Here is a 288,358-nt window from a genome sequence, read left to right on the forward strand (position 1 = left end):
TTTTTATAGATAAAAAGCTCGGCGTCCTTCCGAAGGAGTAGTTGGCCTCCCCCGTCTGCTAATTACCAGCTTCGTGAAGATAGGGCGGCTTGCTGAGCCTCCTTTGGATAAAAATAGGCCTTTGGCAGTTAATAAAAAAGAGTGATAATTTAAAACTGCTAAAGCTCGGTTAAAAGAGAGGAGAAGAAAAAAAAAAAAAGAAAAAAAAAGAAAACTTTAAAAGAGCTGAAAAATACTAATAAATCTATATATATCAACGCGGAGCACAAAATTGAGCTACCACTAACGACGCCATCTTGGCTCCTCCCCGACAGAAGCTGAAAGAGATCATTTCCGGGGTGCGCAGTGTCCTGCGCTATCTCTGCAGCTTTCTGGGGCTGGCAGAATTTGTGTACAATAACGCGGAACACGTGTCCACGGGGATGAGCCCGTTCATGGCCAATTACGGGTGTCATCCCAGGGCTTTCCCAGGGGGTGGGGAGGAGAGGTGGAGTGTGCCAGCAGCAGAGCAGTTTGTGGAAGAAATGGAAGCCTTACACCAACAACTTAAAATGAACTTGGAAAGGGCCAAGGAAGTGTATAAGAGGCAGGCAGACAAGCACCGCAGGGAAGGAGAAACCAGGTGTGGTTGTCAACCCAGGGGTTACCTTTCAAGGGAGGGTGCAAGAAGGTGCAAGAAGTTGCGGCCCAGGCGGCTGGTACCTTTCGAGGTAACCCAGCAGGTCAATCAAGCTCAAGTTGCCGACCAGTATGAAACTACACCCGGTGTTCCATAGGTCCCTACTCTCTCTGTACAGGGAGGGGCTGGAATTTCCGGGGCGAGAGAGAGAGGTCCCCACTCACCCACGCATAGAGGAGAGGGAACTCAGCAGTCAAGCCACGGAAATACTTGATTCAAGATTGAGAGGAGGGGAAGTGGAGTATTTGGTGGCTTGGGAGGGGGAACCTGAGTCGGAAAACACGTGGGTTCCTGCGGAGACCATCAGGGATGAGGATCTCAGGGGAGAGTTTCACAGCAGGTTCCCAAGGAAGCCCAAACCAGTAGCGAGGTTCTGGGAGGAGCAATTTGGCACTACAGATGAGGAAGAAAAGTTTGTGGGGTTTCCGGCCTCCGACAAGGAGGAAGGAGAGGAATCGGAGGGTGAGGAATCGGACTGGGAGGGTGATCTGGTACGAAGAGATAGCAGCAGGTGGAGAGCTATGTTTGAATCTTCAGAGGATGGGGGTAGCTCCTTCCGGGGATTTCCCACATCGCCGTCAGAGGGAAGGGAGGAACTTAGGCCAAAGGAACGGGACGGAGGTGAGGGGGGTTCTGGGGTGGGAGGTGGATGTCAGGGAACTGCCATCGGAGCCTAGAGTGGAGGTAAGGCTCCCCGACCATGCAGGAGAAGGGACCAGCAGAGGGAGAGAGAACACTCCCTTTGGGGAAGGTTATCAGCGTGACACTGGGGAGGAAGGGGACCAGGGAAGGACTTCGGAGAGAGGGCTCCAAGACTCTTCCACAGAGACCAGCGGGGAGAGTCCAGTACCTCCGCTGGCTATGCCTACTCTGCGCAGAAATCTTCCGCGCAGGGAGGCTAGGCGGAGACTGGGCGTCAAGGAATTTTTATGTTGGAAGAAATTCAGGAAACGCCCACTGACGGATTCTGCCAGCGACTGACAAAGCCATGGAGGAAGGGCTGTCCAGCCAGGGAAAGGTTTAGCCAGGCAACGTTGCCTAGAACTTCAACATCCTTTACGCACGAGCAACCCCAATTCCCATTACACACACACTTTGCGATTTCTGTGTCAATGTGCATTAACAGCAAAGAACACGACATGAAGTAAGCGCAATCCAAGATTCTTCTTTCTATGTAGTTGGAAACCAAAACAACCTGTTCAGCTTTCTTTAGGCTTATTACACTTCGCTTTGCTATTTGTGAAGAGAATCAGAACTTACAGGGTTAAACAGTTCTGAGTGACGTCTCACATTCTGAGGCGTGGTTATGTTCACATACGGGAGTGGTTTCTCTGTGTGTGATTCTTGTTTCGGTTTGACCGAGAGGCGAAAGATATGCCCTCTTTCGCCTGGCTGATTTATGATGTTTTTGCTACACGATTAAAGACTGTTGGAGATAAGCAACAAGGCTGCGTACAGTCTGATTTATTACACACACATTGCAACAGTTTTCTACCACTGCGGAGACTCTGCTGAAGGAAGCTGACAGTGAGCTACCCACGGGAGTCCAGTGTGGCGCAGGGAAACGTGCCGGACTCCATCATCAAGCCACAGGTTATGGAAGTCAGCCAAGCTTTTGAAGCTGTTGCCAGGTCGTGCTGGTGTGTGTGAAAGCCAGCTAGAGTCCTGCCTAACGTTTGAGGCAGATCGGAGGAGGCTGATGGAGTGGGAGCTGAGGAGCCACGTCGTCCGGAGTGCCCAGTTTGGCTGCTGAGTGAGTACCTTTGGAAAAGCCAACAGAAGGGAGGCAATGTCTCAGTTCCAGGAACATGGCTTTGAGCTTAAGCTGCCATGTCAGAAACTGACTAGCCAAGCTTGGTTGGAGTGGAGCTTTCAAGCAGAGCTGCTGTTAGTTGGGGAGCGGCTGTGGGATGTTGTCCAGCCGATACCGAAGGCAGCTGGGAAAGCAGAGGCTAAGAGAGCTGCAAAGCAAAGTGAAGTTGAGAAGAGTGTGCTTGCTTTTTTGGCAGAAAATGTGGATGCTCATCTGGTGCCTGTTGTCCTGGGTGCAAGAAGGCCAGAGGCCGCTTGGCTAGCACTCCAAGAAGCTTGTGGAGCTGGAGTGGGAAGCAAGGGCCGAGAAGTGGCTGCATCCGGAGGGGAGAGGCAAGATGGCGCCGGCCATTTTCTTGAGAGCCGATACACAGCTGGGAGGAGCTGGGAGGCCCCACAGGGGGGCGAAGGGACTGTTACTGTTACTGTTGCTGCTGTTGCTGCTGCTGCTACTGTTGCTTTTGCAGAGTCTGGGGGCTGTGTGGATGCTGCAACGTGTCTGTGTGAGGAGCCTGGAAAGAGGCCAAGTGCTGGGAGCCCTTTACCCACCAGAGGGGGTGCAGGAAAGCGTCCTGGGAGTCCCGTGAGAAGAGAGGGCCGAACTGGCACAGAGAGCCCTGCAAGTTGTAAGAGAAGGGGGGCCAAGCCAGCAGAAGACACGGTTCAGGCTTTTCCCATTCGTCGATGTTTTGTCTGTGAGTCTGTTGACCATCTGCGTCGTTCCTGTCCGCAGAGAGCCAGAGAGGCCGGGCAGGATGTCTCCAAGGTCGTTTCCCATGGCAGTCAGCCAGGTTTCCATGGCAGCCAGTCCAGGAGAGGAGGCCAGCGTGGGAAAGCGAAGGGAGGACGTGACTCAGGGAGTGAAGACGGTTCTTATCACCTAACTGCCTCCATGGCAACGCTACGGAACAACTCCAGTGAGGACAAAGTGATGCGCTGGGTCATCGACTCAGGAGCCAGCCATCACCTGAAGCCACCACCTAGTGGCGGAATGCGGAACTGCAGAGCTGTTTCAGCTGGGAAAACTGTTATTTTTGCTGATGGGTCACAGAGGCCTTTGTCTAACGTGGGAAATGTTTTTGTTTCTTTTTTACAGGCGGAGCTGGAAGTCTACGTTGTGCCAGAGATGCATTGTTGTCTTTTATCTGTACCTGCTCTTGTAAAGGAGGGTTATAAGGTTTGCTTTGAAAATGATGTCTGTTCCATTTCCAGGGGTGGGAGACAACTGGTCAGTGTTGCATGTCAGAACAACCTATTTGTTCTGGAGACACCTCTGGAGGGTAAGGGAGACGCCGAGACAGCACAGGCGAAGTGTGCTAGTGTTCCCATTCATGATTCTTGTGTTCACTTGTGGCACAGGAGAATGTCGCACAGCAGTTTGGAAGATGTCCAGAAGTTGCTCAGATGCACGAAAGGTTGCAAACTGAAAGCATGTGGTAAATCCCTAGATTGTAGGGCATGCAGAAGGGCAAAGGTACAAAGGTGCAGTTATCTCAGAAGTAAGAGGGTAACCACAAAACCTTTTGAGCTTGTGCACATAGACCTTTGTGGTCCCATGCAAAGTCTGAGTCTGGGCGGGGCCAGGTTTGTGCTGACGCTGACAGATGATTTTAGCCAAAATGGCTGGTCTTTCTCGTTGAAGCGGCATGGCGAGGCAGCGCAACTGATTAAAGTCTGGGTTGCGGAAGTGGAACTACGGTTCTCCAACAAGGTTCAGGGGTTCAAGAGCGACCGAGGGGCAGAGTTTACTGGGTCTGCTCTGCAGAGGTTTTTCAGCCAGAAGGGAATACGTCACAGGGTGACGGGTGCTACTTCTCCCAAGGAGAGGGGCGTGGCAGTGCACAAGAGTAGAGCTCTCGCTCAAGCTGCTGAGGTTCTACTGTGTGACTCCGGTTTGCCTCAGAGCTTTTGGAGCGAGGCTTGGAGGGCTGCCAACTTTACGATGAATAGGTCCTATAACTCGGTTATAGGTGACACACCGTTTTTCTTGTTGCACCGGAAAAAACCGCAGGTGCATTTCTTCTGTGTGTTTGGTTGCGAAGCCTGGGTGCTTGTGCCAAAGGCCCAACAGAAGGAAGGTGATCCGAGGTTCCAGAAAATGATCTTCTGTGGATATGAGCCTGCGACAAAGGGGTGGAGGTTTGCATATCAAGAAGGTGATCAGACCAAGCTTCTGATCAGCAAACATGCTGAGTTCTGTGAGCAGAATGGTTGGTCAAGACTCAATGAGGGTCCTGATGTTCTCTCAGAATGTCTGTCTGATTCTGAGGAGGAGGGAGAGCCAGAGGCTGAACCTGTTGCTGAGGACCAGGTCTCTGAACAGGGTCAAGAACAGGGTTGGGTTTCTCCACAGGTTGTTAAAAGAGAGCCCAAGAGTGAGCCTTCATCTCCTGTTAGCAAAGTGCAGAAGGCCCGAAGACGCAGTAAGTCAGAGGGGGAGTCTTCAGATGTAGAAGACACACTTGCTGGCCCCAGTGGGTCAGGAGGAGCACCTGAGACTGTGCTCAGACGATCCGCACGCACAACAAAGTGGGTGCCACCTGAGAGGTTTCAGGTCACCAGCGCATGGGTTGGTTTCGCGCAGTGCGAACCTGGGAGTTTTGAGGAGGTTCAACAGTTGCCTGAGACAGATGCCAGAAGGGGGCAAGAGGCAATGGGAAGGGAGTTGAACTCAAAGAGGTCTGTAGATGTGTGTTCACAGTTTCCCTCAGGATGCGAGACGAGAGGGGGTGTGAAGAGAGTCAGAACTTACAGGGTTAAACAGTTCTGAGTGACGCCTCACATTCTGAGGCGTGGTTATGTTCACATACGGGAGTGGTTTCTCTGTGTGTGATTCTTGTTTCGGGAGTCCAGTGTGGCGCAGGGAAACGTGCCGGACTGCATCATCAAGCCACACTATTTGTGGGTGAATGAACACCGAAAGAGCAATAGAAGCTTATTCATCCTTTTTCTATTGAGATGTTACCATATGTTTACCTATGCTTGATTTGGGCTGGTAACAAACATTTCTGCGATTTTTGGTTGAATGTGCATTCTAACCCCCAAAACACCAATTTGAAATAAGGACAACCAGAGCTTTATCATCTTCTTTTTATGTAGATGGAACCCAAAACACCTATTTGCTTTCGTTTGGGGTGATTCTGGCGCACACCCAAATAATACCATGCATATTGAAAAAAGCCCAGTCAAACCTTATTCGTCGTCTTCCTACGCATATGGAAGCGAAAAGATGGTGTTGTGTTATTTTGGTCTCATTGCACACACTTTGCGATTTCTGTGTCAATGTGCATTAACAGCAAAGAACACAACATGAAGTAAGCGCAATCCAAGATTCTTCTTTTTATGTAGTTGGAAACCAAAATAACCTGTTTGGCTTTCTTTAGGCTTATTACACTTCGCTTTGCTATTTGTGGGTGAATGAACACCGAAAGAGCAATCGAAGCTTATTCGTCCTTTTTCTATTGAGATGGAACCAAAACACCTATGCTTGATTTGGGCTGATAATAAACATGTCACTCTGCGATTTTTGGGTGAATGTGCATTCTAACCCCAAAAACACCAATTTGAAATAAGCCCAATCAGAGCTTTATCATCTTCTTTTTATGTAGATGGAAACAAAAGGCATTTTTGCTTTGGTTGGGGGTGATTCTGGTGCACACCGAAATAACACCATGCGAATTGAAAAAAGCCCAATCAAAGCTTATTCGTTGTCACGGGATTTGGGGTTGCTTGTGTGTAAACCTCTAGCTGTTCCAAACTGCTTAGGGTCGGTTGTGTCTTTCCCTGACTGAGCAGCCTTGGCGCTGCTGCTCAGTCGCTAGCAGAATCCGTGAATGGATGTCTCCTAAATTTCCTCCAGCATAAGAATTCCTTAACGGACAACCTCCGCCTCGCATCTCTGCGCGGAAGCCTTATGCGCAGAGTGGGCGTTCCGAGTGGTGGTCCTCCACCCTCCTCACTGACTTCACTGGAAGAGTCTTGGAGCCTCACCTCCGAGCTGCTCTCCGCCTCTCCCTTCTTCCTGGTGTCCCCTGGACTTCCTTCCCCAGATGACGTTCTCTCTCTTCCCTTACTCGTCCCCTCTCCTGCAGAGTCCCGGAGCCTCGCTTCTCCCCTCTGCTCCGATGTCAGTTCCCTGACATCCACCTCCCTCCCAGGGCCCTCCCCCCCGTCCTTTCCTCGGACGGTGATGCAGGAAACCCCCGGAAGGAACTCTCCCCTCCATCTGATGATTCAAACACCCCTCTCCATTTGCTGCTGTCTCTTCTCTCTCCCCAATCTCCCCAGTCGGATTCTTCTTCTGACACTTCCCCTTCCTCCTCTTCGGAGGCGGGAAAACCCTCAAAATCTTCCTCTTCATCGGTGGTGCCAAATTGCTCCCCCCAGAACCTCTCGGAAACCTTTCTCGGAAACCTGCTATGAAACTCCTCCTGCAGATACTCATTCCTAATCTCTTCTGCTGGGACCCATGCATTTTCCTCTGCTGGCTCCCCCTCCCACACCACCAAATACTCCACTCGCCCCCCTTTCCACCTGGAATCGAGAATTTCAGCTGCATGGTCACTGAGTTCCCTTTCCTCCATCTGTGGATGCAAGGGTGTTTCACTTCGCTGACCCAGAAATTCCCTCCCTTCCCTGAACGGTGAGAGTAAGGACCTGTGGAACACGGGGTGCAGTTTCATGTGAGATGGCAATTTGAGTCTAAAGGCCACCGGGTTAACTTGCTGGGCTACTTCGAACGGTCCCAGTCTCTTTGGCCGTAGCTTCTTGCACCCTCCTTTGAACGGTAACCCTTTGGTAGACAACCACACCTGGTCTCCCACTCTTATGGTTTCTCCCTCCCTGCGGTGCTTGTCAGCCTGCCTCTTGTACTCTTCCTTGGCCCTTTCCAGGTTTAACTTAAGCTGTTGGTGTAAAGCCTCCATCTCTTCGACAAATTTTTCAGCTGCGGGAACACTCCAACTTCCCTCCCCTTCCCCTGGGAAAGCCCTGGGGTGACACCCGTAATTCGCCATAAACGGACTAATCCCTGTAGACACATGTTCTGCGTTGTTGTATGCAAACTCAGCCAGCGCTAAGTGGTCCACCCAATCCTTCTCCCTCTCGCTGTCGTAGCAGCGTAGATATTGTTGAAGTACGCTGTTCGCTCTCTCTGCTTGTCCGTTGGTTTCGGGATGTCTGGCCGTTGAGAACCCAACCTCGACGTCCAGCAGACTCATAAGCTTCCTCCAGAATCTGGACGTGAATTGCCGTCCTCTGTCGGATAAAATCCTCTAGGGGGCGCCATGCAACCTGAAAACATGCTCTACAAACAGCTTTGCTGTTTCTTCTGCAGTCACCGCATGCGAGCACGCAATAAAATGGCACATTTTGGTCATCAAGTCAACTACCACCATTACTGCTGTTTTCCCCCTGGCTTTTGGTAAATCCGTCATAAAGTCAATTGATACCACCTCCCATGGCCTCTCTGGTGTGGGTAAGGGCTCCAGTAACCCCGCAGGTGCTGTCCTCTCCCCCTTCGCTCTCTGGCAGCACTGGCACCCACGTACATACTCCTTCACATCTTCCCTCACCCGTGGCCACCAAAACTGCCTGGTGACCAGTAGCATTGTCTTATGTTGTCCAAAATGTCCTGCCGTGGGGTTGTCATGCAATTGCTTGAGTATTCTGCTCCTCAAATCCCCCTCAGGTATGTACAATGCACCCTTATAGTACAGTGCCCCGTCCTTTACTTCGAACCCCCCCCCCCTGAGTTTCCCCAGTGATACCAATTTCCCGGATCTTGGTTTGTGCATACTGATCATCCCTCGTCAGACCGGCCAGCTCTTGCCTCCCTACGAACACTCCCCCCCACACACCTGTCCTCGGGTATGACATAACGTGCTTCTGGTCCTCCCTCCCCTTCCTCGTATTCAGGCTTGCGAGAGAGGGCATCTGCTCTGACATTTTCCTTCCCAGGCACGTACCTAATTTCAAAATTAAACTTGGAAAACTCTTGAGCCCCCCGCACCTGTCGTTGGTTGAGCACTCTTGCCGTTCTCCAATACTCCAGGTTCTTGTGGTCAGTACACACCTGGACTTTGTGCTGTGCGCCTATGAGAAAATGTCGCCACCGTCGAAAAGCCTCGTGAATTGCCAGCAGTTCTCGATCGTACACTGTGTAGTTTTGCTCCGACTTGTTAAGCTTCCTGGAAAAGAAGGCACACGGTTTCCACTCCCCATTTGCCTGCTGAAGCAATATCCCCCCTACAGCTCTGTCTGGCGCGTCCGTCTCTAGCCTTATCGGCTTCCGCAGATCCACGTGCAGGAGCTGCTCTTCCGACGCAAACGCCCTCTTAAGCTTTTCAAAGGAACGCTGGGCCTCCTCCGTCCATTCGAACTTCTTCTTGCTGCTGAGACAATCCGTTATGGGTGCCGTTAGATGGGCGAAGTTCTTGATGAACTTCCTGTAGAAATTTGCAAACCCCAAGAACCTCTGCACGTCCTTCCGGTTCTTGGGAGGCTTCCATTCTAGCACGGCCTGCACCTTGCCTGGGTCCATTGCCAGACCTTTGTCTGACAACCTGTAGCCCAGGAACTCCACCTCTCGTGCATGGAATTGGCATTTCTCCAGTTTGACCCACAGCTGATGCTCCTGCAGCCTTTTCAGCACTTCCCTGACATCTTTCACATGCTGCTCCTCGTTCTCTGAGTAGATAAGTACGTCGTCCAGGAAGGCCACACAATTCTTGTACAGCAGGGACCCCAGCACCTGGTGCATGGAAGCTTGAAATGTGCTGGATCCCGATTGTCATCCGAAGGGCATAACGAGATACACAAAGGCCCCCAGAGGGGTGAACATGGTGGTTTTCCATTCATCCCCCTCCCTCATCCTTATCAAATTATACGCCCCCCGAAGGTCCAACTTGGTAAAAACCTTCCCTTTCCTTACCCTGGCCAAAATGTCATCAATCCTGGGCATTGGGAAGGTCACCGGTTCCGACACCCGGTTCACGGACCTGTAATCTACGACCAAGCGGGACTCTTTGGAGTCTCTTTTGTCCACAAAGAACACTGGACTGCCCCCCACCGCCCTTGATTCACGTATAAAGCCCCTCTTCAGATTCTTGTCAATGAACTTCCGCAACTCCTGCATCTCCCTGTCTGACATGGCGTACAGCTTACCCACTGGTAACTGAGCCCCTGGGAGTAGGTTGATCTGACAGTCAAAGGGCCAGTGAGGGGGTAGTCTATCCGCCTCTCTCTCGCTGAAGACTTCTTCCAGGTCTGCATACTGAGGTGGTAGCCTCCCCTTTTCTCCCACCACCATCCCTGCCACCCTGGCTACTGCCATCCTCGGGGTTTCCCCTCCGTGGCAATGCTCTACGCAGTGAGCTGACCCAAAGGTGACTGTCCGCTGGTGCCACCCTACTACTGGGTCGTGCAGTGCCAGCCAACTCATTCCCAGTATGATGGGTGGTCCTGCTAAGGTGGCTACGTGAAAGGCAATGGTCTCAGTGTGTCTGGGAACTGTCATTTTCATGGGAGGGGTCTGGTTGGTTACTTCCCCTCCCAAAAGTTCTCTCCCATCAACCGTGGTTACTTGCAGGGGATGTTCTAGAGGCACCACCTGTAGCTGGTGTTCTAGCGCCAAATCCTTGCTAAAGAAGTTGCAAGAGCTGCCTGAATCCAGCAGCGCCTTCACTTTGATGGGGTGTCCGTTTGGGAGTTCTAGCACCACCTCTATGACGATGGCTGCTCGGGGAGGGTCTGGTTTGGGCACTTCTACTGGTTGCTCGCCTGGCTGCTGTGCCCTCCTTCCTGCAGCCAAGCACGGCCGTTTCCCGGCGCCTCTTTTTTTTCCTCCTCACTCCCCACTGCCCCCACCATTCCTTGCCACGCCTTTCTCTGAGGGCAGGCTCTGGCAAAATGTCCCGGCTGCTGCCATAGGAAACACCTCTTACTGGTTTTCCCCTCCTTCTTACGCGCCTCGCTGGAGTTTGAAAACCCGCGCACGCTCGCTTCTTCAATCTCCATTGGCTCCTCGGGTGGCACAGTAGACGCTGGCATGTCTGGAATGCGGTTGTCATGCCAACGCTCTGCTCTCCCTTCCCGTCTTTCCAGAGCGCGCGTCTCTTGTCGGACTCCTACAGCGAGCGCCAACTTGGTCAGCTGGTCCATCGATTCAGGGCGGGGTGAGCGGGAAAGTTCGTCTCTCACCCAAGGGGATAAGCCCTCCTCAAATAACATTTGTACTGGTTGAGAACTCAGATCCCACCCAAGTTTATGGATCAGCATAGCAAATCTCAACCAGTACTCTCTCACTGACTGGTTTCCTTGTTTGCACCCCATCAGTTCTTTGCGCGTCACGCTCAGTTCAACATCGCTCGAGAACATGTGATCCATCGCGCTAAAAAACGTTCTCAGGTTCTTCAAGGCCGCGTTCTCCGCTGCCATTAAGGGTCGAACCCAATCTCTGGCCCGCCCCTCCAGGTGCCCCACCACGAAAGCGACTCTTCCCCCATCGTGGGCAAAGTCATCGTACTACAGCTCCAGCGCATACTGCACTTCTGTCTTAAAAGTGTTATAATCTCTGGGGTTGCCCGCAAACTTCTGCACAAGTCCCGGTACCTTTCTTGCGATGGGGGTAATCTTCCCCTGGGCATCATGTGTCCTCCTTTCATCCAGCCGCGCCGCTAGTAGAGCCAGTTGCTGCTCCAAGTCTCGGTTTCTCTCCTCCAGACTCTGTCCACCTTTGGCCCCCTCTCCTGCGCCGGCTCCTCCGGTTTGACTCATGATTGTACCCCGGTCCTCTTGCACACAAGCAACGTAAGGGACTCACGAATTGCTGTCACGGGAATTGGGGTTGCTTGTGTGTAAACCTCTAGCTGTTCCAAACTGCTTAGGGTCGGTTGTGTCTTTCCCTGACTGAGCAGCCTTGGCGCTGCTGCTCAGTCGCTAGCAGAATCCGTGAGTGGGCGTCTCCTAAATTTCCTCCAGCGTAAGAATTCCTTAACGGACAACCTTCGCCTCACCTCTCTGCGCGGAAGCCTTCTGCGCAGAGTGGGCGTGCCGAGTGGTGGTCCTCCACCCTCCCCACTGACTTCACTGGAAGAGTCTCGGAGCCTCCCCTCCAAACTGCTCTCTGCCTCTCCCTTCTTCCTGGTGTCACCTGGACTTCTTTCCCCAGAGGACGTTCTCTCTCTTCCCTTACTAGTCCCCTCTCCTGCAGAATCTGGGAGCCTCGCCTCTCCACTATGCTCTGATGTCAGTTCCCTGACATCCACTTCACTCCCAGGGCCCTCCCCCTCCCCCGTCCTTTCCTCGGACGGTGATGCAGGAAGCCCCCGGAAGGAACTCTCCCGTCCATCTGATGATTCAAACATCCCTCTCCATTTGCTGCTGTCTCTCCTCTCTCCCCAATCTCCCCAGTCGGATTCTTCTTCGGATAATTCCCCTTCCTCCTGGTCGGAGGCGGGAAAACCCTCAAACTCTTCCTCTTCATCGGTGGTGCCAAATTGCTCCCCCCAGAATCTCTCTGGTGGTTTGGGCTTTCTCGGATACCTGCTATGAAACTCCTCCTGCAGATACTCATCCCTAATCTCTTCTGCTGTGACCCATGTGTTTTCCGCTTCTGACTCCCCCTCCCACGCCACCAAATATTCCACTCGCCCCCCTCTCCACCTGGAATCGAGAATTTCAGCTGCATGGCCACTGAGTTCCCTTTCCTCCATCTGTGGATGCAAGGGTGTTTCACTTTGCTGACCCAGAAATTCCCTCCCCTCCCTGAACAGTGAGAGTAAGGACCTGTGGAACACGGGGTGCAGTTTCATGTGAGATGGCAATTTGAGTCTAAAGGCCACCGGGTTAACTTGCTGGGCTACTTCGAACGGTCCCAGTCTCTTTGGCCGTAGTTTCTTGCACCCTCCTTTGAAAGGTAACCCTTTGGTAGACAACCACAACCGGTCTCCCACTCTAATGGTTTCTCCCTCTCTGCGGTGCTTGTCTGCCTGCCTCTTGTACTCTTCCTTGGCCCTTTCCAGATTTAGCTTAAGCTGTTGGTGTAAAGCCTCCATCTCTTCCACAAATTTTTCAGCTGCAGGAACACTCCAACTTCCCTCCCCTTCCCCTGGGAAAGCCCTGGGGTGACACCCGTAATTCGCCATAAACGGACCCATCCCTGTGGACACATGTTCTGCGTTATTGTATGCAAACTCAGCCAGCGCTAAGTTGTCCACCCAATCATTCTCCCTCTCGTTGACGTAGCAGCGTATATATTGTTGAAGTATGCTGTTAGCTCTCTCTGCTTGTCCGTCAGTTTCTGGATGTCTGGCCGTCGAGAAACTAACCTCGACGTCCAGCAGGCGCATAGAATCATAGAATCATAGAGTTGGAAGAGACCACAAGGGCCATCGAGTCCAACCCCCTGCCAAGCAGGAAACACCATCAGAGCACTCCTGACATATGGTTGTCAAGCCTCTGCTTAAAGACCTCCAAAGTAGGAGACTCCACCACACTCCTTGGCAGCAAATTCCACTGTCGAACAGCTCTTACTGTCAGGAAGTTCTTCCTAATGTTTAGGTGGAATCTTCTTTCTTGTAGTTTGGCTCCATTGCTCCGTGTCCGCTTCTCTGGAGCAGCAGAAAACAACCTTTCTCCCTCCTCTATGTGACATCCTTTTATATATTTGAACATGGCTATCATATCACCCCTTAACCTCCTCTTCTCCAGGCTAAACATGCCCAGCTCCCTTAGCCGTTCCTCATAAGGCATCGTTTCCAGGCCTTTGACCATTTTGGTTGCCCTCCTCTGGACACGTTCCAGTTTGTCAGTGTCCTTCTTGAATTGTGGTGCCCAGAACTGGACACAGTACTCCAGGTGAGGTCTGACCAGAGCAGAATACAGTGGCACTATTACTTCCCTTGATCTAGATGCTATACTCCTATTGATGAGGCCCAGAATTGCATTGGCTTTTTTAGCTGCCGTGTCACACTGTTGGCTCATGTCAAGTTTGTGGTCAACCAAGACTCCTAGATCCTTTTCACATGTACTGCTCTCAAGCCAGGTGTCACCCATCTTGTATTTGTGCCTCTCATTTTTTTTTGCCCAAGTGCAATACTTTACATTTCTCCCTGTTAAAATTCATCTTGTTTGTTTTGGCCCAGTTTTCTAATCTGTCAAGGTCGTTTTGAAGTGTGATCCTGTCCTCTGGGGTGTTAGCCACCCCTCCCAGTTTGGTGTTGTCAGGGCTGCCTCAGGTCTCAGCTCACAAAAGACCAACGCCAAGCTCTTCTTATATACAAGGGTGTTTATTGCAGTTCATTATGGGTTCCACAACCGAGGCGTGCAGCCCCGCGTCTCTTAGCCTAGACGTTTGAAGTCCCCTCTGAATCGGTCCCACCCCTACACCAGTTTAATAAGCTAACGCTGCCCCACCTCTTTCTCTCTTTCCTTTTCCGCCGGGTCTTTCTGCCCGTCGGGGTTCCTCCCCTCCTGCTTTCTCCTGAAGCGGAGTCTCCAGACTGCTCCTGCCCCCTCCTGTGGGCTTTGGGTCCTGGCCCTTCCTCCTCCGGGCTCCCTGTTCTCCCGCGCGCCTCCTCATTTGAACTTGGCGCGCGCGCCCAACTTCTGACCTTCCTTTTGACAGTTATGCTACTCCCCTCACTGCTTTCCTCCCCTTCCGGGAGAACGGCTTGCTCTGATCCCTCCCCTTTCTCTGTCGCCGGAGCTGCTCCCTCTGACACACTGGACCCTCCCCCTCCCTCGCTGCGCTCTGGTGGGGAGGCTGGCCCTGATTCCCAGCTGCCGCTTTGGGGTCCCCTGCTGGCCCCCCGCTCCTGACACTTTCCCCCCGGGGCTCCCCTTGCCCTTACCACAGGCGCCCCTTTCTGGGAATCCTCTGATTCGCTGGAGAGACTCATGGAATCCCCTGCGTCATTGCTATCCTCTTCCTCGCTCTCCTGGGATTCCTCTCCATCGCTCTCCATTTCCTGCCTTCCCTGTGCCTCTGTCCCTGTACCCCTGACATCCATCCCCCCCTCGAAGCCCCCCCTCCCCCCTCCCGCTGCTCGGGTGCAGGTTCCGGAAGCTCCTCAGTCGCTGGGGTAGATCTTGGATACAGTTCGTCGACGTCAATCGTCTCTGCTTCCAGCTCATTGCTTCTGTGCTCGAAACCAAGGTCCTCTCCTAACACGTCCTTGTCCTCCCCTCCCCCTGTCTATTCGGACGTTGCTGTCTGCCAGGGCCCCCTCAGCAATCTCCTGCGCCACTCATCCTCTGGTTGGTCGTCCCACCAGTAAGAGCGATCCGTGTCCACCCCCGAGCATGATCCCCTTGGAGGACTCACTTTTGGCGTGGTCTCCTCTGCTGAGGAGAACCCCCGGAAGGTGCTGCCTGAAAGTGTAGGCGTAAAAAGCCAGTCGTCGAAAAATTCCGCTGGCATGGGCCTGTGTGGGAAGAGTGCATGGAACTCGTCCTTAAGAAGGGGCTCCTCCAGAGCATAGCCCGGCACCCAACTGTTGGCACTGGCCGGGGTACCCTCTCTGGCGAGGAGGTATTCTACTCCCTCCTCCCCCCATCTCGAGTCCAGAATTTCTGTGACCTCGTTGAGTGTCTCGGCCTTCGGTGACTTCCCCCCCTTGGGGACTCCCTGCGTGGGTCCGGTGCCGTCCCTGGCTCCTGAAACCTGTGTGGGGCTTTGTAGGGCGTAAGCACCGACCTATGAAAGACCGGGTGCATTCGGGAACCTTCTGGGAGGGTCAACCGATAAGCTACGGGGTTGATTTTGGCCTCAACTTGGTATGGCCCCAGCTGTCTGTGTCCTAGCTTCTTCTTGGATAACGACTTGGTAGGCGCCGCCTGGGCTGCCAACCATACCCAGTCCCCCACCTGTATGTCTTCCCCTGCCCTCCTGTGCCTGTCTGCCTGCACCTTGTAGGCGTGTTTAGCCAGCTCTAAGTGCCGTCGGAGCTCCTCATGGACCTCCTGCAATTCTGCGGCCAAATGCTCCGCTCCCTGCGTCGCTCCCTGCACCGTCGTCTCCACTCCCGGAAAGGTTCTGGGATGCCGCCCATTGTTGGCGAAGAACGGCGTCACCCCCATGGACGCCTGCTTCGTGTTGTTGTAGGCAAACTCGGCCATCGGCAAGTAGTCCACCCAAGTCGCAGGCTTCTGATTGGCGTAACAGCGCAGGTACTGCTGCATGATGGCGTTGACCCTTTCCGCTTGGCCGTTGGTCTGTGGGTGCCTCGCCAACGCTAAGTTGATCTTGACGTTCAGGATACCCAGGAGCTTCTGCCAAAAACTGGAAACGAACTGGCGACCGCGGTCGGACAGGATGGATCGCGGCAAGCCGTGCACCCTGAACACCTGGTCTATGAACAGTTTGGCGGTCTGCTCCGCAGTCGCCACCTTCGCGCAAGGAATGAAATGCGCCATCTTGGTGAACAGGTCTACAACCACAAGCACCGCCGTCTTGCCTCGCGAACTGGGCAGATCAGTGACAAAGTCCAGCGCCACCCTCTCCCACGGTTGCAGTGGCGTCTCCAACGGTTCCAGCAGTCCCGCTGGTTTCTGGTGCACTGGCTTGGACCTTTGGCAAGTGTCACACCTGGCGACGTAGTCCGCGACCTCCCCTCGCATCTGGGGCCACCAAAAGTCTCTGGCCACTAATTCCGCCGTCTTTTCCTTGCCGAAGTGGCCAGCGCTGGGTGCGTCGTGCAACTGCTGCAGAACCTTCGCGCGGAGATCGTCTCCCGGAACGTAGAGAGCACCTTTACGGGTTAGCAGGCCGTCGCGTATCTGGAACTCGTCGTCCCTCGCTGTGCCTCTCCGCACCTCTTCCATCTTGGACTGTGCGAACGGATCCGTCTGCAACGCGCGACGCACCGCCTCCAGGTCCACGGCGGCTGAAGCACACGCCCACGCCTGCGGTGCAAAAATGTGCTTGGCTCCCACAGGTGCCGCTTCCTCGAGATACTGCGGTTTCCTGGAGAGCGCATCTGCTATGACATTGTTGTCGCCTGGGATGTACTCAATCCTGAAATCGAAGTCCGCAAAGAACTCTGCCCAGCGTATGTGCCTCTGGCTCTGTAGCTTCGCCGTGCACCAGTACTCTAGGTTCTTGTGGTCCGTGCGGACCTGCACGGTGTGCTTGGCTCCAATGAGGAAGTGCCTCCACGCCTTGAAAGCCGCGTGGATGGCCAGCAACTCCCTGTCCCAGATGGTGTAGTTCTGTTCCGACTTGCTGAGCTTCCGGGAGTAGAAAGCGCAGGGCCTCCAGTTCCCCTGCCGGTCTTCCTGTAAAAGGACGGCCCCCACCGCTCTGTCAGATGCGTCAGTCTCAACCCTCATGGGCCTGCCGGGATTCACGTGTAGCAGCTGTTCTTCGGACGCGAAGAGACTCTTAAGTCTCCTGAAGGACTGCTCCGCCTGGTCCGTCCAGGTGAACTTCTTCTTCTTGCAGCTGAGAGTGTCCGTGATAGCTGCCGTCTCCCTGGCGAAACCCCTGATGAACTTGCGGTAAAAGTTGGCGAAGCCGACGAACCTCTGGACCTCCTTCCGATTTCGCGGGCTTTTCCAGTCCAACACCGCACGGACCTTGGCGCTGTCCATGGCTAGTCCCCTGTCGGACAGCCTATAGCCCAGAAAATCCACCTCCGTCACGTCGAATTGGCACTTCTCCAGCTTGGCGTAAAGCCTGTGCTCCCGTAGCCTCTGCAGGACCTCCTTAACGTCGCTCTCGTGAGCCTCCGGCGATTCCGAGAAGATCAGAATTTCGTCGAGGAAACATACGCACTTCTTGTAGAGGAGTCCCGCTAGCACGTGGTGCATAAAAGCTTGGAAATAGTGGGAGCCATTCTGGAGACCAAACGGCATAACTCTGTATTCGTAGGTGCCCAACGGCGTGAACATGGCCGTCTTCCACTCATCACCCTCTCGCACGCGTATGAGATTGTAAGCTCCGCGGAGATCCAACTTGGTGAAGATCTTCCCTTTCCACACCGTCGCGAGCAGGTCGTCAATCTTGGGCATGGGAAAGGCCGCGGGCTTTGTCTTCGAGTTTATGAATCTAAAGTCTACGATCAGCCTCTTTTGGGGCGTGTCCTTCTTCTTCATGAAAAACACAGGACTGCCCCCTACAGCCTTTGATTCTCGGATGAATCCCCGCTGCAGGTTGTGATCTATGAACTCCCTGAGCTCCTGCAGCTCATCCTCGGACATGGAATACAGCTTCACAGGCGGCAGCGTTGTCCCTGGCAAGAGGTCAATTGCGCAATCGTAGGGCCGGTGGGGTGGCAACTGGTCAGCCTCCTTTTCGCAGAAGACCTCCAAAAACCCCTTGTACTTGAGGGGTACTGCTTGCGCCATGCTGAGACTTAGCTGCTGCCCCTCCTCTTGGCCCTCCTCCTCCTGACCGGTCTGGATGCAATGCCGCGCGCAATAGGACGAGCCGAAAGTGAGCTGCCGCTGGTACCACGCCATGGTTGGGCTGTGCCTATCCAGCCAACTCATGCCTAACACTATAGGTGTGTCTGACAGGCGGGTGACGTTGAAACTGATGACTTCTCGGTGATTGCCAATCTGCATTACCATGGGTGGCGTCTGTTGTACCACCTGCCCACCCAGCAGCTTCCTGCCATCCACTGTGACGACGTTCAATGGCAGCGTGGCTGGTAGGAGCTCTATGCGATGCTGCTTGACGAAGTGCACCCCCACGAAGTCTGCGTTGCTCCCACTGTCAATTGTAATGGGGACTTCCAGGGTGCGTCCATTAGGTAGCTGGAGAGTTGCAGTGAGCTGCACCACTGGCTTGGGTGGCAGGGGGTTTGTATGCTGCAAAAGCGCTGGGGACTGTCCTACTGACTCGCCTGGCTGTGCCCCAGCATTTCTGCTTCCAGCCAGGCATTGTCGTTTCCCTGAAATTGCTCTTCAGGTAGTGCTGCTGCAGTTACTGTTGCTAAGGCTGCAGTGTGCTTTTGGAGCCTCTGGGGACACTCTTTGGCCATGTGCATCGCACTGTCACAGATGTAACACTTCCTGTTCCCTCTAGGAGGCTTTGTCTTGACTGCTCCGGACGCTGGGGCTCCGGCAGCTGACTGAGCCTGTGCACCACCAAGTTCCATTGGTTCCTCCCCTGCCTGCAGCTGAGGTGAGGGACGCGTACGTCCTAGATCCCAGGGAAGGAAAGGAGGCGCTCTAGAGGGTGTGTGAAGCTGGCGACCCTCCTCATTGCGCCAAGGGCGTTCTTCGTGGCGCACTCCAATGGCGAGCGCCCGCTGCACAAGTTCTGCTAGGGTTTGAGGTCTGACCCCCCCTTGCCAATTCATCTTTTACAGGGCCAGACAACCCCTCCCAAAACAAGTCTCTTACTGCCAGGGAATCTTTCTCCCATTTCAGTACATTCAGCAAGGCAAAAAACCTAGCATGATACTGACGTACTGTAGCCTTGCCTTGCCTTAAACCATGCAGCTCCTTGCGTGCTATATCCACATCCACGGTAGATTGGAAGCAAGCGTCCATGGCGTTGATAAATTCATCTGAGTCCCTTCGAGCAGGACAATCTTCGCGCCACAGATTGCGCAGCCAAGCCCTCGCTTCCCCATGCAAGTGGGACACAATGAACCCCACCTTCTCCTCCTCATCTTTAAAGTCGTCGCGAAGCAAATGCAACGCATATTCGACGTCTGCTCAAAAACTGGGGTACTGCTTCAGGTTCCCATCAAAGTGGGCTACCAAGTTGCCTCCCCTTCTGCCCAGTCCTACGCCTGCAGATCTGGACCCCGGGAATCCCACTTGGCATGCATGATCCCACCTGGCTTGCAGATCCTGGCATCGCTTTTCCGCCTCTTCCCCCTTCTTCTGGGAGACCACTACCGCAGTGGTAAGCTGGGAGACTGCATTGCGTAGATCAGCTATCTGCTCCTCCATACTCATGGCCGCCAAACTTCGTGAGCTTCGCAAAAAAAATTTTGCGTACTTTTGGGAGGGGACTTACTGTCAGGGCTGCCTCAGGTCTCAGCTCACAAAAGACCAACGCCAAGCTCTTCTTATATACAAGGGTGTTTATTGCAGTTCATTATGGGTTCCACAACCGAGGCGTGCAGCCCCGCGTCTCTTAGCCTAGACGTTTGAAGTCCCCTCTGAATCGGTCCCACCCCTACACCAGTTTAATAAGCTAACGCTGCCCCACCTCTTTCTCTCTTTCCTTTTCCGCCGGGTCTTTCTGCCCGTCGGGGTTCCTCCCCTCCTGCTTTCTCCTGAAGCGGAGTCTCCAGACTGCTCCTGCCCCCTCCTGTGGGCTTTGGGTCCTGGCCCTTCCTCCTCCGGGCTCCCTGTTCTCCCGCGCGCCTCCTCATTTGAACTTGGCGCGCGCGCCCAACTTCTGACCTTCCTTTTGACAGTTATGCTACTCCCCTCACTGCTTTCCTCCCCTTCCGGGAGAACGGCTTGCTCTGATCCCTCCCCTTTCTCTGTCGCCGGAGCTGCTCCCTCTGACACACTGGACCCTCCCCCTCCCTCGCTGCGCTCTGGTGGGGAGGCTGGCCCTGATTCCCAGCTGCCGCTTTGGGGTCCCCTGCTGGCCCCCCGCTCCTGACACTTTCCCCCCGGGGCTCCCCTTGCCCTTACCACAGGCGCCCCTTTCTGGGAATCCTCTGATTCGCTGGAGAGACTCATGGAATCCCCTGCGTCATTGCTATCCTCTTCCTCGCTCTCCTGGGATTCCTCTCCATCGCTCTCCATTTCCTGCCTTCCCTGTGCCTCTGTCCCTGTACCCCTGACAGGTGTCATCTGCAAATTTGATCAGGATGCCCTTGAGTCCATCATCCAAGTCGTTGATAAAGATGTTGAATAAGACCGGGCCCAAGACAGAACCCTGTGGCACCCCACTAGTCACTCTTCTCCAGGATGAAGAGGAACCATTGATGAGCACCCTTTGGGTTCGGTCAGTCAGCCAGTTACAAATCCACTGAGTTGTAGCATAGTCAAGACCGCATTTTACCAGCTTCTTTACAAGAATATCATGGGGCACCTTGTCAAATGCCTTACTGAAATCAAGGTAGGCTATATCCACTGCGTTCCCTTCATCTACCAGGCTTGTAATTCTGTCAAAAAACGAGATCAGGTTAGTCTGACATGACTTATTTTTCAGAAATCCATGCTGACTATTGGTGATCACAGCATTCCTTTCTAGGTGCTCACAGACTGTTTTCTTAATGATCTGCTCCAGAATCTTCCCTGGTATTGATGTCATCAGCTTCCTCCAGAATCTGGACGTGAACTGCCAGCCTCTGTCGGATAAAATCCTCAAGGGGGGGGCATGCAACCTGAAAACATGCTCTACAAACAGCTTTGCTGTTTCTTCTGCAGTCACCGCATGCGAGCACGCAATAAAATGGCACATTTTGGTCATCAAGTCAACTACCACCATTACTGCCGTTCTCCCCCTAGCTTTGGGTAAATCCGTCATAAAATCAATTGCTACCACCTCCCGTGGTCTCTCTGGTGTGGGTAAGGGCTCCAGTAACCCTGCAGGTGCTGTCCTCTCCCCCTTCGCTCTCTGGCAGCACTGGCACCCGCGTACATATTCCTTCACATCTTCCCTCACCCGTGGCCACCAAAACTGCCTGGTGACCAGTAGCATTGTCTTATGTTGTCCAAAATGTCCTGCCGTGGGGTTGTCATGCAGTTGTTTGAGTATTCTGCTCCTCAAATCCCCCTCAGGTATGTACAATGCACCCTTATAGTACAGTGCCCCGTCCTTTACTTCAACCCCCCCCCCTGAGTTTCCCCAGTGATACCAATTTCCCGGATCTTGGTTTGTGCATCCTGATCATCCCTCGTCAGACCGGCCAGCTCTTGCCTCCCGACGAACACTCCCCCACACACCCATTTGTCCTCGGGAATGACATGTCGTGCTTCTGGTCCTCCCTCCCCTTCCTCGTATTCAGGCTTGCGAGAGAGGGCGTCTGCTCTGACATTTTCCTTCCCAGGCACGTACCTAATCTCAAAATTAAACTTGGAAATCTCTTGAGCCCACCGCACTTGTCGTTGGTTGATCACTCTTGCCGTTCTCCAATATTCCAGGTTCTTGTGGTCAGTACACACCTGGACTTTGTGCTGTGCACCTATGAGAAAATGTCTCCATCGTCGAAAGGCCTCGTGAATTGCCAGTAGTTTCCGATCGTACACTGTATAGTTTTGCTCTGACTTGTTCAGCTTCCTGGAAAAGAAGGCACACGGCTTCCACTGTTCCCCATTTTCCTGCTGGAGCAATATGCCCCCCACAGCTCTGTCTGGCGCGTCCGTCTCTAGCCTCATCGGCTTCTGCAGATCCACATGTAGGAGCTGCTCTTCCGACGCGAAAGCCCTCTTAAGCTTTTCAAAGGAACGCTGTGCCTCTTCTGTCCATTCGAACTTCTTCTTACTGCTGAGACAATCCGTTATGGGTGCCGTTAGATGGGCGAAGTTCTTGATGAACTTCCTGTAGAAATTTGCAAACCCCAAGAACCTCTGCACGTCCTTCCTGTTCTTGGGGGGCTTCCATTCTAGCACGGCCTGCACCTTGCCTGGGTCCATGGCCAAGCCCTTGTCTGACAACCTGTAGCCCAGGAACTCCACCTCTCGTGCATGGAATTGGCATTTCTCCAGTTTGACCCACAGCTGATGCTCCTGCAGCCTTTTCAGCACTTCCCTGACATCTTTCACATGCTGCTCCTCGTTCTCTGAGTAGATAAGTACGTCGTCCAGGAAGGCCACACAATTCACAATTGGAGTCCGAAGGGCATAACTAAGTACTCAAAGGCTCCCAGAGGGGTGAACATGGTGGTTTTCCTTTCATCCCCCTCCCTCATCCTTATCAAGTTGTACGCCCCCCGAAGGTCCAGCTTGGTAAAAATCTTCCCCTTCCTTACCCTGGCCAAGATTTCATCAGTTCTGGGCATTGGGAAGGTCACTGCTTCCGACACCCTGTTCAACCCACGGTAGTCCACTACGAACCTGGGCTCATGGGAGTCTCGCTTGTCCACAAAGAACACTGGACTACCCCCCACCGCCCTCGATTCCCTTATGAACCCTCGCTTCAGGTTCTTGTCAATAAACTTCCGCAATTCCTGCATCTCCCTATCTGACATGGCGTACAGCTTGCCCACTGGCAGCTGAGCATCTGGGAGCAAGTTGATCTGGCAGTCAAAGGGCTTGTGGGGGGGGGGGGTAGCCGATCCGCCTCCTTCTCGCTGAAGACTTCTTCCAAGTCCGCATACTGAGGTGGTATCTTCCCTTTTTCCCCTACTGCCATCCCTGCCACCCTGGCTACTGCCATCCTCGAGGTTTCCCCTCCGTGGCAATGCTCTACGCAGTGGGCCGACCCAAAGGTGACTGTCCGCTGATGCCACCCTACTACTGGGTCGTGCAGTGCCAGCCAACTCATTCCCAGTATGATAGGTGGTCCTGCTAAGGTGGCTACGTGAAAGGCAATGGTCTCAGTGTGTCTGGAAACTGTCATTTTCATGGGCGGGGTCTGGTGGGTCACTTCCCCTCCCAAAAGTTCTCTCCCATCAATCGTGGTTACTTGCAGGGGATGTTCTAGAGGCACCACCTGTAGCTGGTGTTCTAGCGCAAAATCCTTGCTAAAGAAGTTGCAAGAGCTGCCTGAATCCAGCAGCGCCTTCACTTTGATGGGGTGTCCGTTTGGGAGTTCTAGCACCACCTCTATGACGATGGCTGCTCGGGGAGGGTCTGGTTTGGGCACTTCTACTGGTTGCTCGCCTGGCTGCTGTGCCCTCCTTCCTGCAGCCAAGCACGGCCGTTTCCCGGCGCCTCTTTTTTTTCCTCCTCACTCCCCACTGCCCCCACCATTCCTTGCCATGCCTTCTTCTGAGGGCATACTCTGGCAAAATGTCCCGGCTGCTGGCATAGGAAACACCTCTTACTGGTTTTCCCCTCCTTCTTACGCACCTCGCTGGAGTTTGAAAACCCGCACACGCGCGCTCCTCCAATCTCCATTGGCTCCTCGGGTGGCACAGTAGACACTGGTATGTCTGGAATGCGGTTGTCATGCCAACGCTCTGCTCTCCCTTCCCGCCTTTCCAGCGTGCACGTCTGTCAGGGGCTCAGGGACAGAGGCACAGGGGAGAGAGGAGATGGAGAGCGAAGGGGAAGAATCTGAGGGCAGCATAGGGGAGTATGACAGTGACCCGAGAGATTCCATGAGCTTCTCCACGAATCAGAAGATGCCCAGAAGGAGGCGCCGATGGTCAGGGCGAGGGGGGTCCCAGGGGGGACACACCAGAGACAGGGGGCCAGCGGGGACTCCCAAAGCAGCAGCTGGAGATCAGGACCAGCTTCCCCACCAGAGCAGAGTGGGGGGGGGGAAGAGTCACAGGTGTCAGGTCCAGCTAGCCCCCCCCCCCGAAGGGGGAAGCAGTGACAGGAGCAGTGAAACGGTCAGGAGGAAGGTTGCCGGCTGGGCGCGCGCGCCAAGTTCAAATGTACAGGCGCGCGGGACAGCAGAAAGACCAGATCGGGAACCAGGTCCTAAAGCCCGCCGGAGGCAGGGGGAAGACTCAGGGGATTCAGCGTCAGAAGAGTCTAGGAAGGGAGAAAACCCAGCTGACAGGCGGAGCCAGCGGAGGAAAGAGCAAAGGAAGAGGTGGAGCAAGGCTAGGGTCTTAAACTGGTGTATGGGGGGAGGAGACTCAGATGGAGCTTCAGCGGTCTAGAGTCTCAGACGTAGAGCTGCACGCTGCTGATGTGAAAGGGAAACTGAACTTCAATAAAGACTTTTGTATATAACAACGGACTGGCGTTGGTCCTTTGTGAGCTGGGACCTCGGGCAGCTCTGACAGCGTCTCTTGTCGGACTCCTACAGCGAGTGCCAACTTGGTCAGCTGGTCCATCGATTCCGGGTGGGGTGAGCGGGAAAGTTCGTCTCTCACCCAAGGGGATAAGCCCTCCTCAAATAACATTTGTACTGGTTCCGAACTCAGGTCCCACCCAAGTTTATGGATCAGCATAGCAAATCTCAACCAGTACTCTCTCACTGACTGGTTTCCTTGTTTGCACCCCATCAGTTCTTTGCGCGTCACGCTCAGTTCAACATCGCTCGAGAACATGTGATCCATCGCACTAAAAAACTTTCTCAGGTCCTTCAAGGCCGCGTTCTCCGCTGCCATTAAGGGTCGAACCCAATCTCTGGCCCGCCCCTCCAGGTGCCCCACCACGAAAGCGACTCTTCCCCCATCGTGGGCAAAGTCATCGTACTACAGCTCCAGCGCATACTGCACTTCTGTCTTAAAAACGTTATAATCTCTGGGGTTGCCCCCAAACTTCTGCACAAGTCCCGGTACCTTTCTTGCGATGGGGGTAATCTTCCCCTGGGCATCATGTGTCCTCCTTTCATCCAGCCGCACCGCTAGTAGAGCCAGTTGCTGCTCCAAGTCTCAGTTTCTCTCCTCCAGACTCTGTCCGCCTTTGGCCCCCTCTCCTGCGCCGGCTCCTCCGGTTTGACTCATGATTGTATCCCGGTCCTCTTGCACACAAGCAACGTAAGGGACTCACGGATTGCTGTCACGGGAATTGGGGTTGCTTGTGTGTAAACCTCTAGCTGTTCCAAACTGCTTAGTGTCGGTTGTGTCTTTCCCTGACTGAGCAGCCTTGGCGCTGCTGCTCAGTTGCTAGCAGAATCCGTGAGTGGGCGTCTCCTAAATTTCCTCCAGCATAAGAATTCCTTAACGGACAACATTCGCCTCGCCTCTCTGCGCGGAAGCCTTCTGCGCAGAGTGGGCGTGCCGAGTGGTGGTCCTCCACCCTCCCCACTGACTTCACTGGAAGAGTCTCGGAGCCTCGCCTCCGAGCTGCTCTCCGCCTCTCCCTTCTTCCTGGTGTCCCCTGGACTTCCTTCCCCAAATGACGTTCTCTCTCTTCCCTTACTAGTCCCCTCTCCTGCAGAATCTGGGAGCCTCGCCTCTCCACTATGCTCTGATGTCAGTTCCCTGACACACACACTTTGCGATTTCTGTGTCAATGTGCATTAACAGCAAAGAACACGACTTGAAGTAAGCGAAATCCAAGATTCTTCTCTCTATGTAGCTGGAACCCAAAACAACCTGTTTGGCTTTGTTTGGGGTTATTACACTTCGCTTTGCTATTTGTGGGTGAATGCACACCGAAAGGGCAATCGAAGCTTATTCGTCCTTTTTCTATTGAGATGGAACCAAAACACCTATGCTTGATTTGGGCTGATAACAAATATGTCATCTGCGATTTTTGGTTGAATGTGCATTCTAACCCCCAAAACACCAATTTGAAATAAGCCCAATCAGAGCTTTATCATCTTCTTTTTATGTAGATGGAACCCAAAACACCTTTTTGCTTTCGTTTGGGGTGACTCTAGCGCACACCCAAATAACACCATGCGAATTGAAAAAAGCCCATTCAAAGCTTATTCGTCTTCTTACTATGCATATGGAAGCGAAAAGATGGTGTTGTGTTCTTTTGGTCTCATTGCACACTGTCAGTGGCTCAGGAACAGAGGTACAGGGGAGAGAGGAAATGGAGAGCGAAGGGGAAGAATCTGAGGGCAGCGTAGGGGAGTATGACAGCGACCCGAGAGATTCATAGAATCATAGAATCATAGAATCATAGAGTTGGAAGAGACCACAAGGGCCATCGAGTCCAACCCCCTGCCAAGCAGGAAATACCATCAGAGCACTCCTGACATATGGTTGTCAAGCCTCTGCTTAAAGACCTCCAAAGTAGGAGACTCCACCACACTCCTTGGCAGCAAATTCCACTGTCGAACAGCTCTTACTGTCAGGAAGTTCTTCCTAATGTTTAGGTGGAATCTGTTAGGATATTTCCGTTCCACCTTAAAGGGAGCAGGCTTTGTAAGCAACAGAGTCTGCGCATGTCCTGTTGACAGGATGTTTATGTTCTGATATTCGTTTCGTTTTCAGTCGGCTCAGATACGCTGACAGAATGGACGTGTTTTCTTATGCTCTGTTAAACGCTAAATAAAGTCTGTAAATTATGCTCTTCTGCTCTTCTGTGATGCAAGCTTTTGGCTGTGTTTCTGCTGATAAAGAGGGTGCACCAGCCTAGGAATGCAGGCTAGGAATTTCTAAGGCTTTGTGCCTCTAACTGTTGGATCTGCGTGACTACGGGAGGCCGATGGATGTCCAGAACTCCGGCTTGGGGGCTCAGATGGACGTTATCTCCCTGGCAGTTTCCCAACAACAAGGTTTCGGGCCCAGATTCACAGCACCTACAGGAGAGTAAAGCTGCAACAGACTGCGTTTGAGGTATTTGGGGAAAGCGAAAGGAAGGGACGTTTTCCTGTTTTTACCTCGGCAAGGAGTCTTTGATCTCCGGCAGATTAATTGGCCTGGGAGCTGAGCCAAAAAGGCTTCGTGATTAATGGCTGCCAAGATAAGGAGTCTTTCGACTCACGGCTCAAAGCAAAAGCTGGAATGGAATTTTTCCAAGCTTCTGGAGATGCTGAATCCCCTAAGTTACATGGGCAGAATTATGACACCTGGGCAAAATGGTGTGAGAGTTTGCTACGTCAGTTTGGGGTGTGGCATGTTGTTTCTGAAGCCCCCCCCCAGTTCCTCTGACAGAGAAATGGAAAGGCCAAAATTCGAAAGCGATTGATGTAATAGTCCTATCCGTATCTCTTGAGGAAATTAAGACGCTGGCTGGCAACACCACTGCACGTGGAATGTGGTATGCTTTGATGAAAGCTCACAAACAAATAATCCCAGCCCAGAGTTTGACTGCATCGGAGGTCCTAGCTGTTTCCCAGAATGCGAGTGAATCCAGGGATGCTGAGGGCACCGGTTGCAAGCTGCAGGGGGAGCTGACCGTCACGTCATCCCAGGCAGCATTCCAGCCTCCAGGGGGAGCCAAGGAGTCGGCAGCTGAGAGCTCTGTTTCTCATGGGAACCAAGGCCATCGCCTTTGCAGAGGCCGGAAAGGCAAAGGTAAACAGAGCCACAGGCAGACACCTGCAGATGGCCAGGAGCAGAGGGAGGGTGAAGAGCCCACGCCAAACAAAGCGATGTTTGCTGGCACTGCTTCACCAAAGGCTAAAGGCAAGTCTGCTGGCCAGGAGCAGCAGGGGGGCAAGCTGCAAAAGCCCACGCTGCAGGAAAACAAGGGTTTGCTTGCTGTAAAGACTGCTCCAACAGCCAAAGGCAGATTTATTGTGGATTCAGGTGCGAATCGCCACGTCTCCAAGGACAGGCATCTCTTTATCTCCTTCAAGCCTCAGGAAGGTGAGATCCACCTGGCTGATGGAAGGACGTTGCAAATTGCAGGAGAAGGGACTGTGAAACTTGCAAGTCTGCACACTACCATCAGTAATGTACTTTATGTTCCAGGAGCGGCGAGCAACTTGTTGAGTGTCCCACAGCTTACTGGGCGTGGTTTTCAGATTTCCTTCAAGAAATCTTCCTTCTTTCTTTCTTGTAGTTTGGATCCATCGTAGTTTGGCTCTGTGTCTGCTTCTCTGGAGCAGCAGAAAACAACCTTTCTCCCTCCTCTATGTGACATCCTTTTATATATTTTAACATGGCTATCATATCACCCCTTAACCTCCTCTTCTCCAGGCTAAACATGCCCAACTCCCTTAGCCGTTCCTCATAAGGCATCGTTTCCAGACCTTAGACCATTTTGGTTGCCCTCCTCTGGACACGTTCCAGTTTGTCAGTGTCCTTCTTGAATTGTGGTGCCCAGAACTGGACACAGTACTCCAGGTGAGGTCTGACTAGAGCAGAATACAGTGGCACTATTACTTCCCTTGATCTAGATGCTATACTCCTATTGATGCAGCCCAGAATTGCATTGGCTTTTTTAGCTGCCGCGTCACACTGTTGGCTCATGTCAAGTTTGTGGTCAACCAAGACTCCTAGATCCTTTTCACATGTACTGCTCTCAAGCCAGGTGTCACCCATCTTGTATTTGTGCCTCTCATTTTTTTTGCCCAAGTGCAATACTTTACCTTTCTCCCTGTTAAAATTCATCTTGTTTGTTTTGGCCCAGTTCTCTAATCTGTCAAGGTCATTTTGAAGTGTGATCCTGTCCTCTGGGGTGTTAGCCACCCCTCCCAGTTTGGTGTCATCTGCAAATTTGATCAGGATGCCCTTGAGTCCATCATCCAAGTCGTTGATAAAAATGTTGAATAAGACCGGGCCCAAGACAGAACCCTGTGGTACCCCACTAGTCACTCTTCTCCAGGATGAAGAGGAACCATTGATGAGCACTCTTTGGGTTCCGTCAGTCAGATTCCATGAGCTTCTCCAGCGAATCAGAAGATTCCCAGAAGGAGGCGCCGATGGTCAGGGCAAGGGGGGTCCCAGGGGGAACACACCAGAAACAAGGGGCCAGAGGGGACTCCCAAAGCAGCAGCAGGAGATCAGGACCAGCTTCCCCACCAGAGCGTAGTGGGGGGAAGAGTCCCAGGTGTCAGGACCAGCGTCTCCCCCAGCAGGGAGAGAAGATGAGTCAGGGCTGACCATGCCTCTATCGGAGAGTGGGGGAACGGAGGGGAGGTCAGGTCCAGCTAGCCTCCCAGAAGGGGGAAGCAGTGACAGGTGGGAACGTTTGGGCAAAGAGGGGCTGCCAGGACCCAAGCCGGAGGGAGTTGGCCTCGGGAAGAGGGGGGGCAGCATCGTAGCCCACTTCGACGGGGACCTGCAGCAGTATCCTAACTTCAGGGCAGACATAGTTTTCACGCTCAATTTGCTTCGGAAAGACTTTAGAGATGAGGAGGAAAAAGTAGGGTTCATAATCACTCATCTGCATGGGGAAGCTAAATCGTGGCTGCGCAATTTATGGCGTGAAAATGATCCCGCTCTCCAGGATTCAAACGCATTTATCAAAGCTATGGACACTTGTCTTAAATCAACGGTAGATGTGGATGTGGCCAGGAGGGAAATGCACGGGCTGACGCAGGGCAAAGCCACGGTGAGACAATATCACTCCCGCTTTTTTGCGTTAGTAAATGTGCTGGGCTGGGAGAAGGACTCAGCTGACGTGAGGGATCTGTTCTGGGAGGGGCTAAATGGAGCCGTGAAAGATGAGCTGGCGAGGGGAGAGAGACCTACCAATACCACAGAAGTCGTCCAGAGGGCGCTGGCGATAGGGGTGCGCCTGGAAGAACGCCCTTGGAGCAGGGATGACGGACGGATGGCACGCACGCCAGCCAAACAACTCCCTTCCTTCCCAGAGAGCCAGGGCGCGCACAATCCACGCCTCCACTGGGGGGGGGGGGAGAAGAGCCGATGGAGATAGGTGATGCCAGGGCTCAGACAGCGACCAGAGCCCAAACACCGGGAGCAGTCAAGACGAAGGCTCCTAGAGGGAGCAGGAAGTGTTATATCTGCAACAGTGCACTGCACATGACCAAAGAGTGTCCCCAGAGGATCCAGAAGCACACTGCAGCCTTAGCAACAGTACGGGGAGCAGTTCAGCAGGGGGAACAGCTGCAGGGAAACGACGAAGCCTGGCTGGAGGCAGAGGCACTGGGACCCAGCCAGGCGAGTCAGTGAAGCAGTCCCCAGAGATTTTGCAGCCCACAGACCCCCTCCCACCCAAACCAGTGGTGCAACTCACCGCATCACTCCAGCTGCCAAATGGAATCACCCTGGAAGTCCCTATTACCATTGACTCTGGTAGTAATGCAGACTTTATAGGAGTGGACTTCATCAGGCTACATTGCATAGCGCTCCTACCAGCCACGATGCCCCTAAACGTCGTCACGGTCGATGGCAGGAAGCTGCTGGGTGGACAGGTGGTGCAGCAAACACCGCCTCTGGTAATGCAAATTGGAAATCACCGCGAAGTCATCAGCTTCAATGTCACCCACCTGTCGGACACGCCCATAGTGTTGGGCATGAGTTGGCTGGATAGACACAGCCCGGTATTAGCATGGTACCAGCGAAAATTAACCTTCTGCTCCTCCTACTGCGCAGAACACTGCATCCGAACCAGCCAGGAAGAGGAGGGACAAGGGGATGAACCACAGCTACACCTAGGCATGGTGCAGGCGGTACCCAACAAGTACAAGGCGTTTTTGGAGGTCTTCTGCGAGAAGGAAGCGGACAAGCTGCCTCCCCACCGGCCCTACGACTGCGCGATTGACCTCCTACCAGGGGCGACGCTGCCGACTGGAAAACTGTATTCCATGTCTGAAGACGTACTGCCGGTCACCAAGATGGCACACTTCATTCCTTGCGCGAAGGTGGCCACAGCGAAACAGACTGCCAATCTGTTCATAGACCACGAGTTCAAAGTTCACGGCTTACCACGGTCCATCCTGTCTGACCGGGGGCGCCAATTCGTCTCGAGCTTCTGGCAGAAGCTGCTGGGCATCCTGAACGTCAAGATCAACTTAGCGTCGGCACGACACCCGCAGACCAACGGGCAGGCGGAGAGGGTCAACGCCATCATGCAGCAGTACCTGCGATGCTACGCGAATCAACAGCCCTCGACCTGGGTGGACTACCTACCGCTGGCCGAGTTTGCCTACAACAACACGAAGCACGGGTCTACAGGGGTGACACCGTTCTTCGCCAACAATGGGCGGCATCCCAGAACCTTCCCGGGGTTAGAGACGAAGGGGGAGGGGGAGCCACGGGGTGCAGAGCACTTGGCAGCAGAGTTGCAGGAGGTCCACGACCAACTCCGAAGGCACTTGGAACTAGCAAAACACGCCTACAAAATGCAGGCAGACAGGCACAGGAGAGTCGGGGAAGACATCCAGGTGGGGGACTGGGTCTGGTTAGCGGCCCAGGCAGTGCCGGCCAGAACGTTAGCTAAGAAGAAGCTCAGACACAAGCAGCTAGGGCCTTACCAAGTCGAGGCACAAATCAACCCAGTGGCCTTCCGGTTAACACTCCCGGAGGGCTCCAGAATGCACCCGGTATTTCATAGGTCAGTGCTCACACCCTACAAAGAACCCCACAGGTTTCAGGCGCCAGGAACCGCACCACATCCACTCAGAAAATCACCAACGGGGGAGGAGTCCACGAGGGCGGCGCCACTCAACGAGGTCACGGAGATTTTAGACTCGAGATGGGGGGAAGAGGGAGTTGAATATCTCCTCGCCAGGGAAGGTACCCCGGCCAGCGCCAACAGGTGGGTACCGGACTATGCCTTGGAGGAGCACTACCTCAAAGACGACTTCCATGCACTCTTCCCACACAGACCTATGCCGGCAGATTATTTCGACGACTGGCTTTTCACACCCACACTTTCAGCCAGCACGTTCCAGGGGTTCTCATCAGCTGAGGAAACGGCGCCAGACACAAGCTCCCCGGAGGGATGACACTCGGGGTCTGCCACGGACCGCTCTTATTGGTGGGACAATCAACCGGAGGTGGGGTGGAGCAGGGAACTGCTAAGGGGGCCCTGGCACGCAGCATCACCCGAGGTAACAGGGGGAGAGACGGACATGGACGTGTTGGGGGAGGACCTTGGGTTCGAACACGAATGCAGAGAGATGGAAGCAGAGGAGATCGACGTCGACGAGCCCATTACGGGCTGGCCAGATCCAGCTGGCCGGCTACACACCAGGGGGAAGGAACGGTATCCCGCACTCACCCCCACAGCACTGGAGCACCCGGAACCCGCACCCGAAGGGGAGGAGGGGGGAAGGGGGGCTTCGAGGGGGGGATGGATGTCAGGGGCTCAGGAACAGAGGTACAGGGGAGAGAGGAGATGGAGAGTGAAGGGGAAGAATCTGAGGGCAGCGTAGGGGAGTATGACAGCGACCCGAGAGATTCCATGAGCTTCTCCAGCGAATCAGAAGATTCCCAGAAGGAGGCGCCGATGGTCAGGGCAAGGGGGGGTCCCAGGGGGAACACACCAGAAACAAGGGGCCAGCGGGGACTCCCAAAGCAGCAGCGGGAGATCAGGACCAGCTTCCCCACCAGAGCGTAGTGGGGGGGAAGAGTCCCAGGTGTCAGGACCAGCGTCTCCTCCAGCAGGGATAGAAGATGAGTCAGGGCTGACCATGCCTCTATCGGAGAGAGTTGGAACGGAGGGGAGGTCAGGTCCAGCTAGCCTCCCCGAAGGGGGAAGCAGTGACAGGAGCAGTGTAACGGTCAGGAGGAAGGTTGCCGGCTGTGCGCGCGCGCCAAGTTCGAATGTACAGGCGCGGGGGACAGCAGAAAACCCGGATTGGGAGGCAGGTCCTAAAGCCCGCCGGAGGCAGGGGGAAGACTCAGGGGACTCAGCGTCAGATGAGTCTAGGAAGGGGGAGACCCCAGCTGACAGGCGGAGCCAGAGGCGGAAAGAGCAAAGGACGAGGTGGAGCAAGGCTAGAGTCTTAAACTGGTGTCTGGGGGGAGGAGATTCAGACGGAGCTTCGACGGTCTAGAGTTTCAGACGTAGAGCTGCGCGCTACGGTTGTGAAGATGAAACTGAACTTCAATAAAGACTTTTGTATATAACAACGGACTGGTGTTGGTCCTTTGTGAGCTGGGACCTCGGGCAGCTCTGACACACACACTTTGCGATTTCTGTGTCAATGTGCATTAACAGCAAAGAACACGACATGAAGTAAGCGCAAAGCCATTTCCGAGCTAGAGAGGAGAGGGGGTTGCGGGCTAACCCCTCCCACACACTCCACTCGCGGGTGCTTGCCTTTTGCCCCCGCGAGAACAGGGGAATCCCCGGGCGTGCCGGCAACTTTTAGCAGCGTCTTCACAGGCATTAGGGTGATTTATGCAAGGTGCCTGGCGCTCCAGGGCACTTTAATCCGGAAATCTAATTAATCAACAGATCTATTTAAACTAAAGCCCTGGATAAAACAAATTTAATTGAAGGTCACGTATAAATGAAAATATAATTAATTAACAGATCTATTAAGTGCCTGCCTTCGATCAGACAAAATTTAATTGAAGTGCTTTATTGGGCAGTTTAATTGACAAGTGATCTCATCTCTTTACCCCTTTAAATAATATTCTAATTTAACGCAGAGGCGATTTATGGGGTTTAGTAAAGGGTGAATTCAAATTATCTCATTCTGCTCGCGGGCTCTGCCTAGGCATTAAGTTTCATAATTTAGTATAGTCAATTCATAGTTGTTATAGATAAATAATAAATAGAGAAATAAACAATTATTTTCTTTGGTTCCTACCTGTGTAACTGGATTGCATTGTTTTGAGTATTGCCCATTGAAATGGGTTTGGTGATTCTGGCTCCCGCCTTTTGAGGAAAGGCTGCCCTGTTTTGTTTATTGCGTAGTGAGAGGTTAAATTCAAATAACACTGTGTTCATTTTAGAGCTAATTATATAGCCATTATTTTCATATAGACCAAATTAGGGCACACCGAGCCTTACTGAAATTAGGTTAGACCTAAGTCAGTGTGGTTAATACTGACTGAGACAGCGTGGTTAATACTGAACTAGGTTTAGCCAACCTCTTCAAGGTTAGTTAATAGCTAGGCCAGTGTTGATAATACTGAACTGGGTGCAATTAGCAATCCCATAATCAAGTGCAAGCTAGACAGCGTTGACAATACTGAGCTAGGTAATTCTTGGCCGTGTTGCTGATCACGGACAGTGGATTGCGATTGCATTTAAGTCAGCGCAGGTGATACTGAACGGGTAAGGGGGTACACGGACCTCCTAGGTAGGCAATTTTAAATTGCTAGGCGAATAACTTAGTGGTTCCAGTTCACGATTCAGTTTGAAATGGCTTCCGGTGGAGACCAGCAGGCATCCACTTCCGCCAATCAGCTGGCACCCCCCGCAGGCAATGGGGGCGCTCAAGTGCCGGCCATGCCTTGCGACCCTCAAGCCTTCGCCCAATTTTTCATGGCGTTTGAAACATTTTACAGACAGTGTAGGCCTAGGGGGGCTTTGGCGCTTCCAGCCCCGGAACTGTCACAGGAGGTGATACCCGACACTCCTTCTAGCTACCAAGTTCAACAGGACATCCCCGTCATTGCAGGGGGCAGCAATCAGTCAGAAACGGCGAATACAGGTCGCCCAAATACCCGTGCACAGGCAGCCATGGCTAAGAAAACAAACCAAAGCATAGGCAAAGGAAGGGCGCCGGCTAAGGGTCCCGGCAAGGGGAAGGCCACCGCCAAGGGTGCCAGCGGTAACGCCGTCTCACAAATTGTAGACATTCCTAGTGTGTTTCAGGAACAGCAGCCCCAGCACAGCTCTACCGAGGACAGCGCGGGTTCCGCCCTGGAGGATGAGCACATTGAACCTCCCACCCCTCAGCCAGCGGCAAGTGCGACCCCAGCCAACGTTGAGGTCCAAGGTGGGAAGAGGAAGTCCAAGAGGAAGCACACGTCCTCTAAGAAGAAGAGAAGTAAGCAGTCAGAGACCGAGGATGAGTCAGGTACGCCATCCTCTGATTCGGATAGCGAGGGCCCCATGGATAGCTACTGGGGCTTGGGGGAAGATAATCCCACTTTGGGCACATGAAAGGAGGGCCAATTCCCATCGTAAGACCTTCAATGGTGTACTGGCATGGAAGGATGGGGCATTGGTTGAGGATGTAAAAGTTGCTACCAATCAATCCACTGATTTTATATTGGGGAACCATTTGTCCCAGAAGAAGAGGAATAAGATCCTCAATGGGGATTACGTGGACATGTTTACCCTTCTCCCTCCAACCAAATTGACAGGAAAACTAACTAATGTGGGGGAGGGAGACAGTGCTCCTGAAGGTAGGAGTCTATCAATTGATGAAGATGATCATCCAAATGTCATAGACCAAATGGAGCAAACAGCACGCAGACCTAGTGGTGGGAGGAAAAAATCCTTAAATAAGAGACACGGGGGAATGATTAATGGACTTCAATGTCTGTACACTAATGCGCAAAGCATGGGAAATAAACAAGATGAGCTTGAGCTCTTGGTACAGCAAACTAAATATGACATAATAGGCATCACTGAAACCTGGTGGGATAAGTCCCACGATTGGAATGTAAAAATGGGGGGATACAATCTATTTCAGAGAAACAGACCAAACAAGAAAGGAGGAGGAGTGGCGTTATATGTCAGGGATGTGTATACCTGTGAAGAGATCCAAGATTTAGAACCTCAAAGCCAAAGTGAGAGCATTTGGGTCAAAATTAAGGGAGAGAAGAATAAGAGAGATCTCATTGTGGGAGTTTACTATAGATCCCCAAGCCAAACGGAGGACATAGATGATGCCTTCCTGGAACAGATGGCCAAGCATGCAAAAGGAAGGGAGATAGTAGTAATGGGGGACTTCAATTACCCGGATATTTGTTGGATGTCAAACTCAGCCAAGAGCATAAGGTCAAACAGATTCCTCACTGGCCTTGCAGACAACTTCATTGTCCAGAAAGTGGGAGAAGCAACAAGAGGAACAGCCATTTTAGATCTGGTCCTAACCAATGTTGATGACCTGGTTAGTGGGGTAGAAGTGGAAGGATCATTAGGCGCGAGTAATCATGCTCTTCTGAAGTTTACTATACAGCGGAAAGGAGCAGCCAAGCATACTAGGACTCAATTTCTTGACTTTAAGAAAGCCGACTTCATAAAACTTAGGGAAGTGCTGGGTGAGATCCCATGGACAGTAATACTAAAAGGAAAGGGAGTTCATGATGGCTGGGAGTTTGTTAAGAGGGAGATAGTAAAAGCACAACGTCAGGCAATACCAATGAGACAGAAACATGGAAGGTGCTTAAAGAAGCCAGGGTGGCTATCTAAAGAACTTTTAACTGAGTTAAGATTAAAAAAGGATGTGTACAAAAAATGGAAAAGGGGGGAACCACCAAAGAGGAATTCAAACAAATAGCCAGCACGTGTAGACACAAAGTCAGAAAAGCTAAAGCACAGAATGAACTCAGGCTTGCTAGAGAGGTTAAAAGCAAGAACAAAGGCTTTTATGGGTATGTTCGTAGCAAAAGGAAGAACAAAGAAACAGTGGGGTCACTCAGAGGAGAAGATGGTGAAATGCAAACAGGGGACACAGAAAGGGCTGAACTCCTCAATGCCTTCTTTGCCTCAGTCTTCTCCGATAAAGAAAACAATGCCCGACCTGAAGAATTTGGAGCAAATGATTCAGCAAAGGAAACACAGCCCAGAATAACTAAGGAGATAGTACAAGAATACTTGGCTAGTTTAGATGTATTCAAGTCTCCAGGGCCAGATGAACTGCATCCAAGAGTATTAAAAGAACTGGCAGATGCGATCTCAGAACCACTGGCAGTCATCTTTGAGAATTCCTGGAGAACAGGCGAAGTCCCGGCAGACTGGAGGAGGGCAAATGTTGTCCCTATTTTCAAAAAGGGGAAAAGAGAGGACCCAAATAATTACCGCCCAGTCAGTCTGACATCAATACCAGGGAAGATTCTGGAGCAGATCATTAAGCAAACAGTCTGTGAGCACCTAGAAAGGAATGCTGTGATCACCAATAGTCAGCATGGATTTCTGAAAAATAAGTCATGTCAGACTAACCTGATCTCCTTTTTTGACAGAATTACAAGCCTGGTAGATGAAGGGAACGCAGTGGATGTAGCCTACCTTGATTTCAGCAAGGCATTTGACAAGGTGCCCCATGATATTCTTGTAAAGAAGCTGGTAAAATGCGGTCTTGACTATGCTACCACTCAGTGGATTTGTAACTGGCTGACTGACCGAACCCAAAGGGTGCTCATCAATGGTTCCTCTTCATCCTGGAGAAGAGTGACTAGTGGGGTGCCACAGGGTTCTGTCTTGGGCCCGGTCTTATTCAACATCTTTATCAACGGCTTGGATGATGGACTCAAGGGCATCCTGATCAAATTTGCAGATGACACCAAACTGGGAGGGGTGGCTAACACCCCAGAGGACAGGATCACACTTCAAAACGACCTTGACAGATTAGAGAACTGGGCAAAAACAAACAAGATGAATTTTAACAGGGAGAAATGTAAAGTATTGCACTTGGGCAAAAAAAATGAGAGGCACAAATACAAGATGGGTGACACCTGGCTTGAGAGCAGTACATGTGAAAAGGATCTAGGAGTCTTGGTTGACCATAAACTTGACATGAGCCAACAGTGTGACGCGGCAGCTAAAAAAGCCAATGCAATTCTGGGCTGCATCAATAGGAGTATAGCATCTAGATCAAGGGAAGCAATAGTGCCACTGTATTCTGCTCTGGTCAGACCTCACCTAGAGTACTGTGTCCAGTTCTGGGCACCACAATTTAAGAAGGACACTGACAAACTGGAACGTGTCCAGAGGAGGGCAACCAAAATGGTCAAAGGCCTGGAAACGATGCCTTATGAGGAACAGCTAAGGGAGCTGGGCATGTTTAGCCTGGAGAAGAGGAGGTTAAGGGGTGATATGATAGCCATGTTCAAATATATAAAAGGATGTCACATAGAGGAGGGAGAAAGGTTGTTTTCTGCTGCTCCAGAGAAGCGGACACGGAGCAATGGATCCAAACTACAAGAAAGAAGATTCCACCTAAACATTAGGAAGAACTTCCTGACAGTAAGAGCTGTTCGACAGTGGAATTTGCTGCCAAGGAGTGTGGTGGAGTCTCCTACTTTGGAGGTCTTTAAGCAGAGGCTTGACAACCATATGTCAGGAGTGCTCTGATGGTGTTTCCTGCTTGGCAGGGGGTTGGACTCGATGGCCCTTGTGGTCTCTTCCAACTCTATGATTCTATGATTCTATGAGTCTATGATTTTAAAAGGGGAAAAGAGGCGGTCCTATGGTAAGCGGAGGTACAGGACGCCTAGGGCAGAGCGCACCTTTGAGAATTGGTTGGATGGGTACCAGGTTTTCATGGGAGTTGTGTGTGCAGCTTATCCTCGGCGCTCCATGGATTTGGTTGCTTATCTGGCTCACGTGAGGAGGGCACATACTCTCGCGGGAGAAAATGCCGCTTTAACGTACGATGAGAATTTCCGTAGAAACGCTTCTCTCCTGCCTTCCACCCACTGGGATCTAACGGATCCTAATTACTGGGGCGAGGACGTCAATCCCTACATCGAAAAGAAAAATCAGGACTCATCCAAGGCGGGTAAGACAGAGTTGAAGCGGCGCCGTCAGTGCTGGGAGTACAACAGGGGTGTATGCTCGCGACCCTCCTGTAAGTATCTGCATGAATGTGAGCGGTGCTGGGGTAACCACCCCACCTCTGCCTGCTTCAAGAACAAACAGTAGCCCTTTCGGGGGGCGGGGGTTCTTCCACAACAATAACAGGGGTGCCCCCGGATCCACCCGCCAGGGGCCTGGTAACCGCCAGTAACTTGCACCTGGGTTTAGCCTCCTCCCCCATCAAACTTCAGCCCCTCAAAACCTTACTGGACCAGTATCCCGATCGAACAGCTGCACATTACCTTTGGGAGGGGTTCTCCAAGGGGTTCAGAATCCCCGTGGCTTCCCCCCCAACACCGGGAACCCACAAAATCAAAAGTCTGTTAAGGAAAGACCAGAGATAGTTAGAAAAAAGATAGAGAAGGAAATCAAGGCAGGGAGGGTGGCAGGCCCCTTTGCCGAACCCCCCTTTGAAGGACTTCACCTATCCCCTCTGGGCATTGTACTAAAGAAGACCCCAGGGGAATTCCGCATGATACACAACCTTTCCTACCCAAGGGGAGGCTCTGTCAATGATGCGATCCCCCAGGAGCTTTGTACAGTAAAATACGCCTCCTTTGACCAAGCAGTGAAAATGATTCGGCGATTTGGGCAGGGGGCACTTCTAGCCAAATGCATCATCGAGTCGGCATTCCGCCTCCTTCCCGTCCACCCGGCTGATTTCCGTTGGTTGGGCTTTAGATTTGACGGAGCGTATTTCATTGACAAAGCAATGCCGATGGGTTGTTCCGTGGCTTGCTCAGCCTTTGAGTCGTTTAGTACGTTTTTGGACTGGGCCCTACGCTTCAGGACAGGGTCGTTGGGCGTGTCGCATTGTCTTGATGATTTTATTTTGGTGGCAGATAACAGGCAGCGATGCTCCGCCCTCTTGGAGGCCTTCACGGCTTTAGCTGGTGAGCGAAAAGACGGAGGGTCCAGCCACCTCTATTGTCTACTTGGGCATCGAGTTAGATACCGTGGCCCAGACCTCTAGACTGCCCGAGAATAAATTGATCGCTCTTAAAGCACTGATACAGCAGCTGCTACCCCTGAGGAAGGTTACCTTAAGGCAAGTTCAGTCCCTGCTAGGCCACCTAAATTTCGCCTGTAGGGTAGTGGCGCCGGGCCGCCCCTTTTGTGGCCGCCTGGCCAGATTGGCCACTGGTCTCAGGGCACCACAGCATAGGGTGCGCCTCTCCAAAGAAGTTAAGGCAGATCTGGGAGTTTGGTTACAGTTCCTCGACAAGTACAACGGTATATCCTTGTGGCAAGACTCCATGGCGCTCAACGCTGATTTCCAAGTTCAGTCAGATGCAGCAGGTTCCTTGGGTTTCGGGGTTTACTTCAGGGGCCAGTGGTGTGCCAAAAAGTGGCCTGCAGACTGGCAGGGCCAGCCCATTACTCGGGACCTTACATTCTTGGAATTTTTCCCTATCGTGGTGGCAGTACATCTTTGGTCGGAGCAGTTCCGCAACCATAGGGTTTGTTTCAACACAGATAACCAGGCAGTGGTAGCGGTTCTTTCTCAGCAGTCCGCGCGCTCCACCAGGGTGGGTAACTTGTTACGGTCCTTCGTCCTCCTGTGTTTGGAGCAGAATATATATTTTTCAGCCAAATTCGTACCTGGCATTAATAATGACATCATGGATGCTCTGTCTCGTTTTCAGATGGAGCGCTTTCGCTCATTAGCGCCGGAAGCGGAACAATCATCAATGCCTTTCCCGGAGCATCTCTGGAGCCTTGGGAGCAGGAAATGATGAAGGGAGTATTCGGTGCAGTTGCCCCTTCCACAATGAGATCATACAAGAAGGCTTGGGCTGACTTTTTAAAGTTCCGCAGCAGTATACCCAGCGCAAAGCAGAATTCCATTCCCTCAACAAGGGAGGTCCTCCACTACTTAACCCATCTGAAGGAGCTGGGCAGGGCACCAAAGACTCTCAATATTCAGTCCGCGGGGATTTCCTATTTTTGTAAAGCCTTTTTCGCCATCGACCCGTGTGCACAATTTATCGTGCGTAAGACCTTAGAGGGCTGGCGCCAGCTACAGCCCTCCAGCTCTGACAAGAGGAGGCCCATAACGTATGATATTTTGACTCAGATACACAAAAAATTACGAGAAATATGCTGGTCAAAATATGAAGCGCGCCTATTCTCTGCTGCTTATTCCGTAGCCTTCTTTGGTGCCCTGCGCATAGGTGAGGTAGTCTGCGAGGGAGGGGTTGCCCACGGCCAGAGGGGCATCCTGTTAAGTGATCTGACCCTATCAGAGACTGACCTGATGGTTCAAGTACGGAGCTCTAAGACGGACCAACAGGGCAGAGGGGCCCTCCTTCGGCTACCAGCTGCACAGGCTAGTGGTCCCTGCCCGGTGAGGGATACGAGGCGTTTCCTCTACTTAAGACCCAGTAGCCCCGGCCCCCTATTTATTCACGCGGATGGATCGCTCTTGGCCAGGCATCAGTTTACGCGGGTGATGCGCTTGGCATTGTCAGCTTGCGGTCTGTCCGCGGCCGAATTTGCGGCTCACTCCTTTCGGATAGGGGCAGCAACCACTGCAGTGCACCTTGGGCTCTCAGCAGACAGGATAAAGGACTTGGGGCGGTGGAGATCTAATGCATACAGAGCTTATGTGAGAAAGAATTTATGACTAGCTGTGGGGTTTCCTGACCGTGGTTTTCTGCCTGTTTGCTTTTCAGAATACAAGAGGGTGCGCATTTGGCTGGTGGGCCACAGCATCGTGCATTGGGCCAAGAATTGTGCCATGAACACCGGTTTGGGTATAAATCTGAGCTTGCCTGCAAATGTAGAGCTGGCGTGGATAGCGCATAGAGGGATGCGCTGGAGCGAATTCAAGCCAGCCGTGATGGCGAGAGCTGCCTCGGAGGGCCCACCTGATGCCCTGGTTGTCCAGTTGGGGGGAAACAACTTAGCGTATCGCAAAGCTATTGACTTGAGATGAAACATTTTTGACGATTTTGCTGATCTGATGGCGACTTACCCAATCATTACGATCTTGTGGTCCTCGCTGCTTGAGAGGAGGATGTGGAGGGATTGTGTGAGCCCGGTTGGAATCAACAAGGCAAGAAAGGTCTTGGAACGGGCTGTGGAACGTAGAGTGGTGGCTCTGGACGGGTGCGTCATTAGGCACCCAGGCATCCAGTACAGCAACAAGGCCCTCTACAGACGGGATGGCGTGCATCTGTCAGATGCTGGAAATGATATTTGGTTGGGGGACATCATAGCAGGGATTACGGATTGGTTACAGGCTTGAAGGTATTGGCGGCAAGCTTTGCTCGATTGGCGGTTAGGCATTGGCAGGGGTAATTGTTATGCAAATGAGGGGGGAAGGAAGCGCCATCACCTTCCCCCAATGAAAATGGGTATTCCGGTAGAGGACTCCGGGGGGCGTTGCCTTGTCCGAAACCTAGGGAGGTAAGGGCCTCCGGCACGCCCCCGAGCGGTGACACCCGTGGGATCCTAGTTGGCGTACTTCAACAGGACTCCCACGGCTTGTGGACAACCCTTCCCGGTCTCCATGCCGGTTAGTCGATAGGAGCCAATGCCTAAGGCCAATACCTTCCAATTCTGTAATCAATGCAGTTGTGGCCTTTTTATGCCCATTAACCTTAAATAATGTGTCCCGTGTCTTTATTTCACATGGGGGAGGGGACTTGCCACGCAAAGCCATTTCCGAGCTAGAGAGGAGAGGGGGTTGCGGGCTAACCCCTCCCACACACTCCATTCGCGGGGGCTGGCCTTTTGCCCCCGCGAGAACAGGGGAATCCCCGGGCATGCTGGCAACCCTGCCCGCCAATTGGTGGGGCCGGGGCGGCGGGGCCTAGCCCATTTAAGGCCAGGCACGTCCGGGAACCGCCCTCTTTGCCCCGTTCCAGCTCACCGGTTATCCCATCCCAACCACCCTTTAGGCTTAGCTAGATATGACCTTGCTATGGACTTCGGTTGGTCGCCGCAAGGGGCCTGGTAGGAATTTTTCCAACTTGGCGCACTTCCAGCCTTTTGGTTTTTTCGCCTACCTCGTAGCAAACGTCACAACTTCTCGGTATTGGCGGTTAGGCATTGGCAGGGGTAATTGTTATGCAAATGAGGGGGGAAGGAAGCGCCATCACCTTCCCCCAATGAAAATGGGTAGTCCGGTAGAGGACTCCGGGGGGCGTTGCCTTGTCCGAAACCTAGGAAGGTAAGGGCCTCCGGCACGCCCCCGAGCAGTGACACCCGTGGGATCTTAGTTGGTGTACTTCAACAGGACTCCCACGGCTGGTGGTTAACCCTTCCCGGTCTCCATGCCGGGTAGTCGATAGGAGCCAATGCCTAAGGCCAATACCTTTCAATTCTGTAATCAATAAAGTTGTGGCCTTTTTTATGCTCATTAACCCAGTGTTTCCCAACCTTTTTTGGGCAAAGGCACACTTGTTTCATGAAAAAATTCTCGAGGCACACCACCATTACAGCCCCGTGACGTCAGCGCGCAGCGTCACGCCGGGAGGGACATGAATTGCTAGCAAATTACATAATCACCTCCTTGAGGGCTGGCTCATCTTCTCCGAAGGCAGAACCCCATTAATTAACAGCACAGACTCACACCATAGCCAAGACAAGGGGGAAAAACCTCAGTCATGCACAGTCATGCACATGTGGGGGCTAAATGAGGACGAAGACCGGGCAGAGAGCAGGGTTCAAATCACCCCACCTGGCCAGGACAATCCCTGGGTGCTCCCTTGGGCCAGTCGCCTGACCCACCTCGCAGGGCTGTTGTTGCGAGGATAACACGGGGAGAACCACGCGCGCCCCCGGGAGCTCCTTGGAGGAGAAAGCGGGCGATGAATGCAATGCACGAAATATATGAGAGGCGACCAGGTTTTGCAGGTGAGGGGCCCCCGCCAGCCTCCGCTTCCAACACCCGGCGCAACGACGCCGAAGTTTCTCCCCGGGCTCGGCTCGGGGAGCAGCGCTGCTCCCCCCGGCTCCCCTTCGCCCTCCCGGCTCTCTCTGCCGCCCACTGGGGACCCCCCTCACCTGCCAAGTCCGGAGCGCCGGTGGAAGTTGCATGCATGCATGCAGGGCGCCGCGTTGCCATTGCATTGTACTGCACTCCATGCAACGCCTGCACACATGCATTGCCTTGCACGCACGCCAGCTCATCTTTCACGGCTCCATTTAGCCCCTCCCAGAACAGATCCCTCACGTCAGCTGAGTCCTTCTCCCAGCCCAGCACATTTACTAACGCAAAAAAGCGGGAGTGATATTGTCTCACCGTGGCTTTGCCCTGCGTCAGCCCGTGCATTTCCCTCCTGGCCACATCCACATCTACCGTTGATTTAAGACAAGCGTCCATAGCTTTGATAAATGCGTTTGAATCCTGGAGGGCGGGATCATTTTCACGCCATAAATTGCGCAGCCACGATTTAGCTTCCCCATGCAGATGAGTGATTATGAACCCTACTTTTTCCTCCTCATCTCTAAAGTCTTTCCGAAGCAAATTGAGCGTGAAAACTATGTCTGCCCTGAAGTTAGGATACTGCTGCAGGTCCCCGTCGAAGTGGGCTACGATGCTGCCCCCCCTCTTCCCGAGGCCAACTCCCTCCGGCTTGGGTCCTGGCAGCCCCTCTTTGCCCAAACGTTCCCACCTGTCACTGCTTCCCCCTTCTGGGAGGCTAGCTGGACCTGACCTCCCCTCCGTTCCCCCACTCTCCGATAGAGGCATGGTCAGCCCTGACTCATCTTCTCTCCCTGCTGGGGGAGACGCTGGTCCTGACACCTGGGACTCTTCCCCCCACTACGCTCTGGTGGGGAAGCTGGTCCTGATCTCCCGCTGCTGCTTTGGGAGTCCCCTCTGGCCCCTTGTTTCTGGTGTGTTCCCCCTGGGACCCCCCTTGCCCTGACCATCGGCGCCTCCTTCTGGGAATCTTCTGATTCGCTGGAGAAGCTCATGGAATCTGACTGACCGAACCCAAAGAGTGCTCATCAATGGTTCCTCTTCATCCTGGAGAAGAGTGACTAGTGGGGTACCACAGGGTTCTGTCTTGGGCCCGGTCTTATTCAACATTTTTATCAACGACTTGGATGATGGACTCAAGGGCATCCTGATCAAATTTGCAGATGACACCAAACTGGGAGGGGTGGCTAACACCCCAGAGGACAGGATCACACTTCAAAATGACCTTGACAGATTAGAGAACTGGGCCAAAACAAACAAGATGAATTTTAACAGGGAGAAAGGTAAAGTATTGCACTTGGGCAAAAAAAATGAGAGGCACAAATACAAGATGGGTGACACCTGGCTTGAGAGCAGTACATGTGAAAAGGATCTAGGAGTCTTGGTTGACCACAAACTTGACATGAGCCAACAGTGTGACGCGGCAGCTAAAAAAGCCAATGCAATTCTGGGCTGCATCAATAGGAGTATAGCATCTAGATCAAGGGAAGTAATAGTGCCACTGTATTCTGCTCTGGTCAGACCTCACCTGGAGTACTGTGTCCAGTTCTGGGCACCACAGTTCAAGAAGGACACTGACAAACTGGAACGTGTCCAGAGGAGGGCAACCAAAATGGTCAAAGGCCTGGAAACGATGCCTTATGAGGAACGGCTAAGGGAGCTGGGCATGTTTAGCCTGGAGAAGAGGAGGTTAAGGGGTGATATGATAGCCATGTTCAAATATATAAAAGGATGTCACATAGAGGAGGGAGAAAGGTTGTTTTCTGCTGCTCAAGAGAAGTGGACACGGAGCAATGGATTCAAACTACAAGAAAGAAGATTCCACCTAAACATTCGGAAGAACTTCCTGACAGTAAGAGCTGTTCGACAGTGGAATTTGCTGCCAAGGAGTGTGGTGGAGTCTCCTACTTTGGAGGTCTTTAAGCAGAGGCTTGACAACCATATGTCAGGAGTGCTCTGATGGTGTTTCCTGCTTGGCAGGGGGTTGGACTCGATGACCCTTGTGGTCTCTTCCAACTCTATGATTCTATGATTCTATGATTCTATGATTCTATGATTCTATGTAGTTGGAAACCAAAACAACCTGTTTGGCTTTGTTTAGGCTTATTACACCGCTTTGCTATTTGTGAGTGAAGGAACACCGAAAGAGCAATCGAAACTTATTCGTCCTTTTTCTATTGAGAGGGAACCAAAACACCTGGGCTTTATTTGGGCTGGTAACAAACATTTCTGCGATTTTGGGTTGAATGTGCATTCTAACCCCAAAAATACCAATTTGAAATAAGCCCAATCAGAGCTTTATCATCTTCTTTTTATGTAGATGGAACCCAAAACACCTTTTTGCTTTCGTTTGGGGTGATTCTGGCGCACACCCAAATAACACCATGCGAATTGAAAAAAGCCCAATCAAAGTGTCAGGGAACTGACATCGGAGCAGAGGGGAGAGGCGGTGCTTCCCGATTCTGCAGAAGAAGGAACGAGTAAGGGTAGAGAGAGAAGGTCATCTGGGGAAGAATGTCCCGGTGACACCAGGAAGAAGGAAGAGGGAGGAAGCACCTCGGAGGATAGGCTCCGAGATGCTGGCACTGAAGGTAGTGAAGAGAGTGGAGGGGCACCTCTGGGCATGCCCACTCTGCGCAGAAGGGTTACGCGCAGAGAGGCGAGGCGAAGGGTGTCTGTCAAGGAGCTTTTATGTTGGAGGAAATTTAGGAAACACCCACTCACGGATACGTCCAGCGACTGAGCAGCAGCAGCACCTAGGCTGCTCAGTCAGGGAAAGACACCACCAACTTCTAAGCAGTTTGGAACAGCTGGAGGTTTACACACAAGCAACCCCATTTCCCGTGACAGCAATCCGTGAGTCCCTTACCTTGCTTGTGTGTAAGAGCACTGGGGAACAGTCATGAGTCAAACAGAAGGAGCAGGCGCAGGAGAGGGAGCCAGAGGCGGACAGAGTCTTGAGGAGAGAAACCGAGATCTGGAGAGGCAACTGGCTCTACTAGCGGCGCGGCTGGATGAAAGGAGGACGCATGACGCCCAGGGCAAGATTACCCCCATCGCAAGAAAGGTACCGGGACTTGTGCAGAAGTTTGGGGGCAACCCCAGAGATTACAACGCTTTTAAAACAGAAGTGCAGTATGCGTTGGACCTCCAGTACGATGACTTTGCCGACGATGGGGGAAGAGTTGCTTTCGTGGTGGGGCACCTGGAGGGGCGAGCTAGAGATTGGGTTCGACCCTTAATGGCAGCGGAGAACGCTGCCTTAAAGGACCTGAGAAAGTTCTTCTCCGCAATGGATCACATGTTTTCGAGCGATGTGGAATTGAGTGTGACGCGCAAAGAACTGATGGGGTGCAAACAGGGGAACCAGTCAGTGAGAGAGTACTGGTCGAGATTTGCTATGCTGATCCATAAACTTGGGTGGGATCTGAGTTCGGAACCTATTCAAATGTTGTTTGAGGAGGGCTTATCCCCTTGGGTGAGAGACAAACTTTCCCGCTCGCCCCGCCCTCAATCGATGGACCAGCTGACCAAGTTGGCGCTCACTGTGGGAGTCAGACAAGAGACACGCGCGCTGGAAAGGCGGGAAGGGAGAGCTGAGCGTTGGCAGGAGAACCGGATTCCAGACATGCCAGCGTCGGCAGTGCCGCCCAAGGAGCCAATGGAGATTGGAGGAGTGAGCGCGCGCGGATTTTCAAACTCCAGCGAGGTGCGTAAGAAGGAGGGGAAAACCAATAAGAGGTGTTTCCTATGCCAGCAGCCGGGACATTTTGCCAGAGCATGCCCTCAGAAGAAGGCGTGGCAAGGAATGGTGGGGGCAGTGGGGAGTGAGGAGGAAAAGAAGGAGGCGCCGGGAAACGGCAAGGCTTGGCTGCAGGAAAAAGGGCACAGCAGCCAGGCGAGCAACCAGTAGTAGTGCCCAAACCAGACCCCCCCCCCCGAGCAGCCATCGCAATAGAGGTGGTGCTAGAACTCCCAAACGGACACCCCATCAAAGTGAAGGCGCTGCTGGATTCAGGCAGCTCTTGCAACTTCTTTAGCAAGGATTTTGCGCTAGAACACCAGCTCCAGGTGGTGCCTTTAGAACATCCCCTGCAAGTAACCACGATAGATGGGAGAGAACTTTTGGGACGGGATGTAACCCACCAGACCCCTCCCATGAAAATGACGGTTTCCAGACACACTGAGACCATTGCCTTCCACGTAGCCACCCTGGCAGGACCACCCATCATACTGGGAATGAGTTGGCTGGCACTGCACAACCCAGTAGTAGGGTGGCACCAGCGGACAGTCACCTTTGGGTCAGCTCACTGCGTAGAGCATTGCCACAGAGGGGAAACCTCGAGGATGGCAGTAGCCAGGGTGGCAGGGATGGTGGTGGGGGGAAAAGGGAGAGTACCACCTCAGTATGCGGACTTGGAAGAAGTCTTCAGCGAGAAGGAGGCGGATCGGCTACCCCCCCCCCACAGGCCCTTTGACTGCCAGATCAGCTTGCTCCCAGACGCTCAGCTGCCAGTGGGCAAGCTGTACGCCATGTCAGATAGGGAGATGCAGGAATTGCGGAAGTTTATTGACAAGAACCTGAAGCGAGGGTTCATAAGGGAATCGAGGGCGGTGGGGGGTAGTCCAGTGTTCTTTGTGGACAAGAGAGACTCTCATGAGCCCAGGCTCGTAGTGGACTACCGTGGATTGAACAGGGTGTCGGAACCAGTGACCTTCCCAATGCCCAGAATTGATGACATTTTGGCCAGGGTAAGGAAGGGGAAGATTTTTACCAAGTTGGACCTTCGGGGGGCGTACAACTTGATAAGGATGAAGGAGGGGGATGAATGGAAAACCACCATGTTCACCCCTCTGGGAGCCTTTGAGTACTTAGTTATGCCCTTCGGATTACAATCGGGATCGAGCACCTTTGAGGCTTTCATGCACCACGTGCTGGGGTCCCTGCTGTACAAGAATTGTGTGGCTTTTCTGGACGACGTACTCATCTACTCAGAGAATGAGGAGCAGCATGTGAAAGACGTCAGAGAAGTGCTGAAAAGGCTGCAGGAGCATCAGCTGTGGGTCAAACTGGAGAAATGCCAATTCTATGCACGAGAGGTGGAGTTCCTGGGCTACAGGTTGTCAGCGAAGGGTCTGGCCATGGACCCAGGCAAGGTGCAGGCCGTGCTAGAATGGAAGCCTCCCAAGAACCGGAAGGATGTACAGAGGTTTTTGGGGTTTGAAAATTTTTACCGGAAGTTTATCCAGAACTTCGCTCATTTAACAGCACCCATAACAGATTGTCTCAGCAGCAAGAAGAAGTTCGTATGGACGGAGGAGGCCCAAAGTTCCTTTGAAAAGCTCAAGAAGGCGTTTGCGTCGGAAGAGCAGCTCCTGCACGTGGATCTGCGGAAGCCGATAAGGCTAGAGACGGACGCATCAGACAGAGCTGTAGGGGGGATATTGCTTCAGCAGGCAAATGGGGAGTGGAAACCGTGTGCCTTCTTTTCCAGGAAGCTTAACAAGTCGGAGCAAAACTACACAGTGTACGATCGAGAACTGCTGGCAATTCACGAGGCTTTTCGGCGGTGGCGACATTTTCTCATAGGCGCACAGCACAAGGTCCAGGTGTGTACTGACCACAAGAACCTGGAATATTGGAGAACGGCAAGAGTGCTCAACCAACGACAGGTGCGGGGGGCTCAAGAGTTTTCCAAGTTTAATTTTGAAATTAGGTACGTGCCCGGGAAGGAAAATGTCAGAGCAGATGCCCTCTCTCGCAAGCCTGAATACGAGGAAGGGGAGGGAGGACCAGAAGCACGACATGTCATTCCCGAGGACAAATGGGTGTGTGGGGGAGTGTTCGTCGGGAGGCAAGAGCTAGCCGGGTTGACGAGGGATGATCAATATGCACAAACCAAAATGCGAGAAATTGATATCACTGGGGAAACTCGGGGGGGGGGTTGAAGTTAAGGACGGAGCATTGTACTATAGAGGGGTCTTGTACATACCTGAGGGGGAATTGAGAAACAGAATACTCAAACAGATGCATGACAACCCCACGGCAGGACATTTTGGACAACATAAAACTATGTTACTAGTCACCAGGCAGTTTTGGTGGCCACGGGTGAGAGAGGATGTGAAGCAGTATGTACGAGGGTGCCAGGTTTGCCAGAGAGCGAAGCGGGAGAGGTCGGCACCTGCGGGGTTACTGGAACCCTTACCTACACCAGAGAGACCATGGGAGGTGGTATCAATTGACTTTATGACTGATCTACCCAAAGCCAGGGGGAAAACGGCAGTTATGGTGGTAGTTGATTTGATGACAAAAATGTGCCATTTTATTGCGTGCTCGCATGCGGTGACTGCAGAAGAAACGGCCAAGTTGTTTGTAGAGCATGTTTTCAGGTTGCATGGCGCCCCCTTGAGGATTTTATCCGACAGAGGCCAGCAATTCACGTCCCGATTCTGGAGAAAGCTTATGAGTCTGCTGGACGTGGAGGTGGTGTTCTCAACGGCCAGGCATCCGGAGACCAATGGACAGGCAGAGAGAGCGAACAGCGTGCTGCAACAATATCTACGCTGCTACGTCAACGAGAGGGAGAATGATTGGGTGGACAAATTAGCGTTGGCTGAGTTTGCATACAATAACGCAGAACATGTGTCTACAGGGATGAGTCCGTTTATGGCAAATTACGGGTGCCACCCCAGGGCTTTCCCAGGGGAAGGGGAGGGAAGTTGGAGTGTTCCCGCAGCGGAGGAGTTTGTGGAAGAGATGCAGGCTTTACACCAACAGCTTAAGTTAAACCTGGAGAGAGCCAAAGAAGTGTATAAGCGGCAGGCAGACCGGCACCGCAGGGAGGGGGAAAACATAGGAGTGGGGGACCAGGTGTGGTTGTCCACCAAAGGGTTGCCGTTCAAAGGAGGGTGCAAGAAGCCAAAGAGGCTGGGACCATTCCAAGTAGTTCAGCAAGTTAATCCGGTGACCTTTAGGCTCAAATTGCCATCTCACATGAAACTGCACCCTGTGTTTCACAGGTCCTTACTTTCACCTTTCAGGGAAGGGAGGGAGTGTCTGGGTCAGCAAAATGAAGCACCCTTGCATCCACAGATAGAGGAAAGGGAACTCAGTGGACATTCAGCTGAGATTCTCGATTCCAGGTGGAAAGGGGGGAGGGTGGAGTATTTGGTGGCATGGGAGGGGGAGCCAGATGAGGAAAACGCATGGGTCCCAGCAGAAGAAATGAGGGATGAGTACCTGCAGGAGGAGTTTCATAGCAGGTACCCGAGAAAGCCCAAACCACCAGAGAGATTTTGGAGGGAGCAATTTGGCACCACCGATGAGGAGGAAGAGTTTGAGGGTTTTCCCACCTCCGAAGAGGAGGTAGGGGGTTGGCCAGAAGAAGAATCCGATTGGGAAGAGGGGAGAGACAGCAGCAAATGGAGAGGGGTGTTTGAATCGTCAGATGGAGAGGAGAGTTCTTTCCGCGGGTTTCCTGCGTCACCGTCAGAGGGAAGGACGGGGGGAGGGGAGGGCCCTGGGAGGGAGGTGGATGTCAGGGAACTGACATCGGAGCAGAGGGGAGAGGCGGTGCTTCCCGATTCTGCGGAAGAAAGAACGAGTAAGGGTAGAGAGAGAAGGTCATCTGGGGAAGAATGTCCCGGTGGCACCAGGAAGAAGGAAGAGGGAGGAAGCATCTCGGAGGAGAGGCTCCGAGATGCTGGCACTGAAGGTAGTGAAGAGAGTGGAGGGGCACCTCTGGGCACGCCCACTCTGCGCAGAAGGGTTACGCGCAGAGAGGCGAGGCGAAGGGTGTCTGTCAAGGAGCTTTTATGTTGGAGGAAATTTAGGAAACACCCACTCACGGATACGTCCAGCGACTGAGCAGCAGCAGCACCCAGGCTGCTCAGTCAGGGAAAGACACCACCAACTTCTAAGCAGTTTGGAACAGCTGGAGGTTTACACACAAGCAACCCCATTTCCCGTGACACAAAGCTTATTCGTCTTCTTTCTACGCATATGGAAGCGAAAAGATGGTGTTGTGTTATTTTGGTCTCATTGCACACACTTTGTGATTTCTGTGTCAATGTGCATTAACAGCAAAGAACACGACATGAAGTAAGCGCAATCCAAGATTCTTCTTCCTATGTAGTTGGAAACCAAAACAACCTGTTTGGCTTTGTTTAGGCTTATTGCACTTCGCTTTGCTATTTGTGGGTGAATGAACACCGAAAGAGCAATCAAAACTTATTCGTCCTTTTTCTATTGAGAGGGAACCAAAACACCTGGGCTTGATTTGGGCTGGTAACAAACATTTTTGCGATTTTTGGTTGAATGTGCATTCTAACCCCAAAAACTGTTGTAATTGCAGAGTCCTGCGCACAACGGAATGATGAGCAGTACGTGCCACATGCTTAATGTTGCTTTATTTTCAGTTCAATGTAGAGAAATTACAAACATGCATCTTGCCTCTGCGGGAGCAGAGAAGCAACCGTCCTTCTCCTCGGAATGAAGAACACCGAGAGAGTCAGTGAAAAACAGGAAACCAGTGTACGTCACATCCAGTTTCCCATTCCCGTGGGAAAACCCGACAGTACTCTGACTGTGGAATGTAAACATTGTCTTGTGACAAGCACTTCGCTGCACAGTGAAGAGAGCAGAAACCAACATCCTCCCCCTTTCTGTGAACATCACTGGGCAGCGTGTTCGTACAACATCAGTACAAACCCAACTTCTGTACATAGGTACAGTGTTGATCCCTTGATACAATCTTGGACAATACATCAGCAGGAATTTCATTACCTGGCATATAGGACACCGTTACGAGTCCCTTCTGAATATGTTCCCTAGCATGTTGCACCTTCAATTGCAAGTGCTTCGTGCTTTTCTTACAACCTTCTGAATTCAGCAAAGCCAAACATGCTTTGTTGTCCTGGTAAACCTGGATTGGACATTTGACAGGAATTTTCATGTCTTTGCACAATTGTAACAACCATTCACAATCCTTAAGTGAATAAGACAGTGCATTCAGTTCAGCTTCACAAGTACTTAAGCTAATTGTTGTTTGCTTCTTGCAAGACCAATCAAATAGACCCTGATTGTACATGTAGCAAACTCCAGATGTACTTTTCCTGTCTGCAGTGTCACTTCCAAAACTTGCATCTGCAAAAATCTCAAGACCACCAGACTTCTGATTGTTAAATCTCAGTCTGTAATGCATAGTGCCTTTTAAATAGCGTGCTATGCGTTTCAGAGCTTTCCAATCCTTAACAGTAGGATTGTTAACTTGTCTGCTTAGCAAATTACAGCTAACAGCAATGTCAGGTCTTGAACATCTGGCAATGAAGTTTAGCTTGCCTAGCACACTTCTGTACAGTGTAGTGTCAGAAAATGCTTCTTCAGTGTCTTCTACCTGATAACCTGTTGTCATGGGTGTGTCTACAGGGTTAGCATCCATCAGGTTCAGTTTGCTTAACACATCAGCAATTTTTCGTGACTGGTGTACTAGAATGTTACCACTTTGATCTCTTTCTATTTCCAGAGATAGGTAGTTGTTTACCTCACCGAGATCTTTCATGTCAAAGTGCTCTTTGAGCTGAGCTAGGGCGTTATTGTACATTGTGACATCTTTCCAAAAGAATAAAATATCATCAACATAAAACAAACAATACAGCTTCTTTTGCCCCTCCTCTTTGACAAATACACATGGATCAGCTTTTCCTTGCTGAAAACCTAGAGAAAACAATGCTTCAGTGAGTTTTGTGTGCCAACACCGTGCACTTTGTTTGAGACCATAAAGGGACTTCTTTAGAGCACAAACAAATCCCTGTTTTACCTGTACGCCATCAGGTGGAAGCATATAAAGTGATTCACCTAGAGATCCGTACAAAAACGCTGTATTCACATCGTGGTGACTAATGTGTAGATTTTCCTCTGCAGCTAGCTTGAGCATAAGCCTAATGCTCTCATATCTCACAGTGGGTGAGTAGGTCTCGTGATAGTCTTCACCTGGTACCTGTGCAAAACCTCTGGCTACCAATCTGGCTTTGTGTCTGACTATCTTGCCATTTTGATCAGTCTTCGCTTTGAAGACCCATTTGCTTCCAAGCAGTTTCATTCCTGGAACTACTGGAACTAGCTCCCATGTTTTGTTCCTTTCTAAGGAATCAAGCTCAGCCTTCATGGCATTTAACCATGGCTCAGCTTCCTTAGAATCCAAATCCTGGATTTCTTGGAAACTTGAAGGTTCAAATACCTTCTTGGAGCTTTTAACAGCTGCTACTGCTCTCTTAGCAAATTCATCAGCAAATCTCTTTGGAGGTCTGCCTTTTGTGGCTCTTTGTGACCTGCGAATTAGCCTTTGGTCTTCAACACTTTCCTCTTCCTTCTTAGGAGAAAAGTGGCCTATTGTGAACAATGGTTCTTCCAATTCCTGATCAGAGCTTTCAGAGGGTCGCATAGAGGCTTTCGCACTCTTGAAATCCTCTGAAGTATCCGATTCAGATTCAGACTCAGAATCAGAACCTTCATCAGTGGGTGTGGGTTGCTGTCGCTGCTTTTGCTGTTGCTTATCCTCAGTCTCATCACTGTCATCAGGATAACATTGAAAAATTCCCACATTCTCCCCCCCACTTGGCATTGTACTCAACACTTCTTGTGAGCTTAATTGTCTTAGATTCAGTCATCATTATTCTGTAAGAACCTTTCTGATAACCTAGAAAGATACCATGCAAACCACGCTTGCCTAATTTGGAGCCTTGTGGTGAGTGAACCCACATGTCAGAACCAAAAATTTTCATGTGTTTGATGTATGGTTTCTTGCCAAACATTTTCTCATAGGGGGTACAACCAATCGCTGAAGATAATCTGCGATTGTAACTGTAAACAAAACACGAGAGAGATTCGGCCCAATAACTCTCTGGAAGATTGGCATCATGCAGCAAGGTTTTTAACCCTTGAAGCAATGTCTGATTTGCCCTTTCGCAAAGTCCATTCTGCCATGGCGAGCGAGGACTGGACAAATCGTGTTGAATTCCTTTCTCAGTCAGAAAAGCTTCAAACTGCTGAGAAGTGAATTCTCCCCCGTGATCAGTGAAAAGAGTTTTTATCTTCTTACCATGCACATTTTCCAACCAAGCACAGAATTCCTTAAACCTTTGAAAAGCCTCTGATTTCTGCTTGAGATTGTACACATAAATATACCTGGAAAATGCATCAATGAGAACCATGAAGAACCTATTTCCACCCAAAGAGGGCGATAGTGGACCAACTAAATCAGCATGAACAACCTGGTATGGTTCTGTAGCTTGCCTACTAGACACCTTACCTTTCGCAGCCATTTTCACCTTGTTTGCTGCGCATGCTTTGCACTTCATGTGGTACCTGCAGGGTTTAATAGTCATACCTTCAACCAAGGCAGGCATTTTAGATACTGCCTCAAAATGCAAATGACCAAATTTTCAGTGAAAATCATGAATACATCCTGCATGCAAACTTTTGTTAGAACCTGCAATGCAACAAGTATCATTCTGCACAACATCATCATAATACAATACAAACAAACGATCAACATTTTCAGCATGCAATACATAATCGTCTTTCTTTGTGATGGTGCATTTCTTGTTCTTGAAGGAAACGTCAATGTTCCGTTCATTCAGCTGCATCACACTTAGAAGACTGTGTGTGGCATCTGGAACGTACAGTACATCCTGTATCGATAAGTCCAAACTGTGAAGTACAACAGTTCCGTAGCCTTGACTGGGGATCGTGTGGTCATCCGCCTGGTGAATCGCACCTTCCTGCGGTGTAAAAGACATGAACAGTCGCTTATCGTTGCACATGTGGTGGGTAGCTGCTGAATCAACAACGAAGAAAGATCTAGACGTCTTCTGGACCTTTGCAACCTTTGGAGTGAATCATAGAATCATAGAATCATAGAAACATAGAATCATAGAATCATAGAGTTGGAAGAGACCACAAGGGCCATCGAGTCCAACCCCCTGCCAAGCAGGAAACACCATCAGAGCACTCCTGACATATGGTTGTCAAGCCTCTGCTTAAAGACCTCCAAAGAAGGAGACTCCACCACACTCCTGGGCAGCAAATTCCACTGTCGAACAGCTCTTACTGTCAGGAAGTTCTTCCTAATGTTTAGGTGGAATCTTCTTTCTTGTAGTTTGGATCCATTGCTCCGTGTCCGCTTCTCCGGAGCAGCAGAAAACAACCTTTCTCCCTCCTCTATGTGACATCCTTTTATATATTTGAACATGGCTATCATATCACCCCTTAACCTCCTCTTCTCCAGGCTAAACATGCCCAGCTCCCTTAGCCGTTCCTCATAAGGCATCGTTTCCAGGCCTTTGACCATTTTGGTTGCCCTCCTCTGGACACGTTCCAGTTTGTCAGTGTCCTTCTTGAATTGTGGTGCCCAGAACTGGACACAGTACTCCAGGTGTGGTCTGACCAGAGCAGAATACAGTGGCACTATTACTTCCCTTGATCTAGATGCTATACTCCTATTGATGCAGCCCAGAATTGCATTGGCTTTTTTAGCTGCCGCTAAAAAAGCGTGAGACCATTGCCTTGTGCTGCGTTGTCCTGGACACCGGACCTTTGCCTTTGCTTTGGCCTTTTCCACGCGATGAACTTCCGCTGCGCTGCTCTGTCTTGGCCCTGGGATATTTGCATTCCCTCTTCATATGGCCTAGACGTCCACACAAGTAGCATTTCACTGCCTTCAAAGCTTTGGCGCCCTCTGGTGGTTCCACTGCACTCTGGGATGACGTCTGTGAAGACTCCCCCATACCCATGCAGCTAGCACCCCGGCGATCTGCTTCATTCTGGATCACCGCAGTAACATAGGCTACTGTGAGCTGAGCAGTTGGCTGAACAGCAATCTGAGTGGCAACGGACTCCCAACTTGGACCCAAAGAATGTAGTATCATAAAGGAATACACAGCCTCTGGAAAGTTGAGTCCTCTCTGTTGCAACTCATGTCTCAGATTTTGCATCTCCATCAGGTGTGTACTCACATCTCCACCTTCAGCAAGAGCCATACCATGCAGCTTGGCATAGTAGTACATTGAGGAACCAGCCTCTGTCCTCAAGTGAGCTTCTCTTAAAGTGTCCCAAATTTCTCTGGCTGTGGTCTTTCCACGCAACAGACAGAGCTCTTCTGGGGATACTATCAATGTAAGCGTTCCCCTTGCTTTGGAATCCTTTGTAGCCCATTCATCTGTAATTGGAGCTGGGGGGTTGTCTGTAATAACATTAAACAGACCTTCCTTCCGCAGAACAGCCTCTGCATAAAGTACCCAGTCCGTATAATTTTTCTTATTGAGCTTAGGAATCCCAAAAGCATCAGCCAGCTTTGCATTAGCCATCATTGCTACTTTAATCAAGCTGCGTCACAGTACAGCTGCTTCCAAAAGCACTTGTGAAAAGTACTTTCGCTTTCCCAGCCACCAAGCCTGTGAGCCTGTGACTTAGTGCCTTTGCCTGTATCGCGGCAAAAACGGCTTCAAAAGTTCAAAATCCAGCCATAAAACCATAAACTAGAAGCTGGCAGGCTGCCCAGAGCATGAGCACATACCTCCATCAATCAAACTTGACGCGCAGAGCAGATAACGCCGATCCGTTTGTCTGTTCCTCTGCCGGCATTCCGACTCGACTTCTGGAGTCTCCATTCTTCAGTTTGATTGCGTCTTTCTGGGCCCGGAACCAAAAATGTTGTAATTGCAGAGTCCTGTGCACAACGGAATGATGAGCAGTATGTGCCACATGCTTAATGTTGCTTTATTTTCAGTTCAATGTAGAGAAATTACAAACATGCATCTTGCCTCTGCGGGAGCAGAGAAGCAACCGTCCTTCTCCTCGGAATGAAGAACACCGAGAGAGTCAGTGAAAAACAGGAAACCAGTGTACGTCACATCCAGTTTCCCATTCCCGTGGGAAAACCCGACAGTACTCTGACTGTGGAATGTAAACATTGTCTTGTGACAAGCACTTCGCTGCACAGTGAAGAGAGCAGAAACCAACAAAAACACCAATTTGAAATAAACCCAATCAGAGCTTTATCATCTTCTTTTTATGTAGATGGAACCCCAAAAACCTTTTTGCTTTCATTTGGGGTGATTCTGGTGCACACCCAAATAACACCATGCGAATTGAAAAAAGCCCAATCAAAGCTTATTCGTCTTCTTTCTACGCATATGGAAGCGAAAAAATGGTGCTGTGTTATTTTGGTCTCATTACACACACTTTGCAATTTCTGTGTCAATGTGCATTAACAGCAAAGAACATGAAATGAAGTAAGCGCAATCCAAGATTCTTCTTTCTATGTAGTTGGAAACCCAAACAACCTGTTTGGCTTTCTTTAGGCTTACTACACTTCGCTTTGCTATTTCTGGGTGAATGAACACCTGTAATGGTTGGGAGTTACTCGTGCGTAATCCTGCTCCATTTGAGCATCGGATTGCCTGGTTAAACCCTCCGGGCTACGCAGCCCATATTAGCGTGGCTGCACTTAGTCACTTGTAGAATCTGACTGTGGGCGTTTCTTAAAGCGTTGCCGACATAAGAGTTGTTTGACGCCCAATCGTTTCCGCCTCTCACTGTGCGGGAGTCTCCTGCGCAGGGTGGGCGTGGGCAGCGGGGTGCTTGGGCTCTCCTCGCTAACTTCCAATGAAGAGTCTTGGAGCCCCTGCACCTCCCTGTCCTGTTGCTCTCCTGGATCCCTGGTGTTACACTCATTCTCTTCCCCTTCTTCCCGGCTAAGTCTCCCTCTAGTGCTAGGACCTTCCCCTGCAGAATCCGAGACCCTCTCCTTCTCCCGTGCCTCTGATGGCAGTTCCCTGATAACACCGAAAGAGCAAACGAAGCTTATTCGTCCTTTTTCTATTGAGATGGAACCAAAACACCTATGCTTGATTTGGGCTTATAACAAACAGGTCATCTGCGATATTTGGTTGAATGTGCATTCTAACCCCAAAAACACCAATTTGAAATAAGCCCAATCAGAGCTTTATCATCTTCTTTTTATGTAAATGGAACCCAAAACACCTTTTTCCTTTCGTTTGGGGTGATTCTGGCGCATACCCAAATAACACCATGCGAATTGGAAAAAGCCCAATCAAAGCTTATTCGTCTTCTTTCTACGCATATGGAAGCGAAAAAATGGTGTTGTGTTATTTTGGTCTCATTACACACACTTTGCGATTTCTGTGTCAATGTGCATTAACAGCAAAGAACACGACATGAAGTAAGCGCAATCCAAGATTCTTCTTCCTATGTAGTTGGAAACCAAAACAACCTGTTTGGCTTTGTTTAGGCTTATTACACTTCGCTTTGCTATTTCTGGGTGAATGAACACCGAAAGAGCAAACGAAGCTTATTCGTCCTTTTTCTATTGAGATGTTACCATATGTTTACGTATGCTTGATTTTGTCAGTATCTCAGCTCACAGTCAGAGGTAAACTGGCCTTCACGGGCAAACTGAGCGAGATACTTGTTTACCTTCCGTCTGCTACTCCCGGCAGGCTAGGTCGTAAACCGGCGATTCTCCTCGTTAGATGTGAGGAGAACACACCCTCTGCTTCTCTCTCCTTGCTTCCCCCCCCCCCCAGGGAGGGGAAATGAGACAGACAGGAGTCCTATTTACATATCTTTTATTCCTGTCATTCAGCAGTACAAAGAAACGTGACTGCACCCTTCAGACTCCATCAGAAGAGTCATAACTCCTCCCCTGTGCTTCCAGCACAGGTCAGATGACACTCTGAGCTAACATCCGGTGCTCAGTACAGAGAATAGACTCCCCCTTTTCCCCAACAGTACAGTTTGAAACAACAACATCCTGTTTTGCATTCCAGCCACCTGCAGCTGGCTTTTGCCTTGGTGCTTTTTCCCAACATCCTCCCCCAAAAGCATCAATAGGCAAAACATGATCCAGATTAGAAAACAAACAGTTGCTATACATATAACAGTCCCCTGTTGTTTCAGTTCCACCCTTGGAACTCCCCACCACTGGTTTCACCAGTGTACCTCTCTGGTTGTCTGGCTTCCAAGGAATGAGTGCTTCTGCATTACCTTGGTTAGCTACTCTCTGTTGTGTCTTTGTCTCTGACTTAGACACTGCTTTAACCTGCTTTGAGTTGTTAACAATAGCAACACATGCAACAGCTAAGTTAGCAAACTCTTTTGAGTACCTCTTTGGTGGTACACCCTTTGTGACTCTCTCAGACCTGCGTATGAGGTTCTGATCCTCTGTGCTCACTGGTTCAACCTCTGGACTTTGTTGAGAACCAGTAGCAATGGCAAACAGTGGTTCCTCCTTCACCTGTGAAGGTCTATCCATTGTGTGAGATTTTCTCTCAATGACTGTTACAACTGAACTCTCTGAGCTATCACTGTCATCATCAGTACCACTGTAATCTGTGTAATCAGAAAAATCATCATCTGAATTGTCACCTGTGGGAAATGTGTGTACAACTACCCGCTCTTGTACTGGAGCACTCTCAAGAAACTTTGTGAGAATCACCTGACCACATTCAGACAAAATTACTCTGTAGAGACCCTTTTCATTACCCACAAAAATGCCTCTGGCATTCTTTACTCCACCTGGAGCTTCTGTTCTCACATGAGACCCGAAAACCTTAAAATAGTCAACAGAAGGTTTTCTATGGAACAGCTTCTCAAAAGGAGAACATCCCAACTCTGTTGAGACCTTTCTCACCCACATGTGAACATAGGACGCTAGCGACTCGGCCCAATATTCATGTGGCAAATGTGAACTCAGCAATTGCGCATGCATCCCCTTTTGCAATTCTTTGTTCACCCTCACACAGACCCCCCTGTTCCATGCTTCGGTTGAAACAGCAACTTTGTGGTCTATCCCTTTTCCATCCAGGAACTTCTGAAACTTCTGTAACAGAAAAACTTGTTTCTCATCTGTGAAGAGACAATCAATGTTAGCATCATGCATATTTTTAACCTTGTCACAAAACTCCTGAAACCTTTCTAAGGTCTCTTGCGGTTTTTCCATCACAAAAACCCAAGAATAATTAGTAAAACAATCCACACACACAAGGTAATATTTTGCACCGCCTCTAGATGGTTCTAGAGGACCAATCACATCAGCATACACCCGCTGAAATGCTCTGTCGACCTTCTTGGTCACCTTCCTGGTGCTCAAACTGGTCACACCTGCAAGAGAGATTTCGTTAGAACCAGAAGAATTACATTTCATGTAATCACTTTGATCAAAAGTCAACAAATACAGTCCATCCTTCTCTCTGGCAGTAAGAAACAGTTCTCCATCTTTGTAGATCTTGCAGCTTTTAGCATCATAGGGCAGTTTCAGTCCTTTCTTTGCAATCTGCGACACACTCAGCAGATTAAATCTCAGTTCTGGAACCAGGTAAACATTGTTTATAGTCAAGTTCAGACTCTCAAGATACACAGTCCCAATCCCTGTCGCTTTCAGCTCCTGACCGTTGGCCTGTTTCACAGTGAAGCTTTGCTTCTTCAACGTTGAAAACAGTTCTCTGTGCGGGCACATGTGTTTTGTACAGCCAGTGTCGATTATGAACGCGTTCCCAACATCTGGCGTGGTTCCTTTCGCCATCATAGCCTTTGCAGGTTTCACCTGGCACTTGGTACGGCTTTTGCCTGACGCCTCAGGCTTCGTAGAGCTGCTCTTCGCTCCTCTTGACTGGCGCGGCTTCCTACAGTTTCGCTGTAGATGCCCAGTCTGTCCACAATTGTAACATCGGACAGCGCTCAATGCTACAACTCGCTCCTCAGTAGCTTCAGCAGCGGGGAGATTTGAACTCTGTTCTTCCCTCCCCCTGTCCTTCACTTCCAGTGCAGCTGGAACAGTTCCTTCGCTCCCCCATCTAGGGTCAAAGCTCTCCTCAGTTTTCGATGAGCTCTTAGGAACTTGGCCAGCATCATCCTTGCTCACCCCTTCTGGGGTAGTCGTCTTTCCAGACCATGATGAATAACTGCCACTGGTCAGGGGAGATGAATAAGGCAGGGCTCCCCCCTTCTTGGCATCCATCTTGAAGCCAAGCCTCTGTCTCACTTTCCAGCCTTGCTAAAACTCCAATAGCCTCTGCTGGACTTGTTTACTGCCTTTCCAGGCAAGCTGCAAGCTGTTTCTCAGACCTTGCACAGCATCGAAGACATAGTCAAAACAAAACTTTCGCTTCCCAGGCCCTCTCTCAGAGCCATCTGCGCAGCCAGTAAATTTCCACGTCTCTGACGAGCGTCGCTTAGCAACTGTGCATACTTGAAAGCTTATCTCTAACTTTTAGCCCGAAATGCAGCATACCTTGAGCTCCGTTGCTTGGAAAACACTTTCCTCTGGGTCCAGCCGTCTGTTCAGCTTCTGGCTGCTCTCAGACGCTATTTTCTCCCTTGGAGCAGAGGAGGACAATCCACCAGCCTCTCATGCAGATGTTCGATGAATCGCAACCACCGAAAGCTGCCATATGTCAGTATCTCAGCTCACAGTCAGAGGTAAACTGGCCTTCACGGGCAAACTGAGCGAGATACTTGTTTACCTTCCATCTGCTACTCCCGGCAGGCTAGGTCGTAAACCGGTGATTCTCCTCGTTAGATGTGAGGAGAACACACCCTCTGCTTCTCTCTCCTTGCTTTCCCCCCCAGGGAGGGGAAATGAGACAGACAGGAGTCCTATTTACATGTCTTTTATTCCTGTCATTCAGCAGTACAAAGAAACGTGACTGCACCCTTCAGACTCCATCATAAGAGTCATAACTCCTCCCCTGTGCTTCTAGCACAGGTCAGATGACACTCTGAGCTAACATCCGGTGCTCAGTACAGAGAATAGACTCCCCCTTTTCCCCAACAGTACAGTTTGAAACAACAACATCCTGTTTTGCATTCCAGCCACCTGCAGCTGGCTTTATCATTGGTGCTTTTTCCCAGCAGATTTGAGCTGGTAACAAACATTTCTGCGATTTTTGGGTGAATGTGCATTCTAACCCGCAAAACACCAATTTGAAATGAGCCCAATCAGAGCTTTATCATCTTCTTTTTATGTAGATGGAACCCAAAAAAACTTTTTTGCTTTCGTTTGGGGTGATGCTGGCGCACACCCAAATAACACCATGCGAATTGAAAAAAGCCCAATCAAAGCCTATTCGTCTTCTTTCTACGCATATGGAAGCAAAAAGATGGTGTTGTGTTATTTTGGTCTCATTACACACACTTTGCAATTTCTGTGTCAATGTGCATTAACAGCAAAGAACACGACTTGAAGTAAGCGAAATCCAAGATTCTTCTCTCTATGTAGTTGGAAACCAAAACAACTTGTTTGGCTTTGTTTAGGCTTATTACACCGTGTCAGGGAACTGCCATCAGAGGCACGGGAGAAGGAGAGGGTCTCGGATTCTGCAGGGGAAGGTCCTAGCACTAGAGGGAGACTTAGCCGGGAAGAAGGGGAAGAGAATGAGTGTAACACCAGGGATCCAGGAGAGCAACGGGACAGGGAGGTGCAGGGGCTCCAGGACTCTTCGTTGGAAGTTAGCGAGGAGAGCCCAAGCACCCCGCTGCCCACGCCCACCCTGCGCAGGAAACTCCTGCGCAGTGAGAGGCGGAAACGATTGGGCGTCAAACAAATCTTATGTTGGCAACGCTTTAAGAAACGCCCACAGTCAGATTCTACAAGTGACTAAGAGCAGCCACGCTACCATGGGCTGCGTAGTCCGGAGGGTTTAACCAGGCAATCCGATGCTCAAACGGAGCAGGATTACGCACGAGTAACTCCCAACCATTACAGCATTCTGACTGACCCTGAAAGTTGCTCGTGCGCAACAAGCAGAAGGGGGCATCATGAGTAAGACCGGAGGAGCTGGAGCCAGGGGAGGGGCAGCTGGAGGCCAATCGCTGGAGGAGAGAAACTGCGATTTGGAAGAGCACATAGCCATCCTGACAGCGAGGCTGGAAGAACGACGGTCGCTGGATGCTCAGGGGAAACCCACCCCCATAGCGATGAAGGAGTTACGGGACTTTATCGACAAGAACCTAAAGAGAGGGTTTATAAGAGAGTCAAAAGCAGTGGGGGGCAGTCCAGTATTTTTTGTGGACAAAAAGGACACTGATAAACCGAGGCTGGTCGTGGACTTCAGGGGGGTAAATTTGGTGTCAGAACCTGTGACTTTCCCGATGCCCAGAATCGATGACATTCTGACAAGAGTGAGGAAGGGAAAGAATTTCACCAAGCTAGATCTGAGGGGGGCTTACAACTTAATCCGGATGAGAGAGGGGGATGAATGGAAGACCACCATGTTCACACCCCTGGGGGCCTTTGAATATCTCGTTATGCCTTTCGGATTACAGTCAGGCTCCGCCTGTTTTCAAGCGTTCATGCACCACGTGTTGGGGTCTCTGCTTTACAAGAACTGTGTAGCATTCCTGGACGACGTCTTGATTTATTCAGAAAATGAGGAGCAACATGTGAGAGATGTCAGGGAAGTGCTACAACATTTGCAGAAACACCAGTTGTGGGTCAAGCTAGAGAAATGTCAGTTTCATGCCTGAGAGGTGGAGTTCCTGGGGTACATGCTATCTGACAAAGGCTTAGCGATGGACCCAAGCAAGGTGCAAGCAGTATTGGAGTGGAAGACCCCAAAGACACGAAAGGATGTGCAGAGATTCCTAGGTTTTGGCAATTTCTACCGGACGTTCATCAAGAACTTCGCACACTTGATGGCCCCAATCACGGACTGTCTCAGTAGTAAGAGAAAGTTTGTGTGGACGGAGGAAGCCCAGCAATCCTTTGAAAGATTGAAGAAGGCATTCGCGTCGGAGGAACAATTACTACATGTGGATTTGGAGAAACCTATGAGGTTGGAGACGGACGCGTCAGAAAGAGCCATCGGGGCGGTTCTGTTGCAGCCAGGACTGAGCCAGCAAGAATGGAAACCGTGCGCCTTCTTCTCGAGGAAGCTGAGCAAGTCGGAACAAAACTACACCGTGTACAACCGAGAACTGCTAGCAATTTATGCCGCCTTTCGTCGGTGGCGCCATCTGCTGATAGGGGCGCAGCATAAGATCCAGGTCTGCACAGATCACAAGAACTTGGAATATTGGCGGACAGCACAGGTGCTCAACCAGAGACAGATTCGCTGGGCGCAGGAGTTTTCCAAGTTTTCTTTCGAAATCCAGTATGTGCCCGGCCAGCAAAACGTGAGAGCAAACGCTCTTTTGCGGAAACCAGAGTACTTCGAAGGAGAAGGGCCGCCGGAGACCCGCCACGTCATACCTGAGGACCGATGGGTGTGTGGGGGTACTCTAGTGGGCACGAGAGAACTGGCAGGACTCACTAGGGACGATGAATTCGCCCGGACTAAAATCAGGGAACTCCAAGAGGGGAGGGGAGCACCAGAGGGGTTTGAGGAGAAGGAAGGGGTGTTGTACTACAGGGGGGTGATGTACGTACCGGGGGAGGCTCTAAGAAGAAGGGTACTCAAACAACTACATGACACCCCCACAGCGGGACATTTTGGGCAACACAAAACCATGATGCTGGTGACCCGACAATTTTGGTGGCCACGGGTGAGGGAAGGTGTACGTGAATATGTAAGAGGGTGTGACCGCTGCCAGAGGGCCAAAGGGGAACGCACGATGCCAGCAGGTTTGCTGGAACCCTTACCCACGCCAAACAAACCCTGGGAGGTGGTGTCAATTGATTTCATGACGGATTTGCCCAAATCAAGGGGAAAAACAGCAGTGATTGTAGTAGTAGACTTGCTAACCAAAATGTGCCACTTTATCGCCTGCTCCCATGCGGTGACGGCGGAAGAAACGGCACGGTTGTTTGTAGAACACATTTTTAGGCTGCATGGCGCCCCCTTGAGGGTTTTATCTGACCGCAGAAAACAATTTACTTCCCGGTTCTGGAGGAAGCTCATGAGCCTACTGCAAGTCGAGGTAAGCTTCTCGACAGCGAGACACCCAGAAACCAATGGGCAGGCGGAAAGGGCAAACAGTGTACTCCAGCAATACTTACGCTGCTTCGTTAGCGAAAGGCAGAATGATTGGGTAGAGAAACTAGCGCTAGCAGAATTTGCGTACAATAATGCTGAACATGTGTCCACCAGTATGAGCCCCTTCTTGGCCAATTATGGGTGTCATCCCAGGGTGTTCCCGGGCAATGAGGAACAGAGCTGGAGTGTACCTGCTGCTGAACAGTTTGTGGAAGAAATGGAAGCGTTACATCAACAGCTCAAGATGAACCTAGAAAGGGCTAAAGCCAGTTACAAGAAGCAAGCAGATAAACACCGGAGGGAAGGGGAAACCATTAGGGTGGGGGATCGCGTGTGGTTGTCCACTCAAGGGTTACCCTTTAAGGGAGGGTGCAAGAAGTTGCAGCCCAGAAGACTGGGCCCGTTTGAAGTTATACAACAGATAAACCCAGTGGCGTTCAAGCTCAGGTTGCCCAACAACATGAAAATACATCCCGTGTTCCACAGGTCCTTGCTCTCACCGCACAGAGAGGGGCGGGAATTAGAGGGGCGGGAGGTAGAAGTCTTGCCACAACCACAGGTAGAAGAGAGGGAACACCAGAGCTCGGCCGCAGAGATAGTGGATTCAAGGTGGTGAGGGCGGCAGGTGCAGTACTTGGTGGCGTGGGAAGGAGAGCCCTGGTCGGAAAACACGTGGGTGCCGGCAGAGGCAGTTGGCGACGAGCATATGGTGGAAGTGTTCCACCGACGGTTCCCAGATAAACCCAAGCCCTTAGAGCGATTCTGGGAAGAACAGTTCGGCACGACGGAGGAGGAAGAGAGTTTCGAAGGGTTTTCAGAATCCGAAGAAGAATCGGATTGGGAGAGTCATTCCTTGGGTGGGAACCTTAGCAGGTGGGAAGAGGGGTTCACACCCACAGATGAGGAGGACAGCTCTTTCAGGGGTTTCCTTGGCTCGCCGACCAGAGAAGAGGCTGCAACAGAGCCCCCGGGTCGGAGGGGGAGTGAAGGGGGCCCTGGGAGGGAGGTGGGTGTCAGGGAACTGCCATCAGAGGCACGGGAGAAGGAGAGGGTCTCTGATTCTGCAGGGGAAGGTCCAAGCGCTAGAGGGAGACTTAGCCGGGAAGAAGGGGAAGAGAATGAGTGTAACACCAGGGATCCAGGAGAGCAACGGGACAGGGAGGTGCAGGGGCTCCAGGACTCTTCGTTGGAAGTTAGTGAGGAGAGCCCAAGCACCCCGCTGCCCACGCCTACCCTGCGCAGGAGACTCCCGCGCAGTGAGAGGCGGAGACGATTGGGCGTCAAACAACTCTTATGTTGGCAACGCTTTAAGAAACGCCCACAGACAGATTCTACAAGTGACTAAGAGCAGCCACGCTCCCATGGGCTGCGTAGTCCGGAGGGTTTAACCAGGGAACCCGATGCTCAAACAGAGCAGGATTACGCACGAGTAACTCCCAACCATTACACACCGCTTTGCTATTTGTGGGTGAATGAACACCGAAAGAGCAATCAAAGCTTATTCGTCCTTTTTCTATTGACATGTTACCATATGTTTACCTATGGTTGATTTGGGCTGGTAACAAACATTTCTGCGATTTTGGGGTGAATGTGCATTCTAACCCCAAAAACACCAATTTGAGGACCACTGGTGTGAAATTTACGGCATGTAATGCCCTGAAAGAAAATATTATGAAAATGATTTACAGGTGGTACATGACCCTAATCAAGCTTGCAAAAATATATCATTTGCCAGACAATAAGTGTTGGAATTGTAAAGAAACTGAAGGAAAATTCTTTCACCTATGGTGGACGTGCCCAAGGGTTAAGGCTTTCTGGGAAATGAAATATAATTGTCAGGGGCTCAGGAGCAGAGGTACAGGGGAGAGAGGAGATGGAGAGCGAAGGGGAGACTTTAGAGATGAGGAGGAGAAAGTAGGCTTCATAATAACTCATCTGCATGGGGAAGCTAAATCGTGGCTGCGCAATTTATGGCGCTGTCAGGGGTTCAGGAGCAGAGGCACGTGGGAGGCAGGAGAGGGAGGACTATTGGGAAGAGTCCGAGGACAGCGAGGAAGAGGAGGATGGTGGCCCGAGGGATTCCATGAGCCTTTCCAGCGAATCGGGGGATTCCCAGGAGGGGGCGCCTGTAGCCAAGACAAGAGGAGCCCCAGGGGGGACTCATCAGGGGGAAGGAGCAAATAGGGAATCCCGAAGCAGCAGCAGGAGATCGGGACCGGCTTCCCCTCCAGAGCGTAGCGGAGGGGGGGGGGAGGTTCCAGTGTGTCAGGGGAAGCAGCTCCATCAGCAACAGCAGCTCTACCAGCAACAACACCAGCAACAGCAACAAAAGAAAAGAGGCTCAATTACAGGCGTAACTCCTACAGGAATAACAGGACAAGAAAAAGTGACAGCTGCCTCTATGGAGTCAGTGACACAAGCGTTACTCAAGATAAATCAATCTTTGGAGACCTTGACAAAGCAGAGTACAGAAAATACACAGAAATTAACAGAACTAACAGCAAGATTGGACTTGAATACAGAATCTATAAACAGGCTGGTTCAAGAAAATTCTGCAACACGTAAAATTGCAGAGGAAGCTAGAACTATTGCTGGAGAGACTCAAGAGAACTTAGAACCGATTGCTAAAAAGGTTCATGAACATGATGTAACTCTGGCTTTGTGGGAATTACAGAGAAAGGAAAGAAATCTGAAATTAAGACTGATTCCCGAGAGCGAAGGAGACAACCTGGTGGAGTTTTTAACACAAGAGTTTGCTGGTTTCTGGGAAGACTTGGAGGAGGAAGAATTTAAGATTACAACAGCATTTAGACTGGGCAGAAGACAGAACAGGAAGACCCCGAGGGACTGTTTGATTACCCTTAGATCTAAGGAAGAAAGAGATAAAATATTAAAATTACACTACCAAAAGGCCTTGCAAATTGAAAATTCATCCATACAGATTTTTAAAGACATCCCTAAACATATCTTGGAGTTGAGAACATTCTATAAGGATTTGGTTTACCTGCTGAAGAAGAACATCATCCCTTTCAGGTGGGAGTTCCCACAAGGACTGTCTTTTGACTATAAGGGAAAGAAGGTGAAAATAAAGACAATACAAGACAAAGAGAGATTCTTGGAAAGAAACCAAGAGGACTTACAGAAGGGAACTGTGGATCCAATTGCAGAACAAAGGAGAGCACTAGACATTCTGAACCTATCGTTTGGACTTAACCCATCACCATCAGAGGAAGAGCAACAACTTGGAGCGGTTGGAGGAGTAACAGAAAAATAACAAGACGGCTCTGCAATTCCTTAGCTGGACTTGTAATGGGCTGAACATGCCTTTGAAGAGACGTCAAGTGTTTCATATTTTGAAAAGAGAACAATTGGACTTGATTTGTTTACAAGAAACCCATGTAACCAGAGCACACAGGAAACTACTCATAAATAAAAGATTAGGACAAGAATTCATTTCATCGGATAAAGTTAAGAAAAGAGGAGTCGTGATCTATGTAAAAGAGAAATGGGTTCCAAAAATGATGTTTAAAGATGAACAAGGAAGATATCTGGCAGTTGAAATACAAGTACAAGGAGAAAAATTCTTAATAGTTGGAATTTATGCACCAAATGAAGGCAAGGCGGAATTCTTCAAGAAACTTCATGAAACTCTGATGGACTATTTGGATTACAATATGATAATTATGGGAGACATGAACGGTGTAGTTTCTACAAATATGGACAAGGCACAAAGACTGACAATCTCCAAGGAAGGGAGACTTCCGAAGACCTTCTGTGAAATGACGGAAAATATGGACCTAATAGACATATGGAGAACAAGGAACCCTCTTGAGAGAGAGGGAACTTTTTTCTCTCAAGCAATGATGACCTGGACCAGAATTGATCAAATTTGGATCACTAGTGGGATGGCTCCAAAGATTAGGAGGGTAGAAATCTGCCCAAAAACTTGCTCCGACCATAACGCCGTGAAGATGGAAATGAAACTTACAACAACTGGTCAATTTAGATGGAGGATGAATGACACCCTGTTTCGAGATAAGGAGATCCACATGAAGGCCCAAAAAACTTTAAAGGACTATTTTGAAATAAATCTAAAGGCCGATGTGGAAAAAAGAGTGATCTGGGACGCAAGTAAAGCTGTGATGCGAGGATTCTTGATTCAACAAAATTCAATAAAAAAGAGAAAGCAGAATGAGAAGAAGGAAAAGATTTTGGAAAAGATAAAAGAAGGAGAGAAAAAATTAAGATCAAAACCAAAGTCCCAGGAGATTTTGAGAGAGATTAAGTTATATCAAACACAATATATGGAATTGATGAATCAAGAGATTGAATGGAAGATAAAGCAAGTGAAACAAAAAACATTCGAATCGGCAGATAAATGTGGCAAACTTCTGGCATGGCAATTGAAGAAAAGGCAGAAACTAAATACAGTTACAAGCCTAGAAGTGGATGGAAAGAACATATCTAAACCCAATGAGATTAGAAACTGTTTTCTGAGTTATTTCAAAAAACTTTATTCTCAAGGACCACAAAATGAAGAGGACATAGATAAATTCCTTAAAAAATATGGATTACAAAAAATCTCTCATCAAAGCAAGGTGGATTTAAACCAGAGAATAACAGAACAAGAGATAGAGGGTGCCATTCAAGACATGCAATTGGGCAAGTCTCCAGGGCCAGATGGACTGACTTCCAGATACTATAAATCTTTGAAGGAGTGGTTGGTTCAACCGTTAAAGGAAGTCTGCAACGAGATTTCAGAGGGGGAAAAGGCACCAGAATCGTGGAAAGAAGCGTATATTTCACTCATACCAAAGACAGAGACTGAAAAGACTCAACTTAAGAACTACCGCCCAATATCATTACTTAATGTGGATTATAAAATTTTTGCAGACATTTTGGCAAAAAGACTTAAAAGAGTGTTGATGGAGAAGATTCATAAGGACCAAGCAGGCTTTCTCCCAAAAAGGCACTTATCGGACAATGTAAGGAATATAATAGACATTCTGGAATTGCTAGAGGTGAACATAAACACTAAAGCAGTGCTGATTTTTGTGGACGCGGAGAAAGCCTTTGACAATATTTCTTGGAGTTTTATGAAAAAGAATCTTCATGGGATGGGGGTAGGCCAAGGTTTTGAGAATGGTATGGGTGCAATATATTCTGAACAAAAAGCTAAGCTGATTGTAAATAATGTGATAACGGAGGAACTTAAGATAGAAAAAGGAACACGACAGGGGTGCCCAATTTCTCCATTGCTTTTCATTTCTGTTCTGGAGGTGTTGCTGAATATGATTAGAAATGACCAGCAGGTTAAAGGTGTACAGGTCGGAGCTAAACATTACAAGTTAAGGGCATTCGCAGATGACTTAGTATTGACCTTACAAGAGCCAAACACTAGTACGAAAAGAGTGTTGGAGATAATTCAACAATTTGGCCAGGTAGCCGGACTTAAACTGAACAAACAAAAAACTAAAGTCTTAGAAAAAAATTTGACAGTCATGGAGAAGGAGAAATTTCAAGAAGAGACAGGTTTGACAGTGGTTAAGAAGGTGAAATACCTAGGGGTTCATTTGAAATCTAAAAATTTGAACTTGTATAAGGACAACTATGAAAAATGTTGGTCAGAAATTAAAAAAGATCTAGAAATATGGTCAAATCTAAAATTGTCAATGTTAGGCCGAATTGCAGTTATTAAGATGAATGTATTGCCTAGAATGCTATTTTTGTTTCAAACTTTGCAGATTCTTGACAAGATGGACTGTTTCAAGAGGTGGCAGAAAGACATTGTGAGATTTGTCTGGCAGGGCAAAAAGCCCAGAATAAAATTTAAAATACTTACAGATGCAAAAGAAAGAGGGGGATTTGCCCTGCCGGACTTAAAACTGTACTATGAAGCAGCAGCGTTTTGCTGGCTGAAAGAGTGGATGCTCCTCGAGAATACAGATATCTTGGATTTAGAAGGCTTTAATAATACATTTGGTTGGCATGCATATCTATGGTATGATAAAATCAAAGTGCATAAGGCCTTTAAAAATCACATTGTCAGAAAAGCGTTGTTTAATGTTTGGATAAGATATAAAGATTTGTTGGAAAACAAAACCCCTAGATGGTTGTCACCCTTGGAGGCTAAGGCACTGAAGAAACTTAATATGGAGGTCGGATGGCCAAAGTATTGGGAAATTTTGGAACAGGATGGAGATAAATTGAAATTACAAAGTCATGAGAAATTGAAACCTAAAGTACGAGATTGGCTCCAATATTACCAAATAATGGAGGTTTACAAACAGGACAGGAAAATTGGCTTCCAGGTGGAAAAATCAAAATTAGAGACTGAACTGTTAGAACCCAATACCAAGAATTTGTCAAGAATGCATAATTTGCTGCTGAAATGGAATACACAAGATGAAACAGTTAAATCAGCTATGATTAAGTGGGCACAGGACATTGGTCATAACATTATTGTCAGGGGTTCAGGAGCAGAGGCGAGGGCAAGGGAGGAAACAGAGAGCGAGGGGGAGGAGGCAGAAGAAAAGATGAGTGATGACGACGACCCGAGATCTCCGAGTCTTTCCAGTGAATCAGAAGATTCACAGAAAGGAGCACCAGTGGCCAGAGCAAGGGGGGAGCCTAGGGGGACACCCCAGGGAGAAGGGTCCAGAGGGGGCTCAGAGGGGAGCAGTTGGAAATCGGGACCAGCGTCACCAACAGAGAGCAGGGGAGAAGAAGGGCGCCAGGTATCGAGCGCTGGCAGCTCGCAACAGGAGGGAGGGCACGAGTCAGGAGTGGCCACACCTCCATCGGGGAGCGAAGAAACGGTCAGGCGGAAAGTGGAAGGTTGGGCGCGCGCGCCAAGTTCAAATGCACAGGAAGGTGGCGCAGTAAGCAGCCCGGAAAGGGAGCCAGGTCCTAAAGCCCGGCGCAAGGAGACAGGAGGGTCCGGGGGGGGGGTCCGCGTCAGAAGAGTCCCGGAAGGAAGAGACCACGGGGGGCAGAGGGACCCAGAGAATAACGGTCAGGCGGAAAAGGTGGAGTAAAGCTAGGTTAGTAAGCTGGTGCACAGGGGGCGGAGACTCAGACGGAGCTTCGCCGGTCTAACCCATAAGACGTAGAGCTGCGCGCCGCAGCTTGAGAATGGAAACTGTAACTCAATAAAGACTTTTATAAAGTGACCGCTGGCTAGCGTGATCCTCTGTGAGCTAGGATCTGGAAGCAGCTCTGACAATTATGTTTGCTGACTGGGAATGGTTGTGGAACACCGGTATTAAATTTACGGCATGTAATGCCTTAAAGGAAAACATTATGAAAATGATCTATAGGTGGTACATGACCCCAGTCAAGCTAGCAAAAATCTACCATTTGCCTGATAACAAGTGTTGGAAATGTAAAGAAAATGAAGGTACTTTCTATCACCTTTGGTGGACATGCCCGAAGATTAAGGCTTCCTGGGAAATGATATATAATGAAATGAAAAAGGTACTTAAATGTACTTTCCCTAAGAAACCAGAGGCCTTTCTCTTGGGCATTGTCGGCCAATTGGTGTCAAAGAAAGATAGAACTTTCTTTATGTATGCTACAACAGCAGCAAGAATACTTATCGCAAAGTATTGGAAGACACAAGATCTACCCACCCTGGAAGAATGACAGATGAAAGTGATGGACTACATGACATTGGCTGAGATGACTGGCAGAATCCGTGACCAGGGAAAGGAGACGGCGGAAGAAGAATGGAAGAAATTTAAAATCTATCTTAAGGACTATTATAAACTTGATGAATGTTAGAATGTCGAGGTTTTGAGAAAGAAAGGGTTACAGTGATATAAGATTAGACTGAAGGAAAGATTAAGAGGACAGAGGCTTGAGAGAAATAATTAGAAGTTGCTAAAAATTTTGGACATCGGGATGCAGAAAGGGGAGGTATGGGGGAGTCTGAGAAACAAGGTTTACGAAAAAAAGATTATGAAACTATACGTGTTTGTATGTCTTTTTATATGTTTGTATTGTTTTTTAAAAAATTGTAAAACCAATAAAAAAAATTATAATAAAAAAAGGGGGAAGCAGCTCCGTCGGCAGGAACGGAGGGGAGGTCAGAACAAGCTATCCTCCCGGAAGGGGAGGGGAGCAGTGAGAGGAGTGATGTAACGATCAGGAGAAAGGTTGGAAGCTGGGCGCGCGCGCCAAGTTCAAATGTGCAAGCGCGCGGGGAAACGGAGAGCCCGGGGGAGGAGCCAGGTCCCAAAGCCCGCAGGAGAGCCATCTGTGGATTCAGCGTCAGAGGAATCCAGGAGGGGTGAAACTCCAGCGGGCAGAAAGACCCTGCGGAAAAGGAAAGACAGGAGGAGGTGGAGCAAAGCAAGCATCTTAAACTGGTGCAGGGGAGGGACTGATTCAGAGGGGACTTCAGCGGTCTAGCGTTACGGACGTGGGGCTGCGTGCCTCGGCTGTGAAACGAAAAATGAACTGCAATAAAATTTCTGTATATAAAGAGAGACTGGCGTTGGTCCTTTGTGAGCTGGGACCTGAGGCAGCCCTGACAGTAAGTCCCCTCTCTGTACGCAAAAAATTTTTTTTGCAAGCTCACGAAGGTTGGCAGAGATGACTGCGGAGGAGCAACTAACAGAACTGCGAAACGCAGTAGCGGAGCTTTCCACGGCAGTACTGATCTCCAAAAAGACAGGAGAGGAAGCAGAAGCGCGATGCCAGGATCTGCAAGCCAGGTGGGAGCGTGCATGCAAAGAAGGGTTCCCGGGGCCCAGGTCAGAGGGAATTGGACTCGGCTGGCAGGGGGGCAGTTTAGTAGCCCACTTCGATGGGAACCTGAAGCATTATCCCAGTTTCAGAGCTGACGTCGTATATGCGCTGCATTTGCTTCGGAAGGGTTTTAGAGATGAGGAGGAGAGAGTAGGCTTCATTGTATCCCACTTGCATGGGGAAGCTAAAGCCTGGCTACGCAATTTATGGCGCGAAGATGGTCCTGCCCGCAGGGATTCTGACGCATTTATCGCGGCCATGGACGCTTGTTTCCAATCTACCGTGGACATTGATGTGGCAAGGCGCGAGATGCATGGATTGAGGCAAGGCAAGGCTACAGTACGACAGTACCATTCCCGCTTTTTTGCATTGCTGAATGTGCTGGGCTGGGAAAAGGACTCCGTGGCAGTGAGAGATTTGTTCTGGGAGGGACTCAATGGCTCCGTAAAGGATGAGTTGGCAAGGGGGGACAGACCTCAAACCCTCGCAGACGTCGTGCAGAGAGCGCTCACAATAGGAGTGCACCACGAAGAACGCCCTTGGCACAGTGATGAGGGTCGCCAGGTGCGTGCACCGGCTAGAGCGTCTCCTTTTCTTCCCAGGGACCTGGGACGTACGCATCCCTCGCCTCCGCTGAGGGAGGGGGGGGAACCGATGGAGCTTGGTGGTGCCAAGGCTCAGACAGCAGCCGGAGCCCCAGCGCCCGGTGCAGTCAAGACTAAGCCTCCTAGAGGGAGCAGGAAGTGCTACATCTGTGACAGTGCGCAACACATGGCCAAAGAGTGTCCCCAGAGGCTCCAGAAGCACACTGCAGCCTTAGCAACAGTAACAGAGGCAGCTCACCACGGAGAGCAGTTTCAGGGAAATGACAGTGCCTGGCTGGAAGCAGAGATGCTGGGGCTCAGCCAGGCAAGTCAGTAAAGCAGTCCCCAGCGATTTTGCAGCCTACAGACCCCCTACCACCCAAGCCAGTGGTGCAACTCACTGCAACTCTCCAGTTACCTAATGGACTCACCCTGGAAGTCCCTGTTAGCATTGACTCCGGTAGCAACGCAGACTTCATGGGGGTGCAGTTCATCAAGGAACATCGCATAGCGCTTCTACCAGCCACGCTGCCCTTAAACGTTGTCACAGTCGATGGCAGGAAGCTGCTGGGCGGGCAGGTGGTACAACAGACACCACCCATGGTGATGCAGATTGGGAATCACCGCGAGGTCATCAGTTTCAACGTCACCCGCCTGTCAGACCCGCCTATAGTGTTGGGCATGAGTTGGCTGGATAGACACAGCCCGTCATTAGCGTGGTACCAGCGACAACTCACCTTTGGTTCATCCTACTGCGCACAGCACTGCATCCAGCCCGGCCAGGAAGCGGAGGGCCAGGAGGAAGGGCAGCAGCTGCACCTGGGCATGGTGCAGTCGGTGCCCCACAAGTACAGGGGGTTTTTGGAGGTCTTCTGCGAAAAGGAAGCTGACCAGTTGCCCCCCCACCGGCCCTACGACTGTGCAATTGACCTCTTGCCAGGAGCGACGCTGCCGACTGCGAAGCTGTATTCCATGTCCGAGGACGAGATGCAGGAGCTCAGGGAGTTCATAGAGCACAATTTGAAGCGGGGATTCATCCAAGAATCCAAGGCAGTGGGGGCAGTCCTGTGTTTTTCGTGAAGAAGAAGGACACACCCCAAAAAAGGCTCATCGTAGACTTTAGGGCCATAAACTCGATGACAAAGCCCAAGGCATTTCCCATGCCTAAGATTGACGACTTGCTCGCGACGGTGCGAAAGGGGAAGATCTTCACCAAGCTGGATCTGCGCGGCGCATACAATCTCATACGCATGAGGGAGGGTGATGAGTGGAAGACGGCCATGTTTACGCCGTTGGGCACCTATGAATACAAAGTTATGCCGTTTGGCCTCCAAAATGGCTCCCACTGTTTCCAAGCATTCATGCACCACGTGCTAGCGGGACTCCTTTACAAGAAGTGCGTATGCTTCCTCGACGACATCCTGATCTTCTCGGAATCGCCGGAGGCTCACGAGAGTGACGTAAAGGAGGTCCTGCAGAGGCTAAGGGAGCACAGACTCTACGCCAAACTGGAGAAGTGCCAGTTCGACGTGACGGAGGTGGATTTTCTGGGCTACAGGCTGTCCGACAAGGGACTCGCCATGGACAGCGCCAAGGTCCGCGCGGTGTTGGACTGGAAGAGCCCACACAATCGGAAGGAAGTCCAGAGGTTTGTCGGCTTCGCCAACTTTTACCGCAAGTTCATCAAAGGTTTCGCGAAAGAGACGGCGGCTATCACGGACACCCTCAGTTCCAAGAAGAAAAAGTTCATTTGGACGGACCAGGCGGAGCAGTCCTTTCGGAGACTTAAGAGCCTCTTCGTGTCCGAAGAACAGCTGCTACACGTGAATCCCAGCAGGCCCATGCGGGTTGAGACTGTCGCATCGGACAGAGCGGTGGGGGCGGTCCTCTTGCAGCAAGATCCGCAAGGGAACTGGAGGCCTTGCGCGTTCTACTCCAGAAAGCTCAGCAAGTCGGAGCAGAACTACACCATCTGGGACAGGGAGTTGCTGGCCATTCATGCAGCATTCAAGGCGTGGAGGCACTTCCTCATCGGAGCCAGACACACTGTGCAGGTCCGCACGGACCATAAGAACCTAGAGTATTGGCGCACGGCGAAGCTCCAGAGCCAGAGGCACATACGCTGGGCGGAGTTCTTTGCGGATTTCGACTTCAGGATAGAGTACATCCCAGGAGACAACAATGTCATAGCAGATGCGCTCTCCAGGAAACCCCAGTATCTCGAGGAAGCGGCACCAGTGGCGGCCAAGCACATTTTCGCACCGCAGGCATGGGCATGTGCTTCAGCCGCCGTGGACCTGGACACGGTGCGTCGCGCGCTGCAGACGGATCCGTTCGCGCAATCCAAGATGGAGGAACTGCGGAGGGGCACAGCAAAGGACGGCGATTTCCAGATACGCGACGGCCTGCTAACCCGCAAAGGTGCTCGCTACGTGCCGGGGGACGATCTCCGCGCAAAGGTCCTGCAGCAGTTGCACGACGCACCCAGCGCGGGTCACTTCGGCAAGGAGAAGACGGCGGACTTAGTAGCCAGGGACTTTTGGTGGCCCCAGATGCGAGGAGAGGTCGCGGATTACGTCGCCAGGTGTGACACTTGCCAGAGATCCAAACCAGTGCACAAGAAGCCAGCGGGACTACTGGAACCGCTGGAGACGCCACTACAGCCGTGGGAGAGGGTGGCGCTGGACTTTGTTACTGATCTACCCAGTTCGCGAGGCAAGACGGCGGTACTTGTGGTTGTAGACCTGTTCACCAAGATGGCGCATTTCATTCCTTGCGCGAAGGTGGCCACAGCGGAACAGACCGCCAAGCTGTTCATAGACCACGTGTTCAGGGTTCACGGCTTGCCACGGTCCATCCTGTCCGACCGGGGCCGCCAATTCATTTCCAGTTTCTGGCAGAAGTTCCTGGGTATCCTGAACGTCAAGATCAACTTAGCGTCGGCGAGGCATCCGCAGACCAACGGCCAAGCGGAGAGGGTCAACGCCATCATGCAGCAGTACCTGCGATGTTACGCCAATCAACAGCCTGCGACTTGGGTGGACTACCTACCGCTGGCCGAGTTTGCCTACAACAACACGAAGCACGCGTCAACGGGGGTGACACCGTTCTGCGCCAACAATGGGCGACATCCCAGAACCTTCCCGGGGTTGGAGACGACGGCGCAGGGGGAGCCGCAGGGAGCTGAGCACTTAGCAGCAGAATTGCAGGAGGTCCACGAGGAACTCCGACGGCACTTGGAGCTAGCTAAACACGCCTACAAGGAGCAGGCAGACAGGCACAGGAGGGCAGGGGAAGACATCCAGGTGGGGGACTGGGTATGGTTAGCGGCCCAGGCAGTGCCGGCCAAGTCGTTAGCTAAGAAGAAGCTAGGACACAAACAGCTAGGGCCATACCAAGTTGAGGCCAGGATCAATCCTGTAGCTTTTTGGTTGACTCTCCCAGAAGGTTCCAGAATGCACCCGGTCTTTCATAGGTCGGTGCTCACACCCTACAAGGCCCCACACAGGTTTCAGGAGCCAGGGACAGCACCAGACCCACGCAGAAAGTCACCAGAGGGGGGGAAGTCACTGAGGGCCACGACATTCAACGAGGTCACGGAGATTCTGGACTCGAGATGGGGAGGAGGAGGGAGTAGAATATCTCCTCGCCAGGGAGGGTACCCCGGCCAGCGCCAACAGTTGGGTGCCGGATTATGCTCTGGAGGAACCGCTTCTCAAAGACGAGTTCCATGCACTCTTCCCACACAGGCCCATGCCAGCGGATTATTTCGACAGCTGGCTTTTTACGCCCACACTTTCCGCCAGCACGTTCCAGGGGTTCTCCTCCGCAGAGGAGACGACGCCGGAATCGAGCCCTCCAAGGGGATTGTGCTCTTTTTTTATATATATATAAATTTTTTATTGGTTTTACAGCATTTTTTAAACAATACAAACAAATAAAAGGACAAACAAACATGTATAATTTCCTAACCTTTTTTTCATTACCCTCATTTCTCAGACTCCCCCATACCTCCCCTTTCTGCATCCCAATTTCCAAGATTATTTCAGCAGCTTCTAAATAATTTTATCAAATATGTGTCCTCATAGTCTTTTCTTCAACTTATTCTTATGTCACTGTAATCCCTTTTTCTTTCTCAACACCTCGACATTTTAGCATTCATCAATTTTATAATAGTTCTTAAGATAAATTTTAAATTTCTTCCAATCCTCTTCCGCCGTCTCTTTCCTCTGATCACGGATTCTGCCAGTCATCTCAGCCAATGTCATATAGTCCATCACTTTCATCTGCCATTCTTCCAAGGTGGGTAGATCTTGTGTCTTCCAATACTTTGCGATAAGTATTCTTGCTGCTGTTGTAGCATACATAAAGAAAATTCTATCTTTCTTTAACACCAATTGGCCGACAATGCCCAAGAGAAAGGCCTCTGGTTTCTTAGGGAATGTACATTTAAGTACTTTTTTCATTTCATTATATATCATTTCCCAGAAGGCCTTAATCTTTGGGCACGTCCACCAAAGGTGGTAGAAAGTACCTTCAGATTCTTTACATTTCCAGCACTTGTTATCAGGCAAATGATAAATCTTTGCTAGCTTGACTGGGGTCATGTACCACCTATAGATCATTTTCATAATATTTTCCTTTAAAGCATTACATGCCGTAAATTTTATCCCGGTGTTCCACAACCATTCCCAGTCAGCAAACATAATATTATGGCCAATGTCCTGTGCCCACTTAATCATAGCTGATTTAACTGTTTCATCTTGTGTATTCCATTTCAGCAGCAAATTATACATTCTTGATAAGTTCTTAGTATTGGGTTCTAACAATTCAGTTTCTTATTTTGATTTCTCCACCTGGAAGCCAATTTTCCTATCTTGTTTGTACACCTCCATTATTTGATAATAATGGAGCCAATCTCGTACTTTGGGTTTCAATTTCTCATGACTCTGTAACTTCAATTTATCTCCGTCTTGTTCCAAGATTTCCCAATACTTTGGCCATTCGGCCTCCATATTGAGCTTTTTCAATGCCTTAGCCTCCAAGGGTGACAACCATCTAGGGGTTTTGTTTTCCAGCAAGTCTTTATATCTTATCCAGACATTATATAATGCTTTTCTGACAATCTGGTTTTTAAAGGCCCTATGCACTTTAATTTTATCATACCATAAGTATGCATGCCAACCAAATGCATTATTGAAACCTTCTAAATCCAAGATATCTGTATTCTCGAGGAGCATCCACTCTTTCAGCCAGCAAAACGCTGCTGCTTCATAATACAATTTTAAATCCGGCAGGGCAAATCCCCCTCTTTCTTTTACATCTGTCAATATTTTAAATTTTATTCTGGGCTTTTTGCCCTGCCAGACAAATTTTGAAATGTCTTTCTGCCACCTCTTGAAACAGTCCATCTTGTCAAGAACCTGCAAAGTTTGAAACAAAAATAACATTCTAGGCAATACATTCATCTTAATAACTGCAATTCGGCCTAACATTGACAGTTTCAAATTTGACCATATTTCTAGATCTTTTTTGATTTCTGACCAACATTTTTCATAATTGTCTTCATACAAATTCAGATTTTTAGATGTCAGATGAACCCCTAGGTATTTCACCTTCTTAACCACTGTCAAACCTGTTTCATTCTGGAATTTCTCCCTCTCCATACCTGTTAAATTTTTCTCCAAAACTTTAGTCTTTTGTTTGTTCAGTTTGAATCCGGCCACCTGACCAAATTCTTGAATTATCTCCAACACCCTCTTTGTACTAGTATCTGGCTCTTGTAAAGTAAGTACCAAATCATCTGCAAAGGCTCTTAACTTATAATGTTTTGCTCCGACCTGTACATCTTTAACCTGCTGGTCATCTCTAATCATATTTAGCAAAACCTCCAGGACTGATATAAAAAGCAATGGGGTAATTGGGCACCCTTGTCGTGTCCCTTTTTCTATCTTAAATTCTTCAGTTATCACATTATTTACAATCAACTTAGCTTTTTGTTCAGAATATATCGCACCCATACCATTCTCAAATCCTTGGCCTACCCCCATCCCATGAAGATTCTTTTTCATAAAACTCCAAGAAATATTGTCAAAGGCTTTCTCCGCATCCACAAATATCAGCACTGCTTTAGTGTTTATATTCACCTCCAATAGTTCCAAAATGTCTATTATGTTCCTCACGTTGTCTGATAAGTGCCTTTTTGGGAGAAAGCCTGCTTGGTCCTTGTGAATCTTCTCCATCAACACTCTTTTCAATCTTTTTGCCAAAATGTCTGCAAAGATTTTGTAATCCACATTGAGTAATGATATTGGGCGGTAGTTCTTAAGCTGAGTCTTTTCAGTCTCTGTCTTTGGTATGAGTGTAATATAAGCTTCTTTCCACGATTCTGGCGCCTTTTTCCCCTCTAGAATCTCGTTACAGACTTCCTTTAACGGTTGTACCAACCACTCCTTCAAAGCTTTATAGTATCTGGAAGTCAGTCCATCTGGTCCTGGAGATTTGCCCAGTTGCATGTTCTGAATGGCACCCTCTATCTCTTGTTCTGTTATTCTCTGGTTTAGATCCACCTTGCTTTGATGAGAGATTTTTTGTAGTCCATATTTTTTAAGGAATTCATCTATATCCTCTTCCTTCTGCGGTCCTTGTGAATATAATTTTTTAAAGTAGCTCAAAAAACAGTTTCTAATCTCATTGGGTTTGGATATATTCTTTCCATCCACTTCTAGGTTTGTAACTGTATTTAGTTTCTGTCTTTTCTTCAATTGCCAATCCAGAAGCTTACCACATTTATCTGCAGATTCGAATGTCTTTTGTCTCATTTGCTTTATCTTCCATTCAATCTCTTGGTTCATCAGTTCCATATATTGTGTCTGGTATAACTTGATCTCTCTCAAAATCTCCTGGGACTTTGGTTTTGATCTCAATTTCTTCTCTCCTTCTTTTATCTTTTCCAGGATCTTTTCCTTCTTCTCATTTTGCTTTTTCTTTTTTACTGAATTTTGTTGGATTAGGAATCCTCGCATCACAGCTTTACTTGCGTCCCAGATCACTCTTTTTTCTACATCAGTTTTTAGGTTTAATTCAAAATAGTCCTTTAAGGTTTTTTGGGCCTTTCTGTGGATCTCCTCATCTCGAAACAGGGTGTCATTCATCCTCCATCTAAATTGACCAGTTGTTATAAATTTCATTTCCATCTTCACGGCGTTATGGTCAGAGCAAGTCTTGGGGCAGATTTCTATATTCTTGATCTTTGGAGCCAGCCCACTAGTAATCCAGATTTGATCGATTCTGGTCCAGGTCATCATTGCTTGAGAAAAGAAAGTTCCCTCTCTTTCGAGTGGGTTCCTTGTTCTCCAAATATCTATCAAGTCCATATTTTCAGTCATTTCAAATATGGTCTTCGGAAGTCTCCCTTCCTTAGAGATTGTCTGTCTTTGTGCCTTGTCCATATTTGTAGAAACCACACCATTCATATCTCCCATGATTACTACATTATAGTCCAAATAGTCCATCAGAGTTCCATGCAGCTTCTTAAAAAATTCCGCCTTCCCTTCATTTGGTGCATAAATTCCAACAATTAACAGTTTTTCTCCTTGTATTTGTATTTCAATTGCCAAATATCTTCCTTGTTCATCTTTAAACATCATTCTTGGGGCCAATTTCTCTTTTGCATAAATCACCACTCCTCTTTTCTTAACTTTATCCGATGAGATGAATTCTTGTCCTAGTCTTTTATTTATAAGTAATTTCCTGTGTACCCTTGTCACATGGGTTTCTTGTAAGCAAATCAAATCCAATTTTTCTCTTTTCAGAATATGAAAAACTTGACGTCTTTTCCTGGGCATGTTCAGCCCATTACAATTCCAGCTAAGGAATTGCAGGGCCATCTTGTTATTTGTCATTTACTCCTCCTACCGCTCCAAGTTGCTGCTCTTCCTCTGATGGTGGTTTAAGTCCAAACGATAGATTCAAGATATCTACCGCCCCTTTTACCTCTGGAATTGGGTCTACCGTTCCCTTCTGCAAATCCTCGTGGTTTTTCTCCAAAAACTTCTCTTTGTCTTGAATTGTTTTTATTTTCACCTTCTTTCCCTTGTAGTTAAAGGACAGTCCTTGTGGGAATTCCCACCTAAAAAGTATGTTGTTCCTTTTCAGCAGGTAGACCAGATCTTTATAGAAGGTTCTCACCTCAAGAATATATTTAGGGATGTCCTTGAAGATTTGTATATGAGAGTTTTCAATTTCCAAGGCCTTTTGGTAATGTAGTTTTAATATTTTGCCCCTTTCTTCCTTGGATCTAAAAGTAATCAGGCAATCCCTCGGAGTCTTTCTGTTCTGTCTCCTGCCCAATCTGAATGCTGTTGTTATCTTAAATTCTTCCTCCTGCAATTCTTCCTGCCAAAAGTCAGAAAACTCTTGTGTGAGGAACTCCACAAGGCTGTCCCCTTCACTTTCGGGAACTAGTCTTAATTTCAGGTTTCTCTCCTTTCTCTGTAATTCCAGCAAAGACAAGGTCGCATCATGTTCATACACTTTTCTGGAGATTGGTTCTAGTTTTTCCTGTGTCTCTTCAGCAATATGTCTGGCGTCCTCTGCGATTTTACGTGCTGCAGAGTTTTCTTCAATCAGCTTATTTATAGATTCTGTGTTAGATGTCACACTTTTCGTATTCAAGTCCAACCTTGCTGTTAATTCTGTTAATTTTTGTGAATTTTCTGTACTCTGCTTTGTCAAAGCTTCTAAAGATTGATTTAACTTGAGTAACGCCTGTGTCATTGAATCCATTGAAACAGCTGTCACTTTTTCTTGCCCAGCTGCTCCTGTCGGTGTTAGGCTTGATATTGAGCCTCTTTTCTTTTGTTGTTGTTTTGCTTTAGCTCTGGTAGTTATCTCATCTGCTGGGCCGCTCATGTCCCAAGGACGTTCTCACAGGAGCAGTTTCCTGATGGAAAATCCCACTGTCTTAATCCGTTGCTCTGCAACTGTTACTTCTCAACCCTCTAGAGGGAGCAAACCAAAATGTCCAAGTGAAGGAAACAAAGAACAAAGAACAAAGAGACCAGGATTCCTCAATATAAGTGCTGCAACACTTTTTCTATATAATTACTCTGTCCACACTATCCAAAGAGTTGTTGCAGCAAAGTCCCAACACTGTAACAAGCAGAGCTTCCACAGTATAACTTTGTAACAAGTTGTATCAAGTTCTAAATACAGTTCCTGGTATCTTATTTTGACAGTCCGTCTCAGGGGATTAAGGCAGCGGAAAACTTTTCTCTTTTAAAAAGTCATGCAGGTTATAAAGTCACTTTTTCTCCCCTCTGCCCCTGCCTGCTAGAGAGGAGATCATGTCCAATGCCAAGGTTAAGCAGTCATAAGATTATTTTTCTTCAGATGCAGCTTTGTGTTTTCGTTGCTTAGTCTGTCATGCAGTTGGGGGAAGGCAGACTTCCTTATTTTTTGCCTTTCCCGTTTCCGGCTGAATTTTAAATTTTAGTTTTAAAGTCCCAAATAATCTTTCAGTCCTACTCACGGGTTTTTCAGTCGAATTTCAATTTACAGGAAGGAATCGGCGCTCTCCGTTCATGGCAACGCGGCTTCACTCCGCGGGCTGGGTTGCGACTCTCAGCACCACGCTCACTCCCGATGCCGTTCCGGAGCCTTTAAAAAGGCTCTTTCGCAGTAAAGGGGGGCGCTTCTGGTTCCCACCGAGTCTCCTTGTTCACAGGCTTCTGCGCCTGTGATTTTAGGGGTCCCTCGCTTGCCGTAGCGGGTCAGACCCGAACTCACGGAGCAGTCCTTCTCCGGAGCTCGGAGAAAGGACCGCCATTAAACGCTGGCGCCGACTGGAAGTCTCCAAGGGGGGGATCGTGCTCGGGGGTGGACACGGACCGCTCTTACTGGTGGGACGATCAGCCAGAAGTGGGGTGGAGCAGGAGGTGGCTAAGGTGGCCTTGGCAAACAGCATCGCCCGAGGTAACAGGGGGAGAGGCGGACATGGACGTGTTGGGGGAGGAGCCCGGGTTCGAGCACACATACACTGAATTGGAAGCAGAGGAGATCGACGTAGACGAGGTCGTCAAGGACTGGCCGGATCCAGTTGGGGGGCGGCAGACCGGGGGAAATGAACTGTTTCCAGCATTACCCCCCACGGCAATGGAGCACCCGGAACCAGCACCCAAGCAGCGGGAGGGGGGAAGGGGGGGCTTCGAGGGGGGATGGATGTCAGGGGTTCAGGAGCAGAGGCACATGGGAGGCAGGAGAGGGAGGACTATTGGGAAGAGTCCGAGGACAGCGAGGAAGAGGAGGACGGTGGCCCGAGGGATTCCATGAGCCTTTCCAGCGAATCGGGGGATTCCCAGGAGGGGGCGCCTGTAGCCAAGACAAGAGGAGCCCCAGGGGGGACTCATCAGGGGGAAGGAGCAAATAGGGAATCCCGAAGCAGCAGCTGGAGATCGGGACCGGCTTCCCTTCCAGAGCGTAGCGAAGGGGGGGAGGTTCCAGTGTGTCAGGGGAAGCAGCTCCGTCGGCAGGAACGGAGGGGAGGTCAGAACAAGCTATCCTCCCGGAAGGGGAGGGGAGCAGTGAGAGGAGTGATGTAACGATCAGGAGAAAGGTTGGAAGCTGGGCGCGCGCGCCAAGTTCAAATGTGCAAGCGCGAGGGGAAACGGAGAGCCTGGGGGAGGAGCCAGGTCCCAAAGCCCGCAGGAGGGAGGGAGAGCCATCTGGGGATTCAGTGTCAGAGGAATCCAGGAGGGGCGAAACTCCAGCGGGCAGAAAGACCCTGCGGAAAAGGAAAGACAGGAGGAGGTGGAGCAAAGCAAGCATCTTAAACTGGTGCAGGGGAGGGACTGATTCAGAGGGGACTTCAGCAGTCTAGCGTTACGGACGTGGGGCTGCGCGCCTCGGCTGTGAAACGAAAAATGAACTGCAATAAACGTTTCTGTATATAAAGAGAGACTGGCGTTGGTCCTTTGTGAGCTGGGACCTGAGGCAGCCCTGACAGGCGCGAAAATGATCCCGCCCTCCAGGATTCAAACGCATTTATCGAGGCTATGGACGCTTGTTTTAAATCAACGGTAGATGTGGATGTGGCCAGGAGGGAAACGCACGGGCTGCAGCAGGGCAAAGCCATGGTGAGACAATATCACTCCCGCTTTTTTGCGTTGGTAAATGTGCTGGGCTGGGAGAAGTACTCTGATGCCGTGAGGGATCTGTTCTGGGAGGGGCTAAATGGACCCGTGAAAGATGAGCTGGCGAGGGGGGAGAGACCTACCACTACCACAGAAGTCGTCCAGAGAGCGCTGACGATAGGGGTACGCCTGGAAGAACGCCCTTGGGGCAGGGATGAGGGTCGTCTGGCACGCACACCGGCCAAAACACCTCCCTTCATACCCAGAGAAACAGGGCACGCGCACTCCACGCCTCCACTGGGGGAGGGAGAAGAGCCGATGGAGATCGGTGGTGCCAAGGCTCAGACAGCGACCAGAGCCCAAACACCAGGAGCAGTCAAGACGAAGGCTCCTAGAGGGAGCAGGAAGTGTTACATCTGCGACAGTGCACAGCACATGGCCAAAGAGTGTCCCCAGAGGATCCAGAAGCACACTGCAGCCTCAGCAACAGTAAGAGGAGCAGTTCAGCAGGGGGAACAGCTGCAGGGAAACGACGAAGCCTGGCTGCAGGCAGAGGCACTGGGGCCCAGCCAGGCGAGTCAGTGAAGCAGTCCCCAGAGATTTTGCAGCCCACAGACCCCCTCCCACCCAAACCAGTGGTGCAACTCACCGCATCACTCCAGCTGCCAAATGGATTCACCCTGGAAGTCCCTATTACCATTGACTCTGGTAGTAATGCAGACTTTGTGGGGGTGGACTTCATCAGGCGACATCGCATAGCGCTCCTACCAGCCACGATGCCCCTAAACGTTGTCACGGTCGATGGCAGGGAGCTACTGGGTGGACAGGTGGTACAGCAAACGCCGCCTATGGTACTGCAAATTGGAAATCACTGCGAAGTCATCAGCTTCAATGTCACCCACCTGTCGGACACGCCCATAGTGTTGGGCATGAGTTGGCTGGATAGGCACAGCCCGGCATTAGCATGGTACCAGCGGCAATTGACCTTCTGCTCCTCCTACTGCGCAGAACACTGCATCCGAACCGGCCAGGAAGAGGAGGGACAGGAAGATGAACAGCAGCTACACCTAGGCATGGTGCAGGCGGTGCCCAACAAGTACAAGGCAATTTTGGAGGTCTTCTGCGAGAAGGAAGCGGACAAGCTGCCTCCCCACCTGCCCTACGACTGCACGATTGACCTCCTACCGGGGGCGACACTGCCGACTGGAAAACTATATTCCATGTCTGAGGACGAACTGCAAGAACTCAGGGAGTTCATAGATCACAACTTGAATCCAAAGCAGTGGGGGGCAGTCCCCTGTTTTTCGTGAAGAAGAAAGACACGCCCCAACGGAGAATCGTAGTTGATTCCAGGATCATAAATTCCAGGACAAAGCCCACAGCATTCCCCATGCCCAAGATCGACGACCTGCTTGCGACGGTGAGGAAGGGACGGATCTTCACCAAGTTGGATCTACGAGGGGCGTACAACCTTATACGCATGCGGGAGGGCGATGAGTGGAAGACGGCCATGTTTACGCCTTTAGGCACCTATGAATATAGAGTTATGCCGTTTGGTCTGCAAAATGGCTCCCATTGTTTCCAAGCCTTCATGCACCACGTGTTAGCGGGCCTCCTCTACAAGAAGTGCGTATGCTTCCTAGACGACATCCTGATCTTCTCGGAATCGCAGGAGGCTCACGAGGGAGACGTCAAGGAGGTCCTGCAGAGACTACGGGAGCACAGACTTTACGCCAAACTGGAGAAGTGCCAGTTCGACGTGACGGAGGTGGATTTCCTGGGCTACAAGCTGTCCGACAAGGGACTCGCCATGGACAGCGCCAAGGTCCGCTCGGTGTTGGACTGGAAGAGCCCGCGCAATCGGAAGGAGGTCCAGAAGTTCGTCGGCTTCGCCAACTTTTACCGCAAGTTCATCAAGGGGTTCGCGAAGGAGACGGCGGCTATCACGGACACCCTCAGCTCCAAGAAGAAGAAGTTCACCTGGACGGACCAGGCGGAACAGTCTTTTCGGAGACTCAAGCATCTCTTCGCGTCCGAAGAACAGCTGCTACACGTAAACCCCGGCAAACCAATGAGGGTTGAGACTGACGCATCAGACAGAGCGGTGGGGGCGGTCCTGTTGCAGCAAGATCCGCAAGGGAACTGGAGGCCCTGCGCATTCTACTCCAGGAAACTCAGCAAGTCGGAACAGAACTACACCATCTGGGACAGGGAGTTGCTGGCCATTCATGCAGCCTTCAAGGCGTGGCGGCACTTCCTCATCGGAGCCAGACACACTGTGCAGGTCCGCACGGACCATAAGAACCTGGAGTACTGGCGCACGGCGCGGTTCCTGAACCAGAGACACATCCGCTGGGTGGAGTTCTTTGCGGATTTCGACTTCCGGATAGAATGCATCCCGGGAGACAACAACGTCATGGCAGATGCACTATCCAGGAAACCGCAGTATCTCGAGGAAGCGGCACTGGTGGCGGCCAAACACATTTTCGCACCGAAAGCGTGGGCATGCGCTTCAGCCACCGTGGACCTGGACGCAGTGCGTCGCGCACTGCAGACGGATGCCTTCGCACAATCCAAGATGGAGGAGGTGCGAAGAGGCACAGCGAAGGACGACGAGTTCCAGATACGCGACGGACTGCTCACCCGCAAAGGAGCTCTCTACGTCCCTGGGGATGACCTCCGAGCTAAAGTCCTGCAGCAGTTACACGACGCACCCAGTGCTGGGCACTTCGGCAAGGACAAGACGGCGGAATTGGTGGCCAGAGACTTTTGGTGGCCCCAGATGAGGGGAGAAGTCGCGGATTACGTCTCTAGGTGTGACACATGCCAAAGGGCCAAACCAGTGCACAAGAAGCCGGCGGGACTGCTGGAACCGCTACAGAGGCCGCTCGAACCGTGGGAGAAAGTGGCCCTGGACTTTGTCACAGATCTGCCCAGCTCGCGAGGCAAAACAGCGGTACTCGTGGTCATAGACCTGTTCACCAAGATGGCGCACTTCATTCCTTGCGCGAAGGTGGCCACAGTGGAACAGACTGCCAAACTGTTCATAGACCAGGTGTTCAAAGTTCACGGCTTACCACGGTCCATCCTGTCTGACCGGGGTCGCCAATTCGTCTCGAGCTTCTGGCAGAAGCTGCTGGGCATCCTGAACGTCAAGATCAACTTAGCGTCGGCACGACACCCGCAGACCAACGGACAAGCGGAGTGGGTCAACGCCATCATGCAGCAGTACCTGCGATGCTACGCGAATCAACAGCCCTCGACCTGGGTGGACTACCTACCGCTGGCCGAGTTTGCCTACAACAACACGAAGCACGGGTCTACAGGGGTGACACCGTTCTTCGCCAACAATGGGCGGCATCCCAGAACCTTCCCGGGGTTAGAGACGAAGGGGGAGGGGGAGCCACGGGGAGCAGAGCACTTGGCAGCAGAGTTACAGGAGGTCCACGAGCAACTCCGAAGGACCTTGGAACTAGCAAAACACGCCTACAAAGTGCAGGCAGACAGGCACAGGAGAGTCGGGGAAGACATCCAGGTGGGGGACTGGGTCTGGTTAGCGGCCCAGGCAGTGCCGGCCAGAACGTTAGCTAAGAAGAAGCTCAAACACAAGCAGTTAGGGCCTTACCAAGTCGAGGCACAAATCAACCCAGTGGCCTTCCGGTTGACACTCCCGGAGGGCTCCAGAATGCACCCGGTATTTCATAGGTCAGTCCTCACACCCTACAAGGAACCCCACAGGTTTCAGGCGCCAGGGACCGCACCTCGCCCACTTAGAAAGTCACCAACGGGGGAGGGGTCACCGAGGGCGGCGCCACTCAACGAGGTCACGGAGATTTTAGACTCAAGATGGGGGAAAGAGGGAGTTGAATATCTCCTCGCCAGGGAAGGTACCCCGGCCAGCGCCAACAGGTGGGTGCCGGACTATGCCTTGGAGGAGCACTACCTCAAAGACGAGTTCCATGCACTCTTCCCGCACAGACCTATGCCGGCAGATTTTCACACCCACACTTTCAACCAGCACGTTCCAGGGGTTCTCATCTGCTGAGGAAACGGCGCCAGACACAAGCTCCCCGGAGGGATCACTCTTGGGGTCTGCCACGGACCGCTCTTATTGGTGGGACACTCAACCGGAGGTGGGGTGGAGCAGGGAACTGCTAAGGGGGCCCTGGCACGCAGCATCACCCGAGGTAACAGGGGGAGAGACGGACATGGACGTGTTGGGGGAGGACATTGGGTTCGAACACAAATGCAGAGAGATGGAAGCAGAGGAGATCGACGTCGGCGAGCCCATTACGGGCTGGCCGGATCCAACTGGTCGGCTGCACGCCAGGGGGAAGGAACTGTATCCCGCACTCACCCCCACAGCACTGGAGCACCCGGAACCCGCCCCAGAAGAGGGGAAGGGGGGAAGGGGGGCTTCGAGGGCGGGATGGATGTCAGGGGCTCAGGAGCAGAGGTACAGGGGAGAGAGGAGATGGAGAGCGAAGGGGAAGGATCTGTGGGCAGCGTAGGTGGCAAGGGGGGTCCCAGGGGAGACACACCAGAAACAAGGGGCCAGCGGGGACTCCCAAAGCAGCAGCTGGAGATCAGGACCAGCTTCCCCACCAGAGCATAGTGGGGGGGAAGAGTCCCAGGTGTCAGGGGCAGCGTCTCCTCCAGCAGGGAGAGAAGAAGAGTCGGGACTGACCACGCCTCTGTCGGAGAGTGGGGGAACAGAGGGGAGGTCAGGTCCAGCTGGCCTCCCCGAAGGGGGAAGCAGTGACAGGAGCAGTGTAATGGTCAGGAGGAGGGTTGCCGGCTGGGCGCGCGCGCCAAGTTCGAATGTACAGGCGCGCGGGACAGCAGAAAACCCGGATGGGGAACCAGGTCCTAAAGCCCGCCGGAGGCAGGGGGAAGACTCAGGGGACTCAGCATCAGAAGAGTCTAGGAAGGGCGAGACCCCAGCTGACAGGCGGACCCAGAGGAGGAAAGAGCAAAGGAAGAGGTGGAGCAAGGCTAGGGTCTTAAACTGGTGTCTGGAGGGAGGAGACTCAGACGGAGCTTCGGCGGTCTAGAGTCTCAGACGTAGAGCTGCACGCTCCTGATGTGAAAGACAAACTGAACTTCAATAAAGACTTTTGTATATAACAACGGACTGGCGTTGGTCCTTTGTGAGCTGGGACCCTGGGCAGCTCTGACAATAATGAACTAAAAAAGGTATTTAAATATACCTTCCCTAAGAAACCAGAGGCCTTCCTTTTGGGCATTGTTGGCCAGAGGGTGCTAAAGAAGGACAGAATTTTATTTATGTATGCGACAACAGCAGCAAGAATACTCATCGCAAAGTACTGGAAGACAGAAGATTTGCCCACTCTGGAAGAATGGCAGATGCAACTGATTGACTACGTGGAATTGGCAGAAATGACTGGCAGAATGCGAGACCTGGGAGAAGAGACAGTGGAAGAGGACTGGAAAAAATTTAAGGACTATTTGCAAAAGTACTGTAAAATGTATGAATGTTAGAATGATGCAGGATATAAAGACAACATGGCATTAGTAACCTAGTTGAACGAAATATGAAAATAACTGAACTATAAGAACAAAGATGAAATTTGAATAATATTATGTCAAGTTTAAATATCTAAATATTTGATAACAAAGGGTAAAATTGGAGACATAATAGCTGAAATGTTTAATTTAAAACAAATTCTGAGAGAAGGTGAAGCATTGCTGAACATGATTTGGTAAATGGGAACACAGGAAAGGGAGAGGCGAGGGGGGTCAAGAAAGAGGGTTATGGAAGTTTGGTTTAACTATGTTGTATGTTTTATGTCTGTATTTTTGTATCGTATTGTTTTTTGTTTTGTGTGATTTCGTACTTTTTTTGTCTTTTACTGTGAAAATTTAATAAAATATCTTAAAAAAAAACATAAAAAACAAACAAAAACACCAATTTGAAATAAGCCCAATCAGAGCTTTATCATCTTCTTTTTATGTAGATGGAACCCAAAATACCTTTTTCCATTGGTTTGGGGTGATTCTGGCGCACACCCAAATAAGACCATGCGAATTGAAAAAAGCCCAATCAAAGCTTATATGTCTTCTCTCTATGCATATGGAAGCGAAAAGATGGTGTTGTGTTATTTTGGTCTCATTACACACACTTTGCGATTTCTGTGTCAATGTGCATTAAAAGCAAAAAACACGAAATGAAGTAAACGCAATCCAAAATTCTTTTTTCTATGTAGTTGGAAAACAAAACAACCTGTTTGGCTTTGTTTAGGCTTATTGCACCGCTTTGCTATTTGTGGGTGAATGAACACCGAAAGAGCAATCGAAGCTTATTCGTCCTTTTACTATTGAGATGGAACCAAAACACCTATGCTTGATTTGGGCTGGTAACAAACATGTCACCTGCGATTTTTGGTTGAATGTGCATTCTAAACCCAAATCACCAATTTGAAAAAAGCCCAATCAGAGCTTTATCATCTTTGAATCATAGAATCATAGAATCATAGAATTGGAAGAGACCACAAGGGCCATCGAGTCCAACCCCCTGCCAAGCAGGAAACACCATCAGAGCACTCCTGACATATGGTTGTCAAGCCTCTGCTTAAAGACCTCCAAAGTAGGAGACTCCACCACACTCCTTGGCAGCAAATTCCACTGTCGAACAGCTCTCACTGTCAGGAAGTTCTTCCTAATGTTTAGGTGGAATCTTCTTTCTTGTAGTTTGGATCCATTGCTCCGTGTCCGCTTCTCTGGAGCAGCAGAAAACAACCTTTCTCTCTCCTCTATATGACATCCTTTTCTATATTTGAACATGGCTATCATATAACCCCTTAACCTCCTCTTCTCCAAGCTAAACATGCCCAGCTCCCTTAGCCGTTCCTCATAAGGCATCGTTTCCATGCCTTTGACCATTTTGGTTGCCCTCCTCTGGACACGTTCCAGTTTGTCAGTGTCCTTCTTGTACTGTGGTGCCCAGAACTGGACACAGTACTCCAGGTGAGGTCTGACCAGAACAGAATACAGTGGCACTATTACTTCCCTTGATCTAGATGCTATACTCCTATTGATGAGGCCCAGAATTGCATTGGCTTTTTTAGCTGCCGCGTCACACTGTTGGCTCATGTCAAGTTTGTGGTCAACCAAGACTCCTAGATCCTTTTCACATGTACTGCTCTCAAGCCAGGTGTCACCCATCTTGTATTTGTGCCTCTCATTTTTTTTTGCCCAAGTGCAATACTTTACCTTTCTCCCTGTTAAAATTCATCTTGTTTGTTTTGGCCCAGTTCTCTAATCTGTCAAGGTCGTTTTGAAGTGTGATCCTGTCCTCTGGGGTGTTAGCCACCCCTCCCACTTTGGTGTCATCTGCAAATTTGATCAGGATGCCCTTGAATCCATCATCCAAGTCGTTGATAAAGATGTTGAATAAGACCGGGCCCAAGACAGAACCCTGTGGCACCCCACTAGTCACTCTTCTCCAGGATGAAGAGGAAGCATTGATGAGCACCCTTTGGGTTCGGTCAGTCAGCCAGTTAAAAATCCACTGAGTGGTAGCTTAGTCAAGACCGCATTTTACCAGCTTCTTTATAAGAATATCATGGGGCACCTTGTCAAATGCCTTGCTGAAATCAAGGTAGGCTACATCCACTGCGTTCCCTTCATCTACCAGGTTTGTAATTCTGTCAAAAAACGAGATCAGGTTAGTCTGACATGACTTATTTTTCAGAAATCCATGCTGACTATTGGTGATCACAGCTTTCCTTTCTAGGTGCTCACAGACTGTTTGCTTAATGATCTGCTCCATAATCTTCCCTGGTATTGATGTCAGACTGACTGGGCTGTAATTATTTGGGTCCTCTCGTTTCCCTTTTTTGAAAATAGGGACAACATTTGCCCTCCACCAGTCTGCCGGGACTTCGCCTGTTCTCCAGGAATTCTCAAAGATGACTGCCAGTGGTTCTGAGATCGCATCTGCCAGTTATTTTAATACTCTTGGATGAAGTTCATCTGGCCCTGGAGACTTGAATACATCTAAACTAGCCAAGTATTCTTGTACTATCTCCTTAGTTATTCTGGGCTGTGTTTCCTTTGCTGAATCATTTGCTCCAAATTCTTCAGGTCGGGCATTGTTTTCTTTATCGGAGAAGACTGAGGCAAAGAAGGCATTGAGGAGTTCAGCCCTTTCTGTGTCACCATCTTCTCATCTGAGTGACCCCACTGTTTCTTTGTTCTTCCTTTTGCTACGAACATACCCGTAAAAGCCTTTTTTGTTGCTTTTAACCTCTCTAGCAAGCCTGAGTTCATTCTGTGCTTTAGCTTTTCTGACTTTGTGTCTACACGTGCTGGCTATTTGTTTGAATTCCTCTTTGGTGGTTTCCCCCCTTTTCCATTTTTTGTACACATCCTTTTTTAATCTTAACTCAGTTAAAAGTTATTTAGATAGCCACCCTGGCTTCTTTAGGTCACCTTCCATGTTTCCATCTCATTGGTATTGCCTGACGTTGTGCTTTTACTATCTCCCTCTTAACAAACTCCCAGCCATCATGAACTCCCTTTCCTTTTAGTATTACTGTCCATGGGATCTCACCCAGCACTTCCCTAAGTTTTATGAAGTCGGCTTTCTTAAAGTCAAGAAATTGAGTCCTAGTATGCTTGGCTGCTCCTTTCCGCTGTATAGTAAACTTCAGAAGAGCATGATCACTCGCGCCTAATGATCCTTCCACTTCTACCCCACTAACCAGGTCATCAACATTGGTTAGGACCAGATCTAAAATGGCTGTTCCTCTTGTTGCTTCTCCCACTTTCTGGACAATGAAGTTGTCTGCAAGGCCAGTGAGGAATCTGTTTGACTTTATGCTCTTGGCCGGGTTTGAAATCCAACAAATATCCGGGTAACTGAAGTCCCCCATTACTACTATCTCCCTTCCTTTTGCATGCTTGGCCATCTGTTCCAGGAAGGCATCATCTATGTCCTCCGTTTGGCTTGGGGATCTATAGTAAACTCCCACAATGAGGTCTCTGTTATGTTTCTCTCCCTTAATTTTGACCCAAATGCTCTCACTTTGGCTTTGAGGTTCTAAATCTTGGATCTCTTCACAGGTATACACATCCCTGACATATAACGCTTCCAGTGAAATCAGCGGAGAGAGCACAGGACCTCCGCTTGGCACGCCCACGCTGCGCAGAAGGCTTCCACGCAGAGAATCTAGGAGGAGACTTGGAGTCAAGCAACTTTTATGTTGGAAGAAATTTAGGTCACACCCACTGACGGATTCTGCCAGTGACTAAGACAGTCGCGTTTCAAGGGCTGTCAAACCAGGGAAAGTTTTAGCTATACGACTAGCTTGCAGCAGCTTGCAGTTTACGCACAAGCAACCCCAATTCCCATTACAGCAATCCGTCAGTCCCTTGTTGCTTGTGCGGAGAGCAGCAGAGGCAGTGTCATGAGTCAAGCTGGAGGAGCAGGCGCCGGAGAGGGGGCCAGGAAGGAACCAACGCTCGAAGAGAGAAACAGAGAGTTGGAGCAGCAACTGGCTATAGTAGCGGCACGGCTGGATGAAAGGCGGACTCAGGATGCCCAGGGGAAGCCCAACCCCATCGCAAGGAAGGTACCGGGACTAGTGCAGAAGTTTTCAGGCAACCCCAGAGACTATAATGCTTTTAAGACAGATGTGCAATATGCGCTGGACCTGCAGTATGAGGACTTTGCAGACGATGGGGGGAGGGTCGCTTTTGTGATAGGGCACCTGGAAGGCGGGGCCAGAGAATGGATTAGGCCCTTAATGGCATCGGAGAATGCCGCCTTAAAGAACTTGAGGAAATTTTTTAGCGCCATGGACCATATGTTCTCAAGTGATGTGGAGCAAAGCGTGACACGCCAGCAGCTGATGGGGTGCAAACAAGGGAACCAATCAGTGAGAGAGTACTGGTCACGATTTGCAATGCTAATCCACAAACTCGGGTGGGAACTGGGTTCAGAACCAGTGCAAATGCTATTTGAGGAAGGCTTAGCCTCTTGGGTAAAAGATGAACTTTCCCACTCGCCCCGCCCGCAATCGATGGACCAGCTGACTAAAATGGCGCTTGCTGTGGGAGTACGCCAAGAGGCGCGCGCTCTGGAAAGGCGGGAAGGGAGAGTGGAGCGTTGGCATGACAATCGCATTCCAGACGTGCCTGGGCCACCTGCACCGCCCGTGCTGCCCGCGGAACCAATGGAAATTGGAGGAGCGCGCGTGCGCGGGGTTTCAAACTCCGGCGAGGTTCGCAAGAAAGAGGGGGAAACGACCAGGAAGTGTTTTCTCTGCCTACAGCCGGGACATTTTGCCAGAGTCTGCCCTCAGAGAAAAGTGTGGTAAGGAATGGTGGGGGCCGCGGGGGGAGAGCAGGAGCAGGGAAACGGCAAGGCTTGGCTGCAGGAGAGCGGGCACAGCAGCCAGGCAAGCAACCAGTGAAGGTGCCCAAACCAGACCCCCCCCCCGGGCAGCAATAGCCATAGAGGTGGTGTTAGAACTCCCCAACGGACACCCTATTAAGGTGAAGGCATTGCTGGATTCTGGCAGCTCTTGCAACTTCTTTAGCAGGGATTTTGCACTAGAACACCAACTCCAGGTGGTGCCTCTCGAACACCCCCTGCAAGTAACAGGGAGAGAACTCTTGGGGGGGAGTGACCCACTAGACCCCTCCCATGAAAACGAGGGTCTCCAGACACACTGAGACAATTGCCTTTCACGTTGCCACATTAGCAGGGCCACCAATCATACTGGGAATGAGCTGGCTGGCACTGCACGATCCAGTAGTGGGGTGGCACCAGCGGACAGTCACCTTTGGGTCAGCTCACTGCGTAGAGCACTGCCACGAAGGGGAAGCCCCGAGGATGGCAGTAGCCAGGGTGGCAGGGATAGCGGTGGGAGAAAAGGTGAGAGTACTGTTATTGGTTTCAGAACTCACAGGGTTAAGGAGTTCTGTGTGACGTCTCTTACCTGAGGCGTGGTTAGAAACTCTTATGGGAGTGGATTGACTCTGAGAGTTTCAGTCTGGTTTCGCTTTTGCGGAGAGAGGACGCAAGATGGGTGAGCTTTCACCAGGTTTGAAGTTATGCTGTTAAACTTCATGATTAAAGGCTAAGAAGATAAGGAACGCCTTTGTGTCTGAATTTATTACTGCAATTGCTTCACCGCTGTGTTTATCTCTGCTACCGGCAAGAGGGAGAGGCAGGAAGGATTTTTGGATCAGCACGGACAGACAGCAGAGCTGCGCAAAGGGAAGCGTGCTGGACTCCATGTTTGTTTTTCTTGGAACTCATGGCAACTTTGGCCTCTCCGTTGCCATAGGTTATGGGTGCTTGCCAACGCTTTGAAGCATTGCAGGAACGTCCCACGTGTGTGGGGGGGAAGCCAGCAGGAGAGTTGCTGGGTCCAGCTGGAGCTCTGGAGCTGTTTCTCTGAGGCTGGAAGGAGCTCGCTGGGAGGAGAAGCCGATCTGCCAGAGGCCGGAGGAAGCTGATACCAGTCGTGAGTAAGCTTACCCCGGGGGAGAAGGAGATGGCTCAGTCCCAGGAACATGGCTTTGAGCTTAAGCTGCCATGTGAGAAGTTAACCACTAAAACGTGGTTGGAGTGGAGTTATTTAGCAGAGTTGTCCTTAGTTGGAGCCAAGCTCTGGGAATTGGTGAAGCCGATGTCTTCGTCAGCTGGGGCTGTTGCAAGCCAACGTGAAGCTGAGGAGCGTGTTCTGGCTTTTCTGGCTGAGAATGTAAGTGCTGATTTAAGGCCTATAGTTCTGGATGCAAGGAAACCTGCGGTCGCTTGGCTAGCTCTACAGGAAGTGTGCAAAGGGCCGGAGATGGCTGCATCAGAACAAGAGAGGCAAGAGGGCACTGACCACCTTCGTGGAAGCCGGTGCACAGCTGGGAAAGGCTGTGGGACCCCTGAGGGGGACGAAGGGACTATTGCCACTGCTGCTGTTGCTGCCAGTTTCGCAGGGTCTCAAAGCTGCGCAGGTGATGCAACATGTCTGCGTGAGGAGCTTGGAGAGAGGCAAGCTGCTGGGGGCCCTTTACCCACCACTGGGGGTGCAGGAAAGCGTCCTGGGAGCCCTGGGAGCAGTGGGGGGGCGGTGAGCAGTAAAAGCACAGAAAAGCCTCTTTTTCCAAAGGCTGCCAAGAGTTGTTTGCGTCGTAAGTCGAAGCCTGGGAAACAGGACAGAGCTAGATGCGTCAAGGTCAGCCATCTGCTGCAGAGGGAGATAACGGCTACAGAGTTGTCTGGGAACTCTGAGATAAGTCCAGTCTTCGGAGCAACGAGAGAAGTTGCGGTTTCGGACGCTGCCAAGGACAGGGGGTGCAGCGGGACGTTTGTTGGCATGGCAACACTACAGAACAATTCCAGCAGGGACACAGCTGTGAAGTTTATAATCGACAGTGGAGCGAGTCATCACCTGATTGGAGAGACACCTGCTGGGGGGCTGCGGGACTGCAGGGCTGTTTTGGATGGGAAAATTGTGCAGTTTGCAAACGGTTCCCAAAAGCAAGTTTCTGACATTGTTGACGTGTATGTTCCTTTTTTGCAGGCGCAGCTGGAGATCTACGTTGTGCCGGGAATGTATTGTTGTCTGTTATCTGTACCAGCTCTTGTAAAAGAAGGGTACAAAATTTGTTTTGAAAATAACACCTGTTCTATTTCCAGAGGGGGGAAGCTGCTTGTCAACGTGGAAGGCAAGGACAATCTCTTTGTTCTGGAGACACCTCTGGAGGGTGGGGGGAATGCAGGAAAAGCACAGGCGCAGTGTGCTAGTGTTCCCAGTCATGATTCATGTGTTCATGTATGGCACAAGAGAATGTCTCATGCTTGTTCGGAAGATGTTAAAAGGTTGCCCGGCTGCACCAAAGGTTGTAAAATCACACCATGTGAGGGATCCCTAGTGTGCAGGGCATGCAGCAAGGTTCAAAGGTGCAGGTTTCCCGGGGTAAAGAGGGTAACCACAAAACCTTTTGAGTTGGTTCACACAGACCTTACAGGACCCATGAAGTGTGAGAGTCTGGGTGGGGCCAGGTTTCTGCTAACAATGGCAGATGATTTTTCTCAGAATTTATGGTGTTTCTCTCTCAGGTCACAGAGGGAGGCAGCGCAACTGATCCAGGATTGGGTTGCGGAGGTGGAACTAAGGTTCTCCACCAAGGTGCAAGAGTTCAGGAGCGACCGTGGGTCACAGTTCACTGGGTCTGCTCTGAAGGAATTCTTCAAGGAAAAGGGAATTCGTCACCAGGTGACGGGTGCAAAGTCTCCTCAAGAGAGAGGCGTGGCAGAGCACAGGAGTGAAACACTGGCTGAAGCTGTCAGGGTTTTGCTGTGTGACTCTGGGCTGCCTCAGAGCTTTTGGAGTGAGGCTTGGAAGTTTGCCAGCTTTGTTTTTAACAGGTCCTACAATCACGATGTAGGTGACACACCGTATTTTCTGTTGCACAAGAGGAAGCCACAGGTGCATTTCTTCCGTTCGTTTGGTTCTAGGGCTTCAGTGCCGATACCAACAGCGCAACGGAAGGAGGGTGGTCCTAGGTGCCAGGACATGATCTTCTGTGGGTATGATCCTGCGACAAATGGGTGGAAGTTTGCATACCCAGAGGGTGATCAGACCAAGCTGCTGGTCAGCAAGCATGCTGAGTTCTTTGAGCAGGGTGGTTGGTCACAGCCTAAGGTTGGTTCTGATTTTCTCTCAGAATGTCTGTCCGATTCTGAGGGGGAGGAAGAAAGGGAGGAAGGAGAGGCAAAGGCGGAGCCTGTTGCTGAAGACCAGGTTGCTGATGATGGTCAAGCACAGGGGTGGGTTTCTCCACAGGTTAAGATGGAACCCAAGAGCGAGCCTTCATCTCCTGTTAGCCATGTGCAGGAGGCCCGAAGACGCAGCAAGTCAGAGGGGGAATCTTCTGAGCTTGCTGGAGACACACTTGCTGACCCCAGTGGGTCAGGAGGAGCGCCCGAGGTTGTACTCCGGCGGTCAACTCGGACCACAAAGGGGATTCCACCTGAGAGGTTTCAGGTCACCAGTGAGTGCGTTGGTTTCGCACAGTGTGATTCTGGGAGTGTGGAAGGGATTCAACAATTGCCTGGGATAGATGCCAGTGGGAGGCAAAAGGCAATGGGAGGTGAGTTGAACTCAAAGAGGTCTGTAAATAGGGGTTCACAGTTTCCCTCAGGGTTCGAGACGAGAGGGGGTGTTATTGGTTTCAGAACTCACAGGGTTAAGGAGTTCTGTGTGACGTCTCTTACCTGAGGTGTGGTTAGAAACTCTTATGGGAGTGGATTGACTCTGAGAGTTTCAGTCTGGTTTCGCTTTTGCGGAGAGAGGACGCAAGATGGGTGAGCTTTCACCAGGTTTGAAGTTATGCTGTTAAACTTCATGATTAAAGGCTAAGAAGATAAGGAACGCCTTTGTGTCTGAATTTATTACTGCAATTGCTTCACCGCTGTGTTTATCTCTGCTACCGGCAAGAGGGAGAGGCAGGAAGGATTTTTGGATCAGCACGGACAGACAGCAGAGCTGCGCAAAGGGAAGCGTGCTGGACTCCATGTTTGTTTTTCTTGGAACTCATGGCAACTTTGGCCTCTCCGTTGCCATAAGTACCACCTCAGTATGCAGACCTGGAAGAAGTTTTCAGTGAGAAAGAGGCGGATAGACTACCCCCTCACAGGCCCTTTGACTGTCAGATCAACCTACTCCCAGGGGCTCAGTTACCAGTGGGTAAGCTGTACGCCATGTCAGACAGGGAGATGCAGGAGTTGCGGAAGTTCATTGACAAGAACCTGAAGAGGGGCTTTATACGAGAATCAAGGGCGGTGGGGGGCAGTCCAGTGTTCTTTGTGGACAAAAGAGACTCCAAGGAGCCCCGCTTGGTCGTAGATTATAGGTCGGTCAACCGGGTATCGGAACCAGTGACCTTCCCTATGCCCAGAATTGATGACATTTTGGGCAGGGTAAGGAAAGGGAAGGTTTTTACCAAGTTGGACCTTCAAGGGGCGTACAATTTGATAAGGATGAGGGAGGGGGATGAATGGAAAACCACGATGTTCACCCCTCTGGGGGCCTTTGAGTACCTCGTGATGCCCTTCGGATTACAATCGGGTTCCAGCACATTTCAAGCTTTCATGAACCACGTGTTGGGGTCCCTGCTGTACAAGAATTGTGTGGCCTTCCTGGACGACGTACTTATCTACTCAGAGAACGAGGAGCAGCATCTGAAAGATGTCAAGAAAGTGCTGAAAAGGCTGCAGGAGCATCAGCTGTGGGTCAAACTGGAGAAATGCCAATTCCACGCCCGAGAGGTGGGGGGAGAGCTTCCAAGATGGCGCCGGCAAGGGCAGCCCTGCTCTAAGCTCCATGCTAGTCGTGCAGTTTTTTATTAGTTTTTAACAGTTTTATTAATTTCTTTTTACCTGTTTTAATTGCTAGCTAAGGCATTTAAACCTACAAGTGACACAGCAATTTGTCTCCCTTGTTGGAAGGACACTGAATCACCGGCTACACAAGGAACTAGAAGGCAAGCGTTGGTTAAAATTACTCCCGGGCACTGGATCACCGCTGCTGTAGCTGTAGCCTGGAGACAGGGTCTGAGCGGAGTCTCAATACTTGGGGAAGGGAAAGAAGCCAAGCCAAAGTTTTGAAGCCAGGCCAGGGGAGGACCAGAGGAGACCATAGGAGTCCTCAGGTGCCTGGACAAGCAGCTGAACCCGACGGGCTTGAGGACCCAGCCTCCCTCCCGAGCCGCTTTCTCCAGCTGCACTTCGTCATCCTACCAGCTAGTGTGGAAAGCTGTGAGGCTGTGAGGCTTCGGGTTGCTGAAATTACACTTTGAGAGGCGAAGAAGAAGTCTACGGCAGAGAGAGGTGAGAAGAAAGGAGACGGAAGTTCCAATTAAACAAAACAAAAGCCTGGAAGTTCGCAAAGCGGTGAGACCCTTCTGTTTTAAGTAAAGCCTGCCTTCACTTACCCCAGAGACCGAATAGGGGAGGGACGGGGGACCGGATAAAGATTTAAATTGAGAGCCCTTGACTTGTATAATTAAACGTGAAGAGGGCTGAGCTGGAGAAGATTTACTAGAGCCCTCAACAGGAGTAAATCTCTATCGGAATTTTACTCTTATTATAGCTCTTCAACGAACTGTGGAGAAATCCCTGGAGTTAAATACTCAGCTGCACAGCTAAATCACTGACTGTGGTAGGAAGTTCCCTTCTTCTCTCCTGTATTATTTATATTATTTAGTTCATATCTACTGTGGCTATGGGCAAGAGGAAACGCCTCAGAGAAGCAGAGGAATTACTGCTTCTCCCTAGCCCCAAGCTACAAGCTAAGGGAAGAAGAGTCCAGTCAAATCCTCAAGCAGCAGTTACTACACACAATAGATTTCTTCCACTAAGTGACTTGGATGTAGCCATTCCCAAGCCCCAAAATACCATCTTACACACTTGTAATCTAACGAGCACTCCCATTAAAGGTGGGTCCGACGTGGATGGAAAAAAGATCCAGGATAAAGAGAACCAGCTGGGAAATGAGTCCTCCCATTTACAATTAGTCATTAGGACACTGGACTGTATATTTAAAAAGATAGACTTTCTGACGTGCTCAATTTCCAAGCTAACTGAAAAAGTGATGGATATGGATGCCAAAATTGCACTCAAAAATAACTACCAGAGGGGACCTCCACGGATAGCCCCACCAAAATCTGGGGCAAAGGGGATGAGAAAATACAAACTAAACAATCTCATGTGTAAGCAAAATCTAACACTGCAACCAAAGAAGGTGTGCCTAACGATAAGGTCAGAGATATGGGACTGGTCAAGCTTAGAAGGAGCTAAAATTGCCCTAAGTAAAATCCTGAGAATAAGCACAGTTCATATCGATCTTCGTGCTTTACTTCCGCTAACTCAATCAAATGGCCCTTACAAAGTTATTTTAGCCTTCCATTCGCTGAGATTACCCTTATTAATAATAAGAGAAAAATGGAAATTCATAAAAACAAAAATCATACCCACAAGGGTTTTTGCGGACAGCATAGTAAATCCACTACTTGTGGAAAAAGGGAAAGAGACATTAGATTCAGAAACAAGCTCTATAAAATCGCCAGACAAAGAGATGTTGCTCTCCCCACAGAGAACGGAGGAGATCGTCTGCAGCCCACAACTAGGAATGAATTTGGGTAGTTCCAGAATATCCAGTGGTGAAAGCGCCCTTATGAATTCATTTGATGAATTACAATCACAAGAAAAAGAAAAAATAATAAATAAATTAGACAAATTAAGAGAGAAGATGTTTCAGGCCAAAAGTAAAATAGGAAACAAAGAAATTCAAACAAACAGGGCCATTGAAGGCTCGGTGGACCTTCTCCAATTTAGCCCACAGCCCCAAAATAGGTCTATAAAATCCAAGGCAACGATACAGACAATCGTCCCGCCACCTTCATTAGTTAATTTGGAACCAGCTCATCCTGTACCAACCGGAATGGATATATCTACTAAAGAACAGCAAAATGTAAACAAAATTTCGACACATTCCTCAATGCCTGACCTGGAGTCATCATTATCGGACGGAGAATCCCTAGCTGATGATCTAGAAGTTCAATCTGTTATCGATACGGACTGGACAGAAGACCCCTTGGGCCATATAAATAAGATGATATACCCATGGAAGGAAAATCTAATAATAGCTAAAACTTGTACCGACCTAATCTCTGCCCCCCTAGGTGATAAGCTCTCTGATAAAACAAGGGATTTCAGAGAGGAGATCAGACCAAACCAGGACACTACCCCTATAGGACTGAGCGAGCAGAGCATAATTATAAACAGCTCAAGAGGCACACCTGCGTCAAAAGGAGAGAAGTCATCTACTATTAGTCAAAGGAAAATTACTGACTTCTTTAAATCTGACAACCCAAGATCAGCGTTCCCCCCTTCTCCATTGTGACTACCCAAACCCCAGTCAAATCTCCCCCCCGTTCTCCTTTTTAAGCTGGAACATAGCAGGTTGGAAGGGGAAAAAATCTGACCCGGACCTTGTAAAACTAATAAACTTACACCAAGTAATTCTTTTACAAGAAACATGGGAAGAGGGGAGAGTAGATATTAATGGTTTTGATGTTACATCATTACCGGCATGCCCGTCTACTAAAGGAGGCCGGCCTAGTGGAGGATTAGTTATAGCAATTTCCTTGAAAATACAGGCAAAACTCACGCTTGTAAATGCTTCCACTGAGGCATCCAATCATAGCCTGCATTTTTATCAAGGCTTATAGTTTGATTGGGGTCTGTATATAAAAGAGAGAGCTTAAAGATTTTCAAAAGTCTCATGCCAGGCAGACCAGCTGCTTAGAGAATCTTGGCAATGTTTTCCTCCTAGACAAGGGGCCCCTTTGATTTATAGCAGAAAACAATTCTCAAAGTCGTAAAAGCTGGAATTACAGACTGAAAATGAGGACACTGACCCTACATGTTACAGAAGATAAAAAAAGGCAGAGATAAACATAATTAGGAATGAGTAAATAGTAAAATAATACCAATGTGCCTCCCAGTAAAATGAGCCAGATCTTCTTTCTAAGGTTAAAGACCAAATGGAGAAGCATCTAGCTGGCAGAAAGAGAGCATTTTTGGGAAGTCTTTTTTTAAAGCTGTTTCTTTCTTAAACTGAGAGAGTTAGAGCGCAATAAATGTTGGGAAGAGCTAATGGGAAAAGCAACTGGCTGGAGAAGGGGGGGGAGTGTAAACAGGGGAAGAGGCTTTTTTCCTATTTTATTTTGAGGCTGTAAACTGTTCCTTCCTTTTTACTTTAAGGAAGTTTATCCTTCTAAAAAGCTATCTATGATAATGTATGAAATATGCTGGCTTAAATGTAATTATGCAAAGGATTTAAGAAATGCTGGATTCTTATTTCATATAGTTGTAAGAGTTGTATTTATCCTGAAATTAAGTCAGCCACCAGCCTAGCCCCCTTGCCAGACAGGAAGACGCCATCCAAGCAGTCCTGATATATAGCTGTCAGGCATTTGTTTAGAAACCTTCAAATGAAGGAGATCTTTCAATGTTGATGTGAAACTCAAGATCCTTAACATATGTTTAAGATAAAAATTTAAGATTAACCATTTGTTTTAGAAGGCAATAGGGCAAGGAGGGCAAGAGGTGAGCTGGTAATTAAGATTCCTTGTTGAGACACATGTAAGATATATTACTACTTATTTGTCATTTATAGATGTAACAATATGTAGCTCTTTGTGTTCCATATAAGGACAGGAGGATATGGGTGTATCTTTTAGGATTGGTTATAGCAATCAGCCAATAGGAAATCCAACCAGGCTGATTGGACAGAGGCAGCCAAAGGAGGAGCAAAGGGGGCTGGATTAAGGGAATATAAGTGCTGGCCATAATGGCAGGAGGCCAGGCCAGAGCTTGGTAACCATATACCACTGTGCCTCTCATTTATTTGTCTGACAAATAAATTATTATTTTAATTTCTCTATTGCTGCGTTGAATATTTCATTCCAGCTAAGCGTTAACCACAAGCAGGGTGCTACACCACCTTTGCAATTACAGCCCTGATTACGGGGAAAAATTTTGAACTTGTTATAACAAATGTCTATCTTCCTCCTGGAGGCAACACTGCAGACTTATACAATAAATGGGGAATTTTGGAGGAACATCTTACTCTTTGTCTCTCCAAATACCCCAATATACCCAATGTTATAGCAGGGGACTTCAATGCTCGCATTGCAACAAACTGGGAGTCTTTAATCAAAGCCAAATGGTGGATAACTCCAGAATTCATTAATGACCTCGCCCTCCATACTCAAAGACTTTCCAAAGACAAAAGGGTAAATGAAGCAGGAACCCTTCTTTACCAATTGGTACTACGTCTAAACTTAGTGATTCTAAACGGGAACTGCCCGCCAGACGTACCGGGTGATTTTACACACATAAGCTCCTCTGCAAACAGTGTCCTGGATTATATGTTAGTATCTCATGACATTTTCCCCAAATTTTCCCATTTTAAAGTTGAAAATATTCAACTGAGCGACCACCTACCGTTGGTCGCCACAATGACTATAGACTGGACCCCAGATGGAGACAGGCACCCAACACATCTGATTACGAACTCAGTATTGCAAATCAAAAGTGTTAAATGGTCCGAATTACAGGCCCAAAAATACTCAGCATATTTCCAACAAGGGCTAAAACAAGCATATTCAGGCTTAATTGAGGACTACTACGATTATGACCAAACTCTAAGACTATTCTCGAATCTGTCAGAAGATCTATCGTCCTTTTTCTCTGTTCCGACGCATAAAATAAATCGAACACAAAGGAAGATAGGTGCATTGTGGTTCAATAGTGCTTGTAAACAGGCTAGACAACTTCTTGGTAACATCTACAAAGAATATAAAGCAACGGTCCTGCCAAAAGAATATTTCCAAGCAAAATCGGCCTACAAGCAAATTCAAAAGGGAGCTAGACAGGAATGGCAAGTGAATCAATGGCGAGCAATCATAGAAGCCTCATCATTACGGAACTCCAGACAATTTTGGCTCCTGGTAAATAAAAGAACTAAAAGATACCCTTTAACTATTATTCCTGCCCCGGTTTGGGAATCATACTTAAAAAATTATTTTGCCACAACTGACTGTACTGCTAACTCAAGAGATGAATTTCAAGAACAGCTTCCCCTCTGGCCCCCCACTGATCCGGAGGACATCCATGATTTGATCGTTAAACTCAAAACAGGGAAAGCGCCTGGGCCAGACCTGATCCCGGCAGAAGCTATAAAATACCATGCGGACTGGTGGGCTTAAGTCCTGGCGACCATTTTTGATGCCGTTAACAACTCTGGAATGATCCCGGAAGTATGGAAGGACGCTATTATCGTTCCAATCCACAAAAAGGGCTCACCAGACGACCCAGGAAATTATAGAAATATCAGTCTGCTCTCAATAGTGGGGAAACTGTATGCCCGCTTCCTGTTGAACAGACTTACCCAATGGGCCGAAGAGAAAAAATTAATTGGGCCCGAACAAGCTGGATTTCGCCCAAAACAGTCAACAATTAATCATATTCTAATTTTACAGCATCTTGCCTGGAAATATTCCACCCCAAAGGGTGGCCAACTCTGTGTGGCATTCATTGATCTAAAGGCAGCATTCGATAGTATCCCCAGGAACATCCTCTGGGAAAAACTCACCCGCTGGGGCATCGACAGAAGGCTTCTCTGGCTAATAATTAAACTCCATGAGAACTCAGTGGCCAGAGTGAGACTCACTCCGGAGGGCGATCTCACCAATTCAATTCCCATTAACAGAGGTGTCCGACAGGGCTGTATATTGGCTCCATTCCTGTTTAATTTATTCATAAGCGACATGAGGACTCCCCTGACAGAGGCTCACGCACCCCGCCTAGCACTTTATCGTTGCCCTCTGTTAGTATATGCGGATGACGCAGTCATCCTCTCCTTTTCTAGAGTAGGTCTCAGGAGGGCCTTAAAATTTTTTGGATCATATTGTAACACAAATTCCCTTACAATTAATTATGGAAAATCTAAGATCCTAGTTTTCTCAAACAGCCGGAAACTCCATAATTGGAGAATTGATGGGAGAGTCATCGAACCAGTTTATAGATTCCAATACTTGGGAGTTTGGTTACAACATAACCTTAGATGGAAGGCCCATGTAGCTTATGTTACAAACAGAGCCAAAGCTATCTCCTTGGCGATCTTGCGATTCTTCTTCACCGATGGAGCCCTCCACATCCCATCGGCGTTGAAAGTGTTCAAGGCCAAGGTGATCCCGACAATTGCTTATGCCATCTCAACTTGGGGGACTTTTGTCAACCTATCTCACCTACAGGTTATTCAAAATCAGTTTTTAAGAGGGATATTGAAACTGCCCAACTGTGTAAGTAATACAGCGTTACACATGGAACTTAATATTGTATCCCTGGAAAACGCCCTGTGGAAGCACATACTCTGTCACTGGTTATCTCTATGGCACAATCTCCCAAACTTGTATTTGATACAATGTATGTGGAGAGATGATTTCCAGAGCCCATGGGTAAAAAATTTACAACTGAAAATTACGGCAATGGGAATCTCCCCATCTAAATTACTAGAGCAGGACATAGTTCCAGCTAAAAGAACAGTAACCTGTAAACTAGAGGAGATGGACTTGCAGCAGAAAATGGTGTTGGGCAATGGTACCTGCTCACCTCAAAACCTTGGTTTATTACCCCTCTTAAGGCTCCCAAACTATTTGAATTCCTTAACTTCTTCGACTCATAGATATGCCTTTATAAAGGCAAGATTCAACGCCTTCCCATCGAACGTGCTGAGAAATAGATTTTCCAATGGACAGATATCGCTCTTATGTGATTGTAATTGTGGGGCACCGGAATCGTTGCATCACATAATCTTTGATTGTGCTTCTCACTCATCGGCCAGGAGCAAGTTTCTTGATCCATATCTAAAGGGAATCGCCGATGATTGGAATGAAGCCAAACTGAGATATCTACTAAATGATGAAGATCCCCTAAGATCACTCACGGTTGCCAGATTCTTGATCAGCGTCCTATCCCTAAAGAAGAAAAACGGACTCCTGTGTGGCTCGGATGACCCTTTTAAACCATGATATATGTTTTAGGATGTAACTAGGTGATATCACCACTGATGTCTTTTATTAATTTATGAGCAGAAGACGATGTCTATGTTGCAAATTTATTGTAATGTATGTTGTTGGGTCTTTTGCTTATTTTGCTTTGGTTCTTGTCTGTTCTTGTAAGTTTTTAGCTGTTTTAAATTTGGAGGTTTAAGTATATATATGTTGGTGGGAAACTGTCGTGTGACGGGCCAATGGCCGTAATAAATATCAATCAAGAATGGAAATTAAAAGTCCATTGTATAAAATACATTTGAGGGTCACTTGAGCAGGAAGCACGTGAGGCGCAGCAAAACACAGGCCGATAAACAGTAGACAAAGCCCATCTTTCCCAAACATCGCAGGAAAAGGCCAGAATTTACGAAGCGCATGAACCATCACAGCTTTCCTCAATGATGATGCAATTGCCAATATATAATCATAGAACTAGGGAGTTTGAAAGGGCCACGAGGCTCATCTAGGCTTACCCCCTGCAATGTGGGAATCTTTGCCAAAGAGCTTCCCTCTTGTGGCTCATCCCCACAACAGATACTGACTTTGGGTTTTAGTCAAGCAAACAGTCTAATCCAGGCATCCCCAACCTGCGGCCCTCCAGATGTTTTTGTCCTACAACTCCCATGATCCCTACCTCACAGGACCAGTGGTCAGGGATGATGGGAATTGTAGTCCAAAACATCTGAAGGGCCGACGGCTGGGGATGCCTGGTCTAATCTGTCAGTGCCTAAATGATCTCAAGTGTCAGAACAACTTGACTGCCATCAGGAAATTTCCCACCGTCCCATTTCGACTCTCCAGCACCTGATCTGCATCACCAAGCAATCCCAAAATGCCGACAGCTTTGAACCTTGCAAGAAAGATCAAATGTCTCGCCCTGGACTGGACTCGAGGGACGATTCCGACAGATTCCACATGGGAAACGCTCATGTCCCATGTAGCACCAAATCAGTAGTGCATGTGCTTTATAAAAAGCCTTGAGGAGATGATTGTGTTGTTGTTTAGTCGTGTCCAACTCTTCGTGACCCCCTGGACCAGAGCATGCCAGGCACTTCTGTCTTCCACTGCCTCCCGCAGTTTGGTCCAACTCATGCTGGTAGCTTCGAGAACACTGTCCCACCATCTCGTCCTCCGTTGTCCCCTTCTCCTTGTGCCCTCCATCTTTCCCAACACCAGGGTCTTTTCCAGGAAATCCAGGAAATGCTGGGTGAGATCCCATGGACAGTAATACTAAAAGGAAAGGGAGTTCATGATGGCTGGGAGTTTGTTAAGAGGGAGATAGTAAAAGCACAACGTCAGGCAATACCAATGAGACGGAAACATGGAAGGTGCCTAAAGAAGCCAGGGTGGCTATCTAAAGAACTTTTAACTGAGTTAAGATTAAAAAAGGATGTGTACAAAAACTGGAAAAGGGGGGAAACCACCAAAGAGGAATTCAAACAAATAGCCAGCACGTGTAGACACAAAGTCAGAAAAGCTAAAGCACAGAATGAACTCAGGCTGGCTAGAGAGGTTAAAAGCAACAAAAAAGGCTTTTATGGGTATGTTCGTAGCAAAAGGAAGAACAAAGAAACAGTGGGGTCACTCAGAGGAGAAGATGGTGAAATGCAAACAGGGGACACAGAAAGGGCTGAACTCCTCAATGCCTTCTTTGCCTCAGTCTTCTCCGATAAAGAAAACAATGCCCGACCTGAAGAATTTGGAGCAAATGATTCAGCAGAGGAAACACAGCCCAGAATAACTAAGGAGATAGTACAAGAATACTTGGCTAGTTTAGATGTATTCAAGTCTCCAGGGCCAGATGAACTTCCTCCAAGAGTATTAAAAGAACTGGCAGATGTGATCTCAGAACCACTGTCAGTCATCTTTGAGAATTCCTGGAGAACAGGCAAAGTCCCGGCAGACTGGAGGAGGGCAAATGTTGTCCCCATTTTCAAAAAGGGGAAAAGAGAGGACCCAAATAATTATCGCCCAGTCAGTCTGACATCAATACCAGGGAAGATTCTGGAGCAGATCATTAAGCAAACAGTCTGTGAGCACCTAGAAAGGAATGCTGTGATACCAATAGTCAGCATGGATTTCTGAAAAATAAGTCATGTCAGACTAACCTGATCTCCTTTTTTGACAGAATTACAAGCCTGGTAGATGAAGGGAACGCAGTGGATGTAGCCTACCTTGATTTCAGCAAGGCATTTGACAAGGTGCCCCATGATATTCTTGTAAAGAAGCTGGTAAAATGCGGTCTTGACTATGCTACCACTCAGTGGATTTGTAACTGGCTGACTGACCGAACCCAAAGGGTTCTCCTCAATGGTTCCTCTTCATCCTGGAGAAGAGCGACTAGTGGGGTGCCACAGGGTTCTGTCTTGGGCCCGGTCTTATTCAACATCTTTATCAACGACTTGGATGATGGATTCAAGGGCATCCTGATCAAATTTGCAATGACACCAAACTGGGAGGGGTGGCTAACACCCCAGAGGACAGGATCACACTTCAAAACGACCTTGACAGATTAGAGAACTGGGCAAAAACAAACAAGATGAATTTTAACAGGGAGAAATGTAAAGTATTACACTTGGGCAAAAAAAATGAGAGGCACAAAAACAAGATGGGGGACACCTGGCTTGAGAGCAGTACATGTGAAAAGGATCTAGGAGTCTTGGTTGACCATAAACTTGACATGAGCCAACAGTGTGACGCAGCAGCTAAAAAAGCCAATGCAATTCTGGGCTGCATCAATAGGAGTATAGCATCTAGATCAAGGGAAGTAATAGTGCCACTGTATTCTGCTCTGGTCAGACCTCACCTAGAGTATTGTGTCCAGTTCTGGGCACCACAGTTCAAGAAGGACACTGACAAACTGGAACGTGTCCAGAGGAGGGCAACCAAAATGGTCAAAGGCCTGGAAACGATGCCTTATGAGGAACGGCTAAGGGAGCTGGGCATGTTTAGCCTGGAGAAGAGGAGGTTAAGGGGTGATATGATAGCCATGTTCAAATATATAAAAGGATGTCACATAGAGGAGGGAGAAAGGTTGTTTTCTGCTGCTCCAGAGAAGCGGACACGGAGCAATGGATCCAAACTACAAGAAAGAAGATTCCACCTAAACATTAGGAAGAACTTCCTGACAGTAAGAGCTGTTCGACAGTGGAATTTGCTGCCAAGGAGTGTGGTGGAGTCTCCTTCTTTGGAGGTCTTTAAGCAGAGGCTTGACAACCATATGTCAGGAGTGCTCTGATGGTGTTTCCTGCTTGGCAGGGGGTTGGACTCGATGGCCCTTGTGGTCTATTCCAACTCTATGATTCTATGATTCTCTTCTCATGAGGTGGCCAAAGTCTTGGAGCCTCAGCTTCAGGATGTGTCCTTCCAGTGAGCACTCTGGGCTGATTTCCTTCAGAATGGATAGGTTTGATCTTCTTGCAGTCGATGGGACTCTCAAGAGTCTCCTCCAGCATCATAATTCAAAAGCATCAATTCTTCGGCGATCAGCCTTCTTTATGGTCCAGCTCTCACTTCCATACATCACTACTGGAAAAACATAGCTTTTACTATACTGACCTTGTTGGCAAGGTGGTGTCTCTGCTTTTTAAGATGCTGTCTAGGTTTGTCGTGAGATGATTACCCCTCCTTTATTGCCTGTTCCGGGTTGCCCAACCACTACCCCAGAGTCCTCTCTTGGCAGATCAAGAGGAGCAGGTGACGGCAAAGGCGGCTGGGTTTTGAGCTGGGGCAGTCAGAATAAGGTCCACTCTCGATTCAAAACCCTCAAATGTATTTGATATCATTGATTTTTCATTTCTATTCCTTGCAGATCATCTCGTTGTTTTATTGCTACAACCAAGGGCTGATGCAAATTAAGAGGATAATGATGATGATGATGATAATAATAATAATAATAATAATAATAATAATAATAATAATAATAATAATAATAATAATAATAACAACAACAACAACTTTTATTTGTATCCTGCCCTCCCCGTCCGAAACCGGGCTCAGGGAGGCTAACACCAAATATGTAACACTGGTATAAAATCAAGCAATAACGAAATTACCTCCTGAAAACAAGCCAGGATCAAATTCAAATCCAATTAGATGGCTTTCCGCAGGATTAGGGTTGGGAACAGTAAACGCTCATCAGGCCCAACTCTTATATGGGCCTGTGAGAACACTGGGAGGCCTCTTTCATACTAGTCCTTACACAAAAAGAGAAGGGGAGTCAGGTTGAACCAAAGGCCCGGCGGAACAACTCCATCTTACAGGCCCTGCAGAAAGATGTCAGATCCCACAGGGTCCTGATCTCTTGTGGCAGAGAGTTCCACCAGGCCGGGGCCAAGGCTGAAAAGGCCCTGGCCCTGGTCGAGGCCAGCCTAATCTCCCTGAAGCCCAGGACCTCTAACATTTTTTTATTTGCAGACTGTTAGATCCTCCGTGGAGAGGCGGTCCTAGGCTGTATTCATTCGTTTGGCCCAACGTGGGGCTCGTACCCATGACCCCAAGATTCAGAGTCTCAGCGCTCTGCCGCCTGAGCTACTCACACAGCTGCCCTCTTGTGCACCTCACCTCAAATTTGTCCGAATTGTGCATGCCTGGGATTGACTGCATGAGATGGGAGGTGGGGTGGTTCCCAAAGTCAGAGCTCACGTAGCCAACGCGGAGCCGGCCCTCACTGCCTTTCAGGTCCTTGGGGTGCTCGTAAGGCGGCTTGTGGAGCACGTTGATCTAGCAAGGGGATTCAAGAAAGCCGGGTTACGGAAATGACATGGGGGTGGGGGACATGAGGCCACATCTTTGAAGTTGTTCCAATGTTACAAATATACATACCTTTGACTTGACAGCCCAAGAAAGACACGCAGAAAATCTATGCTTTAACCGACTCTCCTCATTCCGCCATTTGAACGAATTTGGGCTCCACCTCCCTCCATGAGCCAAGAAGCAGGAAGTCATGTAGGCAGCAGGAACAGGGCATCCCGCCAGAATTCCCCAAGCCTGAGAGCACATACACGGCACCCCACCGAGGGAGGGACCAAGGGGGCAACCATAGACATCTGCCAAGGCAGTTTAGCAAGGCAGGTGTTCTGAATGCCCATCTCCAGACAAGTCCAGTGGGAAAGGACGTGTCAAGAGTTTTATTGTTCTTTCAGTGATGGAGATTTAAGGGGTCTGATAAAGGGACCTCATAGTGAATGCATAACCCTTGTATACCCCTCCTCATTTGTGATGTGCTAGTGATGTAGTGATGATGTATCAACGATGCTGCTTGAAGTGTATTCTGGGGGGAAGAAGGAAGTTTTAAAAGTTGACATTGCCCCATGCTCGGGGTTCTTACTCCTGGGCAGACCTGTGGTGCAACAGTAAGAATCATGGTCTACTGACCACTGTTTTGCTCCAAATTACCGGACTGGGACTTCCTCCTTTTACTGACAGCATGGACCCATGGGGGACAAGTGCCCCGGTGAGCTAGGCTGTCAAGGAGTCACTCACCCTGGAATTTTTTCGCTTAACAGCCATTGGCGCCAATACAGAGCAGGCTTCCTAAACCTTGGCCCTCCAGCTGTTTTCAAACTACAGTGCCCATCATCCCTGACCACTAGACCTGCTAGCTAGGGACCATGGAGCTGTAGGCCAAAAGCATCAGGAGGGCCAAGGTTGAGGAAGCCTGATAGAGAGCTCTACCTCTCTTTCAAATCAGAGCCGGCAAAGGCGGTGGAGTTCCTGCGCGGGTGCCTCGAGGCGGTTGGAGGATGGATGGCAGCTAACTGGTTGAGGTTGAATCCTGACAAGACTGAAGTTCTGTGGTGTGTGGGTGGGTGGGGGGGACTCCCTGGTCCTGAACGGGGCAACTGTGCCCCTGAAGGACCAGCTGCACAGTCTGGGGGTCATTTTGGACCCATGGAGGCACAGGTCTGTTCTGTGTCCAGGGCAGCTCTATCTGGGATGCAGGATAAGACCCTCCCTGCCCACGGACTCTCTTGCCAGAGTGGCGCATGCTCTTGTTATCTCCAGCTTGGACGACTGCAATGCGCTCTATGTGGGGCTACCTTACTGCAATTAATCCAGAATGTGGTAGCCAGACTGGGGGCCGTGAACAGCCGCAGAGACCACATAACACCAGTCTTGAAAGACCTGCATTGACTCCCAGTACGTTTCCGGGCACAATTCAAAGTGTTGGTGCTGACCTTGAAAGCCCTAAACAGCCCAGCAGATGAAACTTTCCTCTGGTTGTCAATATTAAGAGGATGCCAGCAAGATCAAACCTTTCTGTAAAATAAAGGATTTAAATCCAGTCTGACTGAGACCACATACCACCGGTCCCAAGAGATCTGCTTTGGCTCCCAGTACGTTTCCAAGCACAATTCATAGTGTCGGTGCTGACCTTGAAAGCCCTCAATGGCCTCGGCCCAGTAGACCTGAAGGAGCATCTCCACCCCGGACACCGGGGTCCCTCTCCCGAGGGCCTTCTGGCGCTTCCCTCCCTGCAAGAAGCCAAGTTACAGGGAAGCAGGCAGAGGGCCTTCTCGTGGTGACGGCCGCCCTGTGGAACGCCCTTCCATCAGATGTCAAAGAAATAAGCAATTATCTCACTTTTAAAAGACATCTGAAGGCAGCCCTGTTTAGGGAAGTTTTTAAATATTTAATGCTGCCTTGTGTTTTTAATATTTGGTTGGCAGCCACCCAGAGTGGCTGAGGATACCCAGACAGATGGGCAGGGTAGAAATAATAAATTATTATATATTATTATATATCCAAAGCCAACATGAAAGCATTCAAACTCTGACGGAACGGAGCGGCGCACACCCCTTCACAGCATAGACCCACCTTGTCCAGGCAAAGGTTCCCATGTCTCTCGGCAATAGCCTTTCGGAAGCCGTGAGACAGTGGATACAGCATGCTGTGATGCGGGTGCACCGAAGGGAGCCGGTTCTTCTCCAGCTGGTCAGCCACAATACTGACAAGCTTCTTCATTCTCTCGTCGTAATCGGTCCAATCACAGACGATCTGAAAGGGGGCAAAGAAAACCAGGGTTCTAGATTCAGGTAGGTAGCCGTATTGGTCTGATGAAGTCAATATATATATAAAAATTGTCCAGTAGTGCCTTAGAGACCAACAAAGTTTGTTCTTGGTATAAGCCAGGCACCCCAAGCCTTCGGCCCTCCAGATGTTTTAGACTACAATTCCCATCATCCCCGACCACTGGTCCTGTTAGCTAGGGATCATGGGAGTTGTAGGCCAAAACATCGGGGGGGGGGCGCAGGTTGGGGATGCCTGATATAAGCTTTTGTGTGCATGCACACTTCTTCAGATACACTGAAGCGGAAGTCCCCAGACCCTGATATACAGAGGGAGAAGTCCCCAGACCCTGCTATATAAGAGTAAGGAGAAGCCCCCAGACCCTGATATATAGTGGGAGGGTGAGTTGGGGTTTTTCTCCGAAGGGTAGTAGGAGTCAATGGGTATGGTCCACCTGCTGGCAACTGTGAATGACTGAAAAAACAAGGGATGGTACGCAGATGACCTGAAATAGTTTTAGGATATGTAATGAGACACAGTCGTCCACAGGTTGACCATACCGATTGAGTCCTACTACCGTTCAGAGAAATACCCCGCCCCACCCTCCCTCTAAATATCAGGGTGTGGGGACTTCCGCTTCAGTGTATCTGAATAAGTCTGCCTGCACATGAAAGCTTAGACACAGAACAAACTGAGTTGGTCTCTAAAGTGACATTGGACAATTCCTGAATTAGGTGACGCTTTTACCATTACCGTGGTACCTTGGGACTCAAACGCCTCGGTTCCCAAATGCCGGAAACCCTGGGAGTGTTGGCCCTTAAAACTCTGCCTCACCTGCAAACAGTGCGCCAGGTTGCAGTAAGCGTCAGGAAAATCCGGCTTCAGTTTCAAGGCGGTGCGATACGAAGCAATTGCCTCTGGGATGTTTCCGGAATCCTAGAAAGGGAGGGATATTTCAGCAATTGCCACTAGCTTTTTTCTCAACCATCAAAACCAAAGATGAAGAACAGACAGAAGGCACGATGATCCACACCTGGTAGACTTATAAAGTAACATTCAACAATCATTGGAATAGAACAGGGGTCGGCAAACTTTTTCAGCAGGGGGCCGTCCACTGTCCCTTAGACCTTGTGGGGGCCAGACTAGATTTTGGGGAGGGGGAAAAAGGAACGCATTCCTATGTCCCACAAATAACCCAGAGGTGCATTTTAAATAAAAGGACACATTATACTCGTGTCAAAACATGCCGACTCCCGGCTAGATTGAGAAGGCCATGGGGCCGTAGTTTGCCTCCCCATGCTATAGAATAATATTGAGTATCAGCATGTAAAAATTCAATAGAAACCTACTCTTAACAATTACAATAAATTGTAATTAATCGTACAATAAATGAATATTACAATGAATGATTATTGTAATTGATCATAGAATAAATGTTACAATAAATGGTTATAAAACAATGGCAAGTCACAGTGTCTACAATAGCCGCAGCGAGAATCTTAACAGACAAAGGATGGAAAGGAGAATCCCATCCCTACTAAGTTGGCGTAGCTAGCAAAAAGGCTAAAATACGCAGAATTAGCAAGATTATAATACAGGCAGAATTACGAGAGGTTTTGGAAGAAACATTTCATAGAGAACAGGACACTTGCAGAGTACAGTGGTACCTCTGGATGTGAATGGGATCCGTTCCGGAGCCCCGTTCGCATCCTGAAGCAAATGCAACCCGCATCTGCACGTCGCAATTCGCCGCTTCTGCGCATGACATCATTTTGAGGGTCTGTGCATGCGGCGAAACCCGCAAGTAACGTGCTCCGTTACTTCTGGGTCACTGCGGAGCGCAACCCAAAAATATTCATCCTGAAGCATATTTAACCCGAGATAGGACTGTATTGTCTAAATTTACAGGGGTGCCCAAATTTTCCCAAAGAGGGCCAGATTTGACATGAGGGCGGGGCAAATTTGTTGAGCTGTTTTAGGATTTAACCCCAAGGTTGTTGAGCTCTTTTTAGGATTGAAGTTGTTGAGCATTGGGGGGGGGGGGGTTGCCCCAGTAAGTAAACCAGGTTACGCTCCCCGGCCACACGCTGGACATGTGTGGTCTAAAAAAAAATGTTGGGAAAATTTAAATTCTTTGGCAGGTGTGGATTGACAAAGGACAGCAGGAAATATGACAAAACCAATGCATTTTGAGATCTAGGAGAGACGAGCAAAAGGGCGCCATCGGAAATGTGACGTAGGGGTGATTGGAAGTCACAATGAGATTTTTTGGGTGTGGAACTCCACCATACTTTCCGTCTATATAAGCCACCCTCTATTTGGGGGGGCTCAAATTTAAGAAAATGAGCCATTCACCCACCCAATCACCCGTATAAGACCTCCCCCCCCCATTTTTATTTCAAAGTAAAAATAGCAATTTTTTCATTTTCCTTTAAAAAAAATTATTTACAAACAAACACATAGACACAAAACAAAATTCATATTACCCTACCACCCAAAATTTCAGACATTAAAACCACCCTTGTGGCTTCCCTCCACCGCCCCTCACCCTCCTATATAATATTTCACATTGCCATTTTTATTTCCCCCCTATTTATTTATTTATTTTTGATTTCATTTTACATGCTAGTTGCCGTACATTTTCAACACTATACATTACATATATGGATTCCCCACATCTAACCCTATACACAACTCAGCATTTACCCAAATACCCACGTGACTTCCTTCACTCACATTCACATTGCAATTTTTATCTAAATTTATATTTCTTAACTCTTTTAACTTACTATTTATTATTATTATAAACCAGATTTACAAACATTAAACCAAACATATCAACATGTTAGTTTTTGAGCAGTACTTGAACACATAATCTTCAAACCATTTCCATTATATTTTTATTTTCCAGTTTGATTGGTACCTTATTACTGCACTTGACCTTGCCAGTTCTATAAATTCAATTAGTTTCTTTATCCAGTCATCCTTTGTGGGTATATATTTCCTGTTCCAGTTTTGTGCAAGGAGTAGCCTTGCTGCAGCTGTCGCGTATAAGAATAATATCTTCCCATCTTGTGGTATTTCTTTACCTCTTATACTCAGTAAATATGCCTCTGGTTTTCCCCTCTAAATTAATTCTGATCATCTTTTTTATTTCCTCATGAATTTTTTTAACGTTTCTGTAGCCCCACCATAAACGTATCGGCGTGCCCTCTGCCTCCTCACACTTCCAGCATAAATTCCAATTCTCCCCTTTTTCTTTTTGTGCCCCATCTCGGTTTGGGACGGCTTTTGCCAGTTGTTTTCCTTTTGTAAAAACTAAGATTCCCCTGCTGCCCCCCCCCCCCAGTTTTTTTTTTTTAAATAGATTTAGCAGAGACACAAAGCTTACCTTATGGATGGAAGCGAGGTTGCTGTGGGCATCGGCAAACGCAGGATTTATCTGGATTGCTCTTGTGTAGCATTGCAGAGCTCCCTGGACGTCTTGCATTTCCTTCAAGGTGTTCCCCATGTTGGAATAGGCGTCTGCAAAAGTGGGGCTGATTCTGACATGGAGGGCGAGAGAAAAAGTGCCATTTTGGTACAAAAATACTCTGAAGTTACGCTGGAAATGTAAGGGTCAAGAAGGCTCTTTCTATCCTATACGGTGGTCTTTAGGGCAGTTCATTAAAAAAAACTTTTTTAAAAAATGCCTTCTCCAAAGCCTTCACAAAATAGGAAAACGTCCAAGAAAACAGCTATTTTCATGGAGGGTTGAGATATTAACTGATATGCACAAAATTTCAGATATAGCTATATAATCCCTAGTGTAGTAAGATAAGACCTTGGGAGCAGGCATCTTCAAAAAAGTGTTTTTTATGAACCACCCTAGTGGTCATGTGAGACAGTGAGACCTTGGTTCTCAAATGTGTTTTATACAGGTTTCTTTATACAGAAGGTTTTTTATACAGAAAGGTTCAGCATTGTGGCATCCTCTTCATACGGACAAGCAGCACTTTCCTTTTGGGAAATTCCATGCTCCTCAATTCTGGCAATTATTAATCACTCTCAATTCCACCCTAATAATTGCCACCTGCCCGGATTTTAACTTGTCTGAATTAATTTTTATTTGAATTACTTGATGTCTGCTTTTAGGCTCGTTGTGTTGTTTTTATGATGTTAGCTGCTCTGAGCCCAGCCTTGGCCGGCGAGGGTGGGATACAAACAAAAACAAATTATTATTATTATTATTACTACTACTCAAACGCTTTGGTTCCCAAATGCCGAAAACCCAGAAAAAGTGTTCCAGTTTCCAGGCGTTTTTCGGAAGCCAAACATCAAATTTGGCTGTCAGCTATTCTTTCTGGGGCGCCTTCTTGGACTTTGTTGGTCAGCCGCGGTCCCCGCTGATTGATTTGCGACTCTCAATTAGCGATTTATGGCCGCCCGGCACACTTCCTTTTGCGCAGCTCTCAGTCACGCCTCAGCAGAGTTTCACACAGCGGTGTAAAACTGTCAAGTATCTTGGCTCAGCTTCCAGACAAACACACACAGTACCGGTTTGTCTATTTACAGTTGTTTATTCCAACAAATCTCCGGAAGAACCAGGACTGCTTGCAGCCATTATAGGACTGCTCTTTTCCCCTCACAGCATAGAGTGAGAATGACAAACTCCTCCCAAGCTCCTCCCAAGCTTCCAAAACTGACGTCAGAATGCTGAGGCATCATGGGAACAACTTAACCTGTTAAGTTCCACATCCCACACCCCCTCTTGCCGAACCATTCTGACAAGACCTTTTTGAGCTCAACACCTTTCCCTTTGCCTTGTGCCCCTTCCCGGCATCTTTCCCAGGCACCTGTTGAACCCCTTCAACATTCCCAGAATCACACTGTGCGACACTTTCCCACGCACCCGTGACCTGAAACCCCTCTGACCCACTTGGGCCAGCAGTTGTGTCTTCTCCGTCAGACTTTGCCCCCTCTGACTTGACAACCCGTCCGTGAGCTTTCTCCATTACGCTTACCGGAGATGAAGCCTCACACCTGGACATTCCTTTCACAACCCTTGGAGATGCCCAAACCTGCCCTGACCCCTGACCCTGGACCTGGTCCCCATCACCGGGTTCTGAACCCTGATCCTGGACCTGGTCCCCATCACCGGGATCAGCCTCTGCCTCCCTCTCCTCCCCTTGAGGAGACTTTGCACCCGTCACCTGGTGACGTATTCCCTTTTCCTTGAAAGACTCCTCCAGAGCAGACCCAGTAAACTGTGACCCTCGGTCGCTCTTGAACCCTTGCACCCTGGTGGAGAACCTTCGTTCCACCTCTGCAACCCAATCCTGGATCAGTTGCGCCACCTCCCCCTGTGATTTGAGAGAGAAACACCAGCCAACCTGGCTGTGGTCATCTGTCAGCGACAGCACATACCTGGCCCCACCCAGACTCTCACACCTCATGGGTCCTGACAGATCTGTGTGAACAAGCTCAAAGGGCTCTTTGGCTACCCTCCCAAACCCGGGAAAACCAAGTACCTTTGCACCTTTGCATGCCCTGCACCCTTGGGACCTCCTCCCACATTTCCGGAGTTCGCACCCTTTTGTGCACCTGTGCAACTTTTGAACATGACTGGGAACCTTAGCACACTGCACCTGTGCTTTTCCAGCATTCCCACCACCCTCCAGAGGTGACTCCAGAACAAAGAGATTGTTCTCCCTCTGCACGTTGACCAGTTGTCTCCCTCCTCTGAAAATGGAACAGGTGTCATTTTCAAAGCAAACATTGTATCCCTGCTTCATTAGAGCTGATACAGATAATAGACAACAATTCAGTCCCGGCACAACGTAGACCTCTAGCTCCTCCTGTAAAGGAGAGAAAAACACGTTAGCCACACCACAGACTGATTTTTGTGTTCCATCTGCGAACATAACAGTCATTCCAGTTGAAACAGCCCTGCAGTTCCGCATTTCGCCAGCAGGTTCGCTTATCAGGTGACGACTGACAGTAGTATCCAAAACCCAGCGCGTCACCGTGTCCTGGCTGGAGTTGTTCTTCACAGTTGCCATAGAAGCAGTGATAAGAAAACAACCCTCCCCAGTGTCTGAGCCACGTCCTTCCCTTGCGTTCCCACGCTGGCCTCCTCTTCCAGACTGATTCCCATGGGAACTCAGCTGGTTGACCTTGGCAAACTTGGCAACATCCTGTCTTGCCTCTCTGCTCCGGTGGGGGCAACTGCCACGCAGATGTTGAACTCCAGTGGAAAAACACTGCCCGGGGCTCCTCCCAGCTGGCCTCCTTCTCCTTCTTCTTCCGGAAAAGCACTCCTTGCCAGCTTTGCCCCCTCTGAACCGCCATCTCATTCCAGCAGGCTTCTTGAACTTGCCTTTGGAATCCTTCGCCCCCCCGACCTGCTCACCAGCGCTCCTTGAGGCTAAAACATCAGGAACAGGGGCTACAGCCATCTCTAGGCTTTTGTATTCCTTCCCCAGGGCTCTGGCCTCCTGCTGAAGCTTCACAGCAAACACAGCAGTACATCCCCAGACAGCCCTTGCTGACTTCACGTCCTTGCCCAACTTCTTAGAGTGAGCTTTCCAGACGGAATGTCCTCCAAGACCTGGCTGCCTGCCATTGTCTTCCGTTCTCCCAAGGGTCCCCAAGCTTACTCACAGCTTATCCAGCACCCCGTCCGGAGAGACGATTTCCTGCTGCTCTCGAACTCCGCAGCAACACAGCACAGGCAAACCTTTGCGTCTTTCAACTAGCCGCTTGCCTCAAAACTCCGGCCTCCGCCTCCTGCCGTGCTCCTTTGCTCTAAACCGCAAACTTCAAACGCATTCCGGCAGCACCAGTGACAGTTTTACGATCGGTGATTTAGGGTCCATAACCTCTTGGACTTTGTTGGTCAGCCGCGGTCCCCGCTAATTGATTTGCGACTCTCAATTAGCGATTTATGGCCGCCCGGCACACTTCCTTTTGCGCAGCTCTCAGTCACGCCTCAGCAGAGTTTCACACAGCGGTGTAAAACTGTCAAGTATCTTGGCTCAGCTTCCAGACAAACACACACAGTACCGGTTTGTCTATTTACAGTTGTTTATTCCAACAAATCTCCGGAAGAACCAGGACTGCTTGCAGCCATTATAGGACTGCTCTTTTCCCCTCACAGCATAGAGTGAGAATGACAAACTCCTCCCAAGCTCCTCCCAAGCTTCCAAAACTGACGTCAGAATGCTGAGGCATCATGGGAACAACTTAACCTGTTAAGTTCCACATCCCACACGCCTGCACCAATCAAACAGACTTCGGGAACAGATTAAGTTTGGTGCTTTGGTTTTTGCAATTTATGTGGTGTTTTTGTTTCGGAGGCTTTTTTGGTTCATTTGTTTTTGCGACTGTGCGGATCCCAGTTTAGTTACTGATTGATTGATTGATTGATTGATTGTGTGATTGCAGAAACGGATAGAAGCCCCGGTCCCCATCCGAACAATGACTATCATCAGTGCAGGTGAGGAAAAAAAATAATTTTCATTTTTATCATTTACAAGACTGTTGTATTTATTTTAGAGTACAGTACATGGATGACTGCTTTCATTTTAGGGATCAGTGGTCTCGTTAGATAGTAAAATTCATGTTAAATGGCTGTTTTAGGGATTGTTTTTCAAAGTCTGGTACGGATTAATCCGTTTTGCATGACTTTCTATGGGAAAGTGTGTTAGGATATTTCCGTTCCACCTTAAAGGGAGCAGGCTTTGGGAGTCACAGAGTCTGCGCATGTCCTATTCACAGGATGTTTATGTTCTGATATTCCTTTCGTTTTTGTCAGACGGCCAGAGATGCTGACACAGAACGGTCACGTTTTCTTTTGTTCTGTTCAACACTAAATAAAGTCTGTAAATAATGCTCTTCTGCTCTTCTGCGGTGCAAGCTTTTGACTGTGCTTTCTGCTGAAAGAGGGTGCACCAGCCTAGGAATGTGGCTAGGAATTTCCAAAGGCTTTGTGCCCCTAACTGTTGGATCTGCGTGACTACGGGAGGCCGATGGAATCTCCGAACTCCGGCTTGGGGGCCATGATGGACGTTATCTCCCTGGCAGTTTCCCAACAAAGTGCACCTTGGTTTTGGAACACATTCAGTTTGAGAACCAAGGTACCACTGTATAATTAACTGGGGGGGGGGAGAGAACATTTGTGTAAAAAACAGAAGCCTTTCTAATAGGTTTAACGGGTGAAGAAATACCAAGAGATCTAAAAAGACAGTGTATTCTATTTATGCCAGAATGTTCTTAGCCCGGATGTGGAAGGAAGAGAAGGTCCCAACAAAAGAAGAGTGGATTATCAAAATGACTGTGAAGATCAGACATCAAGATGATAGGAAATTTAAGCAAAGAAAAAAGTTAAAAGGACAAAATGGGGAAAATAATGAAGATGAAATGTGAAAAAGCATGGTGCAAAAACCTTAAGGATATAACCATCGTTAGTTCAAAGATGGCAAAATTAAGGGAGAATGAGATAGGCAGGAGAAGTAAATATTTAAAAAACCAGAAGAGGGAAGCTGGGGGAGATTGGGATTCATGTATGCTGTCTGCAAGAATGATGTTTGTGTTGAATATAAAATGCTAAAACTTAATAAAAACTATTTATATATATAAAAAAATTAAACAAGAATGGGAAAAATTTATTGAATACCTTAAAGATACATATTTAGAAATAATAATAATAATAATAATAATAATAATAATAATAATAATAATAATAATTGTATCCCGCCCTCCCTGGCCGAAACCGGTCTTAGGGCAGCTAACATCAAATATATAACATTAGTATAAAATCAAACAATAATTAAATTACCTCCTAAAAACAAATCGGGATAAAATTAAAATCGAATTAGATGGTTTTCCACAGGCAGGATTGATATAACATTGATGAAGCCAAAGTAGCAAATAAGGAAATGGAATAGAACGAATCATTGTAATTACATGCAAGAAAAGATGGCAAAATATGGAAACGGGGGGTGGGGGGTGGGGGAGAGTCCAAGGGGTTTGTATAATCCCAGTATTGTATATATTGAAAATGTTTGGAGTGTATGGAAATAAAATGATAAAATAAAAAAACTGAATAATAATTGTCAGGGGTTCAGGAGCAGAGGCAAGGGCAAGGGAGGAAACAGAGAGCGAGGGGGAGGAGGCAGAAGAAAAGATGAGTGATGACGACGACCCGAGATCTCCGAGTCTTTCCAGTGAATCGGAAGATTCACAGAAAGGAGCACCAGTGGCCAGGGCAAGGGGGGAGCCTAGGGGGACACCCCAGCAAGATAGAGCCAGAGGGGACTCAGAGGAGAGCAGTTGGAAATCGGGACCAGCGTCACCGCCAGAGAGCAGGGAAGAGGAAGGGAGCCAGGGATTAAGCGCTGGCAGCTCACAACAGGGGGGAGGGCATGAGTCAGGAGTGGCCACACCTCCATCGGGGAGCGAAGAAACGGTCAGACGGAAAGTGGAAGGTTGGGCGCGCGCGCCAAGTTCAAATGCACAGGAAAGTGACGCAGTAGGCAGCCCTGAAAGAGAGCCAGGTCCTAAAGCCCGGCGCAAGGAGACAGGAGGGTCCGGGGGGTCGGCGTCAGAAGAATCCAGGAAGGAAGAGACCCCGGGGGGCAGAGGGACCCAGAGGAGAACAGTCAGGCGGAAAAGGTGGAGCAGGGCTAGGATATTAAGTTGGTGCACAAAGGGCGGAGACTCAGACGGAGCTTCGCCGATCTAGCCACTAGACGTAGAGTTGCACGCAGTAGCTTGAGAATGGAAACTGTAACTCAATAAAGACTTTTACTTAATGATCGCTGGCTAGCGTGATCCTCTGTGAGCTAGGATCTGGAAGCAGCTCTGACAGTAAGCTCCGTCTCCTAATTGTGGGCATCTACAGCCTCGAGGTGAGGAGAGAAGCAGGTGCCTACTAGCGAGCTCACGAACGGCAGACGACATGACGGCTGAGCAGCAGATAGCGGAACTCAGAGAAGCAGTGTCACAACTGAATGCCGAGGCTCTCGCATCCAGGAAGAGAGAGGAGGAGGCAGCTGCCGCCTGCAGGGATCTCCAGGTCAGGTTGGACATGCTTACTAAGCAAGGGCAACTGACACCCAAACAGGAGGGAATTGGGTTGGCGAGACGAACAGGCGGTCTGGTCTCTCACTTCGATGGGAATCTGCAACAGTACCCCAACTTTAGAGCAGATGTAATGTGTGCACTGCAACTGCTGAAAAAAGACTTTAGAGATGAGCAAGAGAAAGTGGGATTCATCATGTCCCATTTGCATGGAGATGCAAAAGCATGGCTGCGCAATTTGTGGAGGGATGGGGATCCGGCGCTCCAAAATGCGGATGCCTTTATTAAAGCGATGGATGGGTGTTTTTTATCAAGCATTGACGTGGATCTTGCTCGGCAGCAGATACATGGACTGAAGCAAGGGAGGGCCAGCGTAAGGCAGTATCATGCCCGCTTTTTCGCTTTGGTCAGTGCCCTGGAATGGGACAGAGATTCGGCTCCTGTAAGAGACCTGTTTTGGGAGGGATTGCACGGCTCGGTTAAAGATGAAATTGCGAGGGGGGAGAGACCCCGGACCACGCAGGAGATCGTTCAGAGGGCGCTGGCGGTGGGGGTGCGGCTGGAAGAACGTCCGTGGAGCAGGGACGAAGGGCGTGGCGGGCGCGAACCAGCCAGGGGCTCCTCCTTCCTTCCCAGAGAAGCAGCGCGTGCGCAATCCACGCATCCACCAGGAGGAGGGGTGGAACCTATGGAGGTTGGAAGTGCAAGGGCTCAGTCAGCAGCCAGAGCCCTAGCACCGGCAACAGTGAAAGCGAAGCCTCCTAGAGGGAACAGGAAGTGTTACATCTGCGATGATCCACAGCATATGGCGAAAGAGTGTCCCCAGAGGCTCCACAAGCACACTGCAGCCTCAGCAATGGTAACTGCAGCAACGCAGCAAGGAGTACCACAGCAGGGAAACGACGATGTCTGGCTGGAGGAAGAGGCACTGGGGCCCAGCCAGACGTGTCAGTGAAGCAGTCCCCAGAGATTTTACCGCCCATGGACCCCCTCCCGCCCAAACCAGTGGTGAGGCTCACCGCATCGCTCCAGCTGCCCAATGGAATCACCATGGACGTGCCAATCACCATGGACTCAGGAAGCAATGCGGACTTTATAGGGCAGGACTTTGTCGACCGGCACGCTATACAGTTGCTGCCTGCCACGCTACCCCTGCAGGTTGTCACGGTGGATGGCAGGGAGCTGCTAGGGGGGCAAGTGGTGAAGCAGACGCCACCAATGGTGATGCGGCTTGGGAATCACAGGGAAATCATCAGCTTCAACGTCACTCAACTATCGGACACGCCCATTGTATTGGGCATGAGTTGGCTGGACAAGCACAGCCCAACGCTGGCTTGGTACCAGAGGCAGCTGACCTTCGGCTCTTCCTTTTGTGCTGAACACTGCATCATGCCCCGGCAGGAAGGAGAGGAAGAGGAGTCACAGCTGCTGCTAGGCACGCTGCAAGCGATTCCCCACAAGTACGCAGAATTTTTGGAGGTTTTCTGCGAGAAGGAGGCAGACAGGCTGCCCCCCCACAGACCATATGACTGCAAAATTGACCTGCTGCCAGGGGCGGCGCTGCCTAAAGGAAAGCTGTATTCCATGTCTGAGGACGAACTGCAGGAACTCAAAGAGTTCATAGATCATAATTTGGAGCGCGGTTTCATCCGGGAGTCCAAGGCAGCGGGGGGCAGTCCTGTATTCTTTGTTAAGAAGTGGGACACGCCCCAAAAAAGGCTTGTAGTGGACTATCGCATCTTAAACAGTGTGACCAAGCCATCGGACTTCCCCATGCCCCGAATCGACGACCTCCTCGCAAAGGTACGGAAGGGCAGCGTGTTCACCAAGTTAGACCTGCGAGGGGCGTACAACCTCATTCGCATGCGGGAAGGAGATGAGTGGAAGACAGCCATGTTCACGCCACTGGGCACCTACGAATATAGAGTTATGCCTTTTGGATTGCAAAATGGCTCCCACGTTTTTCAAGCGTCCATGCATCACGTGTTGGCGGGGCTCCTCTACAAGACGTGCGTCTGTTTCTTAGATGACATCCTGATCTTTTCGGAATCGCAGCAGGAGCATGACAGACACGTCAAGGAAGTGCTGAGCAGGCTGCAGCAGCATAGGCTCTACGCCAAGCTGGAGAAGTGCCAATTCGACGTGACGGAGGTGGATTTTCTGGGCTACAAGTTGTCTGACAAGGGGCTCGCCATGGACAGCGCCAAGGTTCGAGCGGTGTTGGATTGGAAAAGCCCACGCAACCGGAAGGAGGTCCAACGGTTTGTCGGCTTCGCGAACTTCTATCGCAAGTTTATCAAAGGCTTCGCTATGCAGACAGCGGCCATCACGGACACGCTTAGCTCCAAGAAAAAGAAGTTCATCTGGACAGAGCAGGCGGAGCAGTCCTTTCAGGCACTCAAACGTCTCTTCGCGTCGGAAGAGCAGCTGCTGCATGTCGACCCCAGCAGGCCGATGAGGGTCGAGACAGACGCCTCGGACAGAGCCGTGGGAGCAGTCCTGCTGCAGAAAGACCCGCAGGGGGTTTGGCGTCCGGGAGCGTTTTACTCCAGGAAGCTCAGCAAGTCCGAACAGAACTACACCATCTGGGACAGGGAGTTGCTGGCCATTCATGCAGCGTTCAAAGCGTGGAGGCACTTCCTGATCGGCGCCAAGCACACGGTGCAGGTCTGCACGGACCACAAGAATCTGGAGCACTGGCGCACGGCACAGTTCCTGAACCAGAGGCAGATACGTTGGGCTGAGTTCTTTGCGAACTTCGACTTCCGAATAGAGTATGTCCCGGGGGACACCAACATCATGGCGGACGCTCTCTCCCGTAAGCCACAGTATCTGGAGGACGCCACGCCAGCGGCCGCCATGCACATCTTCGCACCAACAGTGTGGGCGTGCGCTGCGGCAACAGTGGACCTGGAGGCGGTGCGACGAGCGTTGCAGGATGACTCCTTCGCGCAAGCAAAGATGGCAGAGGTGCAAAGGGGCACGGCAGCGACCGATGAGTTCCAGCTGAGAGATGGATTGCTCATCCGTAAAGGGGCCATCTACGTGCCGGGAGACGAACTTCGCACCAAGGTACTGCAGCAGCTGCACGACGCGCCCACTGCCGGGCACTTCGGCAAGGAGAAGACGGTGGAATTAGTCGCCAGGGACTTCTGGTGGCCCGGAATGAGAGGGGAGGTCGCGGACTACGTGGCGAGGTGTGACACCTGCCAGAGGGCCAAACCAGTGCACAGACCGCCGGCCGGACTGTTGGAACCGCTGCAAACTCCGGTCGAACCATGGGAGAGAGTGGCCCTGGACTTTGTCACGGATCTGCCCAGCTCGAGGGGCAAGACGGCCGTGCTGGTGGTGGTGGACTTGTTCTCCAAGATGGCACATTTCATCCCGTGTGCTAAGGTGGCCACGGCGGAGCAAACCGCCAAACTGTTCATAGACCACGTGTTCAAGGTTCACGGTCTGCCACGGTCTATTCTGTCCGACCGGGGGCGGCAGTTCATCTCGAATTTCTGGCAGAAGCTGATGGGCTTCCTGAACGTCAAGATCAACCTGGCGTCGGCGAGACACCCGCAGACCAACGGGCAAGCGGAGCGGGTCAATGCCATCATGCAGCAGTACCTGAGATGTTATGCGAATCAACAGCCTGTGACGTGGGTGGATTACCTGCCGCTCGCCGAGTTCGCCTACAACAACACGAAGCACGTGTCCACGGGGGTCACGCCGTTCTTCGCCAACAACGGGAGGCACCCCAGAACCTTCCCGGGACTGGAAAGAATGGGGGAGGGGGAGCCGCAGACAGCAGATGCGTTCGCGTCGGAGTTGCAGGAGGTCCACGATCAGCTGCGGCGGCACCTGGAGCTGGCCAAACATGCATACAAGGTGCAGGCGGACAAACACAGAAGAGTTGGCGAAGAGATCCATGTGGGGGACTGGGTCTGGTTAGCAGCCCACGCAGTGCCGGCCAGGTCGTTGGCCAAGAAGAAGCTGGGGCATAAGCAACTGGGGCCCTACCAAGTCGAAGAGCAGGTCAACCCGGTGGCTTTCAGGCTGGCGCTTCCGGAGGGTTCCAGAATGCATCCGGTGTTCCACAGATCGGTGCTCACTCCCTACAAGGCACCGCACAGGTTTCAGGAACCCGGAACGGCACCGAGTCCGCTCAGAGAAAGAACCGGGCACGCGGGAGTGGCACAGGAGGAGCGCATCAACGAAGTCACGGAGATTTTGGACTCCAGATGGGGGGAAGAGGGGGTAGAATACCTTCTCGCCAAGGAGGGCACCCCGGCCAGTGCGAACAGCTGGGTGCCGGGCTACGCCTTGGACGAACCTCTGCTCAAAGACGAGTTTCATGCCCTCTTCCCACATAGACCAATGCCAGCAGACTTTTTCGACGACTGGCTTTTCACGCCCACGCTTTCTGCCAGCACGTTCCGGGGGTTCGACTCGGACGAGGACCCGATACGAGACGCCCGTTCCCCAGAGGGGTCACCCTCGGGATCTGCCTCTGAACCCTCGTTTTGGTGGGACGATAGACCAGAGGAGCAGTGGCGCAGGAAGTGGCTGGAAGGTCCAGGACGAGCAACGCCGCCAGGAGGAAGTGAGGGAGAGACGGACATGGACGTTTTCAGGGACGACCCTGGTTTCGAGCACGGCGGCACAGAGATGGAAGCGGAGGTGACCGTCGTCGACGAGAGCAGGGAGGAAGAACCGGGAGACTTCAGATGGAGGCCCGCCACGAGAAGCGAACTGTATCCGACGTTCGTCCCTCTGACACAGCAGCACCCAGCTCCCGCACCGGAAGGAGGGGAGGGGGGAACGGGGGGCTTCGAGGGGGGGATGGATGTCAGGGGTTCAGGAGCAGAGGCAAGGGCAAGGGAGGAAACAGAGAGCGAGGGGGAGGAGGCAGAAGAAAAGATGAGTGATGACGACGACCCGAGATCTCCGAGTCTTTCCAGTGAATCGGAAGATTCACAGAAAGGAGCACCAGTGGCCAGGGCAAGGGGGGAGCCTAGGGGGACACCCCAGCAAGATAGAGCCAGAGGGGACTCAGAGGAGAGCAGTTGGAAATCGGGACCAGCGTCACCGCCAGAGAGCAGGGAAGAGGAAGGGAGCCAGGGATTAAGCGCTGGCAGCTCACAACAGGGGGGAGGGCATGAGTCAGGAGTGGCCACACCTCCATCGGGGAGCGAAGAAACGGTCAGACGGAAAGTGGAAGGTTGGGCGCGCGCGCCAAGTTCAAATGCACAGGAAAGTGACGCAGTAGGCAGCCCTGAAAGAGAGCCAGGTCCTAAAGCCCGGCGCAAGGAGACAGGAGGGTCCGGGGGGTCGGCGTCAGAAGAATCCAGGAAGGAAGAGACCCCGGGGGGCAGAGGGACCCAGAGGAGAACAGTCAGGCGGAAAAGGTGGAGCAGGGCTAGGATATTAAGTTGGTGCACAAAGGGCGGAGACTCAGACGGAGCTTCGCCGATCTAGCCACTAGACGTAGAGTTGCACGCAGTAGCTTGAGAATGGAAACTGTAACTCAATAAAGACTTTTACTTAATGATCGCTGGCTAGCGTGATCCTCTGTGAGCTAGGATCTGGAAGCAGCTCTGATAATAATAATAATAATAATAATAATAATAATAATAATAATAAAAAAAAATTTATTTATATCCTGCCCTCCCCAGCCGAAGCCGGGCTCAGGGCGGCTAACAACAATCAAAATAGTCCAACATTTTAAAACATTCATTATAAAATTAATTAAATCAAATTAAAATCAAATTAATGGCAACCATCAAGCAAAATTCTGTGCAGGTTGCCAGATGAGGGAGTCAGTCTGCGCCCTGACCAAAGGCCTGGTGGAACAGCTCTGTCTTGCAGGCCCTACGGAAGGATGTCAGGTCCCACAGGGCCCTAGTCTCTTGTGACAGAGCGTTCCACCAGATTGGAGCCGCAGCCGAGAAGGCCCTGGCTCTAGTTGAGGCCAACCTAACCTCTCTGTGACCTGGGATCTTTAGGGTGTTTTTATTTGCAGACCGTAAATTTCTCTGTGGGACATACCAGGAGAGGCAGTCCCATAGGTACGAGGGTCCTAGGCCGTATAGGGCTTTAAAGGTTAAAACCAGCACCTTAAACCTGATCCTGTACTCCACCGGGAGCCAGTGCAGCTGGTACAGCACCGGATGGATATGATCTCGCAGCGAAGACCCCGTAAGGAGTCTCGCCGCGGCATTCTGCACCCGCTGGAGTTTCTGGGTCAGTCTCAAGGGCAGCACCACGTAGAGCGAGTTACAATAATCCAGTCTGGAGGTGACCGTCGCGTGGATCACAGTGGCTAGGTCAGGGTGAGAGAGATAAGGAGCCAACTGCTTAGCTTGGCGGAGATGAAAAAATGCCGCCTTTGTTATAGCTGTAATCTGCGCCTCCATGGAAAGGGAGGTGTCGAAGATTACACCCAAACTCTTAACGGACGATGCTGGCACTAATTGCACCCATGCAAGAGATGGGAGTTGCCCCCTCAATCCCATATCGCTCCGTCCCAGCCAGAGGACCTCTGTCTTCGAAGGATTTAACTTCAACCGGCTCCCACGTAACCATCCAGCCACAGCTTCCAGACATCTGGTCAGTGTATCTGGGGCCGAGTAAGGATGGCCATCCATCAACAGATAGAGTTGGGTGTCATCGGCATACTGATGGCAACCCAGCCCAAAACTTCGGACAAGCTGGGCGAGGGGGCGCATAAAGATGTTAAAAAGCATCGGGGAGAGTATCGCACTCTGAGGCACTCCACACACCAAGGAGTGGCGCGATGACAATTCCCCCCCAAGCGCCACCCTCTGTCCCCGACCGAAGAGAAACGAGCGCAGCCATTGAAGGACTGTGCCCTGGATCCCCACGTCGGCAAGGCGGTGGTCCAGAAGTTCGTGATCGACCATGTCGAAGGCTGCTGACAGGTCTAGAAGAATCAGCAGCCCCGACCCGCCTCGATCCAGCTGCCTGCGGAGATCATCTGTTAGGGTGACCAGAGCCGTCTCGGTCCCATGACCAGCGCGGAAGCCGGACTGGAATGGATCGAGAGCAGATGTTTCATCCAGAAACCTACCAAGCTGTTCAGCAACCGCTCTCTCAATCACCTTACCCAGGAATGGAAGATTCGAAACCGGGCGGTAATTGGATAGATCTAAAGGATCTAATGATGTTTTCTTTAAGAGCAGACACACCACTGCCTCCTTCAGTTCCCCTGGGAATATCCCAGTGCCAAGGGACAAATTGATGATATCCCCCAGGGGGGCCCGCACCTCGTCTGGACACGCTCTAATCAGCCAGGACGGGCACGGGTCAAGAGGACAGGTGGTGGGCTTTCCAGCTCGGAGGAGTCTGTCCACATCGGCTGGGGATATCCGGTCAAAGTGGTCCAATACTGGACCCGAGGACAGTCGAGGGGCCTCCAGTTCCTTTATTGTATCCAAATTGGCAGGGAGGTCATGGCGGAGCAACAGGACCTTCTCCGCAAAAAAGCTCGCAAATGCCTCGCAGCTGTGTGTCGAATTGTTATTTAAATTTGGCTGGCCTTCAAGGGACAAAAAATAAAATAAAAATAAAAATAAAAAATAAAAAACCTAAAAGAAAAAGAGAAAGTGCTTTATCCACAAGAGGAGAGCTTTCCCACAGGCACCAGACCAGCGCATGAGGAGTAATAATAATTATTAACAACAGCAACAATAATTTATTATTTATACCCAGCCAGTCTGGGCGGCTTCCAGCAAAAGATTAAAATACAGTAAGGAGGAGCTCTTTCAATCTATTTTCCCCATGGCTTTGGAAGCTCACCTGATGGCCTCCTTGTAGTGCATGAGGGCCTCCTGGAGCTTCCCCTGCTGTTGCAAAACACTGGCTAAATTTGAATGCGCAGCTGCAAACTCCGGGAAGACCTGCGGGGAAGAAGCTCACTCTTAGTTTCCCTGAGAAGCATTCTAAAGAGACGGAGGCCGCTCTTTGAGGCTCAAAGGTTGTGGGCGTGAAATAAATCCTCATTTGGATTGACTTGCAAAAATTAAGGAGGAGGAGGAACCTATGGACTGCCTTTTTAGCATGCATAGGAAATACTGTTGGGAGATCAGACTGTCAAATGACCAATGCCGTATTTTAAAGAGCCCCTCTTTGATGCTCAAATGTGGCAGGGGCTGGCTGCAAAATAAATCACCGTTTGGAATGATTTGTGGTAATAATAATAATAATAATAATAATAATAATAATAATAATAATAATAATGGGCCTATGAACTGCCTTTTTCGTGTCAGTGTTTGTAAAAAAGCAAAAAAAAGAAGGAAAGGGTTCTGACCTCCCTTTATCTCCTCAGCCTGGTCCTCGGACCCTTGTCGGCACAAAAAGAGTCCTTGAGAATATCCTTGCAGAGTTTCATTAAAAGTCTTTGTGCAAAACACGACTGAATAACTATACACACCAGCACCAACCAACCCAAACACCAGCCACACCAACAAACTAACATCTCTCACTTATATATATACAGATTGAGGCAGACCGCTGAGTCATGCTGACCCAGCTTTATTCACATTAAAGAAACAGCGGCCATTTTAGCCGTGACATTTCGTACGCATAGGAAATACTGTTAGAAAATAAGACTGTCAGGGGATCAAGCTCAGCCGACACAGAGAACAGCATGTGCCCAGCTTTTATTTCAATTTCTGTACCGTTCCTTAACACCTTGCATTGTTCTTCTGATGAAAAAGCAGATTTTTGGTCATTCCAGGAGGCCTAGGAATATAAAAAGGGGGACAGACCCTCTTCCTTCCAAAAGGGACTTATCGGACCATGCTTTGTCGAGCCTCAAAATGCTACTTCACTTTCACTTCTTCACCATTATTTCCGTTATTGATCAAGAAAAATTTGATCGGCGATTTTTAAAAAGACCCAGACTAGGAGTCCAGGGTATGCATGCCTAACCCTTATATGTCAATTTAATTGTTGTAATTCTCCACGCACGTACCTCAAGAGCTTTCCGGTAGAGGCGGACAGCCTTCTCGATATTCCCTTGTTCTCGCTTGATGTTCGCCAGGTTATTAAGAGAATCCGCGTGAGTCGGACATAAACGGAGAGCTGTATTGTAGCATTCCTCGGCTTCGGCAACCTTCGAAACACAAAACAGAGTTTTTACACGAATATTAGTATGTCTTTCACAGGAGCCCAAAAGGCTGCTCTGTGATGTGATGGCTGGATTGAGGTTTGATACGGCCCCTCAGCTCCTGACGGTAACTTGGTATTAGAGCGGTTCATAAAAAACTCTTTTTTTGAAAATGCCTGCTCCAAAGTTCTTCTCTTACCAACAGTAGAGATTATATAGCTATATCTGGAATGGCATGCATATCAGTTAATATCTTTTATATATATATGCCAGCTGTCCTTTGTCAACAACCAATTGTTGCTGTTTTTTATATTGAATATATGCTATATGGTAACTGTTGCACCTCATAGGTAACTCAAGCCTTCTGCACGTCACAAAAGATGTATTTTATCAAAGTCATTGTTGAACTGAAATACAATTAAGAAGTATATTAATAGTGAAATGCAATTAAGAAGAAGCATATTAACAGTAAAACCCCACAATTGTTGAGCCTTTTTTAAGGATTTGACCCCAGAGGTGCTGACCTTTTTTTAGGATTAAAGTTCTTGAGCTTTTTGGGGGGAAGTTTTGCCCTAGTAAATAAACCGCCACGAGGGCCGGATTAAATCGACCAGAGGGCCAGATTAGGCCCCTGAACTGGACTTTGGACATGCCTGGTCTAAAAGAACATTGGGAAAATTTAAAACAATTTATTGAATGTACAGCACTAATTAAAAATTTAACGAAGGTGACGTATAGGTGGTATTTGACGCCGACTAAACTTGCTAAAATATATATAACTCAAGATAAGGCACGCTGTAGCACCCTGCTTGTGGTTAACGCTTAGCTGGAATGAAATATTCAACGCAGCAACAGAGAAATTAAAATAATAATTTATTTGTCAGACAAATAAATGAGAGGCACAGTGGTATATGGTTACCAAGCTCTGGCCTGGCCTCCTGCCATTATGGCCAGCACTTATATTCCCTTAATCCAGCCCCCTTTGCTCCTCCTGTGGCTGCCTCTGTTCAATCAGCCTGGTTGAATTTCCTATTGGCTGATTGCTATAACCAATTCTAAAAGATACACCCATATCCTCCTGTCCTTATATGTCCTTATATGGAACACAAAGAGCTATATATTGTTACATCTATAAATGACAAATAAGTAGTAATATATCTTACATGTGTCTCAACAAGGAATCTTAATTACCAGCTCACCTCTTGCCTTCCTTGCCCTCCAAAACAGATGGTTAATAATTTTAAATTTTTATCTTGAACAGATGTCAGAGACCTTGGGTTCATATTCTCATGCATCATCAATGAAATATCTCCTTTTGGAGGTCTTTAAACAAAGGCGTGACAGCCATTTGTCATGAGTGCTCGATTGGCGTCTCCTGTCTGGCAGGGGGCTAGGCTGGTGGCTGACTTAATTTCAGGATAAATACAACTCTTACAACTATATGAAATAAGAATCTAGCATTTCTTAAATCTTTTGCATAATTACATTTAAGCCAGCATATTTCATACATTATCATAGATAGCTTTTTAGAAGGATAAACTTCCTCAAAGTAAAAAGGAAGGAACAGTTTACAGCCTCAAAATAAAATAGGAAAAAAGCCTCTTCCCCTGTTTACACTCCCCCCCTTCTCCAGCCAGTTGCTTTGTTTTCCATGTGCTCTTGGCCTTTTGTCCTGTGGCTCAAGTTTAACGGTTTTATTTTACTATTTACCCATTCCTAATTATGTTTGGTCTATGTAACCTTTTTTACGACTTTGAGAATTGTTTTCTGCTATAAATCAAGGGGCCCCTTGTCTAGGAGGAAAACATTGCCAAGGTTCTCTAAACAGCTGGCATGAAACATTTGAAAATCTAAGCCCATTTAATTTAGGAACCTGATCAAGATATAAGCCAATATATGCCTTGATTAAAAATGCAGTCTATATTCAGATGCCACAACGCTAGAAGTGCAAGGAGAAGGAAGGGAATTTCGTCCATAGGTGGTGGATGTGCACTAAAGTCAAAGTCTACTGGGATATGATTTACAAAGAATTGAAAAAGATCTTTAAATATACTGTTATTAAAAAAACCAGAGGCTAATTTTTGAAAGTGATTTACAAATGCTAAAGTAAATTGTTTTAAGTAGAGTAAGAAGGTAAATAGGGCGATATATGTTCAGGTAGGCAGCTGTGGTGGTCTAACGCAGTTGAAATATATAAAAAATATATAAATTGTCCAGTAGCACATTGCAGACCAACTCAGTTTGGTCTTGGTAGAAGCTTTTGTATCTGAAGAAGTGGACCTGCATACAAAAAATTATACCAAGAAGAAGCCAAGTTTAGCAAGCCCTGTTTAGGGAAGCTTTTAATGTTTGACGGACTATTGTATTTTAATATTTTGTCGCCAAGAGTGGCTGGGGAAACCCAGCCAGATAGGCGGGGTATAAATTTATTATTATTATTATTATTATTATTATTATTATTATTATTATTATTATTATCATCAGGTGCTACTGGACAATTTTTAAAGGGTGATATAGAAATGCTAAGAGGATCGTGACTGCTTAAGAAAGCCAGGGAGTGGGAGCGGGGGAGGGGGGAGGGGAGTCGACGCTTGGTATGAGCAAAGTTGTATGTGACGATATGACAAAGGAAAAAATAAAAGAGGACTTCTTCTAGGTTCTGTACCCCAAATCCCCCCCCCCCAAAGAGCCCAATTTCGAGGTCACCATCATCCGGAAGGCTTTTTTCAGCAAACCCTCTGACATACAGAAAGCAAAAGGGACCGGTTTCATTTTCTTTTTTTAATTTTTATTTTATTTATAACATAGTCCACAACAACTCATACATACAAACAGACCCACCACCATTGACTAATTATCAAAATTAAACTCCTATCCCCTTACACAAAGAAAACATAACATAAAAATAAAAGACTTTATTCTGTTAAATGGCCGCCTTATTTACCTCTTGTATACTATTTCTTTTGTATGGGATTATTACAATTTTTCCTAATTATGACTTAAACCACAAAGTCTCCTGTAGAAATTAATTGAAACAAGTCCAAGTGTATATTTTGGGGCACTGTTTGGTAAAGTATTCTCTGCATTTTCCCCATTCCTTTTGGAATTCTTGTCTGGGTTGTGCCCTAATTGTCTCTGTTAATCTGGCCAATTCAGCATTTGGTAAAAGCCTAAGAAAAAGCTAAACAACTTCAATCCTAAAAAAAGTTCAACAATTTAAACCCTAAGAAAAGAGCTCAACAACTTCAATCCTTAAAAAAAGTAAACAACTTTGGTCGGCCCTTATGGCCCTTCACTTCATCAAATCTGGCCCTCTTTGAAAAAAGTTTGGACACCACTGCCTAATAGGAAAGTTTCTGTATTTTTTTTTCACAGGCCCACCAGAAATGTATAAGTGTCCCTTCTTCTTTACTGCACCTCCAGCACAGTTTTTTTGTTTTATACATTTTAGCTATTTTGGCAGGTGTTAAGTACCATCTATAAAACATCTTTTATATAGATGTTCCCCCCCACCCCAAGGCAAAAGGGACCAGTTTCTTACGCTGCCTTTCTCTTTCAGCGCGTTGGCCAGGTTGCAGTAGGCGTCAGGGAAGTGGGGCTGGAGCTCAATGGCCCTCTTGTAGGTATCGACTGCCAGATCGATCAGCCCCTGTTCGTAATACACACATGCCAGGTTGCCGTGGACAACAGCGTGGTTGGGACTCAGGCTCAGGGCCCGTAGGTAGGCTGCAACGGCTCTGAAATGAGATCAAGGACTGGTTCAGTTTCATTGTCACCAGGGTGGATAAAAATCTGTTTTTTTAAAAAATAAAATGCTTTGGGAGGACGATTAAGGGGATCGAGGCGGGCCGGGACTGCTGATTCTTTTAGATTTGTTAGCGGCCTTCGACATGGTCGATCACAAACTTTTGGACCACCGCCTTGCCAACGTGGGGATTCAGGGCACAGTCAGACAATGGCTGTGCTCCTTTATCTCAAGTCGGGGACAGAGGGTGGCGCTAGGGAGGGAGTTGTCGCTGCGGCACTCCTTGTTGTGTGGAGTGCCGCAGGGCACAATCCTTTCCCAGATGCTTTTCAATATCTTTATGCGCCCCCTTGCCCAGATTGTCCGGAGTTTAGGGCTGAGTTGTCGTCAATATGCTGATGACACCCAACTTTATCTGTCAATGGACTCGGCCCCAGACACACTGACCAGATGCTTGGAAGCCGTGGCTGGGTGGCTGCGTGGGAGCCAGTTGAAGTTAAATCCTTCGAAGACAGAGGTCCTCTGGCTGGGTCAGGACAACATGGGGTTGGGGGGCCAACTCCCATCTCTTGTGGGGGCGCAATTAGTGCCAGAGCCTTCTGTCAAGAGCTTGGGTGTAACCTTCGATGCCTCTCTTTCCATGGAGGCACAGGTTGCAGCCACAGCAAAGGTGGCATTTTTCCACCTCCACCGTATTAAGGAATTGGTTCCTTACCTTTCTCGCCCTGATCTGGCCAGTGATCCATGCGATGGTCACCTCCAGGCTTGATTATTTTAACTCGCTCTATGCTTAGACTCACTCTGACACCCTATATGGGATTTGGTATATAAATTTTCCCGTGGCTTTTTTTGCTGGCCCATGTAGCACCAGCATGGATAGCTGGCTTGGGTGAATAGCTGATGTTTCCTCCCTTTGTAGTCTTGATGAGGCTGCATTTTAAGCTGTATTTTAATTAACTGGGTTTTTTTTCTATTCTATTTTATTGTAATTTATATTTGGTGTTAGCCGCCCTGAGCCCGGCCCTGGCCAGTGAGAGCGGGGTAGAAATAAATAAATAAATAAATAATTCAGGGAAGAATTATTTGTTTTAAGTTTTTCATGTGTGCGAAAACTCAGTCCAAGTTTTTCTTGGGGAAAAAATGTTTCAGCACATCAGTTAAGCAACATGGATACATATGCTACCATGTTACTGTTTTAGTGAAATAAATTGCTTAAATTGTTATGAAGGAAATGTTTCTTTTCTCCTTCCAATCAAGTACAGCAGAAAAGTTGTTCAAATAAAAAGTGTTCACTTATTAAAACTCACCATCATTTCGTCACAATCGGGCTGTATATAGCAGAACCAAATCATTTTGATATAACTGAGAAAAGACTCTGAAGTTAGGATTCCAAAAAGGAAACCTGCCTCCGATTGTCAATATTAAGAGGATGCCAGCAAGGCTGAACCTTCCGGTAAAAGGGGGATTTAAATCAAGTCTTATGGATTTGGGATTTAAATCAATTTGCTTTAAATAAAATCAACCCTCTAGGCAACAATGGGAGTTAGTTTGGGTATGGGTGCTGTCAGAGCTGCTTCCAGATCCTAGCTCACAGAGGATCACGCTAGCCAGCGGTCACTTTATAAAAGTCTTTATTGAGTTACAGTTTCCATTCTCAAGCTGCTGCATGCAGCTCTACGTCTTATGAGTTAGACCGGCGAAGCTCCGTCTGAGTCTCCGCCCCCTGTACACCAGCTTAATACCCTAGCCTTACTCCACCTTTTCCGCCTGACCGTTCTTCTCTGGGTCCCTCTGCCCCCCATGGTCTCTTCCTTCCTGGACTCTTCTGACGCTGACCCCCCGGACCCTTCTGTCTCTTTGCGTCGGGCTTTAGGACCTGGCTCCCTTTCCGGGCTGCTTACTGCGCCACCTTCCTGTGCATTTGAACTTGGCGCGCGCGCCCAACCTTCCACTTTCCGCTTGACCGTTTCTTCGCTCCCCGATGGAGGTGTGGCCACTCCTGACTCATGCCCTCCCCCCTGCTGCGAGCTGCCAGAGCTCGATACCTGGCGCCCTGTTGGTGACGCTGGCCCCGATTTCCAACTGCTGCCCTCTGAGCCCCCTCTGGAACTTTCTTCCTGGGGTGTCCCCCTAGGCTCCCCCCTTGCTCTGGCCACTGGCGCTCCTTTCTGTGAATCTTCTGATTCACTGGAAAGACTCGGAGATCTCGGGTCGTCGTCATCACTCATCTTTTCTTCGGCCTCCTCCCCCTCGCTCTCTGTTTCCTCCCTTGCCCTCGCCTCTGCTCCTGAACCCCTGACATCCATCCCCCCTCGAAGCCCCCCTGCCCCCTCCCCTCCTTCCGGTGCGGGAGCTGGGTGCTGCAATGTCATGGGGACGAATGCCGGATACAGTTCGCTTCCCGTGGCGGGCCTCCAACTGAAGACTTCCGGTTCTTCCTCCCTGCGCTCGTCGACAACTGTCACCTCCGCTTCCATCTCTGTGCCTCCGTGCTCGAACCCAAAATCCTCCCCGTACATGTCCACGTCCGTCTCCGCCTCAGTCATTCCCGGGTCCGTCGCTCGACCTGGAACCTCCAGCCACTTCCTGCGCCACTGTTCCTCTGGTCTATCGTCCCACCAATACGAGGGTTCTGAGGCAGATCCTGCGGGCGACCCCTCCGAGGAACGTGTGTCCATTGTCGGTTCCTTGTCCGAGTCGAACCCCTGGAACGTGCTGGTTGAAAGCGTCGGTGTGAAAAGCCAATCGTCGAAAAAGTCTGCTGGCATGGGCCTGTGTGGGAAGAGGGCATGAAACTTGTCTTTGAGCAGAGGTTCCTCCAAAGCGTAGCCCGGCACCCAGCTGTTGGCACTGGCCGGGGTGCCCTCTCTGGCGAGAAGGTATTCTACTCCCTCTTCTCCCCATCTCGAGTCCAAAATCTCTGTGACTTCGTTGATGCGCTCCTCCTGTGGCACTCCCCTTTGCTCGGTTCCCTCTCGGAGCGGACTCGGCGCCGTTCTTGGTTCCTGAAACCTGTGAGGTGTCTTGTAGGGAGTGAGCACCGATCTGTGGAACACCGGGTGCATCCTGGAGCCTTCCGGAAGCGTCAGCCTGAAGGCTACCGGGTTGACCTGCTCTTCGACTTGGTAGGGTCCCAGTTGTTTATGCCCTAGTTTCTTCTTCGCTAACGACCTGGCCGGCACTGCGTGGGCTGCTAACCAGACCCAGTCTCCCACATGGATCTCTTCGCCAACCCTCCTGTGTTTGTCCGCTTGTACCTTGTATGCGTGCTTAGCCAGCTCCAGGTGCCGCCGAAGCTGATCGTGGACCTCCTGCAACTCCGACGCGAACGCGTCTGCTGTCTGCGGCTCCCCCTCCCCCATTCTTTCCAGTCCCGGGAAGGTTCTGGGGTGCCTTCCGTTGTTGGCGAAGAACGGCGTCACTCCCGTGGACACGTGCTTCGTGTTGTTGTAGGCGAACTCGGCGAGAGGCAGGTAATCCACCCACGTCGTGGGCTGTTGATTCGCATAACATCTCAGGTACTGCTGCATGATGGCATTGACCCGCTCCGCTTGTCCGTTGGTCTGCGGGTGTCTAGCCGAAGCCAGGTTGATCTTGACGTTCAGGAAGCCCATCAGCTTCTGCCAGAAGTTCGAGATGAACTGCCGCCCCCGGTCGGACAGTATAGACCGCGGCAGACCGTGAACCTTGAACATGTGATCTATGAACAGTTTGGCGGTTTGTTCCGCCGTGGCCACCTTTGCACACGGAATGAAATGTGCCATCTTGGAGAACAAGTCCACCACCACTAGCACTGCCGTCTTGCCTCTCAAGCTGGGCAGATCCGTGACAAAGTCCAGGGCCACTCTCTCCCATGGTTCGAACGGGGTTTGCAGCGGTTCCAGCAGTCCCGCCGGCGGTCTGTGTACTGGTTTGGCCCTCTGGCAGGTGTCGCACCTCGCCACGTAGTCCGCGACTTCCCCTCTCATTCTGGGCCACCAGAAGTCTCTGGCGACTAATTCTATCGTCTTCTCTGTGCCAAAGTGCCCAGCGGTGGGCGCGTCGTGCAACTGCTGCAGTACCTTGGCGCGAAGATCGTCCCCCGGCACGTAGATGGCCCCTTTACGGAGGAGTAATCCGTCTCGAACCTGGAACTCGCCGGTCGCAGTCGTGCCCCTGTGTGCCTCTGCCATCTTCGCTCTCGCGAAGGAGTCGTCTTGCAACGCACGTCGAACCGCCTCCAGGTCAACAGTCGCGGAAGCGCACGCCCACGCTGTCGGTGCGAAGATGTGCATGGCCGCCGCTGGCGTCGCCTCCTCGAGGTATTGCGGTTTACGGGAGAGGGCGCCCGCCATGATGTTGGTGTCCCCCGGGACATACTCTATGCGGAAGTCGAAGTCCGCAAAGAACTCTGCCCAACGTATCTGCCTCTGGTTCAGGAACCTCGCCGTGCGCCAGTGCTCCAGGTTCTTGTGGTCCGTGCGGACCTGCACCGTGTGCTTGGCTCCGATCAGGAAGTGCCTCCACGCCTTAAAGGCTGCATGAATGGCCAACAACTCCCTGTCCCAGATGGTGTAGTTCTGTTCTGACTTGGTGAGCTTCCTGGAGTAGAACGCTCCCGGTCTCCACGCCCCCTGCGGGTCTTGCTGCAACAGCACAGCTCCCACGGCTCTGTCCGAGGCGTCCGTCTCCACCCTCATCGGTCTGCTGGGGTCGACGTGTAGTAGCTGCTCTTCCGACGCGAAGAGACACTTGAGTGCCTGAAAGGACTGCTCCGTCTGCTCCGTCCAGATGAACTTCTTCTTCTTGGAGCTGAGCGTGTCTGTGATGGCCGCCGTCTGCATCGCAAACCCCTTGATAAACTTGCGATAGAAGTTCGCAAAGCCGACAAACCGCTGGACCTCCTTTCTGTTGCGCGGACTTTTCCAATCCAAAACCGCGTGAACCTTGGCGCTGTCCATGGCGAGCCCCTTGTCGGACAACCTGTAGCCCAGGAAGTCCACCTCCGACACGTCGAACTGGCATTTTTCCAGCTTGGCGTAGAGCTTATGCTGCTGCAGTCTGCTCAGCACTTCCTTGACGTCTCTGTCGTGATCCTGCTGCGAGTCAGAAAAGATGAGTATGTCGTCAAGAAAACAGACACACTTCTTGTAGAGGAGCCCCGCCAGCACGTGATGCATGAAAGCATGAAAACAGTGGGAGCCATTTTGCAATCCAAACGGCATAACTCTGTATTCGTAGGTGCCCAGGGGCGTGAACATGGCCGTCTTCCACTCATCGCCTTCCCGCATGCGAATGAGGTTGTATGCCCCTCGCAGGTCCAACTTGGTGAAGACGCGTCCCTTGCGCACCGTCGCGAGGAGGTCGTCTATCCTGGGCATGGGGAAGTCCGATGGCGCGGTCACCGCGTTCAAGGTCCGGTAGTCCACCACGAGCCTTTTTTGGGGCGTGTCTTTCTTCCTGACAAAGAATACAGGACTGCCCCCCACTGCCTTGGACTCTCGGATGAAACCGCGCTCCAAATTGTGATCTATGAACTCCTTGAGTTCCTGTAATTCGTCCTCCGACATGGAATACAGCTTTCCTTTTGGTAACGCCGCCCCTGGTAGGAGGTCAATCTTGCAGTCGTATGGTCTGTGGGGGGGGGGTAGCTTGTCCGCCTCCTTCTCGCAGAAAACCTCCAAAAATTCTGCGTACTTGTGGGGAACCGCTTGCAGCGTCCCTAGCTGCAGCTGCGACTCCTCTTCCTCTCCTTCCTGCCGCGGCAGGATGCAGTGTTCAGCACAATAGGAAGAGCCGAAGGTCAGCTGCCTCTGGTACCAAGCCAGCGACGGGCTGTGCTTGTCCAGCCAACTCATGCCCAATACAATAGGCGTGTCCGATAGTTGAGTGACATTGAAGCTGATGACTTCCTCGTGATTCCCAAGTCGCATCACCATTGGTGGCGTTTGCTTCACCACTTGCCCCCCTAGCAGCTCCCTGCCATCCACCGTGACAACCTGCAGGGGCAGTGTGGCGGGCAGTAACTGTATAGCGTGCCGGTCGACGAAGTCTTGCCCTATAAAGTCCGCATTGCTTCCTGAGTCAATGGTGATTGGCACGTCCATGGTGAGGCCATTGGGCAGCTGGAGCGATGCAGTGAGCCGCACTACTGGTTTGGGCGGGAGGGGGTCTGTGGGCTGCAAAATCTCTGGGGACTGCTTCACTGACACGTCTGGCTGGGCCCCAGTGCCTCTGTCTCCAGCCAGACTCCGTCGTTTCCCTGCTGTGGTTCTCCTTGCTGCGTTGCTGCAGTTACCATTGCCGAGGCTGCAGTGTGCTTGTGGATCCTCTGGGGACACTCTTTCGCCATATGCTGGGGATTGTCGCAGATGTAACACTTCCGGTTCCCTCTAGGAGGCTTCGCTTTCACTGCTCCCGGTGCTAGGGCTCTGGTTGCTGACTGAGCCCTTGCAGCTCCAACCTCCATAGGTTCCGCTCCTCCTCCTGGCGGAGGCGTGGATTGCGCACACGCTGCTTCTCTGGGAAGGAAAGAGTAGCCTCTGGCTGGTTCGCGCCCTCCACGCCCTTCGTCCCTGCTCCATGGACGTTCTTCCAGACGCACCCCAACCGCCAGCGCCCTCTGAACGATCTCCTGCGTGCTCCGGGGTCTCTCCCCCCTTGCAATTTCGTCTTTAACCGCGCTGTTCACTCCTTCCCAAAACAGGTCTCTGACCGGAGCCGAATCTCTGTCCCATTCCAGGGCACTGACCAATGCAAAAAAGCGGGCATGATACTGCCTTACACTGGCCCTCCCTTGTTTCAGTCCATGTACCTCCTTCCGGGCAAGATCCATGTCTATGCTTGATAAAAAGCACCCATCCATCGCTTTAATAAAGGCATCCGCATTTTGGAGCGCCGGATCCTTATCTCTCCACAAATTGCGCAGCCATGCTTTAGCATCTCCATGCAAATGGGACATGATAAATCCCACCTTCTCTTGCTCATCTCTAAAGTCTTTGTCCAGCAGTTGCAGTGCACACATTACATCTGCTCTAAAGTTGGGGTACTGTTGTAAATTCCCATCGAAGTGAGAGACTAGACCGCCTGTTCGTCTCCCCAACCCAATGCCCTCCGGTCTGGGTGTCAGTTGCCCTTGCTTCGTAAGCATTTCCAACCTGACCTGGAGATCCCTGTAGGCGGCAGCTGCGTCCTCCTCTCTCTTCCTGGATGCAAGTATCTCGGCATTCAGGCGTGTCACTGCTTCTCTGAGATCCGCTATCTGCTGTTCGGCCGTCATATTGTCTGCCGTTCGTGAGCTCGCTAGTAGGCACCCGCTTTCTCTCCTCTCCGCGAGGCTGTAGATGCCCACAACTGAAGAGACGGAGCTTACTGTCAGAGCTGCTTCCAGATCCTAGCTCACAGAGGATCACGCTAGCCAGCGGTCACTTTATAAAATCTTTATTGAGTTACAGTTTCCATTCTCAAGCTGCTGCGTGCAGCTCTACGTCTTATGAGTTAGACCGGCGAAGCTCCGTCTGAGTCTCCGCCCCCTGTACACCAGCTTAGTACCCTAGCCTTACTCCACCTCTTCCGCCTGACCGTTCTTCTCTGGGTCCCTCTGCCCCCCGTGGTCTCTTCCTTCCTGGACTCTTCTGACGCTGACCTCCCGGACCCTTCTGTCTCTTTGCGTCGGGCTTTAGGACCTGGCTCCCTTTCCGGGCTGCTTACTGCGCCACCTTCCTGTGCATTTGAACTTGGCGCGCGCGCCCAACCTTCCACTTTCCGCTTGACTGTTTCTTCGCTCCCCGATGGAGGTGTGGCCACTCCTGACTCATGCCCTCCCCCCTGCTGCGAGCTGCCAGAGCTCGATACCTGGCGCCCTGTTGGTGACGCTGGCCCCGATTTCCAACTGCTGCCCTCTGAGCCCCCTCTGGAACTTTCTTCCTGGGGTGTCCCCCTAGGCTCCCCCCTTGCTCTGGCCACTGGCGCTCCTTTCTGTGAATCTTCTGATTCACTGGAAAGACTCGGAGATCTCGGGTCGTCGTCATCACTCATCTTTTCTTCGGCCTCCTCCCCCTCGCTCTCTGTTTCCTCCCTTGCCCTCGCCTCTGCTCCTGAACCCCTGACAGGTGCAACCACTAAACTGAGAATATAAGACGTAATGTGATTATACGCAAAACCAATAAAAAACATTTATATAAAAAAGAGAATATAAGCTCTATGCCTATTTGCTTACCTGTCAAATATACGCGCCTCCTTCAAGACGTTCCCCAGATTAATGTAAGCATCCAGGAAGTTGGGGTCCAGGGTCACCGCCTGAAAATATTTAAGATAATAGATTTTTGTTACTAATACAGTCATACCTCAGGTTGAAGTAGCTGCGGGTTAAGCATTTTCGGGTTGTGCTCCGTGGCGACCTAGAAGTAACAGAGCGCGTTACTTCCGGGTTCTGCAGCTTGCGCACGTGCAGACACTCAAAATGATGCCACACGCATCTACGGAAGCAGCAAATTGTGACCCGAGCATGTTCGCTTCAGGATGCGAACGGGGCCCCGGAACGGATCCCGTTCGCATCCAGAGGTACCACTGTATAACAGCATGGTTACTTTTAAATAAGTGGGTCAACTTTGACCTAGGCTGCCTCCTACCTACCTTCCTACCTTATCGATCTACCGACTTTATCTTATTATCTATCTACTTGCCTATCTATCTATCTATCTATCTATCTATCTATCTATCTATCTACCTACCCTATCTATCAAATCTATCTACCTACCTACCATCTAATCCAGGTGTGGCCCAACTTGGCCCTCCAACCCCCATCATCCCTACCTAACAGGACCAGTGGTCAGGGACAATGTGAGTTGTAGTCCCAAAACAGCTGGAGGGCCAGGTTTGGCCATGCCTGAATCTATCTACCTACTCAATCAATCAATCTAACTAACTAATCTATCTATCCATCTACCAACCTTTCTTATATATGTATCTATCTAATCTACCTACCTAATCTATCTATCTAATCTAATCTAATCTAATCTAACTATCTATCATCTATCTAATCTATCTATGCAAGGAATATCAACTGTACGAGAAATGGTACCAACTAATGGTACTAACAGGACACCGGAGGCCCATTGCAGCTGAAAAAATGCCTCCAGTTTTAATATAAAAAAGAATGGGAAACGTTTATTGCATATTGACAAAAGCAGTGCACACAGGTTAATACATTAGCAGGATTAATTTTTTTTAAAAAACCCACCTGTAATGGTTAAATTTAAAGTAGAATCATAGAATCATACAGCTGGAATAGACCACAAGGGCCATCGAGTCCAACCCCCTGCCAAGCAGGAAACACCATCAGAGCACTCCTGACATATGGTTGTCAAGCCTCTGCTTAAAGACCTCCAAAGTAGGAGACTCCACCACACTCCTTGGCAGCAAATTCCACTGTCAAACAGCTCTTACTGTCAGGAAGTTCTTCCTAATGTTTAGGTGGCATCTTCTTTCTTGTAGTTTGGATCCATTGCTCCGTGTCCGCTTCTCTGGAGCAGCAGAAAACAACCTTTCTCCCTCCTCTATGTGACATACTTTTCTATATTTGAACATGGCTATCATATCACCCCTTAACCTCCTCTTCTCCAGGCTAAACATGCCCAGCTCCCTTAGCCGTTCCTCATAAGGCATCGTTTCCAGGCCTTTGACCATTTTGGTTGCCCTCCTCTGGAGTAAGGACAGTCCCCGGATTTACAAATCAGTCCCCATACAAAATCCATTTAAGTTGAAAAGTATCCCCGGACTCATTGAAAAAAAATCTGATAACCTTAAATTAGTGATGAAGATTTTATTGAAGAAGAAGAAGAGTTTGGATTTGATATCCCGCCTTTCACTCCCTTTAAGGAATCTCAAAGCGGCTAACATTCTCCTTTCCCTTCCTTCCCCACAACAAACACTCTGTGAGGTGAGTGGGGCTGAGAGACGTCAGAGAAGTGTGACTGGCCCAAGGTCACCCAGCAGCTGCATGTGGAGGAGTGGAGACGCGAACCCGGTTCCCCAGATTATGAGTCTACCGCTCTTAACCACTACACCACACTGGCTCTCCAGTGATGATAATGAATGATGATAATACAAAGGAACCAGGGGAGGCAAGTCAAATAATCCCATAATGTGGGATTAACATTGATTGTGTATACAGTTGTTTTTTTAAAAAATATTATTTAATTTAATGATTTGGTTTTTTGTGAAAACTAAAAAAATATTATACAGTGGTAGCTTGGGTTAAGTACTTAATTCGTTCCGGAGGTCTGTTCTTAACCTGAAATTGTTCTTTTTTAAAATAATAATAATAATTTTTATTAAATTTTCCTATTTACAAATTCGCCATCCCAAACAGTATTCACAAATTTCAACTTTTTGGACTTCCACGAGCTTTTCCACCAATCCATATTTTCTATTTTTATGCATTCTCTAAATTTATATTGCCATTTAATATTATCCTTTCAGTTCTATTTCTTTTTTACAATACATCTTTAACTTTCACAAAGCCTCTTTAAATCCCACTAGCGTTGTCTGTTCGTCACATATGCTTTTCCGATAATCTGTAAACTTTCCCGAGTCCTCGATGAACTTGTGATCCCATTGATATCTAATCTTCCCAGTCAGTTTATCCAGTTCTGCATAGTCCATAAGTTTCATTCTCCACTCTTCAAGGGTCGGTAGCTCCTCTTGTTTCCATTTTTGGGCCATTAATATTCTTGCCGCTGTTACTGCGTATTGGAAAAGTTTGCAATCCTTTCTATTTATCTCTCTTCCAGTTATTCCTAACAAAAAGGCTTCTGGTTTCCTTACAAATGTGTATTTAAGCATCTTCTTCAACTCATTATATATCATTTCCCAGAAACCCTTTACCTTCTTACATTCCCACCACATATGGAAAAAAGATCCTTCTTTTTCTTTACATTTCCAACACTTATTACATGTTTTGAACATTTTTGCTAACTTAACCGGTGTTATGTACCATCTATATACCATTTTCATAATATTTTCCTTTTTCCATTTTCATAATATTTTTCCCAGTCAGCCAATTGTATATTATAACCAAAGTCTCTGTCCCAATGTATCATAACCGACTTTACCTCCTCGTCCATCGTTTGCCAATCCAACAACATTTTATACATTTTTGACAATATCTTATAATCATTGTTTATCATCTCTATTTGAAATTTCGATTCTTTTTCCGTATATCCACTCTTTTAAATCCTTTTTAAACATTTCATTTACCTGAAAATAATGCAACCAATCAAACACATGTTCTTTTACTTGTTCATATGGCTTCATTTTCCATTTCCCCCCTTCTTTAATTATTAGCTCTCCGTAAGTGATCCAATTCCCTCTCATATTGATTTTCTTTACACTCATAACCTCTAATGGAGACAACCAGTGTGGAACTTTGGGTTCTAATATATTTTTATACCTATCCCATATTTCTATTATGGAGCTCCTGAAAATGTGATTCTCAAAACCCTTGTGACTTTTCTTCTTCTCCAACCACAAATACACGTGCCACCCAAATCTATTATCAAATCCTTCTAACTCTAACAGTTTATTGTTTTTTAATTTTATCCATTCCCTTAACCAGCAGAGACAAGACGCTTCATAATATAATTTCAAATCTGGCAGCGCAAAGCCTCCTCTTTCCTTTGCATCTGTCAATAACTTAAATTGTATTCTTGGCTTTTTGCCCTGCCAGATATATCTTGAATTTGCCACTCTTTGAAAGTCGTTGTCCCCCTAATTATAGGAATCATTTGGAACAAAAATAACATCTTTGGAAGCACACTCATTTTGATCGTTGAGATTCTACCCCAAAAAGAAAGTTTCATCCTTCCCCAAACTTACAAAACTTTTTTGATTCTGTTCCACACCGGTATATAGTTGTTTTGAAATAAATCAATATTTCTTGGAGTTAACCATATTCCCAGATATTTTACCTTCTTCGCCACTTCAATCCCTGATTCTCGTTGCATTACTTCTATTGCACTTTGGTCCATATTCTTAATCATTACTTTGGTTTTTTTCTTATTTAATTGTGGGAGCCAGGAAGTCATGGAAAAGGCTTGTAGTGCCACCTGGTGCCTTGCTGACCTCGGTGACCAGCACTCTGAGCTTACAATGTATTAGAATGTATTGACCCTATAAGGAGTTAGGTTCCCCCCTCTGGGCACTGTAACCCTATATGGTTTGTGGGTGGGTTAAAGCTTGACCGGATGAGGTAACGTGAGACATTGGAATGCAGCCATGCGGCTGGAGAGAACAAAGGATAATAAAATCGGAGGAGAGAGAGGAAGGAGCTTTTTTGCCCTCCGTCCATGGAGACATTTGCCTTTGTGTGTGTTTTTTCTTTGCCTTGCACCCCAAAATGACGGCTGGTTTCCGTCAACTGGTTCCCACAAGTGGTGCCCTCTCTGAGGCAGAATAAAAGGATACGGCTGAGGTTTTTAAAAGGGAAAAAAGAAGCAACTGGAAGCAAACAGTCTGAGGCAGACTAAGAGGATTTTAAAAGAAACTGTGAGAGGATTTTTGATCCAAGCAGTGGTTATCATCGACTCACTACGTCCGGCAAGGATTGCAAAGCGCTCTACATCTTTAAAAAAGATCCCGGTGAGTTCGATCCCTTCTATTATATTGATTTTTGAAAAATGGGCAGCTCTTTGACTACTCCCCAACAGAAATTTTTAAAAGACTTAAAATTTCTCCTCTCCTCCAACAAACTGGAAGTTCCCGAGGGTGATTTGATACAGCTCATTCTGGCCATTGATGAACATTCTCCCTGGGACTTGGGTGTAATTGCAAATGGGACTTGGGAACTGAAACTTTGGGACAAGATTGGTGAACATTTTCATGAGCTCCCCAGCATCAGTACTCGGATTTTAAATGCATGGTGCAAGGTTCATTACGCTATGGGCTCTTTATCACCAAAAAATATCTCCCTGGCTGCATTGCCATCACAACCTCCAGCTTCTTTAATCCAGTCTGCTGTGTTAGAGTTTGTTCCAATCCTTGCCCTGCCAGCAGCTCCAGAACCCAAGCCTCCAGATTATAGTTCCTCACTAGAGGACCCAATCCTGCAAAAATATCGTGGTCTGGCTGGAAATTACCCTGCTCTTTCAGCAGCAGAACCAGCTACCCCATTTCAACGTGCAGCCCTTGCCTGTTCCTTATCTCAGGATACCATGGCATTCCCTGTTATTGTGCCCCCTGCTGGTGCTCCAGCAGGAACTCAAGCCCAGCACCAACCTTTTGACTTTAAAATCTTGAAAGAGCTCCAATTGTCAGTCAGGACAAATGGACTGCAAGCACCATTCACACAGGCTCTTTTGGAAGCCACATTAGCCCAGCTGTTGGTTCCAGATGACATCAAGCTTTTGGCACGTACAGTTTTACCTCCATCAGCTGGTGTATTATTTGCTCATGAATGGGAAATCGCCTGTCGTGGTTATGCTCCTGCCTTACTGCAACAAGCAAGAGGGAATAATCCTAATATTACCCTCGCAGATGTGATGGATGCTATGATGGGGCGTGGGCCTTTTGCTCAGGCTTCAGTACAAGCCACACTGCTGCAGATTTTATTGAGGGATACTGCTCTTGCTGCTCAACAAGCAATGAGAAAAATCCCAGAACCCACCAGTATTCAATCAAGGTGGGGTTCAATCAGGCAAGAGGCAAGAGAATCATATTCTTCCTTTATGGACAGGCTGATTACAGCAGTGAGTAGACAAATTGAAAATCCTGAAGCCAAACAAATAATTATCAAACAATTGGCCTTTGAATATGCCAAAGAGGATTGTAAGGTTGCGTTAAGACCGATAATACACAATCCTGCCACAGACACAGCAGCCATGCTTCGCATTTGTCAGTCTGGTGATACAGCCACCCACAAGATTCATCTGCTAGCAGCAGCGCTCAATGAAAACCAGCCTGTAGCCACCGATACAACGTTTCCAGCATGGCAAACCAGGATCACCGATACCTCAGTGTGGGTAGAACGGTGGCCTCCACCAAAAGAAAAATCCGCAGCAATGGCACCATCCTGTTTCTGAACAGCTTATCTCTGAACAATTGACTTTCGGCCACATTGAACCATCTTCATCCCACTGGCTCCAGCAGACAAGGAACAGTTTGCTTTTACATTGCCAGTATATCACGATTCGCAACGTTATCAGTGGATTGTCCTCAAGGCATGTGGAATTCCCCTACACTTTGTCAACATTTTGTGGGTGAAGCATTGAAACCTTTCCACATGCGCCACCTAGAGGTGCTGCACACGAGCTGCACCTGGCCGTATTTGCTACATCGTTGCCAACAGGAATTTTATATGCTCAGGCGGAACAAGAAGAAGACTATCTGCATTATAGAATGGTTACATCTACCACATACCCCACCGAAGAACATTTATTCAGTAATTGAATCCACATCAGACATTGTTATCAAAGGACGTTCACGTGCAAATTGCTTTAGCTGATTTTATAGGTGTCATCATTTTTAACCCTCCAAAGGATGACCGTTTGACATTTCTGACACAGGTCACCTATGTTTGGCTACCCCCTTGTCTCTCACACCTCTCCCCTCTGCACTAACCCTCTTCACGGATAGAACAAGAAGTAGGGGGGTGGTGACATGGGAGGAGGGAGGAAAATGGAAATGTTTATATACCCCTCCACAGTCTTCTGCCCAGTGAGCTGAGCTAGCAGCTGTGATTCTTGCCTTTCAATCCTTTCCTACTCAACCTTTCAATCTTATTGTGGATACTCAGTATGTATATCGCCTTTTTGCTAGTTTACCAATATCTTATATAACTCCTTCCTTGGATTCTGACTTGTTTTCCTTGTTTCTTGGCCTGCAGGCCTTACTTCAGCACAGAGAGTTATCTTATTATGTTGCACATCTTCGCTCCCACACATCACACCCAGGGTATTTAGCAGAGGGCAATGCAAGAGCAGATGTGGCTCTGAGGGACATTTCTACCTTTTCTCTCTTTTCTGACCCTATACTAGGTCATAACACCTTTCACCTTCCTGCGAAAGCATTGGCAAAGCATTTTTCTATTCCTTTGGCCCAAGCAAGGGATATAGTTTCCCAATGTGCTTCTTGTTCTAAATCTCAGCTGGCCATTCCTTTTGATGCTGTCAATCCTAGGGGCACGTCTGCATTGGCGTGTTGGCAGATGGATGTCACACACACACCTGTGTTGGCTCCACTCTCCAAGGTTCACCTCACGGTGGACACCCACTCTGGATTCATATGGGCTACGCCCATGAGGGGGGAAATAGCTCGGCATGTCATTCAGCACACTATCCACTGTTTCTCAGTCATGGGTAAACCTGCGCGTATCAAAACTGATAATGGTCCAGCATATATTTCTAAAACATTTTCGGAATTTTGTATGTTGTGGAATGTGAAATTAACTCATGGCATACCCTTTAACTCCACAGGTCAAGCTATAGTGGAAAGAGCACACCTGACGTTCAAAACACTATTGCTTAAACAGCTTGGTGGCCAAAGCATACCAACGGCAGATATCCCTTCGGCTGTTCACCAAGTTCTTTTTGTACTTAACCATCTTTTATATCCACATAATAGGACCCATACTCCCGCGGAATTGCATTTTAGGAAGGAGGAGGCACTCCCCCGCCCCTTGGTGGTGTACCGACGCTTGCCTGATCCCACGTGGCATGGACCTGTTCCGCTGATCACGTGGGGACGAGGGTACGTGGCAGTGGACGTCGAGGACAAGCCTTTGTGGGTTCCAGCTCGATGCGTGCGGCCATGGCGAGTCCCTTCAACTACAGAAGTGCCTTCCTAACCATTTGCCTTGCCATCTTTTGCTGCATCATTATACAAGGAAGAGAAGCAGACGACACAATCCAGTTGCAGCCACCATATTTCACCTTATCGGCTGGCAAGCAGCTGTCGCCTGAATCCTACTCTGGCTGGCAGTATCCACGGCTCAGCCACTCTCGAACTATAAGAACAGCATTGTTGAATAAGACTTTTAGGGGAGAAAATTATCATAAGATATGGAGGAATAATATTTTTGTACAAGATATGATTAAGTTTACCAGTTTATTGCATGCTTCTAAATGTTGGTTATGTATGCACATGCCGCCCTTTGCCAGTCCTTCAGGCATAATGCTTCATGGCGTGCCTGTCAATGGATCTTTTCAATTTACTAATATTATATCCCCTAAGCAAACTTTTTGGCCTCCAGTACAATTGACCCTCCATGAGCCTGCCCCCATTTGTTTTCAAATTAAAGAGGGGAAAGAATCATGGGGCATATATCCAAACTGTCAATATACATTGAAATTCATGTTTAATAGCACTTGTTCTCTTACAGGAACATACAGTGACCAATGTCAGTGCTTTAGAAGCGATACCAGTGCATGGCTAAAAACTAGGAAAGAAACCTACCATGCAAATTGGAGTCTGAATTCTTCTATCCCTGGCTTAGCAAATGCCACAGATGAGCAATTTCATATCAGTTCCTGTCAGGGAACTGCCATCGGAGGAACAGGTGGGGAGAGGGCTCACGGAGGCTGGGAGGGACTCAGCAGCGGAAGCAGGGACCAGCAGGGGGAGAGATGGGTCTCTGGAGGAAGGTCTCACGAATGCTGAGAGAGACGCAGCAGCTAAAGCAGGAACTAGCAGGGAAAGGGGAGGATCTCTGAGGGAAAGCGAGCAAGAGGGAGGGCTCAGGGACACGTCCAGCGAGAACAGTGGGGAGGTGTCAGAAGCTCCCATAGGGAGACCCATTCCTCGCCGGAAGCTGTCACGTCGTGAGTCCAGAAGACGTGTTTCTGTTAAGGAGCTTCTATGCTGGAAGCGCTTCCGAAAACAACCACTGTCGGAATCTGCAAGTGACTAGGGCAGACATGTCTGAGGAGCTCTGTCACACACAGAGGTTTGTGGAGTTGCACAAACTCTGAGGGACCACGATTTTACGCACAAGCAGCTAATCATCCCATCACAGCATTCCGACAGTCTTTGTAAGCTGCCTGTGCAGGAGAAGGCATCATGAGCGACCCAGCCGGAACCGGAGAGGCAGGAGTTGGAGCGGGTCCAAGCTTGGAAGAAAGGTACCGAGCGTTGGAAATCCAACTGGCGCTGCAGACGGCGAGGCTTGAGGAGAGAAGGGCTCAGGATGCAGACAAGAAGGGGAGAGCCACCCAGTTCACCAGAAAGGTACCAGGATTGGGGCAGAAGTTTGGGGGGGACCCCAAGGACTACCATGCCTTTAGAACAGAGATGCAATATGCCCTCAATGTGCAGTTTGATGAATTCCCTGACGAGGAATCGCGAGTGGCTTTTGTGATTGGGCATCTTGAAAAAGGGGCGAGGGACTGGGTTAGACCCCTGATGGCAACGCACAATGACGTCCTAAAGGACACCAAGAAGTTCTTTCGTGCAATGGATCTCATGTTTTCCAGCGATATTGAGGAGGGAGTGGTGCGCAGACAGCTAATGGCTTGCAAGCACGGAAGCCGATCTGTCCGTGAGTACTGGACTGAGTTCACCATGCTGGTTCACAGATTGGGGTGGGACTTATCGGCGGCACCCATTCAAATGCTATTTGAAGAAGGCCTTGCTTCGGCTGTGAAAGACGAACTTTCCCGGGGTCCTAGGGCGGATTCTATGGATCAGCTGACTAAATCTGCGCTGACCATAGGAGCGCGCCAGGAGGCGAGAGCTTTGGAGAGGCGGGAAGGGAAGGGGGAACGCTGGAAGGAGTTCCGCATTCCTGACATTCCAGAGACAACTTTCCCGCCGGCAGAGCCGATGGAAATCGGAACAGCGCGCGCGCGCGCAGTTTCAAAGCCCAGTGAGGGGGGAAAGAAGGAGGGAAAAGGCGCCCGGAAATGCTATCTCTGCCAACAGCCAGGTCACTTTGCCAGAGTCTGCCCCCAGAGGAAGGAATGGCAAGGGATGGTGGGAGCTGTTGAGGGAAGAGAGGAGGGAAAACCGGAGCAGGTAAAAGCCAACGCCTGGTTGCCACAGTCGGGGCACAGCAGCCAGGCCAAAGAGCAGTGAAAGTGCCCATGCCAGAAGCTCCTCAACCTGCCCTAGTGATTGAAGTGTCGCTAGAGCTGCAAAATGGACACCCCCTAAAGATAAAGGCGCTGTTGGACTCAGGCAGCTCCTGCAATTTTATGAGCAAAGAGTTTGCAGCTGAACACCAGATACAGACTATCCCTTTAAGCAACCCCCTGCAGGTGACCACGATCGATGGCAGGGAGTTGTTGGGAGGAGAAGTCAGCTTGCAGACCGTCCCAATGATAATGAAGGTGGCAAGGCACACAGAACTGATAGCGTTTAATGTGGCCACCTTGGGAGGAGCTCCTATTATTTTGGGGATGAGCTGGCTAGCGTTACATGATCCGCTGGTGGGCTGGCATCAGAGAGTGGTTTCCTTTGGTTCAGCACATTGCTTAGAACTGCAAAGGGGGAAAGGGTTCAGCAGGGGCCCAAGCCACCCTAGCAGGGACGGAAGTAACGGAGAAAGTGAAGGTACCACGACAATACGCAGATCTCAGCGACGTGTTCAGCGAGAAGGAAGCTGACCAACTACCCCCGCATAGGCCCTTTGACTGTCAAATCAATTTACTCCCTGGGGCACAGCTTCCTGTAGGCAAGTTGTATGCCATGTCAGACAGAGAAATGCAGGAGCTAAGAGAGTTCATTGACAAGAACCTGAAGAGAGGCTTCATCAGAGAGTCCAAAGCAGTGGGGGGTAGCCCAGTGTTTTTTGTGGATAAAAAAACCACGGACAAGCCGAGACTTGTATGTGACTTCAGGGCATTAAACGCAGTGTCAGAACCCTTGGCTTTCCCTATGCCCAGGATTGACGACATTTTGACCAGGGTGCGGAAGGGAAAGATTTTTACAAAGCTGGACCTAAGGGGGGCGTACAACCTGATACGTATAAGGAAAGGGAATGAATGGAAAACCACCATGTTCACCCCTTTGGGGGCATTTGAATATCTCGTGATGCCATTTGGCTTACAAGCAGGCTCGGCGTGCTTCCAATCGTTTATGAACCACGTACTGGGGCCTTTGCTTTACAAGAATTGTGTGGCCTTCCTAGATGACGTGTTGGTGTATTCTGAGAATGAGGAGCAGCATGTGAGAGACGTCAGAGAAGTGTTGAGCAGGCTGCAAGCCAACAGGCTGTGGGTGAAACTGGAGAAGTGTCAGTTTCATACCAAGGAGGTGGAATTCCTGGGGTACCGCCTGTCAGACAAGGGATTGGCCATGGATCCCGGCAAGGTCCAGGCAGTGCTGGAATGGAAAACACCCAAAACCAAGAAGGATGTGCAGAGGTTCCTAGGGTTTGGGAACTTTTATCGTAAGTTCATCCGAAACTTTGCACACCTGACGGCGCCCATTACGGACTGTCTCAGCAGTAAGAAGAAATTTGTTTGGACTGAGGAGGCGGAGCGAGCGTTTGAGGAACTGAAAAGGGCCTTCGCCTCTGAAGGACAACTTCTGCATGTGGATTTACAAAAAAAGCTGAGAGTCGAAACAGACGCATCAGACAGAGCCATAGGGGCGGTGCTTCTTCTGCAGCCAGGGAAGGAGGAGTCAGAGTGGAGACCGTGTGCCTTTTTTTCGCGAAAGCTGAACAAATCCGAGAGGAACTACACGGTGTACGACCGAGAACTTCTTGCTATTCATGAGGCTTTCCGGAGATGGAGGCACCTGCTAATTGGTGCACAACATAAGGTGCAAGTGTGCACTGACCATAAGAACCTAGAGTATTGGAGAACGGCGCGAGTGCTCAACCAACGGCAGTTGAGATGGGCCCAGGAGTTCTCCAAATTTAACTTTGAGATTTGTTACGTGCCAGGCCCAGAGAACGTTAGGGCGGACGCTCTCTCACGCAAACCTGAATATTTGGAGGGGGAGGGAGCACCCGAAGAAAGACATGTCATTCCAGAGGACCGCTGGGTGTGTGGGGCGGCATTGGTGGGGCAAAGGGAACTGGTAGAGGGAACGGTGCATGATGAATACGCCCAGGAGAAACTCAGGGGTCTCAGGAGGGAGGGAGACAAACCCGGGGGTTTTGAGGAGAGAAACGGGGCGTTGTATTACAAGGGAGCGTTATATATACCTGAAGGAGAGTTGAGGGAGAAGGTACTCAAGCAACTGCACGATAGCCCCACAGCAGGGCATTTTGGGCAACACAAAACCATGTGGCTGGTTACCAGGGAATTTTGGTGGCCCAAGGTCAGGGAAGATGTGCGGGAGTATGTGAGAGGGTGTGACCAATGCCAGCGAGCCAAGGGGGAGAGGCGGGCACCGGCAGGGTTATTAGAACCACTACCCACACCTGAAAGACCATGGGAAGCAGTGGCAATAGATTTCATGACTGATCTGCCAAAGTCCAGAGGGAAAACAGCCATCATGGTTGTGGTAGACCTGTTAACCAAAATGGCCCACTTTATAGCCTGCTCACATGCTGTCACGGCAGAAGAAACCGCTAAATTGTTTGTAGAAAATGTGTTTAGGTTGCATGGCGCCCCCTTGAGGGTGGTTTCAGACCGAGGGAAACAATTTACTTCCAGGTTCTGGAGGAAGCTCATGAGCTTACTGCATGTAGAGGTCAATTTTTCGACTGCCCGGCATCCTGAAACCAACGGGCAGGCGGAAAGAGCCAATGGCATCCTCCAGCAATATTTGAGGTGTTATGTGAATGACAGAGAGAATGATTGGGTGGAGAAGCTGGCGTTGGCAGAATTTGCCTACAACAATGCGGAGAACGTGTCCACGGGGATGAGCCCCTTTTTGGCTAATTACGGGTGCCATCCCCGGGCTTTCCCAGGGGGGGAAGGGGAGAACTGGAGCGTTCCAGCTGCCGAACAGTTCGTAGAAGAAATGGAAGCGATCCATCGCCAGCTCCAACTTAACTTAGACAGGGCCAAGGAGAAATATAAGAGGCAGGCAGACAAAAACAGAAGAGAAGGTGAAACCTTTAGGGTGGGGGACCAGGTGTGGCTGTCAACCCAAGGGTTACCATTCAAAGGGGGTTGTAAGAAGTTAAGACCCAAAAGACTGGGCCCATTTGAAGTCACGCAACAGGTCAACCCAGTGGCTTTCAGACTCCGGTTACCGAACCACATGAAGCTGCACCCAGTTTTCCACAGGTCGTTGCTGTCACCGTATAAAGGGGACAGAGAAGGGAGGGTCACTCGGGGACCAGCAATGGAGGAAAGGGAACACAGCTACCATGTAGCGGAGATTCTCGATTCCAGGTGGAAGGGAAATCAAGTAGAGTATTTGGTAACGTGGGAAGGGGAACCGGAGTCGGAAAACACCTGGGTCATGGCAGAGGATGTCAATGACGAGGTTTTAATAGAAACTTTTCATCAGAGGTTCCCACATAAACCTCAGCCAGTGGCGAGGTTCCGGAGGGAATACTTTGCCACCACCGACGAAGAAGAAGAGTTGGAGGGGTTCACAGATTCCGAGGAGGAGGAGGATTCAGCGAGCCGGAACGGCGACCGATGGAGGGAAATGTTCGAGACGTCTGAAGATGAAGAGGATTCTTTTCGGGGTTTTACCTCCTCACCGCCCAGAGGAGAGGGAATGGGCGGGGGTGAAGGGGGTCCTGGAGGGGAGGTGGATGTCAGGGAACTGCCATCGGAGGAACAGGTGGGGAGAGGGCTCACGGAGGCTGGGAGGGACTCAGCAGCGGAAGCAGGGACCAGCAGGGGGAGAGATGGGTCTCTGGAGGAAGGTCTCACGAATGCTGAGAGAGACGCAGCAGCTAAAGCAGGAACTAGCAGGGAAAGGGGAGGATCTCTGAGGGAAAGCGAGCAAGAGGGAGGGCTCAGGGACACGTCCAGCGAGAACAGTGGGGAGGTGTCAGAAGCTCCCATAGGGAGACCCATTCCTCGCCGGAAGCTGTCACGTCGTGAGTCCAGAAGACGTGTTTCCGTTAAGGAGCTTCTATGCTGGAAGCGCTTCCGAAAACAACCACTGTCGGAATCTGCAAGTGACTAGGGCAGACATGTCTGAGGAGCTCTGTCACACACAGAGGTTTGTGGAGTTGCACAAACTCTGAGGGACCACGATTTTACGCACAAGCAGCTAATCATCCCATCACAGTTCCTTATTTACTGAAGCCTTTAATTGGTCCCAACAGAGTAGTAATATCAGCTATTTACTCAAAAGAGAGTTATGGCTGCTTTGTGGCGAAAAAGCATACAAAGCCATTCCTCGAAACCTCACAGGCACATGTACATTGGGTCTCGTGGTTCCGTTGTTGTATAAGGTTGATAAGTTACCATCTTCTCTTAGACTACGAAATCGTCGGGAGGTAAATTCACCCATAAATCAATATATCGGTACCCAGGTCTCTCGGGCCTTGCTGCCTTCGGTGGGTGCAGCAATGAACTATAGGGACCTCCATCGTCTAGCAAATTGGACTGAAGGATTATTCAATGATACCATAAAAGCTTTGAAGGAACTCAACCAGGAGGTGTCTGCAATGAGAGAAGTGGTTTTACAGAATCGTTATACTTTGGATGTGATTTTAGCTTCAAAAGGAGGAGTTTGTGCGCTTGTTCATTCTCACTGTTGCATGTTTATTCCTGATAATAATGTCAGCATATCTGCGACAATCGACCATATGGAAACCATGGTAGCCCACAATCCGTTTGCCCCCCCTCCTTCCGTTGATCCATGGGCATGGTTATATTCTTGGCTTCCGGATGGAAGTTGGCTTCGACATTTATTGATTTTAGTGATCATTATAGTAGTTATTTGCATTATTTTGTGTTGCTGTATACAATGTATTCCTTCTTTAATTTCTGTATGTACTGCATGGTTCTCCAGTCCGCGGCCCGCTTCCGGTCTCACAAGAGTCGCCTATCGCGCTCGATATAACCGTATTGGTACTGACATATATGACTCTGATTAAATAAATAAAGAAAGAGGGCATGTGGGAGCCAGGAAGTCATGGAAAAGGCTTGTAGTGCCACCTGGTGCCTTGCTGACCTCGGTGACCAGCACTCTGAGCTTACAATGTATTAGAATGTATTGACCCTATAAGGAGTTAGGTTCCCCCCTCTGGGCACTGTAACCCTATATGGTTTGTGGGTGGGTTAAAGCTTGACTGGATGAGGTAACGTGAGACATTGGAATGCTGCCATGCGGCTGGAGAGAACAAAGGATAATAAAATCGGAGGAGAGAGAGGAAGGAGCTTTTTTGCCCTCCGTCCATGGAGACATTTGCCTTTGTGTGTGTTTTTTCTTTGCCTTGCACCCCAAAATGACGGCTGGTTTCCGTCAACTGGTTCCCACATTTAATATAAACCCGGCCACCTTGCCAAATTCCATCTCCACATTTAAACTCTTTAAAGGATCTTCTATCGTTATTACCAGGTCATCAGCAAAGGCTTTAACTTTATATTCGTTTTGACCTACTGTCACCCCTTTTATTAATTCATTTCGTCTAATTGCACTCAAGAGGACTTCCAGAACCATTCTGAATAACAGTGGCGAGAGAGGACAACCCTGTCTTATACCCTTCCATATCTTCACTTCTTCTGTTATTACATTATTCACAATCAATTTAGCTCTTTGCTCTGTATAAATCGCCCTTATTCCATTATAGAAATCGTTCCCCACCTCCATAAATTCTAAATTTTTTAACACAAATTCCCATGATATACAGTGGTGCCTCGCAAGATGAATGCCTCGCAAGACGGAAAACCCGCTAGACGAAAGGGTTTTCCGTTTTGGAGGCGCTTCGCAAAACGAATTTCCCTATAGGCTTCCTTCGCAAGACGAAAGCCCATAGGGAAATCTCCGGGACAGCGGGGAAGCGCAGCGCGTCTTCCCCACTGTCCTCGGACCTCCTCCGAAGGCTGGTGGTGGTGTGGAGACCTCCTCCCGCCGCCAGCCTTCGGAAGGCTGCTCTGAAGCCTGGGGGTGGGGTGGAGAAACCTCCTCCCGCCGCCAGGCTTCGGAAGGATGCTCCGAAGCCTGGCGGCGGGAGGAGGTCTCTCCGCCCCACCGCCAGCCTTCAGAAGGCTGCTCCGAAGCCTGGCGGCGGGAGGAGGTCTCTCCGCCCCACCGCCAGCCTTCGGAAGGCTGCTCCGAAGCCTGGCGGTGGGGCGGAGAGACCTCCTCCCGCCGCCAGGCTTCGGAAGGCTCTCCGAAGGCTGGCGGTGGGGCGGAGAGACCTTCTCCCCGCGCCAGCCTTCGGGTGGCTGTCCTGAAGACTTGCGGTGGGAGGAGGGTTTTCCTTCCCACCGCCAACATTCAGAATGCTGTTCTGAATGTTGGCGGTGGGGAGGAAAAACCCTCCTCCCACCGCAAGCCCCGGGAACAGAGGAGAAGCGCTGCGCCCCTTCCCCTCTGTTCCCGTATCTGCCCTGAAGGCTTGCGGTGGGGAGAAAAGCCCTTCTCCGCACCGCCAGCCTTGAAAGCGGTTTCCATAGGAACGCATTAATTGATTTTCAATGCATTCCTATGGGAAACGGTGCTTCGCAAGACGAAAAACTCGCAAGAAGAAAAAACTTGCGGAATGAATTAATTTCGTCTTGCGAGGCACCACTGTATTATCAAATGCCTTCTCCGCATCTACAAACATTAGTATAGCTTGTTTCTCATTCCTAGCAGACAGATATTCCAAAACATTTATTATATTTCTCACATTATGTTTCATCTGCCTGCCTGGAAGAAACCCTGCTTGATCATCGTGAATAAATTCTCTCAATACCTTTTTTAATCTTTTTGCTAATATTCCAGCAAAAATCTTATAGTCTGTGTTTAACAATCAGATCGTGTGTTAAATCAGAATCTTGCTTGGGAATAAGTATGATGAAGGCTTCTTTCCAAGTTTCCAGAATATCTTTTTCCTTCAAAATATTATTCATAACTTCTTTCAGTGGTACCGTCAGGGTGTGCCTCAATTCTTTGTAATAACTGGCTGTAAATCCATCTGGTCCTGGAGCCTTTCCTTTTTTCAATTCTTTTATGACCTCTATTATTTCCTCATTCTCAATTGGGGCATTCAGTCTGTCTTTCTTTTCTGTCGGGATCTTTTGCACCTTTTTTTCTTTTAAATATCTTTCTATTCTCTTCAAATTGTTCTTTTCTCTGTTGCTGTACAAATGATTATAAAAGTCCAAGAATCCTTTTCTAATGCCTTTCGGGTTCTCAATCTCTTCTCCATCCACAATAATTTTGTTGATTATGTTTTGTTCCTTTCTTTTCTTAATTTGCCACGCGAGCCATTTACCTGACTTATTGGCATTGTCCATAAAATATTCCATCAACTTCTTTTGCGCCTCTTGTATGATTTTTTGATCACCCAAGAGGTAATCGTTAATTCTCCATCTAAATGATCTTTCTTCATAACCTTTAATTTCCAATTTTATTGGACTGTGGTCTGAAATTACTCTTGGCTGAATTTCAATTTGCCGAATTCTTGGAGTTAGTTCATTCGAGACCCAAATTTGATCTATTCTTGACATTGACTGATTTGGTTCCGAATAAAATGTAAACTGTTTCTCCAGTGGATGTCTAAGTCTCCAAACATCAATTAGATTACAGTTTTTCGTCGTTGAAAAGAAAGTCTTGGGTAGTTTTCCTTCTTTGCTAACCTGAAATTGTTCTTAACCTGAACTTTAGCTAATGGGGCCTCCTGCTGCCATTGAGCCGCCAGAGCACGATTTCTGTTCTCATCCTGAAGCAAAGTTCTTAACCTGAAGCACGATTTCTGGGTTAGCGGAGTGTATAACCTGAAGTCTATGTAAAACAAGGTACCACTGTATATATTTAAAAATTGCATCCAATTTTGACAGTGTTATTACAAACCACTTCATTCAGCCCTGCAACATCTTGCGAAGCAGCGATATACTAATATGCATCTGTTATTATGTGACATTGGTCAAGGCTTTCTGGGAAATAATATATGATGAGTTTAAAGAAAATGTTTGAAAATACATTTGTCAAAAAAGCCAGAAGCCTTCTCACTAGGTATAAGACTTCTTATGTCTGCAACGACGGCAGCAAGAATGCAACTAGCCCAATGGGGCTTAAATTGGATTGTTATGAATGAAAAAAATTAGTAAAAAAATATTTCAAAAGAGAATGCTACTTGCCCAATTAATGGGGCTTAGATCAGGTTATTCATGAAAGAAATGATAAAAAAATATTTTAAAGAAGAGAGAATGCTACTAGCCCAATTAATGTGGCTTATATTTGATTGTTATTAATGAAAAAATTAATAAAAAATAATTTAAAAAGAGAATGCCACTAGCCCAATTAATGGGGCTCATATGGGATTGTTATTAATGAAAAAATTAATGAAAAAATAATTTACAAAGAGAATGCCACTTGCCCAATTAATAGGGCTTAAATCAGATTGCTATGAATGAAAATAATAAATTCTTTAAAAGAAGAAGAGAGAACGCTACTAACCCAATTAATGGGGCTTCTATTGGATTGTGATTAATGAAAAATTAATAAAACATTATTTAACAGAAGAAGAGAGAACGCTACTAGCCCAATTAATGGGGCTTATATTGGATTGTTATCATTATCATTATTTTTCCAGGCCTTCCCATCTAGAGCCCAGAAACTCTGTAACAGTTACCTTCTCAAAGTGATGAATCGCCAGCCAGATTTCCCCTTGCGCATTGAACACACAGCCGAGGTTACTCCATGCCACAGCAAAGTTGGGTTGGGTCTCGATGGCTTTCAGGTAGCAGGCCTTGGGAGGGTCGAGAGGTAGGTAGGTACAGGGGGAAGGGGGTATTTGCACAAAAGAAAAGCAAGAGAAAAGTCCCAGTTAGTATCCCTCCTCTGACCGGCCAAAAGTGATCCTGCGGTAGAGGCTCGCTCGCTGGCGCCAAAACTAGCGTGCTGGCGGGTGATGCTGCGCCAGCGCAAACCAGGACCCGAGTGCAAATCCACCATTGTCAGTTATGCTGACCCTTCGATATATAGCAATTCTTTCCTAGCAAGCAATTCCTTGGCCAAGGCCAGGACAGTTGCTTTCACACTCGCAATCGGCTTCCAATACGCTGCCGTTTGGATTGCAACAGTTTGGATTGTGACACAGTTTGGATAGCATCCTGGCTGAGGTCAGATGATCTTAGGGCCAGTCTCTCCCAAATATTCTCCAGTTGTCAAAATGACAGCAGGGCCTTGGTTCTCAAACGCCGAAAACCTGGAAGGAAGCTTCAAATTCTTCTTTTACAGCAGCCTTTCTCAACCTTGGGTCCCCAGATGTTGTTGGACTACAACTCCCATAATTCCTAGCCAGCATGACCTGTGGTCAGGGATGATGGGAGTTGTAGTTCAAGAACATCTGGGGACCCAAGGTTGAGAAAGGCTGTTTTACAGGAAGGCTCAACTTTTACTGGCATCCTCTTCACACGGACAAGAGGAGGTTTCATTTCGGGAGCCACAAAATCCCTGCTACTCAAACGCCGAAAACCCAGAAGGAAGGGTTAATCCTTCTTTTACAGAAAGGTTCATATGGACAATAGGGCAGTTTATGAAAAAGAAATTTTGGAAAATGTCTGCTGCAGAGATCTTATCTTACTACACTACGGATTATATAGCTATCTCTGAAATTTAATGCATTATCAGTTAATATCTTGACCCTACTCCACTGAAAAGCATTGGGTGTTCAGTAGGGCGGTTCAAAAAAAACTTTTTTTAAAAAAAATGCCTTCTCCAAAGGTGCTACACCAGGGACCCTCCTTCATGAAAATAGCCGTTTTCCTATATCGTGAAGGCTGAAATGTCAATTCAGTGGAGCTGGGTCAAGATATTAACTAATATGCATGAAATTTCAGATATAGCTATATACTGTAATCCCTAGCGTAGTATGAAAATACCTTTGGAAAAGGCATTTTCAAAAAAAAAAGTTAATATGAACCGCCCTAATGGATAGGCGCAGGTTTCCTTTTGGGAGTCACAAAATCCCTGCTACTCAAACACCTTGGTTCCGAAACGCCAAAACCCCGGAAGGAAGCGTTCCTGTTTCTGGAGCTTCTTGGAAGCCAGATGTCTGACGCAGCTGTCGGCGATTGTTTCTGGGGCGCCTGCACCAATCAGAAGCTGCGCCTTGGTTTCCAAACATTTTGGAAGTCCAACAGGCTTCCGGAATGGATTAAGTTTGGCGCTTTGGTTTTTGCAATTAATTTTGTGCTTTTGTTATTTCTTGTATAGTACAGTACATTATCGCTTTCATTTTATGGATCAATGGTCTTGTTAGATAGCAGAATTCGTGTTCAATGGCTGTTTTTGTAAAAGTCTGGAACGGATGAATCCATTTTGCATTCCTTTCCATGGGAAAGCACGCCTTGGTTTTGGAACGCTTTTGAAACGGACTTCCAGAGCGAATGAAGTTTGAGAACCGTGGTAACCGGTCGTTAAAAACTTCCCTAAAGGTTCAGCCTTGCCGGCATCCTTGGTTTTGGAACGGATTCCGTTTCAGAACCAAGGGACTACTGTAAGTAGAAATTACATTAGAAGATCCAGAATACCCCATGAAAGACACGGTCTCTCTTTTTAAAGAGCAGAAACTTGGCTCTCCAACCCTGAACTCACCTGTGCAGGACGCACATCTGAATGTTACTTTCACAACCTCAAATGACAGCTTTGCACAAAGGTCCCGGTCCCTGCAATGCGAGCGCGAGAAGTCGCCAGCGCCCCCTAACAGCACGCCGCTCGCGCCCTCGCTGCCAACTGCCGCGCTTTGCCGCAACGCCCCTGGGTGCTATGAGTGGCCAACCAGACTGATTCATCTGCCGGACAGGCCCATGCAGAAACTCAGGGGGGTGGGGAGTCTTAAATTTGTGCCAGAAACCTCAATGCATTGCAACCCAATTTTGCTGAGAGGCCTAGAGGAGCCGCCCACATGGAGATGAATCGTCTAGTCCACCATTCACAAGGGCCCCATCACACGCCGTGCGCATTTCCGCTGCACCGCCCTTGCGCTACCGCAGGACCACAGCGCGTCATCGGCAGAGCAGAACGCTGCAATCCAAACAAAGAAGGAAAAAGGATAAAAAATGAACCACCGGGAAGAGTTAGATACTTTTAACTAAGTCCTTTCCCAATTATCTCTTTTAAATCTTAAGGTACTTTTTTTACGTTTATTTCTCGGAAAGAAACGTGGCTAGGACTATCAATTGCTCTCTAACGTTACTCGCTTGTACAGAAAATACTTAAGCAGTTTCCGAAGCCACAAGACAGAAGATTCAGGCATGGAGCAAATGGTTTTTGTCGTGGCAGTTACAAACCCGTTACCATATTTCTCATGTGAGTTTTCGGTGCGTTCCTTCCTGGAAGAGGAGGAGGAGGAGAGTTTCTGCTTTAGATCCAGCCCTCGAGCTCCCTCTCCTTACGCATGGAAAAAGTTTCCCCCACCTGAAACCTTCTAAATGTAATATCAGTGGTGGAAAACCAAAAACGAGAGAGAAAATAAAACAAGATCATTAGTAAAAAGTTCCAACAAAGCAATAGAAAATCTCTGGGTATGTCTTAACACGGGGGGTGGAGGGGTGGGGGGCGGTTGGTCTGTATCGGGGGGGGGCATGCAGAAGGGAAAGGGGTTAATGGGGGGCAACAGCAAACTGGAAGAAAGGCTCCGAAACTCCCGCAACAATTGAATTTCAATTCAGGTGGTAAAGATTGTGCTGGTTTGGTCTTGCAAATGCACTGATGGCCAAAGAAAGAAACAAAGGTTTCAGGTGGGGGAAACCTTTTCCATGCGTAAGGAGTGGGAGCTCGAGGGCTGGATCTAAAGCAGAAACTCTCCTCCTCCTCCTCTTCCAGGAAGGAACGCACCGAAAACTCACATGAGAAATATGGTAACGGGTTTGTAACTGCCACGACAAAAACCATTTGCTCCATGCCTGAATCTTCTGTCTTGCGTTCCTTCCTGGAAGAGGAGGAGGAGGAGAGTTTCTGCTTTAGATCCAGCCCTCGAGCTCCCTCTCCTTACGCATGGAAAAAGTTTCCCCCACCTGAAACCTTCTAAATGTAATATCAGTGGTGGAAAACCAAAAACGAGAGAGAAAATAAAACAAGATCATTAGTAAAAAGTTCCAACAAAGCAATAGAAAATCTCTGGGTATGTCTTAACACGGGGGGTGGAGGGGTGGGGGGCGGTTGGTCTGTATCGGGGGGGGGCATGCAGAAGGGAAAGGGGTTAATGGGGGGCAACAGCAAACTGGAAGAAAGGCTCCGAAACTCCCGCAACAATTGAATTTCAATTCAGGTGGTAAAGATTGTGCTGGTTTGGTCTTGCAAATGCACTGATGGCCAAAGAAAGAAACAAAGGTTTCAGGTGGGGGAAACCTTTTCCATGCGTAAGGAGAGGGAGCTCGAGGGCTGGATCTAAAGCAGAAACTCTCCTCCTCCTCCTCTTCCAGGAAGGAACGCACCGAAAACTCACACGAGAAATATGGTAACGGGTTTGTAACTGCCACGACAAAAACCATTTGCTCCATGCCTGAATCTTCTGTCTTGTGGCTTCGGAAACTGCTTAAGTATTTTCTGTACAAGCGAGTAACGTTAGAGAGCAATTGATAGTCCTAGCCACGTTTCTTTCCGAGAAATAAACGTAAAAAAAGTACCTTAAGATTTAAAAGAGATAATTGGGAAAGGACTTAGTTAAAAGTATCTAACTCTTCCCGGTGGTTCATTTTTTATCCTTTTTCCTTCTTTGTTTGGATTGCAGCGTTCTGCTCTGCCGATGACGCGCTGTGGTCCTGCGGTAGCGCAAGGGCGGCGCAGCAGAAATGCGCACGGCGTGTGATGGGGCCCTTGTGAATGGTGGACTAGACGATTCATCTCCATGTGGGCGGCTCCTCTAGGCCTCTCAGCAAAATTGGGTTGCAATGCATTGAGGTTTCTGGCACAAATTTAAGACTCCCCACCCCCCTGAGTTTCTGCATGGGCCTGTCCGGCAGATGAATCAGTCTGGTTGGCCACTCATAGCACCCAGGGGCGTTGCGGCAAAGCGCGGCAGTTGGCAGCGAGGGCGCGAGCGGCGTGCTGTTAGGGGGCGCTGGCGACTTCTCGCGCTCGCATTGCAGGGACCGGGACCTTTGTGCAAAGCTGTCATTTGAGGTTGTGAAAGTAACATTCAGATGTGCGTCCTGCACAGGTGAGTTCAGGGTTGGAGAGCCAAGTTTCTGCTCTTTAAAAAGAGAGACCGTGTCTTTCATGGGGTATTCTGGATCTTCTAATGTAATTTCTACTTACAGTAGTCCCTTGGTTCTGAAACGGAATCCGTTCCAAAACCAAGGATGCCGGCAAGGCTGAACCTTTAGGGAAGTTTTTAACGACCGGTTACCACGGTTCTCAAACTTCATTCGCTCTGGAAGTCCGTTTCAAAAGCGTTCCAAAACCAAGGCGTGCTTTCCCATGGAAAGGAATGCAAAATGGATTCGTCCGTTCCAGACTTTTACAAAAACAGCCATTGAACACGAATTCTGCTATCTAACAAGACCATTGATCCATAAAATGAAAGCGATAATGTACTGTACTATACAAGAAATAACAAAAGCACAAAATTAATTGCAAAAACCAAAGCGCCAAACTTAATCCATTCCGGAAGCCTGTTGGACTTCCAAAATGTTTGGAAACCAAGGCGCAGCTTCTGATTGGTGCAGGCGCCCCAGAAACAATCGCCGACAGCTGCGTCAGACATCTGGCTTCCAAGAAGCTCCAGAAACAGGAACGCTTCCTTCCGGGGTTTTGGCGTTTCGGAACCAAGGTGTTTGAGTAGCAGGGATTTTGTGACTCCCAAAAGGAAACCTGCGCCTATCCATTAGGGCGGTTCATATTAACTTTTTTTTTTGAAAATGCCTTTTCCAAAGGTATTTTCATACTACGCTAGGGATTACAGTATATAGCTATATCTGAAATTTCATGCATATTAGTTAATATCTTGACCCAGCTCCACTGAATTGACATTTCAGCCTTCACGATATAGGAAAATGGCTATTTTCATGAAGGAGGGTCCCTGGTGTAGCACCTTTGGAGAAGGCATTTTTTTTAAAAAAAGTTTTTTTTGAACCGCCCTACTGAACACCCAATGCTTTTCAGTGGAGTAGGGTCAAGATATTAACTGATAATGCATGAAATTTCAGAGATAGCTATATAATCCGTAGTGTAGTAAGATAAGATCTCTGCAGCAGACATTTTCCAAAATTTCTTTTTCATAAACTGCCCTATTGTCCATATGAACCTTTCTGTAAAAGAAGGATTAACCCTTCCTTCTGGGTTTTCGGCGTTTGAGTAGCAGGGATTTTGTGGCTCCCGAAATGAAACCTCCTCTTGTCCGTGTGAAGAGGATGCCAGTAAAAGTTGAGCCTTCCTGTAAAACAGCCTTTCTCAACCTTGGGTCCCCAGATGTTCTTGAACTACAACTCCCATCATCCCTGACCACAGGTCATGCTGGCTAGGAATTATGGGAGTTGTAGTCCAACAACATCTGGGGACCCAAGGTTGAGAAAGGCTGCTGTAAAAGAAGAATTTGAAGCTTCCTTCCAGGTTTTCGGCGTTTGAGAACCAAGGCCCTGCTGTCATTTTGACAACTGGAGAATATTTGGGAGAGACTGGCCCTAAGATCATCTGACCTCAGCCAGGATGCTATCCAAACTGTGTCACAATCCAAACTGTTGCAATCCAAACGGCGGCGTATTGGAAGCCGATTGCGAGTGTGAAAGCAACTGTCCTGGCCTTGGCCAAGGAATTGCTTGCTAGGAAAGAATTGCTATATATCGAAGGGTCAGCATAACTGACAATGGTGGATTTGCACTCGGGTCCTGGTTTGCGCTGGCGCAGCATCACCCGCCAGCACGCTAGTTTTGGCGCCAGCGAGCGAGCCTCTACCGCAGGATCACTTTTGGCCTGTCAGAGGAGGGATACTAACTGGGACTTTTCTCTTGCTTTTCTTTTGTGCAAATACCCCCTTCCCCCTGTACCTACCTACCTCTCGACCCTCCCAAGGCCTGCTACCTGAAAGCCATCGAGACCCAACCCAACTTTGCTGTGGCATGGAGTAACCTCGGCTGTGTGTTCAATGCGCAAGGGGAAATCTGGCTGGCGATTCATCACTTTGAGAAGGTAACTGTTACAGAGTTTCTGGGCTCTAGATGGGAAGGCCTGGAAAAATAATGATAATGATAACAATCCAATATAAGCCCCATTAATTGGGCTAGTAGCGTTCTCTCTTCTTCTGTTAAATAATGTTTTATTAATTTTTCATTAATCACAATCCAATAGAAGCCCCATTAATTGGGTTAGTAGCGTTCTCTCTTCTTCTTTTAAAGAATTTATTATTTTCATTCATAGCAATCTGATTTAAGCCCTATTAATTGGGCAAGTGGCATTCTCTTTGTAAATTATTTTTTCATTAATTTTTTCATTAATAACAATCCCATATGAGCCCCATTAATTGGGCTAGTGGCATTCTCTTTTTAAATTATTTTTTATTAATTTTTTCATTAATAACAATCAAATATAAGCCACATTAATTGGGCTAGTAGCATTCTCTCTTCTTTAAAATATTTTTTTATCATTTCTTTCATGAATAACCTGATCTAAGCCCCATTAATTGGGCAAGTAGCATTCTCTTTTGAAATATTTTTTTACTAATTTTTTTCATTCATAACAATCCAATTTAAGCCCCATTGGGCTAGTTGCATTCTTGCTGCCGTCGTTGCAGACATAAGAAGTCTTATACCTAGTGAGAAGGCTTCTGGCTTTTTTGACAAATGTATTTTCAAACATTTTCTTTAAACTCATCATATATTATTTCCCAGAAAGCCTTGACCAATGTCACATAATAACAGATGCATATTAGTATATCGCTGCTTCGCAAGATGTTGCAGGGCTGAATGAAGTGGTTTGTAATAACACTGTCAAAATTGGATGCAATTTTTAAATATATACAGTGGTACCTTGTTTTACATAGACTTCAGGTTATACACTCCGCTAACCCAGAAATCGTGCTTCAGGTTAAGAACTTTGCTTCAGGATGAGAACAGAAATCGTGCTCTGGCGGCTCAATGGCAGCAGGAGGCCCCATTAGCTAAAGTTCAGGTTAAGAACAATTTCAGGTTAGCAAAGAAGGAAAACTACCCAAGACTTTCTTTTCAACGACGAAAAACTGTAATCTAATTGATGTTTGGAGACTTAGACATCCACTGGAGAAACAGTTTACATTTTATTCGGAACCAAATCAGTCAATGTCAAGAATAGATCAAATTTGGGTCTCGAATGAACTAACTCCAAGAATTCGGCAAATTGAAATTCAGCCAAGAGTAATTTCAGACCACAGTCCAATAAAATTGGAAATTAAAGGTTATGAAGAAAGATCATTTAGATGGAGAATTAACGATTACCTCTTGGGTGATCAAAAAATCATACAAGAGGCGCAAAAGAAGTTGATGGAATATTTTATGGACAATGCCAATAAGTCAGGTAAATGGCTCGCGTGGCAAATTAAGAAAAGAAAGGAACAAAACATAATCAACAAAATTATTGTGGATGGAGAAGAGATTGAGAACCCGAAAGGCATTAGAAAAGGATTCTTGGACTTTTATAATCATTTGTACAGCAACAGAGAAAAGAACAATTTGAAGAGAATAGAAAGATATTTAAAAGAAAAAAAGGTGCAAAAGATCCCGACAGAAAAGAAAGACAGACTGAATGCCCCAATTGAGAATGAGGAAATAATAGAGGTCATAAAAGAATTGAAAAAAGGAAAGGCTCCAGGACCAGATGGATTTACAGCCAGTTATTACAAAGAATTGAGGCACACCCTGACGGTACCACTGAAAGAAGTTATGAATAATATTTTGAAGGAAAAAGATATTCTGGAAACTTGGAAAGAAGCCTTCATCATACTTATTCCCAAGCAAGATTCTGATTTAACACACGATCTCATTGTTAAACACAGACTATAAGATTTTTGCTGGAATATTAGCAAAAAGATTAAAAAAGGTATTGAGAGAATTTATTCACGATGATCAAGCAGGGTTTCTTCCAGGCAGGCAGATGAAACATAATGTGAGAAATATAATAAATGTTTTGGAATATCTGTCTGCTAGGAATGAGAAACAAGCTATACTAATGTTTGTAGATGCGGAGAAGGCATTTGATAATACAGTGGTGCCTCGCAAGACGAAATTAATTCATTCCGCAAGTTTTTTCTTCTTGCGAGTTTTTCGTCTTGCGAAGCACCGTTTCCCATAGGAATGCATTGAAAATCAATTAATGCGTTCCTATGGAAACCGCTTTCAAGGCTGGCGGTGCGGAGAAGGGCTTTTCTCCCCACCGCAAGCCTTCAGGGCAGATACGGGAACAGAGGGGAAGGGGCGCAGCGCTTCTCCTCTGTTCCCGGGGCTTGCGGTGGGAGGAGGGTTTTTCCTCCCCACCGCCAACATTCAGAACAGCATTCTGAATGTTGGCGGTGGGAAGGAAAACCCTCCTCCCACCGCAAGTCTTCAGGACAGCCACCCGAAGGCTGGCGCGGGGAGAAGGTCTCTCCGCCCCACCGCCAGCCTTCGGAGAGCCTTCCGAAGCCTGGCGGCGGGAGGAGGTCTCTCCGCCCCACCGCCAGGCTTCGGAGCAGCCTTCCGAAGGCTGGCGGTGGGGCGGAGAGACCTCCTCCCGCCGCCAGGCTTCGGAGCAGCCTTCTGAAGGCTGGCGGTGGGGCGGAGAGACCTCCTCCCGCCGCCAGGCTTCGGAGCATCCTTCCGAAGCCTGGCGGCGGGAGGAGGTTTCTCCACCCCACCCCCAGGCTTCAGAGCAGCCTTCCGAAGGCTGGCGGCGGGAGGAGGTCTCCACACCACCACCAGCCTTCGGAGGAGGTCCGAGGACAGTGGGGAAGACGCGCTGCGCTTCCCCGCTGTCCCGGAGATTTCCCTATGGGCTTTCGTCTTGCGAAGGAAGCCCATAGGGAAATTCGTTTTGCGAAGCGCCTCCAAAACGGAAAACCCTTTCGTCTAGCGGGTTTTCCGTCTTGCGAGGCATTCGTCTTGCGAGGCACCACTGTATATCATGGGAATTTGTGTTAAAAAATTTAGAATTTATGGAGGTGGGGAACGATTTCTATAATGGAATAAGGGCGATTTATACAGAGCAAAGAGCTAAATTGATTGTGAATAATGTAATAACAGAAGAAGTGAAGATATGGAAGGGTATAAGACAGGGTTGTCCTCTCTCGCCACTGTTATTCAGAATGGTTCTGGAAGTCCTCTTGAGTGCAATTAGACGAAATGAATTAATAAAAGGGGTGACAGTAGGTCAAAACGAATATAAAGTTAAAGCCTTTGCTGATGACCTGGTAATAACGATAGAAGATCCTTTAAAGAGTTTAAATGTGGAGATGGAATTTGGCAAGGTGGCCGGGTTTATATTAAATGTGGGAACCAGTTGACGGAAACCAGCCGTCATTTTGGGGTGCAAGGCAAAGAAAAAACACACACAAAGGCAAATGTCTCCATGGACGGAGGGCAAAAAAGCTCCTTCCTCTCTCTCCTCCGATTTTATTATCCTTTGTTCTCTCCAGCCGCATGGCAGCATTCCAATGTCTCACGTTACCTCATCCGGTCAAGCTTTAACCCACCCACAAACCATATAGGGTTACAGTGCCCAGAGGGGGGAACCTAACTCCTTATAGGGTCAATACATTCTAATACATTGTAAGCTCAGAGTGCTGGTCACCGAGGTCAGCAAGGCACCAGGTGGCACTACAAGCCTTTTCCATGACTTCCTGGCTCCCACATGCCCTCTTTCTTTATTTATTTAATCAGAGTCATATATGTCAGTACCAATACGGTTATATCGAGCGCGATAGGCGACTCTTGTGAGACCGGAAGCGGGCCGCGGACTGGAGAACCATGCAGTACATACAGAAATTAAAGAAGGAATACATTGTATACAGCAACACAAAATAATGCAAATAACTACTATAATGATCACTAAAATCAATAAATGTCGAAGCCAACTTCCATCCGGAAGCCAAGAATATAACCATGCCCATGGATCAACGGAAGGAGGGGGGGCAAACGGATTGTGGGCTACCATGGTTTCCATATGGTCGATTGTCGCAGATATGCTGACATTATTATCAGGAATAAACATGCAACAGTGAGAATGAACAAGCGCACAAACTCCTCCTTTTGAAGCTAAAATCACATCCAAAGTATAACGATTCTGTAAAACCACTTCTCTCATTGCAGACACCTCCTGGTTGAGTTCCTTCAAAGCTTTTATGGTATCATTGAATAATCCTTCAGTCCAATTTGCTAGACGATGGAGGTCCCTATAGTTCATTGCTGCACCCACCGAGGGCAGCAAGGCCCGAGAGACCTGGGTACCGATATATTGATTTATGGGTGAATTTACCTCCCGACGATTTCGTAGTCTAAGAGAAGATGGTAACTTATCAACCTTATACAACAACGGAACCACGAGACCCAATGTACATGTGCCTGTGAGGTTTCGAGGAATGGCTTTGTATGCTTTTTCGCCACAAAGCAGCCATAACTCTCTTTGGAGTAAATAGCTGATATTACTACTCTGTTGGGACCAATTAAAGGCTTCAGTAAATAAGGAACTGTGATGGGATGATTAGCTGCTTGTGCGTAAAATCGTGGTCCCTCAGAGTTTGTGCAACTCCACAAACCTCTGTGTGTGACAGAGCTCCTCAGACATGTCTGCCCTAGTCACTTGCAGATTCCGACAGTGGTTGTTTTCGGAAGCGCTTCCAGCATAGAAGCTCCTTAACGGAAACACGTCTTCTGGACTCACGACGTGACAGCTTCCGGCGAGGAATGGGTCTCCCTATGGGAGCTTCTGACACCTCCCCACTGTTCTCGCTGGACGTGTCCCTGAGCCCTCCCTCTTGCTCGCTTTCCCTCAGAGATCCTCCCCTTTCCCTGCTAGTTCCTGCTTTAGCTGCTGCGTCTCTCTCAGCATTCGTGAGACCTTCCTCCAGAGACCCATCTCTCCCCCTGCTGGTCCCTGCTTCCGCTGCTGAGTCCCTCCCAGCCTCCGTGAGCCCTCTCCCCACCTGTTCCTCCGATGGCAGTTCCCTGACATCCACCTCCCCTCCAGGACCCCCTTCACCCCCGCCCATTCCCTCTCCTCTGGGCGGTGAGGAGGTAAAACCCCGAAAAGAATCCTCTTCATCTTCAGACGTCTCGAACATTTCCCTCCATCGGTCGCCGTTCCGGCTCGCTGAATCCTCCTCCTCCTCGGAATCTGTGAACCCCTCCAACTCTTCTTCTTCGTCGGTGGTGGCAAAGTATTCCCTCCGGAACCTCGCCACTGGCTGAGGTTTACGTGGGAACCTCTGATGAAAAGTTTCTATTAAAACCTCGTCATTGACATCCTCTGCCATGACCCAGGTGTTTTCCGACTCCGGTTCCCCTTCCCACGTTACCAAATACTCTACTTGATTTCCCTTCCACCTGGAATCGAGAATCTCCGCTACATGGTAGCTGTGTTCCCTTTCCTCCATTGCTGGTCCCCGAGTGACCCTCCCTTCTCTGTCCCCTTTATACGGTGACAGCAACGACCTGTGGAAAACTGGGTGCAGCTTCATGTGGTTCGGTAACCGGAGTCTGAAAGCCACTGGGTTGACCTGTTGCGTGACTTCAAATGGGCCCAGTCTTTTGGGTCTTAACTTCTTACAACCCCCTTTGAATGGTAACCCTTGGGTTGACAGCCACACCTGGTCCCCCACCCTAAAGGTTTCACCTTCTCTTCTGTTTTTGTCTGCCTGCCTCTTATATTTCTCCTTGGCCCTGTCTAAGTTAAGTTGGAGCTGGCGATGGATCGCTTCCATTTCTTCTACGAACTGTTCGGCAGCTGGAACGCTCCAGTTCTCCCCTTCCCCCCCTGGGAAAGCCCGGGGATGGCACCCGTAATTAGCCAAAAAGGGGCTCATCCCCGTGGACACGTTCTCCGCATTGTTGTAGGCAAATTCTGCCAACGCCAGCTTCTCCACCCAATCATTCTCTCTGTCATTCACATAACACCTCAAATATTGCTGGAGGATGCCATTGGCTCTTTCCGCCTGCCCGTTGGTTTCAGGATGCCGGGCAGTCGAAAAATTGACCTCTACATGCAGTAAGCTCATGAGCTTCCTCCAGAACCTGGAAGTAAATTGTTTCCCTCGGTCTGAAACCACCCTCAAGGGGGCGCCATGCAACCTAAACACATTTTCTACAAACAATTTAGCGGTTTCTTCTGCCGTGACAGCATGTGAGCAGGCTATAAAGTGGGCCATTTTGGTTAACAGGTCTACCACAACCATGATGGCTGTTTTCCCTCTGGACTTTGGCAGATCAGTCATGAAATCTATTGCCACTGCTTCCCATGGTCTTTCAGGTGTGGGTAGTGGTTCTAATAACCCTGCCGGTGCCCGCCTCTCCCCCTTGGCTCGCTGGCATTGGTCACACCCTCTCACATACTCCCGCACATCTTCCCTGACCTTGGGCCACCAAAATTCCCTGGTAACCAGCCACATGGTTTTGTGTTGCCCAAAATGCCCTGCTGTGGGGCTATCGTGCAGTTGCTTGAGTACCTTCTCCCTCAACTCTCCTTCAGGTATATATAACGCTCCCTTGTAATACAACGCCCCGTTTCTCTCCTCAAAACCCCCGGGTTTGTCTCCCTCCCTCCTGAGACCCCTGAGTTTCTCCTGGGCGTATTCATCATGCACCGTTCCCTCTACCAGTTCCCTTTGCCCCACCAATGCCGCCCCACACACCCAGCGGTCCTCTGGAATGACATGTCTTTCTTCGGGTGCTCCCTCCCCCTCCAAATATTCAGGTTTGCGTGAGAGAGCGTCCGCCCTAACGTTCTCTGGGCCTGGCACGTAACAAATCTCAAAGTTAAATTTGGAGAACTCCTGGGCCCATCTCAACTGCCGTTGGTTGAGCACTCGCGCCGTTCTCCAATACTCTAGGTTCTTATGGTCAGTGCACACTTGCACCTTATGTTGTGCACCAATTAGCAGGTGCCTCCATCTCCGGAAAGCCTCATGAATAGCAAGAAGTTCTCGGTCGTACACCGTGTAGTTCCTCTCGGATTTGTTCAGCTTTCGCGAAAAAAAGGCACACGGTCTCCACTCTGACTCCTCCTTCCCTGGCTGCAGAAGAAGCACCGCCCCTATGGCTCTGTCTGATGCGTCTGTTTCGACTCTCAGCTTTTTTTGTAAATCCACATGCAGAAGTTGTCCTTCAGAGGCGAAGGCCCTTTTCAGTTCCTCAAACGCTCGCTCCGCCTCCTCAGTCCAAACAAATTTCTTCTTACTGCTGAGACAGTCTGTAATGGGCGCCGTCAGGTGTGCAAAGTTTCGGATGAACTTACGATAAAAGTTCCCAAACCCTAGGAACCTCTGCACATCCTTCTTGGTTTTGGGTGTTTTCCATTCCAGCACTGCCTGGACCTTGCCGGGATCCATGGCCAATCCCTTGTCTGACAGGCGGTACCCCAGGAATTCCACCTCCTTGGTATGAAACTGACACTTCTCCAGTTTCACCCACAGCCGGTTGGCTTGCAGCCTGCTCAACACTTCTCTGACGTCTCTCACATGCTGCTCCTCATTCTCAGAATACACCAACACGTCATCTAGGAAGGCCACACAATTCTTGTAAAGCAAAGGCCCCAGTACGTGGTTCATAAACGATTGGAAGCACGCCGAGCCTGCTTGTAAGCCAAATGGCATCACGAGATATTCAAATGCCCCCAAAGGGGTGAACATGGTGGTTTTCCATTCATTCCCTTTCCTTATACGTATCAGGTTGTACGCCCCCCTTAGGTCCAGCTTTGTAAAAATCTTTCCCTTCCGCACCCTGGTCAAAATGTCGTCAATCCTGGGCATAGGGAAAGCCAAGGGTTCTGACACTGCGTTTAATGCCCTGAAGTCACATACAAGTCTCGGCTTGTCCGTGGTTTTTTTATCCACAAAAAACACTGGGCTACCCCCCACTGCTTTGGACTCTCTGATGAAGCCTCTCTTCAGGTTCTTGTCAATGAACTCTCTTAGCTCCTGCATTTCTCTGTCTGACATGGCATACAACTTGCCTACAGGAAGCTGTGCCCCAGGGAGTAAATTGATTTGACAGTCAAAGGGCCTATGCGGGGGTAGTTGGTCAGCTTCCTTCTCGCTGAACACGTCGCTGAGATCTGCGTATTGTCGTGGTACCTTCACTTTCTCCGTTACTTCCGTCCCTGCTAGGGTGGCTTGGGCCCCTGCTGAACCCTTTCCCCCTTTGCAGTGTTCTAAGCAATGTGCTGAACCAAAGGAAACCACTCTCTGATGCCAGCCCACCAGCGGATCATGTAACGCTAGCCAGCTCATCCCCAAAATAATAGGAGCTCCTCCCAAGGTGGCCACATTAAACGCTATCAGTTCTGTGTGCCTTGCCACCTTCATTATCATTGGGACGGTCTGCAAGCTGACTTCTCCTCCCAACAACTCCCTGCCATCGATCGTGGTCACCTGCAGGGGGTTGCTTAAAGGGATAGTCTGTATCTGGTGTTCAGCTGCAAACTCTTTGCTCATAAAATTGCAGGAGCTGCCTGAGTCCAACAGTGCCTTTATCTTTAGGGGGTGTCCATTTTGCAGCTCTAGCGACACTTCAATCACTAGGGCAGGTTGAGGAGCTTCTGGCATGGGCACTTTCACTGCTCTTTGGCCTGGCTGCTGTGCCCCGACTGTGGCAACCAGGCGTTGGCTTTTACCTGCTCCGGTTTTCCCTCCTCTCTTCCCTCAACAGCTCCCACCATCCCTTGCCATTCCTTCCTCTGGGGGCAGACTCTGGCAAAGTGACCTGGCTGTTGGCAGAGATAGCATTTCCGGGCGCCTTTTCCCTCCTTCTTTCCCCCCTCACTGGGCTTTGAAACTGCGCGCGCGCGCGCTGTTCCGATTTCCATCGGCTCTGCCGGCGGGAAAGTTGTCTCTGGAATGTCAGGAATGCGGAACTCCTTCCAGCGTTCCCCCTTCCCTTCCCGCCTCTCCAAAGCTCTCGCCTCCTGGCGCGCTCCTATGGTCAGCGCAGATTTAGTCAGCTGATCCATAGAATCCGCCCTAGGACCCCGGGAAAGTTCGTCTTTCACAGCCGAAGCAAGGCCTTCTTCAAATAGCATTTGAATGGGTGCCGCCGATAAGTCCCACCCCAATCTGTGAACCAGCATGGTGAACTCAGTCCAGTACTCACGGACAGATCGGCTTCCGTGCTTGCAAGCCATTAGCTGTCTGCGCACCACTCCCTCCTCAATATCGCTGGAAAACATGAGATCCATTGCATGAAAGAACTTCTTGGTGTCCTTTAGGACGTCATTGTGCGTTGCCATCAGGGGTCTAACCCAGTCCCTCGCCCCTTTTTCAAGATGCCCAATCACAAAAGCCACTCGCGATTCCTCGTCAGGGAATTCATCAAACTGCACATTGAGGGCATATTGCATCTCTGTTCTAAAGGCATGGTAGTCCTTGGGGTCCCCCCCAAACTTCTGCCCCAATCCTGGTACCTTTCTGGTGAACTGGGTGGCTCTCCCCTTCTTGTCTGCATCCTGAGCCCTTCTCTCCTCAAGCCTCGCCGTCTGCAGCGCCAGTTGGATTTCCAACGCTCGGTACCTTTCTTCCAAGCTTGGACCCGCTCCAACTCCTGCCTCTCCGGTTCCGGCTGGGTCGCTCATGATGCCTTCTCCTGCACAGGCAGCTTACAAAGACTGTCGGAATGCTGTGATGGGATGATTAGCTGCTTGTGCGTAAAATCGTGGTCCCTCAGAGTTTGTGCAACTCCACAAACCTCTGTGTGTGACAGAGCTCCTCAGACATGTCTGCCCTAGTCACTTGCAGATTCCGACAGTGGTTGTTTTCGGAAGCGCTTCCAGCATAGAAGCTCCTTAACGGAAACACGTCTTCTGGACTCACGACGTGACAGCTTCCGGCGAGGAATGGGTCTCCCTATGGGAGCTTCTGACACCTCCCCACTGTTCTCGCTGGACGTGTCCCTGAGCCCTCTCTCTTGCTCGCTTTCCCTCAGAGATCCTCCCCTTTCCCTGCTAGTTCCTGCTTTAGCTGCTGCGTCTCTCTCAGCATTCGTGAGACCTTCCTCCAGAGACCCATCTCTCCCCCTGCTGGTCCCTGCTTCCGCTGCTGAGTCCCTCCCAGCCTCCGTGAGCCCTCTCCCCACCTGTTCCTCCGATGGCAGTTCCCTGACAGGAACTGATATGAAATTGCTCATCTGTGGCATTTGCTAAGCCAGGGATAGAAGAATTCAGACTCCAATTTGCATGGTAGGTTTCTTTCCTAGTTTTTAGCCATGCACTGGTATCGCTTCTAAAGCACTGAGATTGGTCACTGTATGTTCCTGTAAGAGAACAAGAGCTATTAAACATGAATTTCAATGTATATTGACAGTTTGGATATATGCCCCATGATTCTTTCCCCTCTTTAATTTGAAAACAAATGGGGGCAGGCTCATGGAGGGTCAATTGTACTGGAGGCCAAAAAGTTTGCTTAGGGGATATAATATTAGTAAATTGAAAAGATCCATTGACAGGCACGCCATGAAGCATTATGCCTGAAGGACTGGCAAAGGGCGGCATGTGCATACATAACCAACATTTAGAAGCATGCAATAAACTGGTAAACTTAATCATATCTTGTACAAAAATATTATTCCTCCATATCTTATGATAATTTTCTCCCCTAAAAGTCTTATTCAACAATGCTGTTCTTATAGTTCGAGAGTGGCTGAGCCGTGGATACTGCCAGCCAGAGTAGGATTCAGGCGACAGCTGCTTGCCAGCCGATAAGGTGAAATATGGTGGCTGCAACTGGATTGTGTCGTCTGCTTCTCTTCCTTGTATAATGATGCAGCAAAAGATGGCAAGGCAAATGGTTAGGAAGGCACTTCTGTAGTTGAAGGGACTCGCCATGGCCGCACGCATCGAGCTGGAACCCACAAAGGCTTGTCCTCGACGTCCACTGCCACGTACCCTCGTCCCCACGTGATCAGCGGAACAGGTCCATGCCACGTGGGATCAGGCAAGCGTCGGTACACCACCAAGGGGCGGGGGAGTGCCTCCTCCTTCCTAAAATGCAATTCCGCGGGAGTATGGGTCCTATTATGTGGATATAAAAGATGGTTAAGTACAAAAAGAACTTGGTGAACAGCCGAAGGGATATCTGCCGTTGGTATGCTTTGGCCACCAAGCTGTTTAAGCAATAGTGTTTTGAACGTCAGGTGTGCTCTTTCCACTATAGCTTGACCTGTGGAGTTAAAGGGTATGCCATGAGTTAATTTCACATTCCACAACATACAAAATTCCGAAAATGTTTTAGAAATATATGCTGGACCATTATCAGTTTTGATACGCGCAGGTTTACCCATGACTGAGAAACAGTGGATAGTGTGCTGAATGACATGCCGAGCTATTTCCCCCCTCATGGGCGTAGCCCATATGAATCCAGAGTGGGTGTCCACCGTGAGGTGAACCTTGGAGAGTGGAGCCAACACAGGTGTGTGTGTGACATCCATCTGCCAACACGCCAATGCAGACGTGCCCCTAGGATTGACAGCATCAAAAGGAATGGCCAGCTGAGATTTAGAACAAGAAGCACATTGGGAAACTATATCCCTTGCTTGGGCCAAAGGAATAGAAAAATGCTTTGCCAATGCTTTCGCAGGAAGGTGAAAGGTGTTATGACCTAGTATAGGGTCAGAAAAGAGAGAAAAGGTAGAAATGTCCCTCAGAGCCACATCTGCTCTTGCATTGCCCTCTGCTAAATACCCTGGGTGTGATGTGTGGGAGCGAAGATGTGCAACATAATAAGATAACTCTCTGTGCTGAAGTAAGGCCTGCAGGCCAAGAAACAAGGAAAACAAGTCAGAATCCAAGGAAGGAGTTATATAAGATATTGGTAAACTAGCAAAAAGGCGATATACATACTGAGTATCCACAATAAGATTGAAAGGTTGAGTAGGAAAGGATTGAAAGGCAAGAATCACAGCTGCTAGCTCAGCTCACTGGGCAGAAGACTGTGGAGGGGTATATAAACATTTCCATTTTCCTCCCTCCTCCCATGTCACCACCCCCCTACTTCTTGTTCTATCCGTGAAGAGGGTTAGTGCAGAGGGGAGAGGTGTGAGAGACAAGGGGGTAGCCAAACATAGGTGACCTGTGTCAGAAATGTCAAACGGTCATCCTTTGGAGGGTTAAAAATGATGACACCTATAAAATCAGCTAAAGCAATTTGCACGTGAACGTCCTTTGATAACAATGTCTGATGTGGATTCAATTACTGAATAAATGTTCTTCGGTGGGGTATGTGGTAGATGTAACCATTCTATAATGCAGATAGTCTTCTTCTTGTTCCGCCTGAGCATATAAAATTCCTGTTGGCAACGATGTAGCAAATACGGCCAGGTGCAGCTCGTGTGCAGCACCTCTAGGTGGCGCATGTGGAAAGGTTTCAATGCTTCACCCACAAAATGTTGACAAAGTGTAGGGGAATTCCACATGCCTTGAGGACAATCCACTGATAACGTTGCGAATCGTGATATACTGGCAATGTAAAAGCAAACTGTTCCTTGTCTGCTGGAGCCAGTGGGATGAAGATGGTTCAATGTGGCCGAAAGTCAATTGTTCAGAGATAAGCTGTTCAGAAACAGGATGGTGCCATTGCTGCGGATTTTTCTTTTGGTGGAGGCCACCGTTCTACCCACACTGAGGTATCGGTGATCCTGGTTTGCCATGCTGGAAACGTTGTATCGGTGGCTACAGGCTGGTTTTCATTGAGCGCTGCTGCTAGCAGATGAATCTTGTGGGTGGCTGTATCACCAGACTGACAAATGCGAAGCATGGCTGCTGTGTCTGTGGCAGGATTGTGTATTATCGGTCTTAACGCAACCTTACAATCCTCTTTGGCATATTCAAAGGCCAATTGTTTGATAATTATTTGTTTGGCTTCAGGATTTTCAATTTGTCTACTCACTGCTGTAATCAGCCTGTCCATAAAGGAAGAATATGATTCTCTTGCCTCTTGCCTGATTGAACCCCACCTTGATTGAATACTGGTGGGTTCTGGGATTTTTCTCATTGCTTGTTGAGCAGCAAGAGCAGTATCCCTCAATAAAATCTGCAGCAGTGTGGCTTGTACTGAAGCCTGAGCAAAAGGCCCACGCCCCATCATAGCATCCATCACATCTGCGAGGGTAATATTAGGATTATTCCCTCTTGCTTGTTGCAGTAAGGCAGGAGCATAACCACGACAGGCGATTTCCCATTCATGAGCAAATAATACACCAGCTGATGGAGGTAAAACTGTACGTGCCAAAAGCTTGATGTCATCTGGAACCAACAGCTGGGCTAATGTGGCTTCCAAAAGAGCCTGTGTGAATGGTGCTTGCAGTCCATTTGTCCTGACTGACAATTGGAGCTCTTTCAAGATTTTAAAGTCAAAAGGTTGGTGCTGGGCTTGAGTTCCTGCTGGAGCACCAGCAGGGGGCACAATAACAGGGAATGCCATGGTATCCTGAGATAAGGAACAGGCAAGGGCTGCACGTTGAAATGGGGTAGCTGGTTCTGCTGCTGAAAGAGCAGGGTAATTTCCAGCCAGACCACGATATTTTTGCAGGATTGGGTCCTCTAGTGAGGAACTATAATCTGGAGGCTTGGGTTCTGGAGCTGCTGGCAGGGCAAGGATTGGAACAAACTCTAACACAGCAGACTGGATTAAAGAAGCTGGAGGTTGTGATGGCAATGCAGCCAGGGAGATATTTTTTGGTGATAAAGAGCCCATAGCGTAATGAACCTTGCACCATGCATTTAAAATCCGAGTACTGATGCTGGGGAGCTCATGAAAATGTTCACCAATCTTGTCCCAAAGTTTCAGTTCCCAAGTCCCATTTGCAATTACACCCAAGTCCCAGGGAGAATGTTCATCAATGGCCAGAATGAGCTGTATCAAATCACCCTCGGGAACTTCCAGTTTGTTGGAGGAGAGGAGAAATTTTAAGTCTTTTAAAAATTTCTGTTGGGGAGTAGTCAAAGAGCTGCCCATTTTTCAAAAATCAATATAATAGAAGGGATCGAACTCACCGGGATCTTTTTTAAAGATGTAGAGCGCTTTGCAATCCTTGCCGGACGTAGTGAGTCGATGATAACCACTGCTTGGATCAAAAATCCTCTCACAGTTTCTTTTAAAATCCTCTTAGTCTGCCTCAGACTGTTTGCTTCCAGTTGCTTCTTTTTTCCCTTTTAAAAACCTCAGCCGTATCCTTTTATTCTGCCTCAGAGAGGGCACCACTTGTGGGAACCAGTTGACGGAAACCAGCCGTCATTTTGGGGTGCAAGGCAAAGAAAAAACACACACAAAGGCAAATGTCTCCATGGACGGAGGGCAAAAAAGCTCCTTCCTCTCTCTCCTCCGATTTTATTATCCTTTGTTCTCTCCAGCCGCATGGCTGCATTCCAATGTCTCACGTTACCTCATCCGGTCAAGCTTTAACCCACCCACAAACCATATAGGGTTACAGTGCCCAGAGGGGGGAACCTAACTCCTTATAGGGTCAATACATTCTAATACATTGTAAGCTCAGAGTGCTGGTCACCGAGGTCAGCAAGGCACCAGGTGGCACTACAAGCCTTTTCCATGACTTCCTGGCTCCCACAATTAAATAAGAAAAAAACCAAAGTAATGATTAAGAATATGGACCAAAGTGCAATAGAAGTAATGCAACGAGAATCAGGGATTGAAGTGGCGAAGAAGGTAAAATATCTGGGAATATGGTTAACTCCAAGAAATATTGATTTATTTCAAAACAACTATATACCGGTGTGGAACAGAATCAAAAAAGTTTTGTAAGTTTGGGGAAGGATGAAACTTTCTTTTTGGGGTAGAATCTCAACGATCAAAATGAGTGTGCTTCCAAAGATGTTATTTTTGTTCCAAATGATTCCTATAATTAGGGGGACAACGACTTTCAAAGAGTGGCAAATTCAAGATATATCTGGCAGGGCAAAAAGCCAAGAATACAATTTAAGTTATTGACAGATGCAAAGGAAAGAGGAGGCTTTGCGCTGCCAGATTTGAAATTATATTATGAAGCGTCTTGTCTCTGCTGGTTAAGGGAATGGATAAAATTAAAAAACAATAAACTGTTAGAGTTAGAAGGATTTGATAATAGATTTGGGTGGCACGTGTATTTGTGGTTGGAGAAGAAGAAAAGTCACAAGGGTTTTGAGAATCACATTTTCAGGAGCTCCATAATAGAAATATGGGATAGGTATAAAAATATATTAGAACCCAAAGTTCCACACTGGTTGTCTCCATTAGAGGTTATGAGTGTAAAGAAAATCAATATGAGAGGGAATTGGATCACTTACGGAGAGCTAATAATTAAAGAAGGGGGGAAATGGAAAATGAAGCCATATGAACAAGTAAAAGAACATGTGTTTGATTGGTTGCATTATTTTCAGGTAAATGAAATGTTTAAAAAGGATTTAAAAGAGTGGATATACGGAAAAAGAATCGAAATTTCAAATAGAGATGATAAACAATGATTATAAGATATTGTCAAAAATGTATAAAATGTTGTTGGATTGGCAAACGATGGACGAGGAGGTAAAGTCGGTTATGATACATTGGGACAGAGACTTTGGTTATAATATACAATTGGCTGACTGGGAAAAATATTATGAAAATGGAAAAAGGAAAATATTATGAAAATGGTATATAGATGGTACATAACACCGGTTAAGTTAGCAAAAATGTTCAAAACATGTAATAAGTGTTGGAAATGTAAAGAAAAAGAAGGATCTTTTTTCCATATGTGGTGGGAATGTAAGAAGGTAAAGGGTTTCTGGGAAATGATATATAATGAGTTGAAGAAGATGCTTAAATACACATTTGTAAGGAAACCAGAAGCCTTTTTGTTAGGAATAACTGGAAGAGAGATAAATAGAAAGGATTGCAAACTTTTCCAATACGCAGTAACAGCGGCAAGAATATTAATGGCCCAAAAATGGAAACAAGAGGAGCTACCGACCCTTGAAGAGTGGAGAATGAAACTTATGGACTATGCAGAACTGGATAAACTGACTGGGAAGATTAGATATCAATGGGATCACAAGTTCATCGAGGACTCGGGAAAGTTTACAGATTATCGGAAAAGCATATGTGACGAACAGACAACGCTAGTGGGATTTAAAGAGGCTTTGTGAAAGTTAAAGATGTATTGTAAAAAAGAAATAGAACTGAAAGGATAATATTAAATGGCAATATAAATTTAGAGAATGCATAAAAATAGAAAATATGGATTGGTGGAAAAGCTCGTGGAAGTCCAAAAAGTTGAAATTTGTGAATACTGTTTGGGATGGCGAATTTGTAAATAGGAAAATTTAATAAAAATTATTATTATTATTTTAAAAAAGAACAATTTCAGGTTAAGAACAGACCTCCGGAACGAATTAAGTACTTAACCCAAGCTACCACTGTATAATATTTTTTTAGTTTTCACAAAAAACCAAATCATTAAATTAAATAATATTTTTTAAAAAAACAACTGTATACACAATCAATGTTAATCCCACATTATGGGATTATTTGACTTGCCTCCCCTGGTTCCTTTGTATTATCATCATTCATTATCATCACTGGAGAGCCAGTGTGGTGTAGTGGTTAAGAGCGGTAGACTCATAATCTGGGGAACCGGGTTCGCGTCTCCACTCCTCCACATGCAGCTGCTGGGTGACCTTGGGCCAGTCACACTTCTCTGACGTCTCTCAGCCCCACTCACCTCACAGAGTGTTTGTTGTGGGGAAGGAAGGGAAAGGAGAATGTTAGCCGCTTTGAGATTCCTTAAAGGGAGTGAAAGGCGGGATATCAAATCCAAACTCTTCTTCTTCTTCAATAAAATCTTCATCACTAATTTAAGGTTATCAGATTTTTTTTCAATGAGTCCGGGGATACTTTTCAACTTAAATGGATTTTGTATGGGGACTGATTTGTAAATCCGGGGACTGTCCTTACTCCAGAGGAGGGCAACCAAAATGGTCAAAGGCCTGGAAACGATGCCTTATGAGGAACGGCTAAGGGAGCTGGGCATGTTTAGCCTGGAGAAGAGGAGGTTAAGGGGTGATATGATAGCCATGTTCAAATATAGAAAAGTATGTCACATAGAGGAGGGAGAAAGGTTGTTTTCTGCTGCTCCAGAGAAGCGGACACGGAGCAATGGATCCAAACTACAAGAAAGAAGATGCCACCTAAACATTAGGAAGAACTTCCTGACAGTAAGAGCTGTTTGACAGTGGAATTTGCTGCCAAGGAGTGTGGTGGAGTCTCCTACTTTGGAGGTCTTTAAGCAGAGGCTTGACAACCATATGTCAGGAGTGCTCTGATGGTGTTTCCTGCTTGGCAGGGGGTTGGACTCGATGGCCCTTGTGGTCTATTCCAGCTGTATGATTCTATGATTCTACTTTAAATTTAACCATTACAGGTGGGTTTTTTAAAAAAAATTAATCCTGCTAATGTATTAACCTGTGTGCACTGCTTTTGTCAATATGCAATAAACGTTTCCCATTCTTTTTTATATTAAAACTGGAGGCATTTTTTCAGCTGCAATGGGCCTCCGGTGTCCTGTTAGTACCATTAGTTGGTACCATTTCTCGTACAGTTGATATTCCTTGCATAGATAGATTAGATAGATGATAGATAGTTAGATTAGATTAGATTAGATTAGATAGATAGATTAGGTAGGTAGATTAGATAGATACATATATAAGAAAGGTTGGTAGATGGATAGATAGATTAGTTAGATTGATTGATTGAGTAGGTAGATAGATTCAGGCATGGCCAAACCTGGCCCTCCAGCTGTTTTGGGACTACAACTCACATTGTCCCTGACCACTGGTCCTGTTAGGTAGGGATGATGGGGGTTGGAGGGCCAAGTTGGGCCACACCTGGATTAGATGGTAGGTAGGTAGATAGATTTGATAGATAGGGTAGGTAGATAGATAGATAGATAGATAGATAGATAGATAGATAGGCAAGTAGATAGATAATAAGATAAAGTCGGTAGATCGATAAGGTAGGAAGGTAGGTAGGAGGCAGCCTAGGTCAAAGTTGACCCACTTATTTAAAAGTAACCATGCTGTTATACAGTGGTACCTCTGGATGCGAACGGGATCCGTTCCGGGGCCCCGTTCGCATCCTGAAGCGAACATGCTCGGGTCACAATTTGCTGCTTCCGTAGATGCGTGTGGCATCATTTTGAGTGTCTGCACGTGCGCAAGCTGCAGAACCCGGAAGTAACGCGCTCTGTTACTTCTAGGTCGCCACGGAGCACAACCCGAAAATGCTTAACCCGCAGCTACTTCAACCTGAGGTATGACTGTATTAGTAACAAAAATCTATTATCTTAAATATTTTCAGGCGGTGACCCTGGACCCCAACTTCCTGGATGCTTACATTAATCTGGGGAACGTCTTGAAGGAGGCGCGTATATTTGACAGGTAAGCAAATAGGCATAGAGCTTATATTCTCTTTTTTATATAAATGTTTTTTATTGGTTTTGCGTATAATCACATTACGTCTTATATTCTCAGTTTAGTGGTTGCACCTGTCAGGGGTTCAGGAGCAGAGGCGAGGGCAAGGGAGGAAACAGAGAGCGAGGGGGAGGAGGCCGAAGAAAAGATGAGTGATGACGACGACCCGAGATCTCCGAGTCTTTCCAGTGAATCAGAAGATTCACAGAAAGGAGCGCCAGTGGCCAGAGCAAGGGGGGAGCCTAGGGGGACACCCCAGGAAGAAAGTTCCAGAGGGGGCTCAGAGGGCAGCAGTTGGAAATCGGGGCCAGCGTCACCAACAGGGCGCCAGGTATCGAGCTCTGGCAGCTCGCAGCAGGGGGGAGGGCATGAGTCAGGAGTGGCCACACCTCCATCGGGGAGCGAAGAAACAGTCAAGCGGAAAGTGGAAGGTTGGGCGCGCGCGCCAAGTTCAAATGCACAGGAAGGTGGCGCAGTAAGCAGCCCGGAAAGGGAGCCAGGTCCTAAAGCCCGACGCAAAGAGACAGAAGGGTCCGGGAGGTCAGCGTCAGAAGAGTCCAGGAAGGAAGAGACCACGGGGGGCAGAGGGACCCAGAGAAGAACGGTCAGGCGGAAGAGGTGGAGTAAGGCTAGGGTACTAAGCTGGTGTACAGGGGGCGGAGACTCAGACGGAGCTTCGCCGGTCTAACTCATAAGACGTAGAGCTGCACGCAGCAGCTTGAGAATGGAAACTGTAACTCAATAAAGATTTTATAAAGTGACCGCTGGCTAGCGTGATCCTCTGTGAGCTAGGATCTGGAAGCAGCTCTGACAGTAAGCTCCGTCTCTTCAGTTGTGGGCATCTACAGCCTCGCGGAGAGGAGAGAAAGCGGGTGCCTACTAGCGAGCTCACGAACGGCAGACAATATGACGGCCGAACAGCAGATAGCGGATCTCAGAGAAGCAGTGACACGCCTGAATGCCGAGATACTTGCATCCAGGAAGAGAGAGGAGGACGCAGCTGCCGCCTACAGGGATCTCCAGGTCAGGTTGGAAATGCTTACGAAGCAAGGGCAACTGACACCCAGACCGGAGGGCATTGGGTTGGGGAGACGAACAGGCGGTCTAGTCTCTCACTTCGATGGGAATTTACAACAGTACCCCAACTTTAGAGCAGATGTAATGTGTGCACTGCAACTGCTGGACAAAGACTTTAGAGATGAGCAAGAGAAGGTGGGATTTATCATGTCCCATTTGCATGGAGATGCTAAAGCATGGCTGCGCAATTTGTGGAGAGATAAGGATCCGGCGCTCCAAAATGCGGATGCCTTTATTAAAGCGATGGATGGGTGCTTTTTATCAAGCATAGACATGGATCTTGCCCGGAAGGAGGTACATGGACTGAAACAAGGGAGGGCCAGTGTAAGGCAGTATCATGCCCGCTTTTTTGCATTGGTCAGTGCCCTGGAATGGGACAGAGATTCGGCTCCGGTCAGAGACCTGTTTTGGGAAGGAGTGAACAGCGCGGTTAAAGACGAAATTGCAAGGGGGGAGAGACCCCGGAGCACGCAGGAGATCGTTCAGAGGGCGCTGGCGGTTGGGGTGCGTCTGGAAGAACGTCCATGGAGCAGGGACGAAGGGCGTGGAGGGCGCGAACCAGCCAGAGGCTACTCTTTCCTTCCCAGAGAAGCAGCGCGTGCGCAATCCACGCCTCCGCCAGGAGGAGGAGCGGAACCTATGGAGGTTGGAGCTGCAAGGGCTCAGTCAGCAACCAGAGCCCTAGCACCGGGAGCAGTGAAAGCGAAGCCTCCTAGAGGGAACCGGAAGTGTTACATCTGCGACAATCCCCAGCATATGGCGAAAGAGTGTCCCCAGAGGATCCACAAGCACACTGCAGCCTCGGCAATGGTAACTGCAGCAACGCAGCAAGGAGAACCACAGCAGGGAAACGACGGAGTCTGGCTGGAGACAGAGGCACTGGGGCCCAGCCAGACGTGTCAGTGAAGCAGTCCCCAGAGATTTTGCAGCCCACAGACCCCCTCCCGCCCAAACCAGTAGTGCGGCTCACTGCATCGCTCCAGCTGCCCAATGGCCTCACCATGGACGTGCCAATCACCATTGACTCAGGAAGCAATGCGGACTTTATAGGGCAAGACTTCGTCGACCGGCACGCTATACAGTTACTGCCCGCCACACTGCCCCTGCAGGTTGTCACGGTGGATGGCAGGGAGCTGCTAGGGGGGCAAGTGGTGAAGCAAACGCCACCAATGGTGATGCGACTTGGGAATCACGAGGAAGTCATCAGCTTCAATGTCACTCAACTATCGGACACGCCTATTGTATTGGGCATGAGTTGGCTGGACAAGCACAGCCCGTCGCTGGCTTGGTACCAGAGGCAGCTGACCTTCGGCTCTTCCTATTGTGCTGAACACTGCATCCTGCCGCGGCAGGAAGGAGAGGAAGAGGAGTCGCAGCTGCAGCTAGGGACGCTGCAAGCGGTTCCCCACAAGTACGCAGAATTTTTGGAGGTTTTCTGCGAGAAGGAGGCGGACAAGCTACCCCCCCCCCCACAGACCATACGACTGCAAGATTGACCTCCTACCAGGGGCGGCGTTACCAAAAGGAAAGCTGTATTCCATGTCGGAGGACGAATTACAGGAACTCAAGGAGTTCATAGATCACAATTTGGAGCGCGGTTTCATCCGAGAGTCCAAGGCAGTGGGGGGCAGTCCTGTATTCTTTGTCAGGAAGAAAGACACGCCCCAAAAAAGGCTCGTGGTGGACTACCGGACCTTGAACGCGGTGACCGCGCCATCGGACTTCCCCATGCCCAGGATAGACGACCTCCTCGCGACGGTGCGCAAGGGACGCGTCTTCACCAAGTTGGACCTGCGAGGGGCATACAACCTCATTCGCATGCGGGAAGGCGATGAGTGGAAGACGGCCATGTTCACGCCCCTGGGCACCTACGAATACAGAGTTATGCCGTTTGGATTGCAAAATGGCTCCCACTGTTTTCATGCTTTCATGCATCACGTGCTGGCGGGGCTCCTCTACAAGAAGTGTGTCTGTTTTCTTGACGACATACTCATCTTTTCTGACTCGCAGCAGGATCACGACAGAGACGTCAAGGAAGTGCTGAGCAGACTGCAGCAGCATAAGCTCTACGCCAAGCTGGAAAAATGCCAGTTCGACGTGTCGGAGGTGGACTTCCTGGGCTACAGGTTGTCCGACAAGGGGCTCGCCATGGACAGCGCCAAGGTTCACGCGGTTTTGGATTGGAAAAGTCCGCGCAACAGAAAGGAGGTCCAGCGGTTTGTCGGCTTTGCGAACTTCTATCGCAAGTTTATCAAGGGGTTTGCGATGCAGACGGCGGCCATCACAGACACGCTCAGCTCCAAGAAGAAGAAGTTCATCTGGACGGAGCAGACGGAGCAGTCCTTTCAGGCACTCAAGTGTCTCTTCGCGTCGGAAGAGCAGCTACTACACGTCGACCCCAGCAGACCGATGAGGGTGGAGACGGACGCCTCGGACAGAGCCGTGGGAGCTGTGCTGTTGCAGCAAGACCCGCAGGGGGCGTGGAGACCGGGAGCGTTCTACTCCAGGAAGCTCACCAAGTCAGAACAGAACTACACCATCTGGGACAGGGAGTTGTTGGCCATTCATGCAGCCTTTAAGGCGTGGAGGCACTTCCTGATCGGAGCCAAGCACACGGTGCAGGTCCGCACGGACCACAAGAACCTGGAGCACTGGCGCACGGCGAGGTTCCTGAACCAGAGGCAGATACGTTGGGCAGAGTTCTTTGCGGACTTCGACTTCCGCATAGAGTATGTCCCGGGGGACACCAACATCATGGCGGGCGCCCTCTCCCGTAAACCGCAATACCTCGAGGAGGCGACGCCAGCGGCGGCCATGCACATCTTCGCACCGACAGCGTGGGCGTGCGCTTCCGCGACTGTTGACCTGGAGGCGGTTCGACGTGCGTTGCAAGACGACTCCTTCGCGAGAGCGAAGATGGCAGAGGCACACAGGGGCACGACTGCGACCGGCGAGTTCCAGGTTCGAGACGGATTACTCCTCCGTAAAGGGGCCATCTACGTGCCGGGGGACGATCTTCGCGCCAAGGTACTGCAGCAGTTGCACGACGCGCCCACCGCTGGGCACTTTGGCACAGAGAAGACGATAGAATTAGTCGCCAGAGACTTCTGGTGGCCCAGAATGAGAGGGGAAGTCGCGGACTACGTGGCGAGGTGCGACACCTGCCAGAGGGCCAAACCAGTACACAGACCGCCGGCGGGACTGCTGGAACCGCTGCAAACCCCGTTCGAACCATGGGAGAGAGTGGCCCTGGACTTTGTCACGGATCTGCCCAGCTTGAGAGGCAAGACGGCAGTGCTAGTGGTGGTGGACTTGTTCTCCAAGATGGCACATTTCATTCCGTGTGCAAAGGTGGCCACGGCGGAACAAACCGCCAAACTGTTCATAGATCACATGTTCAAGGTTCACGGTCTGCCGCGGTCTATACTGTCCGACCGGGGGCGGCAGTTCATCTCGAACTTCTGGCAGAAGCTGATGGGCTTCCTGAACGTCAAGATCAACCTGGCTTCGGCTAGACACCCGCAGACCAACGGACAAGCGGAGCGGGTCAATGCCATCATGCAGCAGTACCTGAGATGTTATGCGAATCAACAGCCCACGACGTGGGTGGATTACCTGCCTCTCGCCGAGTTCGCCTACAACAACACGAAGCACGTGTCCACGGGAGTGACGCCGTTCTTCGCCAACAACGGAAGGCACCCCAGAACCTTCCCGGGACTGGAAAGAATGGGGGAGGGGGAGCCGCAGACAGCAGACGCGTTCGCGTCGGAGTTGCAGGAGGTCCACGATCAGCTTCGGCGGCACCTGGAGCTGGCTAAGCACGCATACAAGGTACAAGCGGACAAACACAGGAGGGTTGGCGAAGAGATCCATGTGGGAGACTGGGTCTGGTTAGCAGCCCACGCAGTGCCGGCCAGGTCGTTAGCGAAGAAGAAACTAGGGCATAAACAACTGGGACCCTACCAAGTCGAAGAGCAGGTCAACCCGGTAGCCTTCAGGCTGACGCTTCCGGAAGGCTCCAGGATGCACCCGGTGTTCCACAGATCGGTGCTCACTCCCTACAAGACACCTCACAGGTTTCAGGAACCAAGAACGGCGCCGAGTCCGCTCCGAGAGGGAACCGAGCAAAGGGGAGTGCCACAGGAGGAGCGCATCAACGAAGTCACAGAGATTTTGGACTCGAGATGGGGAGAAGAGGGAGTAGAATACCTTCTCGCCAGAGAGGGCACCCCGGCCAGTGCCAACAGCTGGGTGCCGGGCTACGCTTTGGAGGAACCTCTGCTCAAAGACAAGTTTCATGCCCTCTTCCCACACAGGCCCATGCCAGCAGACTTTTTCGACGATTGGCTTTTCACACCGACGCTTTCAACCAGCACGTTCCAGGGGTTCGACTCGGACAAGGAACCGACAATGGACACACGTTCCTCGGAGGGGTCGCCCGCAGGATCTGCCTCAGAACCCTCGTATTGGTGGGACGATAGACCAGAGGAACAGTGGCGCAGGAAGTGGCTGGAGGTTCCAGGTCGAGCGACGGACCCGGGAACGACTGAGGCGGAGACGGACGTGGACATGTACGGGGAGGATTTTGGGTTCGAGCACGGAGGCACAGAGATGGAAGCGGAGGTGACAGTTGTCGACGAGCGCAGGGAGGAAGAACCGGAAGTCTTCAGTTGGAGGCCCGCCACGGGAAGCGAACTGTATCCGGCATTCGTCCCCATGACATTGCAGCACCCAGCTCCCGCACCGGAAGGAGGGGAGGGGGCAGGGGGGCTTCGAGGGGGGATGGATGTCAGGGGTTCAGGAGCAGAGGCGAGGGCAAGGGAGGAAACAGAGAGCGAGGGGGAGGAGGCCGAAGAAAAGATGAGTGATGACGACGACCCGAGATCTCCGAGTCTTTCCAGTGAATCAGAAGATTCACAGAAAGGAGCGCCAGTGGCCAGAGCAAGGGGGGAGCCTAGGGGGACACCCCAGGAAGAAAGTTCCAGAGGGGGCTCAGAGGGCAGCAGTTGGAAATCGGGGCCAGCGTCACCAACAGGGCGCCAGGTATCGAGCTCTGGCAGCTCGCAGCAGGGGGGAGGGCATGAGTCAGGAGTGGCCACACCTCCATCGGGGAGCGAAGAAACGGTCAAGCGGAAAGTGGAAGGTTGGGCGCGCGCGCCAAGTTCAAATGCACAGGAAGGTGGCGCAGTAAGCAGCCCGGAAAGGGAGCCAGGTCCTAAAGCCCGACGCAAAGAGACAGAAGGGTCCGGGGGGTCAGCGTCAGAAGAGTCCAGGAAGGAAGAGACCATGGGGGGCAGAGGGACCCAGAGAAGAACGGTCAGGCGGAAAAGGTGGAGTAAGGCTAGGGTATTAAGCTGGTGTACAGGGGGCGGAGACTCAGACGGAGCTTCGCCGGTCTAACTCATAAGACGTAGAGCTGCATGCAGCAGCTTGAGAATGGAAACTGTAACTCAATAAAGACTTTTATAAAGTGACCGCTGGCTAGCGTGATCCTCTGTGAGCTAGGATCTGGAAGCAGCTCTGACAGCACCCATACCCAAACTAACTCCCATTGTTGCCTAGAGGGTTGATTTTATTTAAAGCAAATTGATTTAAATCCCAAATCCATAAGACTTGATTTAAATCCCCCTTTTACCGGAAGGTTCAGCCTTGCTGGCATCCTCTTAATATTGACAATCGGAGGCAGGTTTCCTTTTTGGAATCCTAACTTCAGAGTCTTTTCTCAGTTATATCAAAATGATTTGGTTCTGCTATATACAGCCCGATTGTGACGAAATGATGGTGAGTTTTAATAAGTGAACACTTTTTATTTGAACAACTTTTCTGCTGTACTTGATTGGAAGGAGAAAAGAAACATTTCCTTCATAACAATTTAAGCAATTTATTTCACTAAAACAGTAACATGGTAGCATATGTATCCATGTTGCTTAACTGATGTGCTGAAACATTTTTTCCCCAAGAAAAACTTGGACTGAGTTTTCGCACACATGAAAAACTTAAAACAAATAATTCTTCCCTGAATTATTTATTTATTTATTTATTTCTACCCCGCTCTCACTGGCCAGGGCCGGGCTCAGGGCGGCTAACACCAAATATAAATTACAATAAAATAGAATAGAAAAAAAACCCAGTTAATTAAAATACAGCTTAAAATGCAGCCTCATCAAGACTACAAAGGGAGGAAACATCAGCTATTCACCCAAGCCAGCTATCCATGCTGGTGCTACATGGGCCAGCAAAAAAAGCCACGGGAAAATTTATATACCAAATCCCATATAGGGTGTCAGAGTGAGTCTAAGCATAGAGCGAGTTAAAATAATCAAGCCTGGAGGTGACCATCGCATGGATCACTGGCCAGATCAGGGCGAGAAAGGTAAGGAACCAATTCCTTAATACGGTGGAGGTGGAAAAATGCCACCTTTGCTGTGGCTGCAACCTGTGCCTCCATGGAAAGAGAGGCATCGAAGGTTACACCCAAGCTCTTGACAGAAGGCTCTGGCACTAATTGCGCCCCCACAAGAGATGGGAGTTGGCCCCCCAACCCCATGTTGTCCTGACCCAGCCAGAGGACCTCTGTCTTCGAAGGATTTAACTTCAACTGGCTCCCACGCAGCCACCCAGCCACGGCTTCCAAGCATCTGGTCAGTGTGTCTGGGGCCGAGTCCATTGACAGATAAAGTTGGGTGTCATCAGCATATTGACGACAACTCAGCCCTAAACTCCGGACAATCTGGGCAAGGGGGCGCATAAAGATATTGAAAAGCATCTGGGAAAGGATTGTGCCCTGCGGCACTCCACACAACAAGGAGTGCCGCAGCGACAACTCCCTCCCTAGCGCCACCCTCTGTCCCCGACTTGAGATAAAGGAGCACAGCCATTGTCTGACTGTGCCCTGAATCCCCACGTTGGCAAGGCGGTGGTCCAAAAGTTTGTGATCGACCATGTCGAAGGCCGCTAACAAATCTAAAAGAATCAGCAGTCCCGGCCCGCCTCGATCCCCTTAATCGTCCTCCCAAAGCATTTTATTTTTTAAAAAAACAGATTTTTATCCACCCTGGTGACAATGAAACTGAACCAGTCCTTGATCTCATTTCAGAGCCGTTGCAGCCTACCTACGGGCCCTGAGCCTGAGTCCCAACCACGCTGTTGTCCACGGCAACCTGGCATGTGTGTATTACGAACAGGGGCTGATCGATCTGGCAGTCGATACCTACAAGAGGGCCATTGAGCTCCAGCCCCACTTCCCTGACGCCTACTGCAACCTGGCCAACGCGCTGAAAGAGAAAGGCAGCGTAAGAAACTGGTCCCTTTTGCCTTGGGGTGGGGGGGAACATCTATATAAAAGATGTTTTATAGATGGTACTTAACACCTGCCAAAATAGCTAAAATGTATAAAACAAAAAAACTGTGCTGGAGGTGCAGTAAAGAAGAAGGGACACTTATACATTTCTGGTGGGCCTGTGAAAAAAAAATACAGAAACTTTCCTATTAGGCAGTGGTGTCCAAACTTTTTTCAAAGAGGGCCAGATTTGATGAAGTGAAGGGCCATAAGGGCCGACCAAAGTTGTTTACTTTTTTTAAGGATTGAAGTTGTTGAGCTCTTTTCTTAGGGTTTAAATTGTTGAACTTTTTTTAGGATTGAAGTTGTTTAGCTTTTTCTTAGGCTTTTACCAAATGCTGAATTGGCCAGATTAACAGAGACAATTAGGGCACAACCCAGACAAGAATTCCAAAAGGAATGGGGAAAATGCAGAGAATACTTTACCAAACAGTGCCCCAAAATATACACTTGGACTTGTTTCAATTAATTTCTACAGGAGACTTTGTGGTTTAAGTCATAATTAGGAAAAATTGTAATAATCCCATACAAAAGAAATAGTATACAAGAGGTAAATAAGGCGGCCATTTAACAGAATAAAGTCTTTTATTTTTATGTTATGTTTTCTTTGTGTAAGGGGATAGGAGTTTAATTTTGATAATTAGTCAATGGTGGTGGGTCTGTTTGTATGTATGAGTTGTTGTGGACTATGTTATAAATAAAATAAAAATTAAAAAAAGAAAATGAAACCGGTCCCTTTTGCTTTCTGTATGTCAGAGGGTTTGCTGAAAAAAGCCTTCCGGATGATGGTGACCTCGAAATTGGGCTCTTTGGGGGGGGGGGATTTGGGGTACAGAACCTAGAAGAAGTCCTCTTTTATTTTTTCCTTTGTCATATCGTCACATACAACTTTGCTCATACCAAGCGTCGACTCCCCTCCCCCCTCCCCCGCTCCCACTCCCTGGCTTTCTTAAGCAGTCACGATCCTCTTAGCATTTCTATATCACCCTTTAAAAATTGTCCAGTAGCACCTGATGATAATAATAATAATAATAATAATAATAATAATAATAATAATAATAATAATAATAAATTTATACCCCGCCTATCTGGCTGGGTTTCCCCAGCCACTCTTGGCGACAAAATATTAAAATACAATAGTCCGTCAAACATTAAAAGCTTCCCTAAACAGGGCTTGCTAAACTTGGCTTCTTCTTGGTATAATTTTTTGTATGCAGGTCCACTTCTTCAGATACAAAAGCTTCTACCAAGACCAAACTGAGTTGGTCTGCAATGTGCTACTGGACAATTTATATATTTTTTATATATTTCAACTGCGTTAGACCACCACAGCTGCCTACCTGAACATATATCGCCCTATTTACCTTCTTACTCTACTTAAAACAATTTACTTTAGCATTTGTTGTAAATCACTTTCAAAAATTAGCCTCTGGTTTTTTTAATAACAGTATATTTAAAGATCTTTTTCAATTCTTTGTAAATCATATCCCAGTAGACTTTGACTTTAGTGCACATCCACCACCTATGGACGAAATTCCCTTCCTTCTCCTTGCACTTCTAGCGTTGTGGCATCTGAATATAGACTGCATTTTTAATCAAGGCATATATTGGCTTATATCTTGATCAGGTTCCTAAATTAAATGGGCTTAGATTTTCAAATGTTTCATGCCAGCTGTTTAGAGAACCTTGGCAATGTTTTCCTCCTAGACAAGGGGCCCCTTGATTTATAGCAGAAAACAATTCTCAAAGTCGTAAAAAAGGTTACATAGACCAAACATAATTAGGAATGGGTAAATAGTAAAATAAAACCGTTAAACTTGAGCCACAGGACAAAAGGCCAAGAGCACATGGAAAACAAAGCAACTGGCTGGAGAAGGGGGGGAGTGTAAACAGGGGAAGAGGCTTTTTTCCTATTTTATTTTGAGGCTGTAAACTGTTCCTTCCTTTTTACTTTGAGGAAGTTTATCCTTCTAAAAAGCTATCTATGATAATGTATGAAATATGCTGGCTTAAATGTAATTATGCAAAAGATTTAAGAAATGCTAGATTCTTATTTCATATAGTTGTAAGAGTTGTATTTATCCTGAAATTAAGTCAGCCACCAGCCTAGCCCCCTGCCAGACAGGAGACGCCAATCGAGCACTCATGACAAATGGCTGTCACGCCTTTGTTTAAAGACCTCCAAAAGGAGATATTTCATTGATGATGCATGAGAATATGAACCCAAGGTCTCTGACATCTGTTCAAGATAAAAATTTAAAATTATTAACCATCTGTTTTGGAGGGCAAGGAAGGCAAGAGGTGAGCTGGTAATTAAGATTCCTTGTTGAGACACATGTAAGATATATTACTACTTATTTGTCATTTATAGATGTAACAATATATAGCTCTTTGTGTTCCATATAAGGACATATAAGGACAGGAGGATATGGGTGTATCTTTTAGAATTGGTTATAGCAATCAGCCAATAGGAAATTCAACCAGGCTGATTGAACAGAGGCAGCCACAGGAGGAGCAAAGGGGGCTGGATTAAGGGAATATAAGTGCTGGCCATAATGGCAGGAGGCCAGGCCAGAGCTTGGTAACCATATACCACTGTGCCTCTCATTTATTTGTCTGACAAATAAATTATTATTTTAATTTCTCTGTTGCTGCGTTGAATATTTCATTCCAGCTAAGCGTTAACCACAAGCAGGGTGCTACAGCGTGCCTTATCTTGAGTTATATATATTTTAGCAAGTTTAGTCGGCGTCAAATACCACCTATACGTCACCTTCGTTAAATTTTTAATTAGTGCTGTACATTCAATAAATTGTTTTAAATTTTCCCAATGTTCTTTTAGACCAGGCATGTCCAAAGTCCAGTTCAGGGGCCTAATCTGGCCCTCTGGTCGATTTAATCCGGCCCTCGTGGCGGTTTATTTACTAGGGCAAAACTTCCCCCCAAAAAGCTCAAGAACTTTAATCCTAAAAAAAGGTCAGCACCTCTGGGGTCAAATCCTTAAAAAAGGCTCAACAATTGTGGGGTTTTACTGTTAATATGCTTCTTCTTAATTGCATTTCACTATTAATATACTTCTTAATTGTATTTCAGTTCAACAATGACTTTGATAAAATACATCTTTTGTGACGTGCAGAAGGCTTGAGTTACCTATGAGGTGCAACAGTTACCATATAGCATATATTCAATATAAAAAACAGCAACAATTGGTTGTTGACAAAGGACAGCTGGCATATATATATAAAAGATATTAACTGATATGCATGCCATTCCAGATATAGCTATATAATCTCTACTGTTGGTAAGAGAAGAACTTTGGAGCAGGCATTTTCAAAAAAAGAGTTTTTTATGAACCGCTCTAATACCAAGTTACCGTCAGGAGCTGAGGGGCCGTATCAAACCTCAATCCAGCCATCACATCACAGAGCAGCCTTTTGGGCTCCTGTGAAAGACATACTAATATTCGTGTAAAAACTCTGTTTTGTGTTTCGAAGGTTGCCGAAGCCGAGGAATGCTACAATACAGCTCTCCGTTTATGTCCGACTCACGCGGATTCTCTTAATAACCTGGCGAACATCAAGCGAGAACAAGGGAATATCGAGAAGGCTGTCCGCCTCTACCGGAAAGCTCTTGAGGTACGTGCGTGGAGAATTACAACAATTAAATTGACATATAAGGGTTAGGCATGCATACCCTGGACTCCTAGTCTGGGTCTTTTTAAAAATCGCCGATCAAATTTTTCTTGATCAATAACGGAAATAATGGTGAAGAAGTGAAAGTGAAGTAGCATTTTGAGGCTCGACAAAGCATGGTCCGATAAGTCCCTTTTGGAAGGAAGAGGGTCTGTCCCCCTTTTTATATTCCTAGGCCTCCTGGAATGACCAAAAATCTGCTTTTTCATCAGAAGAACAATGCAAGGTGTTAAGGAACGGTACAGAAATTGAAATAAAAGCTGGGCACATGCTGTTCTCTGTGTCGGCTGAGCTTGATCCCCTGACAGTCTTATTTTCTAACAGTATTTCCTATGCGTACGAAATGTCACGGCTAAAATGGCCGCTGTTTCTTTAATGTGAATAAAGCTGGGTCAGCATGACTCAGCGGTCTGCCTCAATCTGTATATATATAAGTGAGAGATGTTAGTTTGTTGGTGTGGCTGGTGTTTGGGTTGGTTGGTGCTGGTGTGTATAGTTATTCAGTCGTGTTTTGCACAAAGACTTTTAATGAAACTCTGCAAGGATATTCTCAAGGACTCTTTTTGTGCCGACAAGGGTCCGAGGACCAGGCTGAGGAGATAAAGGGAGGTCAGAACCCTTTCCTTCTTTTTTTTGCTTTTTTACAAACACTGACACGAAAAAGGCAGTTCATAGGCCCATTATTATTATTATTATTATTATTATTATTATTATTATTATTATTATTATTATTATTATTATCATTACCACAAATCATTCCAAACGGTGATTTATTTTGCAGCCAGCCCCTGCCACATTTGAGCATCAAAGAGGGGCTCTTTAAAATACGGCATTGGTCATTTGACAGTCTGATCTCCCAACAGTATTTCCTATGCATGCTAAAAAGGCAGTCCATAGGTTCCTCCTCCTCCTTAATTTTTGCAAGTCAATCCAAATGAGGATTTATTTCACGCCCACAACCTTTGAGCCTCAAAGAGCGGCCTCCGTCTCTTTAGAATGCTTCTCAGGGAAACTAAGAGTGAGCTTCTTCCCCGCAGGTCTTCCCGGAGTTTGCAGCTGCGCATTCAAATTTAGCCAGTGTTTTGCAACAGCAGGGGAAGCTCCAGGAGGCCCTCATGCACTACAAGGAGGCCATCAGGTGAGCTTCCAAAGCCATGGGGAAAATAGATTGAAAGAGCTCCTCCTTACTGTATTTTAATCTTTTGCTGGAAGCCGCCCAGACTGGCTGGGTATAAATAATAAATTATTGTTGCTGTTGTTAATAATTATTATTACTCCTCATGCGCTGGTCTGGTGCCTGTGGGAAAGCTCTCCTCTTGTGGATAAAGCACTTTCTCTTTTTCTTTTAGGTTTTTTATTTTTTATTTTTATTTTTATTTTATTTTTTGTCCCTTGAAGGCCAGCCAAATTTAAATAACAATTCGACACACAGCTGCGAGGCATTTGCGAGCTTTTTTGCGGAGAAGGTCCTGTTGCTCCGCCATGACCTCCCTGCCAATTTGGATACAATAAAGGAACTGGAGGCCCCTCGACTGTCCTCGGGTCCAGTATTGGACCACTTTGACCGGATATCCCCAGCCGATGTGGACAGACTCCTCCGAGCTGGAAAGCCCACCACCTGTCCTCTTGACCCGTGCCCGTCCTGGCTGATTAGAGCGTGTCCAGACGAGGTGCGGGCCCCCCTGGGGGATATCATCAATTTGTCCCTTGGCACTGGGATATTCCCAGGGGAACTGAAGGAGGCAGTGGTGTGTCTGCTCTTAAAGAAAACATCATTAGATCCTTTAGATCTATCCAATTACCGCCCGGTTTCGAATCTTCCATTCCTGGGTAAGGTGATTGAGAGAGCGGTTGCTGAACAGCTTGGTAGGTTTCTGGATGAAACATCTGCTCTCGATCCATTCCAGTCCGGCTTCCGCGCTGGTCATGGGACCGAGACGGCTCTGGTCGCCCTAACAGATGATCTCCGCAGGCAGCTGGATCGAGGCGGGTCGGGGCTGCTGATTCTTCTAGACCTGTCAGCAGCCTTCAACATGGTCGATCACGAACTTCTGGACCACCGCCTTGCCGACGTGGGGATCCAGGGCACAGTCCTTCAATGGCTGCGCTCGTTTCTCTCCGGTCGGGGACAGAGGGTGGCGCTTGGGGGGGAATTGTCATCGCGCCACTCCTTGGTGTGTGGAGTGCCTCAGAGTGCGATACTCTCCCCGATGCTTTTTAACATCTTTATGCGCCCCCTCGCCCAGCTTGTCCGGAGTTTTGGGCTGGGTTGCCATCAGTATGCCGATGACACCCAACTCTATCTGTTGATGGATGGCCATCCTTACTCGGCCCCAGATACACTGACCAGATGTCTGGAAGCTGTGGCTGGATGGTTACGTGGGAGCCGGTTGAAGTTAAATCCTTCGAAGACAGAGGTCCTCTGGCTGGGACGGAGCGATATGGGATTGAGGGGGCAACTCCCATCTCTTGCATGGGTGCAATTAGTGCCAGCATCGTCCGTTAAGAGTTTGGGTGTAATCTTCGACACCTCCCTTTCCATGGAGGCGCAGATTACAGCTATAACAAAGGCGGCATTTTTTCATCTCCGCCAAGCTAAGCAGTTGGCTCCTTATCTCTCTCACCCTGACCTAGCCACTGTGATCCACGCGACGGTCACCTCCAGACTGGATTATTGTAACTCGCTCTACGTGGGGCTGCCCTTGAGACTGACCCAGAAACTCCAGCGGGTGCAGAATGCCGCGGCGAGACTTCTTACGGGGTCTTCGCTGCGAGATCATATCCATCCGGTGCTGTACCAGCTGCACTGGCTCCCGGTGGAGTACAGGATCAGGTTTAAGGTGCTGGTTTTAACCTTTAAAGCCCTATACGGCCTAGGACCCTCGTACCTATGGGACTGCCTCTCCTGGTATGTCCCACAGAGAAATTTACGGTCTGCAAATAAAAACACCCTAAAGATCCCAGGTCACAGAGAGGTTAGGTTGGCCTCAACTAGAGCCAGGGCCTTCTCGGCTGCGGCTCCAATCTGGTGGAACGCTCTGTCACAAGAGACTAGGGCCCTGTGGGACCTGACATCCTTCCGTAGGGCCTGCAAGACAGAGCTGTTCCACCAGGCCTTTGGTCAGGGCGCAGACTGACTCCCTCCTCTGGCAACCTGCACAGAATTTTGCTTGATGGTTGCCATTAATTTGATTTTAATTTGATTTAATTAATTTTATAATGAATGTTTTAAAATGTTGGACTATTTTGATTGTTGTTAACCGCCCTGAGCCCGGCTTCGGCTGGGGAGGGCAGGATATAAATAAATTTATTATTATTATTATTATTATTATTATTATTATTATTATTATTATTATTCAGTTTTTTATTTTATCATTTTATTTCCATACACTTCAAACATTTTCAATATATACAATACTGGGATTATACAAACCCCTTGGACTCTCCCCCACCCCCCGTTTCCATATTTTGCCATCTTTTCTTGCATGTAATTACAATGATTCGTTCTATTCCATTTCCTTATTTGCTACTTTGGCTTCATCAATGTTATATCCATCCTGCCTGTGGAAAACCATCTAATTCGATTTTAATTTGATCCCGATTTGTTTTTAGGAGGTAATTTAATTATTGTTTGATTTTATACTAATGTTATATATTTGATGTTAGCTGCCCTAAGACCGGTTTCGGCCAGGGAGGGCGGGATACAATTATTATTATTATTATTATTATTATTATTATTATTATTATTATTATTATTTCTAAATATGTATCTTTAAGGTATTCAATAAATTTTTCCCATTCTTGTTTAATTTTTTTATATATATAAATAGTTTTTATTAAGTTTTAGCATTTTATATTCAACACAAACATCATTCTTGCAGACAGCATACATGAATCCCAATCTCCCCCAGCTTCCCTCTTCTGGTTTTTTAAATATTTACTTCTCCTGCCTATCTCATTCTCCCTTAATTTTGCCATCTTTGAACTAACGATGGTTATATCCTTAAGGTTTTTGCACCATGCTTTTTCACATTTCATCTTCATTATTTTCCCCATTTTGTCCTTTTAACTTTGCTTAAATTTCCTATCATCTTGATGTCTGATCTTCACAGTCATTTTGATAATCCACTCTTCTTTTGTTGGGACCTTCTCTTCCTTCCACATCCGGGCTAGGAACATTCTGGCATAAATAGAATACACTGTCTTTTTAGGTCTCTTGGTATTTCTTCACCCGTTAAACCTATTAGAAAGGCTTCTGGTTTTTACACAAATGTTCTCCCCCCCCCCCAGTTAATTATACAGTGGTACCTTGGTTCTCAAACTGAATGTGTTCCAAAACCAAGGTGCACTTTCCCATAGAAAGTCATGCAAAACGGATTAATCCGTACCAGACTTTGAAAAACAATCCCTAAAACAGCCATTTAACATGAATTTTACTATCTAACGAGACCACTGATCCCTAAAATGAAAGCAGTCATCCATGTACTGTACTCTAAAATAAATACAACAGTCTTGTAAATGATAAAAATGAAAATTATTTTTTTTCCTCACCTGCACTGATGATAGTCATTGTTCGGATGGGGACCGGGGCTTCTATCCGTTTCTGCAATCACACAATCAATCAATCAATCAATCCATCAGTAACTAAACTGGGATCCGCACAGTCGCAAAAACAAATGAACCAAAAAAGCCTCCGAAACAAAAACACCACATAAATTGCAAAAACCAAAGCACCAAACTTAATCTGTTCCCGAAGTCTGTTTGATTGGTGCAGGCGCCCCAGAAAGAATAGCTGACAGCCAAATTTGATGTTTGGCTTCCGAAAAACGCCTGGAAACTGGAACACTTTTTCTGGGTTTTCGGCATTTGGGAACCAAAGCGTTTGAGTAGTAGTAATAATAATAATAATAATAATAATAATTTGTTTTTGTTTGTATCCCACCCTCGCCGGCCAAGGCTGGGCTCAGAGCAGCTAACATCATAAAAACAACACAACGAGCCTAAAAGCAGACATCAAGTAATTCAAATAAAAATTAATTCAGACAAGTTAAAATCCGGGCAGGTGGCAATTATTAGGGTGGAATTGAGAGTGATTAATAATTGCCAGAATTGAGGAGCATGGAATTTCCCAAAAGGAAAGTGCTGCTTGTCCGTATGAAGAGGATGCCACAATGCTGAACCTTTCTGTATAAAAAACCTTCTGTATAAAGAAACCTGTATAAAAAACATTTGAGAACCAAGGTCTCACTGTCTCACATGACCACTAGGGTGGTTCATAAAAAACACTTTTTTGAAGATGCCTGCTCCCAAGGTCTTATCTTACTACACTAGGGATTATATAGCTATATCTGAAATTTTGTGCATATCAGTTAATATCTCAACCCTCCATGAAAATAGCTGTTTTCTTGGACGTTTTCCTATTTTGTGAAGGCTTTGGAGAAGGCATTTTTTAAAAAAAGTTTTTTTAATGAACTGCCCTAAAGACCACCGTATAGGATAGAAAGAGCCTTCTTGACCCTTACATTTCCAGCGTAACTTCAGAGTATTTTTGTACCAAAATGGCACTTTTTCTCTCGCCCTCCATGTCAGAATCAGCCCCACTTTTGCAGACGCCTATTCCAACATGGGGAACACCTTGAAGGAAATGCAAGACGTCCAGGGAGCTCTGCAATGCTACACAAGAGCAATCCAGATAAATCCTGCGTTTGCCGATGCCCACAGCAACCTCGCTTCCATCCATAAGGTAAGCTTTGTGTCTCTGCTAAATCTATTTAAAAAAAAAAACTGGGGGGGGGGGGCAGCAGGGGAATCTTAGTTTTTACAAAAGGAAAACAACTGGCAAAAGCCGTCCCAAACCGAGATGGGGCACAAAAAGAAAAAGGGGAGAATTGGAATTTATGCTGGAAGTGTGAGGAGGCAGAGGGCACGCCGATACGTTTATGGTGGGGCTACAGAAACGTTAAAAAATTCATGAGGAAATAAAAAAGATGATCAGAATTAATTTAGAGGGGAAAACCAGAGGCATATTTACTGAGTATAAGAGGTAAAGAAATACCACAAGATGGGAAGATATTATTCTTATACGCGACAGCTGCAGCAAGGCTACTCCTTGCACAAAACTGGAACAGGAAATATATACCCACAAAGGATGACTGGATAAAGAAACTAATTGAATTTATAGAACTGGCAAGGTCAAGTGCAGTAATAAGGTACCAATCAAACTGGAAAATAAAAATATAATGGAAATGGTTTGAAGATTATGTGTTCAAGTACTGCTCAAAAACTAACATGTTGATATGTTTGGTTTAATGTTTGTAAATCTGGTTTATAATAATAATAAATAGTAAGTTAAAAGAGTTAAGAAATATAAATTTAGATAAAAATTGCAATGTGAATGTGAGTGAAGGAAGTCACGTGGGTATTTGGGTAAATGCTGAGTTGTGTATAGGGTTAGATGTGGGGAATCCATATATGTAATGTATAGTGTTGAAAATGTACGGCAACTAGCATGTAAAATGAAATCAAAAATAAATAAATAAATAGGGGGGAAATAAAAATGGCAATGTGAAATATTATATAGGAGGGTGAGGGGCGGTGGAGGGAAGCCACAAGGGTGGTTTTAATGTCTGAAATTTTGGGTGGTAGGGTAATACGAATTTTGTTTTGTGTCTATGTGTTTGTTTGTAAATAAATTTTTTAAAAGGAAAATGAAAAAATTGCTATTTTTACTTTGAAATAAAAATGGGGGGGGAGGTCTTATACGGGTGATTGGGTGGGTGAATGGCTCATTTTCTTAAATTTGAGCCCCCCCAAATAGAGGGTGGCTTATATAGACGGAAAGTATGGTGGAGTTCCACACCCAAAAATCTCATTGTGACTTCCAATCACCCCTACGTCACATTTCCGATGGCGCCCTTTTGCTCGTCTCTCCTAGATCTCAAAATGCATTGGTTTTGTCATATTTCCTGCTGTCCTTTGTCAATCCACACCTGCCAAAGAATTTAAATTTTCCCAACATTTTTTTTTAGACCACACATGTCCAGCGTGTGGCCGGGGAGCGTAACCTGGTTTACTTACTGGGGCAACCCCCCCCCCCCCCAATGCTCAACAACTTCAATCCTAAAAAGAGCTCAACAACCTTGGGGTTAAATCCTAAAACAGCTCAACAAATTTGCCCCGCCCTCATGTCAAATCTGGCCCTCTTTGGGAAAATTTGGGCACCCCTGTAAATTTAGACAATACAGTCCTATCTCGGGTTAAATATGCTTCAGGATGAATATTTTTGGGTTGCGCTCCGCAGTGACCCAGAAGTAACGGAGCACGTTACTTGCGGGTTTCGCCGCATGCACAGACCCTCAAAATGATGTCATGCGCAGAAGCGGCGAATTGCGACGTGCAGATGCGGGTTGCATTCGCTTCAGGATGCGAACGGGGCTCCGGAACGGATCCCATTCACATCCAGAGGTACCACTGTACTCTGCAAGTGTCCTGTTCTCTATGAAATGTTTCTTCCAAAACCTCTCGTAATTCTGCCTGTATTATAATCTTGCTAATTCTGCGTATTTTAGCCTTTTTGCTAGCTACGCCAACTTAGTAGGGATGGGATTCTCCTTTCCATCCTTTGTCTGTTAAGATTCTCGCTGCGGCTATTGTAGACACTGTGACTTGCCATTGTTTTATAACCATTTATTGTAACATTTATTCTATGATCAATTACAATAATCATTCATTGTAATATTCATTTATTGTACGATTAATTACAATTTATTGTAATTGTTAAGAGTAGGTTTCTATTGAATTTTTACATGCTGATACTCAATATTATTCTATAGCATGGGGAGGCAAACTACGGCCCCATGGCCTTCTCAATCTAGCCGGGAGTCGGCATGTTTTGACACGAGTATAATGTGTCCTTTTATTTAAAATGCACCTCTGGGTTATTTGTGGGACATAGGAATGCGTTCCTTTTTCCCCCTCCCCAAAATCTAGTCTGGCCCCCACAAGGTCTAAGGGACAGTGGACGGCCCCCTGCTGAAAAAGTTTGCCGACCCCTGTTCTATTCCAATGATTGTTGAATGTTACTTTATAAGTCTACCAGGTGTGGATCATCGTGCCTTCTGTCTGTTCTTCATCTTTGGTTTTGATGGTTGAGAAAAAAGCTAGTGGCAATTGCTGAAATATCCCTCCCTTTCTAGGATTCCGGAAACATCCCAGAGGCAATTGCTTCGTATCGCACCGCCTTGAAACTGAAGCCGGATTTTCCTGACGCTTACTGCAACCTGGCGCACTGTTTGCAGGTGAGGCAGAGTTTTAAGGGCCAACACTCCCAGGGTTTCCGGCATTTGGGAACCGAGGCGTTTGAGTCCCAAGGTACCACGGTAATGGTAAAAGCGTCACCTAATTCAGGAATTGTCCAATGTCACTTTAGAGACCAACTCAGTTTGTTCTGTGTCTAAGCTTTCATGTGCAGGCAGACTTATTCAGATACACTGAAGCGGAAGTCCCCACACCCTGATATTTAGAGGGAGGGTGGGGCGGGGTATTTCTCTGAACGGTAGTAGGACTCAATCGGTATGGTCAACCTGTGGACGACTGTGTCTCATTACATATCCTAAAACTATTTCAGGTCATCTGCGTACCATCCCTTGTTTTTTCAGTCATTCACAGTTGCCAGCAGGTGGACCATACCCATTGACTCCTACTACCCTTCGGAGAAAAACCCCAACTCACCCTCCCACTATATATCAGGGTCTGGGGGCTTCTCCTTACTCTTATATAGCAGGGTCTGGGGACTTCTCCCTCTGTATATCAGGGTCTGGGGACTTCCGCTTCAGTGTATCTGAAGAAGTGTGCATGCACACAAAAGCTTATATCAGGCATCCCCAACCTGCGCCCCCCCCCCCCCCCGATGTTTTGGCCTACAACTCCCATGATCCCTAGCTAACAGGACCAGTGGTCGGGGATGATGGGAATTGTAGTCTAAAACATCTGGAGGGCCGAAGGCTTGGGGTGCCTGGCTTATACCAAGAACAAACTTTGTTGGTCTCTAAGGCACTACTGGACAATTTTTATATATATATTGACTTCATCAGACCAATACGGCTACCTACCTGAATCTAGAACCCTGGTTTTCTTTGCCCCCTTTCAGATCGTCTGTGATTGGACCGATTACGACGAGAGAATGAAGAAGCTTGTCAGTATTGTGGCTGACCAGCTGGAGAAGAACCGGCTCCCTTCGGTGCACCCGCATCACAGCATGCTGTATCCACTGTCTCACGGCTTCCGAAAGGCTATTGCCGAGAGACATGGGAACCTTTGCCTGGACAAGGTGGGTCTATGCTGTGAAGAGGTGTGCGCCGCTCCGTTCCGTCAGAGTTTGAATGCTTTCATGTTGGCTTTGGATATATAATAATATATAATAATTTATTATTTCTACCCTGCCCATCTGTCTGGGTATCCTCAGCCACTCTGGGTGGCTGCCAACCAAATATTAAAAACACAAGGCAGCATTAAATATTTAAAAACTTCCCTAAACAGGGCTGCCTTCAGATGTCTTTTAAAAGTGAGATAATTGCTTATTTCTTTGACATCTGATGGAAGGGCGTTCCACAGGGCGGCCGTCACCACGAGAAGGCCCTCTGCCTGCTTCCCTGTAACTTGGCTTCTTGCAGGGAGGGAAGCGCCAGAAGGCCCTCGGGAGAGGGACCCCGGTGTCCGGGGTGGAGATGCTCCTTCAGGTCTACTGGGCCGAGGCCATTGAGGGCTTTCAAGGTCAGCACCGACACTATGAATTGTGCTTGGAAACGTACTGGGAGCCAAAGCAGATCTCTTGGGACCGGTGGTATGTGGTCTCAGTCAGACTGGATTTAAATCCTTTATTTTACAGAAAGGTTTGATCTTGCTGGCATCCTCTTAATATTGACAACCAGAGGAAAGTTTCATCTGCTGGGCTGTTTAGGGCTTTCAAGGTCAGCACCAACACTTTGAATTGTGCCCGGAAACGTACTGGGAGTCAATGCAGGTCTTTCAAGACTGGTGTTATGTGGTCTCTGCGGCTGTTCACGGCCCCCAGTCTGGCTACCACATTCTGGATTAATTGCAGTAAGGTAGCCCCACATAGAGCGCATTGCAGTCGTCCAAGCTGGAGATAACAAGAGCATGCGCCACTCTGGCAAGAGAGTCCGTGGGCAGGGAGGGTCTTATCCTGCATCCCAGATAGAGCTGCCCTGGACACAGAACAGACCTGTGCCTCCATGGGTCCAAAATGACCCCCAGACTGTGCAGCTGGTCCTTCAGGGGCACAGTTGCCCCGTTCAGGACCAGGGAGTCCCACCCACCCACCCACACACCACAGAACTTCAGTCTTGTCAGGATTCAACCTCAACCAGTTAGCTGCCATCCATCCTCCAACCGCCTCGAGGCACCCGCGCAGGAACTCCACCGCCTTTGCCGGCTCTGATTTGAAAGAGAGGTAGAGCTCTCTATCAGGCTTCCTCAACCTTGGCCCTCCTGATGCTTTTGGCCTACAGCTCCGTGGTCCCTAGCTAGCAGGTCTAGTGGTCAGGGATGATGGGCACTGTAGTTTGAAAACAGCTGGAGGGCCAAGGTTTAGGAAGCCTGCTCTGTATTGGCGCCAATGGCTGTTAAGCGAAAAAATTCCAGGGTGAGTGACTCCTTGACAGCCTAGCTCACCGGGGCACTTGTCCCCCATGGGTCCATGCTGTCAGTAAAAGGAGGAAGTCCCAGTCCGGTAATTTGGAGCAAAACAGTGGTCAGTAGACCATGATTCTTACTGTTGCACCACAGGTCTGCCCAGGAGTAAGAACCCCGAGCATGGGGCAATGTCAACTTTTAAAACTTCCTTCTTCCCCCCAGAATACACTTCAAGCAGCATCGTTGATACATCATCACTACATCACTAGCACATCACAAATGAGGAGGGGTATACAAGGGTTATGCATTCACTATGAGGTCCCTTTATCAGACCCCTTAAATCTCCATCACTGAAAGAACAATAAAACTCTTGACACGTCCTTTCCCACTGGACTTGTCTGGAGATGGGCATTCAGAACACCTGCCTTGCTAAACTGCCTTGGCAGATGTCTATGGTTGCCCCCTTGGTCCCTCCCTCGGTGGGGTGCCGTGTATGTGCTCTCAGGCTTGGGGAATTCTGGCGGGATGCCCTGTTCCTGCTGCCTACATGACTTCCTGCTTCTTGGCTCATGGAGGGAGGTGGAGCCCAAATTCGTTCAAATGGCGGAATGAGGAGAGTCGGTTAAAGCATAGATTTTCTGCGTGTCTTTCTTGGGCTGTCAAGTCAAAGGTATGTATATTTGTAACATTGGAACAACTTCAAAGATGTGGCCTCATGTCCCCCACCCCCATGTCATTTCCGTAACCCGGCTTTCTTGAATCCCCTTGCTAGATCAACGTGCTCCACAAGCCGCCTTACGAGCACCCCAAGGACCTGAAAGGCAGTGAGGGCCGGCTCCGCGTTGGCTACGTGAGCTCTGACTTTGGGAACCACCCCACCTCCCATCTCATGCAGTCAATCCCAGGCATGCACAATTCGGACAAATTTGAGGTGAGGTGCACAAGAGGGCAGCTGTGTGAGTAGCTCAGGCGGCAGAGCGCTGAGACTCTGAATCTTGGGGTCATGGGTACGAGCCCCACGTTGGGCCAAACGAATGAATACAGCCTAGGACCGCCTCTCCACGGAGGATCTAACAGTCTGCAAATAAAAAAATGTTAGAGGTCCTGGGCTTCAGGGAGATTAGGCTGGCCTCGACCAGGGCCAGGGCCTTTTCAGCCTTGGCCCCGGCCTGGTGGAACTCTCTGCCACAAGAGATCAGGACCCTGTGGGATCTGACATCTTTCTGCAGGGCCTGTAAGATGGAGTTGTTCCGCCGGGCCTTTGGTTCAACCTGACTCCCCTTCTCTTTTTGTGTAAGGACTAGTATGAAAGAGGCCTCCCAGTGTTCTCACAGGCCCATATAAGAGTTGGGCCTGATGAGCGTTTACTGTTCCCAACCCTAATCCTGCGGAAAGCCATCTAATTGGATTTGAATTTGATCCTGGCTTGTTTTCAGGAGGTAATTTCGTTATTGCTTGATTTTATACCAGTGTTACATATTTGGTGTTAGCCTCCCTGAGCCCGGTTTCGGACGGGGAGGGCAGGATACAAATAAAAGTTGTTGTTGTTATTATTATTATTATTATTATTATTATTATTATTATTATTATTATTATCATCATCATCATTATCCTCTTAATTTGCATCAGCCCTTGGTTGTAGCAATAAAACAACGAGATGATCTGCAAGGAATAGAAATGAAAAATCAATGATATCAAATACATTTGAGGGTTTTGAATCGAGAGTGGACCTTATTCTGACTGCCCCAGCTCAAAACCCAGCCGCCTTTGCCGTCACCTGCTCCTCTTGATCTGCCAAGAGAGGACTCTGGGGTAGTGGTTGGGCAACCCGGAACAGGCAATAAAGGAGGGGTAATCATCTCACGACAAACCTAGACAGCATCTTAAAAAGCAGAGACACCACCTTGCCAACAAGGTCAGTATAGTAAAAGCTATGTTTTTCCAGTAGTGATGTATGGAAGTGAGAGCTGGACCATAAAGAAGGCTGATCGCCGAAGAATTGATGCTTTTGAATTATGATGCTGGAGGAGACTCTTGAGAGTCCCATCGACTGCAAGAAGATCAAACCTATCCATTCTGAAGGAAATCAGCCCAGAGTGCTCACTGGAAGGACACATCCTGAAGCTGAGGCTCCAAGACTTTGGCCACCTCATGAGAAGAGAATCATAGAATCATAGAGTTGGAATAGACCACAAGGGCCATCGAGTCCAACCCCCTGCCAAGCAGGAAACACCATCAGAGCACTCCTGACATATGGTTGTCAAGCCTCTGCTTAAAGACCTCCAAAGAAGGAGACTCCACCACACTCCTTGGCAGCAAATTCCACTGTCGAACAGCTCTTACTGTCAGGAAGTTCTTCCTAATGTTTAGGTGGAATCTTCTTTCTTGTAGTTTGGATCCATTGCTCCGTGTCCGCTTCTCTGGAGCAGCAGAAAACAACCTTTCTCCCTCCTCTATGTGACATCCTTTTATATATTTGAACATGGCTATCATATCACCCCTTAACCTCCTCTTCTCCAGGCTAAACATGCCCAGCTCCCTTAGCCGTTCCTCATAAGGCATCGTTTCCAGGCCTTTGACCATTTTGGTTGCCCTCCTCTGGACACGTTCCAGTTTGTCAGTGTCCTTCTTGAATTGTGGTGCCCAGAACTGGACACAATACTCTAGGTGAGGTCTGACCAGAGCAGAATACAGTGGCACTATTACTTCCCTTGATCTAGATGCTATACTCCTATTGATGCAGCCCAGAATTGCATTGGCTTTTTTAGCTGCTGCGTCACACTGTTGGCTCATGTCAAGTTTATGGTCAACCAAGACTCCTAGATCCTTTTCACATGTACTGCTCTCAAGCCAGGTGTCCCCCATCTTGTTTTTGTGCCTCTCATTTTTTTTGCCCAAGTGTAATACTTTACATTTCTCCCTGTTAAAATTCATCTTGTTTGTTTTTGCCCAGTTCTCTAATCTGTCAAGGTCGTTTTGAAGTGTGATCCTGTCCTCTGGGGTGTTAGCCACCCCTCCCAGTTTGGTGTCATTGCAAATTTGATCAGGATGCCCTTGAATCCATCATCCAAGTCGTTGATAAAGATGTTGAATAAGACCGGGCCAAAGACAGAACCCTGTGGCACCCCACTAGTCGCTCTTCTCCAGGATGAAGAGGAACCATTGAGGAGAACCCTTTGGGTTCGGTCAGTCAGCCAGTTACAAATCCACTGAGTGGTAGCATAGTCAAGACCGCATTTTACCAGCTTCTTTACAAGAATATCATGGGGCACCTTGTCAAATGCCTTGCTGAAATCAAGGTAGGCTACATCCACTGCGTTCCCTTCATCTACCAGGCTTGTAATTCTGTCAAAAAAGGAGATCAGGTTAGTCTGACATGACTTATTTTTCAGAAATCCATGCTGACTATTGGTATCACAGCATTCCTTTCTAGGTGCTCACAGACTGTTTGCTTAATGATCTGCTCCAGAATCTTCCCTGGTATTGATGTCAGACTGACTGGGCGATAATTATTTGGGTCCTCTCTTTTCCCCTTTTTGAAAATGGGGACAACATTTGCCCTCCTCCAGTCTGCCGGGACTTTGCCTGTTCTCCAGGAATTCTCAAAGATGACTGACAGTGGTTCTGAGATCACATCTGCCAGTTCTTTTAATACTCTTGGAGGAAGTTCATCTGGCCCTGGAGACTTGAATACATCTAAACTAGCCAAGTATTCTTGTACTATCTCCTTAGTTATTCTGGGCTGTGTTTCCTCTGCTGAATCATTTGCTCCAAATTCTTCAGGTCGGGCATTGTTTTCTTTATCGGAGAAGACTGAGGCAAAGAAGGCATTGAGGAGTTCAGCCCTTTCTGTGTCCCCTGTTTGCATTTCACCATCTTCTCCTCTGAGTGACCCCACTGTTTCTTTGTTCTTCCTTTTGCTACGAACATACCCATAAAAGCCTTTTTTGTTGCTTTTAACCTCTCTAGCCAGCCTGAGTTCATTCTGTGCTTTAGCTTTTCTGACTTTGTGTCTACACGTGCTGGCTATTTGTTTGAATTCCTCTTTGGTGGTTTCCCCCCCTTTTCCAGTTTTTGTACACATCCTTTTTTAATCTTAACTCAGTTAAAAGTTCTTTAGATAGCCACCCTGGCTTCTTTAGGCACCTTCCATGTTTCCGTCTCATTGGTATTGCCTGACGTTGTGCTTTTACTATCTCCCTCTTAACAAACTCCCAGCCATCATGAACTCCCTTTCCTTTTAGTATTACTGTCCATGGGATCTCACCCAGCATTTCCTGGATTTCCTGGAAAAGACCCTGGTGTTGGGAAAGATGGAGGGCACAAGGAGAAGGGGACAACGGAGGACGAGATGGTGGGACAGTGTTCTCGAAGCTACCAGCATGAGTTGGACCAAACTGCGGGAGGCAGTGGAAGACAGAAGTGCCTGGCATGCTCTGGTCCAGGGGGTCACGAAGAGTTGGACACGACTAAACAACAACACAATCATCTCCTCAAGGCTTTTTATAAAGCACATGCACTACTGATTTGGTGCTACATGGGACATGAGCGTTTCCCATGTGGAATCTGTCGGAATCGTCCCTCGAGTCCAGTCCAGGGCGAGACATTTGATCTTTCTTGCAAGGTTCAAAGCTGTCGGCATTTTGGGATTGCTTGGTGATGCAGATCAGGTGCTGGAGAGTCGAAATGGGACGGTGGGAAATTTCCTGATGGCAGTCAAGTTGTTCTGACACTTGAGATCATTTAGGCACTGACAGATTAGACCAGGCATCCCCAGCCGTCGGCCCTTCAGATGTTTTGGACTACAATTCCCATCATCCCTGACCACTGGTCCTGTGAGGTAGGGATCATGGGAGTTGTAGGACAAAAACATCTGGAGGGCCGCAGGTTGGGGATGCCTGGATTAGACTGTTTGCTTGACTAAAACCCAAAGTCAGTATCTGTTGTGGGGATGAGCCACAAGAGGGAAGCTCTTTGGCAAAGATTCCCACATTGCAGGGGGTAAGCCTAGATGAGCCTCGTGGCCCTTTCAAACTCCCTAGTTCTATGATTATATATTGGCAATTGCATCATCATTGAGGAAAGCTGTGATGGTTCATGCGCTTCGTAAATTCTGGCCTTTTCCTGCGATGTTTGGGAAAGATGGGCTTTGTCTACTGTTTATCGGCCTGTGTTTTGCTGCGCCTCACGTGCTTCCTGCTCAAGTGACCCTCAAATGTATTTTATACAATGGACTTTTAATTTCCATTCTTGATTGATATTTATTACGGCCATTGGCCCGTCACACGACAGTTTCCCACCAACATATATATACTTAAACCTCCAAATTTAAAACAGCTAAAAACTTACAAGAACAGACAAGAACCAAAGCAAAATAAGCAAAAGACCCAACAACATACATTACAATAAATTTGCAACATAGACATCGTCTTCTGCTCATAAATTAATAAAAGACATCAGTGGTGATATCACCTAGTTACATCCTAAAACATATATCATGGTTTAAAAGGGTCATCCGAGCCACACAGGAGTCCGTTTTTCTTCTTTAGGGATAGGACGCTGATCAAGAATCTGGCAACTGTGAGTGATCTTAGGGGATCTTCATCATTTAGTAGATATCTCAGTTTGGCTTCATTCCAATCATCGGCGATTCCCTTTAGATATGGATCAAGAAACTTGCTCCTGGCCGATGAGTGAGAAGCACAATCAAAGATTATGTGATGCAACGATTCCGGTGCCCCACAATTACAATCACATAAGAGCGATATCTGTCCATTGGAAAATCTATTTCTCAGCACGTTCGATGGGAAGGCGTTGAATCTTGCCTTTATAAAGGCATATCTATGAGTCGAAGAAGTTAAGGAATTCAAATAGTTTGGGAGCCTTAAGAGGGGTAATAAACCAAGGTTTTGAGGTGAGCAGGTACCATTGCCCAACACCATTTTCTGCTGCAAGTCCATCTCCTCTAGTTTACAGGTTACTGTTCTTTTAGCTGGAACTATGTCCTGCTCTAGTAATTTAGATGGGGAGATTCCCATTGCCGTAATTTTCAGTTGTAAATTTTTTACCCATGGGCTCTGGAAACCATCTCTCCACATACATTGTATCAAATACAAGTTTGGGAGATTGTGCCATAGAGATAACCAGTGACAGAGTATGTGCTTCCACAGGGCGTTTTCCAGGGATACAATATTAAGTTCCATGTGTAACGCTGTATTACTTACACAGTTGGGCAGTTTCAATATCCCTCTTAAAAACTGATTTTGAATAACCTGTAGGTGAGATAGGTTGACAAAAGTCCCCCAAGTTGAGATGGCATAAGCAATTGTCGGGATCACCTTGGCCTTGAACACTTTCAACGCCGATGGGATGTGGAGGGCTCCATCGGTGAAGAAGAATCGCAAGATCGCCAAGGAGATAGCTTTGGCTCTGTTTGTAACATAAGCTACATGGGCCTTCCATCTAAGGTTATGTTGTAACCAAACTCCCAAGTATTGGAATCTATAAACTGGTTCGATGACTCTCCCATCAATTCTCCAATTATGGAGTTTCCGGCTGTTTGAGAAAACTAGGATCTTAGATTTTCCATAATTAATTGTAAGGGAATTTGTGTTACAATATGATCCAAAAAATTTTAAGGCCCTCCTGAGACCTACTCTAGAAAAGGAGAGGATGACTGCGTCATCCGCATATACTAACAGAGGGCAACGATAAAGTGCTAGGCGGGGTGCGTGAGCCTCTGTCAGGGGAGTCCTCATGTCGCTTATGAATAAATTAAACAGGAATGGAGCCAATATACAGCCCTGTCGGACACCTCTGTTAATGGGAATTGAATTGGTGAGATCGCCCTCCGGAGTGAGTCTCACTCTGGCCACTGAGTTCTCATGGAGTTTAATTATTAGCCAGAGAAGCCTTCTGTCGATGCCCCAGCGGGTGAGTTTTTCCCAGAGGATGTTCCTGGGGATACTATCGAATGCTGCCTTTAGATCAATGAATGCCACACAGAGTTGGCCACCCTTTGGGGTGGAATATTTCCAGGCAAGATGCTGTAAAATTAGAATATGATTAATTGTTGACTGTTTTGGGCGAAATCCAGCTTGTTCGGGCCCAATTAATTTTTTCTCTTCGGCCCATTGGGTAAGTCTGTTCAACAGGAAGCGGGCATACAGTTTCCCCACTATTGAGAGCAGACTGATATTTCTATAATTTCCTGGGTCGTCTGGTGAGCCCTTTTTGTGGATTGGAACGATAATAGCGTCCTTCCATACTTCCGGGATCATTCCAGAGTTGTTAACGGCATCAAAAATGGTCGCCAGGACTTAAGCCCACCAGTCCGCATGGTATTTTATAGCTTCTGCCGGGATCAGGTCTGGCCCAGGCGCTTTCCCTGTTTTGAGTTTAACGATCAAATCATGGATGTCCTCCGGATCAGTGGGGGGCCAGAGGGGAAGCTGTTCTTGAAATTCATCTCTTGAGTTAGCAGTACAGTCAGTTGTGGCAAAATAATTTTTTAAGTATGATTCCCAAACCGGGGCAGGAATAATAGTTAAAGGGTATCTTTTAGTTCTTTTATTTACCAGGAGCCAAAATTGTCTGGAGTTCCGTAATGATGAGGCTTCTATGATTGCTCGCCATTGATTCACTTGCCATTCCTGTCTAGCTCCCTTTTGAATTTGCTTGTAGGCCGATTTTGCTTGGAAATATTCTTTTGGCAGGACCGTTGCTTTATATTCTTTGTAGATGTTACCAAGAAGTTGTCTAGCCTGTTTACAAGCACTATTGAACCACAATGCACCTATCTTCCTTTGTGTTCGATTTATTTTATGCGTCGGAACAGAGAAAAAGGACGATAGATCTTCTGACAGATTCGAGAATAGTCTTAGAGTTTGGTCATAATCGTAGTAGTCCTCAATTAAGCCTGAATATGCTTGTTTTAGCCCTTGTTGGAAATATGCTGAGTATTTTTGGGCCTGTAATTCGGACCATTTAACACTTTTGATTTGCAATACTGAGTTCGTAATCAGATGTGTTGGGTGCCTGTCTCCATCTGGGGTCCAGTCTATAGTCATTGTGGCGACCAACGGTAGGTGGTCGCTCAGTTGAATATTTTCAACTTTAAAATGGGAAAATTTGGGGAAAATGTCATGAGATACTAACATATAATCCAGGACACTGTTTGCAGAGGAGCTTATGTGTGTAAAATCACCCGGTACGTCTGGCGGGCAGTTCCCGTTTAGAATCACTAAGTTTAGACGTAGTACCAATTGGTAAAGAAGGGTTCCTGCTTCATTTACCCTTTTGTCTTTGGAAAGTCTTTGAGTATGGAGGGCGAGGTCATTAATGAATTCTGGAGTTATCCACCATTTGGCTTTGATTAAAGACTCCCAGTTTGTTGCAATGCGAGCATTGAAGTCCCCTGCTATAACATTGGGTATATTGGGGTATTTGGAGAGACAAAGAGTAAGATGTTCCTCCAAAATTCCCCATTTATTGTATAAGTCTGCAGTGTTGCCTCCAGGAGGAAGATAGACATTTGTTATAACAAGTTCAAAATTTTTCCCCGTAATCAGGGCTGTAATTGCAAAGGTGGTGTAGCACCCTGCTTGTGGTTAACGCTTAGCTGGAATGAAATATTCAACGCAGCAATAGAGAAATTAAAATAATAATTTATTTGTCAGACAAATAAATGAGAGGCACAGTGGTATATGGTTACCAAGCTCTGGCCTGGCCTCCTGCCATTATGGCCAGCACTTATATTCCCTTAATCCAGCCCCCTTTGCTCCTCCTTTGGCTGCCTCTGTCCAATCAGCCTGGTTGGATTTCCTATTGGCTGATTGCTATAACCAATCCTAAAAGATACACCCATATCCTCCTGTCCTTATATGGAACACAAAGAGCTATATATTGTTACATCTATAAATGACAAATAAGTAGTAATATATCTTACATGTGTCTCAACAAGGAATCTTAATTACCAGCTCACCTCTTGCCCTCCTTGCCCTATTGCCTTCTAAAACAAATGGTTAATCTTAAATTTTTATCTTAAACATATGTTAAGGATCTTGAGTTTCACATCAACATTGAAAGATCTCCTTCATTTGAAGGTTTCTAAACAAATGCCTGACAGCTATATATCAGGACTGCTTGGATGGCGTCTTCCTGTCTGGCAAGGGGGCTAGGCTGGTGGCTGACTTAATTTCAGGATAAATACAACTCTTACAACTATATGAAATAAGAATCCAGCATTTCTTAAATCCTTTGTATAATTACATTTAAGCCAGCATATTTCATACATTATCATAGATAGCTTTTTAGAAGGATAAACTTCCTTAAAGTAAAAAGGAAGGAACAGTTTACAGCCTCAAAATAAAATAGGAAAAAAGCCTCTTCCCCTGTTTACACTCCCCCCCCCCCTTCTCCAGCCAGTTGCTTTTCCCATTAGCTCTTCCCAACATTTATTGCGCTCTAACTCTCTCAGTTTAAGAAAGAAACAGCTTTAAAAAAAGACTTCCCAAAAATGCTCTCTTTCTGCCAGCTAGATGCTTCTCCATTTGGTCTTTAACCTTAGAAAGAAGATCTGGCTCATTTTACTGGGAGGCACATTGGTATTATTTTACTATTTACTCATTCCTAATTATGTTTATCTCTGCCTTTTTTTATCTTCTGTAACATGTAGGGTCAGTGTCCTCATTTTCAGTCTGTAATTCCAGCTTTTACGACTTTGAGAATTGTTTTCTGCTATAAATCAAAGGGGCCCCTTGTCTAGGAGGAAAACATTGCCAAGATTCTCTAAGCAGCTGGTCTGCCTGGCATGAGACTTTTGAAAATCTTTAAGCTCTCTCTTTTATATACAGACCCCAATCAAACTATAAGCCTTGATAAAAATGCAGGCTATGATTGGATGCCTCAGTGGAAGCATTTACAAGCGTGAGTTTTGCCTGTATTTTCAAGGAAATTGCTATAACTAATCCTCCACTAGGCCGGCCTCCTTTAGTAGACGGGCATGCCGGTAATGATGTAACATCAAAACCATTAATATCTACTCTCCCCTCTTCCCATGTTTCTTGTAAAAGAATTACTTGGTGTAAGTTTATTAGTTTTACAAGGTCCGGGTCAGATTTTTTCCCCTTCCAACCTGCTATGTTCCAGCTTAAAAAGGAGAACGGGGGGGAGATTTGACTGGGGTTTGGGTAGTCACAATGGAGAAGGGGGGAACGCTGATCTTGGGTTGTCAGATTTAAAGAAGTCAGTAATTTTCCTTTGACTAATAGTAGATGACTTCTCTCCTTTTGACGCAGGTGTGCCTCTTGAGCTGTTTATAATTATGCTCTGCTCGCTCGGTCCTATAGGGGTAGTGTCCTGGTTTGGTCTGATCTCCTCTCTGAAATCCCTTGTTTTATCAGAGAGCTTATCACCTAGGGGGGCAGAGATTAGGTCGGTACAAGTTTTAGCTATTATTAGATTTTCCTTCCATGGGTATATCATCTTATTTATATGGCCCAAGGGGTCTTCTGTCCAGTCCGTATCGATAACAGATTGAACTTCTAGATCATCAGCTAGGGATTCTCCGTCCGATAATGATGACTCCAGGTCAGGCATTGAGGAATGTGTCGAAATTTTGTTTACATTTTGCTGTTCTTTAGTAGATATATCCATTCCGGTTGGTACAGGATGAGCTGGTTCCAAATTAACTAATGAAGGTGGCGGGACGATTGTCTGTATCGTTGCCTTGGATTTTATAGACCTATTTTGGGGCTGTGGGCTAAATTGGAGAAGGTCCACCGAGCCTTCAATGGCCCTGTTTGTTTGAATTTCTTTGTTTCCTATTTTACTTTTGGCCTGAAACATCTTCTCTCTTAATTTGTCTAATTTATTTATTATTTTTTCTTTTTCTTGTGATTGTAATTCATCAAATGAATTCATAAGGGCGCTTTCACCACTGGATATTCTGGAACTACCCAAATTCATTCCTAGTTGTGGGCTGCAGACGATCTCCTCCGTTCTCTGTGGGGAGAGCAACATCTCTTTGTCTGGCGATTTTATAGAGCTTGTTTCTGAATCTAATGTCTCTTTCCCTTTTTCCACAAGTAGTGGATTTACTATGCTGTCCGCAAAAACCCTTGTGGGTATGATTTTTGTTTTTATGAATTTCCATTTTTCTCTTATTATTAATAAGGGTAATCTCAGCGAATGGAAGGCTAAAATAACTTTGTAAGGGCCATTTGATTGAGTTAGCGGAAGTAAAGCACGAAGATCGATATGAACTGTGCTTATTCTCAGGATTTTACTTAGGGCAATTTTAGCTCCTTCTAAGCTTGACCAGTCCCATATCTCTGACCTTATCGTTAGGCACACCTTCTTTGGTTGCAGTGTTAGATTTTGCTTACACATGAGATTGTTTAGTTTGTATTTTCTCATCCCCTTTGCCCCAGATTTTGGTGGGGCTATCCGTGGAGGTCCCCTCTGGTAGTTATTTTTGAGTGCAATTTTGGCATCCATATCCATCACTTTTTCAGTTAGCTTGGAAATTGAGCACGTCAGAAAGTCTATCTTTTTAAATATACAGTCCAGTGTCCTAATGACTAATTGTAAATGGGAGGACTCATTTCCCAGCTGGTTCTCTTTATCCTGGATCTTTTTTCCATCCACGTCGGACCCACCTTTAATGGGAGTGCTCGTTAGATTACAAGTGTGTAAGATGGTATTTTGGGGCTTGGGAATGGCTACATCCAAGTCACTTAGTGGAAGAAATCTATTGTGTGTAGTAACTGCTGCTTGAGGATTTGACTGGACTCTTCTTCCCTTAGCTTGTAGCTTGGGGCTAGGGAGAAGCAGTAATTCCTCTGCTTCTCTGAGGCGTTTCCTCTTGCCCATAGCCACAGTAGATATGAACTAAATAATATAAATAATACAGGAGAGAAGAAGGGAACTTCCTACCACAGTCAGTGATTTAGCTGTGCAGCTGAGTATTTAACTCCAGGGATTTCTCCACAGTTCGTTGAAGAGCTATAATAAGAGTAAAATTCCGATAGAGATTTACTCCTGTTGAGGGCTCTAGTAAATCTTCTCCAGCTCAGCCCTCTTCACGGTTAATTATACAAGTCAAGGGCTCTCAATTTAAATCTTTATCCGGTCCCCCGTCCCTCCCCTATTCGGTCTCTGGGGTAAGTGAAGGCAGGCTTTACTTAAAACAGAAGGGTCTCACCGCTTTGCGAACTTCCAGGCTTTTGTTTTGTTTAATTGGAACTTCCGTCTCCTTTCTTCTCACCTCTCTCTGCCGTAGACTTCTTCTTCGCCTCTCAAAGTGTAATTTCAGCAACCCGAAGCCTCACAGCCTCACAGCTTTCCACACTAGCTGGTAGGATGACGAAGTGCAGCTGGAGAAAGCGGCTCGGGAGGGAGGCTGGGTCCTCAAGCCCGTCGGGTTCAGCTGCTTGTCCAGGCACCTGAGGACTCCTATGGTCTCCTCTGGTCCTCCCCTGGCCTGGCTTCAAAACTTCAGCTTGGCTTCTTTCCCTTCCCCAAGTATTGAGACTCCGCTCAGACCCTGTCTCCAGGCTACAGCTACAGCAGCGGTGATCCAGTGCCCGGGAGTAATTTTAACCAACGCTTGCCTTCTAGTTCCTTGTGTAGCCGGTGATTCAGTGTCCTTCCAACAAGGGAGACAAATTGCTGTGTCACTTGTAGGTTTAAATGCCTTAGCTAGCAATTAAAACAGGTAAAAAGAAATTAATAAAACTGTTAAAAACTAATAAAAAACTGCACGACTAGCATGGAGCTTAGAGCAGGGCTGCCCTTGCCGGCGCCATCTTGGAAGCTCTCCCCCCACCTCTCGGGCGTGGAATTGGCATTTCTCCAGTTTGACCCACAGCTGATGCTCCTGCAGCCTTTTCAGCACTTTCTTGACATCTTTCAGATGCTGCTCCTCGTTCTCTGAGTAGATAAGTACGTCGTCCAGGAAGGCCACACAATTCTTGTACAGCAGGGACCCCAACACGTGGTTCATGAAAGCTTGAAATGTGCTGGAACCCGATTGTAATCCGAAGGGCATCACGAGGTACTCAAAGGCCCCCAGAGGGGTGAACATCGTGGTTTTCCATTCATCCCCCTCCCTCATCCTTATCAAATTGTACGCCCCTTGAAGGTCCAACTTGGTAAAAACCTTCCCTTTCCTTACCCTGCCCAAAATGTCATCAATTCTGGGCATAGGGAAGGTCACTGGTTCCGATACCCGGTTGACCGACCTATAATCTACGACCAAGCGGGGCTCCTTGGAGTCTCTTTTGTCCACAAAGAACACTGGACTGCCCCCCACCGCCCTTGATTCTCGTATAAAGCCCCTCTTCAGGTTCTTGTCAATGAACTTCCGCAACTCCTGCATCTCCCTGTCTGACATGGCGTACAGCTTACCCACTGGTAACTGAGCCCCTGGGAGTAGGTTGATCTGACAGTCAAAGGGCCTGTGAGGGGGTAGTCTATCCGCCTCTTTCTCACTGAAAACTTCTTCCAGGTCTGCATACTGAGGTGGTACTTATGGCAACGGAGAGGCCAAAGTTGCCATGAGTTCCAAGAAAAACAAACATGGAGTCCAGCACGCTTCCCTTTGCGCAGCTCTGCTGTCTGTCCGTGCTGATCCAAAAATCCTTCCTGCCTCTCCCTCTTGCCGGTAGCAGAGATAAACACAGCGGTGAAGCAATTGCAGTAATAAATTCAGACACAAAGGCGTTCCTTATCTTCTTAGCCTTTAATCATGAAGTTTAACAGCATAACTTCAAACCTGGTGAAAGCTCACCCATCTTGCGTCCTCTCTCCGCAAAAGCGAAACCAGACTGAAACTCTCAGAGTCAATCCACTCCCATAAGAGTTTCTAACCACACCTCAGGTAAGAGACGTCACACAGAACTCCTTAACCCTGTGAGTTCTGAAACCAATAACACCCCCTCTCGTCTCGAACCCTGAGGGAAACTGTGAACCCCTATTTACAGACCTCTTTGAGTTCAACTCACCTCCCATTGCCTTTTGCCTCCCACTGGCATCTATCCCAGGCAATTGTTGAATCCCTTCCACACTCCCAGAATCACACTGTGCGAAACCAACGCACTCACTGGTGACCTGAAACCTCTCAGGTGGAATCCCCTTTGTGGTCCGAGTTGACCGCCGGAGTACAACCTCGGGCGCTCCTCCTGACCCACTGGGGTCAGCAAGTGTGTCTCCAGCAAGCTCAGAAGATTCCCCCTCTGACTTGCTGCGTCTTCGGGCCTCCTGCACATGGCTAACAGGAGATGAAGGCTCGCTCTTGGGTTCCATCTTAACCTGTGGAGAAACCCACCCCTGTGCTTGACCATCATCAGCAACCTGGTCTTCAGCAACAGGCTCCGCCTTTGCCTCTCCTTCCTCCCTTTCTTCCTCCCCCTCAGAATCGGACAGACATTCTGAGAGAAAATCAGAACCAACCTTAGGCTGTGACCAACCACCCTGCTCAAAGAACTCAGCATGCTTGCTGACCAGCAGCTTGGTCTGATCACCCTCTGGGTATGCAATCTTCCACCCATTTGTCGCAGGATCATACCCACAGAAGATCATGTCCTGGCACCTAGGACCACCCTCCTTCCGTTGCGCTGTTGGTATCGGCACTGAAGCCCTAGAACCAAACGAACGGAAGAAATGCACCTGTGGCTTCCTCTTGTGCAACAGAAAATACGGTGTGTCACCTACATCGTGATTGTAGGACCTGTTAAAAACAAAGCTGGCAAACTTCCAAGCCTCACTCCAAAAGCTCTGAGGCAGCCCAGAGTCACACAGCAAAACCCTGACAGCTTCAGCCAGTGTTTCACTCCTGTGCTCTGCCACGCCTCTCTCTTGAGGAGACTTTGCACCCGTCACCTGGTGACGAATTCCCTTTTCCTTGAAGAATTCCTTCAGAGCAGACCCAGTGAACTGTGACCCACGGTCGCTCCTGAACTCTTGCACCTTGGTGGAGAACCTTAGTTCCACCTCCGCAACCCAATCCTGGATCAGTTGCGCTGCCTCCCTCTGTGACCTGAGAGAGAAACACCATAAATTCTGAGAAAAATCATCTGCCATTGTTAGCAGAAACCTGGCCCCACCCAGACTCTCACACTTCATGGGTCCTGTAAGGTCTGTGTGAACCAACTCAAAAGGTTTTGTGGTTACCCTCTTTACCCCGGGAAACCTGCACCTTTGAACCTTGCTGCATGCCCTGCACACTAGGGATCCCTCACATGGTGTGATTTTACAACCTTTGGTGCAGCCGGGCAACCTTTTAACATCTTCCGAACAAGCATGAGACATTCTCTTGTGCCATACATGAACACATGAATCATGACTGGGGACACTAGCACACTGCGCCTGTGCTTTTCCTGCATTCCCCCCACCCTCCAGAGGTGTCTCCAGAACAAAGAGATTGTCCTTGCCTTCCACGTTGACAAGCAGCTTCCCCCCTCTGGAAATAGAACAGGTGTTATTTTCAAAACAAATTTTGTACCCTTCTTTTACAAGAGCTGGTACAGATAACAGACAACAATACATTCCCGGCACAACGTAGATCTCCAGCTGCGCCTGCAAAAAAGGAACATACACGTCAACAATGTCAGAAACTTGCTTTTGGGAACCGTTTGCAAACTGCACAATTTTCCCATCCAAAACAGCCCTGCAGTCCCGCAGCCCCCCAGCAGGTGTCTCTCCAATCAGGTGATGACTCGCTCCACTGTCGATTATAAACTTCACAGCTGTGTCCCTGCTGGAATTGTTCTGTAGTGTTGCCATGCCAACAAACGTCCCGCTGCACCCCCTGTCCTTGGCAGCGTCCGAAACCGCAACTTCTCTCGTTGCTCCGAAGACTGGACTTATCTCAGAGTTCCCAGACAACTCTGTAGCCGTTATCTCCCTCTGCAGCAGATGGCTGACCTTGACGCATCTAGCTCTGTCCTGTTTCCCAGGCTTCGACTTACGACGCAAACAACTCTTGGCAGCCTTTGGAAAAAGAGGCTTTTCTGTGCTTTTACTGCTCACCGCCCCCCCACTGCTCCCAGGGCTCCCAGGACGCTTTCCTGCACCCCCAGTGGTGGGTAAAGGGCCCCCAGCAGCTTGCCTCTCTCCAAGCTCCTCACGCAGACATGTTGCATCACCTGCGCAGCTTTGAGACCCTGCGAAACTGGCAGCAACAGCAGCAGTGGCAATAGTCCCTTCGTCCCCCTCAGGGGTCCCACAGCCTTTCCCAGCTGTGCACCGGCTTCCACGAAGGTGGTCAGTGCCCTCTTGCCTCTCTTGTTCTGATGCAGCCATCTCCGGCCCTTTGCACACTTCCTGTAGAGCTAGCCAAGCGACCGCAGGTTTCCTTGCATCCAGAACTATAGGCCTTAAATCAGCACTTACATTCTCAGCCAGAAAAGCCAGAACACGCTCCTCAGCTTCACGTTGGCTTGCAACAGCCCCAGCTGACGAAGACATCGGCTTCACCAATTCCCAGAGCTTGGCTCCAACTAAGGACAACTCTGCTAAATAACTCCACTCCAACCACGTTTTAGTGGTTAACTTCTCACATGGCAGCTTAAGCTCAAAGCCATGTTCCTGGGACTGAGCCATCTCCTTCTCCCCCGGGGTAAGCTTACTCACGACTGGTATCAGCTTCCTCCGGCCTCTGGCAGATCGGCTTCTCCTCCCAGCGAGCTCCTTCCAGCCTCAGAGAAACAGCTCCAGAGCTCCAGCTGGACCCAGCAACTCTCCTGCTGGCTTCCCCCCCACACACGTGGGACGTTCCTGCAATGCTTCAAAGCGTTGGCAAGCACCCATAACCTATGGCAACGGAGAGGCCAAAGTTGCCATGAGTTCCAAGAAAAACAAACATGGAGTCCAGCACGCTTCCCTTTGCGCAGCTCTGCTGTCTGTCCGTGCTGATCCAAAAATCCTTCCTGCCTCTCCCTCTTGCCGGTAGCAGAGATAAACACAGCGGTGAAGCAATTGCAGTAATAAATTCAGACACAAAGGCGTTCCTTATCTTCTTAGCCTTTAATCATGAAGTTTAACAGCATAACTTCAAACCTGGTGAAAGCTCACCCATCTTGCGTCCTCTCTCCGCAAAAGCGAAACCAGACTGAAACTCTCAGAGTCAATCCACTCCCATAAGAGTTTCTAACCACGCCTCAGCTAAGAGACGTCACACAGAACTCCTTAACCCTGTGAGTTCTGAAACCAATAACAGTACTCTCACCTTTTCTCCCACCGCTATCCCTGCCACCCTGGCTACTGCCATCCTCGGGGCTTCCCCTTCGTGGCAGTGCTCTACGCAGTGAGCTGACCCAAAGGTGAACATGGGGTGAACATGGTGGTTTTCCATTCATCCCCCTCCCTCATCCTTATCAAATTGTACGCCCCCCGAAGGTCCAGCTTGGTAAAGACCTTCCCTTTCCTTACCCTGGCCAAAATGTCATCAATTCTGGGCATAGGGAAGGTCACTGGTTCTGATACCCGGTTCACCGCGCGGTAATCTATGACCAATCTGGGCTCTTTGGAGTCTCTTTTGTCTACAAAGAACACTGGACTGCCCCCCACCGCCCTTGATTCTCGTATGAAACCCCTCTTCAGGTTCTTGTCAATGAACTTCCGCAACTCCTGCATCTCCCTGTCCGACATGGCGTACAGCTTACCCACTGGTAACTGAGCCCCTGAGAGTAGGTTGATCTGACAGTCAAAGGGCCTGTGAGGGGGCAGTCTATCCACCTCTTTCTCACTGAAGACTTCTTCCAGGTCTGCACACTGAGGTGGTACTCTTCCCTTTTCTCCCACCGCCATCCCTGCCACCCTGGCTACTGCCACCCTCGGGGTTTCCCCTTCGTGGCAGTGCTCTACGCAGTGAGCTGACCCAAAGGTGACTGTCCGCTGGTGCCACCCCACTACTGGATTGTGCAGTGCCAGCCAGCTCATTCCCAGTATGATTGGTGGCCCGGCTAATGTGGCAACGTGAAAGGCAATTGTCTCAGTGTGTCTGGAGACCCTCATTTTCATGGGAGGGGTCTGGTGGGTCACTCCCCCCCCCAAGAGTTCTCTCCCATCAATGGCCGTTACTTGCAAGGGGTGTTCTAGAGGCACCACGTGGAGCTGGTGTTCTAGTGCAAAATCCCTGCTAAAGAAGTTGCAAGAGCTGCCAGAATCCAGCAATGCCTTCACCTTAATAGGGTGTCCGTTAGGGAGTTCTAACACCACCTCTATGGCTATGGCTGCCCGGGGGGGGGGTCTGGTTTGGGCACATTCACTGGTTGCTCGCCTGGCTGCTGTGCCCGCTCTCCTGCAGCCAAGCATTGCCGTTTCCCTGCTCCTGCTCACCACCAGCTGCCCCCACCATTCCTTGCCACGCCTTTGTTAGGATATTTCCGTTCCACCTTAAAAGGGAGCAGGCTTTGGGAGGATCAGAGTCTGCGCATGTCCTATTCACAGGATGTTTATGTTCTGATATTCCTTTCGGTTTTGCCAGTTAGTCAGAGACGCTGACTGAGATGGACGTGTTTTCTTTTGTTCTGTTCTAAGCTAAATAAAGTCTGTAAAATTATGCTCTTCTGCGGTGCGACTTTTGGCTGTGCTTTTATCTGCTGATAAACAGTGTACACAAGCCTGGAATGTGGCAATCCGTTTCCAGAACGGCTTCGTGTCGCTAACTGCTGGATCTGCCTGAGCTACGGGAGATTGATGGACGTCCGACTGCCAGCTTGGGGGCTCATGATGGACACTATCTCCCTGGCAGTTTCCCAACAACAAGGTTATGGGCCCAGATTCACGGCACCTACAGGAGAGTAAAGCTGCAACAGACCGCGTTTGAGAGGTATGAAGTGGGGAAAGCGAAAGGAAGGGACGCTTTTCTGTTTAACTCGGCAAGGAGCCTTTGATCTTCGGCAAGGCTTAATTGGCCTGGGAGCTGCGCCAAAAAGGCTTCGTGATTAATGGCTGCCAAGATAAGGAGTCTCTGAAGTTTAATAAGGGCTCACGGCTCAAGTAAAAAGCTGAGATGGATCTCTTACAGTCCTCAGAAACTGCTCCGTGTCCACTAAAGCTGAATGGCCACAACTATCAGACCTGGGCAAGGTACTGTGAGGGCCAGATGAGAAGGCTTGGAGTGTGGAATACTGTTTCTGAGAACCCCCCAGCCCCTGTGACAGATGAGTGGAAAGCACAGGATTCGAGAGCCATGGGAATAATTTTGCTCTCAGTAGCTCCTGAAGAGTTAATCACCTTGGCTGGCAAGGCAACTGCCCGTGAGATGTGGGACGGGCTAAGAGCCTGTCATCTCCGACAAGAGGCTGGGTCTGTGTTGCTTTATTTCAGAAAGCTGCACAGGAAGCGTTTGGAGCCAGGGGAAGATCTTAGAGCCCACGTTTTACAGTTGCAGCATCTCAGACAGGAATTGGCTCAGAGAGGTTTCAATATGCCTGAGTCACTGTTTGCTATTCTCATCCTGGACTCCCTGGATGAAAGCTATCATGCCGTGGCAAGTCAGCTGGCGACCCTCCCTGCGCAAGACCTCACTGCTACAAAGGTCTTGGCAACTTTGCAAAATGAATACGATAGAAGGAATGCAGCTGAGTCGGCTTGTGCGCTTCAGGGGGAGCAAAGTGGGACAGCATTCCAGCCTCCAGGGGGAGCCAAAGCGTTGGCAGCTGTGAAGTGCTGGAACTGTGGGAACCAAGGTCATACTCAGAGGTTTTGTCCAAAGACTGGAAATAAACAGAGGAAAAAGCCTGCAGGTGGCCCGAAGCAGAAGGGGGGTGGAAAGCCCGCGCCAGGGAAAAACAAAGCGATGTTTGCTGGCACTGCTTCACCAAAGGCTAAAGGCACGTCTGCTGGCCAGGAGCAGCAGGGGGGCAAGCTGCAAAAGCCCACGCCGCTGCAAAACAAGGGTTTGCTTGCTGTAAGGACTGCTCCAACAGCCAAAGGCAGCTTTGTTGTTGATTCAGGCTGTACGCGCCACATTTCGAAGGATCGGCACCTCTTTATCTCCTTCAAGCCTCAGGAAGGTGAGATCCACCTGGCTGATGGAAGGACGTTGCAAATTGCAGGAGAAGGGACTGTGAAACTTGCAAGTCTGCACACTACCATCAGTAATGTACTTTTTGTTCCAGGAGCGGCGAGCAACTTGTTGAGCGTCCCACAGCTTACTGGGCGTGGTTTTCAGATTTCCTTCAAGAGGAGCGTCTGTGTCATCAGTAAAGGCAAAGAGGACTATTTGCATGCAAAGTTTATGGATGGTTTGTTCCATATAACTTATGATGACACTGCTGTTGTATCTAAAGCTGATTCTTGTTGTGTTGCACAAACTAACAAAGTTCTTCATGCAGGTTGCATTCACGATGCACATCGAAGGTTTTGTCACCTCTCTTGGAAGGCATTGGCCAAGATGCCAGAGGTGGTTGAGGGTTTGAACATCAAACCCTGTAAGTTTCACATGAAATGTGTATCTTGTGCAGAGAACAAGGTGAAGGTTGCTCCAAAAGGCAAGGAGTCTAGCAGGCAGGCCTTCAAACCCTACCAGCTAGTGCATGCGGACCTGGTTGGGCCACTTGCGCCCTCTTTAGGAGGAGCAAGGTACTTCATGATTCTGATTGATTCTTTTACCAGGTACATTCATGTGTTTTTGCTCGAACAGAAATCGCAAGCGTTTCCGAAGTTTAAGGCATTCTGTGCTTGGTTGGAGAATGTGCACGGTAAACGTATTTCTTGTTTTTTTACTGATCGGGGCGGGGAGTTTACTTCTCAGCAGTTTGAAGTTTTCCTGACTGAGAAGGGAATCCAGCATGACATGTCAACGCCCAGATCGCCATGGATGAATGGACTTGCGGAGAGAGCAAATCAGACATTGCTGCAAGGAATAAAAACCTTGTTGCATGATGCCAATCTCCCTGATAAGTTTTGGGGGGAGGCTCTGGGGAATTTGGTTTATACCGTTAATCGCAGATTGTCATCACCCATTGGCTGTACCCCCTATGAGAAGATGTTTGGCAAGAAGCCCAACACCAAACACTTGAAAATCTTTGGTTCGGACATGTGGGTACGCACACAACAAACCAACAAGCTTGGGAAGCGTGGGGCACATGGTTTGTTCATGGGGTACGAAAAAGGTGCATACAGGGTATGGATGACTGACTCTAAGTCCATAAAGTTCACAAGGAGTGTTGAGTACAATCCTAAGTGGGGGGGAAATGTGGGAATTTTCCAGAGTTACCCAGAGGAGGATGAAGGTGATGTCAAGCAAGCAGCTAAAGATGAGAAAGCTGCTGCTGCTGATGATGAGGATGATGATGATGATGATGATGATGATGATGAGGATGAGGATGAGGATGAGGATGATGATGATGATGATGATGATGATCAGAGTTCGGATTCCAGTTCAGTGGGCGGCGCGGCTGCTGCTGCTGGTGTCAGTGACAGTGATGACACAGCAGACTACAAGAGCGCACAGGCCTCAGTCAGACCATCTGATGCGTCTGACAATGAACTGGAAGAACCACTGTTCACCATTGGTCATTTTTCTCCTAAGAAAGAGGAGATGAGTCCAGAAGACTTGCGTGTAGTGCGTAGGTCTGAAAGGGCGACCAAAGGCAGACCTCCAAAGAGGTATGCTGATGAGTTTGCTAAGACAGCAACTGCTGTTCTTAGTAGCTCAGAGAAGGTGTGGGAACCTTCAAGCTTCAAAGAGGTTCAGGAGTTAACCTCTAAAGATGCTGAGCCTTGGCTTAATGCCATGAAGGCTGAAGTTGATTCCTTGAACAGGAACCAAACTTGGGAACTGGTACCGGTAGTCCCAGGAATGAGACTGGTTGGCAGCAAATGGGTCTTCAAGGCCAAGACAGACCAGAATGGCAAGGTAGTCAGACACAAAGCCAGATTGGTTGCCAGAGGTTTTTCACAGGTACCAGGACAGGATTACCACGAGACCTACTCACCCACAGTCAAATATGAGAGCATTCGGCTGATGCTCAAGATCGCTGCAGAGGAGAAACTGCATGTTTCCCACCACAACATTAATACAGCTTTTTTGTACGGGGTTTTGGGGGAGGAGCTGTTCATGCTTCCACCTGATGGGATGGAGATACAGAAGGGAATGGTCTGTAAACTCCGGAAATCCTTATATGGTCTCAAGCAGAGTGCCAGGTGTTGGAACACAAAACTCACTGAGACATTGCTTTCTCTAGGTTTTCACCAGGGCAAAGCTGATCCATGTGTGTTTGTCAAGGAGGAGGGGCAAAACAAACTGTATTGTTTATGTTTTGTTGATGATCTTCTGATGTTTTGGAAGAATCAGGCTTTTTATCAAAGCACCCTAGCTCAGCTGAAGGAGCACTTTGACATGAAGGATCTTGGTGAGGTATCCAACTATCTTTCTCTGCAGGTGGAGAAAGACCAAGCAGGTAATTTTCTGGTACATCAAACACAGAAAATTGCTGATGTGTTAACCAGGTTGAATTTGGTTGATGCAAACCCAGCAGACACACCGATGGTGACAGGTTACCAGGTAGACAGTACTGCTGAAGCGTTTTCTGACACAACGCTGTACAGATGCATTCTAGGCAAGATGAACTTCATTGCCAGATGTTCAAGACCTGACATAGCTGTAAGCTGTAATCTGCTTAGCAGACATGCCAACAATCCTACGGTTCAGGATTGGAAAGCTCTGAAGCGCATAGCCCGCTATTTGAAAGGGACTATGCACTACAGGCTGAGGTTCACCAGTCAGAAGACTGGAGGTCTTGAAATCTTTGCAGATGCAAGTTTTGGAAGTGACACCACGGATGGTACAAGCACTTCTGGAGTATGCTACATATACAACCACTGCCTGTTTGACTGGTTGTGCAGGAAGCAAACAACAGTGAGCCTAAGTTCCTGTGAAGCAGAACTCAATGCTCTGTCATTTTCACTCATGGATTGTGAATGGTTGATGCAACTGTTTAAGGACATCAGGGTATCTGTGAAATGTCCTATACAAGTGTATCAAGACAATAGATCTTGTTTGGCTTTGCTGAACTCGGAGAGTTGCAAGCAAAGAACCAAGTACTTGCAGATTAAGCTACATCGTGCAAGAGAGTGTATTCAAAAAGGACTGATTCGGGTGTCCTACATGCCAGGAAATGAAATTCCTGCTGATCTGTTGTCTAAGGTTGTTAACAGAGAACAACTTAAGGTTTATGTACAAAAGTTGCAATTGGGTGAACCACAGGTACTACAGGTTACACGGAAAGGGGGAGGATGTTAGGATATTTCCGTTCCACCTTAAAAGGGAGCAGGCTTTGGGAGGATCAGAGTCTGCGCATGTCCTATTCACAGGATGTTTATGTTCTGATATTCCTTTCGGTTTTGCCAGTTAGTCAGAGACGCTGACTGAGATGGACGTGTTTTCTTTTGTTCTGTTCTAAGCTAAATAAAGTCTGTAAAATTATGCTCTTCTGCGGTGCAAGCTTTTGGCTGTGCTTTTATCTGCTGATAAACAGTGTACACAAGCCTGGAATGTGGCAATCCGTTTCCAGAACGGCTTCGTGTCGCTAACTGCTGGATCTGCCTGAGCTACGGGAGATTGATGGACGTCCGACTGCCAGCTTGGGGGCTCATGATGGACACTATCTCCCTGGCAGTTTCCCAACAGCCTTTCTCTGAGGGCAGACTCTGGCAAAATGTCCCGGCTGTTGGCAGAGAAAACACTTCTTGGTCGTTTTCCCCTCCTTCTTGCGAACCTCGCCGGAGGTTTGATAGTAATGGAGCCAGTCTCGTACTTTAGACTTTAATCTCTCATAACTCTGTAATTTCATTTTATCTCCCCCTTGTTCCAAAATTTCCCAATATTTTGGCCATTTGGCCTCCATATTAAGTTTTTTCACGGCTTTAGCCTCCATTGGCGACAGCCACCTTGGGGTTTTATTTTCCAACAAATCTTTATATCTGATCCAGACATTATATAATGCTTTCCTAACAATGTGATTTTTAAAAGCTTTATGCGCTTTAACCTTATCATACCATAAATATGCATGCCATCCAAATACATTATTAAAACCTTCCAAGTCCAAAATATCTGTATTCTCGAGGAGCAGCCACTCTTTCATCCAGCAAAAAGCTGCTGATTCATAGTACAGTTTTAAGTCCGGCAGGGCAAATCCCCCTCTTTCCTTTACATCCGTTAAAATTTTAAACTTTATTCTGGGTTTTTTGCCCTGCCAGACAAATTTAGAAATGTCTTTCTGGCACCTCTTGAAACAGTCCATCTTGTCAAGAATTTGCAATGCTTGAAATAAAAATAACATTCTAGGCAATACATTCATCTTAATAACTGCAATTCGGCCTAACAAGGAAAGCTTTAAATTTGACCATATTTCTAGATCCTTCTTAACTTCTGTCCAGCATTTCTCATAATTATCTTTAAACAAATTCACATTCTTAGATGTCATATTAATCCCCAAGTATTTCACCTTCTTAACCACTGTCAACCCTGTTTCATTCTGGAACCTCTCCCTTTCCATAGCTGTTAAGTTTTTCTCCAAAACTTTAGTTTTTTGTTTATTCAACTTGAATCCTGCAACTTGACCAAATTCTTGAATTAGTTCTAAAACCCTTTTCGTACTAGTGTCTGGCTCTTGTAAAGTAAGTACCAAGTCATCTGCAAAGGTCCTTAACTTATACTGTTTGGCTCCGACCTGAACCCCTTTAACCAGCTGATCACTTCTAATCATGTTTAGCAAAACCTCCAGGACTGATATAAAAAGTAGTGGGGAAATTGGGCACCCCTGTCGTGTCCCTTTTTCTATTTTAAATTCTTCCGTTACCACATTATTTACAATTAACTTAGCCTTCTGTTCAGAATATATTGCACCCATACCATTCTCAAATCCTTGCCCTACCCCCATCCCATGTAGATTCTTCTTCATAAAACTCCAAGAAATATTATCAAAGGCTTTCTCCGCGTCCACAAATATCAGAACTGCTTTAGTGTTTATGTTCACCTCTAATAATTCCAAAATGTCTATTATGTTCCTCACATTATCTGACAAGTGTCTTCTTGGGAGAAAGCCTGCTTGGTCCTTGTGAATCTCTTCCACCAATACTTTTTTCAATCTTTTTGCCAAAATGTCTGCAAAAATTTTGTAATCCACATTAAGTAATGATATAGGGCGGTAATTCTTAAGCTGAGTCTTTTCAGTCTCTGTTTTCGGTATGAGTGTGATATACGCTTCTTTCCATGATTCTGGTGCCTTTTTCCCCTCCAAAATTTCGTTGCAGACTTCCTTCAAAGGTTGTAACAACCACTCCTTCAAGGCTTTGTAGTATCTGGAAGTCAACCCATCTGGTCCTGGAGATTTGCCCAGTTGCATGTTTTGAATGGCACCTTCTATCTCTTGTTCAGTTATTTTCTGATTCAGGTCTATTTTACTTTGATGAGAGATTTTTTGTAGACCAAATTTCTTAAGAAACTCATCTATATCTCTTTCATTCTGCGGCCCTTGTGAGTATAATTTTTTGAAATAACTCTGGAAACAGTTTCTAATCTCATTTGGCTTATAAATGTTCTTTCCTTCCACCTCTAGGCTTGTAACCGTGTTTAGTTTTTGCCTTTTCTTCAATTCCCAAGCCAGAAGTTGACCACACTTATCCGCAGATTCAAATGTCTTTTGTCTCATTTGCTTAATCTTCCATTCTATTTCTTGGTTCATCAATTCCATGTATTGTGTCTGATGTAACTTAATTTCTCTCAAAATCTCCTGGGACTTTGGTTTAGATCTCAATTTCTTTTCTCCTTCTTTAATCTTTTCCTTCTTATCCTTCTTCTCATTTTGGTTTCTCTTCTTTATAGAGTTTTGTTGTATTAAAAATCCTCGCATAACAGCTTTACTTGCGTCCCAGATTACTCATTTTTCCACATCCGTTTTTAAATTTATTTCAAAATAGTCTCTCAAAGTTTTTTGAGCCTTTTTGTAGACCTCTTCATCTCTAAATAAGGTGTCATTCATCCTCCATCTAAAGGAACCAGCTGTTGTTAACTTCATCTCCATCTTTACGGCATTGTGGTCGGAGCAGGTTTTTGGGCAGATTTCCACTTTCTTTATCTTTGGAGCCATCCCACTAGTAACCCATATTTGGTCAATTCTAGTCCATGTCATCATAGCTTCAGAAAAGAAAGTTCCCTCTCTCTCAAGAGGGTTCTTTGTTCTCCAAATGTCAATCAAGTCCATATTTTCAGTCATTTCAAAAAAAGTCTTTGGTAGTCTCCCATCCTTGGAAACTACCTGTCTTTGTGATTTGTCCATATTTGTAGATACTACTCCATTCATGTCTCCCAACAAGATTAAATTGTAATCCAAATAGTCCAGTAAAATCTCATGCAGCTTCTTAAAGAATTCCGACTTCCCTTCATTTGGTGCATAGATCCCTAATATCAAGAATTTTTCACCTTGAACTTGAATTTCAATTGCCAAAAATCTTCCATGTTCATCTTTAAACATCAATTTCGGGGGAAAATTTTCCTTTGCATAGATTACCACTCCTCTTTTCTTAACTTTATCAGATGAAATAAATTATCATCCTAATCTTTTGTTGATAAGTAGTTTTCTATGCAGTCTTGTCACATGAGTTTCTTGTAAACAAATCAAGTCCAATTGTTCTTTTTTCAATATATGAAAAACATTTCGTCTTTTTCGGGGAAGGTTAAGACCATTACAATTCCAACTTAGAAGTTGCAGAGCCATCCTGTTGCTATTTACTTTTTCCTCCCACTGCTCCAAGTAGTTGTTCACCTTCCATCGGTGATTTCAATCCAAATGTTAAGTTCAAAATGTCTGTTGCTTCCTTTACTGCTTGGGTTGGTTCCACTTCGACCGTCCCTTTCACAAGATCTTCTTCGTTGTCTCGTAAGAATTGCTCTTTGTCTTGGACAGATCTTATTCTGGTTTTCCTTCCTTTGTATTTAAAGGATAGGCCTTGAGGGAATTCCCACCTAAAGGGTATTTCGTTCTTTCTCAATAAATCAACCAGCTCTTTATAATGGGCTCTTACATCCAAAATATGTTTTGGTATATCTTTGAAAATCTCCACGAAAGCATTTTCAATTTCCAGAGTTCTTTGAAAATGCAGATTCAACATTTTATCTCTTTCTTCTTTTGATCTTAAAGTTATCAAGCAGTCCCTTGGCTTCTTTCTGCCTTGTCTTCTGCCCAATCTAAACGCAGACACTATCTTAATTTCTTCCTTCTCCAACTCCTGTTGCCAAAAGTCCGAGAATTCTTTAGAAAGGAAGTCCACCAGGTCGTCTTTTTCGCTTTCAGGCACTGCTCTCAATCTCAGATTTCTCTCCTTCCTTTGTATCTCGAGCATAGACAAAGCCAGTTCATGGTCTTCTAACTTTTTACAGACTGGTATTATCCTTTCCTGAGTGGCATCTGCAGAAACCTTAGCTTCTTCTGCAATCTTTCGAGTAGTGGCAGAGTCCTCTAGAAGTTTATTAATAGTCTCTATTTGAAGACACCCTCTTGCTGAGTTCATTCACACTTTGCGTGTTCAGATCAAGTTTTGCTGAGAGCTCTGCCAATTGTCTACTATTATCCGCACCTTGTTTTGTCAGAGATTCCAAAGATTCATTTATTTTATAGAATGCACATTCACTCAAAAATCGCAGAGTGACATGTTTGTTATCAGCCGAAATGAACCATAGGTGTTTCGGTTCTATCTCAATAGAAGGAGAACAAATAAACTTGGATTGTTCTTTCGGTGGTAATTCACCCGAACCCGAACCCTAACCCTAACCCTAACCCTAACCCTAACCCTAACCCTAACCCTAACCTTAACCTTAACCTTAACCCTAACCCTAACCCTAACCCTAACCCTAACCCTAACCCTAACAGTAACTCTAACCCTAACCATAACCCCAACCCTAGCAAAGAGAAATGTAATAAGCCTAAACAAAGCCAAACAGCTTGTTTTGGGTTCCAGCTACATAGAAAGAAGAATCTTGGATTTCGCTTATTACAAGTCGTGTTCTTCGGTGTTAATGCACTTTTTTAAAAAAATGATATTTATTAATTTTTCACAGACAAGAAACAATAAAAACAAAATCCAACATTTAAACGTTTAAACATTTAAACTACAAAAACAAGACAAATAAAAAACACACTGTAGAAAAACAGTTGATAGAAGAAGGATAGAAAAAAATAAAAAATGGAGAATAAAAAGAAGAGGAAAAAACCACCAAACGGCTAAAAATGTATTGATATTTTCAAATCTTATGTTTTCTTCACTAATTTCTTGACCTCCTCACACCTCCCATTTTGTATTCCAGTTCAAATATTAAATTCAGCAAATCCTTACCCTCTAGCATTTAATCCTTACTCCATATATTAACCTATTATTATAAATATCCATTTCCAATTATCATTCCCTATTTACATTTTCATAAGCATCTCTTAACCAGTACCACTTATTTTCAATCAAACGTCCTTTCAACATTCCTTAATTTTACAGTGCTTCTGCAGGTAATCTTTAAACTTCTTCCAATCTTCCTCCACCGACTCTTCTCCCTGGTCACGGATTCTGCTGGTCATCTCTGCCAATTCCATGTAGTCCATGACCTTCATCTGCCAGTCTTCCAGTGTGGGTAGCTCCTGTGTCTTCCAATATTTTGCGATGAGTAATCTTGCTGCTGATGTTGCGTACATAAAGAAAGTTCTATCCTTCTTTAACACCAATTGGCCGACAATGCCCAGGAGAAAGGCCTCTGGTTTCTTCAGTAAGGTATATTTAAATACCTTTTTCAATTCATTATATATCATTTCCCAGAAAGCCATTTCCGACTTGAGAGGAGAGGGGGTTGCGGGCAGAAATCCTCCCACATCCTCACGCGGGGCTAGCCTTTTGCCCCCGCGAGAGTAGGGAATCCCCGGGCGTGTCGACGACCCGGCCCGCCAATCAGCGGGCCGGGGAGGCGTGGTCTAGCCTATTTAAGGCTAGGCATGCCCGGGGACTGCCCTCTTTGCCCCTTTCAGCTGAGCGGGTTTTCTCTGTGAGGTTTTCGTCGCTGTTTTGGAGCCGTTGCGAGCCGCACCTTCTGCCTCGTGCTTGGCTTCACACCTACAGAGCTAAATCACTAAGGAGACCACAGTCTCCACTAGAGCTGAAATCACTTTTGCTGGGGTGTTTTGACGGCAGAAAGAAGGTTGGGAGGCACCAGCGGCTCCTTGGGAACTTTCCGATTTGCTTGCCTGCGCGTGGAGGACACTTACCTTGTTAGTTTGGAGGACCAGGCAGCGGCTGCAACACCGACGATCAGGCAATGCAGGGAGCGTATTGTTTGAAGGCGGAGAGCAGGAGGGGTAAAGTACACAGAGCGCAGCCACCTTCCGCTCCCCCCTTCTCGCTGGATCGCAGGGGTACTCGCCAGCGGTTTGTTTTCTTGTCTTCCTTGCTGTGCTCTCGGGTTTCCTGGTTTTCCCCCTTCAGTTTGCTATTTTGTTTGTGCGTTTGGTTGTTTGTTACTTTCTTGGCTTTAACGGCTGGCTGCCTCACTTAGCTGTTCTCCTGCTTTTCTCCCTCTTAGCGCCAGGTCCGCGCCCCCCGTTCTAACCCCCGCCTCCACTAAGTGTGGGTTTTGAAGCAGAGGCTTCCATTTTTGTTAAGGGCTTGTTAAGGGCAGAGAACAGGCGCCATCTTTGTGGGCACACGTGGTGGTAGTGCGAGCGGCCATCTTTGTTGAGGTAAGGGGAAGAGATCACGGCCGCCATCTTGGGAAGGGACACTTGTGGAGGCACGGGCGGCCATTTTAGGTGTGGCGTTAGGAACATATTCTGAATGCAAGCAGAGTATTCTTTGGAAAAAAAAGCGGAGGTAGCAGCTTTGCAAGCGGCAATTGGGCAAGCAAGGTTTGCACACAGTTCAATCAGACCCTTTACGTACGCGGTTTCATAGTTTTACTGATTAGGAACTTTCCTTTTCAGGGTATAGTTGTGCATTGATTTAGGCAGTAAGTCTGAAGGCATCGGGGGTTAATTCTTGGATTGCTTGGTTTTCATTCGGCTGGGGGACAAAAGTGCTGTGTGCTTTAGTATTTGTAAGTGGCTTCCATGCTGTTGGTGCTAAAGTGCTGAGTGCTGGGAATAATTAAGTGGTTTTTTTATGCTGTTGGGGCATAGTGCCTGGTATAGTGTTAAGTGGCTTCTATGCTGTTGGTGCTAAAGTGCTGAGTGCTGTAAATAATTAAGTGGCTTTTATGCTGTTGGGGCACAGTGCCTGGTATAGTGGAGATTATTTGGCAGTGGTTAGTTAAGCCCTCTCCTTCATTCAGGAAGTTGAACTAATAGCCTCTATAAATATAAACGTCCTCACTCACTGGGATTTGGGTTTTGCTTGAACCTATTGGTTAGGAAAATTTAATTTGAGCTTACTGGTTAGGATATACAATTCAATATATAGTTAAATGCTAATAATAGCAGTATTTGATTTATTAAAAAAAAATTAATTCTTTTACTTAATAGAGCTAGTGGGTCTTACTAGCTTTTATTGAATTAAGTCACAGCTGCACCGGCGTAGGTATTATTAGAATAGGTCCTGCCAACGTCTAGTGGTTCTGAACTAGCTTTTACTGGTTTAAGTTACAGCTGCACCAGCGTAGGTATTTCTTGGAATTAGTTCTGCTAACGTCTAAAGAGTTAAGTAGCGGCTAAGCCAGTGTTGAGATTATTGAACTTTGTTGCAGCTTGCATTTCTATTTTAAGTTGAACCTTAGCCAGTGCCGATAGTACTGAACTTGGCAGCCAGTACCACAGGTAAAGGAACAGCTGGGTCAGTGTTGATAATTCTGAACTAGGGCAACCAGCCCTTCCAGATTCAACGTTGTGCCAAGTCATTGTAAACAATACTGAACTGGGTGCAGCTTTAGGTGGTGTTGCCAACAGCTGGGCATTGGCCGGTGGTGGTTTGTAAGTTTGCTTAGGATATACAGAACTAGGGGGGAGTTCACAGTCAATTCTGAGCTGAGCACAATTTAGGTCATCTTAGTGAGCACTGACTAGCGGGGAACACAGTCATCCTAGGGGGGGACAGCACTGTATTATCGAACGAATAGTCTTAGTACCTACCCTTGCTACGTCAGGAGAGCAAATGGCTTCCGGTGGGGACCAGCAACCATCCACCTCAGGTAATCAAGCCGCACCCGCCGCAGGCATTGGTGGTGCCCAGGTGCCGGCCATGCCATACGATCCCCAAGCTTTTGCCCAATGTTTCATGGCAGCTTTCGAAACTTTTTACAAACAGTGCAGGTCCAGAGGGACTTTGTCCCCGCCGGTCCCTGAACCATCACAGGTCGTGATACCGGATACTCCTCCCAGCTGTCAAGGGCAGCAGGGCAGCTCAGCGGGGGGTGGAGTTAGCACCCCGTCGGTCACGGCTACCGTCAGCCGCCCTAATACCCGTGCCCAGGCAGCCATCGCTAGAAAAGCCAACCAAAGCAGTGGTAAAGGAAAGGCGCCTGCAAAAAGTACCGGGAAGGGGAGGGCGACGGCCACGGGTACCAGTGGCAGCGCTGTCTCACACGTTGTAGATATCCCTAGTGTGTTTCAGGAGCAGCAGACCCAGCACAGCTCTACCGAGGACAGTGCGGGCTCCGCCTTGGAGGAGGAGCACGCGCAGCCCCAAGTTGTCCAGGCAGCCGCCAGCATGAACCCAGCCAACGTCGAGGTGCAAGGAGGGAAAAGAAAGTCCAAGAAGAAACATACCTCTTCGAAGAAGAAAATAAGTAAGCAGTCCGAGACGGAGGACGACTCAGGTACGTCATCCTCGGATTCGGATAGCGAGGGCCCCTTGGATGGTTACTGGGGTTTGGGTGAGGCGAATCATGGGATTCCACTTTGGGCACATGAAAGGAGGGCCAATTCCCATCGTAGAACCTTTAATGGCGTGCTAGAATGGAAGGATGGGGCATTGGTGGAAGATGTAAAAGTCGCTACTAATCAACCCACTGATTATATTTTGGGGAACCATTTGTCACAGAAGAAGAGGAATAAGATCCTCAATGGTGACTATGTTGACATGTTTACCCTTTTCCCCCCGACTAAGATAACGGGTAAAGGTGAGAAGAGGCGCTCCTATGGTAGGCGGAGGTATAGGATGCCTAGGGCAGAGCGCACCTTCGAGAACTGGCTGGATGGATACCAGGTATTTATGGGAGTCGTTTGTGTGGCTTATCCGCGGCGTTCCATGGATTTGGTTGCGTACCTGGCTCACGTGAGGAGGGCCCACGCGCTCGCGGGGCAAAATGCCGCTCTAACGTACAATGAGAATTTCCGTAGAAACGCTTCTCTCCTGCCTTCCACGCGATGGGATCTGACAGATCCTAATTTCTGGGGCGAGGACGTCAACCCGTACATCGGAAAGAAAGGCCAAGACTCAGCCAAGGCGGGTAAGACAGAGGCTAGTCGGCACCGCCATTGCTGGGAATACAACAGGGGAGTATGCTCGCGGCCTTCCTGTAAGTATCTGCACGAATGTGAGCGGTGCTGGGGCAACCACCCTGCCTCTGCATGCTTCAAGAACAAGCAGCAGCCCTTTCGTGGGGCCCGGGGGTTCTCCCACGGTAATAACAGGGGTGCCCCCAGATCCTCCCAACAAGGGCCAGGTGGCCGCCAGTAACTTGCATCTTGGCTTAGCCTTCTCCCCCATCCGCCTTCAGCCCCTCAAAACCCTGTTGGATCAATATCCCGATCGAAAAGCTGCGCAGTACCTGTGGGAGGGGTTCTCCATGGGTTTCAGGATCCCTGTATCTTTCCCCCCTAACACCAGGGACCCACAAAATCAGAAATCAGTCAGGGAGAGGCCAGAGGAAGTAAAGAAAAAGATAGAGAAGGAAATCAGTGCATGTAGGGTGTCAGGTCCTTTTGTTGAGCCTCCAGTGGAAGGTCTTCATCTATCCCCGTTGGGCATTGTACCAAAAAAGACCCCAGGGGAATTCCGCATGATCCACAACCTCTCATACCCAAGGGGAGGGTCGGTTAATGACGCGATCCCCCAGGAGCTTTGCACAGTAAAATACGCCTCCTTCGACCAAGCAGTAAAAATGATCCGCAAGTTCGGGCGTGGGGCACTTCTTGCCAAATGTGAAATTGAGTCGGCGTTTCGCCTTCTTCCCGTGCATCCGGCTGACTTCCGTTGGCTGGGGTTTAGATTCGAGGGGGCGTATTTCATTGACAAAGCAATGCCTATGGGCTGCTCCATGGCATGCTCAGCTTTTGAGTCGTTCAGTACATTTCTCGACTGGGCCTTACGCTTTAGGACAGGGTCGTCGGGCATATCGCATTACCTCGATGATTTTATTTTGGTGGCCGATAGCAGGCAGCGGTGCTCCACCCTCCTGGAGGCCTTCACCGCCTTAGCAGGCGAGCTAGGGGTGCCATTAGCCGCAGAAAAAACTGAGGGGCCTTCCACTTCTTTGGTTTACCTAGGCATTGAATTAGATACTATAGCCCAAACGTCCAGACTGCCTCGGGAAAAACTGTGTGCCCTTAAAGAGACAATACTACAGCTTTTGCCGCTGAAGAAGGTGACTTTAAGGCAAATTCAATCTCTGCTAGGTCACTTAAATTTCGCTTGTAGGGTAGTGGCCCCGGGTCACCCTTTCAGTGGCCGGCTGGCAAGACTGTCGGCAGGTCTCAGGGCACCACAGCATAGGGTTCGCCTCTCAAAAGAAGTCAAGGCAGATTTGGAAGTCTGGTTGCAATTCCTTGAAAATTATAATGGGATATCCCTGTGGCAGGACTCCTTGATGCTTGATGCCGACTTCCAGGTTCAGTCAGATACTGCGGGGTCCCTAGGTTTCGGAGTATATTTCAGGGGCCAGTGGTGTGCAGAAAGGTGGCCAAAAGACTGGCAGGGCCAGCCTATCTCCCGGGACCTCACATTTTTTGAATTTTTCCCCATCTTGGTGGCAGTGCACCTCTGGACAGACCAGTTTTGCAATCATAGGGTCTGCTTCAACACAGATAACCTCCTGTGTCTAGAGAACAATATATATTTCTCGGCCAAATTCGTGCCCGGCATTAATAATGACATCGCGGATGCTCTGTCTCGCTTTCAGATGGAGCGCTTCCACTTATTAGCGCCGGATGCGGAACAGTCATCGATGCCTTTCCCGGAGCATCTCTGGAGTCTTGGGAGGAAGAAGTGTTGAAGGGAGTATTCGGTGCAGTCGCCCCTTCCACAATGAGATCCTACAAGAAAGCGTGGGCCGACTTCCTAGTGTTCCGCAATAAGTTTCCCAAGTCAAAACGCAACCCGGTTCCCTCAGCGAGGGAAGTCCTCCATTATTTAGCTCACTTGAGGGAGCTGGGCAGGGCCCCAGGACTCTCAATATTCAGTCTGCAGGGGATTTAATATTTTGGCAAAACATTTTTCGACACTGACCCATGCGCCAAATTTATAGTGCGTAAGGCTTTAGATGGGTGGCGCCGGCAGCAACCACCTGGTTCTGACCCCAATACACAAAAAATTACGTGCCATATGCTGGTCAAAATATGAGGCTCGCCTGTTCTCGGCTGCCTACTCCATAGCCTTCTTCGGGGCCCTTCGCATAGGGGAGGTGGTTTGCGATGGAGGGGCCGTCCAAGCCCGGAGGGGTATCCTCTTTGGTGATCTGACCCTGTCAACAAACGAGCTTATAGTCCAAGTTAGGAGCTCCAAGACCGACCAGCAGGGGAGGGGGGCCCTTCTAAGGTTGCCGGCGGTGCAAGGCCCTGGCCCATGCCCGGTTAGGGATACGAGGCGTTTTCTTTACCTAAGGCCTGGTAGCCCAGGCCCCCTCTTAATTCATGCCGACGGCTCACCTTTGGCCAGGCATCAGTTTACACGGGTGATGCGAAGGGCTTTGGCCGCATGTGGGCTACCCGCGGGTGAATTTGCGGCTCACTCTTTTCGGATCGGCGCTGCAACCACGGCGGCGCATCTTGGTCTCTCCGCAGAGAGGATAAAGGATCTGGGCCGCTGGAAGTCGAATGCATTCAGAGCTTATGTAAGGGGGACTTTATGACTACTAGGTGCACGCCTGACCTCGCTTTCCCTGTTTATTTCATTTTCAGATTGCCGAGGGGTACGCATCTGGCTGGTAGGCCATAGTATCGTGCATTGGGCAAGGCTGCGTGCAATGAGTACCGGGCTGGGAAAAAACTTGAACTTGCCGGCGGGTGTCCAGTTGACCTGGATGGCGAGAAGAGGCATGCGTTGGTGTGAATTCATGCCAGTTGTGATGGCGAGAGCTGCCTCTGAGGGCCCCCCGGATGCCCTGGTTATCCAATTGGGGGAGAATGACCTAGCGTACCGCAAAGCTACTGACTTGAGATGGAACATTTTTGACGACTTGGCAGAATTGATGGTGGTTTACCCAAACGTGACTATTTTGTGGTCCTCGTTGCTTGAGAGGAGGACATGGAGGGATTGTGTGAGCCCGGTTGGAATCAATAAGGCAAGAAAGGTCTTGCAGCGGGCCGTGGAGCGTAGAGTGGTGGCTCTGGGCGGGTGTGTCATCGGCCACCCCGGCATCCAGTACAGCAACGAGGCCCTCTACAGATGTGATGGCGTGCATCTATCTGACGTTGTAAACGATATCTGGTTGGGGGACATCTTAGCTGGGATTAGGAGTTGGTTGCAGGCTTGAAGGTATTGGCGGCGAGCTTCGCTCGAGTGGCGGTTAGGCATTGGCAGGTGTCAGGGGCTCAGGAACAGAGGTACAGGGGAGAGAGGAAATGGAGAGCGAAGGGGAAGAATCTGAGGGCAGCGTAGGGGAGTATGACAGTGACCCGAGAGATTCCATGAGCTTCTCCAGCGAATCAGAAGATTCCCAGAAGGAGGCGCCGATGGTCAGGGCAAGGGGGGTCCCAGGGGGAACACACCAGAAACAAGGGGCCAGCGGGGGCTCCCAAAGCAGCAGCGGGAGATCAGGATCAGCTTCCCCACCAGAGCGTAGTGGGGGGGAAGAGTCCCAGGTGTCAGGACCAGCGTCTCCTCCAGCAGGGAGAGAAGATGAGTCAGGGCTGACCACGCCTCTATCGGAGTGTGGGGGAACGGAGGGGAGGTCGGGTCCAGCTAGCCTCCCAGAAGGGGGAAGCAGTGACAGGAGCAGTGTAACGGTCAGGAGGAAGGTTGCCGGCTGGGCGCGCGCGCCAAGTTCGAATGTACAGGCGTGGGGGACAGCAGAAAACCCGGATTGGGAACCAGGTCCTAAAGCCCGCCGGAGGCAGGGGGAAGACTCAGGGGACTCAGCGTCAGATGAGTCTAGGAAGGGCGAGACCCCAGCTGACAGGCGGAGCCAGAGGAGGAAAGAGCAAAGGAAGAGGTGGAGCAAGGCTAGAGTCTGGGGGGAGGAGATTCAGACGGAGCTTCGACGGTCTAGAGTTTCAGACGTAGAGCTGCGTGCTACGGTTGTGAAGGTGAAACTGAACTTCAATAAACACTTTTGTATATAACAACGAACTGGCGTTGGTCCTTTGTGAGCTGGGACCTCGGGCAGCTCTGACAGCTATGATTAAATGGGCACAGGACGTTGGTCATAACATTATGTTCGCTGACTGGGAACAGTTGTGGACCACCGGGATTAAATTCACGGCATGTTAATTCACGTTGGTGATTTCTTGAGTGGATGTGGTGCGGTCCCTGGCGCCTGAAACCTGTGGGGTTCTTTGTAGGGTGTGAGCACTGACCTATGAAATACCGGGTGCATTCTGGAGCCCTCCGGGAGTGTTAACCGGAAGGCCACTGGGTTGATTTGTGCCTCGACTTGGTAAGGCCCTAGCTGCTTGTGTCTGAGCTTCTTCTTAGCTAACGTTCTGGCCGGCACTGCCTGGGCTGCTAACCAGACCCAGTCCCCCACCTGGATGTCTTCCCCGACTCTCCTTCGGAGTTGGTCGTGGACCTCCTGCAACTCTGCTGCCAAGTGCTCTGCACGCCGTGGCTCCCCCTCCCCCTTCGTCTCTAACCCCGGGAAGGTTCTGGGATGCCGCCCATTGTTGGCGAAGAATGGTGTCACCCCTGTAGACCCGTGCTTCGTGTTGTTGTAGGCAAACTCGGCCAGCGGTAGGTAGTCCACCCAGGTCATGCATGATGGCGTTCACCCTCTCCGCTTGTCCGTTGGTCTGCGGGTGTCGTGCCGACGCTAAGTTGATCTTGACGTTCAGGATGCCCAGCAGCTTCTGCCAGAAGCTCGAGATGAATTGGCGACCCCGGTCGGACAGGATGGACCGTGGTAAGCCGTGAACTTTGAACACGTGGTCTATGAACAGCTTGGCAGTCTGTTCCGCCGTGGCCACCTTCGCGCAAGGAATGAAGTGCGCCATCTTGGTGAACAGGTCTATGACCACGAGTACCGCTGTTTTGCCTCGCGAGCTGGGCAGATCCGTGACAAAGTCCAAGCCAATTTCTCCCACGGTTTGAGCGGCATCTGTAGCGGTTCCAGCAGTCCCGCCGGCTTCCTGGGCACTCGTTTGGCCCTTTGGCATGTGTCACACCTAGAGACGTAATCCGCGACTTCTCCTCTCATCTGGGGCCACCAAATGTCTCTGGCCACTAATTCCGCCGTCTTGTCCTTGCCGAAGTGCCCAGCACTGGGCGCGTCGTGTAACTGCTGCAGGACTTTCGCGCGGAGGTCGTCTCCCGGCCCGTAGAGAGCCCCTTTGCAGGTGAGCAGTCCGTCGCGTATCTGGAACTTGTCGTCCTTCGCTGTGCCTCTTCGCACCTCCTCCATCTTGGATTGTGCGAACGCATCCGTCTGCAGCGTGCGACGCACTGCGTCCAGGTCCACGGTGGCTGAAGCGCATGCCCACGCTTTCGGTGCGAAAATGTGTTTGGCCGCCACCGGTGCCACTTCCTCGAGATATTGCGGTTTCCTTGATAGTGCATCTGCCATGATGTTGTTGTCTCCCGGGATGTATTCTATCCAGAAGTCGAAATCCGCAAAGAACTCCGCCCAGCGGATGTGTCTCTGGTTCAGGAACCGTGCCGTGCGCCAGTACTCCAGGTTCTTATGGTCCGTGCGGACCTGCACAGTGTGTCTGGCTCCGATGAGGAAGTGCTGCCACGCCTTGAAGGCTCCATGAATGGCCAGCAACTCCTTGTCACAGATGGTGTAGTTCTGTTCCGACTTGCTGAGTTTCCTGGAGTAGAATGCGCAGGGCCTCCAGTTCCCTTGAGGATCTCGCTGCAACAGGACCGCCCCCACCGCTCTGTCCGATGCGTCCGTCTCAAGCCTCATTGGTTTGCTGGGGTTTACGTGTAGCAGCTGTTCTTTGGACGCAAAGAGACGCTTGAGTCTCCGAAAAGACTGTTCTGCCTGGTCCGTCTAGGTGAACTTCTTCTTCATGGAGCTGAGGGTGTCCGTGATGGCCGCCGTCTTCTTCGCGAACCCCTGATGAACTTGCGATAAAAGTTGGCGAAGCCGACGAACTTCTGGACCTCCTTCCGATTGCGCGGGCTCTTCCAGTCCAACACTGAGCGGACCTTGGTGCTGTCCATGGCGAGTCCCTTGTCGGACAGCTTGTAGCCCAGGAAATCCACCTCCGTCACGTCGAACTGGCACTTCTCCAGTTTGGCGTAAAGTCTGTGCTCCCGCAGTCTCTGCAGGACCTCCTTGACGTCCCCCTCGTGAACCTCCTGCGATTCCGAGAAGATCAGGATGTCGTCTAGGAAGCATACGCACTTCTTGTAGAGGAGGCCCGCTAACACGTGGTGAATGAAGGCTTGGAAACAATGCGAGCCATTTTGCAGACCAAATGGCATAACACGATATTCATAGGTGCCTAAAGGCGTAAACATGGCCGTCTTCCACTCATCGCCCTCCCGCATGCGTATAAGGTTGTACGCCCCTCGTAGATCCAACTTGGTGAAGATTCGTCCCTTCCTCACCGTCGCAAGCAGGTCGTCGATCTTGGGCATGGGGAATGCTGTGGGCTTTGTCCTGGAATTGATAATTCTGTAATCAACTACCAATCTGCGTTGGGGCGTGTCCTTCTTCTTCACGAAAAACACGGGACTGCCCCCCACTGCTTTGGATTCTTGGATGAATCCCCGCTTCAAGTTGTGATCTATGAACTCCCTGAGTTCTTGCAGTTCGTCTTCAGACATGGAATGCAGTTTTTCAGTCGGCAGCGTCGCCCCCGGTAGGAGGTCAATCGCGCAGTTGTAGGGCCGGTGGGGAGGCAGCTTGTCCGCTTCCTTCTCGCAGAAGACCTCCAAAAACGCCTTGTACTTGTTGGGTACCGCCTGCACCATGCCTAGGTGTAGCTGCGGGTCATCCCCTTGTCCCTCCTCTTCCTGGCTGGTTCGGATGCAGTGTTCTGCGCAGTAGGAGGAGCAGAAGGTTAATTGCCGCTGGTACCATGCTAATGCCAGGCTGTGTCTATCCAGCCAACTCATGCCCAACACTATGGGCGTGTCCGACAGGTGGGTGACATTGAAGCTGATGACTTCGCGGTGATTTCCAATTTGCATTACCATAGGCGGTGTTTGCTGCACCACCTGTCCACCCAGCAGCTTCCTGCCATCGACCGTGACGACGTTTAGGGGCATCGTGGCTGGTAGGAGCGCTATGCGATGTAGCCTGATGAAGTCCACTCCTATAAAGTCTGCATTACTACCAGAGTCAATGGTAACAGGGACTTCCAGGGTGATTCCATTTGGCAGCTGGAGTGATGCGGTGAGTTGCACCACTGGTTTGGGTGGGAGGGGGTCTGTGGGCTGCAAAATCTCTGGAGACTGCTTCACTGACTCGCCTGGCTGGGCCCCAGTGCCTCTGCCTCCAACCAGGCTTCGTCGTTTCCCTGCAGCTGTTCCCCCTGCTGAACTGCTCCCCTTACTGTTGCTGAGGCTGCAGTGTGCTTCTGGATCCTCTGGGGACACTCTTTGGCCATGTGCTGTGCACTGTCGCAGATATAACACTTCCTGCTCCCTCTAGGAGCCTTCGTCTTGACTGCTCCTGGTGTTTGGGCTCTGGTCACTGTCTGAGCCCTGGCACCACCTATCTCCATCGGCTCTTCTCCCCCCCCCCCAGTGGAGGCGTGGATTGCGCGTGCCCTGTCTCCCTGGGTAGGAAGGGAGTTGTTCTGGCTAGTGTGCGCGCCCTACGGGATCATTTCGCGCCATAAATTGTGCAGCCACGATTTAGCTTCCCCATGCAGATGAGTGATTATGAACCCTACTTTTTCCTCCTCATCTCTAAAGTCTTTCTGAAGCAAATTGAGCGTGAAAACTATGTCTGCTCTGAAGTTAGGATACTGCTGCAGGTCCCCGTCGAAGTGGGCTACGATGCTGCCCCCCCTCTTCCCGAGACCCAATCCCTCCGGCTTGGGTCCTGGCAGCCCCTCTTTGCCCAAACGTTCCCACCTGGCTTGCAGATCCCGGCAGAGTGCTTCTGCTTCTTCCTCTCTTTTTTTTGGATTCTGCTACTTCTGCGTACAGCTTCGTGACTGCTTCTTGCAGTTCTGTCACTTTCTCCTCTGTAGTCATCCTTGCCTATCTTCGTGAGCTCGCAAAAAAATTTTTTTTTTGAGACGGAGCTTACTGTCAGAGCTGCCCGAGGTCCCAGCTCACAAAGGACCAACGCCAGTTTGTTGTTATATACAAAAGTCTTTATTGAAGTTCAGTTTCACCTTCACAACCGTAGCGCGCAGCTCTACGTCTGAAACTCTAGACCGTTGAAGCTCCGTCTGAATCTCCTCCCCCCAGACACCAGTTTAAGACTCTAGCCTTGCTCCACCTCTTCCTTTGCTCTTTCCTCCTCTGGCTCCGCCTGTCAGCTGGGGTCTCGCCCTTCCTAGACTCATCTGACGCTGAGTTCCCTGAGTCTTCCCCCTGCCTCCGGCGGGCTTTAGGACCTGGTTCCCAATCCGGGTTTTCTGCTGTCCCCCACGCCTGTACATTCGAACTTGGCGCGCGCGCCCAGCCGGCAACCTTCCTCCTGACCGTTACACTGCTCCTGTCACTGCTTCCCCCTTCTGGGAGGCTAGCTGGACCTGACCTCCCCTCCATTCCCCCACTCTCCGATAGAGGCGTGGTCAGCCCTGACTCATCTTCTCTCCCTGCTGGAGGAGACGCTGGTCCTGACGCCTGGGACTCTTCCCCCCCACTATGCTCTGGTGGGGAAGCTGATCCTGCTCTCCCGCTGCTGCTTTGGGAGTCCCCGCTGGCCCCTTGTTTCTGGTGTGTTCCCCCTGGGACCCCCCTTGCCCTGACCATCGGCGCCTCCTTCTGGGAATCTTCTGATTCGCTGGAGAAGCTCATGGAATCTCTCGGGTCGCTGTCATACTCCCCTACACTGCCCTGAGATTCTTCCCCTTCACTCTCCATTTCCTCTCTCCCGTGTGCCTCTGTTCCTGAGCCCCAGACAATAGCAGATTTGACTGTTTCATCCTGAGTATTCCACTTTAACAGCAAGTTATACATTCTTGAAAGTATCTTGATATAGGGATCTAACCCTTCTGTTTCCAACTTTGATTTTTCCACCTGGAATTCAATTTTTTTTGGTCTAGATTGTATACCTCTCTTATTTGAAAATAATGAAGCCAATCTCGCACTCTATCTTTTAATTTCTCAAAGCTCTGCAATTTCAATTTGTCTCCTTCTCGCTCTAAAATCTCCCAATATTTTGGCCACTTGGCCTCCATATTGAGTTTTTTTTGAGCTTTTGCCTCCATTGGTGACAACCACCTTGGGGTTTTGTTTTCAAGTAAGTCTTTGTAACGTGTCCAGACATTAAACAGTGCTTTCCTGACAATATGGTTCTTAAAAGCCTTATGTGCTTTAACCTTGTCATACCATAGGTATGCATGCCACCCAAAAACATTATTGAAACCTTCTAAGTCCAAAATGTCTGTGTTCTCAAGAAGCAGCCAGTCCTTCAACCAGCAGAAAGCTGCCGATTCATAATAGAGTTTAAGGTCTGGCAGGGCAAATCCCCCTCTTTCTTTTGCATCGGTTAATATTTTAAATTTTATTCTGGGTTTCTTGCCCTGCCAGACAAATTTAGAAATGTCTCTCTGCCACTTCTTGAAACAGTCCATTTTGTCCAAAATTTGTAACAATTGAAACAAAAACAACATTCTTGGCAATACATTCATCTTGATAGCCGCAATTCGTCCCAGCAAGGAAAGCTTCAAGTTTGACCATATTTCTAAATCCTTTTTAACATCTGACCAACATTTTTCATAATTGTCCTTAAATAAGTTCCCATTTTTAGCAGTCATATTAATCCCCAAATATTTCACCTTCTTAACCAATGTTAAACCTGTCTCATTCTGAAACCTCTCTTTCAGTCATTGTTAAGTTTTTCTCAAGCACTTTAGTTTTTGACTTATTCAACTTAAATCCTGCCACATGACCAAACTCCTGGATCAGTTCTAATACTCTTCTAACACTAGATTCTGGCTCCTGTAGTGTCAATACCAGGTCATCTGCAAAGGCTTTCAATTTGTATTGTTTGGCTCCGACCGTTATGCCTTTAATCAAATGGTCCCTTCTTATCATATTTAACAAAACCTCCAGGACGGAAATAAAGAGTAATGGGGAAATTGGGCAACCTTGTCGTGTCCCTTTCTCTATCTTAAATTCCTCTGTCACCACATTGTTGACTATTAATTTTGCCTTTTGTTCTGAATAAATTGCACTTATACCATTTTCAACCCCCTGACCGACCCCCATCCCTTGAAGGTTTTTCCTCATAAAACTCCAAGAAATATTATCAAAGGCTTTCTCGACATCCACAAAAATTAATACTGCTTTAGTATTAATATCCTCTTGCAGCTTTTCCAAAACATTAATTATATTCCTCGCATTGTCAGACAAATGTCTGCCCGGCAGAAAACCAGCTTGGTCTTTATGTATCACTTCCTTTAAAACTTTTTTTAGCCTCCTTGCCAAAATATCAGCAAAAATTTTGTAATCCACATTTAACAGGGATATGGGTCGGTAGTTCTTAAGTTGTGTCTTTTCAGACTCTGTTTTTGGTATGAGTGTAATATATGCTTTTTTCCACGACTCTGGCGCCTTTTCCCCCTCCATAATTTCATTGCAAACCTCCTTTAGTGGTTGGATTATCCAGTCCTTCAAAGTTCTATAGTATTTTGAGGTTAAGCCATCCGGCCCTGGAGATTTTCCCAGCTGCATGTTCTGAATGGCACCTTCCACCTCCTGGTCTGTGATTTTATAGTTCAAGATTGTCTTATTTTCCTGTGAGATTTTTTGTAATCTGTTTGCTTTCAAAAACTGGTCTATATCAAAGTCTTTCTGAGGCCCTTGTGTATATAGTTGTTTAAAATACCTCTGGAAACATTTTCTGATTTCCACTGGGTTCTCAATATTTTTCCCCTCCACTTCCAGGTTGGTAATAGTACTGAGTTTTTGTCTTTTCTTCATCTGCCAAGCTAGCAGTTTCCCACATTTATTTGCTGATTCAAAAGTCTTTTGCCTCATTTGTTTAATTTCCCACTCAATTTCCTGGTTCATCATCTTCATATATTGCACTTGGGATAAATTTATTTCTCTCAAAATCTCTTGTGAATTGGGTTTCGATCTCAGTCTTTTCTCGCCCTCTTTTATTTTATCCAAAAAAAATTCTATTTCACATTCTGGGCTCTCTTCTTTAATGTGTTCTGTTGGATCAGAAATCCCCTCATAACTGCTTTACTTGCATCCCAAATTATTCTTTTTTCCCACAGTGGTATTCAAATTTATTTCAAAGTAATCTCTCAAAGTTTTTTGGGCCTTCTTAATCACTTCTTGATCTCTAAACAAGGTGTCATTCATCCTCCATCTGAAGAAACCAGTTAATGTTAATCTCATCTCCATTTTCATGGCATTGTGGTCGGAGCACGTCTTTGGGCAGATCTCTACCTTCCTGATCTTGGGTGCCAGTCCTCTAGTTATCCAGATTTGGTCAATTCTTGTCCATGTCTTTTGGGCTTCAGAAAAGAAGGTTCCTTCTCTCCCCAGGGGATTCCTGTTCCTCCAAATGTCAATCAAGTCCATATTATCAGTCAATTCAAAAAAGGTCTTTGGTAGTCTACCATCTTTAGTAACTACCTGTCTCTGCGACTTATCCATATTTGTAGATACCACCCCGTTCATATCTCCCATCAAGACGATATTGTTGTCCATATAATCCAGTAAAGTCTCATGCAACTTCTTATAAAATGTAGATTTCCCCTCATTTGGTGCATATACACCTACTATCAGAAATTTTTCTCCTTGTGATTGAATTTCAATTGCAATATATCTTCCTTGCTCATCTTTAAAAACGAATTTCGGTGACAGGCTCTCTTTTGCATAAATGACCACTCCTCGCTTTTTTACTTTGTCCGATGAAATAAATTCTTGGCCCAGTCTCTTATTAATCAATATTCTCCTATGCAGCCTTGTCACATGTGTTTCCTGTAGACAAATTAGATCCAATTGTTCCTTCTTAAGTATGTGAAAAACTTTTTTCCTTTTCTCCGGGGAATTAAATCCGTGAATGTTCCAGCTTAGTAGCTGTAGAGACATGATGTATCTAGGTTTACTGTCCTCTGACAGCTCCCAGTACGTCTTCTTCTGGCGGTGGTATCACTTTCTTTGTCTTGTCCACTCCCAAAGGTAGTGATACTATGTCTAATAATCCTGGTGGTAAGGCAGCCAGCAAACATTCTACTCCTTTTTGCAGGTCTTCTTCGTGGTCTCTCAGAATTTTTTCCTTCTCCTCCAATGATCTTATTTTAAACTTCTTACCTTTAAAGCTGAAAGATAGGCCTTGAGGGAATTCCCACCTGAAAATGATTCTGTTCCCTCTCAGTAAAGTCACCAGGTCCCCGTAGTTAGACCTGAGGTCCAAGAGATGTTTCGGAATGTCCTTGAAGATTTCCACTTTTGACTCCTGTATTATCAGAGTATTTTGGTAGTGTAGATTTAGTATTTTGTCTCGCTCCTCTTTAGATCGAAGGGTGATCAGACAGTCTCTCACCCTGCCCTTCCTCCCTCCTCTTCCAAGTCTGAAAGCCTTTGTTATTTTAAAGTCTTGTTTATCATCCAATTTCCAGAAATCCGCAAATTCCTGTGTCAGGAAATCACACAACTATCTTTCTCAAGTTCAGGCACCGCTCTGACCCTCAAGTTGGTCTGTTTTTCTCTCAATTCAATCATAGACAGGAGTTCCTGGTGAACCCCAAGACGTACCTGGTGGTCCCCCAACTGTTTGCTTATCGGTATTATCTTTCCTTCTACAGCCTCTACTTTTTCTTTAGCTTCCTGAGCCGTCTTTTGGTTCGATTCTAACTGTTGCGATAATTTTTCGCTAGAACCTGTATTTACATTCACTTTCTGGCTCAAATCCTTAATGCTTATGGTATTTTTGGTCAATTTTATTTGTGGCCTCTGCCACTTGTTTGCTCAGTTTATCCAAAGACTCATAAATCTTACTCAAGATAGAGGTGAATCCTTCTTCTGACATCCCTTCTCCTTGTGGTACAGAGGGGCCTGAGGCAGATGCCCTGCGTTGATGCTGTGTTGTAATAGGCTGTTGGTATCTTACTCTGCCTGATCTCGTTGTTTTGTCCTCCGGTTTTGTTGGCTTTTCATCCATGGCACTTTATCTGACAGTCAAGGTCACTCCCACAGCTTTACTGTGAGACTTTCTCAGGCTCAAAGTGGAAAATTCCCCAGCCAATGTTTCTTTTTCAGTAAGCCTCTAGGGGGACACAGTAACAGACAATGGTTTCGCAACAAAATGGCTAAGTTCCCAAATGCCCCCTTCAGCAGGAGAAGTAACAATTTTAGCAGTTCAGAATGTCTATTTGCAGAGTGTTAACCATCCATTATTACATTGTTAATAAAGAGTGCAGTATTCAATGTAACCAGACTATTTCAGTCTAGGCAGTCTGTTCCCAGGGATTGAGAGGTGGTCTTTTGTCTCTCCTTTCTTTCTTATGTTAAAAATTGGCACCAAAAGCACTGTCCCTTATCCCCTCCCTCCCTCTCAGTTCAGGGAAGGGGTTCTCTTAGCTTGACGTTTAATCAGTCTTTCTTCCTAACGCTCCTCACCCGGTAACCGGCTTGGACGTTCTTTGCTTTAATGTTTTTACAGAACGGAAGGTGGACTTCCTCTTTGCACCTCCCCGCTTCGGTTCCGATTCAGATTAGTTTTCTTTAAAATTCCCAATCTTAATACTTGTCCTACTCACGGGTTGTTATTTTGACAGCCGAATTGTCAGAGGAAAAAAGGTCAGCGCTCTCCGGTAACAGCTGCGCAGCTTCACTCCACGGAAGTAGCGATCGACTCCCAGCGCCACGGCACCCCCGTTCCGCTCCGGCGCCCCTCTCGGGGTTCCTTTGCTATTGGGGGAGCCGCTTCTGGCACCTGCTGAGTCCCACGGCCGCAGGCTTCCCCCGCCTGCATTTTTTTAACGGGTCCCCGCTGCGCCGTAGCGGTAAGACGCCAAGTTCCGCGGAGCTTCTCCCTCCCGATCAGAAGGAGACCGCCATTACCGTTGGCTCCGCCTCCGGAAGTCTGGTGTTAATGCACATTGACCCAGAAATCGCAAAGTGTGTGTAATGAAACCAAAATAACACAACACCGTCTTTTTGCTTCCATATGCGTAGAAAGAAGACGAATAAGCTTTGATTGGTCTTATTTCAATTCGAATGGTGTTTTTTGGGTGTGCACCAGAATCACACCCAACCAAAGCAAAAAGGTGTTTTGAGTTCCATCTACATAAAAAGAAGATGATAAAGCTCTGATTGGGCTTATTTCAAATTGGTGTTTTGGGGGTTAGAATGCACATTCATCCAAAATTCGCAGAATGACATGTTTTTTATCAGCCGAAATCAAGCATAGGTGTTTTGGTTCCATCTCAATAGAAAGAGGACGAATAAGCTTGGATTGTTCTTTCGGTGGTCATTCACCCGAACCCGGACCCGGACCCGGACCCGAACCCGAACCCGAACCCGAACCCGAACCCGAACCTTAACCTTAACCTTAACCTTAACCTTAACCTTAACCTTAACCTTAACCTTAACCCTATCCCTATCCCTATCCCTATCCCTAACCCTAAACCAAACCCTAACCCTAACCCGCTTGATTTCAGCTGATAAAATACCTGAAATTCTGCGATTTTGGGGTGAATGTGCATTCCAACCCCAAAAACACCCATTTGAAATTTGGGGTCTTGTTCTCTAATAAGTCTTTATATTTTGTCCAGACATTAAACACTGCCTTTCTGACAATAGGGTTCTTAAAAGCCTTATGGATTTTAACCTTGTCGTACCACAAATATGCATGCCGTCCAAAAGCATTATTAAACCCTTCCAGATCTAGGACATCAGTGTTCTCAAGAAGAAACCAATCTTTCAACCAGCAGAGAGCTGCAGATTCATAATATAGCCTCAAATCTGGCAGGGCAAACCCCCCTCTCTCCTTAGCATCAGTTAGTATTTTAATCCCAAAAACACCAATTTGCATTCTAATCCCAAAAATACCAATTTGAAATAAGCCCAATCAGAGCTTTATCATCTTCTTTTTATGTTGATGGAACCCAAAACACCTTTTTGCTTTGGTTTGGGGTGATTCTGGTGCACACCGAAAAAACACCATGCAAATTTAAATAAGTCCCATCAAAGCTTATTCGTCTTCTTTCTACGCACATGGAAGCGAAAAGACAGTATTGTGTTATTTTGGTTTCATTACACACACTTTGCGATTTCTACGTCAATGTACATTAATACCAAAGAAAACGAGTGATATCAAAGATTCTGCTTTCTATGTAGCTGTAACACACAACTACCTGTTTGGCTTTGTTTAGGCTTATTACACTTCGCTTTGCTAGTGTTAGGTTTAGGTTTAGGTTTAGGTTTAGGTTTAGGGTTAGGGTTAGGTTTAGGGGTAGGGTTAGGGTTAGGGTAAGCGTTAGGGTTATGGTTAGGGTTGGTGTTGGTGTTGTGGTTAGGGTTGGGGTTGGGGTTAGGGTTAGGGTTAGGGTGAGGGTGAGGGTGAGGGTTGGTGTTGCAGTTAGGGTTGGGGTTGCGGTTATGGTTAGGGTTAGGGTTAGGGTTAGGGTTAGGGTTAGGGTTACGGTTACGGTTATCGTTAGGGTTACGGTTACGGTTACAGTTGGCGTTACGGTTAGGGTTAGGGTTAGGATTGGGGTTAGGGTTAGGGTTAGGGTTAGCGTTAGGATTGGGGTTGGCGTTAGGGTTAGGGTTAGGGTTAGGGTCGGGGTGAATGACCACAGAAAGAACAATTCAAGCTTATTTGTCCTCTTTCTATGGAGGTGGATCCAAAGCACCTATGCCATTCCCTCCTCACAGGCTCTGGACCTGGTGTCTTCCATGGCGACACTAGGGCTCTCCCAGTGTGTTTCGGGCCCCACACATCAAGCAGGCCATATGCTGGATTTGATCTTTGGCGCCGGTATAGATGTGATCATGTCTCCCTCGATGAAGGTGCCATGGTCTGATCATTATGCACTGAAAGTCAGGATTGACTTTCCACACCCACCCTGCTTAGGTGGCGAGCCGATTTGGGCTCGCCCGCAGAGGCTGATGGACCCTGATAGATTCCGTCAGGCCTTGCGGGACCTTGCTCCCCCTGGCGACTCCTTGACTGAGCTTGTTGAGGGCTGGAATATCCAGCTCCTAGCAGCCATCGATGAGATCGCACCTAGGCGCCCTCTGCGACCCCGCAGAAACCGGGCTCCCTGGTTTACCGAGGAGCTTCGGAAAATGAAGCGGGACCTCAGACGGCTAGAGCAAGTATGGCGGGGTGCCCGTGACGGAGCTTCAAGAACATCTTATAGGGTTTTTATGAAAACCTACGAGATGGCAGTGAAGGCCGCTAAGAAGTCCTACTTCTCGGCCTCCATCGCCTCCGCTAGCTCTCGCCCGGCGCAATTGTTTAGTATAATTAGGTCTTTAACGTCCCTTGAAGGACAGCCAAATTTAAATAACAATTCGACACACAGCTGCGAGGCATTTGCGAGCTTTTTTGCGGAGAAGGTCTTGTTGCTCCGCCATGACCTCCCTGCCAATTTGGGTACAATAAAGGAACTGGAGGCCCCTCGACTGTCCTCGGGTCCAGTATTGGACCACTTTGACCGGATATCCCCAGCCGATGTGGACAGACTCCTCCAAGCTGGAAAGCCCACCACTTACCCTCTTGACCCATGCCCGTCCTGGCTGATTAGAGCGTGTCCAGACGAGGTGCGGGCCCCCCTGGGTGATATCATCAATTTGTCCCTTGGCACTGGGATATTCCCAGGGGAACTGAAGGAGGCAGTGGTGCGTCCGCTCTTAAAGAAAACATCATTAGATCCTTTAGATCTATCCAATTACCGCCCGGTTTCGAATCTTCCATTCCTGGGTAAGGTGATTGAGAGAGCGGTTGCTGAACAGCTTGGTAGGTTTCTGGATGAAACATCTGCTCTCGATCCATTCCAGTCCGGCTTCCGCGCTGGTCATGGGACCGAAACGGCTCTGGTCGCACTAACAGATGATCTCCGCAGGCAGCTGGATCGAGGTGGGTCGGGGCTGCTGATTCTTTTAGACCTGTCAGCAGCCTTCGACATGGTCGATCACGAACTTCTGGACCACCGCCTTGCCGACGTGGGGGTCCAGGGCACAGTCCTTCAATGGCTGCGCTCATTTCCCTCCGGTCGGGGACAGAGGGTGGCGCTTGGGGGGGAATTGTCATCGCGCCACTCCTTGGTGTGTGGAGTGCCTCAGGGTGCGATTCTCTCCCCGATGCTTTTTAACATCTTTATGCGCCCCCTCGCCCAGCTTGTCCGGAGTTTTGCGCTGGGTTGCCATCAGTATGCCGATGACACCCAACTCTATCTGTTGATGGATGGCCATCCTGACTCGGCCCCAGATACACTGACCAGATGTCTGGAAGCTGTGGCTGGATGGTTACGTGGGAGCCGGTTGAAGTTAAATCCTTCGAAGACAGAGGTCCTCTGGCTGGGACGGAGCGATATGGGATTGAGGGGGCAACTCCCATCTCTTGCGGGGGTGCAATTAGTGCCAGCATCGTCCGTTAAGAGTTTGGGTGTAATCTTCGATACCTCCCTCTCCATGGAGGCGCAGATTACAGCTATAACAAAGGCGGCTGTCAGGGCTGCCTCAGGTCCCAGCTCACAAAGGACCAACGCCAGTTTCTCTTTATATACAGAAGTCTTTATTGAAGTTCATTTTCGGTTTGACAGCCGCGGCGCGCAGCCCTACGTCTGAAACCCTAGACCGTTGAAGCTCCGTCTGAGTCCATCCCTCCCCGACACCAGTTTAAGACCCTTGCCTTGCTCCACCTCCTTCTTTGTTCTCTCTTCCGCCGGGTCCTCCTGCCCGCTGGGGTTTCTCCCTTCCTAGACTCTTCCGACGCTGATTCCCCGGATTGTTCTCCCTCCCTCCGGCGGGCTTTAGGACCTGGTTCCCAATCCGGGCTCTCTGCTGTCCCGCGCGCTTGTACATTTGAACTTGGCGCGCGCGCCCAGCTCCCAACCGTCCTTCTGATCGTTACACTACTCCTGTCACTGCTTTCCTCCTCTTCCGGGAGGTTAGCTGGTTCTGACCTCCCCTCCATTCCCCCCTTCTCTGATGGAGGCGTGGTCAGCCCTGACTCATCTCCTCTCCCTGCTGGAGGAGACGCTGGCCCTGACACACGGGAACCTTCCCCCCCCCCTGCTACGCTCTGGTGGGGAAGCTGGTCCTGATCTCCAGCTGCCGCTTTGGGAGTCCCGCTGGCCCCTTGCTTCTGGTGCGTCCCCCCTGGGACCCCCCTTGTCCTGACCACCGGCGCCCCCTTCTGGGAATCCTCTGATTCGCTGGAGAGGCTCATGGAATCCCTCGGATCACTGTCATTCTCCCCCCCGCTGTCCTCAGATTCTTCCCATTCGCTCTCCATCTCCTGTCTCCGCTGTGCCTCTGTCCCTGAACCCCTGACAGCGGCATTTTTTCATCTCCGCCAAGCTTAGCAGTTGGCTCCTTATCTCTCTCGCCCTGACCTAGCCACTGTGATCCACGCGACGGTCACCTCCAGACTGGATTATTGTAACTCGCTCTACGTGGGGTTGCCCTTGAGACTGACCCAGAAACTCCAGCGGGTGCAGAATGCCGCGGCGAGACTCCTTATGGGGTCTTCGCTGTGAGATCATATCCATCCGGTACTATACCAGCTGCACTGGCTCCCGGTGGAGTACAGGATCAGGTTTAAGGTGCTGGTTTTAACCTTTAAAGCCCTATACGGCCTAGGACCCTCGTACCTATGGAACTGCCTCTCCTGGTATGTCCCACAGAGAAATTTACGGTCTGCAAATAAAAACACCCTAAAGATCCCAGGCCACAGAGAGGTTAGGTTGGCCTCAACTAGAGCCAGGGCTTTCTCGGCCGTGGCTCCAATCTGGTGGAACACTCTGTCACAAGAGACTAGGGCACTGCAGGACCTGACATCCTTCTGCAGGGCCTGCAAGACAGAGCTGTTCCACCAGGCCTTTTGTCAGGGCGCAGCCTGACCCCCTCCTCTGGCAATCTGCACAAAACTTTGCTTGATGGTTGCCATTAATTTGATTTTAATTTGATTTAATTAATTTTATAATGAATGTTTTAAAATGTTGGACTATTTTGATTGTTGTTAGCCGCCCTGAGCCCGGCTTCGGCTGGGGAGAGCGGGATATAAATAAAATTTATTATTATTATTATTAGGGTTAGGGTTAGGGTTAGGGTTAGGGTTAGGGTTAGGGTTAGGGTCGTGGTTAGGGTTAGGGTCAGGGTCAGGGTCAGGGTCAGGGTCAGGGTCAGGGTCAGGGTCAGGGTCAGGGTCAGGGTTAGGGTTAGGGTTAGGGTGAGGGTGAGGGTGAGGGTTAGAATTAGGGTTAGGGTGAATGACCACCGAAAGAACAATCCAAGTTTATTTGTCCTCTTTCTATTGAGATCTAACCAAAACACCCATGCTTGATTTGGGCTGATAACAAACATGTCACCCTGCGATTTTTCAGTGAATGTGCATTCTAAACCCAAAAGCACCAATTTGAAATCAGACCTTTATCATCTTCTTTTTATGTAGATGGAACCCAAAACACCTTTTTGCATTGGTCGGGGGTGATTCCCAAAAAACACCATGCGAATTGAAATAAGACCAATCAAAGCTTAATAATAATAATAATAATAATAATAATTTATTATTTGTACCCCGCCCATCTGGCTGGGTTTCCCCAGCCACTCTGGGCGGCTTCCACAGAAACCAAAAAACACTAAAATATCATACATTAAAAGCTTCCCTGAATAGGGCCGCCTTAAGATGTTTTCTGAATGTCAGGTAGTTGTCCATCACCTTGACATCCGATGGGAGGGCATTCCACAGGGCGGGCGCCACCACCGAAAAGGCCCTCTGCCTGGTTCCCTGTAGCTTCGCTTCTCGCAATGAGGGAACCACCAGAAGGCCCTCGGCGCTGGACCTCAGTGTCCGGGCAGAACGATGGGGGTGGAGACGCTCCTTCAGGTATACTGGGCCGAAGCCGTTTAGGGCTTTAAAGGTCAACACCAACACTTTGAATTGTGCTCGGAAACGTACTGGGAGCCAATGTAGGTCTTTCAAGACCGGTGTTATGTGGTCTCGGCGGCCGCCCCCAGTCACCAGTCTAGCTGCCGCATTCTGGATTAGCTGTAGTTTCCGAGTCACCTTCAAAGGTAGCCCCACGTAGAGCGCATTGCAGTAGTCCAAGCGGGAGATAACTAGAGCATGCACCACTCTGGCCAGACAGTCAGCGGGCAGGTAGGGTCTCAGCCTGCGTACCAGGTGGAGTTGGTAGACAGCTGCCTTGGATACAGAATTGACCTGCGCCTCCATGGACAGCTGTGAGTCCAAAATGACTCCCAGGCTACGCACCTGGTCCTTCAGGGGCACAGTTACCCCATTCAGGACCAGGGAGTTCTCCACACCAGCCCGCCCCCTGTCCCCCAAAAACAGTACTTCTGTCTTGTCAGGATTCAACTTCAATCCATTAGCCGCCATCCATCCTCCAACCGCCTCCAGGCACTCACACAGGACCTTCACCGCCTTCACTGGTTCTGATTTGAAAGAAAGGTAGAGCTGGGTATCATCTGCATATTGATGGACACCCAGTCCAAACCCCCTGATGATCTCTCCCAGCGGCTTCATATAGATGTTAAAAAGCATGGGGGAGAGGACGGAACCCTGAGGCACCCCACAAGTGAGGGCCCAAGGGTCTGAACACTCATCCCCCACCACCACTTTCTGAACACGGCCCAGGAGAAAGGAGCGAAACCACTGTATAACAGTGCCCCCAGCTCCCAACCCCTCTAGACGGTCCAGAAGGATGTTATGGTCGATTGTATCAAAGGCCGCTGAGAGATCCAGCAGAACTAGGAAACAACTCTCACCTTTGTCCCTAGCTCGCCGGAGATCATCAACCAGTGCGACCAAGGCAGTTTCAGTCCCATGATGAGGCCTGAACCCTGATTGGAAGGGATCCAAATGGTCCGCATCCTCCAGGCGTGCCTGGAGTTGTTCAGCAACCACACGCTCAATCACCTTGCCCAAGAATGGAAGATTTGAAACTGGGCGATAGTTGGCCATACTGGCCGGGTCTAAAGATGGTTTTTTAAGAAGCGGTTTAATGACCGCCTCTTTCAGCGGATCTGGGAATGTTCCCTCACAGAGGGAAGCATTCACCACCCCGCAGAACCCATCGCCCAGCCCTTCCCGGCTAGCTTTTATAAGCCAGGATGGGCAAGGATCAAGGAGACAGGTGGTTGGTTTCACTCGTCCAAGCAGCCTGTCCACATCCTCGGGGGTAACGGATTGAAATTGATTCCATGCAACTTGACCAGACAGGGCTCTAGCACTCTCCCGCCCCAGCCCTGCTCCCACGGTGGTGTCTAGCTCCTTCCGAATATGAGTGATTTTATCTGCAAAAAACTTTGCAAAATCGTTGCAGGAGATCTTGGGGTCTTTACAAGGCCCCGATGGTAAAGGTGGTTCCGTTAAATTGCGGACCACCTGAAAGAGTCTCCTGCTACTATTTTCTGCAGATGCAATAGAGGCGGCGAAGAAAGTCTTCTTTGCCGTCGCTATCGCCACTTGGTAGGCTCGACGTTGAGCTCTAACCTGTGTCCGGTCAGATTCGGAGTGAGTTTTCTGCCACCGACGCTCTAGCCGTCTCAGCGATTGTTTCATCGCCCTCAGCTCCGAAGAAAACCACGGGGCTGTCCGGGCTCCATGCAATCGGAGAGGGCGCTTCGGAGCCAGACAGTCGATAGCCCTGGTTAACTCCGCATTCCAGCGGGCCACCAGGGAATCAGCTGAAAGGCCATCAACACGGGATAAAGCATCCCCTACCACTCTCTGGAAAACATTTGGATCCATTAAGTGGCGGGGGCGGACCATCCGAATTGGTCCCACCTCCCTGCAGAGGGGAAGGGTCGCGGAGAAGTCCAGTTGCACCAGGAAGTGATCTGACCATGGCACTTCTTTGGTTTCATTTTTACTTAGTGTCAGATCACCCACGTCGCTAGAGGTGAATACCAGGTCTAAGGCATGTCCATGACTATGAGTTGGGCCCAACTTATTCAGGGACAGCCCCATGGAGGCCATGCTTTCCACGAAGTCCCGAGCGGCCCCTTGTAAGGTCGTGTCGGCGTGGATGTTAAAATCCCCTAGGACAACCAAACTAGGTGTCTCCAGGAGAACATCCGCCACGACCTGAAGCAGCTCGGACAGGGAATCCTTGGTGCAGCGGGGAGGTCGGTACACCAAAAGGAATCCTGTACTGCCCCTATTGCCCAACTTCCAGAACATGCACTCAGAAAACTGGGTCTTCCCAGTAGGACGCCTGGTGCAGACTAATGACTTCCTAAAAATCACTGCAACCCCCCCTCCCCGCCCACATGACCTGGGTTGCTGTGCGTAAGAGAAACCTGGTGGGCAAGCGGCAGCAAGGACGGGCCCATCTGTCTCATTCAACCAGGTCTCTGTCACACAAGCCAGGTCAAATCCTCCATCCACAATCAGGTCGTGGATGGCAGTGGTTTTATTCACTATTGACCTGGCATTACACAGCAACACCTTCAGGTTATGTGGGTTTCCCCTGTTGATTCCAGTATTATTCAGCTTATTCGTCTTCTTTCTACGCATATGGAAGCGAAAATACGGTGTTGCGTTATTTTGGTCTCATTACAAACACTTTGCGATTTCTGGGTCAATGTGCATTAAAACCAAAGAACACGACTTGAAATAAGCGAAGTCCAAGATTCTTCTTTCTATGTAGCTGGAACACAAAACAACCTGTTTGGCTTTGTTTTGGCTTATTACACTTCGCTTTGCTAGGGTTAGGGTTAGGTTGCTAGGGTTAGGGTTAGGGTGAGGGTTAGTGTTAGGGTTAGGGTCGGGGTGAATGACCACAAAAAGAACAATCCAAGCTTATTCGTCCTCTTTCTATTGAGGTGGAACCAAAACACCTATGCTTGATTTGGGCTGTTAAAAAACATGTCACTCTGCGATTTTTGGGTGAGTGTGCATTCTAACCCCTAAAACACCAATTTGAAATAAGCCCAATCAGAGTTTTATCATCTTCTTTTTATGTAGATGGAACCCAAAATACTGTTTTGCTTTGGAAGGGGGTGATTCCCAAAAAACGCCATGCGAATTGAAATAAGACCAATCAAAGCTTATTCGGCTTCTTTCTACGCATATGGAATCGAAAAGACGGTGTTGCGCCATTTTCGTTTCATTACACACACTTTGCGATTTCTGGGTCAATGTGCATTAACACCAAAGAACACGACTTGAAATAAGCGAAATCCAATATTCTTCTTTCTATGTAGCTGGAACACAAAACAACCTGTTTGGCTTTGTTTAGGCTTATTACACTTCGCATTGCTAGGGTTAGGGTTAATGTTAAGATTAGGGTTAGGGTTGCGGTTGCGGTTAGGGTTAGGGTAAGCGTTAGGATTAGGATTAGGGTTAGGGTTAGGTTGAGGGTTAGGGTTGGGGTTAGCGTTAGGGTTATGGTTAGGGTTGGGGTTGCGGTTAGGGTTGGGGTTAGGGTTAGGGTTAGGGTTAGGGTTAGGGTTAGGGTTAGGGTTAGGGTGAATGACCACCGAAAGAACAATCCAAGCTTATTTGTCCTCCTTCTATTGAGATGGAAGGGACGCGGGTGGCGCTGTGGGTAAAAGCCTCAGCGCCTAGGGCTTGCCGATCGAAAGGTCGGCGGTTCGAATCCCCGCGGCGGGGTGCGCTCCCGTCGTTCGGTCCCAGCGCCTGCCCACCTAGCAGTTCGAAAGCACCCCCGGGTGCAAGTAGATAAATAGGGACCGCTTACAAGCGGGAAGGTAAACGGCGTTTCCGTGTGCGGCTCTGGTTCGCCAGAGCAGCGATGTCACGCTGGCCACGTGACCCGGAAGTGTCTTCGGACAGCGCTGGCCCCCGGCCTCTTGAGTGAGATGGGCGCACAACCCTAGAGTCTGGCAAGACTGGCCCGTACGGGCAGGGGTACCTTTACCTTTATTGAGATGGAAACAAAACACCTATGCTTGATTTGGGCTGATAACAAAAATGTCACTCTGCGATTTTTGAGTGAACATGCATTCTAACCCCCAAAACACCATTTTGAAATAAGCCCAATCAGAGCTTTATCATCTTCTTTTTATGTAGATGGAACGCAAAACACCTTTTTGCTTTGGTTGGGGGTGATTCCGGTGCACACCCAAAAAACACCATGCGAATTGAAATAAGACCAATCAAAGCTTATTCATCTTCTTTCTACGCATATGGAAGCAAAAAGACGGTGTTGTGTTATTTTGGTTTCATTACACACACTTTGCGATTTCTGGGTCAATGTGCATTAACACCAAAAAACACGACTTGAAATAAGCGAAATTCAAGATTCTTCTTTCTATGTAGCTGGAACCCAAAACAACCTGTTTGGCTTTGTTTAGGCTTATTACCCTTCTCTTTGCTAGGGTTATCAAGCATAGGTGTTTTGGTTCCATCTCAATAAACAGAGGACAAATAAGCTTGGATTGTTCTTTCGGTGGTCATTCACCCTGACCCTAACCCTAACCCTAACCCTAACCCTAACCCTAACCCTAACCCTAACCCTAACCCTAACCCTAACCCTAACCCTAATTCTAACCCTAACCCTAACCCTAACCCTAACCCTAACCCTAACCCTAACCCTAACCCTAACCCTAACCCTAACCCTAACCCTAACCCTAACCCTAACCCTAACTCTAACTCTAACTCTAACTCTAACTCTAACTCTAACTCTAACTCTAACTCTAACTCTAACTCTAACTCTAACTCTAACTCTAACTCTAACTCTAACTCTAACTCTAACTCTAAAACTCTAACTCTAACTCTAACTCTAACTCTAACTCTAACTCTAACTCTAACTCTAACTCTAACTCTAACTCTAACTCTAACTCTAACTCTAACTCTAACTCTAACTCTAACTCTAACTCTAACTCTAACTCTAACTCTAACTCTAACTCTAACTCTAACTCTAACTCTAACTCTAACTCTAACTCTAACTCTAACTCTAACTCTAACTCTAACTCTAACTCTAACTCTAACTCTCACTCTCACTCTAACTCTCACTCTCACTCTCACTCTCACTCTCACTCTCACTCTCACTCTCACTCTCACGCTAACCCTAACCCTAACCCTAACCCTAACCCTAACCCTAACCCTAACCCTAACCCTAACCCTAACCCCAACCCCAACCCCAACCCCAACCCCAACCCCAACCCCAACCATAACCCTAACCCTAACCCTATCAAAGCGAAGTTTAATAAGCCTAAACAAAGCCAAAAAGGTTGTTTTGTGTTCCAGCTACATAGAAAGAAGAATCTTGGATTTCGCTTATGTCAGAGCTGCCCTAGGTCCCAGCTCACAAAGGACCAACGCCACTTCGTTGTTATATACAAAAGTCTTTATTGAAGTTCAGTTTGTCTTTCACATCAGCAGCGTGCAGCTCTACGTCTGAGACTCTAGACCGCCGAAGCTCCGTCTGAGGCTCCGCCCCCATACACCAGTTTAAGACCCGAGCCTTGCTCCACCTCTTCTCTTTCCTCCTCTGGGCCCTCCTGCAAGCTGGGTTCTCGCCCTTCCTAGACTCATCTGACGCTGAGTCCCCTGAGTCTTTCCCCTGCCTCCGGCGGGCTTTAGGACCTGGTTCCCCATCCGGGCTTTCTGCTGTCCCGCGCGCCTGTGCATTTGAACTTGGCGCGCGCGCCCAGCCGGCAACCTTCCTCCTGACCGTTACACTGCTCCTGTCACTGCTTCCCCCTTCAGGGAGGCTAGCTGGACCTGACCTCCCCTCCGTTCCCCCACTCTCCGATAGAGGCGTGGTCAGCCCTGACTCATCTTCACTCCCTGCTGGAGGAGATGCTGCCCCTGACACCTGGGACTCTTCCCCCCCACTATGCTCTGGTTTGGAAGCTGGTCCTGATCTCCAGCTGCTGCTTTGGGAGTCCCCGCTGGCCCCCCGTTCTTGGTGTGTCCCCACTGGGACCCCCCTTGCCCTGACCATCGGCGCCTCCTTCTGGGAATCTTCTGATTCGCTGGAGAAGCTCATGGAATCTCTCAGGTCACTGCCGTACTCCCCTACGCTGCCGTCAGATCTTTCCTCTTCGCTCTCCATCTCCTCTCTCCCCTGTGCCTCTGCTCCTGAGCCCCTGACATCCATCCCCCCTCGAAGCCCCCCTTCCCCCTCCCCCTCTTCTGGGGCGGGTTCCGGGTGCTCCAGTGCTGTGGGGGTGAGTGTGGGATACAGTTCCTTCCCCCTGGCGTGCGGCCGACCAGTTGGAGCCGGCCAGCCCGTAATGGGCTCGTCGACGGCAATCTCCTCTGCTTCCATCCCTCTGCATTCGTGTTCGAACCCAAAGTCCTCCCCCAACACGTCCATGTCCGTCTCTTCCCCTGTTACCTCGGGTGATGCTGCGTGACAGGGCCCCCTCAGCAGTTCCCTGCTCCACCCCACCTCCGGTTGAGTTTCCCACCAATAAGAGCGGTCTGTGGCAGACCCCGAGGGAGAACCCTCCGGGGAGCTTGTGTCCGGCGCCGTCTCCTCAGCTGATGAGAACCCCTGGAAAGTGCTGGTCGAAAGTGTGGGTGTGAAAAGCCAGTCGTCGAAATAATCTGCCGGCATAGGTCTGTGCGGGAAGAGTGCATGGAACTCGTCTTTGAGGTAGTGCTCCTCCAAGGCATAGTCCAGCACCCACCTGTTGGCGCTTGCCGGGGTACCTTCCCTGGCGAGGAGATATTCAACTCCCTCTTCCCCCCATCTTGAGTCTAAAATCTCCGTGACCTCGTTGAGTGGCGCCGCCCTCGGTGACCCCTCCCCCGTTGGCGACTTTCTGAGTGGGTGAGGTGCGGTCCCTGGCGCCTGAAACCTGTGGGGTTCCTTGTAGGGTGTGAGGACTGACCTATGAAACACCGGGTGCATTCTGGAGCCCTCCGGGAGTGTCAACCGGAAGGCCACTGGGTTGATTTGTGCCTCGACTTGGCAAGGCCCTAGCTGCTTGTGTTTGAGCTTCTTCTTAGCTAACGTTCTGGCCGGCACTGCCTGGGCTGCTAAACAGACTCAGTCCCCCACCTGGATGTCTTCCCCGACTCTCCTGTGCCTGTCTGCCTGCACTTTGTAGGCGTGTTTTGCTAGTTCCAAGGTCCTGCGGAGTTGCTCGTGGACCTCCTGTAACTCTGCTGCCAAGTGCTCTGCTCCCCGTGGCTCCCCCTCCCCCTTCGTCTCTAACCCCGGGAAGGTTCTGGGATGCCGCCCATTGTTGGCGAAGAACGGTGTCACCCCTGTAGACCCGTGCTTCGTGTTGTTGTAGGCAAACTCGGCCAGCGGTAGGTAGTCCACCCAGGTCGAGGGCTGTTGATTCGCATAGCATCGCAGGTACTGCTGCATGATCGCGTTGACCCTCTCTGCTTGTCCATTGGTCTGCGGGTGTCGTGCCGACGCTAAGTTGATCTTGACGTTCAGGATGCTCAGAAGCTTCTGCCAGAAGCTCGAGACGAATTGGCGACCACGGTCGGACAGGATGGACCATGGTAAGCCGTGAACTTTGAACACGTGTTCTACGAACAGCTTGGCGGTCTGTTCCGCTGTGGCCACCTTCGCGCAAGGAATGATGTGCGCCATCTTGGTGAACAGGTCGACGACCACGAGTACCGCTGTTTTGCCTCGCGAGCTGGGCAGATCTGTGACAAAGTCCAGGGCCACCCTCTCCCACGGTTCGAGCGGCGTCTGTAGCGGTTCCAGCAGTCCCGCCGCCTTCCTATGCACTGGTTTGGCCCTTTCGCATGTGTCACACCTAGAGACGTAATCCGCGACCTCTCCCCTCATCTGGGGCCACCAAAAGTCTCTGGCCACTAATTCCGCCGTCTTGTCCTTGCCGAAGTGCCCAGCACTGGGCGCGTCGTGTAACTGCTGCAGGACTTTCGCGCGGAGGTCGTCTCCCGGCACGTAGAGAGCCCCTTTGCGGGTGAGCAGCCCGTCGCGTATCTGGAACTCGCCGTCCTTCGCTGTGCCTCTCCGCACCTCCTCCATTTTGAATTGTGCGAAGGCATCCGTCTGCAGCGCGCGACACACTGCGTCCAGGTCCACGGTGGCTGAAGCGCATTCCCACGCTTTCAGTGCGAAAATGTGTTTGGCCGCCACCGGTGCCACTTCCTCGAGATACTGCGGTTTCCTGGATAGTGCATCTGCCATGACGTTGTTGTCTCCCGGGATGTATTCTATCCGGAAGTCGAAATCCGCAAAGAACTCCGCCCAGCGGATGTGTCTCTGGTTCAGGAACCGCGCCGTGCGCCAGTACTCCAGGTTCTTATCGTCTGTGCGGACCTGCACAGTGTGTCTGGCTCCGATGAGGAAGTGCCGCCACGCCTTGAAGGCTGCATGAATGGCCAGCAACTCCCTTTCCCAGATGGTGTAGTTCTGTTCCGACTTCCTGAGTTTCCTGGAGTAGAATGCGCAGGGCCTCCAGTTCCCTTGCGGATCTTGCTGCAACAGGACCGCCCCCACCGCTCTGTCGGATGCGTCAGTCTCAACCCTCATTGGTTTGTTGGGATTCACGTGCAGCAGCTGTTCTTTGGACGCAAAGAGACGCTTGAGTCTCCGAAAAGACTGTTCCGCCTGGTCCGTCCAGGTGAACTTCGTCTTCTTGGAGTTGAGGGTGTCCGTGATAGCCGCCGTCTCCTTCGCGAACCCCTTGATGAACTTGCGATAAAAGTTGGCGAAGCTGACGAACTTCTGGACCTCCTTCCGATTGCGCGGGCTCTTCCAGTCCAACACCGAGCGGACCTTGGTGCTGTCCATGGCGAGTCCCTTGTCAGACAGCTTGTAGCCCAGGAAATCCACCTCCGTCACGTCGAACTGGCACTTCTCCAGTTTGGCGTAAAGTCTGTGCTCCCGCAGTCTCTGCAGGACCTCCTTGACGTCCCCCTCGTGAACCTCCTGCGATTCCGAGAAGATCAGGATGTCGTGCATGAAGGCTTGGAAACAATGGGAGCCATTTTGCGGACCAAACGGCATAACTCTATATTAATAGGTGCCTAAAGGCGTAAACATGGCCGTTTTCCACTCATCGCCTTCCCGCATGCGTATAAGGTTGTACGCCCCTCGTAGATCCAACTTGGTGAAGATTCGTCCCTTCCTCACCGTCACGAGCAGGTCGTCGATCTTGGGCATGGGGAATGCTGTGGGCTTTGTCCTGGAATTTATGTTCCTGTAATCAACTACCAATCTGCGTTGGGGCGTGTCCTTCTTCTTCACGAAAAACACGGGACTGCCCCCCACTGCTTTGGATTCTCGGATGAATCCCCGCTTCAAGTTGTGATCTATGAACTCCCTGAGTTCTTGCAGTTCGTCTTCAGACATGGAATACAGTTTTCCAGTCGGCAGCATCGCCCCCGGCAGGAGGTCAATCGTGCAGTCGTAGGGCCGGTGGGGAGGCAGCTTGTCCGCTTCCTTCTCGCAGAAGACCTCCAAAAACGCCTTGTACTTGTTGGGTACCGCCTGCACCATGCCTAGGTGTAGCTGCGGGTCATCCTCTCGCCCCTCCTGCCCCTGGCTGGTCCAAATGCAGTGTTCTGCGCAGTAGGAGGAGCAGAAGGTCAATTGCCGCTGGTACCATGCTAATGCCGGGCTGTGCCTATCCAGCCAACTCATGCCCAACACTATGGGCGTGTCCGACAGGTGGGTGACATTGAAGCTGATGACTTCGCAGTGATTTCCAATTTGCAGTACCATAGGCGGCGTTTGCTGTACCACCTGTCCACCCAGTAGCTCCCTGCCATCGACCGTGACAACGTTTAGGGGCATCGTGGCTGGCAGGAGCGCTATGCGATGTAGCTTGATGAAGTCCACTCCTACAAAGTCTGCATTACTACCAGAGTCAATGGTGATAGGGACTTCCAGGGTGTGTCCATTGGGCAGCTGGAGCGATGCGGTGAGTTGCACCACTGGTTTGGGTGGGAGGGGGTCTGTGGGGTGCAAAATCTCTGGGGACTGCTTCACTGATTCACCTGGCTGGGCCCCAGTGCCTCTGCCTCCAACCAGGCTTCGTCGTTTCCCTGCAGCTGTTCCCCCTGCTGAACTGCTCCCCTTACTGTTGCTGAGGCTGCAGTGTGCTTCTGGATCCTCTGGGGACACTCTTTGGCCATGTGCTGTGCACTGTCGCAGATAAAACACTTCCTGTTCCCTCTAGGAGCCTTCGCCTTGACTGCTCCTGGTGGTTGGGCTCCGGTTGCTGTCTGAGCCCTGGCACCACCTTTCTCCATCGGCTCTTCTCCCCCCCCCCCAGTGGAGGCGTGGATTGCGCGTGCCCTGTCTCCCTGGGTAGGAAGGGAGTTGTTCTGGCTGGTGTGCGTGCCATACGTCCCTCATCCCTGCTCCAAGGGCGTTCTTCCAGGCGCACTCCTATCGCCAGCGCTCTCTGGACGACTTCTGTGGTACTGTTAGGTCTCTCCCCCCTCGCCAGCTCATCTTTCACGGCCCCATTTAGCCCCTCCCAGAACAGATCCCTCACGTCAGCTGAGTCCTTCTCCCAGCCCAGCACATTAACTAGCGCAAAAAAGCGGGAGTGATATTGTCTCACCGTGGCTCTGCCTTGCTTCAGCCCGTGCATTTCCCTCCTGGCCACATCCACATCTACCGTTGAGTCCATAGCCTCGATAAATGCTTTTGAATCTTGGAGGGCGGGATTATTTTCGCGCCATAAATTGCGCAGCCACGATTTAGCTTCCCCATGCAGATGAGTTATTATGAAGCCTACTTTCTCCTCCTCATCTCTAAAGTCTTTCCGAAGCAAATTGAGCGCGAAAACTATGTCTGCTCTGAAGTTAGGATACTGCTCCAGGTTCCCGTCGAAATGGGCTACGATGCTGCCCCCCGTTTCCTGAGGCCAACTCCCTCCGGCTTGGGTCCTGGCAGCCCCTCTTTGCCCCAACGTTCCCACCTGGCTTGCAGATCTCGACAGCGCGCTTCTGCTTCCTCTTCTCTCTACTTTTCTACTTCAGTGTAAAGCCTCGTGACTGCTTCTTGCAGCGCTGCCACCTTCTCCTCCGTAGTCATCTTTGCCTATCTTCGTGAGCTCGCAAAAAAAATTTTTATGGAGACGGAGCTTACTGTCAGAGCTGCCCTAGGTCCCAGCTCACAAAGGACCAACGCCACTTCGTTGTTATATACAAAAGTCTTTATTGAAGTTCAGTTTGTCTTTCACATCAGCAGCGTGAACCTGCTTCCCAATCCGTTACACTGCTCCTGTCACTGCTTCCCCCTTCGGGGAGGCTAGCTGGACCTGACTCATCATCTCTCCCTGCTGGAGAAAATGCTGCCCCTGACACCTGGGACTCTTCCCCCCCACTATGCTCTGGTGGGGAAGCTGGTCCTGATCTCCAGCTGCTGCTTTGGGAGTCCCCGCTGGCCCCTTGTTTCTGGTGTGTTCCCGCTGGGACCCCCCTTGCCCTGACCATCGGCGCCTCCTTCTGGGACTCCCAAAGCAGCAGCGAGAGATCAGGACCAGCTTCCCCACCAGAGCGTAGTGGGGGGGAAGAGTCCCATGTGTCAGGGCCAGCGTCTCCTCCAGCAGAGAGAGAAGATGAGTCAGGGCTGACCACGCCTCTATCGGAGAGTGGGGGAGCGGAGGGGAGGTCAGGTCCAGCTAGCCCCCCCTGAAGGGGGAAGCAGTGACAGGAGCTGTGTAACGGTCAGGAGGAAGGTTGCCGGCTGGGCGCTCGCGCCAAGTTCGAATGTACAGGCGTGTGGGACAGCAGAAAACCCGGATTGGGAACCAGATCCTAAAGCCCGCCAGAGGCAGGGGGAAGATTCAGGGGACTCAGCGTCAGAAGAGTCTAGGAAGGGCAAGACCCCAGCGGACGGGCGGAACCAGAGGAGGAAAGAGCAAAGGAAGAGGTGGAGCAAGGCCAGAGTCTTAAACTGATGTCTGGGGGGAGGAGACTCAGACGGAGCTTCGGCGGTCTAGAGTTTCAGACGTAGAGCTGCACGCCGCGGCTGTGGAAGCGAAACTGAACTTCAATAAAGACTTTTGTATATAACAACGAACCGGCGTTGGTCCTTTGTGAGCTGGGACCTTGGGCAGCTCTGACAGTGCCCCATGATATTCTTGTAAAGAAGCTGGTAAAATGCAGTCTTGACTATGCTACCACTCAGTGGATTTCTAACTGGCTGACTGACCGAACCCAAAGGGTGCTCATCAATGGTTCCTCTTCATCCTGGAGAAGAGTGACTAGTGGGGTGCCACAGGGTTCTGTCTTGGGCCCGGTCTTATTCAACATCTTTATCAACGACTTGGATGATGGACTCAAGGGCATCCTGATCAAATTTGCAGATGACACCAAACTGGGAGGGGTGGCTAACACCCCAGAGGACAGGATCACACTTCAAAACGACCTTGACAAATTAGAGAACTGGGCAAAAACAAACAAGATGAATTTTAACAGGGAGAAATGTAAAGTATTGCACTTGGGGGGAAAAAATGAGAGGCACAAATACAAGATGGGTGACACCTGGCTTGAGAGAACCCTAACCCTAACCCTAACCCTAACCCTAACCCTAACCCTAACCCTAATCCTAACGCTTACCCTAACCCTAACCCCAACCCTAACCCTAACCCTAACCCTAACCCTAGCAAAGCGAAGTGTAAGAAGGCAAAACAAAGCCAAACAGGTTGTTTTGGGTTCCAGCTACATAGAAAGAAGAATCTTGGATTTCGCTTATTTCAAGTCGTGTTCTTTGGTGTTAACGCACATTGACCCAGAAATCGTAAAGTGTGTGTAATGAGACCTAAATAACACAACACTGTCATTTCGCTTCCATATGCATAGAAAGAAGACGAATAAGCTTTGATTAGACTTATTTCAATTTGCATGGTGTTTTTTGGGTGTGCACCAGAAGCACCCCCAACTAAAGAAAAAAGGTGTTTTGGGTTCCATCAGCATACAAAGAAGATGATAAAGCTCTGATTGGGCTTTTTTTCAAATAGGTGTTTTTGGGGTTAGAATGCACATTCACTCTGACTTCCAGGTTGGCGCCATCGCCGAATGGCGGACTCCCTCCGAGCTCCGGAGGGAGTCTGCTCGGCAGGGGTTGGGTCCTACCGCACCGGCGATGCGGGGACCCTCAAAAACCACGGGCACGGAGCCCGTGGACATGGTTGACTCGGCGGGCACCGTTAGCGCCCTCCTGACTCGTGAAGGAGCCTTTTTAAAGGCTACGGAACGGGTGCCGCGGAGTGGCGTGGTGCTATGAGTCCTCTGCTTTCCCTGCCGAGTGAAGCCGCATGCCATTCGATGGAGAGCGCTGACTTCTTCTATTGAAAATTTGGACTATAAACAACAACCCGTGAGTAATTTGGAAATTGGACTTAAAAGGAGGAATTTTTTTTTCGGATTTGGCACGAGCGGGGGAGATCCAAAAAGGAAGTCAGTCTCCCCCCTATTGTAGACATTTTAAAACAAGGATTTGGCAACTAAGGTCGTAAGAGGAGCTTGCTTCTGATAAAAAATATTAATTCCACGATGCGAAATTATAAGAACTGTGCTGGAGGAGAAGAGTGGAGGGTGAGAGTGAAAGTGCAACCCCCCGGGAACCGGGGTGATCCGCGAGAGAGCCTGGTGAAGAGAGACAGAGACCTTGACAGCTGTCAAAGTAGCTGTCAAAGTTGGAGAATATAAAGAGAACTTTGCTATGAGGACTTTGCTGGTTAAATTTGTTACAATTTGGATATAAATTGTCGAAAATAAGGAATAACAATTTGACTTTTGGATTTGAGGAAACAAAGTTACTATAATCCCCCTAGAGGGGTCTCGGGACATTACAAGAACGGTTGTAAGTGGAAAAATACTCTTGGAATCGCACAGGATTTGTTATCTTCTGGGAAAGCTGCAAAAACGAAACAGTATTTTGTCTACAGAGGTGTTTATATTAAAGGAGACAATAGAAATATCTATTGAAGAACGGAAGGGACTGGACGCAAGTTTTAGTTCCTGAACTAACAACAACCCCTGTAGAGGTATTAAATTTCTGAATTAGAATGTTCTTGCAGCGGAACAGGAAAAGAAACCTGAGAAAGTGAGAAAAAAGAACAAAGGACTGATGACGACTTGGAAAGAACAAGGGAGGAGCCAAATTATTGTGAAAGACCAAGGAAAACCAAAGGCCTGTCAGGGGCCTCTTTAAGACTGGGCGTCTGAAGTGAAACATTATTTAAAAAAACCGGCAAGGTGGAACTGGAAAAAAAAAAATCGGCTATGGACGTGAGATCTTCAGGCTGATAGTAGATAGACTGATGGACATGGGGAATCGAAACCGGGGAAGGGTGGGGGGAGATTTGGAATCCAAAGGGTGTAAAACTATTTTTTGAATCTTTTTATATTTTTTATTTTGTTTGGACGTGTTTAACCAAAACGGGAATTCGTGGAAGGAAATTGGGGTGGACCTTGGGGGGAAAACTTTATTTTAATGATGAGGGATGGGGGAATTTAAAGGGAACGTGGTTATATAACTAAATTGATTATTGGGTTAAACAAAATAAGTTTTAAATTGGGAGTAAGAACTTGTGGAACTAAATTAATGAAAGGGGAATACAATAGGGAGAGGGATGGGGAAGTCCTAAAAGATGTTAATGAAAATAAGGCTTTAATTGTAAAGGTTTATTTTTTTCTTTTTCTTTTGTTCTTTTTCTTTTTTGAGTTTTGGAAATTTCAATAAATATGATTTTTTTAAAAAAATAGAATGCACATTCACTCAAAAATTGCAGAGTGATATGTTTGTTATCAGCCCAAATCAAGCATAGATGTTATGGTTCCATCTCAATAGAAAGAGGACGAATAAGCTTGGATTGTTCTTTCGGTGGTCATTCACCCAGACCTTAACCCTAAAGCTAACCGTAACCCTAACCCTAACCCTAACCCTAACCCTAACCCTAACCCTAACCCTAACCCTAACCCCAATCCTAACCCTCACCCTAACCCTAACCCTAATCCTAACCCAAGCCCTAGCAAAGCGAAGTGTAATAAGCCTAAACAAAGCCAAACAGGTTGTTTTGGGTTCCAGCTACATAGAAAGAAGAAAGTTGGATTACGCTTATTTCAAGTCGTGTTCTTTGGTGTTAATGCACATTGCCCAAGAAATCGCTAAGTGTGTGTAATGAAACGAAAATAAAACAACACCCTCTTTTCACTTCCATAGGCGTATAGAGAAGACGAATAAGTTTTGATTGGTCTTATTTCAATCTGCATGGTGTTTTTTGTGTGTTTTTTTGGGAATCACCCCCGACCAAAGCTAAAAGGTGTTTTGGTTTCCATCTACACAAAAAGAAGATGATAAAGCTCTGAGCCATATATCAAATTGGTGTTTTTGGGGTTACCATGCACATTCACTCAAAAATCGCAGAATGACATGTTTTTTATCAGCACAAATCAAGTATAGGTGTTTTGGTTCCATCTCCATAGAAGGAGGACAAATAAGCTTGGATTGTTCTTTCGGTGGTCATTCACGCTAACCCTAACCGTAACCCTAACCGTAACCCTAACCCTAACCCTAATCCTAACGCTTACCCTAACCCTAACCCCAACCCCAACCCTAAACCTAACACTAACCCTAGCAAAGCGAAGTGTAATAAGCCTAAACAAAGCCAAACAGGTTGTTTTGTGTTACAGCTACATAGAAAGAAGAATCTTGGATGTGACTTATTTCACGTCGTTTTCTTTGGTGTTAATGCACATTGACCCAGAAATCGCAAATTGTGTGTGTCAGAGCTGCTTCCAGATCCTAGCTCACAGAGGATCACGCTAGCCAGCGGTCACTTTATAAAAGTCTTTATTGAGTTACAGTTTCCATTCTCAAGCTGCTGCGTGCAGCTCTACGTCTTATGAGTTAGACCGGCGAAGCTCCGTCTGAGTCTCCGCCCCCTGTACACCAGCTTAATACCCTAGCCTTACTCCACCTTTTCCGCCTGACCGTTCTTCTCTGGGTCCCTCTGCCCCCTGTGGTCTCTTCCTTCCTGGACTCTTCTGACGCTGACCCCCCGGACCCTTCTGTCTCTTTGCGTCGGGCTTTAGGACCTGGCTCCCTTTCCGGGCTGCTTACTGCGCCACCTTCCTGTGCATTTGAACTTGGCGCGCGCGCCCAACCTTCCACTTTCCGCTTGACCGTTTCTTCGCTCCCCGATGGAGGTGTGGCCACTCTTGACTCATGCCCTCCCCCCTGCTGCGAGCTGCCAGAGCTCGATACCTGGCGCCCTGTTGGTGACGCTGGCCCCGATTTCCAACTGCTGCCCTCTGAGCCCCCTCTGGAACCTTCTTCCTGGGGTGTCCCCCTAGGCTCCCCCCTTGCCCTGGCCACTGGCGCTCCTTTCTGTGAATCTTCTGATTCACTGGAAAGACTCGGAGATCTCAGGTCGTCGTCATCACTCATCTTTTCTTCGGCCTCCTCCCCCTCGCTCTCTGTTTCCTCCCTTGCCCTCGCCTCTGCTCCTGAACCCCTGACATCCATCCCCCCTCGAAGCCCCCCCCTGCCCCCCTCCCCTCCTTCCGGTGTGGGAGCTGGGTGCTGCAGTGTCATGGGGACGAATGCCGGATACAGTTCGCTTCCCGTGGCGGGCCTCCAACTGAAGACTTCCGGTTCTTCCTCCCTGCGCTCGTCGACAACTGTCACCTCCGCTTCCATCTCTGTGCCTCCGTGCTCGAACCCAAAATCCTCCCCGTACATGTCCACGTCCGTCTCCGCCTCAGTCGTTCCCGGGTCCGTCGCTCGACCTGGAACCTCCAGCCACTTCCTGCGCCACTGTTCCTCTGGTCTATCGTCCCACCAATACGAGGGTTCTGAGGCAGATCCCGCGGGTGACCCCTCCGAGGAACGTGTGTCCATTGTCGGTTCCTCGTCCGAGTCGAACCCCTGGAACGTGCTGGTTGAAAGCGTCGGTGTGAAAAGCCAATCGTCGAAAAAGTCTGCTGGCATGGGCCTGTGTGGGAAGAGGGCATGAAACTCGTCTTTGAGCAGAGGTTCCTCCAAAGCGTAGCCCGGCACCCAGCTGTTGGCACTGGCCGGGGTGCCCTCTCTGGCGAGAAGGTATTCTACTCCCTCTTCTCCCCATCTCGAGTCCAAAATCTCTGTGACTTCGTTGATGGGCTCCTCCTGTGGCACTCCCCTTTGCTCAGTTCCCTCTCGGAGCGGACTCGGCGCCGTTCTTGGTTCCTGAAACCTGTGAGGTGTCTTGTAGGGAGTGAGCACCGATCTGTGGAACACCGGGTGCATCCTGGAGCCTTCCGGAAGCGTCAGCCTGAAGGCTACCGGGTTGACCTGCTCTTCGACTTGGTAGGGTCCCAGTTGTTTATGCCCTAGTTTCTTCTTCGCTAACGACCTGGCCGGCACTGCGTGGGCTGCTAACCAGACCCAGTCTCCCACATGGATCTCTTCGCCAACCCTCCTGTGTTTGTCCGCTTGTACCTTGTATGCGTGCTTAGCCAGCTCCAGGTGCCGCCGAAGCTGATCGTGGACCTCCTGCAACTCTGACGCGAACGCGTCTGCTGTCTGCGGCTCCCCCTCCCCCATTCTTTCCAGTCCCGGGAAGGTTCTGGGGTGCCTTCCGTTGTTGGCGAAGAACGGCGTCACTCCCGTGGACGCGTGCTTCGTGTTGTTGTAGGCGAACTCGGCGAGAGGCAGGTAATCCACCCACGTCGCGGGCTGTTGATTCGCATAACATCTCAGGTACTGCTGCATGATGGCATTGACCCGCTCCGCTTGTCCGTTGGTCTGCGGGTGTCTAGCCGAAGCCAGGTTGATCTTGACGTTCAGGAAGCCCATCAGCTTCTGCCAGAAGTTCGAGATGAACTGCCGCCCCCGGTCGGACAGTATAGACCGCGGCAGACCGTGAACCTTGAACACGTGATCTATGAACAGTTTGGCGGTTTGTTCCGCCGTGGCCACCTTCACACACGGAATGAAATGTGCCATCTTGGAGAACAAGTCCACCACCACTAGCACTGCCGTCTTGCCTCTCGAGCTGGGCAGATCCGTGACAAAGTCCAGGGCCACTCTCTCCCATGGTTCGAACAGGGTTTGCAGCGGTTCCAGCAGTCCCGCCGGCGGTCTGTGTACTGGTTTGGCCCTCTGGCAGGTGTCGCACCTCGCCACGTAGCCCGCGACTTCCCCTCTCATTCTGGGCCACCAGAAGTCTCTGGCGACTAATTCTATCGTCTTCTCTGTGCCAAAGTGCCCAGCGGTGGGCGCGTCGTGCAACTGCTGCAGTACCTTGGCGCGAAGATCGTCCCCCGGCACGTAGATGGCCCCTTTACGGAGGAGTAATCCGTCTCGAACCTGGAACTCGCCGGTCGCAGTCGTGCCCCTGTGTGCCTCTGCCATCTTCGCTCTCGCGAAGGAGTCGTCTTGCAACGCACGTCGAACCGCCTCCAGGTCAACAGTCGCGGAAGCGCACGCCCACGCTGTCGGTGCGAAGATGTGCATGGCCGCCGCTGGCGTCGCCTCCTCGAGGTATTGCGGTTTACGGGAGAGGGCGTCCGCCATGATGTTGGTGTCCCCCGGGACATACTCTATGCGGAAGTCGAAGTCCGCAAAGAACTCTGCCCAACGTATCTGCCTCTGGTTCAGGAACCTCGCCGTGCGCCAGTGCTCCAGGTTCTTGTGGTCCGTGCGGACCTGCACCGTGTGCTTGGCTCCGATCAGGAAGTGCCTCCACGCCTTAAAGGCTGCATGAATGGCCAACAACTCCCTGTCCCAGATGGTGTAGTTCTGTTCTGACTTGGTGAGCTTCCTGGAGTAGAACGCTCCCGGTCTCCACGCCCCCTGCGGGTCTTGCTGCAACAGCACAGCTCCCACGGCTCTGTCCGAGGCGTCCGTCTCCACCCTCATCGGTCTGCTGGGGTCGACGTGTAGTAGCTGCTCTTCCGACGCGAAGAGACGCTTGAGTGCCTGAAAGGACTGCTCCGCCTGCTCTGTCCAGATGAACTTCTTCTTCTTGGAGCTGAGCGTGTCTGTGATGGCCGCCGTCTGCATCGCAAACCCCTTGATAAACTTGCGATAGAAGTTCGCAAAGCTGACAAACCGCTGGACCTCCTTTCTGTTGCGCGGACTTTTCCAATCCAAAACCGCGCGAACCTTGGCGCTGTCCATGGCGAGCCCCCTGTCGGAAAACCTGTAGCCCAGGAAGTCCACCTCCGACACGTCGAACTGGCATTTTTCCAGCTTGGCGTAGAGCCTATGCTGCTGCAGTCTGCTCAGCACTTCCTTGACGTCTCTGTCGTGATCCTGCTGCGAGTCAGAAAAGATGAGTATGTCGTCAAGGAAACAGACACACTTCTTGTAGAGGAGCCCCGCCAGCACGTGATGCATGAAAGCTTGAAAACAGTGGGAGCCATTTTGCAATCCAAACGGCATAACTCTGTATTCGTAGGTGCCCAGGGGCGTGAACATGGCCGTCTTCCACTCATCGCCTTCCCGCATGCGAATGAGGTTGTATGCCCCTCGCAGGTCCAACTTGGTGAAGACGCGTCCCTTGCGCACCGTCGCGAGGAGGTCGTCTATCCTGGGCATGGGGAAGTCCGATGGCGCGGTCACCGCGTTCAAGGTCCGGTAGTCCACCACGAGCCTTTTTGGGGGCGTGTCTTTCTTCTTGACAAAAAATACAGGACTGCCCCCCACTGCCTTGGACTCTCGGATGAAACCGCGCTCCAAATTGTGATCTATGAACTCCTTGAGTTCCTGTAATTCGTCCTCCGACATGGAATACAGCTTCCCTTTTGGTAACGCCGCCCCTGGTAGGAGGTCAATCTTGCAGTCGTATGGTCTGTGGGGGGGTAGCTTGTCCGCCTCCTTCTCGCAGAAAACCTCCAAAAAATCTGCGTACTTGTGGGGAACCGCTTGCAGCGTCCCTAGCTGCAGCTGCGACTCCTCTTCCTCTCCTTCCTGCCGCGGCAGGATGCAGTGTTCAGCACAATAGGAAGAGCCAAAGGTCAGCTGCCTCTGGTACCAAGCCAGCGTCGGGCTGTGCTTGTCCAGCCAACTCATGCCCAATACAATAGGCGTGTCCGATAGTTGAGTGACATTGAAGCTGATGACTTCCTTGTGATTCCCAAGTCGCATCACCATTGGTGGCGTTTGCTTCACCACTTGCCCCCCGAGCAGCTCCCTGCCATCCACCGTGACGACCTGCAGGGGCAGTGTGGCGGGCAGTAACTGTATAGCGTGCCGGTCGACGAAGTCTTGCCCTATAAAGTCCGCATTGCTTCCTGAGTCAATGGTGAGGCCATTGGGCAGCTGGAGCGATGCAGTGAGCCGCACTACTGGTTTGGGCGGGAGGGGGTCTGTGGGCTGCAAAATCTCTGGGGACTGCTTCACTGACACGTCTGGCTGGGCCCCAGTGCCTCTGTCTCCAGCCAGACTCCGTCGTTTCCCTGCTGTGGTTCTCCTTGCTGCGTTGCTGCAGTTACCATTGCTGAGGCTGCAGTGTGCTTGTGGATCCTCTGGGGACACTCTTTCGCCATATGCTGGGGATTGTCGCAGATGTAACACTTCCGGTTCCCTCTAGGAGGCTTCTCTTTCACTGCTCCCGGTGCTAGGGCTCTGGTTGCTGACTGAGCCCTTGCAGCTCCAACCTCCATAGGTTCCGCTCCTCCTCCTGGCGGAGGCGAGGAATGCGCACGCGCTGCTTCTCTGGGAAGGAAAGAGTAGCCTCTGGCTGGTTCGCGCCCTCCACGCCCTTCGTCCCTGCTCCATGGACGTTCTTCCAGACGCACCCCAACCGCCAGCGCCCTCTGAACGATCTCCTGCGTGCTCCGGGGTCTCTCCCCCCTTGCAATTTCGTCTTTAACCGCGCTGTTCAATCCTTCCCAAAACAGGTCTCTGACTGGAGCCGAATCTCTGTCCCATTCCAGGGCACTGACCAATGCAAAAAAGCGGGCATGATACTGCCTTACACTGGCCCTCCCTTGTTTCAGTCCATGTACCTCCTTCCGGGCAAGATCCACGTCTATGCTTGATAAAAAGCACCCATCCATCGCTTTAATAAAGGCATCCGCATTTTGGAGCGCCGGATCCTTATCTCTCCACAAATTGCGCAGCCATGCTTTAGCATTTCCATGCAAATGGGACATGATAAATCCCACCTTCTCTTGCTCATCTCTAAAGTCTTTGTCCAGCAGTTGCAGTGCACACATTACATCTGCTCTAAAGTTGGGGTACTGTTGTAAATTCCCATCGAAGTGAGAGACTAGACCGCCTGTTTGTCTCCCCAACCCAATCCCCTCCGGTCTGGGTGTCAGTTGCCCTTGCTTCGTAAGCATTTCCAACCTGACCTGGAGATCCCTGTAGGCGGCAGCTGCGTCCTCCTCTCTCTTCCTGGATGCAAGTATCTCGGCATTCAGTCGTGTCACTGCTTCTCTGAGATCCGCTATCTGCTGTTCGGCCGTCATATTGTCTGCCGTTCGTGAGCTCGCTAGTAGGCACCCGCTTTCTCTCCTCTCCGCGAGGCTGTAGATGCCCACAACTGGAGACGGAGCTTACTGTCAGAGCTGCTTCCAGATCCTAGCTCACAGAGGATCACGCTAGCCAGCGGTCACTTTATAAAAGTCTTTATTGAGTTACAGTTTCCATTCTCAAGCTGCTGCGTGCAGCTCTACGTCTTATGAGTTAGACCGGCGAAGCTCCGTCTGAGTCTCCGCCCCCTGTACACCAGCTTAATACCCTAGCCTTACTCCACCTTTTCCGCCTGACCGTTCTTCTCTGGGTCCCTCTGCCCCCCGTGGTCTCTTCCTTCCTGGACTCTTCTGACGCTGACCCCCCGGACCCTTCTGTCTCTTTGCGTCGGGCTTTAGGACCTGGCTCCCTTTCCGGGCTGCTTACTGCGCCACCTTCCTGTGCATTTGAACTTGGCACGCGCGCCCAACCTTCCACTTTCCGCTTGACCGTTTCTTCACTCCCCGATGGAGGTGTGGCCACTCCTGACTCATGCCCTCCCGCCTGCTGCGAGCTGCCAGAGCTCGATACCTGGCGCCCTGTTGGTGACGCTGGCCCCGATTTCCAACTGCTGCCCTCTGAGCCCCCTCTGGAACCTTCTTCCTGGGGTGTCCCCCTAGGCTCCCCCCTTGCCCTGGCCACTGGCGCTCCTTTCTGTGAATCTTCTGATTCACTGGAAGGACTCGGAGATCTCGGGTCGTCGTCATCACTCATCTTTTCTTCGGCCTCCTCCCCCTCGCTCTCTGTTTCCTCCCTTGCTCTCGCCTCTGCTCCTGAACCCCTGACAGTGTGTAATGAAACCAAAATAACACAACACCGTCTTTTTGCTTCCATATGCATAGAAAGAAGACGAATAAGCTTTGATTGGGCTTATTACAATTCGCATGGTGTTTTTTGGGTGTGCACCAGAATCACCCCCAACCAAAGCAAAAAGGTGTTTTGGGTTCCACCTACATAAAAAGAAGATGATAAAGCCCTGATTGGGCTTATTTCAAATTGGTGTTTTTGGGGTCAGAATGCACATTCACTCAAAAATCGCAGAGTGACATGTTTGTTATCAGCCGAAATCAACCATAGGTGTTTCAGTTCTATGTCAATTGAAGGAGGATGAATAAACTTGGATTGTTCTCTCGGTGGTCATTCACCCTAACCCGAACCTGTGGAGTTTGGAGTTTACAGGGTTAAAACTCCTTGGTGTCCTGTATCTGGGGAGGGGACTGATGCAGGGCCGTACGTCACAGGCTTTGTCTGTGAGAGTTGGTTTCACTTTAGACTGAGAGACGCTGCAAGAGCGATTGTGTGTGCTTTTAGCACGGGAAAGATGCCGGAAAGCTCCTATGGAATGTGACTGATTTATGGCTTGTAAATAAACGCTTTTTAGAGATAGCAACGAACTGTCTCTGGACTTGATTTATCCCTCTATCTCACACGGACTGCAGGACCGCTGCGACT

At 48.8% G+C, this 288,358-nt stretch overlaps 2 protein-coding genes across 2 annotated transcripts; one reads left to right on the forward strand and one right to left on the reverse strand.

Moving 5' to 3' along the window:
• Positions 1–113,097: 113,097 nt before the first annotated feature.
• Positions 113,098–165,360, reverse strand: LOC308577852 (uncharacterized protein; the record flags this gene model as incomplete). The annotated part of the gene is made up of 9 exons (XM_081178251.1): positions 113,098–113,328; positions 115,426–115,605; positions 116,452–116,553; positions 119,009–119,162; positions 133,486–133,586; positions 134,663–134,803; positions 138,339–138,534; positions 146,740–146,819; positions 165,166–165,360. Coding segments are annotated over 9 exons (1,341 nt in total), but the record flags the coding sequence as incomplete, so codon positions are not given.
• Positions 165,361–171,476: 6,116 nt separating this feature from the next.
• Positions 171,477–213,882, forward strand: LOC308578182 (uncharacterized protein; the record flags this gene model as incomplete). The annotated part of the gene is made up of 9 exons (XM_081178437.1): positions 171,477–171,665; positions 190,006–190,085; positions 198,292–198,487; positions 202,029–202,169; positions 203,264–203,364; positions 207,816–207,969; positions 210,422–210,523; positions 211,375–211,554; positions 213,652–213,882. Coding segments are annotated over 9 exons (1,335 nt in total), but the record flags the coding sequence as incomplete, so codon positions are not given.
• Between the last annotated feature and the right edge of the window lie 74,476 nt (positions 213,883–288,358).

Source organism: Podarcis bocagei, assembly GCF_964188305.1.
Source record: "Podarcis bocagei genome assembly, chromosome: W".
In the NCBI taxonomy this organism is placed as follows: Eukaryota; Metazoa; Chordata; class Lepidosauria; order Squamata; family Lacertidae; genus Podarcis; species Podarcis bocagei.